Raw genomic sequence first — 288,358 nt, 5'->3', positions numbered from 1 at the left:
TGTTTCTATTATTAATATTAGTAGTATTAGTATAATTGGTAAAAATAGTATTATTTATAATAAAGGCGTGAAATAATATTTTTTAAAGGGCAACTACTGTCAAGCTACAACTCTTCTTTACTCTTCCTTAATCACATGTTTCTAATGCTGAGGTCTTTCTTTCAAGATGCAGAAAGTCCGTCATCATGTTTTGAACTTTATTTTATAACTTTACTTTATAAAGTTCTCCCCCGTCTGAAATCTCAGCGAAGAAGAGGTTATGAGAGCCGAGCCGATTGTGGCATAACAATGGCTTGACTCCTCCTCCAGCCAGCTGTAATCATGCCCCGCTTTGTTTATACAAGGAGTCCCTGGAAGGTGGAGAATTCTGGGATTGAGGACGCACGGTGACTAACATTGACCAGTCACAGCCAATCATCTCGGTCTTGTCACATGACTAGCATTAGCTTGACAAGCCACTTGATAACTTCTAGTGTAGCCACTAAAAAAGTCACTTTCATACATGATGATTTCCAAGCTTCTGTCCTTTTTGTCACTTCCTGGTTTGACGGCGCTTTATGATTGGCTGAAATGTGCCGATTAGTTTTTATTTGTCAGTTCTCTTGTTATTTAACTAGTTTGCACCACATGAGATATTTTGATTGACAAAAAAAAGTTTGAATAACCGTGATTTTCAACTTTTGTCCTGTCCATTTGAGGTTTTGTTCACTCATAAAAAAAGGACTTCTGAAAACTTCCATTATATTTTTCTTGCAATTCGTCTGTGGTTGAACTTGCTCTGGTTTCTTAGTCTTCACACATGTCTCCTTGCTTGGAACTTTTTCCACTAGTTACTTTAATGGAAAAGGGATTTCTGTTTCAGGAGAAACTTTAATCACATTTTGTTATTCTAAAGTAGTATCTTCAATGGAAGAGAAGGTAGAAATGTATAAAATGTGAATGTGAATAACCAACTTCACCTGCTTTCTTCGGGTTATCTTTTGGAGACCAATCATTTCGGTTTCTTGAGCCTGCTTTCTTGTTCTTTTATTCACTTCGCAAAAGTCACCATATGTACAGGGAAAAAATGTGATTTGTCTTTTGGTTCAGCCGCTTATCAATAATTCAACCATTAAGAAATTAAACTTACTCATAATATACATACAGTTGAACTACAGAACTTGTTTTTTGTTAATGGAGCTTAATCTTTAAACTCAGGAAAATGATGTCACAACACGGTCTGGAGTTTATAATCCATGTGTTTGTGTCTTCTAATTTAGACTATTGTAACAGCTTATTTTCATGTCCAAACAAGAAGGAGCTGTCTCTCCTGCTGTTAATACAAAACTCTGCAGCGAGAATTCTGACCTGCTCTAGTAGAAGAACTCACATTTCTCCGATCCTTAAAACTCTTCACTGGCTGCCAGTTTCTTTCAGGATCAACTTTAAAAATTGTGGTTCTTACTTTCAGATCTATTCATGGTCAGACTCCTCCTTACATCACTGATCTGATCCAGCCTTACACCCCAGCTCGGGCTCTGAGGTCTGTGGATCAGAATATACTGTTGGTTCCTGAACACGGTTCAGGACCAGAGGAGAGAAATCCTTCCAGGCTGTTGCTCCTAAGCTTTGGAACGATCTTCCTCTCCCTCTGTGTTTGATGATCTACTGACTCCTTCAAGAAACATCTTAAGACATACTTATTTGTGCTTTTCCCTGATTCTCTGGGACTCCTGTGTTTGTGTCTTGATCAAGTGTCTTGATCTTTTAAAGTATGTATTTTAACTGTTTTTGATTGTTAAAGCGCTTTGTGACTGGTCTAGAAAGGTGCTTTACAAATAACCTTTACTTACTTACTTACATACAAATGAGAGAACAATAATGATTTTAAAATCAAATTCTCTAAGATGAATCGTCATCAATGAGATCAACATGAAAGTTGACATGAATAAATGTTATCATTTGTAGTCCGGAAGAGACATTTGTGTTGTTGAGCGTTGATTGATGTCACAGTGTCTACGATCTTCTGTGGTAACTGTTTCTCATTCCAGCCTGTCGCCTCCAACTCTGTATTTCTCCGGCAGTAACTAGAGCACTGTGGTTTTAACCGGCACGACAGCACCGAGAACAGTCTAGACCTGCTATTTGAATGAAAACGTGTCGGCGACGGAGAGAAATACACAGCTGCACACTGACAATCAGACAGGTGAAGTGCTGCTCTATATTTGACTTTTACTGGCTGATTGTAAAAGCTAAAAGCGACAGATTGCTCCCGAGGGCTCACAACGAAGGACAATATTCTTTACAATCCGACTTGTGTTGTGGCATGTGACAGGATTTCTAACAGGCTGAGCTGGAGAATGACTCGGGGCTTTCACGGGAAGGTTCTGGAGCAGAACGAGCCATTCAAAGTTTCATTTCATACGGAGGATTGTGGATCGTACAATAAATATTGCTTCAATGGTGCAAAAATGACATTTATTTCAGAGTAAAAGAGATATTTAAGATATATTTCAGACCATCCACGGATTCAACCTTTGAGTCCAATTCAACATCACTATTTGTATTAATTCTGTAAGAAAATAAAGTCGAATTCCTTCCAAAGTAGTTTCTCATAATGACCTCCATAATAATAACATACATTTTGAAGATATAATAACCAAATAGCAACACCTTTTAGACCAAATGGGTTAATATTTCTTACGTATATACTACTTTTTATGCTCATTTAGCACCAAAAGTGCTTTATACTAAATCACGCATTCACACACACAATCACACACTGATGGGAGTAGGCTGCGACGCAGCGGGCCAGCGAGTAATATGTCTTGCTCAGGGACACGACGCCACAATCTCGTCTGGAACTGGTGCTGTGTCTCAAATCGGGCACTTCTCTAATTGTGTTGACTTTCTTTTTAGAATGATACAAAGTGTTATTTAACTTTAATCTGTTTTACTTGAGGTTACCACAGTCTCTGGTTTCACCTTGAGAAGTTACAGTTCTATAGAGTTTATTTTAAAAGACTTCTTCTGGTCAAGACTTTGCTATTCCCTCAACATGTCTTTGCCCTTGAGGGCACAGAATCCTCTTCATCAAAACCACATTGTGATCTTTTCTCTCCAACATTAGACAAAAAAAAAAACACTCAAGATTAACAGGCTGTCGGCTGGAAATTGATGCTTTGGACTATAGTGTCTATAGACGGTAAATACTTGACTATAATAAACACCTGTGGTTTTCTAAACACATACTCGCATGCTATTCATTGATTGGAAGCTTTTCTGCTTGAGACCTTGAGTCCTGCGATGGTTTGTGTAATGTCTTCTGCTGCCTGTGACCATTTGTTTGTAATAGCCTTGACATTAAGCTTTATGGTGCAGTACAAGCATTCTTTTTTACATGAGGTATTATCATTTTATTCAACACAATATGACAGTTGGAATTATTATGTTATAAGATAAGATTTCAATCAACATGAAAGGTACCGATCAGGGCTAGCGATTCATTGTATTTAGGATATAATCACAATATTTAAAAATGCTATTTTCCATATCCCAAATGTCGCTATTTAATTATAATCTTGCGTAAATTTGACCCGTCACATAAGCCTAATTGAAGTAACTAAATAAACTGTAGATTTCAATGTATACTTAATTAGCCTTTGTCTTTACAATGGCTTTATCACTTTATCTTAAAAATAACAAATAAAAAATGTTTTAATGCATAAAAGAAGGGCATTGAAAAAATGATCAAATATTTAATCATAATATTGAGGAAAAAAATACGTTCAACCTTAGTAACAATTCTCTCTGTGGGGCTTTTGGAAAAACCATCCGTGGTAAAAATGACAACGAAAAGTGTAGATAGAAATGTACAGTGACATTTACATCCTTCCTTGTTTAATGCACAACTATTAAGTCTTTTAAATATACTTTGTATATTTATACATGTTGCGGGTCTGAAAGGGACCAAAAACAAAAGTCTTGTTTTCTCTATACATTTAAATCACTTGTCAAAACGTATTTTGTTGCTCTGCTCAACCACTTTCTCCACTTACACTTCCTTCCTCTAAAATATGTTTCCCACTCCTGCGGTTTTCCTTCTTGTGTTGCCACAGCAGGTCCACAACATCCTCCTGGTGATGAGACTGGAACCTATATCTGTGAGGTTCGTCTGATTCATGGTGGCCAATACTTTCAAACATTTCTTGTTCGCTGCCCCATTAGTGTTTCCTGTCGTCGGGTTATATCCGCCTTGGAAACGGTTTATGTTCCAGGAGTGAGGTAGTAAGCTGTGAAATGATCCTCGTGCAGGAGACGACAGTCGCAAACAGGGAGAGTCTCAAATCTTGGTCGATGGTTCGTGTATTGCCCAAAATAAACAGCGAGTGCAGCAGTTATTGTAGAGTGTAGATGCAGGTTCTGTGGCTGACACTGTGGAGGTTCACAGCGTGACCCCCTCATTCTGCTGCTCGTGTGAAGAGTAAAAGTTTGTCTCCGAAAAAAAAGGGGCACATCGATCTGGAGGACATTACTTTGGTCTTGTAAATTGCGATGATTGCTCTCTTGCTGCAGTATCGAGCCGCCGTCAAGCCAATTCTTGTGCGAGTGTTTTCAAACATGACACATCTGACTCACGCTCGACCGCGAACCTCTTTTGTTGGCGCTTCAATTTGTTCCCTCGTTTCCAGTTTGTCTCCTGGTGGACTCTCGGGGTCGATGCTTGTATGTGTTTGTGAGAGATTGACTGACCGGGTGGGTTGTTTGATGGATCTTAAAGGCATTAAATTATGATATGATTGACAGACTCTAATAGAAAAAAACAACAGTCATTTTTTTGTTCAAATAGATTTCAGCTTTGATTGTATTCTTTGTGTCAAAATATATATATTTTTTCTAGTTACCTATATCCAGGTGGAACTCGGACTATTGCACATAAAGATGAAGAAACAAACTGAATAAATGATTCATATTTTTCACTCAACTAATGAATCTATTGATAAAATAAAATAAAAAACCAATGAAAGTATTAGAACACTTTATAATGATTTTTTTTAAACTGCGAGATTGCATGTCTAGTAGCAGCCGTGTTAACAAACGCATTAGTTAGAAAAAAAAAAAGAAAATAGCATTTGACGACAACAAAAATCCAACTATGAATTACTGCAATGTAAAACTAATAAGTTCCAACTTAAACTCAAAAGAGGATGAAAGAAAAGAACACCTGGAACACAAACAAAACGAGTTTTACTTCAACAAGCCCGTTGCGACTTGACATGCAGATAAAATTAAATTCGATTTTTTGATAAAATGATCAAATTTAGGAAAACGTTTTCTTCTGATTACCACTGGGAAAACACAAAAAACGGTTAAAAGAATCAAACTATTAGTAAAATAAGAACATTTCACTCAAAATCATAATAGGAATTTTAAAAAAGAAAAGAAAAATGTTTCATTTTTAAACATAAAACTGAGCATTGATCTCATGAGTGGGTGGATTTGGCCGCTGAAGCATCTTTAGAAGGACTTAAAAAAACTAAGATACGTTATTAATTCAGTGCGAGGCCAAACTTCTGTTCATATGTCAGTAAAAACACAGTTGGATTATAACTTAACGTCAGTGAGGATCATCCCAAACCGTGGCCCTTGTCGTTCATTGAATCCCTCTCTCCTCCCTCCTCGCTCCACTTCAACCTTCTCTGTCCTTTCCACGCCTTCACACTTAAACCTGGTGCATAAATTTGAGCGTGATTACATTTAAAGGGGCCACAGAGGGCCGCTGGAGTGGTGTGTGTTCAGACTATTAACACGGCCGCGTTCAAGTTCATACCTGACTCCCGTGTCGGAGTGTCAGCGCGCACACTTGATTAATGGGATTCAGGTCAGGAGGGTTGAAAGCAAATATACTTGAAATGTCACGCTGGAGCGGCCACACGCAGGATTAAAATCAAACGTCGGGGGAAAAAGTTAAGACGCGGATCACAAGGACGTGACTCTGGGTTTGAATCCTTCGGTCGTCGTCCTTGAATCTCTGCCGCACAGCCGTCATATCAGCGGAATATTATTTCTCTTATCTTGTTTCTCCGTAGAGTACATACGACGATGCGCTATAGATCCAAATGGAAGCAGTCCTTGGGCGCCGCAGGGCTCGTGTCCGTGTTTGCACCAGCTGTCAAACCACATTTCAGCTTATTGTTTGTTGCTTGGTTACTAAAAACATCTACAGCTTGTTTCCTTCTTCAAGTGATCGGCAATGAACCTTCAAGCTAAGAAAACCAAAAATGCTTTCGAAGATTTCTTTGCCATGGTTCACCTTTGTATATCTCTCCTCATCTGCTTTTGAGTCGTTGATCTGTTGCATATTTAAACTGCGTGGTTGTTGTTTGATGAGATGTACGATTCTGGATAATCATATTTTCATGAATGTTTAACCATTAAAAACACATATATTGTCTACTTTCCTTCTCGTATCTGTCGTTTGGTTCTAGTGTTGTCACCATAGCAAAATTTTATTGTAGGGTAAGGTAGAACTTTATGGATTATTTATTATTATTATTTATCATTTATTATTTATTATTTATTATTTATTATTTATTATTTATTATTTATTATTTATTATTTATTATTTATTATTTACTATTTACTATTTACTATTTATTATTTATTATTTATTATTTATTGTAGAAATGTATTATCATTTTTTTTTGTACCGGTACCAACATGTATTTCAATACTTTAAGATACTTTTTTATATAAAAGAGAACACAAAAAAATGTTAATACTGACTTTATTGCAATAGAAAAACCTAAGAAAAACAAGATATTAATCAGAAAATTAGATAAATTATGAGGAAAAACCACACTTGCATTTTCTCATTGCACTTAGTAGTGCTTAGTAGTGTAATACTACTCTTCTTTAATGTCTAAGTGTATATGTAAAAGTTTGTTACATTAAAAAAATCATGCATGTATGCATCTTAAAAAATAATAAATGAGGTAACACTTTCGATTTATTGTTAATCAGCATGTCTACACGTATGGTGAGAAGAAATGATCTCCAGTCCTCGCTGCTCACTCACTCGCTAGCTAGGACTGTGTACTGGCAAGAATCTGTCGATACGATATATATCAAGATACATGTGTGACGATACGATATATTGTGATATAGAAGGAACAAGCAACACTATTTCTGGCTTTTACAACGACAATTAAATGTGAAAGTGATTCTCAAAATATGAACAATAAATGTAAACTTAAATTAACAATGGGGTTTTTAGTAGATTTAAGGAGGTCCAGACTTTCCAGTGCGTCCAGCTCTTTTGGACAGACAACCGAAGGCGTTGTCTAGGTCAATTAAGAGACGTAATGTCTTCACCATGAGGCAACCCTGGGACCTCCTTCCTGTGGTGAGCGATGTCAAACCCAATCAAAAGGACCCAATACGTTTCTGAAACTTTCTATTCACTCTAGTTTTTCCTCATAAATCTGCTTTCTCATCCTTTATTGATATTCCATCTGCCTCGATTTTTCAGTTTTCAAAGGTTTGTTGACTTCAAAGAGCTTTGCTTGCTCAAGAAACAGCCCTAATGACTGTAATCTCCACTGGTTATAAAATCATCAACCATGCTGGGGAATCAGCATAACTACCAGAACAGTATCTCTTTTTTTTTTCAATACATGAATAAATGTTTTTAAAAGTTTCATATTTTTTGCTTTCACTTATTTATGTTTTGAAAAAACTAATTTTATGGTTAATATTTTATAAATACATTACAGCCCTGCTGTAAATGTGTTTTAGTCTCTTTTATACAAAGTTTTTCACAGACAAGAATCGGCCCCTGTGCCTTGTCTTTGTGCTGTTTGATATGCCTGGAACTTCTACAAGATTTAAGAAAGCAAACAACATAACAACAAACACAAAGACCAAAGAAGAAACGGTGACAAAATATGTCTCGTACAAACTTTATTTTCCGAATATCAGTGGTAGAAAAAGGTTGGTAATAGTTTAATGATCATCGGTCGAGTGGCACACATTGACATGTTTACATTCAAGGTAGTAAAGTAACTGTTGTTTTTCTATGAATATTCATGCAGTTTGGAATCAATTGAACTACAAAACCTTCTTCATGATGATTGGTGGAACCATCACCTCCGTTTTCACTTTGAAGTTTGGTCTTTTGGCGAGGTCATCGTTGTCAGTAGAAACTTGCCACAAGTTCAAATAAACATCTGTATATCTCAACTCAAATTAATTCAGTGTTTCAGGAAAGTATGTAATCCAGACATGATATCTTTTTGTTACCAAAAAGATTGTATTTATGTTGTCAATGGATAATAATCTGAAATATAGTTTAGCTTTTGTGTAGCTTTTCACTCAACTCCTGCCCCCAAACTCAGAATTAAACAGCCTAATAGCACGAGGAATGAATGAGTCCCTGAGTCTATTAGTGTTGCATCTGGGGAGGAGCATTCGTGCAGGCAAAGATGTATTTTTATGCACTTGGTTTTTTCAGGGCATTCCCTTTTATTTTTGTTATTTGTAATGGCAACATTTACCTGGTCCACATTGCAAAAAAATGTGGGTACCACTGGTTTAGAGCATTCTTAAGAGATTGCAAAAGCTACTTAGCAAACTAGTCACCGCTAGTTTAAAGAGTCCTTTATAAGCAAATGTCACGTTCTTACGCCAGTAAATCCTGTAGTAAAAACTTTTGTCACAATGTTTGACTATTTTTAAAGTGGTGATCCGGCTCTCAATAAACATAGTCGGTGTCCCTGTCAGAACGTCGTACATCACACTGACATTAACGCTAATAAACACAGACTTCGTAGCACTTTGCAAACGGCGCTTTAATTGTAAGTGCAGAGCTTTTTCCTGAAGTGAGCGTTTATTTCCAGGCCCCCCTGGGCGCACAGAAGCCTCGGATAAGTGCTGTAATGATGTCATTTGAGTTTTATCTTAATTCTTCCTCCCTCCCTGCAATCAATTTTAACAGTGTGACTGTGCTCGTCTCCGCCGGCCGCCCACCGAGAGCCGATAAACATGAGTCCCAAGTGCAAAATATACGAGAGGACGACGACCGGAAAAATAATCAAAAGGAAAAGAAATATTCCTCATTAGTGCAGAACAAATGAGCGTTCTATGGATTATCCGTCACTGACTGTCACCTGTTTTTCGTTTCTCTTGTTTGTTCCTGATTCCGTCCCAGTGGGTCTTGGATATTTTATGAAGGAGATCTTTAATTAAAGCTCAACTTTTGTTGGCAAAATCAAGCGTAGCAGGGCTTCTTTGTAATGACTTAACAAAACAAATGAGTCGCTCCTAATTGAAGCGATTGAATAATTCACCAGACAAGACTGATGACTAGATTTCTCTCTTTCATCAAATTAAAAAGAGAGAGAGAGAGAGAGTCATTGCAAAACCACTGGCTTTGAGCGTCGAGTCATTTTTGCACAAGGTCTTGTCTTCCCACATTGACTTCGATGTTTGAATAATAGAATAAATATACTTGTATTATAATATAATCCATATCTATAAACTTGGTTACCCTCTCACAGGGTCCCACAGAGCTCTTCTTGGGCTCAAAATAACCGTCCGAACATAACCAGAATCTTTCGTTGAGGTCATATTTGTCCGCAACAACGGTTGTACGAAACCTACTTCCTTAACCCTTGTGTTATCTCGGGGTCAATGAAATACATATGCAGTGGTGGAGGTCGTTCACCTTGACCCAGGGGCAACACAATGGATACCTCAAACACATTTGTTTCCCGACCTTCGGGTCACCTTGACCCTAAGATAACGCAAGGATTATTATAAGTACAATAGCTTTTATTTGCAATTTTTTTCATCTCATTCTAGCAGTAGTAGTAGTAGTATGTCTTAAACTCTGTAGTATCTCAAATATTTTGCAAGAAACATCCTTTTAAAAGTCGCAAGTCCTCAAAGGTTTCTGGCTTTCTTTTAGCCCAGTTTCTAAGGTAAGGTAAGGTAAGGGAAAACTTTATTGATCCCTCAGGAGGTCTCCTTCGGGAAATTGTTTTTTTCCAATAGCCACAGAAAATACAGCAATTTTTCATAAAAATGAATCAAAATAAAATAAGAACAAGAACATTAAGAGAAAGAACAAGATGATACAATCTAAGTCTAAAAATAATTTTAGGATAATTTTCAGATTTTTTACAGTTTTGCACTTTGTATTCCAAGAAGATTTATTCGCGATTTTACACGTTGTACTCCCCAAACAACGCTTTGTACTTCAACTAGTCAATTTACAGTACTATTCTCAAATGTATACCTTGTTTCTCGATCAACAAACTCATTCAAAAACTTTCTTCTGATAAGAGAAGTTTCATGATCCAACACTTCCTCCACGCCGTGCACTGTGACAGCGCAACAACGTAGCGTGAGAGTGAATAAGGTCAGAGAGGTGCAGCTACGACATCCTCCCTCATCCTCAAAGTGACGGACTAAGAAATGGATCCGTGAATGAGTTCAGGTTACTGCTGGAGTCACGCCTGTCTTCCCTTCGAGCCGCAATTGCACTTGGCACTTGTTCGCTCCAATTATCGTCCACCGTGGGATTTCTCTGTCCCTCTCTTATCACTCCCCGAAGTTCATCCTCATTGTACGGGGCCTCCTCCTGGGACCCCATGTTTTCCTCGAGTGAACGCTCAAGCGTCGGGTCTCCAGAGGAGAAAAGGGAGCCCTCTAGTCTTGGGTTTTATGAACACCTGCCAAGCTGCCATCAGTTAATTAAAGTTGATATCCAGTGCGAAGCCTTCTGCCGCGATAATGACACCTCACCAGGACCCCTGTGGTGCTCCAGTACAGAAGATGAAGCCTATTACTGAGATAAAAGACACTCAATGATGGAGGATTTTTCAGGGTTGAAGGGGTCGGCAAGCAGGAGCACACCCAACCCCAATGTCCAATAGACCATTTTCCGTTAAAAGATGAAAGAAAATTATTCACTTTAAAGAAATAATGGCGAATTGTATAACTTGGAGCTCATGATGAATCAGAATCAGAATCAGAATCAGAAAACCTTTATTAGTCCCGCGAGGGGAAATTCGGTTTAACAGCAGCAAGAGAAATAAAAACACCCAGAAATAAAAACGAGAAATAAAATCTAAATGGAATAAAAGATAAATCTGCGCTATATAATATTTACACAATCATATTTACATAAATAACAAGAGGAATGATGTGTGTAAACTGAGGAATATCTTCACCTAAATAACGACAACCTCAGTGGAATTAACAAGAAATAATATCACTGATGAAAGGAGAGTCGAACTATATCAACCTTTTTTTCCTATTTAATGTTTCATTAGAGATATTTATCAGTTTCTGAATTAGATATTTTTTATCGGTTGGGGTCTTACATCAGTCACATCAGTTTTACCCTGAAAGTTAGATAAGCTCTCAGACGCCAGTATTTCACTTTCTAAGACATTCCCCAAACTGGAGAATGTCGAGACCTGGTCAAGACCAAGTCCAATACCAAGACAGACCAGGTCAAGACCAAGTCCAATACCAAGACAGACCAGGTCAAGACCAAGTCCAATACCAAGACAGACCAGGTCAAGACCAAGTCCAATACCAAGACAGACCTGGTCAAGACCAAGTCCAATACCAAGACAGACCAGGTCAAGACCAAGTCCAATACCAAGACAGACCAGGTCAAGACCAAGTCCAATACCAAGACAGACCAGGTCAAGACCAAGTCCAATACCAAGACAGACCAGGTCAAGACCAAGTCCAATACCAAGACAGACCAGGTCAAGACCAAGACCTTTTTTAGGAGAGTACACACTACGACGATACAATACAGTGACATTGCTACGATATATTGAAATATACTACGATACTATTGGAACAAGGATGTATTTGTAGTATTGTCGAGTACTTGACTCTATTGTTGCAGAATTTACAGACCACATGACTCTTGAAGAAGTCCTAACTGCTTTTTATTTGTTTTCGAAACCAAAAAATGTCCAAACGTCAGCTTTGAAAGCTGCTGGAATTGACCGTATCCTCTTGTCCTCAGTCATTGCTGAGATCTTTGAGGATTTCATTGATCCTTTATCTACGGAGGTAGTAATGAATGCGGCCATCCTTTAGTACCATGTCTATCATTGAAGGACAGTCTATTACGCTTTGAAGGCAGTTTAAGGTTCAAAGCCAAGAGGGACGTAATCTTTCGTAATCAATCCCGATGTCACGTCACATATTTTACCTTAAAATAGCAAAAATAAAATGGATAAAGAGAAAAATTCTACGTGTCAACTGTCAGTCATGTTTAACTGTTCATTTCTTCGGTACATTTATTCACAATTTCTTTTTCTTGCTCAAAAAAGTTGATGAAAACATATAAAAGGAGAATATTGAAGCTAATGCAGGTAGCGCCATGGTAGTTATTAAAAACTGGACCCAGCCTATATCAAAAGTTGCCATTTTCAGTCGGTGCTGGCTACTAGAAAGACAGGTATACATTCAAAACCCGCTTTCGTAAAATCCGCTCCTAGAGTAGCATTCAGGGGAATAATGGTTATGAATCACTGAGAACTCAAATGCATCAACCATTGATATCTTTGAATACCTCTGACTAACTTCACCTTTTCAAAGTATTATTTTTATTCATTTAATTCTTTCATTTTTTAGAAATTTAAAATATATAGTACACCTAAAAGTGATAGATGAACAGACATAAAGAAATATTTCCATTTTCTATAGAGACTGACACATCCTTTAAATTATTTCTGGACCCAGATGGAACCATCATTGATCTAATCACACATTTCATTGCCTGTTATCAACATTTCAGTGAAATGTATTCAGTTTTGGTAACAGACAGACACTGTCGCTCACACAACCTCCTTGGCTGCTGTAACTAATTGAAACTGTAACATCCAGTTGCTGCTTCCACTGCATCTTCCCGCCACAGAGTCCGTTCAGATGTCCTGGTTCAAAAGGTCAAAGTCGACCAGCTCTTTATCTCAGATGAACTCGGTTTGTCAAAAACCCTGTCACGCTGCTTTGTGTTGCTTTGCGAAAGGGCATCGAGTGATTAGATCCATTTGTAATTCGTCACAAATGTGCAGCTGCCTGGGATGCAACTCAGCGTTGACCTTTCAGCGTTTCTGCTGGAAACTCTGTCGGCCCCCCGATGTCGGCTTGTAATGGATTAGAAGCAATTATGTTGCATGTTTGTGCTTTTGTTTATTTCATCTTAAGTAAAAGTTAAACTATTTAATGCTCTGAGAACACGTGCGCTTACAATTATTGTCTAATCCTAATGATATATATTGATAATTACTGATCACCTCTGGAGGAATTCACTGCCTCCATGTTTACTTTCTATTCCCTTTTATTTGTGCGTTTCTGTGTGCGACTTCTGCTACACATTTTCTACTTCAAGCGTGACATTTCTGATGTTTACCGGAGATTCACGTAGCTGTTTAATCTCCATGTGCTTTCCAGATGACCTGTCTCATGCCTGAACGGTCAACTTTCTCCATCCACCCCTCCGGTGTTAGAGTCGACCTCTACTTGAACAACCAGCAGCAGATCACAGGTCACACACGAGCGGACGTGACGGCTGTTAATGTCACGCCTCTGTGGTCATTTTCGAATCCCTGAGGTGTGTGTAAGAACCAGAGCTGCTGGGTTAAGATCACCTGTTGTGTCACCGGGGTTGGCGGGAGGACATTTTGCAGGTGAAAGTGGGATTGACGGGTGAACATGTTCGGCGCCGAACGAGAGGTGAAAGGTCAGTTGTTGCGCAGCAGCGGTGCCCGAGGCTCAGGATGCCGGTGTAATCTCATGCTGTTTTTTCTGACGAAACAATGCGGCTTTTGTAGGAATGAGTCAGAGCTGAACAAGCTTGTTTTCCCCCCCAAAACCTTGATGGTTCGTTCTTCCAGATATTTAATGGGTTGAATTCGCAATAAGCAAACGATTTTTATTTGTTTGAACGAATCATTAAATTTATTTGTTAGTGGAATGATTTGCTGTTATTTTTGGCTCCAAATTGTTTCATAAATGAATTCCAATGCCATTTTTAAAAGCCGTTTAAAATCACCCAATTAAAAAAGAAAACTAAAGATGACTGAGGAAGGATTTTAATGGATAATTCACTTTTACAACTTTACATTACAGCATGATGACTTCCATCTGACATTATTTTCCTGAATTTTGGATTTCTCTCCTCTGGTCCTGAACCGTGTTCAGGAACCATCAGTAGATTCTGATCCACAGACCTCAGAGCCCGAGCTGGGGTGTAAGGCTGGATCAGATCACTGATCTAAGGAGGACCCTGACCATGAATAGATCTGAAAGTGAAGAGTTTTAAGGATCGGGAAAATGTGAGTTCTTCTATTAGAGCGGGTCAGAATTATTGCTGCAGAGTTTTGTATTAACTGCAGGCGAGACAGATCCTTCTTTTTAAGACAAGAAAATAAACTGTTACAATAGTCTAAACGAGAAGACACAATTGCATGGATTATAAACTCCAGATCATGTTGTGACATCATTTCCCTACAATTTTATACAAGAGTCCTGGCTTTGCTTAACTGAAACGCTACTGTTGCTGTGCAGGTACAGAAAGCTTCTTCTCTAGTACAGGAAAAGGCAATAAATCCTAATTTCAGATATTTGTTCACAACCACCGCTGACCTGCTGTTGAACCAGCCACCTTCCAATCGAGGAATATATCCCCTCCTTCAACCTCCCCGCTTTACTTATTTTCCATCAATCCAAACTAATTTATTATCCAGGGAAAGTCTTTGTTACATTTTTCTCATTTTCATCTTCTGTCGCCTTTTTGGACCCACTCCCGGATTTTTTCTTTTTTTCTTTCTTTTAAGAAAGCAGAGTGGTTTTAAGAGATTAGATTTTTGAAGTGATCCCAAGACTGGTTGTTAAAAGTTACGGCTTCTCTACTCAGTTCATTAGCAGCTGAGCTTGTCAAGGTTAGAGCGAAGTGTGGCGCGAGTGGCTCCGCTGTTAATGACTTTGTCACATAAATAAGTAAATCTATAAGAGGAGTAACTTCCCTGAATGTCCAGCGACGGTTTGTGCCAAACGATATTTGTGTCTTTGCTGAATGGATGGAAAACAAATATCCACTTTCATATATTAGTTTCCTTTTCTTAATTATGTATTGTCTAAGAAATAAATAGTTTACAAGCATTTTCCATCTTAACTAAAAGACTACCATCGCTCCAGCCAACAAAGTACCTCCTGAAAAACACCAAATATTTAATCATCTGTACAATGAATACATAAAGATTGCAAAACACCAATGGAAGTCTGGACTTCTATTTTACTCGGGGTGAGTTTATTTGTCTATTATTTTTCAAATGTTTATCATTTCTTATTGATTTACTTTATGTATCCTGTATTTTTCTTTTAGCAAAGTAACTCAATGATTAAATGAAGAGATTACAACTCAAGCCATTCTATTTTATTTGTATTCCTCTGTTAATGTATGAATCCTTTGATGGGCTTGTGTAATTAAAAAAAAGTGTAAAATGGACGGGTAGCAAAGCATAGAAACATTTGCCACCTGTCATCTGATGAATGAAATTCCAGTGAGGAGATGCAAGACCGACAGATATCGTCATGGCTCTTTGCAGATGATGTGGTTCTGTATCTTCAGTCCTCACTGGGTGTGAAATCAAACAATGGCTGAGTGAAAACACTTTGCAGCTAAATGTTGACAAAACTGAAACTCTGGTGATTGCTCCTGATGATAAGATTCCAGGGTTGAGTCAGTACTTGGGTGACTTAGGTCAGTCTGTCAAACTGAGCCTGAGAAACCTGGGTGTTGTATTTGATAAAGACATGTCTCTAGTTCAACACTGCAGAAAAATGACCAGCAACTGTTTCCTTCAGCTGAGAAAAATCTCTAAACTTAGGAAAATGTTGTCACAACATGATCTGGAGCTTGTAATCCATGCATTCGAGTCTTCTCGTTTAGACTATTGTAACAGTATGTTTTGTGTCTAAACAAGAAGGAGCTGTCTCGCCTAAAGTTGATTCAGAACTCTGCAGCGTGGATTGTGACTTGCTCTAGTAGAAGAACTCACATTTCCCTGATCCTTAAAACTCTTCACTGGCTGCCAGTTTCTTTCACGATCAATTAAAAAATTGTGGTTCTTACTTTCAGATCTATTCATGGTCAGACTCCTCCTTACATCAGTGATCTGATCCAGCCTTACACCCCAGCTCGGGCTCTGAGGTCTGTGGCCCGGAATCTACTGATGGTTCCTCGCACACGGTTCAGGACCAGAGTAGAGAAATCCTTCCAGACTGTTGCTCCTAAGCTTTGGAACGATCTTCATCTCCCTCTGTGTTTGATGATCTACTGACTCCTTCAAGAAACAAGACAATCTTATTTGTGCAGGCTTTTTCTTTGTTTTCTGGGACTCCTGTGTTGATCTTGGTGTTGCCTTGACCTTTTAAGCATCTTTTTTATTGGTTATAGTATTGATTGTTTAAATGACCCTGGTCTAGAAAAGTGCTATACAAATATTACTTACTAACTTACTTACTAGTAAGTAGGACAGGTCATTCTATGAACCATTTCTCACATGTAGTCATAGATAAAATCACTGATCACAAACCACTGAAATTTAATGTTTTCATATCGTATATTTAGTCTTCTCAAATCTTTTAATACATACCCAGTGTATTTTATTAATTGTGGTTTGGAGTAGTTTTTGTTCCCGCCATGATTATCGTTTTTATTTTTTTTCAAGTTTACTTGCAAAAATGATTAATTGATTCCTATGATCTGGAGACTGTGTGAAGATGAGCCCTCAAGTGTTCAAGAGCCTTTTGAGCGAGAGAACACGTGATGAAGCGAGAGAGAGAATAAAGAAAGGCAGACAAGAATCGGTCGTGTTAATGAACGTGAAACATCTTTTTTTTCTTCTCATTTTTCTTCTCATCTGTCATATTAACAAACTCATTTCTTGCACTTTGAAATCGTCCCTGATCCGAATTCCTCGTGACATCAGCGAACATGGTTTAACTTTGACGCTTTGCAACTTGAAACCAGCCCCGTGTCACCGAGGAGTTCATTTTCCATGTAACTATTTCGCTCTTCCCTTCTTCTTCACCGACTTTTTGACAAGATGACTTAATGGTCCTGACAGGGGGATTGCTGGTGCTCGTTGCTCCGATGTTCGCAGACATGCCCCTCTTTCTCTCTCTCTCTTTCTATCTCACTCCCTTCCTGGCAGCCCTCTTCACTGGTCCTTCTCACTCCCTGAACCACAAACTGTCACATCGCACCTCATCTGCCTGCAGTGTCGAACACTGTTGTATGACGCCTCATGTCTGCTCGATAAACTGTGCATCTAGTTGAGTAATGAGACCACTGAACCTCTGACTCTTTGACCCTTCAGAAATGATCATTTAAAGTGTCTTTATTGATGTAATTATTGTCTGATTTCTTAATGGCACCAGCGACTGAAAGATCCATTTAAAGAAGTCATTATGTGTAAAGTCAGAAACACAAAGTACATATTGATTCTTTCAACTATTCCAGTAACACTGTGGTCACTAGTTCTGATGAACTTCCTCCCTGTAAACAGGAAAATATAACATTTCTTATGATTACCTTTGGTTAACCATACGTCAATTCTGTGTTAAATTTTGAATAAACATACTTTTTTAAATTATTTCATTATATTGTTTATACATGTTTGCACTTACCTGGGACATATTGATGAGGTGGCATTAAAATTAAATGTTGTGCAACAATCATAATAAAATGACAAAACAATAAATCAACAATTTCCATTGTAACACATTTGCTGTACACACATTTACAATTCTTTAAATTCATTTTTGTAGCACATTTGCAATTTTCTGAATGTGTTTTTTTCATCTGTAATTTAAAATTGGATGAAAAATTTGCGTCAAACATTTACGATATGTAGAATAAAGTAAGTAAGTAAGTAAGTAAGTAAGTAATATTTATTTATAAAGCGCTTTTCGAGACAAGGGTCACAAAGCGCTTAAACAATCAAAACAATACTCAAAAAAGTATATACTTTAAAGATCAAGATAATACTGAGAACAACACAGGAGTTCCAGAAATTCAAGGAAAAGTCTGAACAAATAGAAACGTCTTAAGATGTTTCTTAAAGGAGTCAGTAGACTCCATCAAGCGCAAAGAGAGAGGAAGATCGTTCCAAAGCTTAGGAGCAACAGTCTGAAAAGATTTCTCTCCTCTGGTCCTGAGCCGTGTGTGTGGAACCATAAGTAGATTCTGATCCACAGACCTCAGAGCCCGAGCTGGGGTGTAAGGCTGGATCAGATCACTGATGTAAGGAGGAGTCTGACCATGAATAGATCTGAAAGTAAGAACCAGAATTTTAAAGTTGATCCTGAAAGAAACTGGAAGCCAGTGAAGAGTTTTAAGGATCGGAGAAATGTGAGTTCATCTACTAGAGCAGGTTAGAATTCTCGCAGAGTTCTGAATCAACTGCAGGCGAGACAACTCCTTCTTGTTAAGACATGAAAACAAACTGTTGCAATAGTCCAGACGAGAAGAAACAAACGCATGGATTACAAGCTCCAGATCATGTTCCGACAACATTTTCCTAAGTTTAGAGATTTTTCTCAGTTGAAGGAAACAGTTTCTTATAAAGGAATACTATTCCCTCCAAAAATGAGAAGCTGAAAATTAAACTCAAGAAATACATTTATGTGAAGATGGATCCTAATTTTAAATATTAATAGAAGGAAAAGGCCTTTGACTGACTGACATTATTTTCAGTTTCCCAACAATTGAGAATAACTGCTTTGGATGACAAGATGATTTACAGTAGATGACATTTTTAATTCGACGTGTAGACTTTATTTCTTCTATGAGATCAAAAATGAAGTCAAACACTTCCTGATCGAGATTTGACTCAACTTCCTTCACTGCACTTCACATCTCGTCCCCATAATAATCCATCCATTCACGCCTCACCAGCAGGTTTGAAAAAGCGACTTTGTCACCTCTGATCAGTTATAATCTCTGAACACAAACAAAATCCAACTCCGCGTCTGTCTCCGGCTGCTGTCTCGTCGGTAAACAATTGTGTGGATTCAGCAGAAAAACGACAAATCGACTCCCACAGCAGTGTTTACTCTTCTTGTCTGCCATAGATTTGTTGCTTTTCTTGCCAGAAACTCTTCTAAGAAGATTTACACTCTCATCTTGCCAACGTAGTGTCGCATCTTTTTTATCTCTCACGTCTGAATATTGAGAAAAATGAACATTATTTTAGTTATAGCTATAAATAAAACGGTGTAAAGTCATCCATCAAGGGTTTCACAGAAGATCGTGGAGCATTGTTCGGCGTACAGTTTAGCACACCGCCCTCTCAGTGGGGGTCAGACTCTGTGACGGCTCCATTTATCAAGTTCTTAAACCTCCCGGAGACTTAAGAGTTCAGTCGGTTTCTTTTGCAAAATGCCACCGACGTCTACTTGTGATGACAAAGCAATAAATAAGCCCACATTAATAAAACAATAAGAAAATGCTGCTGGTCTTCCTCCTGCAAGATGATCCTCCTTCATATTCCGTGGCTGCAGATAATGGTTACGCTCCGTCGGTGACCAGTTGAACCCGGCGCTTTATTTTCTTGTCTTTTCAGCAAAAGCCCTTAAATTGAAAAAGATGCATGCTCCCCCGAGCGGGAGCCAGTTTCCCCGACGCTGGGATTAAATATCTCGCCGTGAGCCGAGATTGTTCATTTTTCTTAGTTGGAGAGCGGTAATCATAATCTAACCGCTGACCGTTCATACGCTTAAACCTCTCAGTATTGATGTAGGAAAATCCCAAAGATAATAAGCTCGAAGATCCTCATCGTTCTCTTCTGAGAAGAGCCGAGATGTGGTGGAAGCGTCTTCCAGATCTCTTTAAAGGATTTAGAGTCTAAAGAGTCTGACGACTGTCTCATCGTTTCGGATTCTATTGCAGCTCTTTCTCTGTCGCAGTCGAGTAATGCCTGTGTGTGAATCAGGATGAAATGTGATCCCGTGGCTGGTCTTTATATCTGTTGCCTGACAGCAGTTTAATTCCAGCAGTCGCTGACATGTCTTTAAAGAGATGTTTGTGACTCTCTGAACTTGCTTATTACTTTTGCAGGAAAGTCGGTTCACTGCAGGTCGATGCGAAAGGAAAGTCGTACCTTGTGGTTATTATGAAATTTTACGTCTTTTTTTCCTTTCCTACACCCTAGAGGTCGCTATTGTTCATCAAAGCACCACATTGTAGTGCTCTCTACGGTCAACATTTTGTAACAATCGCCAATTTGTTGGGGCCAATACTGATTGTAAGACTCTTGACAAGGCGTCACCGATTTTTGTAGAGTCTTAACAGGCAGATACTCATTTTTTTCAAGACTCTTATAAAGCCGTTACCAATTTTTTAAAGAGTCTTAACAGGTCGATACATTTTTTTTGTCTTAACAAGCTAATATAATTTTTTTAACACTTTAAACAAGCCGATACCAACTTTTTAAAGACTCTTAACAGTCGATACCAATTTGTTTTAGTCCAAACATGCTGATACCCTTTTTTTACTTAACAGGCCAATATCAAATTTATGAGAATCTTAACCGGCGGCTACCATTTTTGTCAGTCTTAAGAGGCTGATTCCAATTTTTTGAGAGTCCAAACAGGCCAATAACAGTTTTTGAGAATCTTCTTTTTTAACTCCAACACACAAAAAAGTCATTTTTCTTCTTTATAGATCGCACAAACCTATTTAATAACAAAAATAAAACTGAACAACAACATAAAAGAAACACAAAAACCTTTAAAAGAAATATATATATATATATATATATATATATATATATATATATATATATATATATATGACAGTCTGACATCCATAGCTGAGCGACGCACACTCAACAGGCTCCTGTCCATCATAGACAATCCACACCATCCTCTTCACAGCACCATAGACCGACTGAGGAGCAGCTTCAGTGACAGACTGCTGTCAATGTCATGCTCCACTGAAAGACTGAGGAGATCATTCCTCCCCCCATGCCATCAGACTCTTCAACCTGCGTCATACATGACGCAGACTCATCCCATTCTTTTTAACGTTTTATATATATTTTTTAATATTTTTATTTTATTCTATTTTGTTTTTTTTCCCTTTTTATACATGTGTTTCAGTATATTTTAGACTGTACATAAATTGCATGCCTCTGTGTTCTATTTCTTTGTAACATATTCTGGAGCTGCTGAAGCGTGAATTTCTCTAAGGAGATGAATAAAGTATCTATCTATCTATTTATCTATATTATATCTTGATACTCTTTTTTTATTCTTCCCTCAATGGGGAAAAACATAGAGCAAACATTAAAAAACTTGAAGTGTTAAATAAAATAAACAACTGAACTAAACTAACTAAACTAAGTAAGTGCAGACAAAGTTTACAACTTAAATCAATATATTTACAATTGTTTGGAAGCTAATGTTTTGCGACTTATAAAATATCCTACGCTCTTGAACGCATCATCGTAACCACAACGTCATTGAATGTATCGCTCAAGTGTGAGAAGCGGTTCCATCGTGTTTCTACTAGTCTACGTCATCCACACATTCATTTTTACATTTATTTTATTAACCAATATTTGAAAGTATCCATTATTGTGCAAACATGTAACTACCCTCTTATTTTAATTATTTTTTTAAATGGCATATATATTTGTCCTGATCAGGATGATGTCAAAATACTCATACCAGCGGCAAAGATAAGGAAAGTACAAACTCTTCATGGGACCATCTTGTTGCGGGTCATGCTATATTTGCTGGGGTTACAAAGAGTGGGGACCCCCCTCAAATAATAAGTATGCCATAGAATGTCAGTATTACTATAGAATAGGAATGTCAAAGAGTGTACCTCGAAAGTGATTCTTTGAGAAGCTGCAGGAGTTAAAACATTGACTGAAACGATGCACTGGTTTCCATTGTAACAGACTTTGTTCTGTCAGTATTATTTTGGAGCGTAACTATGTGTGTAGGAGACAGCAGGACGTGCTGCAGGTGCATGTGAGTGGGCGCTGTCAATCACTGGTTCTGATGTGAAATATATTTATTACATGTTGAATGTTTGTGTTTTAGACACAGACGTCTGTGTCGTCTCTGTGCGACGCTGTCGTCATATTGTAGTTTCACATGTTTCGACAATACCTCCTGATGCGGCTCTCAAACACAACCCATCAGGTGTAACCTTGAAAACATTGATCCAAATCTCTATGTACGAGTTACTGAGCCGAACCATGCAGGTGTTGCATCAGAATTCACATCAGTGTTCGACTGTGAAGTGGAAAGACCATTATTTCTACTCTATTTTTCCTTTTTCTTCAAGTTGGAAATACACTTTGATGGGGTCGTGATTATTTTTATTTTCTAAAGTAACTGCCGCTACATCAACATCTCTGAACTGAGTATTAAAACACATGCACTTTCCTCCTTCACGACTCGAATCCAAACATGAATCCACTCTGTATCTTACAATGAACGACCTTGTGATCTGCCCCAGTGACGAGACTCTTTATGGCTCTCGTAGGCTTTGGCGACTGGATTTTTTCGGGCCCCTGATGGTCTCAAAGATCTAGTCACGACAGAAGAACACACAGATTGTTTGCGACTGAATTTTTGCGCCTCCGCTGCTACATGAAACCATCATGAGGTGAACATGAATCGATGAATTAAAGCAGCGCAGCGTCTGAATGGTTCTCCATCTGTGGCGGGTTCTTTCTCTCAAGGTGGGTCTCGTGACGGAGCCCAGATTGGAAGGGCTTGATGCCAAATGATAGTTGCCAAGCAGCACGTGGGGCAACAGTCTGTTGTTTTCCCCTCTGGCTGTTTTTTTTTTTTTTTTTTTTCATTTTTAGTCGTGAAAAAAGGAAGGCAGAAGGCTCCCAACAGAAGGACCGAGGAGGAGGAAATATCTGTTCCTGACGGTGTGTAGATGTGGTTGCTGGTACACAAAAGCTGCTCAGGTAACCCCAATAAAAAATGCGAGGAAGGCTGAGTCCATTCATAAATATTATCTCCCGCAGTGTTGCTACAATGTGTTCCACTGTGTTTGGCCTGAAATATTAATATTTATACAACATTGCTGCAGGCTGTTTTGTTTTTCAAGGAGGACTTCCTGGTTTGTATGTCAACGGCAAAACGATATGATACCAGAACATAATGTCCTCTCAAGTCTGCGTGTGTTTGAGCTTCGTCGTAAGAAAAATTGAACTTCGAGGACCTTTGTGCGATTCTGTTTAGACAAACCTTGTTGGTCCTTCCATCTTATCTTTTTATATGTATGTCACAGCTTATCTTGTTTGTTTAGTTAGTTAACTCCCTTTTCTTATTCTTAAACCTTGACACACCGGGTTAACATATCACTTATGGAATCATGAAGTAAAAAATGTTGTTTCTTTCTCCGGTCTGTAATATTTTCATTTTTTCTTGGACTTTCGATTAAATGGACCTGAAAGTCAACTTTATATTTATGTAATCATACATATATTAGTACATAAGCAAAAGTTATGATGGTTGGTTGACTACTGTAATAACTATGATTGTACAGATAGATGGATGGATACAATTTTATTGATCCCTCTGGAGGTCTCCTTTGGGAAATTGTTTCAAAATTATTAACTGATGTTTTTTTTCTAAATAAAAATGACAAAAGGAAAAGTTATTTTTTAGGTTTATTTAATAACCTCTGTCAAGGACAGTTTTACTGTCATTTGTTTTGTCCGTTAGTACATTTAGAGAGTTCTAAAAGTTTGTCAATACATTTCTTTGGAGACTTTAATAAAAAACGATGAGATACAATGTTTCCATTTAAATTGACTTTACATTAAAATTAACCTTTTGAAGGTTTTCTTTGTCATTGGGCGATTTCTTTGCAGAACTAACAAAAGAATCAGTAAAACTTATAATAATAAGTAATATTAATAATCAGAACACTTAAATAAAAATTTTGTTGCCTATGAAGACGAAAACTTCTGTTTTTGGTCATTGCTTTAAGACAATAAAATAAACGGTTTGCACTGCTGAAGCAGTGGTTAACCCTCTCTGGGTCAACGTGAACCGAGACGGAGAGACGACACAAGGGATACCACAAACACATTTGTTTTCGGGCCTTCGGGTCTTCTTGACCCTGAGATAAAACAAGGGTTAAAAAAATATATGTTAGAAACTGCCTTCAGTTAGCATCGAGATGAGAACATCTCAATGAGTTCTTTTTGTTCATGCTATGAGAAAATACAATTATTAAATGGAACTTTTGTTTTCTTATTTCATAGAAAATATGAAATAATGCTCCTGGCAGAGGTGTGCCTTGTCTCAGTGCTTCTCTAGTATTGAGTTAATATGATTTTATCTGCCTATCACTTTTACATCTACGCTTTCATCAGTATTCTGCCTGTAATCCGTCATGAGATTACCCTGTAGGGTTGAGCGCAGAAGTGTCTTGAGATGATTCACAAGGTTTTTTTAGTTTGAGACACTAATCGACTGCAGGCTCAACCAAACTGCTGTCTCCGACAAACCGCACAAGCAAATCCTCCTAAATTGTTCTTCGTCTACCTCATCTGTGAGGTATTAGCATCCGTCACTCACTGTCAGTCAGACACTAAACCAACACTGGGAATCACGCGAGCGTCGACTCCGGGTTTCCACGGTGCTTATTACTCTTTTGAACCAACAAACTCAACGTCACACACGCCCAGAAACGCAAACAAACACAGCGCTAAGTGGCTCTCGGACGAGGGAAAAAGAGGCCGCACTTTAAGGTGCAACCCGAGATGTCCGTGGTCAGGATGGGAGAAGGTCTTCTCGGGCCTCGGTCTGGCCCAAATAATCACAGGGTCCAGCGAAAACAACTTAATTGATGCTATTTGTGCTCCTCTGGTCGGGAAGATGAATACCTCGTCTCTTTTCTTTCTGCAAACTTAATTAAACGACGGTATAATTTTCTGCGTTTTTTCTCCTGCGAGCACCAGTCGTTATGGCCTTATAATCCTGACAAGTTAAGTGTGCTGGCGCGTTGTCATGATATTGGATAAATAACCGAGGTGCAGCTAGAAAAGAGGGCCAACAGTCGGGAGCAACATGAGCCCTGTCAAATTAAAGGGGAGCATAAAGACCCGCATGTTGAGGAATCGGGTCATGAACTCAACAAACGGTACGAAGTATTTGTGCGATCCCTCCCCACCCACACCCCCGTGTCCTCGCCGCCACCCTGCCTGGATGCCAAACCGTCAAAAGAAAAAAGCCAAGAGGAATAAGCCCCGGTCTTTCTTCAGTCTGTCAGGGGCTGTCCGTCTTTCTTACAGCATCCGACCACAGCAGCCGGAGGAGCAGCCGCCGCAGGACTCTCATCTACCCGGGGCTGGAAAACTCCTGGATGAGCTTCTCGCTCTGTTGTTGGTTTTACGTGAAGGGTTTTTTGTTGTCGGCCTCGAAGGTAGTCATGCAACCGCTGGTCGGCTGACCTTCGAGGTTTGACGCCGCACTCAAGGAAACGAAGGACGGAAACTATATTTATCATTAAATGTATTATATAAGGCTTGGTACCAATTCCGGAATGGTACTTTATTTTTTAAACCAATTAAATGAAATCATTTGTAACAAAGAGAAAATGACATGAAACATAGGAAAAATTAAAGGTTAAAATGTTTTGGCTTTGGTCATTTTTGACTCCAAGCTTTTATTTACAAAAAAAAAAAGAAAAAAGTTTAGTCCAAAAGAACCTGTGGATATTCACAGATTCTCATCGGTGCATTGATACAAATATGTAAGATGCAGCTGGATAGGTAGATTCAAGGTGCATCGGTTTTGCGGGTGAATTCACGATGCGTCAGCTTTAGACTTTTTGCATCTGAAAATGGAATTGTCACATCGATTTCCGAGGGACCCCAAATGCACCATCGCGTCCTCGTTTAGGATACAAACTTGAACAAAGATGGATGTGCGAGTAACAAGATATTTGATGCGTCTAAAAAGACTAATGCATCGAATATGTGGAATTATTTTGTTTTTTCCATTTTGCAGGCCATCCTGACTCATGTTATATTTAAACAATGTGGATCTATCAACCTGGTGACTCACTTTCCTTGTTCTTTGGACGAGGAACAACAAGGAATTGATTGTGACTTGAAAATTTAACACAAGGAAGTGAACAAAAAGGTCTTATCCTTAGTTTGGAGAGTTGCTAAACTTCCCTTCTTCCCACATCCACACACCTGGTGATGGCATAAAAAGAAGGATAGACCTCCAAAAAGGATTTATCCAGACCACTGCTATATTTAAACAATGTGGATCTATCAACCTGGTGACTCACATGGCGTGGATACCTCTGATCATGCAGTAGATGTTGGGAGAAATAAGTATTGTTTAACTTAACTTTATCATATATTACATATCCTTTTGTCTTATAATGAAGTCATATCATGAGCAAATCGTATTTGAAATCGCATTGTATCGTGAATAGATTTCAGTGTATCGCACAATCATATTGCTGGCAGTGTATCGAGATGGTTTGTCAATAAATTTCTTTGGAGACTTTAATAAAAACGACAATAAACAATGTTTTCATTTAAATTTACTCTACATTAAAATTAACCTTTCGAAAGTTTTCTTTGTTATTGTGCAATCTGTTTGCAGAACTAACAAAAGAATCAGTCAAACTTGACCTTGTAAAACATACAATAAACCCTCATTTTAGTGCCTATGTTGACGAAAACTTCTGTTTTTCATTGCTATAAGACAATAAGAGAATGTGTTTGCACTGCTGAAGCAGTGGTTAACCCTCTCTGGGTCAACGTGAACCGAGACGGAGAGACAGCACAAAGGATACCACAAACACATTTGTTTTCGGGCCTTCGGGTCTTCTTGACCCTGAGATAAAATAAAGGTTAAAAAACTATATGTTAGAAACAGCTGTCTTCAGTTAGCATCAAGCTGAGAACATCTAAATTAGTTATTTTATTTCATGCTATGAGCAAATACAATTAATTTAAATGGAACTTTTATTTTATCATAATGAAGTCATATCATGAGCAAACCACTTTTGAATCGTACATCTCTAGAACAAAGTGACAATCTGATGATCGCTGCCTTTTTATTTTTGGTAAACAAGTCTCAACAAACTTAGTCACTAAAATGAACTTTTTCACCCATCACACCCACCATACTGGAAAGAAGACAAACATCACGGCCATCTTTTAATCCTGTTAGAATACGTCCCCAAGTATTTCAACTGTAAAAGTAATAAGTAGTTACTAAAACTTGGTACGACGTAGAAAGTTTTGTTTACTCAGTACTGCACAAGCATTTCTGTCGTAGCCACAAAAAACTGTACTTTGATACCGAGCCCTACTATTATATTTACATTCACACATCATCACTCGTCTTTCCACAGCGGTAATCTCATAAAAAAAAAAAAGTGTCTAGAATAAGCAGATTTTGTTCAAGGACAACCCGAACCGAAACGAAGGAGATCAGGATTTCGGTGTCTTTTAGTTGATTCGGTTACTGGAGCGTTTTCTGCTTAAGGACTCTTGTGAGATGTGTGGAAGGTCGTAGGAGGCTGTGGCGACCGAGAGCCTCTTGAGTTGGAGACTGAAGATGTTCTGCCTTTCACGCTTCACTGATATGGAGTCCACGTATATCTTCTTCTCCTTTTTCCATTACCGACCTTTACTCTGTTATTAGAGGAGTGTATCCTCGCGAGGAGGGGGATATATACGTCCTCGCAGAGAGCGCTGGATACTTGAAGAGGTTTCAGGTTTCTTATGGATGACACGTCTCAGTGGAGTTTCACTGGTAAAACTATACGTATGTCATGTGTATAACAATCCCAACAGAACTTCTATTCTGCATTAATGGTCATTTCCGTGGCGCTGCTTAGAAGTTTCTCTCTGCTTAAGTGTGTAGTTAAATAATAAGCTTTTAATAATAAAGCAATATCTTAACAAGGTTATTTTTGCTTTTTTCTTGGTTTTTATCTTATTTATTTCACAATTTATTTGTGTTTATCTTTACATTTATGTTGAGAATATATATATAATATATATATAGCCTTGTTACTAAAATCCTTGCAGGAGCCAAGGTCTGCAGTTTTTAAAAGTTTTAATTTATTTTTATCAATGTATATTTTTATATTTATATATATTTTGTTTCTGGGTCAAGGTGACCCAGAGGCCAGAAAACAAATGTGTTTGTGGTATGCCTTGTGTTATCTTAGGGTCAAGGTGACCCAGAGGCCAGAAAACAAATGTGTTTGTGGTATGCCTTGTGTTATCTTAGGGTCAAGGTGACCCAGAGGCCAGAAAACAAATGTGTTTGTGGTATCCCTTGTCTTATCTCTGGGTAAAGATGACCCAGAGGCCAGAAAATGATTGTGTTTGTGGTATCTCTTGTGTTATCTCAGGGTCAAGGTCACCCAGAGGCCAGAAAACAAATGTACAACAAACACATTTGTTTTCAGGTCTTCGGGTCATCTTGACCCAGAGATGAGACAAGACTGAGACATTTTGTTGAATTGTGCATCTTGTCTGGTATGAGTTGGATAACATTGATGTATCTGGTCTATGAGAACTGACACCTCGCCAAAATAAAAGATTCACATTATTAGGGAGTTATACCTGAGGTTGGGAAACTGTTCCTGCAGTTATTATGTGTCTATTACTCCATGTGAATAAATGGGTTGTCCTTAATGATTTGCTTTTATAATTTTTCCGAAAATGCAAAGTGGAAATGACCCAATTACTTCCTCATTATGTTCAGTTAAAACAATCAGACGATTTGCCCTTTATTAACCCGGAGCCTCGTCACGCCACAGATCATCCTGTGTTTTCATGAGCTCGACAGCCGTTACAAGTGTTTATTGTAAACAAGAAATTAAGGTCACCATGAATATTATTACTCCCTGCAACTGAACCGCCCTTCCACTCCGGCAACAAATAAACCGTAACCTAACCTTCACTGGTGTCGTACACTTTATTTGCAAATCAAATACACAATTGTTTTAAGTGTTTATCCATCCTGAGGAAAGTCAACATGACGTTACAACCCCGAATACTGATAGAAAAACAAAACCCACTCATGAATTGAATTTATTTATATGTAACCTAAAATGTGTCCTTTGAACTGAACTGGTTTTCTGTTCCAGAATTGTACTTTTTTGGAAGAAATCAGCCGAAATCTGTGTTGTATGGTAATTACATTGTAACATTTTCCTTGTTCTTTGGATGAGAAACAAGAAGGAAATGATTAAATTATTTTTGAGCTCCTGGAAAATTATACACAAGAAGTGAAATGTATGAACAAAAAGGTCTTATCCTTAGTTTGGCGAGTTGCTAAACTTTCCCTTCTTCCCACACACCTGGTGAAGGCAAAAAAAAGAAGGATAAACCTCCAAAGAGGATTTATCCAGACCACTACTTTATTTGATCAAAGTGCTGAGGTGGCAGCTGACCTTTTCCTCAGCATTCCCAAACCATAACATCCTTCTTACCATTTTTTTTTTGTCTCCTGCCCTCAATTTTCCCCTCTTTTCTCCAACCACTGCTTCCTTTTCTGCTCCCTCGCTTTTGCCGGAGTTGTACTTTCTGCCAAACACGAGGGAAATATGATTTATGATGCAGTTGATGCAGGATTAATTGTGAAATAGTAACAGATGCTGAGATTGTAAAGGTCATATTTTAGCTGATTTCCCTGAGCTGACATCAGGAACGAGCCAACAACAAATAATATGGAATTATTGAAGTTTGATGAGAATAAAGGAGCCAGAAATACATGAAGTTTTTTTTTAGTTTTACAGTAATGCAGACATCGTTGTGTAGCAGCCAAGTTAAGCTAACTAGGGTTAAAATAATTAGAATTTGATTCTCAATTATTAAACGTTGTTAGTATCTGATCAATAAGTTAATATGTTTTTTTTCCAATACTACCGTTAATGCGGTCATAGGGGGCTACAGATTGTTCCAGGTACTTTGTAAGGTACAATTCAGTCTGACATTGTGTACACACAGATATACAAGAGAGTCGTGGGAGAGAGATATACCTAGAATCTAGAAACTAGAATTAAGTACCGTCTGAGGCTCAAAATGAGAAAATACATTCACAAAAATTGCACTTCATATATTCCCACTGTTTCTGAAAAACAGCCTGTTAAACACCATTGCATCATGGGTCATGATGTCAAGATTTTAGGTGATCAAGCTTGTAATAGAAGTTAAAACATCAATGGACGTTTTAGTGAAATAACCTGATGGTCTCAATTTTGCCTCTTGGTTTTAGTTTAACACGAGTGCTTGAAGAGCTGGAATCAAACCCACAACCATCTTGGTTTCCACCATGCTGTCCTAAATGACAATTGAAATGAACACATGAGTCAAAGACTTGCAGCCGAGACACTGTCATTATCAGATTGAGTTTTTGATTCTTGCTTCCATTTGTTCCAAACATCAGCCTCGCTCTGAGTCGCTGTCAGTCGAATGTGTCTGACATGAGTGTCGTGTGATTATCTTCCGCTCGGTGGGGAGAAACTGCAGCAGCGACGCCTCATCTGTAACTGCTGCCATGAGATGCTGCGTCTAACAATCGTCCACCAAGGTTAGATCCGTCGTTACCAGAGTGTCTTCAACTGCAGGGGGCTTCACTCCGCCTCCTCAACAGAACACTGCCATCTATTGGCGGGTCGGTGCATTGCGACGGTGGGGGTTATTATGAGAAATCCCATCTTTTTATGAAACCTGTTACACAAATGTGTAGCATTACAAATGCAAACAGATTTTTGCTTTCAATATTGGTTGAGGACTAAATAAGCAGAAATAGACGGAAGCATATCAAGGCTAAATAGACGGAAATAAAATGAAACATATTGTTGTCACAATGTCACAAAAATACAGATTAAAGTTATGTAACCACTATAAATTCTTTGTGTGTGTGACTCTGGAATGATCTGCGTCACTAAATGACAACTAATAAAAATGAATGAATGACATAGTGCTCGGTAAACATTGAAGTCACAAATTAAATATAAAGTATTGTCTTTGTTCTAATGTGGTGAAGGTTAATGTGTGGTTATGCTAACTAGTCTCTTGCTTCACCAAAGAATACTTTGCGATAGTTTTGCTTTGACATATTTAAAGAATAAACTTAAATATCAATATAAATTATACCAACTTTTCAGCCGGGGTCGACCAACAACAACTCACTCGTCCGAACAAGCTCTGGCCCATGGGCCTCATCCGGCCCTTGTAAAATGTGCCCTGTTTTCAATAATAATATAATTGAACTTGTATATATAAAAAACAACCTTGCTCAAGTCTGTTGTTAAGTAATATTTTTGCAACACAGTGATATATTAATGTGTTTAACCCAATTGATACTTTTGAAAATCTAAACATTTATATTGATAGTTTTTTTGTGTATAAAAATTAACATTTTTATAACCTCAAGTCATGATTACAGTCTTCCAGCCATATTCCATTTTCTTCCATCCGTTCTGTCTGTTTTTAGGCTTTTAAGTTCCTATATAATGTGGCCCCGAAGATAATCTATCAATCTGAGCTTCAACTGTGAATAATTCTCTGGACAGTCTGGACGAAGAACGAATCCATTATGTATAAATGCACTCACACCTCTGGATAACATGAGACGGATTGATCCGTCAATTCATTTGTAACGTGGGAGGAAATTGGAGTGCCTGGTGTAAGTGTTGTAAGCACTTAATAAAAGTGGACCCAACACAAGCTAGCACTCAAGTTATGGATAATATACTGTTGCACTCATAGCCAAAAAAACAAATCTTACTTTCTCTCGGTTTCCATTTCGTCGATTCCGTTCGCTGCTCTAGTGGTGATTTATGTGACTGCAGGTTGTTTTAGTCGCATGGATGCAGAGGCTTCTCATTTGTACTTTTCGCCCTCCTCTAATAACCTGGCTCTGAGCCTTTTTCTCTCTCTTCCAGAAGAACGCCACTTCGAATAAATGTCTTGAATATCAAACGTGGTGGGCTGGTATAAAAAAAGGATTTTGGCAGGGGACGGATATTCTAATTCCAGGCCTATAATGGGCTGCCTGTAACTTTGGCAGCTCTCCTGTCTCTCCCTGATACCTCGCTGCTTTGTCTTCGGCGCTGTCTGGCCACACAGAGGGTCCGACCGGTCGCGTTTATCAGCCTAACACCTTGTTAAAGACCCCGGCTCCTGAACCCTCCTCACGTTGACGACCCCCCCGTCACACGGAGCCCCTGATCCCGTCTCGCTCACTGTAAACGTGTCAGCTGTGAATAATGCTCCGCCAAGTCTCAACACATGTTTAACACTTCTTCTCGTGGGCTTTGAAGTGATCTTATGCTTCCAGACGCCGCGGAGATGAAGGTGTTTAGAGGGCCGTGTTCAAGTAAACGGAGGATTTGTTCAGCCCTGCTGGCTGCTGGGTAATATCGCTGACTCTGAGATTTGATATAACTGACTTTTATTTTTATCTTCCCAAAATTCATGATGTTTTTGTGGTACACTCTGACCAGGATGCCCACAGAGGCAGCTCAAACAATGACTTATAATAGAATATAATGATAATTATATATGTCAATATAATGATATTAGGCACAATTAAGTTTTAATTTACACATGAAGTACAAACTTGTTCTAGTCAGGAGTCAATTTAAGTATCAGAGAATATATAATGAATCATGTGAAGTCCAAAATACCAGTAGATTACATCATTAAAGGTCACCTAATGTGCTGATTTTAGTGTCTCTTAAATTGTTTTAGGACCTCTATTATACTAATTAGTATGTTTCTTTTTGCACAAAACTAATTTAATAAATATATTTAAATTAGAAAACACGCTTAAGCCCCGCCCACTTAAAATTGCTTCCAAGCAACCACGCCTGCTCTGCTCTGATTGGTCACAAAAACACAAGTTGCATTCAAGGACTCGCGTACATTTCAAACTCAGCCCTAAAACTCCCATTTTGTACATTAAAAACGAATAAAATAAAAATGGTTTGCTGCTTAATGTACACATTACAAAAACACCTAAAGGTAGAAGTAACTCTCACCATGTTTACGTAAATATTGACTTTGTTTCACGATTAACACGTAGGTTCTTAACCGATTAGTAAATGTTGTTGTAGTCTGTATAAATGAATGCTACAAACGATAATACAAGGGCGTGTTTAGGGGTTTCTAGGGGAGGACATCTGCCACAGTCTGACGTCAGAATAGGATCGCCAAACATTAATGTTGTTTAGCTAAATTTCAGACAGGGAAGAACTTTATTAAGTTATAACTTCAAAACGGAGCAACGTCATGATGAATGACCTTCTGCATTTTGAAGAGGACGACTTTAACACTTACAACATGTGAATAAGTCAAGAGAGTTGGGTTTTTGCCCTTTAAATCCTTTTTTTTTTTATCTTAGCTTGTAAAAAAAGGTTTCCTTATTAGACTGTTTTTCTTTCTGTGTGTTTCCTTCTCTTTTTCAATTGTAAGCATTTCAATGATCTGGTGGTTTTGCAACAAAAGTAAAATCATAAATCATACTGGATCACACAAAATGCAAGTGAAGCCGTAATGTGATGGTGGTCCATGAAAAAACAACTTACGTGCTGAATCGGCGGCAAATGTTCGGTACTATTTAAGCGGTCAATGGTGTCGTTCAATGAACATTAAACACCTGGTGGTGACGATAAACTTAGAGGTCAAGACATTATACCAGCTTCACGATCAATTACAGGAAAGATGTAACAATACAGGAACGGTTTACCTTTGAACTCATGAACTTTAATTACACGTCTGTGAGGTGTTTTCATGGCGGTTCTGAATGTCTTCATGTCGTGTTCAAATCAGCTGTTTTTCTCACACTGCTCACATGTGTCTCGTCTGGGGTCTGTGATGTGCATTACGGCCCCCCACGAGTCACATGGAAATATCGGTATATATCTATAGGCTTCTTCCTGCGAGACTTCCTGTGAGACTGCTTTTTCTCACTAAACTTTCAACAGACAGTATTTCAAACCCATCTATCATTGAACGGTGACTATAAATACTGACACCGAGTTGTGGGAGCAGAATATCATCCTGTCTCGAGGAGATGCTCCTTTACATCCCAATAAAGTGAGGTTCCTCTTGAACACTTTCCTAGTGACATATTCTTCGCAACAAGGGGCTCGTAGTGCAATCTCTCGGTACGATTTGATATATTATGTATATTTAGGTTAGGTAGAACTTTATTGATTATTGAAATTGCTTAATTATTATTTTATTTTATTTTATTATTTCAAAACAAAACAATATTTTTTACAATTTGCGATTGTTCCCCTCTCTTTTAGATGAATGAGTAAAAATTATAATCTGTCTAAGCCCGAGGAATGAATTAGACTCAGGGACTCATTCATTCCTCTGGCTATTAGATTGTACAATTTGGGGAGTTTGGGGGCAGGAGTTAAAGTATCATGATGTTCTATTCTATGTTAATCTTTGTATCATTTGTCTTTGTTATTTGTCTTTGATCTATGTTCTCTATCTTTAGACTTAGATTGTATCATCTTGTTCTTTCTTTTCATTTTTTTTTGTTCTTGTTCTTATTTTTATTTTTATGAATAATCCTGTATTGCTCTGTCCAATTGGAAAAACAAGTTATCAAAATCAATAAAGTTCTACCTACCTACCTACCTAAACATGAACTTTTAAAAACAAGTGGATCAGGCTGCATACTATCCTCTCGTCCTCAGTCATCGCTTGATTATATTGTTCTTTAAGATGCGGATGACGTACTGACTGCTGCCTTCTGGTGGCTGGACGTTAAATTGCAACACCATAATAAACAAAAAGCATTGCATTTTTTTTAATTTAAATGTTTAAATAATAGCTAATGATTTCATTTTACAGAAACTTTTTAAAAATACAAATGAAGCAAGAACTAAGGTAAGGGAAAGGTAAAACTTTATTGATCCCTCAGGAGGTCTCCTTCGGGAAAGGAGTAACGGTAACTATGATTCATATTTAAAATTAGTTGTTCTTGAAAAAACAAAAAAATAAAATATCTATATATATATTTATCAGAGTGTCGATTTTGTGTGCACTACATAACACAAAATAAACCAAGTAGACACTCTCACTTGAACTGGAACACCTTGGTATTTATCAGAACGTTTCAGGAGAACCCTCTTTTATACTGATGATGAAGTAATTTATTGATGTGCATTATGGGTATTTTTGTTTTCTTATTATTAATAGAAATACATCAGTTCTCTTTATCACCACTATGACTTCAGTCTTGGCTTGTGAGATCTTTTTTACAGCCAAGGGTTCTGGATATTTTGTGAACAAACATCTAGTTTTTTAGCATAATCTTAAAGAGGGACCTTTTTTTTTTTTTTAAACTTGTCCTTCCACGTTGACATTCATAAGCTCCCACTCCTCTTCATTCACCTGAAGGCCTTCTTTCTAGCAGAACACATGTCAGACCCTCCGGGTGTTTCCAGTCCACACAAGTTGCTTCTCCTGCTGCTGTCAGATGGTGTCAACCAAACCTAAAAGGCGAATACAACCCCCCGTCGGCCCCTGTAACACTCCTCTTACCCTCCGCCTCACCCCGTGCCCTTCACTCCTCACCCCTCTCCCACCCCCGTCCTGTAATTCACCAGACCGTCTTGAGTCAATGCTTGCATTGAGAAGATTGAAAGAGTCTTTGTTCCGTCCGACACTGTGAGTTCTCGCTTCTATCGGGATTCCGATCGTCGGCCGCAAAGAGGAAATCAGACCTGAGACTCACCTTCCTGTGGCTTCCACAAATCTTCTGCTGATTTCACCAGCAGATGGTTTTGGCTGTTACTCCCGATCCTTACAAGTCCACCCTGAGCGGTGGGAATTTTCACGCTCGCATATTGGGAGGAAATCTCGTCCTAATGCTCGCCCCGCCGCGTTGACATCCGCCATCAAACACGCCGCCGTAAATCCAATCGCTGAACCGTGTCATCGGAGCCTTTGCTATTAATCATAATAGCCTTGGAGGTCGAGTTGGATTCTAATTCTGAGGTGTCAATCTAAAACGTATTTGGGGGGCAATGTCATCAATCAGAGAAAAATATTCATACTGATGATGTCTTTTTTACCTTCGCCGGAGAGGTTTGTTGTTGTCTTTCTGTCATCAAAAGATTTAATCCAATGTTGATTCAGGACAAAAATGGATGATTACGTTTTGGTGGTTTGTCACTCTCTGTGGTGCAGGATCTACTGACTCCTTCAAGAAACATCTTAAGGCATTCTTATTTGTGCTTTTCCCTGATTTTCTGGGACTTCTGTGTTTGTCTTATGTGTCTTGGCCTTTTACAGTATATATTTTAACTGTTTATTGTTTTTGATTGTCAAAGCGCTTTGTGACCCTGGTCTAGAAAGACGCTTTACAAATAACCTTTACTTACTTACTTACTTACTATTTTGTTAATAGTAAGTAAGTAAGTAAGTAAGTAATATTTATTTATACAGCGCTTTTCGAGACCAGGGTCACAATAGACAGACAAAGGGGGAGTATTGTATAAGTAACTAGTAATATTTGTAGAGCGCTTTTCTAGAACAGGGTCACAAAAATTAAACAATTTAAAAAAATACCCGATAAAATATATGCTTAAAAGGTCAAGAAAACACAGAGACAAACACAGGAGTCTCAGAGAATCAAGGAAAAGTAAAATAAAAATGTCTTAAAATGTTTCTTGAAGGAGTCAGTAGATCAAACACAGAGGGAGAGGAAGATCGTTCCAAAGCTTAGGAGCAACAGTCTGGAAGGATTTCTCTCCTCTGGTCCTGAAGCGTGTTCAGGAACCATCAGTAGATTCTGATCCACAGACCTCAGAGCCCAAGCTGGGGTGTAAGGCTGGATCAGATCAGTGATGTAAGGAGTGGCCTGACCATGAATAGATCTGAAAGTAAGAACCAGAATTTTAAAATGGATCCTGAAAGAAACTGGAAGCCAGTGAAGTTTTAAGGATCGGAGAAATGTGAGTTCTTCTACTAGAGCGAGTCAGATTTCTCACAGCAGAGTTTTGTATTAACTGCAGCCGAGACAGATCCTTCTTGTTAAGACATGAAAACAAACTAAGCTAAATAAGCTTTTGGCAGAGGTAGCACAACAATCAAAGAATGATATTCAAATTATTTATTTCTCCGGTTTTATATCTGGCACTTGACTTTTCTTCATCAGTTGTCTCTTATGATTTCAATATGAGTCGGGTGTTGAAAGCATGTGGCCACAAGCACAAATATTAAAGCGCATAGTTCAAGGTATCACGAGCAGCCGCCTCAGGTCGCCGGTCTTCAGATTCGAGATCAGATTTGGAAGCGTTAAAGTGCAGTCCCCGTGTCGATCTCTTATCGCTCTCCTGTTCAGACATGGAACTGTTGAGATAACACACGCGATAAGACTCCATGCCGGGAGGCTCTGATCCACATCAGATCAGGTTGAAGGATCGTGTTCCATTAAATGCCTGTTTGTTTTTTATTAAAATCGAATTAGCCGTTTAGCAGCATTTGTCTGCGTCGGGCTGCTGGGACGCTCCCCAAGAATAAATTGGATTGGAAGCAGGACAGAAAGAGCAACACGTGAGGGAACAGGAAACAAACAGGAGAGGTAGGAAATTTAATTTTTTTTGTGTGTGTCTTTGAGGCGCCTGCAGACAATTCAGTCAGGGGTGTCACGATGCTGGAGATAACACGCCGAGCTACTTAAACGCTGTGTTTGTTCTGCTCACATCTGTGTGTGTTTGTGGAGCTGGCACAGGTTCCAACCTCCCACATCTACGTACTACTCTGTAAGCAGCGGTCCGTGTCTCTCGCTCGCTCAGTTTGCCAGGAACGCTGCAGAATGAAGGATAATCTGCTCGCCAGGACGATCTCACGCGTGCAGATTTCAATATGAGCCGCTCAGAATCTGATTAGGATTTGACGTGTTTTCTTCTTGCGTAATCTGGACAATCCCAGATTTATGCGTTTTAACAATAGGATGTAACACAAAGAGAGCCTTTCATGATGCACAAAAAAAAAGCAGCTCCAGGTGTCAATACAATTTTATTTCTAAATGAAAGCTGGTTAACAGGTGGTTGCTACTTAAGTGCAGTGATGCAGTTTATAGACGCATCATCAGATCCTGATCCTCAGCTGTTTAGATGTTTGTCTCTGCAACCTTGGACTGAATCAACATATCATTCAAAGAATGTTTTCTTTCTATAATACGTTTATATTTAAGGCGCATTCTGGGATATTGGTCAGTGGTTGACTCATAAAAAGAAGGTTACAAATTTGTTTTCAGAATTAAAATACTGGGCAATTCCTTAGGTTTCTGGAATAACAAATGAATCATGTTTTGAATGTGAGTCGATCTCAAAAGTAGTTTTCACATAAATAAGTTCACAACAGCTCAGCCAGGTATATGAAAATAATATCTCTAAATTCTCAACACAATAGAGTTATCCACTCACATCACGATGCAATACGATATATTATGCTGTAATTGAACTGAAAATGTCACATCAGCTTCAAAAGCAGTGTGATTTAGCTGTATCCTCTTGTCCTCAGTCTTCATCGGGATCTCGTGGACTTTCAATGCTCCTTTAGCTGCAGTGGACATAACGACTGCTGCCATCTAGCGGCCAGAAGTTTTATTTGCAACACAAAAGTGAACAAATACTGTATTATATTTGCATGTTAATTGTAAATAAAACATCTAATTATTTTTATTTTATAAACACTTCATTGCAATATTAACATTAAAGTCATTTGAAAGGACAATATTAAAATAAATGTTTTGTTTGTTTATTCATACAAATGAATAAAAATCGATACATTAATGTGAACAATATATTGGTGTATCAATATTTTTGTCACACCCCCTACGACACAAGTATATTCACAAATCAAAGTATATTGAACCAGCTAGCTACCCGATCATTAATTGGATATCATTAATTTGTGACCAAAATAAATAAATATATATATATATATATATATTCTTCCTATGAAGGTTTTTTCATGCTTTTTAAATTAAAATTTGGCCACAGGATTTTGAAACCTTACATGCTTTTGATTTGGTCACTTGTTTTTTACCAAAACAACGCTTAGAAGTTACTTGAAAATACATTTAAATCTTCCTGAATCCAGATGTAACTCCAGACACCACCAAGATCTTTCCTTGTTGCACAACCTTTTTATTTAAAAACATTCGGAAACTTTTGGTCATGTTTTGCCAACACATAGACTGATAAGATAAACTCCTGGCAGAGAGAAAAAAAACACATTGGAAATGCGCTTGTTTTGGAAAATACTCTTTCTTTCTTATATTCTGTTATTCTTACGACCATCTCTTTTCCTCAAGTACAGCTGTTTATTCTGAAAGATAAAATAGCAACCGTCAGTAGCCGAAAGGCCAGCACATATAAACCTTGACCTATTTTATCTCCTTTGTAAAGTTTAAGGTCAAACTTTACATCTGAACCTCTGCAATCTTTAATTATCTGTCTCTGCAGCTTCAGGGACATGAATTCAACATGAATTCTGTTTCGACATTTCTTCTCCTCTTGCCTTAAATGTATTATATATCGTCGCGATCCATCAAGCAAAGACTCTGAGCCTTTTGCGTCTGTACAAGAGAAAACTGTGAGACTAGCTTGGGAGAGACTTTCTATTAGATTGGATACAATATTCCAGATTCATTAAATCTGTATTTTTTTATTATGATTTATTTGGAAAACACAGATTTACAACATGTGCTTACAATAATTCTATGAGAATGAGTTACATCGCCAGATCTCTTATCGCACATGTCCTGTTTAATTTAATTCAATCCAATTGTATTTAAAGTGTCTTATCATAACAAAGTTATCTAAAGACACATTGCAGCTGAGGAAGTATGTAGTGGAGAAAACAATAACAGATCCCAGCAATTCAACAATGAGTAAATCACAACATGGTGTAGGCGAGGAAAACATTCCTTTTAGAAGGCAGAAACCTCGAGCGGAACCAGACTCATTGTTGACGGCCTCCTGCTGTGACCGGCTGTGAGGAAGAATGGAGGGGAAGACAGATGGACGGAGACAAGAGCGAGGGAGGATACAGTGAGAGAAAAGCGTATGGGAGAGTCCATGGAGCTGCTGTGCAGAACTCTGGATCTGACGACGTGGTGGAGATCCTGGATCAGCAGCAGCTCTGGAGGTGGAGCCCTGGGGCTCCGGGAGAGAAATAAAAAGCGTAGGTTTAAACTGCACAGGGGATGAATGTAATGCAGAAAAGAAAGAATATTCAGAGCTCGGTGTCTAAAACTCATCCAGCATTCTAAGCCTAAACAAAAAGATTCAGAGCCCGAGTTGGTCCTAATTATAGGCTTTATGGAAAAGTAAAGATTTACGATTACCCTGAACTTAAAGAGGGTGTCTGCCCTCAAACTGAAGCTAGTTGGTTTCACAGCAGAAGGGCTTGAAAACTGAAGGCCCTGGCTCCAAATCTACATTTAGAGATTTTTGGTATAACTAATAGATCTGAGTTTAAGGATCGTAAGGTCCTAGAGGGTTTATAAGTTTGGATTAGATCTTTAAGGTATGTTGGTGCTAGACCATGTACGGCTTTATAGGTTAGGAGAAGGATTTTAAATAGTATTCTAAATTCTTCTTCTGAATGAGCTGAAGAGTTATGAGAGACTTCTTAGAACATCCTGACAGAAGAGAGTTACAATAGTCCAGCCTGGAGGTAACAAAATCATGGATGAGTTTCTCAGCAGCATCTAAAGGAAGGAAGTGCCTGATTTTTGAGATGTTACGAAGGTGGAAGTAGGTGGTCTGTGAGATTTGTTTTATGCGTGAGTTAAATGATAAGTTCTCGTCAAAGCAGACACCCAGATTCTTTACAGTGGTGCTTGTAGCAGGGACATGACAATTTTGGGGAACTAGATCATTAGTTAACAATTGACTGAGATGTTGTGGACCAACTAGTAGAACCTCAGTTTTGTCCGATTTCAGTAAAAGGAAGTTTTGGGTCATCCAGGACATGATATCTGTAATACAGGACTGTAGTTGTGTTTGCTGTTTAGGTCCGGTATCAGATAAACCCTAAACAAAACCCATCCTAAATAACGACTCCAGCATGTGAACAACTCAGAACACCGAAGATGAATCATCCAAAGGTTTACTTTAAATATTCGCTATTTTATTTGGGAGGAAAAACCTCACTCCACCGACAGCTATTATTGTCTCTCGGAAAAAACATCCTTATATTTGGTTGATGACAAATACGGACTAAACTGAATCCCAGCCGCAGAATGTACGACTCCCGGACATTCTGACCACGAAACAACGTCGGAAGACCGTTGATGGTGGATTTCAGGGTCATCTGGTCGAGGGAAAGACACAGTTGATGATAAAATCCACATGTGTGTTTGGATTCAGTTTAGTAGTCTGTGATGTATTAACTAGTTTGGACCATGTGACCGACATGTGGAAAATATGGGTCGGACTCCTAATACGGAGCAGATTCACAGCGACATGTGACTTAAGTTAAGAGTTGGATCAACAGCTGAGTTTGGACTTATAGACGATTCTTAAACAATAATGAAGATGTTTTGTAAATAACCACTTGAGTGTCCCTGGATGGAGAACATTTTAGCCAAAAGCATGACGATAATTGAGGCCGCGCCGCAACACGACCAGCAGATGTTGCTGGTTTGTGGATTTTTATCCCTTTGTTTGTTTGTTTTTCACTGAAACTGCCAGAAATGCTTTCCACTAAAGGAGCCCTCTGTCACTCTCCCAGGCGAAGGTTTGGCAACAGCAAGCAAGGTTCACCAGGTCAAACTCACACTTCTCCAACTACACACAGGACATGTTGTTGAACCAGTCTGGAGGTATTATGGGATGGGTGTCACGATTGACGTGCAGTGATGTTTGTGACGTTCTCACAAGTGTGTTCGAGGTGGTTTTTGTGAGTGTGTCAAACAGCAGCGGTGAAGTGCTCATTCAACAAATACACAACAGAACAGTTGTGTATTTAGGTCAGTGTGTGAGAGTGTGTCACATATTTACATACAGAAAACATAACTTGACCTAAGTGCAGTTAGGGATGTACTGATTTCATCCCTGTTGGACAGTTGGATGAAAAAAGATCCGATCTAGAAAATGTATTTCTATGTCAAGCAGCGTCTGCTCACAGAAGACTCTGTATCTGCTGTTGTTTTCGACAATAACTTAATTAATCCTTGTCTTATCTCTGGGTCATGGTGACCCGGTGGCCTGTAATCAAATGTGTTTGTTGTATTCCTTGTGTCGTCGTTGGGTCAATGTGACAGTTATACCTCAAAGACATTTGTTTTCGGGCCTCTGGGTCACCATGACCCAGAGACATAACAAGGGTTAGAATTTAAAGAAGCATCACAACAGACAACAGTATGAGCTGACCAAACAAAGAATTTCACTTTGACAGCTATTCTGCAGAGACAAGGACAGATTCCAGACTCTATGAATGCGTCAAAAATAAAATTGTTAAAAAAAGTGATCAATAATAATTTTAACAATAATAATGATTTTTGTGTTCACTTGAATAGCTTGACTTTGATTTTAGTAAATTGTTTCAAAGGCTGTCTCTGTTTTTTGCTGGTTAGATGTTTACAATGTAACTGCTTTATGTTTTCCAAATACTGGTAAACATCAGGTCAACAAATACCAACTTTTTAAATATTTTTGACCAGTGTTATCCCAAAGTAGAGCGAGAAAGTTATTATTTTAACAATGGGATCAGATCGGTATCGACGGATACTTAAAGCCATGTATCGATGTCAGTATCTTGACATTTTTATCGGGTTTTATGTTCAAGGTGAGTGACAGCAGGTGAGAATCTCTACATGAAGTCAAACTCACGTGTCCAGCAATGACATTCACACAGTTGTCCTCCCTTGAATAGCATCGCTGTAGGTCAGAGGTCAACGACCGTCTTGGCACCGCGAGCTAGATCAAGGGCACCGAGTGAACCCAATGGCAACTACAAGTTTGAACAAGGGTCTCTTTCCAATGTTTTATTTATGCATAAACAGAAATGATGGTCCCTGAGGGCACCCTCCGGGCACTATGTTGGCGACCCCTGCTGTGGGTCATACCGGTAAAGGTCCTCCTTCAGCCCCTCAGGAATTCAACATGTCCTACCTCAGCAGAGCAAACACAACATCAGCTGTGGCAGGTCGTCCGAGGGGCCTCGGCTCAGCAGATACTGCAAACCACAAGCAACGACTGGCTCCTGCTGTCGGAAAAGGCAGAGAGGAAGCCAGAAGGGAAGCGGGGAGATATAAATTGCTCGTCACCGGACAGAGGCTTCCCCGACGTCTGCCAGACGACCAGCGGCTAAAAAGAAAACTGTAAACATTTGCGCTCCCTGATGGCTTCTTCATCCTTGTTTGTGCGATGCAAAGGAACAGCCTGTTGGGGAAGTATTTCTGAGGTGATGAATGGTTTGTGTCTGGTGCCCATTTTAAGGCACCTCAAGGTTCGCAACCAGCTCTTCCCTAATTTAACATCGCCATCGAGTGTAGATTTAGAAAAGCGAGTTGTTAGTGGTGAAGATGGGGACATAGTGTCAACATGCTGAAGGTTATACTTTACTAGAGACGGAGGAACTTTTTGTCTGCTCAGTTTCACCTTCACACTGATGCGTGTGTGAGAGAAACTGGGTCGTTCTACAGAACTAGTTCCTTTGGTATTTAGAAAATGTGTCAAAATGTATTTTAAAAAGGATCAAAACCTTTAATTAAAGTTCAAATCCGTTTAAAATAGTGTTTGTGTCTCCCCCTTGTGTCACGACAATGTTCGCAAATCTTCGCTTGCCATTTTTATTTACAAAAAATTACAAAAAACAGATACAGTAAGTGTCTGTTTCTATTTGCATAGTATTTTATGGTGTCACAGATTCTCAGCCAAAGTTATGAAGATCAGTGTTAAAATAATAGAGTTTTACTACATCAGTCCTTACTCTTCCAAATGTATCAATCATCACAAAAAAAAACAAAAAAACAATGTCAAATATTGTTAATTTAATGTGTTTAAAATGATAACTTTAACACATTTCTTTTTTTATTGTGACATGTTTCAATGTACATTTTTTAGAACAATTTTAACTAGAAAAGGTACTAATAATGATTCACTTAAATATTGTATTCTTCTTGTTATTTTTAAAATCATGGCCTTGATAACATGCAGTGTTTAAAAGTAAAAAATACTAAATTTTGTCTTGTAAAAAACTTGCATGCTTGGGTATAATCAATTTTTTTTTTTCGTATTATTTCATTTCTTATATTCTGTACTGCCAACTACAGTTTTTAAATTCTGATATACAAAGACACTGTTTCTTTTTGTGACAATTTCCAACAAATATTGATATAATGCTTTTTGTTTTGTTTTTTTGTACAGATTCTATTAAGCTTAATCTTAAAAACTATTTTTTTCTAACTTTAAATATTAAACGTTTTGATATTTTTAACCTAATGTATTCTTGCTGGCTCAGCAATTTAATAAATGTGTTAGCTGCAGTCATTCTCAGGTTAAATTATATTGTGAATATAACTTTCCCAATGATTTAAAAAATGCAATTATTACATCATTTCTAGGAAGTGCATCTTCTGTGTTACAGGTTGAAAAAGATAAAAGTATGTGCTCTTCTTAGAAGTCAAATCTTGGTTACAATAAATTGATGTTTAAAGAGATTCAGTCGTATTTCCAAGAGTATTAAACATAAAAAGAAATGGCACCAGTTTTGTAAACTGACCGAACCGTGGACTGCGGTCGTGTCAGAACTCCGACACCGCCTGAACATTTCATGGCGGCTCGTGTGCCGAGCGGCCAGCTCGTACGATCTCAGGCGGACTTTTCGAAAGTAGCATCATCAATAATCTGCCATCGCGCTGCACATCCTGACCAGATTTGTCAGAGGACTGAACGGGTTCTGGCGGACACCAATGAATGATTCAACTTGTTTACTTGAGACTGGTAGCGAGACTCCCGCGTTGAGGCTGAAGGGATGTAACCGACTAGTTTTCTGTCTCTAAAATTGAGGTTTTGGAAAACACAATATGATATTAGCTATTGAGCAGAACTCGATTTTCCTCGTGGACTACGATCAGAGGTGACCTTCCGATCGCTGTGGTGTTCCGACATCCCCAAAGTTTCAGGAAATCAAGCAGCGTCAGCACACAAGTTAGACACAACTAAAGCTCTGTCCTTGTTGAGTCGGTAATACTTCAGTAAAAGTCTGTGGTCGTTTCTCTTTCGAATATCCACTCTTCTCACCGTCAGTCAAACGGGACAAAAGACGGCATGTTTTGGAGCTCGTCCACTTTGTTTACCACATTTGCTGCTGTTGCAGAAATAATAATGGTGTCCACTTACAAGCCCGTCGGAAGGTTCTTTGTAATACTTGTCCTCTCACTGTCTCCTTTCCGTGGCTTTCTCTCACAGCCGGCAAGATTGGTTCGACCAGGTTATTATTTCCAGGCTTTTAATGTTCACTATAAAAAGTTTGGCTTTCTGGTCGCGCTGGTGCTCTCCGACCAAAGCCACAGCAGATGTGCTGCTCTGGCTCGCGCCGCCGCCAGCTCTCATCGCGAGCAAAAGTTCTCTCTCCCGAGCGCCGAGTGAAGACTTTTAAAATAAGCTCCGATCAAGACGGCAGGATCTTAAATATGTTCCAGATATGCATGCACGGATCCGCCCGTGACATTATGGCTATGGCTAGTGTCTTTCCCGGGTTGTCGAGATCTCAGAGTGAATTCTGGAGCCATGTGGACGACACATGCACTGCTCGTGGATCTTTTTTCAGATCGCTTAAGATTCCGATCACTGCAACTTCTCGGAAATACAATTTTAAGGAACTCATTAGAAGATAAAAATTCCTTAGAAATCGATTGGATAGCAATTGTTTCTAGGTTATTTGTTACTTGAGGTTGATGTTTAAAAGACGTCAGTACCAATGAGCATTTAAATGGTTAGTCAAACTTACAACGCAATAACTATTTTGCATTATGGTTACTTAAATGAAATAACGAATTGCGTTGAGCATTGGCATCCTGAGGAGAGCTAGTTTGTTGAAAATGTAAACAGTGATATCATACCAAGAGTTACTGCCCTTAGAACTTCAAAATAAAAGTGCCTGTTCCCTCTTATTCACAACAATATTCAGAACCTCTCCACGGACGCCAGGAAAGGCCTGTACACTGTAAGCGTTGAAACTTTATTTTCCTCATGATCTTGTCATTAACATCTTGTGTAACAATTAAAAGTTTTATTTGACATGTTTTTAAATGTTGTGTATTCTTAAAACAAAATGGGCTGGGGGGGCAACTTGTGGTCTTTCTGTGTGGAGTTTGAAAGTTCTCTCTGTGATGTGTGGGTTTACTCCTGGTACTCCGGTTTCCTCCCACAGTCCAAAAACATACAGAGGTTGATTGGGATCTTGGGGAAATTGTCTGTAGGTATGAGTGTGTGTGTGAAGGATTGTATGTCTTTGTGTGCCCTTCGATGGACTGGTCTCCTGTCCAGGGTGTCCCTTGTCTTTTACCTGAATAAACTGGGATAGGCTCCAGAACCCCCGGAACCCCCATAAGGGAATAAGTGGCATGAAATGAATTAATGAATGAACCTGGAATCACTTCAGTAAAACCAATTCTTAAAGGTAAACCAAGCTGTTGACAAACCATTTCCACACATTGGCAAAAATGACCAAAAACAACTAAGACCTGCACACAAAAAAACACAATTGAAGTGTGATTGCTTTGTACTGACTTCTAAAAACCCAGTAGTCGCCCGATGCTATTTCCATTTTAAGCTAGCCGTGCACAGCTGTGGCTTAAAAATACCTCCACTGTACATGTTTCTTTTCACTTTGAAGGCATCACGTCGTCAACGTATACCGACCCGATGCAGCACCAGTTCATGCACCAGTTCAAGCAGACGCACACCCCTTCCACCACTAATGGACAGAACTCAGTCTGAGGTTTCTGGGTTTTTTTTGGGTGCCATTTAAAAACTCATTCCCGTCTTCAGTCGGCCCCACAGGAAATCACGCCAGAATTCCGCTGCACATGTCTGAAGCTATATTAGTGCGTGTTTATAACCTCGCCAGCGTCACATCCGTTCAAGAATACTGGTACCTCGGACTGGTTCTGGTGGAATTCCGGAAATGCGTTGGTGGCTTAGGGTGAGCTGAGTTGAGTACGAGTACTACAAAGCGGACAGAGTTTTATCAGTTTCATTCATGACTAGCTAAAAGGAGCTGAAGTTTCCTCTCACAATCAGAGACAGACATATTACCCATTAATATTCCTGTCAGCATCTCCACCGAAGAGCAAAATACGACCCTAACTGGTTTTTGGCTGCTTTATTTCCGTGCAAAGGAGGAACCATCAGATACACAAGATTATTTTATTGACAGTGTACCGGCCTATTCCATCAATCATTTTTTGCGAAACACAGGAAAAATTCAAACATTTTCCAAACTTTTTCCGTCATCGCTGATATTCATTATTTCCATGGAAAATCGTTTTGACATTTTGTTTCTCAGTTTTAGTTCCAATATGTTGGAAACGTTACATCGGATCCAGAAGAAGGATTATTGCGCCCCAATATTTAATTCTTTGAAACGTGTATGAAATCACAACCTCTCTATTTATCCCTGTCGAGTTCTTCCCTTTTTTCTCCAGCAAAAACTGACACCGACAGACTTCAATGCGTCTTTAGAACTCACACCTTTTTAGACTTTTTTTTTTGTTTCGAATGTACATGAAACATGTTTTCATCAAACACAAATTCAATTTTCCCATTTTATTATTTTTACACAAACACCCTTTCCTCCCTGAAAAAGGAAAGCTGCACCACTAAATAAAAATTGTGGTGGGATGGATTGATGGATGCATAAAACTTTATTAATCCTTTCATGAAATAAGAACAAGTTTCTATAAAATGAAAGTGACAGATGACACAATCTAAGTCTAAAGATAAAGAACACAGATCAAAGAAAAAATAACTGGGACAGAGCATACAAAGATTAACATAGAATATCATCATCTTTTCAATTACAAGCCCAAACGAATCAGAACAAATCAATGTACACAGTAATGGTACTTGTTTAAACTTTGACCTATTTTTATTTTTAGTAAAAGATTTTCCCTTTGAAAATGTGTTTTTGTTTTAAAAACAAAACAATTTTAGAATTGAATTTGGATCAGGGGTCCCCAACCTTTTTGCACTGTGGACCAGTTTAAAATGGGCATTATATTCTTGGACCGAACTTCATATAAAAACATTTTTCCACTAGTTTAAAGGTTTATTTTATAGAGTAAACTTGACTAAAACAAGCGTCTTGATGTGTCAAGAGTCGCATCTTTTTTTTATATTTTTTGTTAAAACAAAACCCCTTTAAGACAGTAATAATCAACTAACAGATATTATATAAATATTTTTTAATGGTAACAAATGCATCACCAGGGGTTGGGGTACACTGATTTATAGTTGAAAAATTCACACCAGAATACATACCTGTGTAACAACTGGCTTAACTTTAGTTCAAATGATCCTAAAAACGGCATTGGTTTTTTTCCTTCGCGTGACCCACTGAACTCTCTTCGCTCTCAAGCTTCTCACGTAACAGCTTATTTGGATGTTGTGACAGGGAGATTATAGCGTTCGTCGCCCGAGCTCACACAACAGGTGGTAAGACCTGATTGATGGGATGTCGCCGACGGGGGAGGAAGTTTATTCACACGGATTTGTTTGAATTAATAAAACGCTTCCTGGACGCCGTCCAAGTTGGCACGGTAACAATGAAGTAGTGTTATGTTTTGACAAAAGGTGCTACTCACTGGGTTTCATATCTGGCTGTCGACACGCCCTCTCCTGCTGCGTGTCTCCCCGAATGTCAATTTAAAAGTCCTGCCCTTACGTTTCAGATACAATATGTCCATTGTCAGTCCGAACCCACGTGATTCTTTAAACGCTCTCTCGACCTCCTTCCTCCCTTTGACTATTGTGTCGGCGTTCCCGGTGTGGATTTTCTACCCGTGCCCACTTATCCTTTTTTTTTTTTCTAAACACATCTGAAACGGCTCATGTTTACTCGATATTTTATTCTTGGCTCAAACTTCTCAGGGAAAAGTAGGGCTGAATTATTCAGGCAGCATGGGGAGTCATTACCCAAATCTATTCTGGGAGTGTGTTATGCTCGGCAACCACTTATGGAGATGAAAGAATGTTTTTTTCTTGATTATTATAACTTGAACATATTCGGGGAATGTTTACCAAAGAGTGTGCTTGTCTGTCTCTGGCCTCTGGAGTAGAGAACTGGTGACATACCTGTTCCCGTGTGATCGGTTTTCCTCCTACTGGCAGGAAATAAATCATTATGTGTGGAAGTTAAAAAAAGAATTTATGTTTAAATTTGTTGTTTGTATCAATAAAGGTCACGATTTTGTTCTCTCTGACCAGTCGTCCATTTGTCTCTGACTGAATTAGGGCTGAACGATTAATCGTATTTGATATTTTAAAATGTGTTTATTGTATCGCAAAGGTGGCGATTTTATTGAATTATATGTTGATTTCATTTTCGAGCCGTCATTAAATCACATGAATGACAGCAGTATATGGCTACTGTCTGGATAAAATGCTACTAGTATCCTAACAACATGGATAAACACGTAGTATCAGCGTCACAACCAAACAATTCAAACTTCAGCCGCTCAGATGAATGAAAGAAACAGGTCGGGAAAAGCGCTATATAAGTACAAATTACTTACTTACTTGTGTTTTTTAATCCTACAGAATTGCAGTACTGCCAATGGGAATTAATATTTTTTTGACTGTGCTTCTCGAATGTATTAACAAACAGGTTTCAACTGATCAAAACACGTTTAAACGTACTTACGTGTCATCAATAAAAGAAGGTTAAAGCGTTAATTCAATTATATTTACGTGAAATACTTATTTTAAACATGTTTCTAAAGAAAGTTTGACCAACCTTCACTCTCCATGTCACGTGTACAAAGGCTTAGATGATGACCAAAGTCGTCAGACCTACATTCAAATATCAGTTTATTAAAGCTTTGACATTTCAGCGTTTAAATTACTTTGAAATACTTTCAATAACATACATTAATTTCGCTAATAGACTGAAAGGCGTTCACTTCCTTCCTCATTGCAGTCGTCCTGCTGCCACACACTCAGTAGCTGTAAACAAAACAAATCGCCCTCCAACGACTCGAGCTGGTCCTCTTGACTAGGACCCCGACAAAAGTTGCCCAACCAGACGCTCGCACATCAGACATCGACTTTTGCCTGCTCAAAAATGTCATCCGCTTTCAACAAACGCTGCTTCACAGGCATACTCAGATTTCAGTGTTTTAATGAACAAATAAGGTAAACAATTTAAACTAAAGACAATTCGTTATGTGGGGAAGCCAAACACTTGTGTAGTAGATCAGACATGAGCGAAATAAAGGCAGTCTAGGCAAAGTTGGTAGTGAAGAGCACTGATTTAATAAGAAAAATAACCGGAGAGTTCAACTTCTAAATGTTGAAAATTCAAAAATATAAGGATGTTTCATAAATGCAAAAATATTCCGTCATGAATTTTAAAAAACTGAATTGATTTCATAAACATCTGATGTTTCGATTTTGCTCATTTAAAAAAAGCAATGACATATTTTTCTTTCTGGTCTGGAACAGAAATGTGGTTTGTTGTTCAGATTACCATCATCTGATGCTAAAATAGAGGTGATAGTATTCGCCTGACTTACGCCTGTCATTGAACAATTTCCTCGCTTGATCGTTTACATCCGCCTTGTTAAAAAACCAAAAGCTGTTGCACAGAGAAAAACAAAGCAGCCAACAACATCTGAAGGCCAAGTTGGTCCCTGAATCTGTTGGCAGAGGTTGAGGGAGTTTTTTTTTATGATCACATTTAAGCTGCGCTGCCATGTTGCAACACCACCAGTCCTCAAAATAAAGTCTGTTGCATCACACTCCCACATTTTGGTTTCAAGGCTCCTCCTTGTCAATATTTAGACCGAAATGCATTCGACTGATACAATAGCGTTAATGTTTCAGGAGTGTTATGATGATGTATGCGGAGAAAGAAAATCCCTTAAAATTACGAAAAAGACACTGACTCTTTGGCCATTTTGACTTTCCACTAACCTTAGAAGATGTTGGGAAATCAGGAGAAAACAACCACTAATCATTGCAGGAGCTTCCCCAAATAACAATTTTCCTCCTAACGTTGCAAAATTTTAAAATAGACGTTCCAAAGCTGTCAATCTGAAACAGAGTCGTATTTGTTTGATTCCGTTAATCAGATTTGATGATTTAATTCTGGGCTTCTCAGATCTTTCAAAGGAAACAGAGAGTCATGCAGTTTCCATTGAAAAGCGTTGATAAGCACTTTAATGATTTGTTTTAGCTGCAGTCAAAGACTGAGGTTTATGGAAGTAAATTCTCGAGCGAGTGCATCAGGTTCACGGAGAACAACTTTCTACTGAACACACAACCAAAAACAAAAAGAGGGCTGAGAACGCATCCCTGATGTTCTACAATCCGTCACTCACTTCACCACTGATGGTACTTTTAGCTGCAAAAACGATATAAAAAATGTCTTGTATTTTATTTCTAAATGTCTAAAAAGTTCAACCTGTGCTTATGTTTCCGTCAAACCTGACTTCGTCTGTTTTATGTTCTGTGAGTATTTTTTTCGAGGCTTAATCTTCTGTTCGTTTGCAGGAGTGCATGAGAAGCTTCTCGGAGAGTGAGTCTGAGCTGAGTATCTTTTTTTTTGTGCAAGAATTTGAGTTGGTGATATTAAAATGAAACGGAACCAAAGTATCAAAATGTTCTTTTGCTGAGGCTGCTGTTGTTTAAGCAGAGACATCGATATTCCTCATATAGTTCCACACTTCTTCTCTCCGTCATGCTTTATTAAAGATGGACATATTTGCTTTACAATTGCAAAAAATAACGAAGAACTATTCACATAGTTCATTTAATTGTTTTGTCAATGGAGCCGTCATTACATTAAAGACCCTCGAAATGTTTTCTTTTTCAGATTTTTTTTTCTGCCTCCTCTCACGCAGCGTTTCTTTCACAGGAAGAGCAAATCGACTCAGCAGTATTCAAAACTCGTCCTTCAAGGATTTGGCAATGAAGTGTGAATTCAAGCCAACAAATCCCTGCAGTCATGCACAGCCAAGCAAATACTGCATATTTACTTGAATCTTTTTTTTTTTTAATCTTTTGTGAAGCAAGTTAGTATTTCAGCAGCTATTCTAAAAACTCTTTATTTTGGTTACACACGCTATCACATACACAGAACATAGTAGTAGCCTTAACATGGAAATCAGCTGGTATTTGTGCAAAATATTGAACATCTGAAACTCATACTTTGTTAATAAAACGACCAAACAATATGGTGGAGTCTTTCTCTGTGCCTTGTTATGGATGGAAGACCTTTCAAACGTCATCCATCTATAGAGGAATTTGTGGAATAAAATGAAATGGACGGATGAAATGCTATGTTTTGATGATAAGGTTCCAGGGTTGAGTCAGTACTTGGGTGACTTAGGTCAGTCCGTCAAATTGAGCCTGAGAAACCTGGGTGTTGTATTTGACAAAGACATGTATCTAGTTCAACACTGTAGAAAACTGACCAAAAATTGTTTCCTTCACCTGAGAAAAATCTCTAAACTTAGGAAAATTTTGTCACAACATGATCTGGAGCTTGTAATCCATGCGTTTGTGTCTTCTCGCCTGGACTATTGTAACAGTTTATTTTCATGTCTTAACCAGAAGGAAATGTCTTGCCTGCAGTTAATACAAAACTCTGCAGTGAGAATTCTGACTTGCTATAGTAGAAGAACTCACATTTCTCCGATCCTTAAAACTCTTCAATGGCTGCCAGTTTCTTTCAGGATCAACTTTAAAATTCAGGTTCTTACTTTCAGAGTTATTCATGGTCATGGACATGTATATATATAAACATAAATAACTCTAAAAAACTGACATCTATGATTCAAATTGTGTTTTAAAGATTCAAGTAAGATATGTTTTTATGTAGTTTTTTTAAAATTGTATTTAAATTTCCTTCAATATCTGATCACAACCAAACATATGAAACATTTTTATTCACCTTTTGAATGGACAGTACTAAAAAACAACAGCATCCCATCAGTTTAACTGATCCCTCAATATTATATTAGTCTGTACTTTGGAGCTTGGGCTTGGGGAGAGTCTGAAGAAAGGGAGGTTAGACATCCAAGAAAAAATAAATGCTTCAGAACCTTCTGGATAACTACGACTTGGATGGATAATAATGGCGTCAGTAAATTGACCCACACCACCTTCAATTTTTTATATTCTCCATATGTACATTTTAAATTTCCAAGTGTAAAAAAAGTGTAAGTCCAAGTTTCATTGAAAGAAATATGGAAAGTATAACATTCCATGCGCAATGGCCACATAATGGAATCTAAATCCAACATAGATTGATAAAAAAAAGTCTTGGTCATTTTGCGTCAGTCATCAAAAGTCAAATGTAACATGGAGCTGAAATAGCGTCTGACACTTTCCTCCCCGAAGAGCCCCCTTGCATCAAAGGTTGGACCTCCTGTCTTCGTCAAAACTGCCCTTTTTCTGTCCACAGACGATTTGCGTTAATGTCTTTCCGCTGACATTTGCAGCCCTCGTGATTTTCTCCCAGCACGCTCGCTGCCGGATGAAAGCGTCGGGCTCCACTGCAGCACTCGGAGGGAGCTCTGGGAGGCATGTGGGACTTTTCCCTGGATACCAGCTCCATTCCCTGGGTTTCCCTGGCATCACATTAAAGACGATTATTAAAACACCCAGATACAAGATTATATGGACGGCCCACTTGTCCTTCCTCTAGTGAGTAATCTTCCGTCCTTGTTGTGGCGTGGATTATATCGAAGCCTTTAAGTTGAGGCTGAGAAAGAAGTGGCGTTCTCATGCAGCAGTCCGGCACTGTGGTGACTGATAGAAAGTGGTTTGTGGGAGATGATGAGAAGTGGCTTTCTGTTGGGGCCAGTGCGGAAAATTCAGCTGCAGGCTATTTTCGAGCTGCTTTGATTTAAAGGTTTTCACCTTCATGAGTCGCCCGATTTGAATTATGCTCTGAAATGCTGCTGTTCCTCTTCAGTTGTCAAAAACCTTTCCTCCGCATTCTGACTTTTTGTCACCTTTCGCTTCAACTGATAATAATACCTCTTTCACAAATGTGCATTATTTCAAATTTAACTCCAAAACCGCTCTGCAAAATAGCTTTAAAATTAGCATGTATACTATTGGCCTTGCTGTGAAAGTTTTAGGCGCTAGGGCAAAATGATCCGCTCGAGGGGAAGGCGGCACACAAGAGAGCTTCATGAAATTTAAGTCCCTTTTATTAAATAAATGTAAAGCATAAATATTTAATACTACAAACAAAACTGGCAATTTGTATATTGTATCGACTCTTCCTGTGTTGTCCCATGTTACCTCCTGTTTCTTGGTAGTTTAGGGAGTGATGCAAAACAGTGTTGGCCGGACCTTTCAAAAGACACATGGCTGCCGTCACTCTGCAAATTCATACACGCCGTACTTTCCACTGACCTGCGTTAGCTCGTTTTAGAGTTCTGCCTGTCAATCGTGTGTCTGGCCGCCACTCCGTTCTGGACTTCCTTGTTTGTGTGATTATTTCAATAATCAAAGAATTGGACTCCGACACTGAACTAGGACTCATTTGTGGTCTTATTTAACATTTCTTGTGTTTGTATTTATTTGGACTTTTTTTTCAATTTAAAGTTGTAAGTTTATTGTATCTTTTTTGTGCATTGTCTTCTGCTCTTTGTCTATATTTGGGTTTGACAGGGTTAGGAACCTGAGCCACGGTTTGAACACACATTTAGCATTTTTATTGATTGATATCAGGATCCACATTTTGACTCGATTAAAGTAGCAGTTATGGCTAAAACTTGGATACTGTGCCAGGGCAAGACTGAGGCAGGGTTCTCGAACTCCTGTTGTGTTCTCAGTATTATCTTGATCTTTAAAGTATGTACTTTTTTGAGTATTGTTTTGATTGTTTAAGCGCTTTGTGACCCTGGTCTCGGAAAGCGCTATATAAATAAATATTACTTACTTACTTACTTACCTACATCACTTCTGGACATCACCTACGTCCAGATTTTGATAGAAATCAGCATATATGAGAGCTGCGATTTAAGTTATGTCCTGTTGTAAAAACATGTATTCTTTATGACATCTACGGCAATTAAAGTCTTTTTATAGATCTGTTAGCATTTCATTGCCCTGTTCATTCCTGTTATGTTCCTGTTGGGTCGAGTCAGGTCCTTTGAAGACAGATGCCAACCTCGTGTCAGCAAGATAAAGATTTTGCTCTGCTTGACGTTGACTGGTTTGTGGACTGACTGCTACTTTATTTTATCGTGCTGTCAGTTAAGCTATGAACATTTTGAATCATTGCAGAAAAACCCAATGAACAGATGTGAATATCATATCCAGATGTAGGCTGCTGCCGCGGCTCCTTTATCAATGCTCTGCTCTCCTCTTGAGAAGATGCCATGAAACGGCTTGTTTTCTACACCAGCTCGTGTCACTATTAAACTTCGACCCTTTGACGACTAGAGTTGACCCAGGGTGTACTTTTCAACGTCATGCATGGTCGTTTTATACAAGCCTTTTAAAAATTCGAGTCATATTTAATTGACTAACCACAACTAACACACACTTAAACGATGATTGAAGAAATGCTTTTGTGTTTTTCTGCCTCTTCTGGATCTGTTTATGTCACACTTGTTTCCCCCCTCTGAGCTTTAACGACTTTCTTCTCAGTCTTATATTGAAGTCAATACTGCGACGGGGAACTTTCACTGCAAATTAAAGCATGAAAGGCAGGTTTGATTCCCCGCTCTTGTGTTGCTCGTGACTCAGTGTTTGTCATAAGATTTGTTTGGCAGGGTTTGATATCACCCCTGAAGGAAATCCTTCTTTTATTTAGAGAGCAAGATGCTTGTTTGTATACAAACCAGCTGATTCAATTCAGCAGCGTTGGTAAAGGTTGTCATTCCAGATAAGAAAATCCACTTTTGATGCTGGGATGGTAGCTCCAGATCAGATTTGAGGCAGGAGAGGTTCCTCTGCCGCTGCACCATATGTGGTGTCACACTGAGATGATGGATTTAACGCTGCACTAAGCTTCCTCACCAGCAGAGACGGACACCAGTGCACGTACGCTAATGCATCCACTATCTGCAGCCCCTCCTTCAGTGTTGTGGCTGCGACCAAAATAAAAACAAGCAACTTTGTGCAAAAGCTCTTTGAAGGATTATCCCTTTTTTAACGTGCCGACTTTCAACGTGAAGATTTAGAAAGGTTGTACTGTTTTTAATCTCCTAAAAAGAGGATTTCATTCTGACAGACTGAGGAAAAAAAAGATCTTACTTACGAACATCTGGAGAATTGATTGATGCTATTTGAGTTAACAAAGTTCAAACCTTTTCGATTACGAACAAATGCATGTGTAACATGTATTTAACTGACAAACATGTATTATCAGCTCCGTAAAGGTTATTTTAAAATGATTTTAAAGTTGAACTATAGCGGAACAAAAACTCTATTTCTTAAGGTAAATACTAATCATAAGAAAAGACCATATTGTTTAATCATCTAACTAGAAATGCAGTAGTAAACATGATATTCTTTATTATATTATTATTAGGTACAAATGTATTTTTATTTCAATTTTATCACTTTTTTATAACAGCCAACAGCTGACGAAAATAGATTGGTGAATATTGACAATATATACTTTACAGATAAAGATGTTTTTTATTCTAATTCAGATCAGAGGACAAATACTATTATCCTACTATTGTAAGAACAAGTATCAAAAAAGTTGCAACCACTGATGTATATGTTTACACTTCATTATACTTGTATATATATATTGATATTCAATGCAAAATGTTTTTATTTCCTTTTCATAATTCAAACAATATAAATAAAGAATATATTCTATATTATATATTATACACTTTATAAAATAATAAATAGACAAATATATATTCATATTTCTTATTTCATAAATTAAAATATACCATTTGACTATATATGTCACAGTACAGATTGGAATCCAGTAGGTTCTGGAATCCTACAAGTACAGATTGGAATTCCATGACTCAGTCTATTTTCCGAAACATTTTGATTTAATTTGAATTTCTCCTATTAGACTTGGAGATTGTCCTGATAGAATTCCCATTTGTCCTCGGACAGATTGGAATTCCAACATTCAGATCCCAATACAGTAGTAGGATTACAATCTCTCCTATTAGGATTCTAGATCCTACTGGATTCCAATCTGTACTCTGACATATATATACAAATTAAAAACCACGTGGGAAGGATTATAAAAACATGCTTTATTGTTCTGGTAACCTATAATGGGAGTTTCAACAAGATAAAGGAGAGCATAAACTAAGAAGAAGATTGTAGATTGTCTGGGTACTGAAGATAGAATATGACGAAGATCTACCACTAAATACTGCTATGTAAGTTTATTTTGAGTATTACTCAGTCATGACAGGCTCAGACAGGAGACGACTGTCTGACCAAATGTAAAGGATTTTCTTCTCATTGCAGGGATTTTCTCTGTCAGGGCTTTAGTGCCTAAAAGATATTCTCATGTGTTTTATTGTGGAGGTATTGAAAAACATAAGAAGGATGAATTTGGCTCGTAAATATCTCTATGGTGTCTGGAGTTCAGCTGACTTTCCTAATCTGCCTCCTGGTTGAACACGACCGATCCTGGTGGAGCGTCATGTGTAACGTCTCTCCATCACTCGTGGGCAGACGTCAGAGGGAAACATTAGTTAAGTAATGAAGCTCAACCGCAGAGAAAGTGACAGATGGTGGCAGAGGGATTGTGGGTCACTAGCAAAGCCCAAGTATGGGGGTGCGTGCTGCAGATTATCGTGTGTTCGTCTGGTTCGTACGTTCACACTTGTTGTGTGGCAACATGTACGACTGTGTTTGTGTGTGTAAGAGTGTAATGAGGATAAGAGCAGTCTGGTCACGCCCCCCCCCCCCCCCCCACATCCACGAGCAAGTGATGCACATTCCTCGTGGTCACTGCGGTCGATCCTTTGCCTTGAAGCTTGGTTTGTTTTGGTCGATTCTAGAGTACGAATTACTTCGGCAATTTAGGAATGAAGTGGTTGGCATCCGTCCGTGCAATGGTGGGCAGCAGGAGTGCTCCTGTGAGCCCGGCGTCCAGCCCAAGCATCCCGTCCAAGGTTGACCAGCATGCCAAAGAAGTAAGTCAGAACCTTTGGTTACTTTTCTCAGCCGTGGAGTCTGTCCTTGCTGTTCTAAATATATTTCAAAACATCTTGTCTTTTTGTTGTTTTTGCAGAGAAGCGATTGTGTTATGTACCATATCCTATGAATAATGATAATTATTTAAAAATTATCATTATTTAATTTCCATTTTAACTTCAAACTTTATTGATAATTACAATGGTAATGTATTGTAAATGTACTTATTATTATTATTATATCACTATATCTGGGACACCTATTGTGTTGCAAAACATTCAGACAGGAATTCCCATCTGACGAACAAAACCAAAAACAACAAACAAACACTGTTCATATTTCTACTTGGCATCTATTGCGTAGGTCTGGGATGTTTGGGTTGAACGTAATTAGTTCCTCTGGATCATATTCAGTCTCATCAGCCAATGATCCTGAAGAATGTTCAAAAGCTTGTTAGCACATAGAGTCCTTTTACATGTATTTCCCCAGTTATCAACAGACACTTTTTGCTACGTCTTTGTTTCATGCCCTTAATTCAGTCTCTGCAGATTCTGATGAATGACACTTTAAAAATATTATACATTTTCTAAATAATTCCTTTTTTTTATTGTTATTTTATTGCAATTTCTTCCAAAAAAGGAGAGTTTACTTTTTTTTTATTCCTGTGTGGTTGGATCGAATAAAATGCACTAACTATAGATACTTGGGAAAAGTGTTTTCGTGGAATATTGTGTCTCATTTTCAGTTCCTAAAATGTTTTGATGTGATCATTTCTTTATTCTCTTCTCATTTGAAATAGAATCGCCCATCTTTTCTGGAGATGATTGCCCCAAATTAGGCCACATTGTGACAAAGTTGCGGAACTTATTCAGATATTTCTAAACCATATATCCTTCGTATTGCTTTTCTATTTTTTAACATATGAGTTCAACCAGAATATACTGTATAAATACTGGCCTCTGGGATTCAAGAGAATTTGATTCAATATCTCTCCAAATTGGGTTTTTCTTTCAAGCGAAATGGAAGCTAATTGTTCTAATCAAACTTCATCTTCCATTAATTTAAAATCACATTTTGAATTTAATAGTGTATCAGTCTCTTTTCCATTCATACGTCTTTGTCCTGTTTTTATTCATGCGTAACATTTTACCCCGGCGTCGCAACAAAAGCAGTCGTGGGCGCTGCATGGCTCTGGTGTCATATTCACCACCTAGAAATTATATTTAATGAACATACAACGGAAGACTCGTACGATGTGGATGAGAACGATGAACGATAAGTGAAAACTGTTCAGGAAAACATTTCAAATTTTAAATAATACAGTTTATGTTTTATGGCACGTTGAGTCTAATTGGAATCTTGGCCCTTCAGGTAGAGAAAGTAAAGGTTAGCTTAACTGAAAAATTACAGAAATGTTCATTACAAAGACTGACAAAAAGTGTCAGAGTGTCTTTAGAAGTTATTGCGGCGGTTTGTGCCTCGAATGACAGGAGGTGGAATTCCGTAGCTGCAGGGTGACACCCTATAAATCCTTATCAGATGAATCGCTTTGACAGCCGGAGATGGAGGAACAGATGAATCAACTTGTCTGTCGGCTCTTCTCAGACGGACATTTCTGAAGCGAACGATTGTCTCCGCTGTCTTTCAAGAAACGTTCTCCAAGTCAATCCAGGTGAACCGGTCGCGCCGTATCAACGTACAAAACTGTCCAGGATCGTCGCACACAACCTGTAGAAACATGATTTTTCAGATTCCTTAGTTATTATGTTCATTTGTAGACACTCAAGTTTCCTCTTACAAGACCATCAGACCAGAGGTCACAAGAAAAGCTGTGTTCTCTCTAAGAAAACAAGACATTCCAGACACGGAATACTGATAGATTTGTGTTGCTAAAAGTGCAAGAGAAAAACAGGGTCATGCGTGTTGTGTTTTACTTTCAATCCACAAAAAATAATCCCTCAGTGTGATCCCTGGCTGCTGGGATCTCACGAGCCCACAGGATTGAAATATTGTTCCTCTGCCTGAAATAATACACTCGTAGACTTATGTAACCTTGACACACAGGTCTGGGATGTAAGTATTGGTGTGTGCTCTCATAGAACCATGGTTATACCTATCTGGTGCCAGAGTGGATAGACTCTAACAAACTTTTTGGAAGAGAAAAATCTTTGGCTTCACTTTCATTATAATGAGCAGCAAATAGTTGAACAACATAGACAAGTTGAGTATTTAGAACAAACTTGGATCGATTTGATTTTAGTGTTCTATGTTGTCATGCACAACACCTTCTTCTTCATTTTTCTGATGGCATTACACTAAAAATATATTCTTACATAATTTTTATTGTTTTTTCGTGTATTTTTTCTTATAGCAACGACTCCAAGAGTCTCCTATTCCTGACCCAGTTGGTTCCTAATGCCGTCTAGATCGCCTTTCCCTATAATCATTCAATTCTATGATATGTTAAACATTTTTAATCCTATTATTTAATCAATAAAACATGTATATATTAATTGTATAAAACATATATTTCTTCAATGGCCTTCCTCTCAAAATGTAAACTATTTGAGTAATGTTGGCGGGACGGATGATGGATTTATTTATTTATATACATTTCATTATTCACCTATTGAAAAAATTGTAGTTGTTTCAAGAGTAAATACTAATATTAGGACTTCAAGTACACATACAGTATAAAAAAAAATGAAAATAATATAATAATAAATTGTTTGAAAAAAATAGACAAACAATTTACATAGCAAGAGAAAAATGACAAATACTAGAATCTTATTCATAATTTAGTTTACTTTTTTATGTACACACTACAGAAGTACAAAACAGGGAGAAAATAGATGCATTGACATACTGTAGATATAAGGTACTGCAGTAGCCTACAGGCCTGGGTTTTAAATAGTAAACATGTACAGTAAAAATGGCCGTTCAGTGGACCAATAATATGTTTTAATCCCTATTATTTATAAACTGATAATTTTTGAATTTACAGTTAAAGATTGTAAATTGCTTTTTAAAATTGTACAACTATCATGTATAGTCCAAGGTCTTTGCTTGTATATAACTCACAGATGTGCTTTAAACTAAATGTCAAGGCCAAGGTAAGATGGAAATAAATGAAAACAATATATCTGCAGAAAAAAACAACACTAATATAGTGTTGTTTTTTAAAACTACAAGAATTAAATCATGTAGGATAACTGTTTGATTAACAATCTATTATCACGCTACATAATTAAATCATATAGGATCATTCTTTAATCAACAATCTATTATCAGGCTATTTATCTTCATTGGACTATAGTGACAAAGTTTCTCTGACGTCTCAGTCTCAGTTGGCGTTTACCTCTGTGTCATCAGTGAAAATATTTGAAATATGATTTCCCCAGGTGCGTCTTTTTTTTATGTCGTCTGGTCTCCCCTGACGTTACCGAGCAGATGTTGTCGGGGAGAACCGTGAAAGTTTCCTCTTTGGAGTATTCACACTTCAAGTAGTTCCAATTTGTCATGTTGTCATTTGAAGCGCTCTTGGCAGCAGACGACCGACGAGTTTTTTTTTTCCCCGTCCTGCACCGAAGAGTAAAACTTGACTACAGCAAATCGAACGTGTTTAATGATGCCGCGTGGAGTCATTTGTTATTTATACTTAACAAAGTTTTAGAGCGGCCTCGGGCTGAAAGTCTGCACAAATTGAGGCTAATAGAAATGTGGGTTTTTGTGGAGTGTGCGTCCTCGTCTGTGACGCCCCTGTGGGTGGTTACGACGGCGCGGCTGAAGGCAACTTTTCAGACTCAAATGGCTCAGCTCATTACTTCTTTCCCTTCATTGCTTTGGCTTTTTCGTTGTGTGATCCGCTCTCTTTTGGTGCCGAGGACGGAGCGAGACAGGACGAGAGAGCGTGCGTTCCTCGCCGGTCTAATAGCACATAATGACAGCACACTTACAGTGAATCACCTCATATTTACACCAGGAATGTTTCTGACCCGGCGTCTGTGATTTATGTGTGGCTTTTTTTTTTGGTTGTTGCAATCATCCCCTCCTGGTCATTTGTGTGTGTCCTCTCGGAGACACGCTCATACGGCGAGTCAGACCGGGTCGACCACATTTCACCTTTTCGAACGTCATACCCAGTCGTGAGGCCTGGGGTTGAAAATTAAACGCACTTCTGGATCAGGGAGGACCGATAACACGTTTCCGAACTCTCACAAGTAACAAAAGCTGGACCTTGAGTCGCCCCTTTGATTTTTTTTTTGTTTTCCCAATCCGGTCAGTGGCAGATAAGGACGGGGGTGTTTGCAACAGCTGCGCTCCAGTTTGACTGAACAGCTTTTGTTTTATCGCTGGATAAATGTTTTTTTTTTAGTACAATCACAAATCCACTTTATGTCCTCGGAGTTTTGATGCTTAGATCATTGTGGAGCTGATGTTGATCCTTTTAAGACAAACAATTAAACTGGATCAAGTGAACTCGATCACCTTTTTTATCTTTTAATATTTTAGACAGCAAACTTTTACTGTTTATTTTTCACTCTTTTTTTCTGCCATTTGACAAGACAGGTCCAGGTGTTTCTAGATGTTGTGGAACGACTTGAAACACTCCCTGAACTGAAACTGATATTGATGCGTGCAAAGTTTTGAGTGAAACAACAAACATGATATCTAAAACAACATGATGGAAAAAAAAACAACAGAGACAAAGCATGCTCCCTCTCAGTGAACTCATCAAATTGCAAAGCTAGTTTTCGGCTTTAGGGCTGGGTATCGATCAAAGATTTTCAATAACGGTGATGGTACTGATACCTTCAATTCAATACCGGTTCCGGATACCAATTTTATTAGATAAATATAAACAAAAAGAACATTACACTGTTTAATATTTCAGCTTTGGTATATTTCAACTTACAGCCAAAAAAAAAGGAGTTTCCAGCTTAAAAGAAAACTTGCAAACAATCAACGAATGAATCTGATATTCACTGCCTTTGTCACTCAAAACTCAAATTTCACTCATTATTGAGTTTCGATCATGTGTGCTTCAACGAAACTTGGCACTGGAACAGAAAGCGTGTTTTAATACTTACTACTACCGAAGAAGTTTGGTCGCTGCCAAAAAAGGAACAGGAGTTCGATACCCAGCCTTACAACCGATTGTTAGAACGTTATCTACTGAAAATGTATGTGTGAAAACTTCCAGGAGTTCAGTGAAATCAAGTCTGAGATCATATTTGCTGTATTTCACGAAGCATTCATTTTAAAAGATGATTACATGCGAAGTGAGAGTTTAAAGTAGTAACGAATCACTGGTGTGAGGATCCGGCCTTGGGCAAGGCTCTGCTTTGGTATGTATAATCTCACATTACAAACTTTACGGAGGAAAATGAACCCTGGTGGTTTGGATCAACTTTAATCAAACTCCACTTCGGTTTGGTTGTTGTGAAAAGTTTAAGACGCAGATGTGAAGCAATTATGGAACCGTTTTGATTTTATAGCAAAAAGAAAAGCCTATTTATAAACCATTTAACATTGTTTACATGTGGATCTTAACCTGGGCTCGGACGGGTTTGGAGCTGGAGTTAAAACGTCAAGAGACGGTAAAACTAATGGAGGGATAAATCCTATAGAATTATTTAAAGATCTAGGTTTATTTCGATTGATCTTCAGTAAATAGTTTTAATACTAGATCGACGTGTCAAACTAAAAGCCTGGGTGCCATATCTGGCCAGAAAAGTATTTTTATGTGGCCATCTGCAGCTTTTGATGAGTTTCAGAATCTTATTCACAGCTAACTAACAGTCAACATGGTGTTGAGACATGGTTCAACGTATGTGGACATTATGATGTATATAATACTGCATTTATTTTAGTATAATATATATATATATATAAAAAAGACACACTTAAATCACTTTGGTATTTAATATCACTGCAACCAGTTGAGAGTTTTGAGAAGACAACCTGATATTACATTTTGTCGAGACTTTTTCCTGTAAAATACATTGTGTGCATCTTGACCTGTGTTGTTGGGGTTGATGAACCTGTAGGATGGATGGATGGATGGACTGATAGGTGGATGGTCGAATGATTGAACAGATAGAGATGTTTAGATGGATGGGTGGGTGGATACATGGACAGATATATGGATGGGTGATGGAATTATGGATGGATGGGTGGATCAACAGATGATTGGACATATGGATGGATTGGTGGATGGATGGATGGACCGATAGATTGGTGTGTTGGGTAGGGTTATGGTAAGGTGGATGAATGGGTGGGTGGGTGGATGGATGGACGGGTGGATTGATGGATGGATGGATGGATGGACGGGTGGATGGATGGATGGATGGATGGATGGATGGATGGATGGATGGATGGATGGACGGGTGGGTGGATGGATGGATGGATGGACGGGTGGATTGATGGAATGATGGGTGGATGGATAGGTGGATGATGGATGGATGAGTGGATTGATGGATGGATGGAATGATGGAATGATGGAATGATGGGTGGATGGATAGGTGGATGATGGATAGATGGACGGGTGGATTGATGGATGGATGGGTTGATTGATGGATGGATGGAATGATGGATGGGTGGATGGAATGATGGATGGGTGGACGGATGGATGGATGGGTTGATTGATGGATGGATGGATGGATGGAATGATGGATGGGTGGATGGATAGGTAGATACGTGGATAGGTGGATGGACAGATAATTGGACATATGGATGGTTAGGTGGATGGATGAATGGATAAATATATGAATAGATGATGGGCGGATGGATATATGGACGGTAGGTCAGATGGGTCCACCCAGGAGGTCTGAGCTTCTCACTGTTTCTCAAAGAAAGTCCAGAGGCCTTGTAAAGAAAACTAGATTCTTGTATCTCCCATTAATCTTCTTTGACTTCAGTACAAACCGAAAACATTGCCAAACATTTCAAAAATACTGGATCTTGAACTTTTCTTGGGAATCTTGTTCAGATTTCTTTTACCTCCACATGAAACTGTGAAGCTCAACGTGCATCTGCAAAGCAGAACTCTGGATGTATAATCATAAACAACTCGAAGGCCTGTAATTCCCAGGACACTGGTCGTCTTGACTCAAGAAAACTGCGTTCAACTGTATCAGGAGCCAAAGTGAAGAGAAAAAAAAAAAAGCTAGAAACATCAATCACGTCTGGACTGAGATGCTGGATTTTCTCATGCTCGGCTATTCAGCGTTGAACATTATTTGAGCTGGCACACGAGGCCGGCCAGCACAAACACCAAAACACAGGGACCACTCCAACAACAATAATCCGAGTCATACACGCATCGGCCAACCTGTTATTAAAGGATACTGAGAGTGGAGTGGAAAGAAGAGAAGAAGTCACTTAAAAGTTCTGCTTTGACTGATCTGCCAGAGAGGGAAGTGGTACTGTCTTCTGAAGACTTCTGAAAATAAACCTCTGCACCAGAGCGATGAACAGTCCAACACAAGAACTGGATCTTGTCTTTGAATTATCTCAAGATGAACACTTGGTTTAAGCCTTTAACTAGCCACTAAACAACCCTAGCTAACTAGCCTTCGAACAAGCACTTTCTGACTTTATAGCTGATGTTCTCGGGCAGTATTTTTGCTTTTCTCTAACAAGGTCGGAAAGAAACTATACTTCAGTGGTTTTTTTGGTGAATATTCAGTTATGCTGATATCAGATATACTTTGAATTATTAAAAATACAATATATAGAATATATATATATATATATATATATATATATATATATATATATATATATATTATGTTTTGTATTATTTGTTTATTTGTCACAATGAGTTTAAATGTTTCAGGTTTTATTTTTTTATTCTAGTTTACTATCCTAGATTGGAAATACTGTAATTATGGATTATTATAAAAAAACTAAAGAAAAAATGTATGTACAGCTGTCTTTCTTAATTATAATTTTTTTTTAAGATACAGCAGTCTAATAGTACTAAAGAAAGAAAATATATATAATATTTTCTTATTTATAATTATTGCTGCCCATAAAAAGTTATTTTTTAATATATATTTTTAATAAATTTCAGTTCTTAATAATATTTATTTATTTTATATATTTTTAAGTTTATATTAATGATATTGTTGTATAATTGTATACGTGAAGTTTGTATGTTCTCCCTTTGTTGTGTGGGTTTAATCCGGTTTCCTCCCAGAGTCCAAAGACATATAGAAATTGATTGGGAAATTGTCTGTAGGTATGAGTGTGTGTGTGAATGGTTGTGTGTATTTTTGTGTTCTGCGAGGGAGTGGCGTCCTGTCCAGGGTGTCCCCTGCTCCACCGCTGTAGTATCTGCAAAAGTCTACAGCCATACCCGAGATGCGTAAAACAAATGAATGAATTAATAATTGTATATGCGCATTATTTGACAACCCCCTTATGACGTCCTATCTTAATTGTTTAAATATTCTTTTTGTATTTTTAAATATAATTATTATAATTTTAATGACCCAAGTACTCACCCTTTCTGCACTCCAACACCTCTGTGTGATCTACTCCCACGAGTCATTTCAACTGAATCCTCTCGACTAATTGTGTCTCGTCGTATCTGATTTCAATCAAAATTCCAAATGAGTTCAGGTCTTTAATGTAAATGTCTAATTGGTTTCCTCGTCGATCGCCAGTAATGATTTCAACGTTTGTTTGCTACTTCCTGAATCAACAGTACGGTCACATTCAAACACACCCGCGCCTCATTCATGCAATAATGAGTTTCACGGCCGAGCGCTTTTTTGAATTCGAAATGCGGCCGCGCCGTCTTTTAAGCGTGCACAATGAGATTAGTGAAAGCCTCTCGTATATCTGCTAGACAGAGATGCCTCATGTCGGAAGAGGTCATGTGGTTTGTCCTCGCTTAGTCACTGGAAATGACTCTGCTTTTCGGCTGAGCGGGGGGAACAAAAAAAATTAAAAAAAAAGGAAAAACATCTTGATTGTGTGTGATGTAAATGCTAATGTGAGACACTTTCTTTAAAACTCAGAATCCCTCAGTGTCTTCGTCAGCACACGTGAAAAGATGGAGCAGCGATCTGAGATATAATCACTGTCATACACGCCGAAGGATGAATGACAAACTGCATATGATGTCTGTATCGCGCGCCGAGACCGGCTTCCATAATAATAATTCCATGCTGATCCCGGAGCATCCAGCTGAGACTAATCCATTTACTCCCTCATCATTCCTAGCGCTCGCTCCGCCTGCTCCTGATGCCCCCATCTGGGCCGAGTCGGGGATCATCAGCATGCATGTTTTATGTCTTCACAGAGGTTCTTCCCACAGTTTTGTTGGAGATTTGAGGGTAAATTCACTCCATTTTTTTTTTTTTACAATACTGGCCTATTATCCAATTACTGTGAGGACTCACTCTTCCTTTTTCGTTCTTCTGGAGTCTGTTTTATTCTAATGATCTAGTTTATTATTATAGTCTTTTTCTCCCTCACTCGTTAACCAGAAGAACTCTCTACAACATTGAACATTTTTCTTTTTCAAATAATGATGTGCAGCTGTTGTTTTCTGTCTTTTTAATTTGGTTCATTTGAATGATAAACAGTGTGGAGGCTAAACACATTTATTGATATATAATGGTTTAGATTTTTCATGTGTTATAAAAAGGTGACTTCAACAATGATTTTTAAAACAATAAATAAAGCAGTAAAAGTATTTTTGTCTAACCAGTAAAACGATCTAACAATGGTTGCACCAATGGAACAAGTTACGACGTATTATCAATATGATGTGTTTTTAACTCGGCTCAGTCCTCCAGCTCTGAGAGGCAAAGTAAACAGTAAAACCTACCTGAATACACAACAACACCAATACATGTTATCAATAACATTTCCTGACTGTTTGAATTTTTTTTTGTTATTATTTTGGTGACCGTACAAAAAGGCCAGCAATTTACTTTCTTGGCATATACAACAAAAGCCTTCTTTTCAACTAGAAGTGTGTATTTACAAGGATCTGGCAATATGATAGGTATTACGATATGATATATTGTGATAATGTAGGAACAAGGATAAATTTGTAGTATTATCCGAGTAATTGACTCTGGTGTCGCAGAATTTATGGACCACATGACTCTCTCATGACCCATCACTCTTTCAATTGTATTCAAAGCAGATACAAACATCAGCTCTAAAAGCTGCTAGAGTCAACTGTATCCTCTCGTCCTCAGTCATCACCATAATCTCGCAGTATTTCATTGATCCTTTATCTGCGGAGGACGTAATGACTAAAATTAAGAATGTCTATGAATTATAGTAACATTTAAAAGACACCAAAAATAATTGTCATTTACAATCTGAGTTTAAAATCAGGCCGGAACTGTTTACTGTCTCACTGTTGTCACATTTTATGTTCAGGACTATATTTTCGAAAAAAAAAACAATTGGATTATTGTGTCAATACTCTTCTTATTCTCTTCTTTTCAGCTGCTCCCTTCCCGGGTCAATACTGCGAACCAACCTCCTCCATCTAATTCAGTTCAATTCAATTCAATTTTATTTAAAGTGTCTTATCATAACAAAGTTATCTCAAGACACTATACAGTTGAAATAAGACTATAGTTGATTAAGGAAAAATAGATCCCAGCAATTCAACAAAGAGCAAGAAACAAAACACTGTACAGTGAGCTATGGCGAGGAAAATCTAACCCTGTTCTCTGTATCGCCCTCTCTCACACCAACCAACTTCATGTCCTCTTTCACTACAGCACTACACATGTGGTAATACTAGCATAGACAATTCTATTTCCTGTACATTTCTAATTTTGATAAATTTGATCTAGATGTTTTCGGAGGCACCAAACGTTTGTGTTTGACCTTTAAAGTATTTATTTGATTGGGTATTTTTTTGAATGTTTAAGCACTTTGTGAGCCTGGTCTTGAAAAGCGCTCTATAAATACTAATTACTTACTTACTTACTTACTTATAATTAACGGTTATAAAACGTCATCTCTGTAGAAACATGACACAAGTGGCGAGACAGTACTTAAACGCTCTCCATCAAAAAAAAACAGACTCCATCCAACAAGAAGTTCATAGAATCCCTTTCCCCGTCCACAGCCTCAGCTGGATCTCGGCGCTCCATTTGAAGTCGAGCACGTTGCCAGACGCAACCCAAGCTAAATAAACAGAATTAGCGGAAATGTTATCCTCCTATCTGACAAGATTCCTGTTGGGAAAATAGAGGGGAACCAAAAAAAAAAAACGAGTTCCTGGGAATGAAGAGTCCACACCAGGACATTCTGCCGATGGACTCCACGACCTCCGCTCGTCCCGGCACCGTTTCACCACAGTTATTTGTTCGTACGTCAGCCTTTAAAGAGACGACCATTACCATAATGAGTAGGTGTGCTCCGCAGCCATTTCTGCAAATATCCAGCAACCTATCACCCGCCGCTGCGGGGCCAATAGCATCTGCGGCTTCCTATCATGCGCCCCCACTCTCCCACATCATCTGGGTTATTAGACTCATTTCAGCGAGGCTCCAGTGTGTGTTCGCCGTGATGAAGAGAGATGCTTCCCTGCTATTCCCAAAGCCAACGCTCCGAAACCTTTCAACGCCTGACTTCACGCTCAAGTGGCTGTACGAGGAATATGGCCTGGAGCGGGGAAGAGAAACACCATGAACCTCAGAGGGGAAACGTAACCCGTGTTTAGCTTTGGTGTTTATTTGTTTTCTGATTGTATTGCTTGTCTTGTGTTTGGAAAACCTTCTCGAAGAATGGAAGCATTTTTCATGAGAAACAACCGTTTAACTTGGACTTCTCTGCTATGAGGAAAGAAGGCCATCAGCTCTTGTCATGAAAATAAGTTTGTGAATACATTTCGGTCAACGAAAGTTGTGTGTGTAGTTGTGTCTGGGTCAAGGTGTTGTGTCTGGGTCAAGGTGTTGTGTCTGGGTCAAGGTGTTGTGTCTGGGTCAAGGTGAACGACCTCCCTGCCTTCCATAAATACATATGCAGTGGTGAAGGTCATTCACCTTGACCAAGAGACAACAAAAGGGATACCATAAACACATTTGTTTTCGGGCCTACTGAGATAACACAAGTGTTAAGTATAAATTACTTACTTACTGTTGCGGTGCAGTATGGGACTAGCATGCAAGTGTTTCCACAAGTTTATGGACCATAAGGAATGATTATGAAAGTAAGGTAAGGTAAGGTAAGGTAGAACTTTATTGAACTAAATTGTTTTTTTCCAATAGCCACAGCAAATACAGCAATTTTTCATAAAAAATAAATCAAAATAAAATAAGAACAAGAACATAGAGAAATAAAGAGAAAGAACAAGATGATACAATCTAATTCTAAAGATAAAGATAAAGAACATAGATCAAAGAAAAATAAAAAAGACAAAGTATACAAAGACTAACATAAGACAGAACATCATCATCCTCCGAAGTACATCGTCTACCTGGAGTGAGGTGAGACATCTAGTACAACCTTTATAGCACCAGGGACCGGTTTAATGTGACCAATATATTCACGGAACGACCTTCATCCAAAAGCATTTTTCCACTAGTTTACAGGTAAATGCCTGTAAGTGCCAACGTCATCATATACATTAAGAAAAAACACTGTTTACATAGACATAGACTTGGGTATCAATAAAGTTTTGAGACTTTGACAGAGATGATTCAGAATCAGTTTGATGTCAGTAAGTAAAAACAGAATTAGTACATAAGGCTTATATTTTTAAAGTCAATTCAAGGATCGTAATTCCACACAATATGGTAAATTGAGTCATGTGATTTATCTGACATGTTGACTATAATTTAGTACCAATTTGAAGCCGGTCTACAAGAATATTTATATTTTGTCTGATAGCTACTGGAAGGGTTTTGCAGTAATAGGATTAGGAGATGTTTGAATGGGGACTAAAATCAAGGCTATATAAATTAAAACTTAAATTGATGATCTTCGTACAAAGATGGAATCAGCACGGCTCGACGCGCACTCGTATAATAGGCCTAAAATATCGTCTGAAAATCCGTCATATACCTTTATACCCTTAACTATAGAGTTTTATTATTATTATCAATTCAAGCTTCATACTGTAACTTTTAGTCAAAATAACTGTAGTGACAAAGAGCTGACCCAAGTTTCTGTTGAGCTGAAACTCTAAACAATGAAGTATTGTTCATTCAATTCAAACTGTAAGATGAAAACTTGTTGGACAACATTCAGAGAAGTAAAAATAAAGTAGGCACAGTCAATGGAAGACGAATGTGTCAACAATGTCACCTGACAACTGTGTAATATTTCCTTGTTTATTGTTTTAGTTGGTTTGGTGTTTTTCTAAAATGATGAACTTGACTCTAAACCAGAATCTTCCCTTGATCTCATACATTCAGTGTCTCTGCTACAGTTCAGTAAAACACCGTCGTTCACTCTCTCAGCGCCGTGTGTGGAGGTTATTCTTGGGATTAGCATTCCTGGCTGAGGCTGATGGTGAAATCCTATATTTCGGTGGTTGATTTTTCTCTTCATTTCACAGTCCAGCGGTGATGAGAGCTTTCACGCTCGCTGCTCACTTTCCATGCTGGGATCTTTCTGGTCTGTCTTTGTTATGCAGGTATGATTCATTAAATTAGACTTGCTGCACGCAAAATAAGTTTTATCCTCCCTCTGGATGAACATTCTGGCAGTTTATCTCAAACATTTACGACTCCAAAGTGTTTGACTTTAGTAGAGATATTTTTTATTCAAGCACTCTGTAGCTGTGATTCCAATGTTAATGAGAAAATACTTATTATTGTATTTTCCTTTTTAATTGTTTCTCTACATTCAATTTATCTTCTTATAAATTATGATAATAAATAAATGATGGTCCTAATTGTCCATTTTCTAGCAGGAGTTCACTCCGGTTTCCCCCCACAGTGAAATATGATAAAAATGTTTCATCTCCACGTGTGTTTGAATGGTTGTAAGCCTTGTGACCTTTCACCTCTAATCTTCTGGGAGAGCCCCCCCCCCCCCTCCGATACCTTGACATGGGAATAATCGGTTTAAAAAGAATGAATACATTGATAGCTTGTAGCATCTGATACATCACTCATAGTGATGAGCTCCATTTCTGACTTGAAACATATATTAAAGCTACAGTGAGAGAAACGCCGGAGGTTAACGGCAACTTCTTTTCCTCTCCTTTCTTTCACTTTCAATTCATTCACGTTTTAATGTTCTCTCATATAATTTGGGGGTTTAGCCGTCATGGATTAAGGAAGAGAAAGAAAGCTCATCTTATTTACTGTCACACTGAAGCTCTTTAAGTAATTACTCTAAATGTAATCCCTGTGATTTACCTTTTGTGTCTCATAAGTGCCATAGAATCCTCCCACAGACGGATTTTGACACAAATTAAAGTGACGGTTAGACCACAGAGGCTTATGAAACACTCTTCTTTTTGTTGAAATAATTGCAATTATAATTCTCAAAATCCTATTTATGCGTTCGCACACTGAGGTTTCTGGAGGGTTTTTTTCATGTTGAATCTACTCTTTATGTGACTTAATAACAACATTTTGACCTATTGTAATGAGGAAACTGACATTTTATTCATGAATATACTGTATGTGATCGTACCGAATTATTGTATTGTAGATTTACATCATTCTATCATTCAATTATGTTCAAAAGATGTGATAATTTATCATTTATAAATAGGTTTCCTCCTTGATTAATGTGAGGTTGCAACTGAAACAGGAACACTGGCATTGTGGGAAAATATTAATAGTATTTAAGATCAAAATCATTAGATAAAGTTAATGGCTGAGGTGAAAAAGAAGATGGGTTCTACAAAAATATGCCGACAGGCTCATAGTTTGTGGTGGTTTTAAACTCCTTTTCATAGAAAAAAAAAAGTCCACTTCCATCTCCTACTGTGTGGCAGGGAACACGTGGTGTCTGCTGTCTGAACCTCAGCGGTGCGAAGGCTCTGTTAAAGTAAGCTGAGGCTCAGCGCTGTGTTTTTGGCAGAGGTCTGCTTTCTGTTATCACACATGATCACAGTCCTGCAGCGAGTTTCAAGTCTAGCTTCTCCGCCTCAGCACACACACTCTCTCTCCACCGTCTGGCAGTTTGACTAAATATGAGAGTGACCCGAGTTGTCGGGGGACGGAAAGTGGCACTGATACGACTCCTCCAGGCCTTTTATAGTCTGGTGCCCACACGCCAGTGCCCACCCACTCGTGGATAAGAGTCGCTCACTGTAGTCCGTCAACGCCCACGGAACAAAATTAACTCCTGTGACCGCTGTCTGGACAGACTGCACAGCAACGGATGGTTGAAGACCCTTCCTTAATACTTTGGTTACACCTCTTTAACCCTGATATTATCCAGGTCACCTGGGTTTATTTGAGCCATATAATGTTTAAAAATATACTTAAAGGACTTTGTTTTTGTTCCTTTTTCCAAAAAAGGTTTAAATATTTTGTCGTTATTAACCACATCAACAAGTCTGTTACTGTTTTATTATATTTTAAATAAAAAAGTAAGACCAAAACAAAATTGAACATTATGAAATTATTAAAAAAAAACATTTAAATGTTTAATTTTATGTTTTTTCTAACCTATAAATCATTTCCTTGTGTTTTTAGCTGGGGTTGGACTTGAAAACCTTCTTGAAGTAAAACTAACTTAGAACTGTAACTCAGCAAATACTTAAGAATGTGAAACAAAGTTCCCCAACTTGCCCTGTAACCGAAATAAATATTAAAATATTAAAATAAACATCTGACCCGCATGTCGTTTTTTAAAACTTCGTTCTATCTTCGTCTCACCTCCTCTCTGTGAACTCATGAGGCGAACTCAGAAGAATGTGATCTTTTTCTGGTGCTCTAAATGACAGTCGAGTATGACATGTAACAATTGGGCTAAACCTTCAAAGGTACTATTGCAACGTGAAAGAAATCAGGAAAAGACCTGAAATCTGGAAACTCTCACTTTAAAGTGTTGCTTTTACAAAGAGCTTTTTCAAACCTTTCAAAAATATATATCGCAAGAGCGCAATGGCGACACCTTTACCTGCAACCCTGACCTGTTCCCTTAGTGAGAACATCGAGGCTTTTCTTAGCATCATGTTTTAAAAATATTACTGAATCATATTTTTACCATATCTTCCTCCAGGTGTGTCTCGTGGGATGAGATTTCTCAACATTTACGAGACTAGCGCTGAAAACAACTTTAAAGAAAACACGCTCAAAGACTCCTTGTCATAAATTGTGACGAACCCTAAGGAAAGCTCAGTTTTTGTTTCCTTGTTTCTGTGCAATATAAAGTAAATTAAAATGAATCTTACAAATGTATAACTGATTTTTATCCATCAACCTGAAGGAGTGAAGCGAAGTCGAAGCACTCAGGGTTTGACCCTTTACTGATTTGGAATCCAGGTTCATGACCAGGGTGGGTTGACTGCTTCCTTCCTTGACTACATGTGCATCTGGAAACAATCTCCCATTAACCAAAATCACTCCTAGAAAGCTTAAATTAGCCCTATTTCTTCTCCCTCTGTCAGATTGAATCACACTGAAACACTTTTCTTCTCGTAACAGGAAGCTGATTAATATGTATTTATATAGTTTTCATTGCCTTGATGCTAGTTACAAGAAACATACAGATATGATCTACCAGTTCCCTCACATTGTAATCACAGCCCGGACCTCTCCGAGCCAAACCGACAGATCTGCACATGGTGATTTCTGTTTGAACTGTTTATCTGGAGGCCGAGGCCAATGGAGGGAAGTAGGAAGGAATTAGACGGTTTTGGCAGCTTACGAGTTCACCCTTTCCTCCTCATTGTGATTTACTTCCACTGGTAGAACACTCTGGAATGATAGTCCAGTCAGTTTCTCCCTTTAATCTCATTGTGGTACCAGCGCTGGAAAATGACTTTTTACATATAAGTGGCTGATGTAGGTCGCTGCCAATATTCAGCCACATTAAGTTTGTGGATGTGAGTTCTGGGATGTTTTAGCGCCAGCGTCTGCCTCACCAGGGGAATCACGATTATATCACTGTGAATTAATGACGTCTTCACTGCTACTGTTCCACCAGTTACCAAACCACGGACATTGGATGAGACTTTTATGATCTTACAAGTGCCGATACCTTGCCAGTTATGCTATAAGTTAAGTGGTTTTAGTTCTAAGAAATGCCTAGAATGGTGCAGCTTGGACACATCCTCAGTGATTACATGTTCAATAGGTGTTTCGGGTCTTGAACCATCAGACACCCTCACCTGGGTGACACAGTCAAGATTGGTCAGTCCCTTGTGTCCAAACAGCTGACAAGACCATGTATCACCTCCTTTCAGCCTGTAGGCCTCTACCAGCCCCAAGTAGTTAGTATTCTTCATCTCATAGCCCACTTTAATCAAGTCCTCTAAGAGGACTGTTGGCTGCAACAGCACCCCCTGCTTTGTGCTCACCGATGTAAGGACCATATCTGGTTGCGTTTTGCTAGTGATGTGCTCTGGCAACTCGCTTCCAAGGTCCACCTTTAGCTGCCAGTCGTGTAGACAACAGCGCAGCTGGGAAATGTATCTGTGGCTAAGGTTTCTCTCAAGCCCTGATGATTTTTGGCTTCCCTGGGGTCTAGTGTCTACTCTGTTGGATTCCGGTGCAGACAGTGTCAGCTACTGCCTTCTGCGCCTGATCAGGGTAACATCTATCTATCTACCCCCTCTCCCATGACCTTCGGGCACCAGATTAAGGTATGCTCTTTGTAGGGCATGATGGCGTTTTTCCCAACTACCAGCAATGCAGGTGCTATAAATTCAATCAGGAACTTGTTGGTCTAGATCTTCAAAGTTCTGACCAGGTGATCGTCTTACTCAATGCAAAGTCCCAGTTAGCTCTGGCTCCTTGCTGGTGCATGGCCACTTTTCTGCAGTGGTATTCCTTATTCCTGTGTAGCACTTCTGATTTTTGCCCTCAGTTTTCCAGGGTTTCTGGTCAATGCTACCCAGGTTCTTGGGAGTATCGGTACACTTTACAACTACATTCCACCCCTTGGTCCTGCTTACTGGGTATCTTGATTGCCCATCCTCTTAGTGTTCTTTTCCACCATTGCTTTACGTGGTTGTTTGTATCCGTTTAACTCGTTTGACCTCAATTTTTGAAGCGTCAGATTCCCCATCAACCGAACCAACTTCCAAGCACCCAAGGCTCGCTCGGACCGAGGATGGATGTAAGAGGCAGATGTCGTACTGTATCTCACCTAGCATTGTCAAAAAAGGGGCTTACCCCTTGTTTTATCTCAGGATGAAGGTGAACCAGAAGCACGAAAATAAATTTGTTATGTGGTATCCCTTGTGTTTAAAAACAGATTTTCTCCTTGTATTTAGACAATGTAGACAAGAAGGGAACATCAAAATGTTGCATTAGCAGCCCTTTAAAAGACATTATTATATCGCAGCTAAACAGGATGAGTGGTCGAAACCAAACTCCAGGTCTTGTCACGTATGTTCCTTTACTTCCAGAACTCATGGTGCCTCATAGCGTTCAAGTGTACAATTAGATGACTATCCTCACGCTCGTGCCTCATAAATCATAACTTGACTTCAAATGCCTGCTAGCTGTTTCCTCTCGGAGATGGATGCAACCGCGGCGTGTAGTTTACAAGAGAGTGGGCAGAACAAGTACAGTGGATACTCTTTAACAAGCTGACGCTGTTGACGTATAGACGTCAAACATAATGAGTTGTGAGGCAGCTTGTTTTTCTCAAGGTATCTTGCAACACTATAGCCTCTTGTTACAGGATATTCCGACTACGAGTGTGCCCCCCGGGCGCTTGTTCTTGTTCAAAGTCACATCTGGCCCCGTCGACAACGTGCTAGCTTACGGGCTAATGGCAGGTTTCTAGTCCTCGTCTTTAATCAGGAGGTGCTTGTAGAAAGGTGGCCCTTACACGAGAGCTCCAGCGCTAATGAGGGCGACTTAAAGCAACCCCAGGCCAATATGTGTTTATCAGATGAGCAAACAACAAGCCTTTTACAGGCCGAGTGATGGAGATTAATAGCTGTGGTGGTCTTTGCACACATTTGAAAGTAATGAGGCTTAAACTGGTTGCACAAGGGATTTAGATCTCTTGTCTGTCAGCTTCTTTAGCTGCTACAATTACATTACCGTCACTCTTATTACAAATTGTTGACTGTAGGATTAAAAAGTTTCATAGTTACACGTATCTTAGCGGCATAGAAGTATATCTTTCTCTGGAGAACTTGGCCCGGACTTCATTCCACTTTCTACATGTGAACATTTCAAAGCTAACAATCAAGAGTGCAAGGCCAGACTTTCCAACCTAAGAACAGGATGTATTGTTCCTGCTCAGGGAAATCCTGCCCACATTCACTCCAAATACCTGCTTTGATCCATTGCTGCGGCTCGTAGTTCGCCACGTATCATTTCAAGCTGAGAGGAAATTCAGGAAGTTGTTACTGGTGGTCATTTATCACGCTGGCACTGACATCTGTGATTCCGTCTTAGGACAGGTTGGTTGAACATTCATTGAGAACTACCTCAAAACCCCTGGGAAAGCTTTGGCAATAAAATAGATGTTTGTTTTTTAAAAGGAAGTTGCATTTGTCAGATTATTTATAGAATTATTCATTAACATTCAAATATTTATATTCAATATTTTTAGGGTCCTTTCATGAAGCAATTTATTGGAGAATTGCTCCATTAATTGTTTCAGCCTGAGCTGAATTTGGTCGACACAGAGTTCACAGTGCATCAAAAACAAATGGAAAAAACTTCAGTTAAGTAGTAATAAAGAGAAAAATATTTGGGATAAATATATATATTTATTAATATATTTGTCACTTTAATACAAAAGTAACCCGTCAAATTTAAATAACTATAAAAAGTCATACATTTTATCAATTATACATGATAAGTATAATTCATTATATCGTCATCTTAAGCAGTGGTGAGGCATTTGTTACCAGGCCACACAGAAATAAAAAAAGAATTCAAATTATTTCTGTTCTATTGATTATAACTGTCTTAAGGGTGTTTTATTTTTAATAAAATATCGTATTTTTCTGAAGTAACATTAGTCTTTGACTCTTGACTTCCGTCTCAGTCAAGTTAACTCAAAAAATAAACCTGTAAACTAGTAGAGAAATGTTTTTTTTATATAAAAGTCGGTCCGTGAATATAATGCCCACATTAAACCGGTCTACGGTACAAAAAAAAGTTTGGGGACCCCTTATCTGTAGCATTTAGCATTTTCTGCGTTTCCTTTTTTTAATGAGGTTTTGACTTATTTTTCTTCTTCTGCCCTCACCACAGACTCTATATGTATTGAAGGTTGATGGAACATTTCTTTGGCCACGTCTACATAACATTGATTCCTCTCTCCGTTCGTTCCGCTCAGAACTGTGAGAATCAGCTTGACGTGTTGGCCTTCAGAACGCTTCTCTGCGGTTTTGAAAAGCAATGAAAATGAAGATGTGGTAAATAATGAGCCATTCTTTCTTCCTCTTGTTCTCATGAATGTGGGTGTTTGATTGCTCGAAGGCAGAAGGTTGAGTGAGGAGAAGGAATCTACTGCGGGAGCCTGAGAGGGAATGTATGTTTATTTCCTCCCCGGCTCATGTATGTTAATGACACATGCCTGTGTGCACTGAGCCGCTCTCGAACCTCCCCGAAAAAAGCATGTTCAGACCTTTGTTGTGTGCGGCCCGGCAAGTGTGTGTTTGTTTTATTTTCCACGTTGCCTGACGTGCGGTTGACTGATAGCGTTCACCGTGTTGACAGGGTTTATCTTGATCCCGCGGGGAGTCGGGAGGGGACGCATTCGAAAGGACTGTATGTGTGACTCTCTTATCTGTTGTACCCCCATGTTTGTTTTCACAGCCACGGTACAACCCCATGCTGTGTGGGCGCACACTAACACACACACACACACACAAGTACATGCAGGTCAATTAATCGTACACTGGAAGAGAAAGTTACTTATTATTGATGGTATTTTTCTGTCTTGGTTTTCATAACAAGTGCTTAATCGTTTTGTTATCTCGGGGTCATGGTGACCCGGAGGCCCAAAAAGGGAGAGAACCCAAGGGATGCCACAAATACATTTGATTTCGGGCCCTTGGGTTATTTTGACCAGAGACAACACAACGGTTAATAGGTATTCATGTAATAATAGGAGTTTTAGATTGTGAAGTTATTTGATTTACAGTTTTTTTAATAAATGGAGGAGAAAAAACGGAAAACATGTTAAAACAAAAATAATTAAATGACAGAAAAAACGTTTTATTTGGAAAATAAACAAATAAATAGATTAATTGAAGGGATATTGGATAACGTTAGCTCTAATAGAGTGAATACCTTAGCCAAGCCTTTACCACATGGATTTAAAAACACAACAAACAGTTGAGATATAGAATCAAAATCAAGGTTTTAAGGAATTGTGTTGGTTCACGGCAAATGTAACGGACCAGGAATTGAACTTAAGTGTGAATCACCGCACAAACGGATAGTTTGGTCAGTGGCATTCCAAAGATTACAAAGCTCTAACGAGTGAAACTTCCAACTGGAAAATGTTGTTAAACGAACAGCTACGAAACATCTTGTCACCACAGTCACATCAGAAATGTTCTTCTAGTGATTCCATTGCATGTTCGTTCTATTTGAGCAGAACTATGGTCAGGAGCCACTCTGTCTGTAAAAGTGAATCATAAAACCTTCATCATTGATCCAAATTGATCTTTCGATAACGCCTACATTTAATCACTCACAAGTCAGTGTGTCTCTGCACAATTGGGAAAATCCATTTTCAATGTTTTTCAGCTACGTTGTTTAGAAACAAAACACATCATTAGGATGGGAAGATGAAACGAAAGAGGTGTCTGGGAAACATGGATCGAAAAAGAAAAAAAGTAAAGCGAGGAAGAAAGTTTAGATCACTTTACAACTAGATTAAAGGTGATGTTAACATGGGAACGAGGTTACCGTCATTTTAAGAAAAGAGGTCAGGAGAAAGGATGGATGACATGAAGGAGGAGAAGAAAGTAAAACAACATGAACTCATAAGGAAGGATATACAGTAGAATTAATAAAGATTGATATTATGAATAAAGAAGGGATAGAAACTGGTAAAGAAGACTGAAAAAGGGGTTAAAAAACATGGTATCTGAAGGCTTGTTAAGGGAGATAAATCCTAAAAGTTAATAGAAAAAAGTTTAAAAAAAATGGTATGGTTGAAACTTCTGCAGAACCTGTTTCTACTGGGAGCTGGTCCACAGTCAGTTCCATGTATGTATAAGTGGTCCGACTCTCTCTGGCCTCCTGTCCTCGTGTCAGTTCTTAACCGCATGTCTCGGGGTAAGTGGATCTGGGACACCGCTAATCACATTTAGAAATATAGGTCTTCCTGATTATTGGAGTCCATGTCAACATCTTTGTCCCATTTAATAGTCCTCATCTTCGCCCACTTTCCTCTCCCCAGCTGAACCATGGAGCCGCTGGACTATTTATAGAGGTGGTCAGCTGTGGTCAATCCCCAAAAAATCAGCCACTGCTGCTCGCAAATTGCAATAAAGCCGCGGTGTGCGTGCCCAAGTTGATTTTGGAGCACGGATGTCAGTTGAGGTGCAGGAGGTGGATTTTTCACTTGTTGCACTGGGGAAATGTTCGGATAGATTTTCTGGGCCTGTGGAGTATGTTTCTTCGACTCGAGCACTCGAGGGAGCGACGCTCATCAGAGGCGGGTTTCCCGAAAGCCAGCGCTGGGAATTTGGAGGCTTTCCAAGTAGGATCTGCTCCGTGCAGCTAAACAGGCCGGTGTAGTCCGAGCTGGACTCGGGCCACTCATTCACGTGGTATCCTGTTGTTTTAGGCCTGTCATGATAGCCCCCCGGTGAGTGATTGGAAACACGTTGAAGCCGATTCGGGTGAAGGAAAGTTGTGTTCATGTTAAGAAGAATAAACTGAGGTTTTTGAGGGAAAAGGGAAGCGGTCAGTGAACCTGGATGTTTAGATTCCAAAGAATGAGATAAGTTTGATTAAACCCTGATACCTGCTACTGTCCTAGATCTTATGCTTCCCATTTCAAAGTCTTTCACTTAAACTCGCCTTATTTTTAAACACATCTTTGACTTCTGTTGTCGTCTGGTCATAGTTACTGTATTCATGTGGGTTCAGAAAATAACTCTTTCTTTGTCATATTTATTCCATGGAGTACAGCTGTCAATGGAAAGTTTTATACTGTTTTTTCCGGACTATAAGGAACACCTGAAAGCATTTTAATTTTCTTCACAAAAAATGAACTGAACGAAGTTAAAAGATATTGGGAACACGCTTGACTCACTGACTATTTTGTTCCACTTAATGCGCCTTATAATGCGCCGAAATGTATGAATTAAAAAAAAAAGGTAAAACTAAACATTCATTGTCTATTCATTGACATTGTGCCTCATAATCCAGTGTGCCAACTACTGCGGGAAATACGGTATATTAGAGGTCATTAAAGAAGGTTGAATCAGTCAATGATTAATGGCTACATTGATTTTCATGTGTTAAATTGTTTTAAGAGATTAAGAATCCTTTTTCCCATGTTTTTTTTTGTTTTTTTTACCATTAATCATTTATTATTATATTTTTCTTCATTAAAGTTACTCAAAAGAAAAAGAAAATTAATATATATCAACCCCTTTAATGCCAACTTGAACCGAAAATGTGCAAATTAAACATTTCTTTAAAAAAATTGTATGATCCAATTAATCATTCGGTTTTATGCGAATAATCCATATTAACATTGCCTTTTACAATAAAATAAAATAATAATAATAAAGCTTTCAAATGTTTGATAATTAGAATTTTTTTCAGTTGTAATTTTGGAATCTCCTTTTAAATTGGAGGTGCTTGTTTTCAAATATTGCCTTTCACATGATGGCGCAAGCTTGAATACACTGGTAACCTTTCAAATTAAAACATTTTGATAAGATCATATTTCCCCGAAGTTTCCAGAAATTACAAAAAAAACATGGTATTTTCAATTTTTCTCGGGAAAACCAAAACATTTTTGCTACTTATATACAATGTGGTTCATCACTAAACTAGCCATATTGACCCATGAGTTCCTGTTGGAAAAGTTGACTGTATTTTCAGTTGTGGCCCTTCCTGTCAGCGTACGTTCCCCACAATTCCCCAACGAAGAGCCTGATAACCAAAAATAGCTCTGGTTTATGTTCTATATTTTAAGCCATTAGGGAGGATTTAGTTCACTTGCCCATCCCTCAAATAATGAGACCCTGCCATGCTCGTGGGTTCCGTCTCTCTGTGAAACCGTGGCGTCCCCATGCGAGTCCAGCACATCTCCTCGCTGCTATAAACTGAACCAGATGGACGTCCTTTATAAAAACTTCTCTCCTGTCTGTCTCCGGAGCTCCACAGCAGAAGCATGTGCAACATCGTGTCCAGTTAATTTGGTCCAAACGGTCCAGCTTTTGTTGAATATACGCTGATGACTTTTCTTTGAAGACCCAGATCATCATTTTCCAATCCTTTATTTGTTTACTCCAGTTCATTGAACCACTTTATTGTATTGGTGGAGCGGTAATTCGTTTGGCGTCACGTTGTCCTCGCTGGTGGTTTCTCTGCTAACATGCTGCAGGATTCTTTCATTAGGCCTCTTCCACCATCTGTTTGCTTACAACTTCAACACGTTGTCATTCGTCAACTCTGCATACATAGTTAACCACTCGCAAACCTTTTTTTAAACTCCACTCAAATGCCCAATCTGTAGAGGCTGTTCGACTGGATTATGACTCAATTACTGCTCAACATTTGGACTTCTAGGTGGAGTCCCTAGGGCAGACCCAGCACACATTGTTGGAACCATTGGTTGGAATGGATGGATGGATGGATTGATGGAAAGATGGACGGACGGATAGATGTCTTATATAGCATGTTCTGTAGAACTCCATTTCTTTTTCATGCCTTTGATGCAGCTCCTGCAGTTTAGAATTTTACAAATTTGGGGGTAAAAAAAATGTGAATAAATATTACCAAATTAATTCAATGTATTGTAATTAGTAGTAGTTTTGAGCACAGTTTTTTGGAAACTCTAGAATGTTTCTGGAAAGTTAAACCTTCTGAAGAGGCATCTTTTTTTAGACAGATCTACACTAGTCTGGTTTTATTTTTTTTAAATTTAATTGTGTTTTTTTTTAATAGTAGTAACATAAAAGCAAACAACTTCAGTTAAAAATGACACAACCCATTTAAACAGCACAGTAGTAAAACAAGGGAAAACAACATGCTTTCCATTCAGGGAAAATAATATTAAATAATAATATTAAATAATATGATAAAACACTGTAAAGGAGAGTAAAAGGCCATTGATGAATCCAGTCAGGGGTTAAAAGGAGACATCACATGTGTAAAAGTGAAAAAAGTGTGTGAGATTTAACATGGTGTTTTGATAATTGTTGAAATTTTATGGAACTAACAATTGGGTTAACTTCAGTTTATCGGTCAAACAAAGGATACCTCAAACACATTTGTTTTCGGGCCTTCGGGTCACCTTGACCCAGAGATATCACAGGGTTTAAATGGCTTTTTACGCAAGAAATATTACTGACCCCTGATAGACCCCTGTGTAGAAAAAACAGCTGAAGGAAATTAATGGAAAAAGTTTTTGATATTTAACAATGACACATTGATTTTTTTAATTTTTATTTTAAAGTCAAAATAAACTAGTTACGTTTACTTTTTTATTTACAGTCGTAATATAGAATTGAGTCTTTAACGTTCCATGGTTGACGACGCTCTTGAGCCACAGATAAAACATTTTATGACAGTGGCCGTGAGCCATGCAAAATCTGATTAACAGAATGTCTCCCTAGCCAGACTTGCACAAGCCTAGTATAGAAAAAAAATAAAAGCAAATGTCTTTCACATCCAAGAACAGATCGTTGTCTCTGGATTTAAATTCCTAATAGCCTTCATATTATATCAATACATTAACTAAATGTAAATAAAAATTGTAAAAAGACTGTGTCACATTGAGTACCCGGATTGGTCCAGCATCATTTCTTGAAGGTAAAAAAATAATAATATATATATATATAATAACATGAAAATTAAAAAAAAGTACTATGTGCCTACATTTCATTGTATTTTGGGAGGACCCACCTATCTGTAATACTTTGCTTCAGAATATTGACTCTTAGAATATGTATTTCAATTCCGTATTTTCTCTTTTCTTGTCCTTTGGCTACAAATTTCTGCACTTTGTTCTCTGAGTAAACCTGCCATGGAACTAAGTATGTCCCTTTCTGTGATTGGTGGTTGAGGAGAGTCAGTTTCTATTGACTTTTTGTATTATGTAATATCTCGAAAATCTCCTCATGAGACCAGTATTTTATAATGTTTATCACCAGTTTTGAATTATTATTCTTTACACAACAACTTGCCTATTTAATGCCAGTGACACCTCTGTTGTTAACTATGTAGCACTCACATTAATGTCTATCTAATCTATTTGTTGATTAACTTCTCTATTAAGCAACGTATCAAGACCTGGACTCATTAAAACGTCGCTTTACACCCCCGGGTTTCTCCACATGATCAAGTGTACGTCCTAAAAGTGAAAGATGAAAATGAAATGAAAGAAAGAATGGATGAAGGCCAGTTAGCTGACAAGCCGATCTCTTTAATCACAGATTTGTTGAGCGGTGGATACCTTCCAGGAGAGTTCACGCCCCCTTCAAATGTTTTGGCTGACTTTGGGTTTCACTCCTGTAGCCGAGGAGAGAAAGAGCAGCGAGGGAGACGAGGGAGACGAGGGGGGAGGAGTGTTGCTTGTGGGAGGAGAAGCAGGAGGGGAGTGAACTGGAGAAAAGACAGGAGATCTGAGTTTGTGAAAGTCCTGCACGCTCTGGGCTACAGCATGAGTGCAGTTGCTTTCCTCTCAGCCTGAGAGAGGCAGCGGCTTCTTTTGCCTCTTCTTCAATCACTTGATCCCGGACTTCGTTTCGGGAGGCATCACAGAGTCACTTCCCCTTGCGGCCCGAGAGACCTTCCTTGACAGCAGCATCATGCCGGTCGTCGGTGTTGCCTCTAAGCTCAGGCAACCCACCGGCGTGGGCACCAAACCGGTTCACACGGCTCTCCCCATCCCCAGCGCGGTGAGGGCTGCCACCGCGCAGGGGTTGGTGCCTCGCCAGCAGGAGCTCAAGACAGGTGAATCCACGCCGAGGGTCTCCTACCAGCTGTCAAACAAGTCAGACTTCCAGCAGACCAGGACTACTGAGTCCAGGTCCAGAGCGGAGAATGAGGAGAGCAAGATCTGCAAGGTCAGTAGACTTGTCAACTCTAGTTGGTATTGGTCCCAAAAAATAAAAAGAAACTGCTGTTTGGACGATAGCATTGATCTGTTGTCGGGATGCATTGGTGGAACAAGAAGAAGTGCTGTGGGAAGGAAAGTTAATACACTTGTAGCCGCGGATACTTGAGAAGCCTCAAAGATGAAGGAGCATTGTGTGAATGTTACTTCAGGTGAAATGATGCCCCCCCCCCCCCCCCCCAGACCCTCTAAGCAGGTGGCGTAATGCACCGGCCGAGATCGTTGAATCAGCTCCCGATGGTTCGCCAAGTTTCAGCAGAACTGTTTGTTTAGCTGCAACAAAGGAGGCGGTGTCGTCTGCCGAGGGGAAGCGTGTTTGAAAATCCCCGCCAAATACTTCTTCTTCATCCACAACTGACACATGGAAACTTTCCTGTTTAACAGGTCGACTGACTTTTTTTTTTTTTTATCAAGATAGTTTCTCCGCGTGAGTTCTTCTCAGTTTCCGACAGTTCTAATTCTGACTGAAGGAAGTTTTGGTTAAAGATTCCTGGGTCACGTCGTCTGTTCCTGAAGCCGCTCGGCGTCTGAGCCTGCGGGGCCACTGTGAGCGTGAAGGAGGCGACTTGCTTCATCATTAACCTGCTGCTGAACTGGCAGTTTTACACTTTTCAGAGCTCTTGTAAACATGAGACGTGTAAGCTGGAGATCAACATAAAGATAAGGATTATATAGGTTTTCTATCTGCTGATTTAAAGGAACGTCAGTTTCATCATGTTCAACATTTTGATCATCTATTATTTATAGTTGAGCTGAAAGTATATAATGGAACTAGATCTAGAAAATTGAAACACAATATTAAAGCAAGGGATTTGGTGTTTTGCTGCGGTGTTGAGTTCACTGAGAGGGAGTGACACAGAAGGAGTGTCTCAAAACTATCATTATAAGTTAAAGAACTGTTTAAATACCAACAAACGAAGAAGAAAAAACATTGACAGTGAAAGTTTATTATTACATTCATGTCAAATAACTGTATCTTCTCAGCTTGCATATGTATGTCATTTTAATGTTAAAATGTATGGTCTTTTCTCCCCGATTTAAACTTACATACAGAAACATTGAATAACTTCCAGATATTGGAAATGTATTTGTTCTCTCTAAGGGACATAAAAGTGCTTTGATTCAAGTAGTATAATTTTTAAAACAGTTTTTTCCCTGGCCACCTATGATTGTGATTAAAAAAAAAGACCTATTCCATTCAAGTGTTGATGCCCTAAATATTCCTACTGTTTAAAGTAAGGATTATCCAGCACGCTTTACGACTAGTTACCCTTTCATACACACAATTACACATTGATGGGAGTAGGCCGTGATGCAATGTGCCAGCTCACCATTAGGAACAAGTATTACAGACGAGCTGTATAGACATATTTGGGTATATTTTGGTGTGACTTTTTGGACGAATAAATTTGAGCCCCGGATGGTGACCGTCATATTGACATCAATTTCTGTCTGTACCTTGAAAAAAACGGAATATGCCAACCCAACCCTTAGTTAACAACGAATTTTGGGTGTTTTGAGTGTTTTGCTGAGGAACACAACGATACGATCATATCGTGAGCTGGCGAACATCTCTGCCATTTAAAGAAGAATAATGCCAAGTTCACATTTCTTCAAAATGAATCATTCTACTATTGTCTAATACAGGGTAACGTTCAATTAATATCCATTTGAAGTTTGTCATTGCACTTGACGGACACAGTGTTGTGTAGAATGTGTTGAAAAATGGTCTCACATGTCAGTCTGCGCCGGTTCCTGCCTGTGGAAAAGCTTATAGAAGCCTCGTGCCTGTCCCAGCCTGTCAGTATCGGTGAGGAATGGGTGGTATGGAGTAGGTAATTAGCCTGTCTAATTGTATCCTGTTGTCCCTAAAGAGCTTCATTCTCCCTGTTTTTAGTGGAGAAAAAAAAGGAGGAGAAGGTGGATTATATGCTGTCAGTCTGTTTCCACAGTTAGCCAAAGTGCTATTATTATCAGAGATCAAGTTTTGTGTGCGGTGGAGACTCTTTCTTTTTTTTTTATCTCATATTTCATGAAGTTAATTGCAGTTTTGAGCTTTTTCTGACCTCGAGCTATTGATTTTTCATTGACTTTCAAGTTCAAGCTGAGACGATCGGCGCTCTCTATTTTGACAACAAAAAAAAGGGTTAGCAACGGTTAGATTTTATCATTTTTAAATAGTAATTATTCAATTATTTATTTCTGATTTTTAGATTTCTTTTTACTTCAGCGAAAAGCTGGAAGAGTCCAGGATTTCCGATCTATTTTCCAAGCCGGGGTGTTTCTGTCATCTCTTCACGACTGGACACACTTAAACACACTCTCTCACATAAATGTAATCAATAGACGGCTAATCTTATTCCTCCTATGTTCGTGATATGATTCGGGTCCTCGCAGTGCACCAGGAGTTCAGTCCAACTCCCTTGTACCCGTCGTGCTGGTTTGAATAATGACTAATCTCCGCAGGATTAACACAATTTGTATGGATTGTGTGATATAATTCCTGGAGGATCACTTGTATGAGAAGTCTGCAGCTCGTCTTAACGCGAGTGTTTCTACATCTGTTCGCATCTGGGTGTGATCCAGTCGCTTTTTACACACCAGTGGAAATTCTAGTGTTTAAAAGTCACCCCGCTTTTGGGGATGAATTTATATTGTGGAAAAGAAAATGCACATTAATATGAATTTTGTCAGTAAAGTTTTTCTTGACCTCGCCACGCTCTTATTTTCTACTTCGTCATGCCTACTGTCCGACTGTTTCCTTCCCACTGGCAGACGTGATTTACGATTAACGCTGAATGGGAATGTGGTGAAACGTGTTTCGGTCCCACTAACGGCGAACGTATGTCTGTATTTGTACACACACTCTCATGAAGAGCTGTCCATCATAGTAGCAAGCTGCCGCCTGATCCGGTAATGTTGCGCAAACATTCTATTTTCATCTGGGTGTTATGACTCTGTTATGGAGATATTAACAACAGGTGACATTTGTTCTCCCTGAAGCCTCCGCTGGCAGTTTGCATCCATCACTTCCTCCAGCGCCTGCGGGGCTGAGAGATTACTCTTGTAATCAAGCAACATCGCCAATGACAGCCACTTATCCTGTACATCAACACTTTCCCACAGGCCAGAGACTTTTTCTAGAGTCTGGTTCTGGTTCCGTGGGGAGTTTGTATGTGATCAGTGTATTTCCTCCCTCAGACCAAAAGGTTATGAATGAATGTAAATTGTCCATAGGTGTCGGAGGTTTTTCTGTCTTTGTGTGAAAGACTGATGACTTTCTCAGCGTTGCTGTCGAAACTAGTGGCACCATTTCCATGATGGGTCTCAAGGCCGGAAGGTTACTCTACTGAATTAATTCTGACTTAAACCTTGGTCAAGTTGACAACACAGCGTTCTAACCACTTTACCATGAAGCTCTAGAAATCTTACCTAGCAACCCTAAAACTTTTTGTATCGAAAGTAACATATTTTCTCATATGAAATGTATTAAAGCAGCTCTATGTGATTTGAAATCGAGCGACGCCAGTGGACTACAGTGGTAGTGTTCAGCCCGACAAGAGACAACATTTCCCATGAGCACTCGCTAAACGTCGCAAAAGTTGCCATGTCCCGGTTTGTAGCAGTTGCACAAATTTTCTGTTTCCAGACTTACATTGTCTGAATGAAAGATGGATATCGATGAGGTGATGAATCAGATTGTGGATAATGAAATCTGATATGCGTTATGACGACTTTGTAAATAACTTTAACTTTGTTTTTGTAACGTAATTCCCTCGCCCCCTCCCCCACCACAACCAGCGCGATATGTAGAACTTTCCATCAAGAACTTTTACAGTGAAAATAAAAATCACACAAAACTTCAAACATTCAACTAAAATAACACGTTATAACACAAGTTATTTTATTACAAAAATATTAGGGTACCCAAAACTACCCAGTACTGCTTTAATGTATCTCAATGGTTTTTGTTGTGGTGTTGTCTGTGTGTGTTTTGGTAATTCCCAAACATAGCAGGGCGCTCAGTAAGAAGCAGTAACAAGTCATATATTTCGATTTTGTGGTTATCGGGACACCTTAGTAGTACTCCATGAGTAACCGCGATTTTACTTCTTGAGGCGCCGATGATAGTATTCCATCAGGCTTTTTTTTGTATGACTCCGTAAGTCGCTGCATTATTACTCAGCGAGGTGCCATGATATTACTCTGCCGGGCAGTGTAGTAGTACTCCGCGAGGCGCTGTTGTATTGAACACAAGGCACCTTGGTATTACACACAAGGCGCTGTAGCATTACTCTCTAAGGCTTTCTTTGTATTGCTCCGAAAAGTGCATTGGTAACCTGAAAATTGAATCTTCGGTTCCTCCCTCAATCACCAACACCCCCTGAAGTACTCATAGAAGTACTTTTTGAGTTGCTAACAGACGGATAATGACTCAATTCATCTCTGTGAAGGAGTTGGCCGAGGATAAATGAACAGAGGTGGATATTTACAGCCTGAAAGTACCTGCTGTGAAGAGCTTCCAAGATACCTCGGTCTCTCCTGACATGTCAGGCCTTGTGTCAACAGAGACGAGCGTTACTGTATATGGTCACTGTGTCTTTATCTCCGTGTATACCGGAGCCTGCGCAGGCAGCTATTTACAATGGGTGTTGGATGACGATGTAACTGCTGGAGAAGTGTTTAGCGGAAGTACGGATGAGCGCCAGACACACTCGCCCACACCCCCCCAAAAAACAAAAAAAAAACATCCTGTTGACTCCCTCTTGTGTGTCTGTGTACACTGAGCATAGAGGAAATAAACACGCTCTAGTGTTGCATATTTGTTCTTGTCTTTGTGTACATTCTTGATTTTCCTTTCAAATTGAACCTGCTTTTCACCCTTTGAGGTTTTTCCTTCTTTCCTGGGTGGCCCTGGCGTTTTTTCTCTTTGCACTCCGATGCTTCACCTACAACGTTTTTTTTTCAGATATGACACGTTAAGTTGGTCTACAGCATGAAGTTCTTATTGACAGCTTTTTAAGTAGAATATATTCAAACAAATGTGTGTTTGTTCTGTAACTTGAACATGGACATAAACATTTCCACTTCTATATGGCCGAGAAAATTATCCTTATGCATGGTGTGCCATTAAAGTTCCTAGAACCTTTTTTAAGAACTATTTCAGAACTCAACAACCTGTTCTGTTCTAAAACCAGTGACACACAATCACTTAAATCTTTCTCCGTGTTGTGGATAGTATCATTTTTGTGTTTTTAACATTGGCCACCTTTGATGTAATTGACAAATATTTTTGTAACGACTGACCATGATAAGATGATCATTTAAACACGGATGATGGACTCACTTTGATATTCCAACAGCAGTGTGTGTGCAGGTTTGTGTGTGTGTTGAGACCCAATTGTGTTTCCCTGGATTGAAACTTCATTTTTATAGATATATAATACTTTTTAAATCAAGTTCACATTCATCGCTGAATCTAATCCAGGTTAGAGAGAACTCACAAAAGCCTTTATCTTATCAACCAACTAATTCATCACTGGGAATGTCTTGTATCTTCAAATTATATTTAGGACTATGATATTAAATTAAACTCACTCTCATACATCCATCATTACAAGAAACCTTCTCCAGAATAGGTGCTAAAAAAGTCCAAAGAACAACTGGACAAAGTTCCCACTTCCTGCTGCGTGAGCCAAATAAAAACGTTTTAGTTCCTTAAAAGGATCTAAAATAGTTCTTATTGTGTGAAAGCTTCAGTAAAATCCCGGTTCAGTGTCTCTCCTCTTGTATTCTTTGCATATAAAAGGTATTTCATTGGTTTGTGCTGTGGGTGGTGCGGCTGCTGTCGGCCTGGTGTGTTTAAATGTTGGAGCGAGAACACACGTGGCTGTTCACAGTTGACACACACCAGTTTAAAATATCCTTTCAATGGAAACTGTGCTTTCAAAACTTGCAAGGCAGGTCGTCTCAAAGTAAAATCAAGTTCATTAACACTGATCGCGACGAGGCTAATGGATACTTAAGTCGTGCAGACTTGCTCTGACTCAACAGGTCGCCAAAGACTTTTGAACACAACGAATAACACAGATTAAGGAAAGGTAACTCTAACTACTGTTATTGTCTAATCAGATTCTGCTGTTTCTCTCTGATATTTTTTACATGGTCTTGGCTGGCTGCATCCAAGAGTGCGTGTAGTTTCCCCGGTTCTCATGCTGAAGTGTTGTGCACTAGTGAACGTGAAGCCTCCGGGCTGTCTGCTAGTTCAAAGGTAGGCCGACTAAATGGTCCAGGAGAGGGACGCTTCACTTGTTTGTCATGCTCTTAAACGAAGAAACACAGATGCAGAGACGCTTGAACCATTAGAGGAACGGTTTGGAAGGAGCACAAGTTCTACACAAAGTGCTTAAGTAGGGTTTATTCACACATAAAAGCCCACTTGTATCCAATGGGAATTCATTCGGGATAGTTACAGACATGTATGGAGTATTTAAGCCGTGGCGAAAAATGAATCTTCACTCATCCCTGACAGGACATGAGTTCAGAGGCCATGTCATTTAAATATATTCATGTTTCAACCATTTGTTTGGAAACAAACAAAAATGAAACAAGTCCCTTTAGCATTACTTGGTAAAAATTCAGTAAAAAGGCCATCAACACATGTCCTTTGATATAAGATTAACTTATTTTTTGGTTTGTTCTTACACACTTAAATTATGATGTGTATCTATTTAAATAGATATATAGAAATTGCATCGTAATAACGGCTTCACTTATTCAACCTTAGCATTTCACAGCATTTGGTATCCTAGAAAGTCCATGAGTTTTCTGTGTCTTAGTTGGTTTGTGAATGACGGAAATAAGTGTATTTCATTAATATATTCTACGCTCATGTATGCATCACAGCATTCCAGAAACCACTGAATGCATGATTTGCTTGTGTGACAGCATTTCTTCGAGTCTTTCCATCGCCCAAGTGTAAAGTGTTGATTTATGAACTTGTGTCAATGGACGAAGACCAGGCGGGTCAGGTAAAGTCGCGATGAAATGGAGAGGATCCCAATAAATCGGACACATTTTGGACATATCAAGTTTGGAATGATAGCAACAGTGTGTCTTCTGTCTGTGATATAAGTATTTCGGCCGCAATTTTGGCCCTAAAATATGGTTTATTGTAGAAGTAGCATTGGCCAGTATTGCTCATCGCGATGTCAGAAATCCTTCTCTGACGTATAATTTTGTCCTATACTTTTTTCAAGGTAAGATAAATGAGTTCATTAGTGAGTTATATTATGTCAAATAAAGGCTCATCTACACAAGTCTCCTGATATTTGCCGCCCAGACAAACTTTTTCTTCCACCAACTCGGAGCTACCTCCAGGTCTCTCTGGACCTCTCCCTGGATCAGTGTCCTGTGATACCAGTAATGAGAAAAGCAGCAGGGGCGAGTCAGCCTCACAGCTGCTCCACTTCTCCCTCTGCAGCTGCCGAAGATAACCTATTGTCTCCACAAGAATCATCTTTTTCCTCCCGCCACACATCTCCTGCTGCCCTTTTTTTTCATCTCCGCCACCGCAGCATGTCCAACCTTGACCCGTGTCGCAGGGAAACATCTGGAAAAAAAGGCAAAACAACCGGTGTGAAAAGTGCCTGAGCAAGCATGAGCGCCCTCACACCGGCCGGGACACGTGCTGACAAGGCGCTCAGAGTGTGTGTGTGTGTGTGTGTTTGTGTGTTCAGGTTTTGTGTGGAGAATGAGGGCTGATGCTCTCCGAGTTTGACTTGTTGTCCCAGTGGGCTTCAGTCACGGAGTGAGCAGCGGTGGCGGTAACTCACTATCAACACTCGGAGTGTGGTATTTTGCTCATCAGGGAATGACTCCAGCGTGTGTTGGAGAGAAAGCTGTTTATGGGAAACACTCAAAAGACGACATTCTTCTTCGGCCCTTTAGCATGAATGCTTTCTTTAGATGGAAGTGCGTCGTCTCCAGAAGTGTATGAAGGGTCACTGGAGGCTCATAGCTGCTGCTTCTATACGTGTTGAATGCTGGGAAGCACTGCAGGAGGTCGAGTAAAAGTAAACAGATCTACTCTAGCTAAAGTTTGAATGCATCTTTTCTACATAAATGTAATGTAGAAACTAAAAAAGTAACACAATAATGTTAAAAAATGATTTGAAATCATCAATATTTCAATGGAAGTGTTTATATCATCATGAAGGTCATGGTAAATGATATTGTAAAATTGTGACCACCTCCCAGTAATAAAGTTGTGGGTTTGCTTTTAGTAGATTCACTCCAGTTTTCTTCCCAATCTCAAAAACATTCAGAGGAAAATTAAGAAATCTAAATGGTTGACCACTACGACCCTGCTAAAGGAATCAGCCAAAGAAAAAAAATCATGCACATATTCATTTTTGATGTAGCTGTTTTTAAATAATAGTGAACTACTAAAATAGTAGAGCTAACTGACGCCGTAAATTTAGTTAGTAAAAAATTGGTCTACTCTATAACAAAATTTATAATTATATTATAAAAAAAATATATAATATAAAGTATTTATAGGAATTTAAGCATTGAGTGTGATATATTTACAGATTATTTTCTTCTATTGTGAATCCTAAAAAAGCATTTTCTTTAGTGGAATTGGCACCTGTTTTCACAGGTCTTTTACGTTCCTTTTTTGTGATTAAGTAATGTTGTTTTTTTTGTAAAACAATGATGTCTGTACTTAAATACAGTAACAAGGTATTTATAGTGTTTTACTCGCCACCTCTGGCCCAACACTGAAGTGGACAAACCTTAATCCTTATTATCTCAGGGTCAAGGTGACCCAAAGGCCCCTCATACAAATTTGTTTCTAGTAACTCTTGTGTTTTCTCTGGGTCAAGGTGAAAAATCTCTGCCACTACAGAAGCAACAAAGGGGATACTTCGGGTCACCTTGACCCTTTGATAACACAAGGGATAAACTGAAGAGATTATCTTTATGTGATTTTTAATGATACAAGCTCAAGAGAAAACTTGCTTACAATAACCGACAAGAAAGTCGTAAAAGGAAAAATGTGAAACAGATTCCACGTCTTTAATGATGGTATTCTAAACTCTTAACAAGGTCGACCTGATGAATGAAGGAAAGATCAACAGGTTTGCACCGTAAAGGTAGTGAATTCCTGGGTGTTTATTGGGATGTTGAAAAGTTGTTAGTTTGAATCCGGGCCAAGTGGGGGAAATCCTCATCCTGAGATGGAATGGGAAAAACATTGATTTCTCTCCCTCGGTGGCTACATTTGAGGTAAAGTTCATCTCTGCTAAGCTCATCAGGAAAATACTTACAGCTGTCTGCAAACACATGCGAATATTTCCATCCCTCTGCATGTAAAAAGAGATTTTGGCCGGCTTTTTACAAGTATTTTGGTTTCATTAAATCTTTGATTGCGATGTTTGTGACTGACTAATCCAAAACAAACCGTGACTGTGATGGGCAGGCGCGGGTTCATTTGTTGTTACAATGGTGGGTGGTGGTTTGTTGCCTCCCTTGGCACCAGATTTTACTGGGAGCTTAACAGAGTGAACGCATATGTTCTTTTTCTTTTTTTTCTTTAGAGGTTTGCCCTCACATTTAGAGTCATCATTGCCCCAAACCAACGACTATTTTCCAATTATTTTTCCACTTGTTTTTCTTGCCTTTGTGCACCACCAATCGTTCTCATTGTATATTCTATAAATAAATACGCATATTGAGCCAAATACTTTCTAGAATCATTGAAGTTTTCGTCTTTACGAATATGGTTCTTGACAAGTCCTGAAATAAATTCATAATCATAGTAAAAAAAAAAAACGGATTTCAGGTCTAGATCCCGTAAAATCAACTCATAATCAAATCAATGAAACAACTTTTGTGATCCATCTGTCTTCAAGAACTCCATGTTTGTTCCCTTCATTTCTTTAACTTTTTAACAGTTTTACTTTTATTGAAAGTCTCTAATCCTACCTTAAACTCCGGGTTCTTTATAGGTCAACAACACATCAACATCAATCTACTTGGATTTTGAATAAATCATCATGTGGGCTGTGAATTTGAAACGTTTTTTTAATGGTCCACTGTGTTTTTAAAAAGTATTTTTTAGTCTATATTTTATAAAGTCCAAGTGTTATCAATGTGAACGCCAGACAATAGCAGCAGCAGCAGTTAGAAGCCATACAAGTGAAAAACAGGTTCAAAAACTTATTTCCTGCTCCTTGAACTATTATAACCTTTTCTATATAATCAAATATACTGTATATATATACAGTGCCTTGCGAAAGTATTCGGCCCCCACCTTTCAACATTTATTTATTTATTTTAACAAATAAAAAACTGAAAAGTGGGGCGTGCAATATTATTCGGCCCCTCTACTTTCAGTGCAGCAAACTCACTCCAGAAGTTCAGTGAGGATCTTTGAATGATCCAATGTTGTCCTAAATGACTGATGATGATAAATAGAATGCACCTGTGTGTAATCAAGTCTCCGTATAAATGCACCTGCTCTTTGATAGAGAACCATGAAGACAAAGGAACACACCAGGCAGGTCCGAGATACTGTTGTGGAGAAGTTTAAAGCCGGATTTGTATACAAAAAGATTTCCCAAGCTTTAAACATCTCAAGGAGCACTGTGCAAGCAATTATATTGAAATGGAAGGAGTATCAGACCACTGCAAATCTACCAAGACCCGGCCGTCCCTCCAAACTTTCATCTCAAACAAGGAGAAGACTGATCAGAGATGCAGCCAAGAGGCCCATGATCACTCTGGATGAACTGCAGATAACTACAGCTGAGGTGGGAGAGTCTGTCCATAGGACAACAATCAGTCGTGCACTGCACAAATCTGGCCTTTATGGAAGAGTGGCAAGAAGAAAGCCATTTCTCAAAGATATCCATAAAAAGTCTTGTTTAAAGTTTGCCACAAGCCACCTGGGAGACACACCAAACATGCGGAAGAAGGTGCTCTGGTCAGATGAAACCAAAATCGAACTTTTTGGCCACAATGCAAAACGATATGTTTGGCGTAAAAGCAACACAGCTCATCACCCTGAACACACCATCCCCACTGTCAAACATGGTGGTGGCAGCATCATGGTTTGGGCCTGCTTTTCTTCAGCAGGGACAGGGAAGATGGCTAAAATTGATGGGAAGATGGATGGAGCCAAATACAGGACCATTCTGGAAGAAAACCTGTTGGAGTCTGCAAAAGACCTGAGACTGGGACGGAGATTTATCTTCCAACAGGACAATGATCCAAAACATAAAGCCAAATCTACAATGGAATGGTTCACAAATAGACGTATCCAGGTGTTAGAATGGCCAAGTCAAAGTCCAGACCTGAATCCAATCGAGAATCTGTGGAAAGAGCTGAAGACTGCTGTTCACAAACGCTCTCCATCCAACCTCAATGAGCTCGAGCTGTTTTGGGCAAGAATTCCAGTCTCTCGATGTGCAAAACTGATAGAGACATACCCCAAGCGACTTGCAGCTGTAATTGCAGCAAAAGGTGGCTCTACAAAGTATTAGCGCAAGGGGGCCGAATAATATTGCACGCCCCACTTTTCAGTTTTTTATTTGTTAAAAAAGTTAAAATTATCCAATAAATTTCGTTCCACTTCACGATTGTGTCCCACTTGTAGTTGATTCATGACAAAAAAAATAAAATTTTATATCTTTATGTTTGAAGCCTGAAATGTGGCGAAATGTTGAAAGGTTCAAGGGGGCCGAATACTTTCGCAAGGCACTGTATATATATATATATATATATATATACAGTATATATATATATATATATATATATATATGTATCTTAAATATCTTGTTTTGCTTAAAACAAAACAGCAGGTAAAGCTTTTTATTAAAATGGTATATTTGGCAGTAGGAGAAATAGAATGTTTTGTCTTGACAAGTGAATGAAGAGATCGTAGTTTCAACTTAACGGCTCTCTTTAAACAAGAACACAAAGCGTGAGCTCTGGCCATCACATGTTAAAATACACATGTGGTTGATCTTAAGACCATTCTGTTTGATGTCATGTGGTCATTAAAGTTTTGTGAGCGTTTTAAATCTGTCGAGCGACGCAAGTGCCGAAAGAAAAAAAAATGGTGTCATGGTGTAATTTAAACAAAAAGAACAACAAGACAATTCAAGCTTTAAATATTTAACGCCTGCTTCTCCAATAGAAACCAGTGAAAGCCCAGTGGGTTTTATTAGAGTCTATTGGAGTTTGGATTCTACGCTGTGAGAAGAAACAGACGAGTCATGATGTGGACAGAATCATGTGTCCACCATCTTCCTGCAGCATTTCTGCTGTAACTCCCCCAACATTTGAGAATCTGTACGTTTCATCTGACAATCTCTCATCTCTCCCCACACGGGCCGACAAACCTCTGGAGCTTCAGTCGTCGCTACTTTCTCACAGGGTAATTCTCTCAGTGAACCCTCTCTTTTGGCTTTATTTACAAGCTCATGCCACATAAACAGTCATACTTGGGTTTTTACAACCCCCGGTTTTTTTTGAGTTAATGTATCCTGAGAGAGCATTTTGGAACTCCTCTCATTTCCTTTCCCGAAATATCTGCTGTCACTTAAACAATATGTGGTTTTGTCGTGTTGCATATAAACAAGTAAACGTTCATTTATTTTCCCCAGAACGTATTTTCCCAAGAACGTCTTTTATGTCTCTCTATCAGACCCCTTTCCCTTACTTCTATTATATAACATGTTTCACTATTATTCTGTGTTTCTATTTCCATTATTTACAATACAATAACAATAACATCTAGACAAGAGAATCTGGGTTTTTATTTGTTTTCTCTTTTTCTTAGTTACAGGATTTAGTGTTCAGAAATTGGGCTGTCGAGCCATAATGAAAAAAAAAAAAAGGAGAACAATATGTTCGGAAAACTTAAATGACATGACAAAATAGAAATGGAGCAAATTTTTTAAATCACCATGGCATCATGAACAGTTCAAGCAGTTTCTTTGTATGCAATTGAATTGAACTATAATCTGTTTACAATGATTGAGTGTGAAAGGAGAATAAAAAGCACATGTTATTGTTGCTTTTTTCCTACTTTTTTTTATTTTGATTTGAGCAGCAAAAAATGAAATAAAATAAAAAGCAGCCTTAGATAATACCAACAATTGCCTAGATTTTACATGGAAGCAGATTCTTCTTTTCATCTTGAAAAACGGGGATCCTGACTGGCCATCATTTGATGAATAACGTGACAGTACAAACCTTCAATCTGGACTTCATCTGGAACACCCAATGTAGCATGAGAACGGCCTTGAAACCTTGGTCCACCATCAGTCATATTAGTGCCGTTTGACCATCCTGGACAGGTTTGGGTCACGCCGTCCTGAAGTTATCTCGCCCCACATGGGGCTACAGTCCTTGTAAAAACAGTGTTCATTAGCAATTTGCAGCTATTAACTTCCCAGTCACTGCAGATACAGAAACATCACATGGAATCACTTCAGCAATTACACTCTAAGTGGAACGTGTCTGGTTGAAACACACTAAAGTGAAAGCACTGGTTGCAATTAGAATCAGTTAAGGCGATATCACTTTTTCCAAAGATGAGACACGAATAAGAATTTGGACATGATCTGGTCTTTGTTCTGCGGGTTTTCATCCAGGAAAAGTTGTGGATGGTAGAAATTAACGTCCAGATGAAGTGGGAGCAGATGCTCGAACCTAAAACCATTCTCACCACATCTGGCTCACAGTTTTGACCTTGGAGACGGTGAAGTTTGAAAGTAAAGTTACCCACGGGCCAAAGGTAGAGCTTTTAGGAAAGATAAATCTAAAGGTAAGAAAATAATTGAGCAGCTAATGGTATTTAAGTATATTTGGATGACTGGGAAACCGATGACATTGACTTCCGCCACACTTGGTATTTGAAGCACTGTATGCTGGAGTCATTTAAACTTCATATTTAAAAAGTAATAGTAAATAGCAGAAGGTCCTAAAACTGGCCCCTTAGATCTGGCTGTCTTTTTTTTTAATCAAAAGTGCAAGACTTGTTCAACAACTGTTAAGACAGGGATTGATTTAGATTTCCCTGAAGCCGCTTAGTTCACAGATGGCCAACAAGAATCCAATAATTAAGTGTATGATGTCAGGTTTGTAGGTATTCAGACTTGACCACAGCACTAAAACTGATTAAGCTTGTATAAGTAATAGGAAACACTGAGTTAATCTCCAAAATGAATCAGTAGTACATTTTAAATCATGTTGGTTTTAAACCAAATAACCTTGTTCATTGGGTTTTCCCTATATATACTCAAAGAGACATGGAAATAATGGACTAGTTCTACCTTTCTAAGCATGTTTAGCTAGATTGCAGTGAGCCTGTTTGGTTACTGGGGGATTCTAGTCTGACTGAAAGAGTATTGTATACTGTTACCTGTACTGCTTATCACATTAGCTGAGCTAACTACATCATTGCAATAGCCATAGTAGATAGATACTCAATTTTAAGGTCTGCCTTGCTGCCAAAATAAAATTTAGCTTAGTTAGCACTTTTTTGGTCGGTCCAAATCTCTTTTATTGAAGTGACTGTCAGGTTTATGAAACCAGCTCAACCGAAGAAACTGAAGAAAAAGTGACTTTACTACTGAATAATTGGACTTTCTCCCCTGCAAGTATATCCTGATGTTAATCTAACCACTGCCTCAGTCCGACTTTTGAAACATGTTTGTTTTTTGTCTTCTAGTTTAACAAGAATTAATTTATTTTTGTTTGGATACAAATTGCATTATAAGCAATGTTAAACTAGAAGCTTTAAATTCAAATACAAAAGGAAACATCAATTTAACCCCTTTTGTTGTCTCTGGGTCAAAGTGAACAACATCCAACACCGCATTTGTATTTCTTGACCCAGAGACGACACAAGGGATACCACAAACGCATTTTCTCACCTTGACCCAGAGATAACACAATTGTAAATTAAACAAATATGAATTAATTGCAGGAGAAACTGCATTTAACTAAATGCATCACTTCAGATACTTACTGAATAAAGACGAAGGCAACTGAGCAGCAAAGTCTTAATTAACTTTATCAACACAAATGTGACTCAGTCATGTTCCGGCCGATCCTGGGACAATTCCACGAAACACGCAGGAGTGAAATTGAAATCTTTTGCAAGGTGGTGGTTTTCCTCACCTCCAGTCAGCCACCTTGTGATAACAATAACTACAACCAATTTTCGCTCAGACCCCACTTTACTTTTCCATCTCAAGGGGGTTTGTTGGATAAATTGGCTCCGACAAATCCGTTTTTTGAAAAAGCCCAGACTGCTGTTCAAGCAGAACTTTACACCAGAGACAGACATGGACTTGCCACAGCTTCGAGATCCAGTAATCCAGCGTAAACCGTGTGATTCCAACTGACCGCTCTGCCAAGGGTTTGTGTCTCTGTTTCTGTTTTGGAATCAATTTTAATTATACGTTATTGTGACGTTTCTCATGATGGTTCACCTGAAAACTGCTTTGAGAAATTCAGCTTTGATCCTGGGTATTATTTGGAGGTTTGCACAACACATTGTTCCTTACAGCAACTCGATCAGAACATGTACTTCATCTTAACTGAAGAAAGTTTTGAAATACTTATTTCACTTGTACGTCCAAACTAAACTCTATTGTTTGACGTGACTTTTTTTTTTTCAGTTCATGTTGAAAATCTGTTTTTTTCTCTAGAAATCTGCATTTGTTTTATGTGGTGGCGATGTCTGACTGCAGACCAAATACAGTACTTGTTCTCTATCATATATTCTGATTCCAAATGTGTCTACACATACAATCTAGATGCAAAGACTTAAGCTTTGATTAATTGTGATAAAGTATATTAATATCTTTTTGTGTGTTGGAAAAAGAAGGAGGAACGTAAAAGGTCAGAACAATCTGTGTTTATTATCTAATAAACTATTGCTATTGTGAAAATATAAACACAATCGAAGCGGCCATGTTTTTGGAAAAGTTTAATTTAACCGGTTCATATCTTCTCAGACATTGCTTGTCCGTTGTAAACAATGTATTTATTCACTTAAGTTAAAGTTAATTTCCAATTCATACTGGTTAATCTTAACACCCCAAGCATTTAAGTATCTCTTTACTAACTTCCTCTCTACATCCAGTTCTATTTTTGATAATAATAAAATAATACATCATATTTATTGAGCACTTTTTAGGACACAATGCAGTTTCTCACTTACTGTTTTACAGTGATATCACAAGTAAGATTTAACCTGAACCTCGGTTCAGATTTTCGATGCTCAATGGCATCAATGAAACACATTCACAAAACTGTCAGTCCATCTGTGTTTAGAAAAAAAAAAGTTGGAGTTAAAAGCCTGTCTTTGTTCACATATGTAGAAGCTCGAAAGAGAGAATAAGAAGCGTGTGAAAAGAAAACGTGTGGGTGGGTTTGCAAGAGCTCGATTTTTCCCTCATCTCAAGTCCAAAGGAAAAAATTGGCACCGACTCGTGTGCTGCAACACTTTAATTGAAGACTTGTTTACTCTCCATATCAACTCGCCTCACCCCCTTTTTTCAGGGAGGGTCCCGTTGCCTTTGGCTTATCAAGGTCTCGCTGCTTTATAGGTTCAATGCCTGTTCGGTAAGAAGTTTTACTGCCTGTGAGCAAGTGTGGGTTTGTATAATACAGTTATGCAATCAACTTCTCTCAAATGCCAGGACGCTTGAATACAAAGCTTTCTGTGCGGACTGAAAGGTGTGCAGAGTCGCGTTCTGTGAGGTGCTTGATGTATAATATGGACAGAAAGAAATAGATTAATTGTCCCATCAATTCAATTCAATTCAATCTTATTCAAAGTGCCTAATAATTACAAAGTTATCTCTATGGACTGTACAGTTTAAGTAAGACTGTATTGGAGAAAAGAAAAACAGATCCCAGAGACTCAGCAATAAGTGAATCCCCATCCATTGTGACAGTGGCGAGGAAAAACTGCAGAAACCTCAAGCAGAACCAGACAACAAGAACCAACTGCCCAAGAGGCTGTTCTATGGTGAACTTAAAGAAGGTACACGCCTGCGTGGTGGCCAGAAAAAGCGCTACAAAGACTCTGTAAAGGCATCTTTGAAGGCCTTCAACATCAAAACTGACACAAGAAGTTGTAAACGATCGACTACTGTGGCGACATGAAGTCCAAGATGGCGCCATCACATGTGAAGAAGCCCGGAAAGCTGCTGCACAGCAGAAAAGGAGAGCCAGGAAGAAAACAGGAAGTCAACCCCCCACTGAGCACGACCCTGATCCAATGTGAACACTGTGACCGGAGGTTCAAGTCCCAAATTGGACTCTACACCCACATTTGGACACATGCGACCCAATGGATGACTTACAGCGGTCCTCGTCGGATTGACGGACGAATACATCAATGTATTTATACCGAATATTTCCTCCAACAGACGTGTATCTATATAGTAATATTAACCCTTTATCCTGTTTTCAATGTTGGGAATTAATTAAGACTTCATATGCATTGTGCTTATTGATATCTGCATGCTTACAAGATAACTTCTGAACATGTATCCTATGTATATATACTACATTTTAAAGGAGTAATGTAGTTCAATGAGGATATATAAGGGTTATATTTACTTGTATGGCTTCTTGCTGCTGCTGCTCACCAGCGGTGGACGCAGTACTGACAACTTTATAAGAGGAAAAGTGCTAATAAACTCACAGAAATCTGTGCTAAAGTGCTCTTTAATCTTTTGTACTTGAGTGTCTACAATATTAAAGTTTTTCAATACAAAACAAAAAACAGCGACAGACTGGCGTCCTGTCCAGGGTGTCCCCCGCCTCTTACCTAATGAAGCTGGGATAGACTCCAGCCCTCATGCGGGATTTAGGAAGAATGAATTAATGAAGTGCTCGCTGTAGGCTTTTGAAAGCAGTTGAATTTTGAGATCAACCATTTACCATTTTGAAGGAAGTGCAAGCTCAGCAGCCGTATTTATTTTCTAATAAAGCAGTTCAACAAACTGTCCAAATATTCTTGTGAAACTCCTAATAAATGACCCGACTTTAAGTTAGTATTTTGTTTCTGTCATGAAACACACACACACATGTCTAATGAGTCCTTCACATTCATTCCCTTATCAGCCTTTTTTTTTTTCAAGATGGTCTGGCTCTCGTTGTGGCACAAATCTTTCCGTTATCGCTGACAACAGTCGTGGCTTTTGGATTTGTGGACCGACGTTACTAATAACTTTCAGAGAGACTTGTTTTGTTTTGGAGAAAGAAGTCATGAGTAGGTTGTTCTACATGAATCTGTCATCGGTCTTAAGCATTAGATCAATATTCAGAGGGGAAAGGGAAAAAGCCCACGTGAGACATTTTAGTGGTGGTGGTAAGTACTGGGGTGGCAGAACCAGAGGATTATGGGAACATTTTCCACGACTCTAATCCAAACACCTCGCGACGACAGCAGCCAGCTTACTTAGCGGTCGTATCTGTCTCTGCTCAGAAAGAGACACTAATGTACCGGGATGGAGCATTAGCCGTCCGGGCAGGAGTGCATTTCACTTGGACGTGGCCGCGGTGCCGGTGAGCATTGCACCCTCGCTTAAGTGGTGAACCCTCTAATAGACTTCTGGGCGAACCTTGTGTTCCTAACGGTGGCAATTACACTGGCGGTCGTTTCAACACGTGTCCCGCGCGTCTGCTAGGCAAGCAAAGGTCAGCAAGGCTGTAATTAAGGAAATCTGCAGAAATATTTCAAAGTATTTATTGATGCCGTGTGACATGTGGGATCGCGGTGCTGTTGCGTCACTGCCGACACAGTAAATTGTATTTAGTGGTGAACCTCCGACTGTCCCGTGTGGAAAACGGTCAGCTGCACGTGATTCATTACTCAGCGAGGAAAAGCTCGGTCTGTCAGTGACGACGTTAACTGCAGTTTTCCAAACCGTCGGGGGAATATTCTGAATGGCAGATTACTATTTAAGTAGATTTATCACATTAGATCAGCAAATGAAGTTTCCCCATTGCCCATTGAATGTCACAGAAAGAATCCTCTTCTTTTAATGTATATTTAAGCTTTAGAAGACACTAATATGTACATTTAGAGACAATTTGTTAAAGCAATTACTGTGTGAAAAGTATAAACGATGGGACTGCGAGGGACTTAACTAATACTTTAATGCATTGGAACTAGACTAGACAACACACTTTTTTGTTGGCATTTTTGTCCTCAATTCAACATCGTAAAAAATGAAAACTTTGAGATGCAGATGATCATCTACGCCATCCCATAATCTGATCTGTTACGGGTATAACCTGGCGACAGCTCAAAATTTAAAGAGTTTGAGAATATATTTTACCTCAGGGGTCCCCCAACATTTTTGGCACAGTGGATCGGTTCAATGTGGGCTTTATATTCACGGACCGACCACTTGTTTACACGTTTATTTTTGGAGTGAACTTGACTGAACAAGCATCTTAAGATGTGGCAGAGACTAATGTTACTTCTGAGGCAATATCATCTTTTAAAAAAAAAAATATATATATATATATATAAAACAATTATAATCAATATACACGGACTGGAGGTTAGGGCACACTGTTTTAAAGACAAAACACATTTAAGAGAAAAGAAAAATATATATATCCATAAATAAGACATACATTACCACAGGCATTACCTTGTATGTAGCTGAAGCAGAACGACTACATTCCATTATCATTATTATTTTATTCAACTTATTTAGAGCCACTCCATTCCTGGACGTATAGCAGCAAAATAATTGTGAATTTACATTATGAATAAAAATAAATACAATTATTATAAATATATTTGATCCACATTAAATCAGTATAAAGTTTACCAAGTCTTGAATGACCTCGAGCAAGAAGCCAATACATGAGGATAATTGATGACTGTAAAAACTCAAGGATTCTCCAGGGCATCATTTATAGGATCAGATTTTGTTTTGTTGTAAAAAAAAATAAAAGTTTATTCAAACCACAATGTTCTTCCACCATCTCCCCTAACCGTGCACGGCGGCCTTGTCAAATCTGTCCAAGGCTCAGAGGGTCGTATAATACTCCGGGGTGGTCGCTGACTACAGGTCAGGGTGAACCGACAAGAGTTGTTTACACCAGTCAGCTGCAGGGAGCGTCACCCCCACCCCCCAAACCCCCTAGTGTTCACTCTAACATAACAGTTTATCTGGCAAGAGATCTTGGCTGCTTCCTGAACCACAACAGTGACCACGAGCCACTGTCGTTCTCAGACCAGTTTGCTTCCCTGACAAGATTACGTTTAGTGTCTCGTTTGTCATCTCTAGAAGCTACGATTGACCGATGTCACTGGATGTAACTATAGTTTTCTGTAGGTCGTGATATGGACTAGAATTAGCCACAATCTGCACTATAATTTAGGATATTATTTTAACCCCTCTGTACGTATATAAAGCCTTTTGGGCCCACACAAAAGAACTAGATGGATAGATTATTAAGATGGAATATCATCTTTTCACTCCACTTCTGCCCCCAAACTCAAGAATAAACTGCCTAATAGCAAGAGGAATGAATGAGTCCCTGAGTCTATTAGAGTTGCATCTGGGTGTGCTGTTTCTGGGTCTTTCTCTTAATATAAGTTGTACTTCCAAATACTTTTGTAAAATAAATTATTATTATTTCCTTAATCACGCTACGTTAACCTTTACAATAAAAAATAGTTTTTCTAGTCAAACCGTGACATGAAAGTTATTTTTCTTCATGCTTCAGAAAGACGCCAACAGTTTGGATTCATGTCAGTCATTGAGGAACATTCGGGAAGATCCACCGTCTTAAAGGAAACACTAGTGACCTTAGTTTGATATCCGGAATTGAATCCCACTCCTGGTTCCTGGGGCCGGTTCAAGCTGTATCCAGGCATTTCATTAAGCGGAGAGGAAATGCAGACCGCAGCTCTCCCTCGCATTTCTTGATGGATTGTGTTTTTAGGGAGTGTGCCATGGGGCTCGTTCAAACCCGGCCGTAATTGTTTCTGTGGTCGAGGTTCAAAACGTGGAATTGAAAGAGGGGTTTGGCTGCAGGTTTGCGGATATTTGGCTCGGTGAGGAATGAAACTATTTGCTACCTGGCAGAGTGACGGACCTCAAGTGTAGCCGGGGTTGGCCAGAAATATTTATCGGTGCTGTAAAGATGCGACGTGAGAGGTCGCGACAGACTTTCATCCTGACTGAAAGCAAATCACCATGTCCTGACTCTGAAGAAGAAAACCAACAAATGAAGCGTGAAATTATTGCACCACTCTTACAAGGGAGCTCATTTCATATTGTTTTGTAAAACACAACACACAGTTCAAATAATAGAAGAACTTATTATATTTAATAATTGCTTGTGGCAAAAATGGAAAGTACTCTGACTTGCTATTCATTTAAAAAATTTAAAAAAACATTTAGTGGTTAGTAGCCGTACAAGTAAATGTACTTAAAATCCTCCTATATGCAGGTACAATAGTCTTTTTCTTGACCCAATATCCAAGTGAAATGTGTTTTTTACCATCGTACTGGACTGGACTTGACGTTGAAGCTGCCGTCTTGACACGGAGCTGAAGTTTGAGATGACACGGTGACGCTACTTAAGTTTACAAGCCTCATCTTTGACCAAAGGAAGCACTGAAAATAGTGAGCCACTCTCAAGGGTTCTTGAACTCAGCATGGTTGGTTTCATGTAATGATTTATCAATAAAAGAAACTGGAAAATCATTCATAAATCCAAACACACACGTGACTACAGTATAGACTCTGCATGTAACAAATATTTAAAGTGCTTTGATTTGCTTAAATTATTTATTGTAAACAATTTCCATGTTTATCTTCTCCTTCGTGACCCTTACTTCAACTTTTCCTTTTTCAACGTTTTCATTTAATCTCACTTTTTTTTTTTTTCATCACACCATGCCTCTGCATCAGTAACACTTTCTTGTGCACCCCTTGGGAAACGCTTTGCCCTTTCCTGAACCTGATGACATTTCGGAGTCATTGTTGTCGCCTGAATGTGCTGGCAGCATCGAAGATTGTCAAAGCAAGTGTTGCAAGTCTATCTGTGTGCGGGTTGTTGTGTTGTGTGCCCGCATGTGTGAGTCTGTGAGAAACTGTGGATGTTAACATTCCAGCATCACACTTCACTTCAGAGGGGTTTCTATGATGTTCTTCAGTCCCAGAGAGTCCCACCTGCTCTCTTGAAGTAGACGTTCATGACATGCCCGTCAGGCGGTTGTGTTGTTTCTGAACACATCGCTCTAGACTGTGGTGTAATAGTTGGAAAATAGTCTGCATTCTCACCAGGTGTATGAAACTCTACAACTTTTATACTCCCAGATCATGATGGTGGGATCTAGTGACAGCATGTTGTTTGGAATATCTGCAACAAAAACAAAACATCTCAGCTTTATTATTCTTCGATCGATCTATGTACAACAAAGTCTTTTTTAATTTTTGCCAGCAGTTTCTTCAGCAACTGTGCTAGCTTTTTTTAAGCATGGTAACTGGAGATGGATGTGAAAAATAGTGGTTGTTTGTAATCTGCTGGTTTACTTTGTCAGTGCATTCAGATCATAGATAAGAGTTTTTCTTGGTAGTTTAAGCTACGTATGTTGTCGAATAGAAGTTGTGTAGATGTCACAGGATGTACCATTGGCTCAGATATCGTCAAGAGACCTGGCTTAAGTGGCATTTCTAGCCAAAGTAGTCGAATTATTGGTTCCTACAAAACGCAGCAAATTAACCTATTTTCATTCGTTACAAGTGTATCTCATTCTCAGATATGTCATGGATTCTGACCCCTATCAAGTTGATTATCTTTACCTTGTTTTATATTTTATTCTATTGTGTTGGCTTTAGCCCATCCCAGCCAGTCAGGGTGAGGGGAGGGGGGCATCAATAACAGGTTGCCAGACAGTACACTTATAGAAATACAACAATGTGTGCACACACTCACAACAATAAACATTTTGGTAACATCAATGAACTTCTTGGATTGGGTGAGGAAACCAGATCAAGCACAGTTGGAAACTGTTTTCCAACCAAAAACCTTTTTTATCCTAAGGCTGTCGCTTTAACCAACAACCACTAGGCTGTGTTGCCCAATTATTAGATTTCTAGGGTCACAAAGCGCTTAAACAATTACCCAATAAAGTATTTACTTAAAAAGGTCAAGACACCACCGAGATGAACACAGGAGTCTCAGAAAATCAAGGAAAAGCCTGCACGAATAAAAGTGTTTTAAGTCATGTTTTATTCCAGCTCAGTTCGTCAGATTCCGACAAAATCCTGCCTTATGTTGTTTTTAGTTCTCTTTGTGTTGTCTGAACCTGACAGGGTCAGATATGACGCAATATTGAAACTTTCGGATGGGGTCTGAATATTTGGAAGAAAGTGAGAATTTGTTTCTTTGTGATCTATAAAAAAAAAGTCCAGACCGAGTGGAGTGCGATCTCTCACTGTCTTGCCCTTGAGCTGGAACAACAGATCGTGTCTGTAGGTCTGGTTCTCGAGTCAATAACACAACACAATGACCATAATTCATCTCTGTCTCTCTCGCTCTCTCTTCAACACACTTCCAAGCACAAGTGGTTGTCTGCAGCCTCCACGGGTTGAAGCTTCAGTTGAAAGAGCACCTGTTTGGATGCTTTCCAGCTCCTCCCCCCACACTGTTGCCTTCTCATGTATTTTACAAGCTTGTACCCAGTTCAGAGCCAGACGGGCTGTTTTGGAATCCGCCCAGGTGATCCACAGATGAAACAGACAAGCCCACAGAAGCTTAGAAAGTGTTTTTTCAACACACATGCCATAACAAATGAATCCATGCGTCATTATTTTTGTTTAAAAAAAGAAATAGGTTTTTAATTAACTCACCTTATCTTCCTTTAGTCTCGGACTACAAGTCCAATTGTCAAGCCCGTCCCTGATGTTCACCGTCTTTTGTCTTCGCTTTCGAACCGAATCCTGGGGGAACCACCCCGGCTAGCTGGCGATGTCTCTGAGCTCCTGAAAGCCTGTTTCTTGCCAGATAACACTGGACGTGAAGAACAGAAGGAAGGGAAGAGACACATTACATTGACCAAAGAGGAGTTCCCAAGAATCAAGGATGTTCAAACCACTAAAACCATCAAAACCTGTGTTGTTCTATTTTTGTTTCCCTTCGCTTACACAGGTTTATTTTCGGACAGTTCTGAGGGAAAGGGAACTGTTTGATACAGGGGGTCCTACAGAGATTTTCTTGGACACAAAATGACCACCATAACCTGAACTCCCGGATTTTCGGTTTTGGCCTTATTCTTCCTCAACGGCCAAAAACAGTCACTAACTACTCCTTTATTATTTGATAGAGTATGTGTTTTGGCTCATTGTGTCATTCCACGGAAGATTGAAACTAAATAAGAGCATTGTAGCTGATATATTGAGAAAGATATAGCCTTTAACATGTTCAAATCTTCCAACATTTTTGGCCTAGTTTTAGCAGCTTCTGTGTCATTTTATTGGAATTGGACAAGATTGACCAAAAAGAATGACGCTAGCACTGTTTTAAGTGCTTTCAAGCAGGTTACAGAGACAATAAAAATCATTTTAATTAAAAAAAACGTTTTGTGGTTTTGTATCTTATTAAAAAACAAACAAGGAAGTTCAGCTAGCTCCTTATGAACCATTAAATATATTAAAATGTTTTTTAATTATCAAGCAAGTACTACAACAAGCGACTTTTTCAAGTTATGTTTTGAAATTGAAAAAGTAAATACAACCCAAACTTTTAAAAAAAGAGCCCAGAATCTTCTTGGAGTAGGCAAAGACTCCTTGATCCCTGGTAAAGTCCGAAAAGTCTTTTAGAAGAATCTCAAGATCATCAAGACTGGCCTGTCCATATATTCTCCCCCCACCTGGACGTACCTGGAACATATTAACAAGGAGACCAGCAGGCATCAGAGCAAGATGCCCGAACCAACTCAACTTCTATGTGGAGAAGCCACTGCTCTATGTTGAGTATCTTGGGGATGTTTTAGCTCCTAACCCAATCGCTAAGGCAGACACCAGCCAGCCACCTAAGAAAAAGGCAACTAATAATAAAATAAAATAAATATGGACATGTTAAGATTTCAGTTTTATGTGAACCCCAGATGGTACGTTTCCTTGTATGTTCATAAACTGCTGCTACGGTTGGGTCTGACGGGCCGTGGCTCCTCTTGCAGTATGGACAAGATAAAATAAACTTCTGGTGGGCTGGATGGAGAACAGACCGCCAATTGGTAACCTTTGAAGTAGATCTAGCAATGAATCGCTATCAAAGCTTTTTGGTTTACTCTTTTCTTCCTTTCGGTTTCACGGTTGGCGTCACTCATCTGTGTTGTAGCTACACTTCATTAGAAAAGTGCCCGAAAAGAGGATGTGATGGTGCTTTCATGCTTCTGGTCGCTCCTATGATGATCATACCAGCACTGCTGTGGTCAGTTGAGGTGACACCGCATACAAAACCACCACATGTCACGATCAGAAGTGTTCGTGATGTATCTCACCCGAGCGTCGGACCACAGCGGGCACGGTCTCAAGCGACTGATCTCTGCGGCCCACATGGATTCATGTCAGCGTGTCTCAAGGTCTTTGGCGAGCTGGAACTGCCAGAAACCACTGCAGGGAGCTTCTTCCTTCGCTGCCAGCGAGTTGACTTGAGCAAATAATAGAATCCGAAAACCAAAGGTCTGTGTTTATGTCGTCTTAATGAACACTTTCTTGCTTCTTTTAGTGGAAACAACGGCAGGCCCGACCGTGAGCTTTTGTGTTTTACGTCCGTGCTCATTTCCTGCTGATCCAGAGATGATGTGTGGCAGGAGAAGACGGAGGAAGGAAGCATTAGCAGGCGGATATTGAACTAGGATGCTCTGCAGAGTCGTTTGGAGACAGCAAGCCCTCGGGGTAACCTTGGCGACAAGATTACTAATCCACTGACACACTGACTGGATCTCTATCTGAGTTTAAATTCGATTAGGAGGGATCGATGAAGAAGAGATAGTAGGCAGGATCCGTTTGAACAAATTTGAGAAAAGCCCTCAAGCAGATGGTAAGGAGTGAAGATAAGAGAGAGTCGTGGGAAGAAGTATCAGATCATACAGCAGCTAATGTGTTCTGCCAATACCTTTCTCAACTTTTTACATTTAAATTTGTTGACTTGACTGCACTTTTTTGTACGGCAGGTTGATCACTTAAAACTGCAGTAGTGGACACATTGGTGAACAAAAATCAGTGAAAATGAAAAATATATAGGCAAAATGGACATAATTGGAAAAAAGTCAATTAAGATATTTAAAAATGTTATGCTGCTATTAATTTTATAAAAGTGCGTATTTGATACTTAACTTTTTATTTCAACATACTCATTATAAATACATAAATACGTGAATATTTGCCTTTGAGTTGAAAATATCAAAAGTCACTTTATGATAAATTATTCTTATCGCTTATTCATTCACTTTCATGAACAGGTCAATTGATGAAAAAGGTATGAATTGTGAATTTGAATCAGAAAAAGGGTATACAAGTAGTATTTACCAGGTTTGTTTTGGCAAAATGTGATGGGTTTTAAATACTTTAAGATTCTTTTTTTTTTTTTACCGTTTTGGCTTTCCAAGGGTGATTGAAACACAGCCGCAAAAGAGACAATACTTAGCTTTAGTTTATCTAAATAACAATGTTAACCCTTGTGTTATCTCAGGGTCAAGTTGACCCAAAGGCCTTAAAACAAATGTGTTTGAGGTATCTCTTGTGTTGGCCTGTGGGTGAAGGTGAACGACCTCACTGGATTCCAGAAATACATAATTTGGCCCTGAAAAAGGGTCAAATTCATCAAGTGTTTCTTCTGAAATATTTCTGATTTTGAGTGCTGAAATAATACAGTTACAAGTAGAAGCAACAAATGATGTTTTCCCTAACGGTCCTTGTAGTTAACGAACGTTACCCTCTGTGCTGGGATAAACTTGGCTTCTAAAATACAAGCCTCGGGTCACTTGTCTCTCCTGCCAGTGTTCTTGGCTTGTTTCTCGGGCGTAATTCCTTTTGACGTCCGCGAAGACGGTCCATCGGTCTTTTATGACATGCTAATTGTGTTTACTGGCAGTCGTGAAGGTTTGTTTGCTGGCTGCCATCGCTCAAACGTGCTCCCTTTACTCCAAGGAGGCTCCGTCCTCCTGTCACATTAGCCTCAGACCAGCTGGCGAGTTTATCTCGAAACCTCGCGGATGGGACTCACTGAGCATCAAACAAAAGCTGAAACAGAGCAAGCTAAGACCGAGTTACCGTCTGCTGCAGGTTGTGTGGAACAATTCAGACAATGTTAGTTATTGAGTGTTAGTAGTTGTGTTTTTACTCAGAGGAGCTCCTGGTGTGCTCGAAAACAAATGGAATCCAACTTTTTTTTCCATCCCTTTTGTTTGCCCACTCGTTGATCACCACCAGGGAAAAAGAAAGACACGATGCTGAAGTTTGACCTGGAATTGATGGAGCTTTGGGCGTCGCCTAGAGATGACACTGCTGAGTCGTCACTTCAGCAAACAGCCGCCTCTATTTACCAAGGGTCATTCTGTGTTTACCGAAAAGTCTGAGGTCGCTCTGTCTGCGAGGAAGTACCGTCTCCACTAGTTAAGCATTGTTTGGGAAAAGGGGTGACACACATTCCACGGTCAACTTTGACACTGTGGCATGTGACACATTCTTTGGGAGTGCGTGTGATGCTTCTGTCATGTGTGATAAAAACCCAACAGCATTTGCGATATTCGTTGTTGTTTCTGTGTTCAGGAGTTTTGTTTGTGCTTTGATGTCGATGTGTGGCAATTCCGGCGACAAGCATTTGTGTTCATGATAATCAAACAGCTTTGGATCATGTTGAATGAAATGAAATGAAAAAAGTTTATTTTTATGTAGTAAAATGTTGTTTTATCACACCAGAGAGAGGCATTTTGTTGTTGGTGATGATTCTCATTCAAAGATGATTGAATTGAACTTGCGTTATTTAGTGAACATTTTTGTTGTTTTCAAAGCTTTAAGCTCTCTGGGGCTTCCCATCAAAAGGATCAAATATACTGTATGTGTCCGTTCAAGCAGTTCTATAGGATCTTTTTTTTAATTTGCCTTATTTTTAAGCAAACACGTGCAACTGGGTGTTTTGTTTTCATGTGATTTTGACAAAAAAAAAAGCTGTGAATAAGAACATCTGACTAAGTTTGATATTCAAATATAATTTAAATCAAATAAATATTTATTTTCTTGTGGATCTCAAGGAACACATTTTTGAATGCTTTAAATGTATGTTTCATGAGGTAAATCAAGCCACCTCCTTAATCGAGATAGTTCTTATCTTAATTCTCTTTAAGTTACCAGTAGCAAATTTCAATCAAAACTAAGGTCAATAAATGAACATTAGAATGTTGTTCCAGCTGAACATCAGGATCCACAGATATTTTACAAGTTTGTCGAGCAGTAGTGATGAGGTGATGAGGATTCATGAAACAGTTGTGTATCACTCGCCAAATATTACAGGGTTTGAAATTAGTTGACTAAATGTAGTTTCGGACATTGCCCTTTTTTGGTTTGACCTTCGGTCAACTGGATGTTTATGATACTTTTAATTTGCCTTATTTCCAGCCAGGGAAACGCTCCAATCAAAATTTGCAAATACCTGGTAGACGGGGTGTGAATTATGGGCTAATAGTGATCAGTAAAAGTAAAAAGTGATAATTTTATCTTTTACTCAATGTTGTCTTAATAGTGACGACCACGTTTCTTTCTAGATTGAATCCCTAAATTCCATTAAAAAAAAGCCTTTTATGTTGCATTCTGATTGTAACCAAGATACATTTTTAAACTAGAGGTTTTTAGACATTAGTATAGACGAAAACACTTTCCTCACGCGGCTGAAACTTAAGTGTCGCACTGACTTGAAAGAGCCCCCATGGTGGTTTTCAGGGGACCAGTGAGACAAAAATACAGCAATAACAGTGCCACGTTAGAAATCTGACTCAATTTATTTAAAGAATAGACTTCAGATTTGGAGTTTACAGGTCTTTCCCAATCCTTTCTGAAGCCCTCAGCTGTTATATCTTCGTAGCGGTTTAACAAGCCGTTCCTTATCTTACTCAAGATTATATTTTTGCCGGGAAGTTATCCTCAAGATCAGGGTTTACACTGTAGTAATAAAAACTTACAATCAGTCAGATAATAATATTATATGTGGTTAAGTGAATTTGATTAACATACATTAGCTCAGGACATTCCCATAAATAGTTTTTAAGAAAGCTTTTTCTTTTTAACAATGAAAAGGGATCCTGGTTACTTGGAAAAACCAAGTGTTCTATAGTATTAAAAAAAAAACACTGTTGCTTGTATTCAGGCTTTTTTAGATTAAATGAATACTTGTAAGTATTTGTACATGTGTCCCTTTGTGATTAGTTTCAACTCTTTGATTTGCCCCATTTGATTTAACTCACCTCATCATTTTCTCTTCGATTCCTCCGTCATCCTCCAGTGGAAAATGCTCAGTATACCGGGGCTGGCTGGATGAGGTTTGTGGTGGTGGCGGTAATTCTCCTTTGGCTGCAAAGAATCACTCTCTTAGTTGGGGGGGGGGGGGAGAGGCATTACTGACAAGCATCACAAAAAAAAAGCCAAGTGGCCGAAGTCTAGTGTTTCACAGGCCTGCAGATGTAACCCCTGTGATGAGAAGCAGTGTATCATTTACAAAGGTTTCCCGGCGTGTTCGTTTTTATTGGCAAGAATGACTCACTGTTTTTTTTGGGAGGTGATTCTGTCTCATTTTGAAGAGAGAACCGTCTCGACATCACACGGCTTCTGAGGGTTGAATGGAATATTCTGGGCTCTCGTGATAATTAGGGGGTTGCCCGCTTTCTAAAAATGTTCTACAGACGACTTCCCCTCCTTCCTATCACCATCAAACTCACTCCTGTTGAATGACGGTTGTTTGGATGTTTTCGGTGAAGAATATTTCAGTTGAAAGGTTGCCTTGACCTCATTGAATGATGGATGAGAAGAAGAAAGTGGAGAAGGGACGGGTTCAAAGAGGGGATTGTGAGTTTTGACCAGCTACTAATTCGTGTTTGTCAACACACACATCAATAAAAACAAGCTCTATGGTTGTTTTTTTATTTATATCATGTCAATCAAAGATGACATCTGAATCTTGAGCTAAACACAATTTGTTTTCATTGAAGAATAATAACTCTATTAACTTTGACAGGAAATAGGATTTAAAACTGAGTGCAATAGCAGAAGGCATGGCTGTAAATTACATATATGTTCCTTCTTAAACTGTCTCTTCGCCTTTGAAACACAAACATGCGTCAGCTTTCCCGTCTTCACAGTAATTCAATTCCCACTTTTCTCCACCGACTTTCTTGACATCCATCATACTCAAAATCAGTTGGGTCGAATTTAGACTCATGTATAGATAGATGGACAGATAGATGAAAAGATTGATGGAAAATGGATGGATGGATGGAGGGATGGATACAAAGATACAAAGATAGATAGATACAAAGATAGATAGATAGATAGATAGATAGATAGATAGATAGATAGATAGATAGATAGATAGATAGATAGATAGATAGATAGATAGATAGATAGATAGATAGATAGATAGATAGATAGATAGATAGATACAAAGATAGATAGATACAAAGATAGATAGATACAAAGATAGATAGATACAAAGATAGATAGATGGATGGATGGATAGAAAAATGGACAGATGAATGGAAAGAGAGACTGACAGACTGATAGACGGTACACTGATTCACCGACTAATAGTTTGCACTTGTCTGCTTTCTGTAAAGTGATCTCTTCAGGTTTCCTTGGCAATAAAAGTTAATATTTCGGGAAATCCAAGCTGAAAACCAGATCCACACAGGCGAGGGTTTGACCCCCTTGTACCGAAAATCACTTATGGTGACAGCGTGTAACAAGTGGATTTGTTTTTATTGTGTATTTATTCACGTCAAATGTGCAGCTGCGCACCGGCGAAAGGTGATGGGTTTTATCGCCACAGCACGGGTGGTCGCAGGGAAGGTCACGATATATTGCGGTGGTAAATCAGACTCCCCTCCTTCGGGGTCTCCTTGTTGTCTTTTCTCGACGGTTGTGTTTTTGGTGGACGCCGGCGCTGGGATCGCGGTGGAATTTTCCCCTTAAAGGAGGGAACGATTAAGTGGAAGGAAAAGTCACGGCACAGCGATAACGCTGGAAGAGGCGGTGACAGAGAAATCAATTTTTTAAGGCCCCGAATCTGACCCTTTGCTTATTCAGTCACATGGTGTCGTCTAGACGAGCCATCTGATTTCCTCATCATCTCCCCTCATTCTCGTAAGTAAGATCAGTCCCCTCACTCCCTCCCGACCTTTTCCAGGGAGAGGACGTGCCTTCTGTGCGATAACTTGTCTGCAGAGGCAACCAGATGGATTCGTGGGAGGGACAAGTGACACTAAAGTAGTCAAAATGAAGAATGAAGCAGCAACGTGAGCTGGGAATGCTGAGATCTCTATATTCTTAGTGCAAATGTTTTTGTTTCTTTGGCTGCTTTTTGGAGTTGTGCTGATTATTTTGTTGCTTGAGGTCATCTTGCCCAGAGAGTGAGTGTGTGTGACAGGTTTATCTGTTCTACCTGGACATCTTTTCCCCATAAATATCCATGAATCATTTTAAGTTAGGATTTCTCTGAGCCCTGTTTTCTTTCTGGTCCATTTCATGAGCTCTTGAAACAACAATTTTAATGTTGAAATGGATTTTTACATCCAGTACGTGGCGTCTATAAAAGGTAGGTGGAAGTGGTGCCGTCTTTATTCGAAAGGAAAAAAACAGTGAATCCACTTCTTAGCAAGTTCTTTCATTCACAAAAGCCGTCCGATGTTTTGTTTTGTTTTAATTTCCCACTGACTACATCAGGATGGTCTCTGGCTAAAAGGTCATGAAATAAAAGCCTGAGACTAAACTACCTGTTAAGCCATTAGTGGAGGAGGATTATAACCCTATTTATCAGCCGCTCCTTCTAATGCGATGTTATTTAAATCCGGCCAGCCAGTCGCGGATAATGAGTTTGGAGTGTATTCTTGCATTTTAATCCCAAACCTCCAGAACCACAGGCTACTTGAAGTATGAGGCTATTAGCTCCAGCTTTCTCTTCCTCCTTCAGTGGGCTGCAGATGTGGTCGGATTACCTGCTTTCTATTCACGTCAACACTTACTAGACGAGACACTCGATGCTTGATATCCAGCAGACACTTGTGGATGGGTTCACTTCTCATCTATTGACCTGCTTTATGCCATCATCATATACATTAAAACAAGAGAACAGAGAAATTCAACTCTATATATGTAAGAAAAGTCTGTTAATCCATATCATACCTGCACAGATAGAGAATAGACTGATAAACGGTTTCATTAACCATTAATCCTTAATCTTGTGTTCTGTGAAATTAGGTTAAAATGAAAGTTCATTTTTGTTTTACCGGTTTTAATTGCCTATATTTCCTTCTCAGTTTTCTCAATTAAGGTTTGTATATCCTCCCTTTAGTTATCAATGTCTGTGTCAAGTGTACGGTTCATTTGTTCTGACATGCAATAAATAATACCTTTTCATTTGATCGCTGCTTTATGAGTTGTTTCCCCTGCGCTTTCTCCGGGTACTCCGGTTTCCTGTCGAGTCCAAAATTCAACCAGATGTTGATCGATAGCTTTACCTAGATTTTTGTTTTAGTTTGAGTAGCCTCTTGCCCTAAAAAAGCTGGGATGGGCTCCAGCCTCTAAGACCATGATTTGGAAATAAGCGGTAGAAAATGAATGAGAGGCATTACAAGTCTTTTGCTAAAATTAAATGGCAGCGTTGTGTTATTACCAAAAGATGGTGTGAGTCATCTCACTATATCTTGCTAATAGGTAAAATTAAAGAAAAAATCTCTTAATATCTTGAAGAATATTAAACATTTTGTATCCAAGTACTGAGCCTGGTGGAACTCCATGCCTAATATCCCTCTTAATGGATTTTTTATATAATGAATTCTACTTCCACTCCTGCTTAAACCAATAAGTACTCCCTTTATACTGTATGAGAGCAGCCATGTTAGTGGAAAACATTTGGATTTTTGTTCAGTTCTGAGAGTGTGAGATTTTAAACTCAGATCAGATCATCGTACATCAAAATCTCTTTCAACTTCTTTTCAATTTAATAATTGTTCATAGCCAGTTCTTTATTCCAGCGCTCTGACGGACATAAAAGTCTGTCTTTGAGTGGAAACATGCCTGAGCTCATGAGAGCACAAACATGCATTCGATGGGAAAGTTCACCATTTGAATCGTCTTCCAAGGTCTTGTCGTCTCTTGGATTGAGTTTCTTCCCCCGTGGTCGTTTGTTAGTTAAAGAAGTGGACTACATATTGATGTTGAAAAACCTCTTAGCGTTGGTCTGGCAGACAAGTGTATGTCTGAATGTTTTCTACACGTACTCTGCGCCTCTACTTCCCTCTCTGTGTGTTGTACTGATGGAAAACCACACAATTAGAAACTCCCTCAGCACAAACAAATGCATTTTTGGGGCAATTCTTCTATCACTGAAAATAAAATCAATCTAACAAACCCTTGGGTTCTCCAGATGGAGTGGGCCAGCATGCGCTGCAGTGCATTCTGGGAGCTAGATTACTTAGTTTGTCTGGATGGAGCTCCACACCTCTGGGTTTATTACAGCTAAATCAGCAAAAAACAAATCAGTCAGTGTTTAGCGTGGGGAGCCGATCCAACAGTTCGTCAGAGGAAGTGTGACCTGGCAGGCATCAGGAGTTATGGATCTGCTCGCTTTTGGCTGCACTTTTCCGGTGATGCATTCATGCTAATGCTGGAAGAGAGGAAGAATAAATAAACACAAGTGAATGTGCAGAGTTGTTTACTTTTAATGCCACTAAGAATTAAAACTGCGGCTCAGCCTGAGGAAGAGGAGTCTTCTTTACACCAGAGGACCAGAGGTTAGTTGTATTTGCTCACGCTGCTTTCAGACTCCCTAGTCTTGAGATACACGGGCGACGACCCTTGGTGAGTTTGAACTTACATTGCACAGAAGAGAAACAGTGGAAGAGTAGCTTAATAAAGCAGAAAGAAGAAGTGTTGAAGAAGCCCAGACTGAGTTTAAGTTTAGAAGGTGACTAATAGAAACTGGAAGTGCAGTCAAATATTGTTTAGCAAAAAGGTTTTGACAAATGGGACACCAGAAAAAAAACAGATCAACTAAGGCAAATGCAAGATTATGATTATATTCACAGACTGACGTTCAGATATTAAGTGCATGAAAAAACATAATAACGCTGAATCAGCAAGAGCTCTGGGCTGGTTATGTTTGTGTATTTGCATCTATGTATATTTGATTGTAGGTGTGTGTCTCCTAGCTTTTGAAGAATTTGTACAAATGTGTGAATGTTTGTGTTTTAGCATTATTTATATGGATTTATATGAGTTTTGTTTCTAGAGTTTGTTGTTTAGTCATTTATAATTGTCAAGAGTCTACTGTAATGTTATTTCTAAGAAAATCTATTTTCTTTTCCTAAATAAAACCCCTTTATATATAATAATATAACTTTTTTCTTTCTTTCTGTGTGGCCTGGTTACTAATGTCTCGCTGACCGTTATCACTACCCAGACCGGTGGTTCGGGACCATCAAACTATGGGATAATTCGAGGGAAGGTGGTGGTAGATCGGAACTCAATAACAGCCAAAAATGTCGGTGTTACGCATTCATCACTGACTAATACGCCGTCTTGTAACAGGTCGTTACTTTGGCCAAATGTAAAGTACCAAAAACAATCCGTTTATTTAACGATTCTACAGAGAAAAGAGGATATCCAAGTTTTCCTTCTTGAAGATGTTCCAAAAGTAGCTAATGTGTAATTTAAAATTATAGTACAATTTATAATTGAAGAAGTTCATTTGTTTAAGTTCATCTAAGGGTGTTCTGATAGGGAGAATTGTGCCGCCTAGAACAAAACTGAGTGAGAGTTTCCAGTTAGGTTTTTCTGTTATAACTCCCAGCATTAATAGCTAGTTTTTATACACTGAAATGAAATGTATGCTCAGAGCAATCAATAACGACAAGAGGACTGCCTTGCTCATCGACCTTCCAGCCTGAAATGAGGCTTCCACAGCACTGGAGGTCTTCAGACATTTAAAAGTACATACTTGAGCCTGGTCTTTGATCGTAGAAGGCTGATAACGAAATCTCCCTCATAAAAGCGAATATGCATTAATCAGTCACAAGATTCTCACTGTATCCTCTTAAGTATGCACATCTCCAGTCCGTGGATACATCAAACATACACTTTGATCCCCATACCGCCTAAATTTGATCTTTAATTTATGTATTTATCTCCTGGAAGTTGTAGTGTTGCTCTACAGAAAGTACTGAGGAAAGTTATGTTTCTGAAGGCCATAGTTTTTTTTCCATCTGCTACCAGTAGCTAGGAAAAAGAAAAGCGTGCCCATGTTAATATTTATTCCAGTTTAATGAATCTATTTGTCCGCCTGCTGACCGCTTTTAGCCGAAATCCTCTGCGACTTTCACCAGAATCCTGTCCGGTCAGTTGCTCGAAAAAGACAAATGGAGTCTGTGTTGCTGCAGCACAAAGTCAATTTAAGAGTTTTTCCTATTTGTGTCTTCCAGGATACGTAAAGACTTTCATCAATATTTATGAACCTGTAATATTCACCCTTTTTTTTTTTTTTTATTGAGCGTGTCCCTTTGACTCCGGTCTAGACACCGGGCAAATCGAGTGGAAAAACACTCCCTGTCTGGTCGCAGACACATCCCTCTCTATCACTGTCGCCAGGGAAAATGAATTTCTTTTTTTTTTTCCTCAGACCCTGATCTTCTTTAACTCCTCCAATTTTCACAGCCTTCCTTGCGCTAACCCGCAGCCGAAAAGGGTCATGTACCACCGCCGGCTTTTGCTTAATGTTGTCTTTGCCTTTGACCCCTGGCAGTGGCCCCACGCTGCTGTCACTCTGAATCCATTAGAAATGGGTCATTACTGCAGTTGTCAGCTGCTGCTTTTTTTTCTTGGTAATCGGATCACAGAGTTGTACATGCAGGAATCTTGAGGTAACCTCAATGTTCCCCATAGCTCATTAAATGTTGTAGAAAATCCAAACACTATTTGAAAGATTTGTTTAAGAAGTAAACTGGCTTCTGAATAAACAATGACTTGTGAACCATGGATGTAATCACTGTCTACACTGTCTGCGTAGTTGGCCTAGAAACTAGGTTGGCAGCGTCTGCTAAAAACAAACTTAAAATAAAGACTTATTGAAAACATTTTGAAACAATTCCTTATGTCGACTCGTCATTACAGGAGGGACGTTACAGGCGGAGGTATTTGGATGTTTTATTTTTGGACAAATGAAAACAAAAGACAACTTAGCATGGGTCGCTACAATAAAATGAACATACATTTTCACCTATAACTCTTAAGGGAAAAGATTACTCTGAAAATAATGACATGAGGGCGAGTAGAAAATGAGTGTTAAGTTCAAAATATTGGGTGTTTAAGTGAGTCTGAAAGTCATTTTTATTGAGACTAGTTGTTCAGCGTTTCATATTTTAGAATAGAATAGAATAGAAAGGCTTTATTCATCCCCAGAGGGGAAACACACTTTTACAACAGCGCAGTTGGAAGAAAATAAAGTGGAAGGAGAAAGAAATAGTACAAGAGATAATACAAAATAAAATAAAAACGATCTTAAAAATATACAAATTATTTACAAAATTAGAAATTGACACTATTAACAAAATAAAATTGAATAAAAATAAAATAAAATAGAAATAAAAAACGGAAAAAAAATAAAATAAAAAGCACACAAGAAGAAAAAGTCAAAATGTCAGATTTAGTTCTACCACACCAGCTAAAAAACACCTGGAGATTGACTTGACTCTTATCTTTATCATTACAGTAGATCTAGCTGTGCATCTGTCCAGTATACTTTTTTAAAGATGTACTGACTAACTTGGGACAGATCCAGGAATGGTTTCATGATTAAAAGTAAGTCAATTTACGCTTATGATGTTTGTTAACTTCTTTGTTAATGGAGAGTACAGAGTATCGAAACATGCTTGTCTTTCAAGTTTTTTAACTCACGCGTCATCAAAACTTGATAATGTGGGGATTTTTCTGTAGAAAAACTAAAAGGTGACAAAGGCAGTGAACTTTAGATTAGTTTCTTTAAATCTGAAAATATAAATTCAAGATTTATACCAAGTGTAATGTCATTTTTGCTTTTCTTAGAATTGCTCATATAAAATTGGTATGAACAAAGTATTATTCGGGAACAGGCAGCAAAGTTAAGTACCTAGTATGAGTATCGAATATTTTGGATCGATACCGAGTCCTAGTTGTGAGTCAGTGGTTGTGACTCCAGGTGGTGCCGCTGTGATATCAACAGGTTTCCTTTGGAAAGGACACGTCTGTGACAGAAATATTCCCACCAAAAGGGTTTCTATAGCTATAACCGGTGTCGTGAAACATCGGATGAGGTTTCATGATACACTGTCTCTATCTGAACTCTCTCAATAAATCCATGTTCGTAAATTGAAACAACGAACCTACTGAGCCCCGAAACTAAGACACCAATCACATGGAACAAAAGCTTCTTTAAGGATGAAGCAGCCTAGCTATTTTCGCCGCTATTATAATGCTATGAAATCCTGATCACGCTCCCAACAGGGCAGGGAAATGAAATAGAAAGTTGTGGCTGAGAGCCAAACATTTCTCAAATCGACTGTAATCCACAACAAGTGTCCTGAATTTAGGCAGCTTTCATTGGACTAATAAGGGACTGGCGGAGAGAATCGAGCTTTCCTTGTTACAACAGTAGCAGCCTTATCTAATCGAAGCCCAGAAAAGAAAAAAAAAAAATCAATCGGCACATGTTAGGGAAGCAAAGGAATGGAAGCTGATTACGACCCAAACTCACAAGACAGAAGAATGTGTGAGTCAGTCTGCTGGCAGGTGAACGCGGCTGCAGGAAAACCACACTGTTGAGCAGCGTGTGAGTCAGCGGTCGTCACCTGTGATTCAGGGTTTAGTAATGGACTTGCGGGACCTACATGTTTACAGTATCCACACAGCCGGGGCCAGCGACGGCGCTCGGCTACTGCGCCGTTATTTAACTGCTGTTTTCGCTCCGAGACCCCTTTGATGGTTGCATAATCTGTTACTGGAACTCTTTAGAAGATTTAGGGAAGTCTGGGGAGTCGTGACTTTTCCTTCTTTTTCAGATGATGAGTAGTGGCAGTCGAGCATTTAGTCATGTGTTTTTGTCAGTGGACTGCCTGCTCTTGATGCGTTCAGGGACCAAGAGGTATCTGTGGAAATAGTTCACTTTCATGGCTTTAATGTGATGATTCTGGATTGAGGCGATTACTTTTATTTCCCAGAATTACTGTCTTGAATCAGGGGGGTCAGTTAAGGGCCACATTGAAGACTGCTGTGAGGAGGGTCAAGGCAATGACAGAGACATTTATTGAGAGACAGATAGACTGAATACTTTCAAACAAGCTATCATTTGATGTTAAAAACATGGAAGAAAAAATGGTAAGAAAAGGCACATAAAGAGAACATAAGTCTGCCAAAGACACAAAACACAGAATCCAATCAAGTCTACAAAAGTTCTTATTGTAATAATACAGGGAACTCACTGCAAAAATTATTGCATTTAGCAACTGACCTGATGGGTTAATGAGGCTTCATTTTTTTATTTTATTTTGAACGGCCACTAGAGGGCTCTAAAGTTTTAACTTTTGATGCCAGATCTAATTGAACTTGTAGATGAAGGCCAAAGATTCTAAAGCAAGGATTGTATCATGATTCTGTGATTTCACTCTTACTACCAACTAAAATATGGAATTACCAAGAACAACATATTTTGAAACCATCGCAACATGGAAGTTGATTTATTTTCATGATTTAAATGTTTTAATGTTCATAGTAAGCTAGTATTGTTTTTTTAAACTTTTTTTTCTTCTGTAAAACAATAACACAAACACATATTAACACTATTTTTGTACATATTAATACACATATAATAGTTAAAATATAAAATCCATGTCAGTTTGATTAATTTTTTTAATTTGAAACAATTAGAAGCCATACAAGTCAATGACAAATCCTAGTCTCCAGACTGTACTCCCGACTCCAGCCATCCATTCTTTTTCCAACTCTTATTTCCTTATGGTGGTCGCGGGCTGGAGCCTATCCCAGTTCCTACACGCGAGAGGCAGGGGACACTCTGGACAGGACACACAAAGACCTCATTATCACATTTGAATTGCATTTCTTTAGCCCATTGTAACCATTCCTAAAAATAAATAGATTTCCTATTTTATCACCTGTTCGGAGACTGTCAGAAAATATAAAAGATAAAATAAAGATATCAATTCTATATATTTGTGTTAACTAGGGAAGTGCTTATTGCCCCCGTATGGTACTAAAGTGACTATTAACTTTTAGTCTCTTTTTAACATAAAAACTTTTATCTGATTTAAAAGTGTCTCTTAAACAAAAATGTAGTCATGAGAATGGTTGTTAATCTTAAATTGCTTTGAAGCAAACAAATGGTCGCATTAAGAGAATAAAAACAGCTTTGAACACGTCTAGAAGCGTGTGTCACAGCTGAGGAAGTGTGTATCACTGTTTGAATTCCCTGCACACACTGACTTGTGTTTCTGAAAAGACCTCAACACACATTAAAATGTATATTCCACTGACAATGTTACACAATGCTCTCCTATTGACGTGGAAGTCTAGACGGCGTATCTGGTTTATTGGTCGTGGCTGCGGAGTACGAAGGGAAATAAGCCTCATTACTCACCAAAGAGCCTCTCGTCGTTTGAACTGACAGATTTGGCTTCTACTGACAAACACTGATTCACAGATGAGCCTCCAATGACTCTCATTCCTCATGACCCCTGACTGTTTTCGACTCGTTCCACATGAAAGGTCGAGGGGCAGGATCAGGTGGATCCTGCGGCGGGAGGTTGTTTGGAATTGCAGCGTTGAAGCCCTCTGCTGCTCAAGATGGAAAATACACTGGAATTTCTGTCTGTCTCTCAAGAGCTTGATAGTATCAGCTTTAGCTTTTTATTTTTTATTTATTTTAAGTGGTTTCTAAATCACATTACATGTGTAATAGCTAAAACATTTCATATCTATAAACCTTTTTTTTTGTACTATAGCACAGAGAAATAAAAGGTGATTTTACCTTTTTTTTCCCCATTATTTTCTTCTTCTTTTTTATGAATTTAATGTATAATTATTTGCAAAAATCTCAAACATTTAGCAAAAACTGAAATAATAATAAAACATTTCTCTAAAAATTAAAACCTATTCAATCAGATCATGTTTTTTTTCCTGTCTCTTTAAGATTTCACCCTTAAAATTATATTTTAGTGGATTTTAAAAAAATCGAACAGATCTTTTTCCTAGTTAAAGGACATGTACCTTAATTTTTCAATTTAAATGAACTTACATCAATCTGAAAATATAATAGAAATATTTTACAATCTGCTGGAGAATGTCAGGATGATATTGAGAGACAAATGAGTGAAGCATCATGGTGAAGAACGAACTGAGCCAAAACATGAGTTTAAATCTACGTAGGCTTAGTTGGTTTCTTATAGAGATAAGATAAGGAGATCATCCAGTAGGGACCCAAAGTAGATCTGCTGCACATGGAAAGAAGGTGCATTTTTTTTCTTTAGAATCACTTTCTTATTTGTTTTTTCAGGTAAAAATACACTGAGAGGAGGCCCAGGTTCAGACCCATGACACTTTGGTCACTGGGCATCTTTGACCCGCCTGCTGCCTCTGCGACATGTCACCAAATGAGCTTTGACAGTTGATGGATGATCAAATGTTGAAACAACAATTTGGCTCCTCTCTGTCAGTTTATAAATGCAGGTTCTGTCTTCTGACTGATTTATTAGTCATAACTGGCTCCTGGCACTGGAACCTCCTCTTCATCAGAGTCACATTAATCTTGTACTTCATTCGTCTCACACACAGCTGATGGTCCACAGTGGGACTAAACGGGATGTGTTGCCTGTAAAGGTCAGATATACATCAAAATGATGCTGCACCCACCCAATTAAATCAAACTGGATCCTGACTGAGAGGTTGTCTTTCTATTTTCCCCCCTTTGTTGACTGTTTAAATATGTCTGCAGGGCTCTTTATTTGCACGAGCTTAATGACTCCTGTGCATCTTCCCTGCATGTCTCAGGGATGAACAAATATCCAACAGGTAAATGAGTTTGCGTCTCTGAGACACAGAGTCAGTTTCTGTGATGAGAATCAAAGTATCAAAGACACAAGACTCAGGGGCTAAATCCAGCCCACCAACTCAGTTGTTACGGGAAAATTAAATTAAATACAATTAATCACCAATACATGTTAATAAGAGACTGTTTTGTTGCAGGCAAATATCTAAGATTTCTTCCATTCATCTTCAAAAGCTGGAAAAAGTATTCACAGAGAAGCAAACTCAATGATGGATGAGATGGAAGATGTGTTTTGAAGAATGTTTCATGTGTCATGAGGTGGAAATACGTTTTTAAAAACCACGATTAGCATCGAGAAATCAAAAACAGAGAATGATATCACATTCAGTTTAGTTCCAAACTGACTGAAGAAGAGAAATTGTGTTTTTCTGTGATCAACTTTGACTTGTAAGAAGCTTAATTTAAACCAGTCTTGTATTGTAACCTGAAGATGAATTCAGAGCTAACCATCACTTAGGACAACATTTAACCTAGTTACTCCACAAATAAAAAGTGCTTTCATATCGTAAACAAGTGTTAAACTCATTCTGTGTGATTTCAAGAGCTTTTAAAGACATAAAGTTATTATTAAATTAAACCTAAATTATGAATTCAAGTGTACAATTTGTTCTTTTTTTACTTGATTCAACTCAAGGATTCCTGTCGTTTCTAAAAAATGTGGCTGATATGTGAAGCTGGCAGACGACAGTTCCATCCGTCTTCTTCCCTTCCTGCTGCTGTCGCTGCTGAAGTGTGCTCATCTGTCTTGGATCTGTTTCTGTTGCTGTCATCTTTTCCATTTTCTCCGACGCTCCGCTCGCTCTTCTCATTCCACTTGTTGGCCTTGCATCCCGACCAAAGATGAGCACTGAAGCTCGGCGTCGGACAATTTATCTATTTTTTTTTTTCTGATGGCACATTGGATGAGTCCAGTTTGAGGCTTTTAGGTGGAGTTTATGTGTTCTTCCTAGTGAGAGTTTTCTCCACACACTCTTGTTTCCTCTTCAAGAAACCCACGGTTAATGAATAAATGATTGATGCGAGTGAATGTGTGTTTAAGGCATACGTGTCAAATCTGGACGAGCTAGTGATTTTATCTGGCCCACAAGAAAATGTAATTTTGAATTTAGCAAGACCCACACATTTTATATTTCAACTCCAGTTGTCCCTTTGATGTTCCACAATGTGTTTTGTTTATTTAATGAAAAATGCGAAAGTTCATAACTATTTACTACTTGTTTTTTAATGCACTCTATTTGAGCCATAATGCATATATTTATTTCTAAATATTCAATACTTTTGTAAATGTCCAATGCATTTTTTATCATTGGATATTGAAAAGATCTAGAGTCTAATCTTAAAATGTACAAACAATACAAAGTGTACCAGCTGGTAAATGACTATCTACCATTGTTATTCACTAGCTAAGCTAAAAAGTATACAAACAAATGTATAGCTGTTATATTATGAGTGACTGGTTGATTTGGTAAACCATAAGAACCCTTTTGAAACCAACCTCACTAAAAAATAATCCAAAACATAATGTTTGGGAACGGAGGAATCTGATAGTTGTACTTACGCACCAAAGCCCTACAACACTCAGCATCTGGCCAACAAAGCAGCTCTGAGATGTTTGTGTGAACAATACAACTATTGGTCGATGCCGAGTCTTCAAAGCAACAAACATGTGTGTGCAGTTTATCCTGGAAAAATTAGGAAATGTAAACAGAGATGCTCTAAATTGGCTTTCAGGAAATGATGAGTAAGGTTTTGGCGAGTAGTTTAAAAAAAAAAAAAAAAAAACCCTTGGAAGGAAAGTTGGACATGTGTCTGTAGCCCCCATATTAGCCCCTCTTCCTGAAGTCAATAACGTCCGAGTCATTCCTCTCACACTATCGCACATGTGCGAGTCAGGCTCGTCTTACCTGAGGTGGGGAATACTTGTGCGGTGATCGACAGTTGGCATGGCAACAGAGGCGTTCTCAGCCCACCCGCCGCGACTCCATTGAAATCCATTTTCAGGAAATTGTTTTGTTGAACATTTATCTCAGATTTTATCTACTTTTCTTTTAAATAAACCTTTACATATTTATTGATTTCAGCTGGGAAAAAAAAAACTTTTTGAAAATATCACCATCCTTTTTTCCTTTTTGTTTCTTTTACAAGTTATTGTAGCTCTTTCTGTTTAAAAAATGAGGTTCTATATGATCTAATTAACATTATAAATCCTATAATGAGGTTTAAAGGCTCCTCACATAAGACATTCAAAAATTAAATTTGTCTAAGAGTTAGTAAGTCTGGCTTAAGAATAAGACTCTTAATTAAATTACACAAAATGAATGAAAGTGGTTCCTGAGATTGAATAAGACTATCGATATTTCAATTTCATCTTTTGTCACTTTTTGAAACAGTTGCAGCAGCAGCAGCTGAATCAAGAATCTTTTTTTTTTTCTTTTCCCCCCATTTTCCGCACATGCTCCATAAACTGTCTGGAAAGTGACACCACGGTCCCGTCCAGCCCTTTCCACCACATAAATCCTGATCTATGCTCGGGAGTTAAACTCGTGGCAGAGCACTTCGGGGGTGAAGCCCCACCGTGTCACACTTTTATTGGCCCCTGGCTAACTTCGGGGGCCACCTCCCGCTTCATGCAGACTTTTAATTACAGTGGAGGAGCCGGATGGATGCCAAAGCGAAAGTTGCATCGAAAACACATCCGCTCCTTCGGAGTGATCGTGTCGGGACTCAAACCTCTAGGATGCATTTAAGCTCTTAATTTATTTGATAGAGTTGGAGCGATGCCTCGATGCGAGAGCCAATCCATTAAACTCCCTCCGTGTAGTGCATTAATAAAGCTGCCTTTTCTTGCTGTACTCCTGGAGTTTTTCTCCTCTCTTCTACTGACAGGCTCCACCCTGAGGCAGCACGCTGACACTGCAGCTTCTTCCATTAGCACCTGCGTAGTCTCTCCGCATTGTGATGAAGACTGTTTAAAGGGTGAGAGCCGGCTGTTGTTGTTCGCAGCATCCCAGGAGCGGCTGTCGGCAACAGACAGCTTCTCCCGGAGCTCCTTGAAACAAGGGGGAACGTCGTCCGAGGAATAGATGCTGGCGGCTGGGAGGAGGAAGAAGAGAAAGGAACGGTGGGGCTCGGATGAGTGTGTTTGGTTTCCGGGATGTTGTGAATGACTTCATTGTGACATATACTGTGTCATCCAGTCTGTGTTTTTGTATGATGTCAGCAGCGTGATGTTTTCGGTGGATGTTATCCTATCTGCTGCATCAGCATCACTTTTTCTCAGATGGAGGAAAGAAGAGTGAAGAGTGTGAAGTGTCTCCGAAGAGCAGCTCGTTTCTCTGGTGATGGGTTTTCAGGGATTTCTCTTTTTTTAAAGACTCGTACAATACTTTGAGTTTTAAGTTTAAAAAAAACGCCACGAAATTCTCAGTAAAGTTTGAATAGATTGTGGATAGTGTATATATTCTGACACATTTTCCCCAAATAACGCAAAGTTTGGAATTTTAATAAAATGTTGATAATTAAAAGTTCCATCTGGATTCAAAAAGGTTTTGAAGGTTAATATCAATCACTAAAGAGAAGATATGTTGTCGTGTTGGTCATGTGACATTGTTGACGGGTTGCCGGGTAGTTGAGGTACTTTTTCTTTTTATGGTAAGACCCAATGATTCTGGGTTAGAGATTAGGTTTTTTGCTTTGAGCCAACACTATTTTTTTAAGGCGTGTTTTTAATGTTGTGTTTTATAAGTGAAATGAGCTGCTTGGCAGAGGTATGTGACTTTTCCGTGCTTTTTTTTAAATTAGATTTTACTGGACAAACTTCCATATTTTCATTAAGTGCCTTAAAATAACTTTTTTTGTCACTTGTGATTGATCTAAAGTTGAAAAATATAGTGGATACATCACAATAAAAGTCAGAGACCATAGTTCTCGTTCATAGTAAATGATCTGGACCTTGTTTCGAATCAAATCTCTGCCCGACGTCTTGATCACGAGCGTGGGAAAGACGGAGCGTGGTCAACGGATGGATCGGTATGAAGTTCGCCATGTCTGGATCAGCCCTTTACGACTCTTTCCTCAAGGACTTCTTTGTGGAAGTTCAACTCATTAAAAGTAAATCAATGATTCACTCTTATTGGTGGTAGCGAATTACCATCCGGATCCAGGAATCTTTTTAAGTATTTGTCGCTAGTGAAAGATAGCTACACTTTTCTTCTTCTCCTACTGTTTGTTGTGCAAGTATGTTAGTGAACACTACTGCCACCTGCTGTCCGATAGCTATCCCTTATCTCTTTTTTTTAATTTATTGATTTCCTTTTGTCTATTCTTATTAAGGATCAAATAATGTGGGAAGCGTGATGTTAAAACATTGCTTTTCTTTCCTAATTTGTCCAACTCTGTGCCTTTAAAAAATAAAAATAAAAAAAAATTAACAGAAACTACTCAGAACTCCATGTAGCTTTAACAAAAGTAAAGTGGTTACTTGGCTTCACACCAGTAGAGAGAATATCAAAGTGTACCTACAACTCTGCCCTCAGACCCGTTTATGAACAACATTTCTATCTTGCTCTTTCAATACCTGTTTATGCTGCAGGACAGTAAACAACAAGCTAATCTAATGTTCTCAAGCTCTCTCCACCTCTGTGTTTTCTTCGTCTTATGTTGGTCGCCTCCTGTTATAACTTCACTCAAGTGACTTTAATTCTCCAAGTTTCTCTGCACGTTGCGGCTTCAACTTCTCATCGCCGAGAAAGTCACAACAGCAAACCACAACAGACGTTTGCGAAAGCAACATCTTTGCGGAAGCAAACGTCTGAGGAAAGGAGTAGAAAGCTTGATTTTAATTGACTGTGGTGTGTGAGGTAAATGAGAGGAAAAAGGGAATTATTTAATGGAACTTTATGAGGGAATTCCTTCGGAAAATGGGCTGAGGGCGGCTCGTACTCATCCAGCAGATGTTCGGGATCTGCTACAAAGTACGACTGCAGGGTTTGGAAAAAGGAACATCTGAAGGGTTGGGTGAATTCAGATCCGTTTGTATCTCGACAAGTGTATCTGTTGCAAAGAACAGGACATTCACGACACAGACCTGTTAAATGTCTGCATTATTTTCATGGACAAACCTCCAGATAGAAACAGAAAATATAGAATAGCATGACCGGTAAAAGATCTAATAATAAAGATCATGAAAAATAAATCTGACTATAACGCTAAAGGAATATATAGAGTTAAAGTTTTACTCATCTTTACTAGTTTATAGACTTGTTTTTTGACAAGGGTCACAGGCTAATATTCCTCCACAGAAATCCTGGTCTATTTAAAAAAAATCAGCAATAATCCAACAAAAGAAATAACCTTAATTGTTTTTTTGCTATGTGGCCTAAAAACAAATCCTGTTGGCCCGATACCAAACATATATAGAAACAAAGTCTTGTGAATGTTTGCAAATATATCTCAAGAAATCAAATGATTAAATACCATAAAGCTAGCTATAGCGTGATAATATAATAATATGTTATTTATGTATGGATTACCATCTGTATCCAAAATTCCAGAATTAAATGTCTCTATTGTCCTACCATGTGTTTTGTCAGTCTATTTTTAACGCTGACAAAAAAAATGTATGTATGTCTATATTTATCCAAAAGTCTTCAGTGGGACTCAGATTAATTGAGTTATATTTTCCATTAAGAATCTGACTAAAGAATGATTATGTATGCGGTCAAACGCTGCCTCGTTCAGGACTGATGTGAAGGAGCATAAAGAACTCCAGCTTATATCTGCAATAACGGGGCCAGTCACTTTGAGGCCAAACGTGATTTTGAATCTTTCATCAGAACCGCAGCAGCTGTCGACATCACTCCGCCGCTCGACAGACCGAGTGTCACTTATCAGTCGACTTATTGCTTTGAACGAAAGACACGAGGACTTTAAGATGTTGAAGTGACAAAAAAAAAAAGAGATTATCCACCAGGCTGCTGAGCTGGAGAGAAAACCAGGCCGTGAATTTAGAGTATAACTTTGTATTTTTTTCTCCATGTACTATTATAAGTGGAATTCGCACCTTCTGCTTTAATGGATGGAGATTAGGTTCAAGCTATTGAATCGAGGCAAAAGGAAATCGTAACATTGAAGAGAATAACTTGAGAATGACTTTGTGATTGTAGTTATTCAATGTCATTCTAAAAATGAAAGAGATTAATATAATATTCATGTTTCATCATACATTTCAAACAATATACAATATTTTTATTCAAATCTTAGGGACAAAAATATTGAATTTCATTGAAAAGGGAATTAATAAAAAACTAAATTTAACTAAGGGGAAAAAGTTAAATCTATTCCAAAACTTTTAACCAAGAGTGTCATAAAATTATAAAATGTTAAAAAAAATTGAAATGTATTTATATTTACAGCAGAGATGATTCAGTCTAATTTCAGTGTTTCACTTATAACTTATAAAGACCATGCAAGTACAGGGCAGGCCACTTGTGGCCCCTGAACGTCACATGTTATTAAAGCACCTAGAGCAGAGGGATCCAAACGTTTTAGGAAGAGGGCCACATTTGATGACGTGAAAACGAGCTGGGGCCAAACAGTGGCATCATACCCAGAGTTATGCCATTTATAAGCGTATAAAGTGTCTCTACCTTTATCCAGTTCGACCAAAAATGCCTCTGAATAAGGCTTTTCAATTGAATTGTGATCTTGTTTTGTATTCAAAAGGTTTTGAATCTTCAAAAAATGTGTATTTCACTTTCTCTCGGTGAAAAAATGTAGTTCAATCTGCTCAAGGGCCCCCGGCCCCGTCTTTGGACCGAGAGGATGGTTGAGCAGAATATTTATGTCCGTTGGGTGTTTGTATTTCTCTGGCAGGATGGGTTAGAAAGGACAAGATTGAAAGGAAACAGAGTTCATTTGTTGAACTACTTGTGCAGCTGAAAGAGTTTTTGCACTTCAGTTTGCATTTTGAGCTGTGATTTCTTTTTACTTTAACTCCTCTACATTTATATCAGGGTTGGTTTGTGACACACAACCTGACAACTCGAGGCTGAGAAGGCAAACTTGTTCTGTTCTTCAACAAGATTGTAGTTTGTAAACTAGGGACAGCTAGAGTTTTCAAACCTTCACAAAGGGAGCTCACATCAAACATTTTGGTTGATCCTTGTTTTATAAGTGAAAGTTCACCCAAAATTCACATTCACATTTTTCTACTCTCCCTTATGTCAACTAAGGGTTGGGATTTTTTTCAGAGTAATCTGTTCCTTTTTAGAGTTAAAAACAAAAATGTATGTTCATTTTAATGTAGTGGCTGGAGCTCAATGTCTTCATCTGCGTCCCTTTAATTGTTTTGACCCTTTAATATATTTCATTATAAGCGAACATTGTGATTTCATTGAGACATACGTTTGATTATTCTGGGCTGTGCAGTGGATGTCCTGGTACTTTGACACACAGACCTTTGCCTCTCCTCTTTTATCACACCGGTCTGACCGCATGTTTTCTCTTGTCATCCCAGATTTACACAGATTGGGCAAACCATTACCTGGCCAAGTCCGGCTGTCCTCGCCTCATCAAGGATCTCAGCCAGGACGTCACAGATGGAGTCCTGTTGGCACAAATAATCCAGATCATCGGTAGGTGTCTCTTCTGTCCCAGAAATGATGTTTGTAACTAAACCTTTGTCACTAAATAGAGTGAGAAAAAAATCCTAATTTTCTTCTTCTGTGTCATTTAATATTTGCTATAAAAGCATCTCTACATCAAACCATTGATCATCCTTCCATCAGCAAACCTTTCCTCTTCATGTCCCTATTCTCCCCCCCATGTGAACCATGTCTTTCCCTTCTTCTTTTACCTACTTTTTATAACACATCTATAGTCCAATATACATCCCTACCTTTGTCTCTGAACTTCCCCACATGTCCCTCATTATATCTATTTCTTGTCATTTCTATTAAATCCAAATTAAATCCTGAGAATCAGTGACTTCTAACTGGGTCATTCCAAGAAACTGATCGCCATATCAACCATTTTTAATAAACACAAGATATTCTGAAGAAGACAACACACTCATATTTGACATGTAGGAATATTCTTCTGTAATAATGGATGCAGATAAGAAAAGGTGGTATTTGCTCATTCTTTTTGTTTTGACACAAAAAAACTTTAACAATCAAGAACAATACACAGTTAACACATATATATTTTAATAAGCCAAACACAGGAGTCCCAGAAAATTGGGGAAAAGCAAATAAAAATGTCTTAAGATGTTTCTTGAAGGAGTCAGTAGATCATCAAACACAGAGAGAGGAATATTGTTCCAAAGCTTAGGAGCAACAGTCTGGAAGGATTTCTCTCCTCTGGCCCTGAAGTGTGTTCAGGAACCATCAGTAGATTCTGATCCACAGACCTCAGAGCCCGAGCTGGGGTGTAAGGCTGGATCAGATCAGTGATGTAAGGAGGAGTCTGACCATGAATAGATCTGAAAGTAAGAACCAGAATTTTAAAGTTGATCCTGAAAGAAACTGGCAGCCAGTGAAGAGTTTTAAGGATCGGAGAAATGTGAGTTCTTCTACTAGAGCGGGTCAGAATTCTCGCTGCAGAGTTTTGTATTGACTTCAGGAGAGACGGCTTCTGCTTATTTGCTAACAGTCTGAACGAGAAGACATGAACGCATGGATTATAAGATCCATATCGTGTTGTGACATGATTTTCCTGAGTTAAGAGATTTTTTCTCAGTTGAAGGAAACTTTTTCAATCTCTGTACTTCCAGCCGTGATAAGGATTACAAGGATACGTCATGTGACTAAAGATCTGCTCTCTGTTAATAGTTAAATTGCCTTTTTTTATTCATGTTTAAGAGCTAATTTACTAAATTTGCACAAATGTAGCAAAGCAAACTCCTAGTTGGTGGAACCCTTCACTGACTATTCTGGTCAGGCCAAAAAACATGCTCGTTCCGCAGATTTGCCACAAATGCACAGCAGAGTCCCACATGTGCAGCTTTTCTCACCTAATTGAATCCTATCAGTGTCCACTTTTTAAATATATATACATTAAATAACATCAATCGTACCAATAAAAGCTTTGTTATGTTTGAAGCTTGAACACACACGTGTGACTGTGAGGTCTTTGTTGTGGTGCGTTTGAGGGAAGCTGGGCTTGATATTTGGGCCAAATCTCAGCAGTAGAGCTTGTGTTCTGGGTGCTGGGTGAGCTGCTGGAGCTATACGACGCTAGCACCTGGTTGTGCTCGAGCGTCTCCCGTTTTTCCCTCTGTACACTCGCACCGGGTGAAACCCAGTTAGACTGAAGAAACATTTGTGTTAAGTTTATGTCTGTTCTTACTTAGCTCCAGGTCTTAACATCCACATCAGTGGCTTCTCTTCTCTTTTCCTCTCGTTATACACCATTTATTAATGTAAAAACAGCAAGATGCTGAGATTTAAAACACTGAGCCACGTTTATTTTTATATTTGAAAGAGGTTCACCGCGTAAGAAAATAAAAAAACAAAAAAACAATGTCAGTCTCCATTTTAATTGAAGGGGAATTTTGAGGGAAAAGTACGTTATTTAGTATTTACCACTTTCTCAGAACACACTCCCAGAAGCAAAACATAGTACTGATACTGAGACCAAAACCTTCTTTAAATATTCAATTTGCTCTACAGCTCTGTGTAGGTTGTGCTTCTTTTCTTTTTTTATATTGTGCAACACAGCCTCGGAGACCATCATTTCTTATGATTAAACCTGGGAGGTAGATTCAAACAGTGCTTCTGTTCTTCTAGACCAGGGGTCTGCAACCCAGGGCTCCAGAGCCACATGTTGACCCCCCCTCCCACCAACCATTAATGTTGTTCTTTAGTAAGACGGATTAATGTGGTTCTTTCAGTTTCATAAATGTTGAGATGTTGGTGATTTACAAAGTGTAATTTAAGTTTTTTGCTGATTATTTAAGAGCACACAAGTTTCTTCACTCCGCTTTTAAATAAAATCATATTTTGCTGACTTTGAAATCACATTTAAGCTCTATTTTAGGCGCCCATTTTTTTTGTTTGTCTAAATAATACATTTAAAAAAAAGATTCTATCGGACCTGTAATAAGGTTGTGTAGCCACTTCTTAATTCTTATGTCAATATTTGAAACATGTCAGGTTGGTATCGCCCCGATCAAAGATACTACACAGTATTATTATCATTTTATTCCTAATGACATTATACACAAACCTCGGCTCTACATTTAGTCCAACTATAGATATAAAAGTTTATGTTATTAAAGCTTGTTGTTGTGTGTTAAACATCATTCAGAGCCTTATTGTCCTTCACTTATCTTGATCTTTAAAGTATATACTTTTTTGAGTTTTGTTTAAATCGTTAAAGCGCCTTGTGACCCTGGTCTGGAAAAGCGCTATATAAATAAATATTACTTACTTACTTACTTAAGTACAAATTTATTATGAGAAAGAATCTGTAAAATAACTGTAGTCTAACAAAAAGGAAACATGAATTGATCAGCTTGTGAAAACTTCTTGTAAACTATATATTCCATATAAATATGTCAGAATATATATTTACATTATACTTTTATTATAATTATTATTATAATATTAAATAAATATTACTTATACTGATATTCTTACGTTTTTCTCCAATCATTTATTGATTAAATTAACATTAGCATTATTTGAGTCTCTCAAAAAACATCACCTTTCATTCACAATTACATGAACCCCAACACATGTGCACACACACACACACACACACACTCGCACACTCACATGCACAGTCTCTCTCCCTCTCTGTGTTGGATTGTAACTTCACCCTCCCCACTCACCCTCGCAGACAATGAGGCCAAGTTGGCCTGTCAGTAATTCTTTGGCGGCAGCTGACGAATTAGGCAGCTCTGCTTCCCAGACCTCTCCTGCATCTCTCTTACACACACACTCACACACACACACACACACACTCACACACACACTCAATCACATCCGTTCTGGATTTTCTTGTACCTCAACTCAGGAGTCGCTGGACATGGATATGGAACAGAAGTAATAATCTCATTTCCTCTCTCACACAGCCAATGAGAAGGTGGAGGATATAAATGGCAGCCCGCGGAGCCAAACACAAATGGTGAGTACAGCTTTTGAAATCTCTTGTGCGGGAAGATGGATGAGGAGCAGGTTAGTAAGGGGATGATAAAGATATTAAGACATTCTTGTTTCAAGCTTAATAGTTTTCTTTACCCCAATCATCCAAAACTTTATTGTCGGACAAAAACTCTAAGACCAGATGGATAAAATATGAATAAAAAACATTATTATTAAAATCATTTTAACACATGTAACTACCAAAAAAAAGTAAATTAATGTGAAGAAAAGATCTAATAAATTTAAAAAAAACATTAGATATTCAGACAAAAACAACATTTGTGAAAAATAGGAGAATCAAAAAGTGACAGGAAGAAAAGTCCAACATATAAAGGAAGTGAATTGGAATTAAAGTAATGCAACTAAATGGAAGAAGATGGAAAACGAAACCTTTCAAATGTGGTTAAAGTGTTTGTTTTATTCATGAAATTATGTTTTTTACGAGTTCAAACTACATATTATCCTTTTCGATCGTAAAAACATTTTAACAACCTTTTTTTTGGGGGCGATTTGTGACATGACTAACTCTGAGCTCAGTTAGTGAACTGACTAAACAACTGCTCATTGTCGACACTTGAGAAAATGACTCCTCACTTAAAGTCCTGATGAATCAGTGCTTTGACCGTGTTCGGCGGCTCACTTCCTGCCCGGCTATAAAACAGGGACTAAAGCTGCACTTTCTTATTCAAAACGTTGGAGCCGAACTTCGTTTGATTCCTCGCTGTGAAGTGAATCGTTGGTCGTCAGACGTTACGGGTCGTTGACTGAAGGCTCTCGGATCACGGTCGGTCATGAGTTGCTAGTAAAAGTAAAACCACTGGATTATGAAGTAATTTGATGTTGAAATCTCTTCAGCAAAAGCATGAAAAGGGCTCTTTCAGCCTCCGGAATATTAGATTGATTATGTGCGGCTGCAGTCTTAAGGCGTATGATGTGTTATTGCCCTGTTTATTACCTCTGCCAAGGAGGTTGTGAGGTTGTCAGTTCTTGCCTGTCTGAGTTATAGTTAATCATGAAATAATGTTGATAAGCGTCAAAGAACAGTTGATGAAAAATCGGCTCTCTAGCTCTAGATCGAGGGAAGTGGTGAAGGATTAATAGTTGTATCTTAAAGAAATGTAACTTATAATAAGACTTTATAATACACAGTAAATCATGTTGACAGTGTAACTAAGACACTACTTACACAAAAGTGTAACTACAATTCAAAAAAATATACTTGAGTTTGTGAGTTCATATGAATGTTGTTCCTCTGGAGATTGTATGACCGACTGTCTGTTTTTTTTAGTTAAAAGTTCATTAGTACATTTTAGGATTAAGAAAAAAACATTTTTATTTGTAGAGGGGTTCAAAATGACCATCTGGATTCACAAATATTTTAAAGGATCTGTCACTCTCTCTTGCGGAAAGAGCATAATAATCTCCCAAAGATTTAAGTGTCTCCTGATATACATTTAATCTCATTGCTGTAAAAACAAACAAAATTTCAAATGCTAAAAAAAGATCTTAAATGAAGGGATAAAAACAAGATAACAAAATAGCTATAATTGACTGTCAGATATCTGTAGTCTCTCAGAGCTGCAGTTGAATTATAAACAATATATATATATATATATATATATATATATATATATATATATATGTATGTGTATATGTATGTGTATATATATTTCATGTGGACTTTGCTTGTCCTCCTTGCACTTGTATGTGTCTGCGTGCTCTGGTTTCCTCCCACAGTCCATACTGAGCAAACTCTGGACACCTTGAGTAGAAAGTGATTCATTTTTTTGTACAGAATAAATATGAGAAAATCTGTCGTACAACACATGAGTCTCTTCTGGCATCTGAATCCATTTCCAACACTAGTTTCTCAGCCTCACACACTTTAATGAATGTTGTCACACAAAGTGTGGTTTGAAGCAGTCCAGAGCAGAACTTCTGGTCAAGATTATTCAGCTGCATCCCGAAAGCAGCAAGAATTGTGTGTGTGTGTGTGTGTGTATGTGTGTGTGTGTGCGTGCGTGTGTGTGTGTTGCCTCAGTCACTTACTAAGCCCATTGATCCACCACCTGCTCTCACCACTGTGAGCCCAGCACGCTTGGGAAAATTAACTTTAAGGAAACACAGTTGCCTTTAGGAAGGAACTGACACACACACACACACACACACACACACACACACACATACTGGAACTCAAATCTCAACTATTAAAAAACATTAAACTATATAATGATTTATTAAGTCATGCTTGAATATCCAATTTTACAAAATAATCTGTCACAAATGATCTAAAGCTTAATGGCATTATATATGGATATCATGTTAGTCACAGCTGCCATTGTTGCGACTTCTCCCTCCGTGGACTCGACTCCGGACGTGAGACTGCAGTCTGAAGTTGCGAGTCGGTTTCTTGGGCTGCCCTGGTCTGTGAGTGAAGACGACGGAACAGCTGGTCTGGAAGTTCAGCATCTGCCGGGGCGTCTGTGCTCATCGGGCAAAGATGATAGGGAGGATTGTTGTTCTCAGCGAGGCAGACGTAAACACAGAAGTCAGGACGTCAGAGAAGACTAACGTATACATAACAAATGTTTTCATGCTTTTGCTTAACGTAAGGATGTGATCAGGAAACGAATGATTTAAGTGAGTCTTAAATAGATGTTGGACTCTATTGTATGCATTAGTATGTGTCTGTTTGTACAAAACTCTCTTTTCATTGAAATATTTACATTAGAAAAAACGCACAAAACACTTTTTTCATGGAGATAAAAATCTTGTTTACCATAACCACACCCACTCTGCTGTGATTGGATTAAACATCGAGGTTAGTCAGCACTGCGCCATCAATCCTGAAACTCCTCACCTCCGAGGGACTTGTTGTATAAACAAAGCGAGGTGTGATTACAGCTTTCTGGAGGAGTGAAGCCCATTATTAAGTCATAATGGAATCCGCTCTCGTAACCTCTCGTTTGCTGGGATTTCAGACGGGGGAGAACTTTATAAAGTAATAAGTTCAAAACCTTGGTCAGGATGAGAGACCTACTGCATCTTGGAGAGGAAGACTTCAACATTTGAAACATGTGAGTCAGTCAGGAGAGTTGGGTTTTACATGAGTCGCCATTTAACTTGACCTGAAGATGAGATCGCAGGGGCTACCGTCCAGGCAAGACACCTACATTTGAGTCTTCCACATCTTCTGAGGTGAAATACATCATCTCTCCAGTGTCTCGTGGGACACCATCCCATAATTAGTCTTAATTATAAAAATAAAAGATACACAAGCGATAATCAGCCCTGCTGGTGGAAACTAAATGTTGCATCAAAACTCAAAGACAACAGAATGTAACTGAATCTGTTCAATAATACATTTTAATTAAAAAAAAAAAAAGAAAAAAAGTTGCATCCTTTTCTCAGCAATTATGTGAAATTAAAAATAGATTAATTCGATCAATTATTTACAGATCATGATGAATGAATCTCTCAACATTTTTGAATGTCTTCACAGCTCTAGTCATTCATTTTGAGCCATCGTTTAAATGTTTCTTTGAGTTTTTGACGTCGATCAACAAGATTAGATAACAGCTGCAGATCAGGTGACCTCTGCTTCAAGTGCCGGTCGTATTGTTACTTGAATCTTTGCCTCTCGTTCCTCCTGCCCTCAGATTCGTTCATTACAAATGTGCTCCCAGAGTCGTCGGTGCGTCCGCAGGATGGACTCGTGGGCGAAACGCTCCGCCGGACTGCAAGTGATGCAACCGTGAGAGTGATCTCATCGATTATCTCGCTCAGCATCTGTGTAAATCCTTCTCAGCGTGCACTCACCTCGCTGCGTGTCTGACCGTGCAGCTTCCTCCTCAACCCTCCTGCCCTCTGACTCCGCACTTCCTCGCCGCCTCGGAGTCATTAGGACGTTTCTACGGAGCTTTCCACGAGGGTTGAAGGAACAAACAGTTCCTCTCTGGAGTTTTTCAACAAGATTCTAAGATGGAAGTTTTTATTTGTAATAGAACATTAGAGCCCAAATTTACCATGGCATCATCTAGGAATTTAATTATTTTTCTTTAAAAAGAAAAATGGAGCTTGTTAGTAAAGTTTTTTTTCAGTGTGCTTCATGACCATTACGTTTGCACGAGGGTTACATCAGCGTTAACTCTGGGAGAGCAACCTCTTACACTACACTTTTAAAATGCATAAGCAACTTTCATCTAAATATCATGGGTTCTACTCAAAGCTGTTTTTTAAGCTGCTTTCTTAGCACAACCTTCATCTGAAAATGTCCGACGGTGTTTAAGGGTTTGGATGCAGACATGATGCTGGAGCGATGACTGTGTTGACCAGTGATGGTCTCACTCACGCTGGACAGGTTCAATGTCACGATCGTGAATGTCTTGACGACAGTTTTAAATCTGTACTCAGAGATTTCTTGTAAGAATCTTTAAGAATCGACTGATGGAGCAACACAGCGGTTACCAAACCGTACCATAGTCTCCATTCAAATACATGTTTTGCTTTAAATAGTACTATCTCACAGATGCACTGTTAAATGATGATGTTTGAGTGTAAGATCTTAGAGAAACAATGTGAGACAATATTGGATTAAGGTATTTTCTTCACTTAGGCTCACCGGATTATAAAGTGCACCTTTAATGAGTGATTTTGAGTGTACAACAAACAAGACACACTCACTCAAACCGGTGGCAGTAATATCACTCCATAAACGTTCGTCATGATGTGACGTGCGTCGTAAATCCCACGGCGTGTCGACTCAGTCAGCGCAGAGTCATGAAAGTGTTTGTAAACAAGTCACCCACCAGATAATGTTCATATTTAAGGCGCTCAGGATTATAAGGCGCACTGTCGTTTTTTGAGAAAATTAAAAGATTTTAAGTACGGTACATATATACACCATATTTAGTTAGCTTAGCTAAAAGTACTACATTATTCCTTTCTTTTTCTACTTCCTCTTCTTCTTTATCTTTTTGATTGACCCGTGCAATATGCGTCTCAGATAAACGCTACTATCTAGGTCAACGATGTGTCTTTTTAATCTGTCAATAAGAAACCAGCGAACACTTTTACCTCCAACTCTCAGTCCTGACCAATAGATTACGACCGTCTAAGGTCTCTTAACATAAACAAGCAATCTTCAGTTAGCTTGACTTAAAGTCTCGTGTCAGCGACTCTCTTTATTCCTCTTACAGTCGCGATGAAAACGACCGTTGATGACTGTGCAACGTCCTGAAATGAGCGGGAGCTCTGGTGACCCAGAAACTCAAGACTCTTTTAAGTTTGCTTCCTCTTTTTTTTTTTTGCTTCATTTTGTCATCTCTTGTTAAGTTTTTATTCAACTACCATCAAGCTATTAGCTGTGGAATAAATGTGAGGAGGTCAGTGACAAACGTTGACCCTCATCTAGTAAAACGACAGTTGGGCAGCATGTTTGTGGCTAAAAGGGCTCCACTGAGACTCCTGTTAAAACTTTTACTGACTCGTTTTTCAATGATTGACATCAACAGATGTTCTGTCTAGGAAAGTAGCTCAATCAGCTTCAGTTATATTGAGAATTTATCCCTTTTTTGAACTCATTTAAAGCTTTTTTGTAGTCGTATTTCCAGAAAATATCTAAGTGGATGCACGTTTTTGTACAAACCAAGCAAGAGTAGTTTACATTTACTCCTCAGTAACTTTGGTCTGGACAAAACATTTGATTGACAGCCCATTTTAACAGCCAATATAATGTTTCTGAGATGGAGCAACAGCCAGACATTTTGGATATTTATCATCACCGTGAAGAGGCTTTGAATGTCAGTTGCTTAACCCTGCAAATCGTTTTGGCCGGTCTGCAACCAGACTGACAGCTAAACGGTTTTTGAGAACGCTATCTGTCTTTTTTGTTGATGCATACTTGTGCAAAGTGTGAGTTAAGGTCACTGAGGAGAGCGTGAAACATTCCTGTGAGGTGTGAAGGGAAGGTAAGAGTCAAATTATTTATGCAAAGTGTGACACCTCAGAAGACAGACTCGACTGAAACTTTATATGACACAACTCAATTAAGATATTTTAATGCAGATTTCTGAAAGCTCTTTTTATCATGGCGATAACATTTGAACAGTTATTTCCTTCTCTCCTTCTACATCACAACTTCTATGAAATCCAAAAAAAATAATGATAAACTGATCAACTCGTTTTTAGGACAATCTTTCATTTTTAGTCGATTTAAAAGTCAAAATTGACACTTTTTCGGTTTTATTTTTTGATTAAGCGCTTTGTGACCCTTGTCTAGAAAAGCGCTCTATAAATATAAATTACTTACCTTATTACTTACTTTTTTTGTTGAACTTTGTTGCTTAGACCAAGACTTTTCCAGATGGACTAAGACCGCAAATGAAGAATTAAAAATAAAATTAGTAAATGAATGTTCTTTTTTTCAGCCATGGATTTATTTTATTTTTTATTCATTCATGTTACATCCTTACCTTTCTAGTCCAGTTAAGTCAACTAAATTAGTTTATATTGATATATTATTGTAGTTTTCCTTAAGATAACTTGGAATTTTGTGTCATTTTAGTTATAACAAATACTGTCTTTAGCCAAACTAATATTAAAAATCATTGTTTTAGACTTTAAAACAAATAATGAACAAACATGCCCCAGACATGGATGAGGTTTCATTTATAAACACTCTGATTTCAATGTACACGTTACCACAACCTCATGAGTTGAAAACATAGTCTAGAAAATAAAACTTATGTTTTCCTTTTTTAAATAGAAACTTGTTAAAGATAATGTTGTAAATAAATGTTATGTTATAAAAGACCACATTATGACCCGAGACTGTGGCCGAGATGGAGAGAACCCCAGACGAAAACCAAAGACCATTGAGATAACTACAACACTTCTTCTTTAAAATGCTTTTTCGTCTCGTAAAATCTGCAAAGTTAAAACGTATTTTTTCCACCAAAAGAGTGTTCAGTGATATACTGTACTTACGTGTTATGTGTGAAGCACTACTTTCAGGTTAAAATGCGGATTAAAGATCTTCAAACAGGATCAGACTAACATGAATGGAGAGATTTCAGTGACCACCATATTATGAGTTTTTGTTTATGGTTTCCAGCTCAAATCTCCACTTAACTGAAACAGGCTTTAGACCAGTGACAACCTTGGGGTTGACCAGAAAGAAGAGCATCTTCTTATCTAAACAGCGCATCTGAGAATATGAGCGAACTGAGAGAAATGACAAACTTCTTCTGAGCATAATTGTAAAATGTTGAGTATATAATTAAAGAAACCTAAGGTGGTGCTGCACTGGGATCTGATATGAAATAACATCTAAAGCAGAAGCTTCTTAAGAGTCACAAACCACATCATCTGCTCACAAGTTGGTGCTTCCATGACAGAGAACATCAACACAGACATTGACGCAAATAGTCTTTGTCATCCGTGCAACATCTTCGTTTGACTTGAAGTTCTTTAAGTCTCTCTCTCAAAACGGTCTGTGCAACAGATGCCTCGTGGCCGACGTCCAAGTCACTCAGAGATGTAAACATCTGAAACCAAACCAGCATATATCCTGGAGACGTCCGTGGATCTGTGTTGATTATGCATCTTGTCAGTTCATCTGCTGACTGAGCGGGAACAGTAGTTTTGCACAAATGTCTTTATTTAGAGGAGCATAAGTGTGATGAACATCAGGCTGTGGGCTCGGTATGCTTCTTAAGTCTGGTTACATAAGTCCTGCGGTCGGCGCGGATGGAAAGAAACCATTTCTATACGACGACTGTGTTAGTGAGACATGACAGCAGATTCGTCGTAAACTCCGTCTCGCATGAACTCATGGGTTTAGTTCTGGTTGAGATGAGACAGTCACGTAACAATTAAATATAAATATCGGCCAGTTTTTAAACACGCTCAATGCATTTATTTATATATACATTGATTTGCCATGTAATCCTATATTTTTTACTTTATTTATTAAAGGATAAGAGATGTCAAGCTCAGTTATATATTCAATTCTTAAGAAGCCACAATCTTGCAAATGTCTCCAAGAATATTTAGGTATAACATACATAACAAGCAGGTGTCAGAAACTTTTACAAGCTTCGCTTGCTGGACACAAACAGAACAGAATACTTGTTGGTGTTTCAGCTAAAGGTGATAAATCTTCAAATGACTTGTGGATCCGGATGGTAATTTTGACCACCACAACTAAAATGTAACCAACTTTTACTTGTCTCAAAATAATAATTTACTTAAATATAAAAATCATAAATCTTGGCAAAATTTCAGAACGCTAAAGAACATACACTTAACTACAAATGTTGTGTTTTTTTCCCACTTAAAGCTCTGGATGTTTCTGCACTGTACTTGAAAGTATTAGTAACTTGTAGTAATAAATGTAATTAAAACATTTCATCATCAACTCAACAACGGTATTTGTTGAGCTCAATGACTAACAACATTCTTGGCATTTCATTTTCCACATTATGCCAATTTTAAAGGTCATCTTTTTGAAAATAATTGGAAATAATACTGTACCATGGGCTTAAACCTGTGAAGTGAAATATACAGGAAAACATAAGTAAGTGGGGAAAGATGTCCGTATAACATAAGTGGAGGAAGAAATTCTTAAGGTGAGGTTTTCAAAGGGAAGATCAGGCAGGAACTTAAATTTCAACGCTTGACTTTGGGGACTCTAGCTTGGATTTTTCTTTCCTTGGACAGAAAAATTCGAGGCTCTTGAGGGGGACTCCAAAATGTGCTTAAACGCAACAATATTTACTTTTCATATTTACTGTACCGGTTCTTTAGCTATGAACAAGCATGTCTTGTAAACTTGGTCGGTTTTCAGCAGTGGGTCAGAGACAGTGTTTCAGGGTCTGAGGGTCTTACCAGGGTTACCAGGAAGAACTAGAATCAAATAATAAAAGATTTGATCTGCTTCTTTTTTTTTAAACCCTTTTTTTGGTTATCACGCTCTGAGATTTGGGGGAATTGCAGTAACACTTTTCAGACATGTGGGGTCGCCAGAAAAAACTTTATTGAATGTGCGTATTGTTGCTTTAACAAACATTTATTACATCTTTAAGTCAGTGCAATGGAACTTAAACTGGTTCATTGTACGTATCTTAAATATGTTTCTTCTTTTTTGTGTTCAATGATACAAAGTTTCACCGGTTTACCAGTAGGAATTGGCCGATGTATAAACTGCAGATCTGACTCACGTAAAAATGTATTCTTTTGCCACTCCTTTATTTTATCCTGAATGTGTTTGGTGTTTTTATTTTGGTAAATAATACAGTGATGGTCTCCCTAAACACGAGGACCTAGATTGAAGGGATGCAATTTCTGCGATCTGTGGATCCCTGTGGATTCATGGCGATTGGCTCTGGCTTTTTTAAATTCATGAGTTCTCCAACGTGGAACGACTGCATGATGGAGTTTTAAGAAAACTATTTTCAACGGGGGTGAAGTCCTTCGGTCAGAATGCCTGGCGATCACTATTAGTCAATATGGAGAGGAGCGGTTCCTCAAGTGCCAACGCAAATGCCTGTGCTTTTTACATCGATGAGTGATGAAAGCCGGATCGTGAAAAGGACGTATGCTAACTCCTACTTTTGCATATCAGTCTGATTCATTGTCTGTCAGCGGCTTGTCTTCCTGGGGGACATTGAGAGTGATGGAGCAGGGTGAGGGGGGAGGCAATGGACTGTTTGCGATGAAGAAAAAGAGTTGGGGATTGAGTGGAAGATGACAAGATAAGTGTTTGGCAAGAGAGAGAGAGAGAGGCCCTGAGAAACGTTTTGTTTGTTAACAGACGCAGCGACGTGCCGAAGGTAATAAGCCGCCCACAGCAGGATGATTTAAGCTTGAACTCATCAGCAGCCCCGGAGTTGGACCGTGTCAGCATACTAATGTTTGTGTTTCTAATCAGCTCAACTCACCCGCGCTTATTAATGAAGCATATTCAAAGTGTGGAAAAACTTCTCAGTAATGCGGTCCAGTGTGATTGATGAGCTCGGCTAATTGGTTTCCAAGTGTCAAGAGGGACTAATAGACACACAGACATGTTTCTAGCAGCTTGACTCGGTGAAACATCAATTACAAACTTTTTTTTTCTTTTCTAAATATGTTGATTTCTATTATCAGATGGTCGAAGCAGAATATATTCTGAGTCAGACGTTCTGAACCCCAAATTTAATTTCCAACCACAGGGATTCGATTTGGAATCTATTTTGATGATGGTGTGAAAATAACAAACAATGACAGCATTGAGAACATAATCACAAGTTTAGCAGGCTAAAATGACTGGAAAGAAAAATCCACTGAGTCATCTGATGACTCGTAAAATACTTCTTGTTCTAGGGCTTGAGTCATCAGATTTAAAAAATAAAAATAAAAAAAAAGGGCTAATAACTGGTTTATTTGGTATGTTCTTTCCAGGGGGATGCTCAGCATTTTGGAGTAAAACCCCACAATTATCAGCTGTTCTCTCCGCTGCAAATCACTTATAGCCTGGTTTTCCACTTCTGTCCTGGAGAAGATAACTCGGTGTCCCACAGGAAGTGGTCTGGCCCATTTCTAATAGGCAGTTGCATCATGTGCTTTCATTATCAGTCAGTTGATGATCTAAATACAAAGTTATCCTGCAGATATGCAGAATATGAGCAAAGCCACAGGCCATTAAGCTTTGGTGTTCAAGGAGCTCAATATAATTTTTATGAAGTAACTGGAACACTTCTTTCTTAATTTGTCTATCATAAAGCAACTTTTAGTGTCATTGAATAATGTTTCCAAGGTAGGTTGGTCATATTATCTAATGTCTCTGTTGGTGGTGTGTCATAACAAGGTCCTTACATTTATAAATCAACTGGTATATTTTTACAAGTACCTTTTTAACCTACATTTGTCACTCATTATGTCATGAGCAGATCATCGGCTTGTTCAGCTCAGTATTCTGCAGATGATGGTACCTGGAACTTTCAACGTTCACTTTTCTTCTTTCAAACAAAGTTTTGTTTAACCCAGCAATCGACTGAGTGATGATCTGGTCCAGACTCCAGCCCACTTTCTCAACTGCAGGTATTGGTCTGGTCCATGATGTAGGGGTCCAGACCAACCTTAGTATTATTAGTACCCTTTTAAATAAATTGGGAAAGTCCTGAAAACAAGGAAACACCCTTAAAAAATATTGATAGTTAAAAAAAAATTTGGGGAAAATATATAAAGGTTTAAAGTGTTGACTAAAGCTTGTGTTTTATTTTCACAGTAGTCTGTTCCTTTTTAGAGTCATAGAAAAAAATGTTCATTTTAATGTAGCGACTGGAGCTCAGTTGTCTTCGTCTTAACATCCATCTTGTATTGAAGCCTCGACAAGAGGAATTGTTCCAAGAAAACCTATATAAGTCTGTATATTTTAAGTTTGTTTCAAGCTGAATTTATCAGTGTCAGTGCGCAGGCACAAGATTAAGGCTGCTAGATTATCACCTTCCGCTAAAAAACAGCTTTAAATATAGATTTGTTTTAGTTTTTCCGGAACAATTCCTCTTGTCAAGGCTTTAATGCAGGATAGAAGTTACAAAGGTATGGAGGTATTTGGATGTTTTTAAGTGTATTTTTGGACGTAAATGAAGACGAAGACAACTGAGATCCAGTCGCTACATTAAAATAAACATACTTTTTAACCTATAACTCTAAAAAGAAAAAAATATACTGAAATATTCCCAACCCTTAGTCAACATGAGGGCGAGTAGAAAATGAGTGAAATTTGAATTTTCGGTGAACTATCACTTTAACACAGACACTAAATTCAAATTTGTAATACTTTTTTTTTTTTAAGTTTAGGTAAGACATCTTTTATGAGTCGACGGGCGACATGAGTCAAGTTTTGTCAAAGCCCTGGAGTTCCGGGATTTTCACGGAAATTTGCCGACAGCAGTTGAGGTGCAGGTCGCGCTACAGTTTTTGCGGTTTCATGCTCAGCAAACCTCATGTCTCTCAGCCACGCTGCGAGATTTCCTCCGTTCAGCTGCCTGTGTCATTTGTAACAGGATCGTTTGATTCGCCACGCGGCTCACTGAGCGCTACATTTCTTAATTGAAACTGATTATCGCCAAGCAGCTCCCCTACCATTACTGTTCCGCGCCTTAGCGAGATGGTTTCCTTCCCACAGTCTTAGGAGCACATGTGCACTTTAAATGTGGTTTTCCTTCTATATGCATTGAAGCCGTCCTCATCCTCCCGATATGCTTTCACAGATTGCAGTCAGTTAACAATAGTGCCAGTTTGCAGCGGAAAAATAAATGATGCCGGTTCTGTAAAAAAGATCCAAACCTCCCACAAATTCCAGCAGTTAAACATCAGCAGAAACCCTGTGGAGCTTTAGTGGCGCTCCAGTCGTCGACACCTTCAATCAATATCCCGCCTGTTAACGTCATTTAGGAGTTACGACTCAATCCCTCGGTGTGTCGCATTCTTTTTTACTGGAATGTTCTTTGAAATAGCGAGCCGAGGTGTTTCCAGCACAAAGCAATGTGTTTATGAGTTCACCCCTTTTTTTTTTTATCAACTCATAAACGTTGAAAGACGTGAGGTTGATTTGAACCTGGAGTGTTTGGAAAACGTACATATGTAGGACATACATCTAAAAAGTCCTGCTCTGAGAACTCCCACACGTTGAACCTTTTGTGTCAATCCAATTAAATTTACGAGCGTTCCTGCATCACACATGTCTCCCAAAGTTGTGTGTGGGTCGATCATAAAAAGATACACTAGCAGCAGGAAACATGTGTGTGGAGTGACTGTGTCGGGAGGAGACTTAGGAGAAGGTTGGAAATGTGAGTGAGTTTCTATTCTGTAAGTGTTATATTATAGTGAATCAGTTGAAATCACTGATTTTATTTTCAATTGAATTCACACTTTCTAACAGACCTGGGGAAAAGTTTATTGTCACATTTAAGTTTGGATATTTATAAGGATATTATATTAATGTTTTCCTATTTTTTGCTTTAGTTTCTTTTAGTATTTAACTTTATCACTAACCATATTTACTACCCAATGTTATTCTCCTGCATTTATTTATACCTTCCATTACCATCCATTATTTTTCTACTGGTTATTCCCTAATCCGGGCCACCAGGGGCTGTAGCCCATCCCAGCTATTTAGGGCGATAGGCAGGGACACCAGTATGTCACAGACAGAGATAAACACTCAAACTTAGAGAAAATCTAGACTTTTTCAATCAATCTCTGTGGGAGGAAAACAGAGTTCCTAAAGTAAACCCTTCAAGCTGGAAGCCGACCAGAAAACTCCTGTTTACCCTTGAAATGTCAATCGATATCATTAATAGTTGTTTTTAATTATGATTATTTGGACAAATAGTGGCTGTTATTTTCTGATTTTTTTTATTTATTATTATTTCAAATGATCGTGCCACAACCATTAATTAAAAGAGTGACGGCTACTTCAGAAATATATTTGGGTCCACATGGTTAATTAGAAAGTAATTCATTTAAAAAACAATTTCGACCAATATCAACGTTTCTCAAAATGTCCTTGAAATCGTTGTGTATCTGCTCATAATCTGAGGGTAAGTGAGGCTTTACATTAACGGAGTCGAATGTATGAGACGGATAAAAATGTATTTCATTTCCCAACACTATTTTTGCCTAATGACTATAATCCATCAGCTGCTAGTTAAACAAGTCAATACATGAGGTGACTCCAGCCTCCCTTTCGAACAAATAGTCGTTTATAGAAAGATGATGTTTCCAAATGGCGACAAGAGGTCAAAGCTTATGAATCTTCATTTCCTGGAGGCCAGAGATAAACTACACTCAAGAGAACACCTCTGACCTCTCACTTGAACATAAACCACCTCCTGTTGGCTTTAAAGGCCGAACCCTGTGCTTATGAAGCTGTCAGCCTCTCTAGCATCCTTTCATAACTGCAACCTCATGACCTGACATGGCCCACACAGATCGCAGGGTCGACAACAATTCAATGTCTCTTTCCTGTTATCCATGGAGCATGTGTAGACACAACATGATTAATACACTAGTATATGACGATACATCCACCGTTCATTTTGATCTTAGAATAGCTGCCGATAGTCCAAATCCGGTCTTTCAAGAATCTTCGTCAGGTCCACCAGAAGGACGTCTTATTTTGTTCGTATGTAGTTATTGATACCTTTTGAAGACACACTGGAAGATTAGATTAGATTAGATTAGATAAGATTAGATGCACTTTATTATTTCCGTGAAGATCTACTTTGGGAAATTAATTTTCCAGTTCACAGCAGACCTCATAGAACCAGTGTGGTTTCTTAGGCCCTCTTTTAGGATGCCTCCTTGACTTCTTCTTTGGGAGGCGATACGGGCAAATCAAATGGGAAGGGGAGACCTGGAGGACCTGTCGGAGGAGCCTAGTTTGTTTCCTAGGAACACCTAAACGATATCCCAGAAAAGCTAGAAGGGTTTTCTTGAGAGAGAGATATTGACATGACCTCGGATAACCAATGTCTGGTGTCTAAGGCTGGAAATGTATGTCAGTGTCGCCTAATGGTTGCGAGCGCGGTGCCACCGTGTCGTCGATTGTCGTAAACAATATGTTGTCACACTAACTATGTGTTCTATTTACTGACCAGACTACTTGTTGAATACTTCTATTTTATCATGTTATTTAAACATGTTTAAAGATAAACATGCAACATTGTTCAACAGGTAGTTCTGACCCGACTTCTTAACAACTCGGTGGAAATATAAATTGGAAGAATCATGGCAGAATACATGCAGTGTCAATGTAGCGGTAGTGCATCTGTTGTACATTAAGAAGTACACGCAATCCATTGATTACAGTGCAATATTTCCACAGGCTCAAATGTTTTCCAATAGTGAACTTCCTGAAGTCCATTTATGGCCCTTATGGCCCCTTAACATTTTATCTCCTTAGGTTAGGAAACCTATAAGCTGAAGCTATTGTGGATCATTCTACTAACTACCACTTCTATTTTTGCCAAGAAAATCATTCAAGTAATGGATCTCTATATGTTGAATTCATGTATTTCCAAACCTTCAATGGTTTCCTGTTATATAATTGTATTTTTGATTTGAAATAAGTAATACAAGTTTCATAGTTTTTTGTAATCTTGAAAATGTTTAGATATGAAAAGTTTTATGGGATGACATTTTAATGTATGACACCTGTCAAGTGTTGCTGCCATGTATAAATGTACAGAGGAAAGACTCAATTACTCGGGTTTCTTCTATTGGGTCATTTGTGTACGGACGAACGTGCGGCGCTCACGTGCTGCCGACTTGTTATTACTGAACGGGTGTGATAAATATGCGATGGCCAACATCGCCAGGACTGCGTGGGTGGTTATACACTGTGGTCAGTGTATCGCGCAGCCGGCTTTAGAGGTCGAGCGGGTGTCCGGTAATGACCACACAATCACATCCTTTATTCCTAACAGTAATGGTCTGCTCCTCAGAGCCCCGCGGCCTGAGAGATTGAATTTTTTAAGTCTCGTCACATTCCTGCTGTGTCTGTCTTTTGTCTCAGCTCTCTGCCATGTGCTCATCTTCTTTAATTTATCTCTTGCAGATTGAGAATGTGGACGCTTGTCTCAATTTTTTGGATGCCAGAGGAGTGAATGTACAAGGGCTATCAGCGGAGGGTAAGATACATCATTTCATTTGCTTTCTCTGATGAGTCTGGGGTACCAGAACATGACTTTAAAATGTGAATATCTGAATACTTATCGTCAATATAGATTTTCCCAGAGTGAAGATGCCTTTTTAGGTCTGTCGTTGGGAAATAAAGGCAACAATTTGATTTAAACATCATGGCGATGGGATCTGGCTTCTTGACAGGCAGATGTTTCACACTGATGATGGAAGCCAAACGTGTTCTTGGATTTTTAATTGTCTGATAATGTGTGTGATTAAGGGAAACCTTGAGGGAATCAGTGTTTTTACTTCACCCCTTTCCCCGCGGATGGTGCAGCATATGGTTGGTTTTATTATGAGTAACTAAATCATTTCAAGGATTCAGTGAAAATGGTGACTCAGGCTCAAAGCTTCGCCTCCTTGTAACAGGAATCGAGCTGAAGTAAGATGAAATAATACAGATAAGGAACCAACGATTTCACCATCATGACACCCCACTCAATAATCACCTCTTAATAGTCCCTTTCATCACCTTTATTCAGGCCAAAATACACCTTTTCTTGATTATCTGGTGTTAAGATTTCAATATCCCTGCTAATAACTGGGAAGAGTTTAGCATTGAACATTAATCAACCAGATGTTTTCCAGACCTCAGACCCCCTGTTGATTCTGTAACGAGGTTAACGTAACCTTGACCTCTGCAACAGTAGGATTCTGTGAGCGCCTGACATACTGACCAAGAGCCCCGAGTACACAGCAACCCCCCATGTCATGCACTAAAAACAGTCTTGACTCACCACGCCTGGCATTTAAAGAGGATTCTGAAGATAAAAGGGGGTTACCCAGCCCACCCGTGCTACTGCCGGAGTTTTGTTTCATCAGTTTGACCTCCTTTCTTTCCTTCTTCAGTTATCATTGTTCGGTTGTTAGTTTAAAACCCTGGTGTTTCACCTGGTAGGACTTCAAATAAAACTGAAGATAATATTTATTTTTATTTGGTTACAAGTTATCTCACCTAACAATAATTTTCAGACTTTCGTCTCATTCACTGTCAGCGAACTCAACCCGTGTTGACATACTGTACATCACTGGAAAAGTGTCATTATTGTCCGACTCTTGAATCATGTGTGGTCCTACTGCGAAAGTGCTACCGTAAAGACAGTTGTATGAGCGCAAAGCCACGATTCTCTGCTTATTACGAGTGTTTCAAATGTTCATGTCAAGTCGCGTTGGCACTAACAGGCCGGTCAACAAATGGTTGAAGCCAGAGATGAGTATTTTCAAGATCAAGCCATCCTTCTTACTGACAAACGTCTTTGCCAAGAGGCTCGAGAAAGCCTCCTCCGAAGTTTCATCAGCCATGTTTAGATGAATCTGCACCGTCAACTCTCCACTAAAACAAAACTACTGCCGTGCTGCCTGCAGCCGCTCTGATGAATCATCTCCAACTTTCTCCACGAGCTGTGAACGAGCGGCTGATTGAAAAATCGAATCAAAACTCCTGTGTCAGCTTCGGCTTTTCTCCCCGAGTCTCGGCGCGTCTGCTCGCAGTTTGATTTAAAAAGTCCATTTCACAAATGGCTGCGTTAACTAGTGGGCAGCGATCAATCCTTCCTGCTGGCTCGGCTTTGTTTTTTTGTGTTGTTCAGTTTTGTCAAAGTTGTTCTTTTCGATGAACAATTCATGAATATCATAATAGGAGGGAAAAAATTGGGTACAAACATGAGTTCATTAATGTTTGAAATATGCTTCAATCATAGTGAGGTTTATGACTAAACATTAGACAGAAGTTTGGATAAACTCTTGCCTTCGATCAAAAACCTGCTTTTTACGACATGTACTTTTTTGGTGAAAATGTCCATGATGTACTTGTCATCTTATTTACCGAAAATATATCATGAATATTGTTTAATTAATTAATTATATGTATTTTGTTGTCTTTTAATGAATATTTTAATCATTATATATTTATTATTTACATGTCATTTTATGTTGTCACCACATAAGGAATTTCAGGGCAACACTGGCAATAAAAGTTTTCTTATCTTTTTTCCCAGTTTTATATTTCTGAAGTGATATTTTTTAAAACTCCAACCTTTAATTTGTACGCATTTATTTATAGTTGAAAACAACTGAAAGTAAATAATATTCAGACAGATCACTATCTTATTACATTTTATATTTATAATTATTTATAACTTTTTCAACGCAACCCAATATATTCTCGATAAAAGTGGTTGCAACTATTTACATTTTAAATTGTCATTTTATTTTTATCATTATTTCTCATATTTATCTATTATTATTTCTGTTTATATCTATATCTATATCTACTGTATATCTATGTCTCTGTCTCTGTCTATATCTATATCTATATCTATATCTACTGTATATCTCTGTCTCTGTCTCTGTCTCTGTCTCAGTCTCTGTCTCTGTCTATATCTACAGTATATCTATATCTACTGTATATCTCTGTCTCTGTCTCTGTCTTTATCTCTATCTCTATCTCTATGTCAAAGTTAATGTATACGTCTACGTCTACGTCTCTATCTCTACTTTTACTTTTACCTATATCTATATCTATATCTACATCTACATCTACATCTACATCTACATCTACATCTATATCTATATCTACATCTACATCTGCATCTACATCTACATCTACTGTATATCCATGTCTAGGTCTCTGTCTCAATCTCTGTCTATATCTATATCTACATCTACATCTACATCTACATCTACATCTACATCTATATCTATATCTATATCTATATCTACATCTACATCTACATCTACTGTATATCCATGTCTAGGTCTCTGTCTCAATCTCTGTCTATATCTATATCTACATCTACATCTACATCTACATCTATATCTATATCTATATCTATATCTATATCTATATCTACATCTACATCTACTGTATATCCATGTCTAGGTCTCTGTCTCTGTCTATATCTACATCTACATCTACATCTATATCTATATCTATATCTATATATATATCTATATCTACATCTACATCTACATCTACTCTATATCCATGTCTAGGTCTCTGTCTCAATCTCTGTCTATATCTACATCTACATCTACATCTACATCTATATCTATATCTATATCTATATATATATCTATATCTACATCTACATCTACATCTACTGTATATCCATGTCTAGGTCTCTGTCTCAATCTCTGTCTATATCTATATCTACATCTACATCTACATCTATGTCTATATTATTTATTATCCATACAAGAAGTAGGTGCAAAATGTCCTGTGGTACTTTCACAGCTAAGTAAATTTGGACATAGCAGTAATTAATGATATAAAAATATCATAAAAAATGATGAATAAACTTCATTTTCTTTTACCAACAAGAAACATCCTGGAAGCTCTTGCTGCTTTATAATCTATTATCAATGATGAATCGATGTGAAAGTTTTCACCTTCCAGTAGTTCTAAAGTTGAATGTTTTTCTACAATTTCACGTCGAAGATGAACCCACTTGTAGAATTCAACTTCCACATGTCTAGGGAAGCGAACTGGTGCGTCAGAGACTTGACATTTCCAAGGCTCATTGATTCCTCCTCCCATGTAATACAAAACCTTGTGATTCTTATTTTTGCCCCTATTTTTAAGGTCAGTCCCATAATTCTCTTTTAAGAATTTCTTTTAGATTTTGAAATATTTTCTACAATGACGTCAATTCATAAAGCTAAGCAATGCTGCTCTTTGTTCAGCTTTTGTAAATCAAATCCATAAATCAACTTATAATTCCAAATATGCCCAAAAAACATGAGCACTTTAATATGTCATGTCACCTCCAGTGTTTTAGAAATGGTTTCATAATCCATTTCTTTTAATGAAAGGTAGTAAATGCAGCTTGTTGTTTGCTCCCAAATGTCCTTGATTTCTATTTTTTCAATAGACCCTTTGACATCATTGAGAAGAGCCTGTGAGCCCGTCTGTCTGCAGGGTTTACAACTTTAGTGGCTTAAATAACCGTGTGCGCTCGCTTGATCCACGCATGACTGAAGTTAACATGCCTCTCCTTCTTCACATGTGCTCCCTGCAGAGATCAGGAATGGCAACCTGAAGAGCATCCTGGGTCTCTTCTTCATCCTCTCGCGCTACAAGCAGCAGCAGCAGCAGCAGCAGCAGTACTATCAGTCGCTGGTGGAGCTCAGCCAGCAGACCAGCAGCACCACGCCGCCCGCCAGCAAGACGCAAGACATGCAGTCCAGGTGAGGGGTTCGACTCAACAGTTTCATCCCTTTCTGGTGCTTAATAACTTTGACTTTATGATAGATACGACCATGTTGTGTCTGAAATCATCATTTACTACTTTGGGAAAATATAATTGAATAATTGTTTATTTATTGTTCCAACACACAGTACTCAACGAATGTCTCACATGATCTCATGATCCTCCCATAACTCCCACCATCCTCCTCATATTTGTTACTGCTTATAAGTGCATTTGAACTGGTTTGTTTCTAGCTCCCCCTGTGTCAGAACAGTGTAACTGCAACGTGGTTAAAAGTCCTCTTTAGATGTATATAAAAAAAATGGGGGTTATTTTAAAGCTTGAACCAGACAATCCAAAGTGAAATGTTCTCTGTCAAAGTAGGAGTCTGTAGGAATCTATCCGTGAAGAAACTGCTGAGTAGGATCAAAAACAGACACTGGGATCCCTCCCTGGCTTAGGGCCAACTTTGGATTTCTCAAACGACTTCCTCAGAGATCCAGCATCAGATATCGGTTTTGCTGTTAAAGGAATTAGCTTCCCAGTTGTCTGTGCACGTCCCCAGATTTGCCATGAATGATCTCTTACAAATGCTAATACAATTCTGGATTTAGAATAGAATGAATCAATGGAGTTTTAAAATAATGTCAATCAATGGGATTAGTTTGGTCTGGACTATCTTAGAAGTATTTGGGTTTAGCAAAGCCCAAAAAGGAAATATTGACTTAAAAACAGAATTAATCATTAAGATAAGTCTACTTTCATGACATGTCATTTTTAATTACATTTTAGTTTTTAGACTTTGGCTGTGTCCCTGTGACACTTCTAATTGGATCGATAGACACTTAAGGTCTTCCATCTTAGTGGGTCCTTAGAGCAGACACCGGCGTAAATGTCTTGAGAAAAAACTAATTTTACCACAAAACAACACGACAACAGAAATAACAAAATGAAACACAACTTAATAATTTGTTTCAATTGGCGAAAAGCGCTGTCAAGTGTCAGCGATAGTGTTCCAACGGTCGGTTGCACTTAAAAAGTAGTAGAAGAAGAAGCTGTCGAGTAATTTCCGGTAAGTGTGTAGCTGCAGTGTTTGATTTGTTACAGTACTACCCTGTATGTACACCGTTTTAAAGTGCACTTTAAAACCAGTGCACTTGTAAACATGTTTAATCCTCAAGGCGAGTTAGATACCCAGTGACCAAACCTAGTATTTATGAGCAAACGCATGTCGTGAATCGTGGAATTATATTTTTGGAAATTTTTGCCTTTGTACTTAATAAGATTATCTCCTACACATGTGACAAAAAAGATTAGTTAGTTTCACTACATTTTGAATGATGTATTACCACCCGGTTCCAGGAATATTTTGAAGGATTTCTCACTTGCTGTCAAGACTAGAAACGGCCTGAACTCCACTATCTTTCTTCTTGGTTTACTTGGTTTACTCTGTACGTGTTGTTCAGACCAACTGTCGAAGCTCATGCTATCAATAATAATCTTTTATAAGACGGTCGCTGTTCGTTGGAAGTTAATGACTCTGGAGTGGGTGCGTCATCAGGGATGTAAATAGACTCAGAAATGACCGACATGTCAGTCATGCAGAATATTCAATTCTTCCTGATCAAGTTTGCTCTTTGTTTTGCTACAGTGCATGAGTGCGTGATCTGCAATGAGATCAGTCCGTTTACAGAATGTGTGTATGTAATATGACATTGTAAAGACTTTGATCTGATAGTAGGTCAGTGTATCGTGTGTGTGTGTGTGTGTGTGTGTGTGTGTGTGAAGGGTTATTCGGGGCACAGCTGACTCCTACTCCCCCCCCCCCACCCCCCAACAACAACAGGTGGAGATCCCGTCCCACTTGATCAAACCCATTCGAAACACGCCACAGTTCCACAGCAACACTGTGGACTTAAAACTTCTGAAACGTGAAAGAGTTTGAAAAGGCAGCACCTTAATTTATCCCAAATTGCCCCCGTGACATGTCACTCGCCCGGGTCCGAGAAGTTAATCACACGTGAATGCTGGGAGCCACGGCAGAGGTCAGAGGGGCGGTCGGTGTCTGTCGGCGATAAAGCCACTCATTAATCTCCCAGTGTTTAAGGGCCAGTCGGCGTAATTAGTTTCCCTCGGGACGGAACGTCGAGAGTTTCAATGGATCGTTGCTCAGTCGGGCTTCAGCAGGATCAACAAACTCACGATCGCTTTTGATTTTCTGTGTCAGTTTTATCTGTTTATCGCTGCTGTTGGAACTGAGATGAAGGTGAATTACTATAAGTCTCTCACAAATTTTATCCCGTAAAAAAAATGCTATTGCCTTTATAAAACACATTTTGAATTATACACATTTTTACAGAAATAAATATATTTAGAATGTTCATTAGTTTATTAATTTTTATCAGCAGTTTTGTGTTTTGTTACTAGTACAAAACACTGCATTTGACGCCACATGTCTTAACTTCATTCTTCTTTTTTTTTTAATTTTTAACGTTTAATTTACCAATATTAATATATATATTAGTTGTTTTCTTCCTACTATTATAAGTATTAGTACAGTATTATTATTTTATTATGGTGTTTTATTGTTATTGCCCGTTTCTATTATATTACATTCTTTAAATAAATATAAAAAAAAAGACTGTTCTGGTAAAGTATCACATTTAATAATTAAAATATTGATAATAATTTTTATAAAAATATAATTAAAACAATAATAAAAATGCTATGTTTTAAAAAAGAAATTCTATTTTGGGAACATAAAATAAAAACAATTTATAACATCACAACTGCAATACTTCTTGATGTACAGTATATTTAAAACTTTTTGATTCTTGTTCATTCACTTAAATGAAAACGATAATATTTAACGTTAAAAATAGAAATCTATCCACTTTTTTAAATTTGCTATATATAGTTTTCTTTTCTGTTTATCAAAGTGTCAGGAACTCTCTGTTAAGAGCTAGTTTGGCTGTTTAAGTTGTAATGTTGTTGGTTTTTTTATCTTTAGATCAAGCTTATGTTATCTAAAATGAAGATGTTCCAATTATCAGTCTCTGGTTTCAACACAAACACCCACATACTCTCACGCTGGCACATATTTAGCCTCCAGCGAGATCTTTCTATAGACGGCACCTGCTGGTCCAGGGCAGGGTCTCGGCGGCTCTGACTAGAAGGGAAATCTCCCTCATTGAAGCGAGCGTTCGCGGCTCTGAAGTCCTGCACCGGAGCTCCGCTGGTTCCCGAGGGGGGCTGCTCCCCTCTTCCAGTCGCCATGTCCAGAGGAGAACAGGTCGACCCGACGGTGTGGCGTTCCTCTCGCCTGCCGACCGCCGTGTCTCGCGACAGGAAGAGCCGCTCACCGTATGGGAGGGCGGGTACCCAGGTCAAACCCAACTCGTCTCCTAGGTACTAGTGTGGCTGTGTGTCGTGCCAACATGGTGTTACTGCTGAGATGTATTTGCCGAGTCTGTGTTGTCAGTTGAGTTTTAGCGAGTGACTAATTGACGAGATTAAATCAAGATTCATCCGATATAGTAGAGCTTAAAGTCTTCTTTTCCTGTCTGTTTGTTAACAAATACTGACTGTTAAACAAAATTAATGTTGGATAGGACAGAAAAAAAAGTTGATATTTCTCTGAAATATCATACACAGAGACTATATATTGATATTTTCATGAACCTGACGGATTAATAATAATGTTATCCAGCCCCACCATTTGTTCTGTCATATGAATCAAGTTCATATTATTAATGCATGTTTTTGTACTAATATCATTTATATTCAGTTAAAGTTAAAACTTAAGAACTTTCAAAACCCCCGCATCAATGTTACGTCACATTATCTTGAATTTTATTTGAATTTCTGACGTAAATAACGTTGAATTTTCATAACTTTATTATTATTATTGCTTTAAACCAACATGAATTTTTAAATGTTTTTAAATGTTCTTATTGCCGATTTGCATGTTATTCTTTTTTATATTCATGAAGATTAGCATAATTAATATTATTTATTATTATATTTGTTGTATAGGTGACAGTTTTAATTCCATATCCCATTATTATAATTTTTATATTTCCTCAATCAGAAGTGACAATCATTTACATTGAAATATAAAACTGATTATAAAACGTGACAGCGAGACTTTTTCACACTTAAGCAACCATTTATTAAATTGCAATTATTTAACTTAAACAAAACTTCATACGTTTCGACATATTTCGTCAATTATATTGATATTTAAGGTTAAAAGGGAAGTCTTCTGTCAGTGTCAGTTGGTTCTGGTCGACGTCTGTGTGATCAGTGATAAAGTGCTGACGAGCAAGTTGGGACTGGGATTCGAACCAGCGCCGCTTGACCCCTGAATGTCAGAAGAAATGATGGATGGATCAGTTCAAGCCATAACTTGCTAACAACCATTAGTAGCTGAAACGCTGACACGTCTCAAAATAGATCGTTTGTCATTTTGTTTTCAACTTGATCTTACTTTTTCTACCGTTAACAATTCTTTAGAAGGACAGTTAATGAAGCGAAATCATTCTTAATCCGGGTTTTAGATTTAAAATAATGTTGGAATTGGTTTACATGGTCAAAAGTAGCTAAAAGTATTTAAAAAAAAAACTTATTTAAACTGTTGTGTTAAGTTTAACTACCATCAGCTAAAACATGACATTCCTTGAGTAGTTTTAAATATAAAGTGTCTTCTAGTTCAAAACAAAAAACAGAGACCGTTCTTACAGTCCACACTGTCCTCACTCACCATGTGACACATGCCTCCTGGTCCTCGACTTTATGACTGAGAAAACAGTCTGTGCAGATTGGGAAAGCGAAAGAGATGAACTGAAGAATGACTGAGAATGTTCTACAGAGTGTGTGCTACACATTGATGCAACATGGTACTGCAGCTGGGAGGGTCATTGGGTTCCTTCTCTTCTGTCCAAGAAGTCTTCAAGAGTCACTGCTTGACCCTTAAAAACTTTTTCTCTGATTCATCATAATGGCTCCATAAACACTTGGAACTGCTGCCATCAATTTTCAATCCAGAACCACCAGATCGAGCAACTGCTTTAACGCATGAGCTCTCAGGATGTTTAAATAATCCAGAAATGCATCTGTTTTCAACTTTTTTCAACTACTATGGTAGTTTTCAACATTGAATTTTAAGGTAACTGTAACTGTTGTGCACTTAATATCAAAGGCTGCTGCTCAACATGTGTCTGTTCATCTACATAGTTCATTACTATCCATCCCTAATGGCCATTTTACAACATGTCTGGGTTCTGTCTGAGCATATGTGTGTGTGTGTGTGTGTGTGAGGATGTTTGAGTGTTTTTACTTTGGATCCTGGAGCAATATTTTCACATCTTAACTGCACTTCATTTATGTACAACAAAATATAAATGTTTATTTCATTTCATTTCAATGCATTTCAAAGGAAAAAACATATTCAACAACCATGGATTTTCATTCACACTATGTGGTCTTTTCATACAAATTTTGGGATTTTGTCATAAAAAGCATGTCTGTCCTTTAAAAGTTGTATTTTTTAATTTTATTTTGGTGTTGTCTAATTACCATCTGTCAGGTTAGGAATCTGACTTAAAAAAAATAGATATCAGAGATCATACTTGGTTTAAAGTCACAACTATTTTACTTGCAACTAGGAGAGAATAATACAGAACCTTCTTATTAAAATTTCCAGTATTACTCTGAAGCAAAAAGTGTTTCGGTTGCATTTTGAAACTCCATCATATGTTTTTGATTATTCAAGCGACAAGAAGAAAATTCCATAACCGGAAAACACACTCTAGAATGAATGCGTCCTAAATAAAGCTAGCAATGATTCATGTAGTTTGGCAAATTTGATAACAAGGAAGGCCTTTTTAAATCTGCTCAAGGGCCTTGATATTCATCTTTCTCTTAATTAAACCGAGAATGAATGAATGAAATCATGACCATGTGTCATATGTGGGCAACATCCTCTCCAACTTTCCCTCCAGACACAGCTTCGTATCCCTGACCTCAACGGCGTAGTAGCCAAAGTTGTGGGCTGATTAAACAAATGCCTTTGTTGAGTGTAAACAACTTCCTGTCGGGGAGGGAAAGGCCCATCTGTGAGCTCCGGCTCTGAACTCTCTCCGTGTGACTCAGGGCCTCGTAAACGGCGGCGGCCGCGGCAGCACTTCCCTCACCTCGGCTCTTGCGGGTTTGTTTGTGAGCAGAAATTCCCTTAAACGATTCCAACAAGCAGATTGAGGAAAGTTCCGCGGCGACGTTTGAAGTCGTCCTCGCCTGCAGGAGTTTAGAGCAACAGTCATAGTTTAGTCATAAGCATGTAGCGGTAAACAAATGTGAGGCATCATGTGAGAAAGTTCAACTCACATTTGGCAGGGAACATGAGGCATGTGCTCCTTCTGCGCCGCTCTCGTCCTGAATGCCTTCTTTTATCCACAGCATTGCATCAAGACATGAAAACATTCCTGCGGTCCGTGTCGGTGGTTTAATTGTGTTAAGTGTCCCTCCCTCTGCTCCGTCCCGCTCCAGTGTCGCAGCACGATATGCAAGTCCTCCGGGTCACAGCGGACTAGGATCTCCGCAGAAGAAGAACACAAGGTAACACGTCTTGATTTTTGATGCTTAAAAATGATTTTTTTTTCATGGATGCGGCAAAAAGATGGCGTGAAATATTGTGTTTACAAGAGATCAGCACCTTCATTTTTTGTCATTTGATTGACTTTATGTCACGGTTTATGGAGTGCAAGTGTTCATGTATAACATGTGGCCCCGGAACTTTAGTCTAAAGGCGTTTCATATGTGTTTGCGCGGTCAAATATAAAAACGTCTAAAACTGACTTTACATTTTTAAAAATATTTCCCCTTTTTTAATTTAATTGAATAAAAACATATTGAACCTCAACAATGTAGACCCGGGATGTCAAACTCAATCACACAAAATAAGAATTTAACAGATGCCAAAATGATTATATCTTTACTAAACTGATTGTCTCATAAAGTGTGAGTCGCGGGTTACTTATATTTTAACTAGAAATGTCTTTATGAAGTGGTAGATAATATCTGTTCCTTATCTTATCTTAAAATGTTTGTTTACTTGTTTAAACCTTTTTCTTGTGTGATCTCATCCTTTTGTGTGTCCCGAAAACTGCTAAATAAATATGATGTATTATTATTATTATTATTGTTATTATTCTTTTTATTATTATTAATAATAATAATAATAAACACTAGCATATTTTAGGTCACAATATCAAAATAAAAATGTCTCTTACGTGATTTAAGCCAATCATCCAACGGGCCACATAAAATGACTCCCACGGCCATATTAGGCCCCCGAGCCTCGAGTCCCATGTAAGTAAGTAAGTAAGTAAGTAATATTTATTTATATAGCGCTTTTCGAGACCAGGGTCACAAAGCGCTTAAACAATCAAAACAATACTCAAAAAAGTACATACTTTAATGTAATGCAACTTTATAAGTAAGTAAGTAAGTAATATTTATTTATATAGCGCTTTTCGAGACCAGGGTCACAAAGCGCTTAGACAATCAAAACAATACTCAAAAAAGTACATACTTTAAAGATCAAGGTAATACTGAGAACAACACAGGAGTTCGAGAACTCTAAACCTGATCATAAAGCAATCGTTCTGATTTTTACTTTTTAACTTTTTTCACATTAATTGGTCCTGTTTCCTACAAAAGAAAATGAACCAAAAATATTTTTAATATTTATGATGAAAATAAAATGTATACAAAATATATGTCTTACAATTGAATCGATTCACTTTTATTAATGTTTATTTTATGATTACAATAGTTATGTATACCATCATTATTATTATTGTTGTTGTTATTGTGATCCTCAAACCTTTCAATACTGTTATGAAAATAGTCCGACAACAACCATCCATTTTAGCAGAAGACCTCAAGTTCCTGTTCATATATCAGCAAAGCAGCCTTTTATTCGATGTAAAAAATGACGACGAGTACGTGTTACTATTGTAATACTCACATTTGTGTGTAATCTGTCTTTCTCACATTTGTCCCCGATATACTTTCGATGTCAATTCTTTCCTGCAAAAAATGAAAGTAATGCCAGTGATTTACATCACGTCGGCCCGCTTTTTCGGACCCATTTCGCCGCTGCATTTTGCAGGAGATGAAAGAAGTGCGTGATGAAATATCCACCTTTGATTTTCCTCCGAAGTGGTTTCAATTTTTGGGCTCATTTTCTCACGGCTCATCTGTCGTTCTTTTTGGGGGGTAGGGGGTAGAGAAAGACACACACAGGCTGGCTCTGTTAATGAAGCCATCACTGTTGTCTCTCATCCGAGCCGTACTTTCATCATCCGTTTAAATTCATGTTTAGACAGAGTCGTGCCTGGTTCTCTGTCATCTTGGCCAGGCTAGTGAGATATCGCACATCAATACGCTCTTCAATCCCTGCTGCGTCGCCTCAAAACACTCGTCGCCACTGATCCGAACACGATTGACTTCCGTTGTTTAAAAATGTCTCCTGTGTTCTGTTTCATGATAGAACCGTGTCTTTTAGACGTGTGTTTTAGAAACGTCATACATGTAGAATTTTAACTATAATCAACCGATTTTTAAACTTTGCTTGGAAAAAGCATTTTAAACTTTTAAAAAAAATCATTTTGAGATTTTAACCTTTATGAGAGAAGTGATTCTTATTATTATTAGTATTATTTCTGCCCCTTATTCATACCTTGATGGAGTCTACTGACTCCTTTAAGAAATATCTTAAGACGTTTTTATTTGTTCAGGCTTTTCCTTGATTTTCTGGAACTCCTGTTGTGTTATCAGTTTTATCTTGATCTTTAAAGTATATACTTTATTGAATATTGTTTTGATTGTTTAAGCGCTTTGTGACCCTGGTCTGGAAAAGCGCTATACAAATAAAAATTACTTACTTACTTACTTTCTATTCATTTTTATTGTAGAAACTGGGCCATCTTGTTCTTTCTCTTTATTTCTCTTTGTTCTTGTTCTTATTTTATTTTGGTTTATTTTTGGTGAAAAATTGCTGTATTTGCTGTGGTTATTGGAAAAAAAACAATTTAATCAATTTAATCAATAAAGTTCTATCTTACCTTACCTTACCTTACCTTACCTTAAAAGGTAAAGCAGATTTCCATGCGTTTTGTCTGTCATTTTCCCTAATCAAACATTTATGTCTAAACGTTTAAAATGTACCTTGTTTTTAAAAGTATAGACAAGCCCCTCATGCACACCATCTCGTGCACACAAATGTCACTTTAATTCACATTATTGGACACATTTATATTCAATATTTTAGTGGAGGAACAGCAGCCAATCCGAGTGTTGAACACAGCGAGTCAGCACTTTTTTATAATCTTCCTGACTCTTTCAATCCTGCTCCGTGTTTGCGACTCGAACAACAATAAAAAAAAAAAAAAGTTAGATATTTCGGGTTCCTCGACCAACTTTGGAGCGGCGCTCCCCGACATCCCGTCGCCATCTGCGTCGGACAAACCCTTCTGGCATTCTGTCCGCGGCAAATCGATTATCTCTGAGCTCAGACGTTAGTGCGGCTGCAGGCGTGGAGACAAAAAGGGTTTTTATCACAAAATGTAAACAAATTAAAAGCAAACGCAGGCAAAGATTACTGCCAATGTTTAGCATGAATCCTATTCTGCTGCTTTTCGTGGGTTTTTGTCAGACACATCAGGCCAACAAGGCAGGACGCGACACACCAAAGGAAAGTAGATATGAAACCAAAAGAGACTCGTTGAGATCAGAGACTGTTTTTTTTTTTTTTCTGCATCTGTGCCAGAGAGAAACTAGCTTCATGACGCCTTAGAATCAGCCTCTTAGTTTCCGTCAGACCTGGAAACCATGTTATAAAATCTATTTCAAAAATATTTTCAGGATTAAGTCATGTTTTAATTTTGTTTACGTGCTGGTATTTTAACCCTCGACTCACTTAAAAACCCCTGAACTCTCACACATCGTTCAGCCAAATAAACAAATGTTTGACCACGAAAACACCCACAACTATTTACAGACAACACTCACAATTAAAAACAAAATTCTGCTTATCTTGCATGTCAGAAATGTGTTGTACAATCTCTGTTGCGCCATTGCACAACACAGCATGTATATTTGTTTTCAAAACAAGATAAATGCGCTTATTGTTTTAGTTTCTGGTTTTATTTTTCTGTTAAATTCAAAAAATCTCTAAATACTTCATATGAAAACACTGTCTTTGACCTACTCTTGTAAAGCACTTTATTGGTAAAATAAAAAGTACTAAATGAGGTTGTTTGAAAAAGAATTCCACTGCACCAGTCATGCTTGTTCAAAACTAAACTCATCATTACTGAAAATATGAAAAACAATAATGTCAAAATGTCACATTTTGCTGCTTTACTTTACCTTGACTTTTTCTGTCATTTTTTGCACTTATTTATCCTCATCTTTTGAATAGTTTTTGTCATACCTCCGGAGGGCAAAAGCTGATTGTTTAATGCGACAAATACAGTAGCTTGAATCTGAAATGTTTCCTTTTCTGCAGAAGAAAGGTTAGTTAGTTAGTGATAAATTGATTAAATATGGACTGACATCACACACAACAGGGACTTTTGTTTTAAACCAAAGAGTGTAAATGTGCTGCTGATGTTCCTAAAATGTGTTTTAGTTTATATTCACACATACGTCACCTTCCTTATTCTACGTGTCTCCAGGTTACCAGGACCCTCCAGAGTCTCTGCTGCAGGCAGCGGGGCCTCCAGGAGCCCGGGTTCCTCCAACCTCAACCGCCGCAGTCAGAGTTTCAACAGCATCGACAAAAGCAAACCTCTACAATATGCCAGCGGCAACGACCGAGGTGAGGAGGTTCTTGTGGGTTTTTCTTCTTCAACGATTGTCGGTTTGTTTACTTCAGTCACTGGTGACACCTCGAAACTGTCTCGTCAGTGGAAATGGATCAAATTTTGTAGAATGACCCGTAAATATCAACTTTAAATATCTATGACTGCCATACATTAATTTGCATTCTTCATTTATTACATTTTATGCAGATATTTGAAAAGAAAATTGGGGGGAAAAAATTAAACGTATTAGATTAAATACATGATTAAGTCAGATTGTCAAAAAAAAGAAAAAGAAATTTTGGTTAAAAAGAAAAAACTGACTTTATTAAATGACCAATACAAACTATCCTTTCTTTTTTTTACCTTTTATATAATTAGCATCAATTTAAATGTGAACTTATGTGAAAGAACTGCATACATTTTTATAGTAATGGATATCAGCTATAATCGAAAACTTAACTTGGTGGAAATGTTTAAATTATACATATAAAATAATAACAAAAAACTATAAATAAAATGTGTAATATTGTTAAATACAATAAGGCTTCTACAACTTCATAAAAATGTAAGAACATCTACTGTTGTGTTATCAGTTTTATCTTGCCCTTTAAAGTATATACTTTATTGAGTATTGTATTGATTGTTTAAGCGCTTTGTGACCCTGGTCTGGAAAAGCGCTATATAAATAAAAATTACTTACTTACTTGTATTAAGGAGAGTAAATCATAAGATCATAAAAAAATGATATTTTAAGGACAGGGCTGCAAAGATGAAAGCAAATTTTTTTTTTATGTTAAAAATCCACAAAATTAATATTTGAATCCTCCCGTTAATAATGGATGAACATCGTCCGTTCTTCGCAGCGGCCACTGGAGGGCAGCACTGAACCAGACCAGGTGTTCTGACAAGTGTTGCTGAATCATCGCAGCTCTTCTCGCCACAGGGGGCGATAAACTAGATGCTGCTGCTGCTGCTGCTGCTGGTGACACATTCGAACAGGATTATGGCAGCAGTTTTGAAGTTCTATTTTTTTCTAATACAAATATATTGGTAATAAGAGCAGGATTTCGTTTTTTTAAAACAACATAAAAGTCAGAAAAATCACAGCTTTTCTTTCATAGTATTAACTTAAAACAGAATTTTCTTTTGTAGCAAGAAGTCAAACGCAACCTGTAGAGATATTCTCTGATTGATTCTAAAAGGAGGCAGGTTTGCCTCGCGGACGCTTGTTCAATCGTAGCGTGAAGTAGGTGTGAATGTCAAATTTGGTTTCATCCCGAGCCCAAAGGAACGTGTCTGACACATGCGGCCTTTGAAATCTCATGTGATTAAAAAAAAAAAGGTGTGTCGGAACGGGTCGTCCTTATGATGAACGAGGCAGGACCTTGTGAAGGTGTTTTTATTATTTTATTTATTTTTTTAAATGTCCCTGTGAGAAGCATTATTAATGAGGCGTTAGCGAGCATCGGCGGCGTCGCCGGTGTTGCCAGGCGACCGCCCTAATTGAGTTTGGAAAAATCTGGAAGCATCAAAGGTCATGTTTGGGCTTTTGTTCAGTGTGATTGGATTTAAGCGAGAAACACAATTAAAGCTCCACAGTGACCACGCTTTAGAAGAGCGACGTATTATTACTGCTCATAAAGTAAATGATTGATTCTCCATAAGAAAGTGTTTCTATATTTGTTTCTCTGATGTTTGTTTTTTTTCTCATCTGGCAACAAGCAGCACGTGTATGTGAATGTGTGAGTCCACTAGAGGCCAGATGAAATGGCATTTTATTTCTTGGCCGCTACAGGAAGATGGGGGGGTGAGTTAGGGGGGAGGGAGGAGAGTCTGTTGCCATGGCAACAGCAAGTCATGGCGTGGTGAAGTGTGTCTGTGTGATCCATGAGTACGGAACAAGCGGGAGACGACGTGGACCTGAGCTGGAAGGGTTAATTGATGTACTCGTAATACACTTAAATATTAAGAAAAGTGAAATAAATATGTTCTATTTCGTCATATTGGACAGTCAAATTAAAAAGCAATCAGACAAAAAGTGTTCGGCGTATCGTGAGGCGTTAAGGCCCTATTCGTAGTTTTGAAAGTAGTGTTTCTGGCTCCCCCTAGTGTCGGAATAGTTGAGCCAGTTTTTCGTTTTATCTTCCCGCTAACTTTCCTAGTGTCTTATTATTGTTCGGTGGTCACATGACTCCCACAGACACTCTTTGTGTCGTCCAGACCAAGTTACTTGGTGAAGAATTAAAACAATATCCAGAAAGTTCTACTACTGTTCAAAATCAAACCAATTGTTACTATAAATATGAAATGTTAATAATAATGATAATTATGTGAGAATGTTACGTATTGCTGCTTTAACTAGTACATAAACCATTTTAATCATACATTAATTAATGGCTCAAAGGTCCAATATTTTGCCACAAACACTTAAATTTAATTAAATAAAAAAACGAGTTGTGATCAAGAGGATAAATGTGTGGAAATGGATCAAATTTGGTCGAATCTCCCATAAATATATACTTCATGACTACCATACATTCATTTTAATGATTTGTTTAATACATTTTATGCAGATATTTTAAGAAAACGTTGAAAATTCAGAATATCCAAAAAGGAAAATAAATATAGGTTAAAAATTAAAAAAAAAAAAAAAAGGAAAATGGTAGATTTGTAAAGAACACTGATTTAATTAAATGACCCTTAAAAACCTGTTTTATAACTATCCATTTAAATGTGAAGTTATGTAAATGAACTGCAGGCAAAACATGCGACTATGAAATAAGCAAGTATAGAAAACTGAAAATATGAAATGCTAACAATAATAATAATAATGTGAAAATGTTACGTATTTCTGCTTTAACTAGTACATAAACTATTTTAATCATGCATTAATAAATAGCTCAAAGTCCCATCAACGAGCTCTGGGATGTTCTCCCCCCTCGTAGTTGTGATTGTATGATTAAATGACATATAAACAATATAAAAAAGAATCTTATTTTATTTAATCGCATTAGAAGAGACTTTCATCCACTACAGTGTTTGTTCTTTGTAGTTATCCGACCTTATAAATCATGTCAAAACTCTTGGACCAAATTCACTCCACCAGGTCATGTTATGTGGCACAAGTGAAATGTACATATATTACAACCTTCAATTCAAGTATTACACCAAAGAAAGTCATAGTTTTGTCATCTGCGGGAAGTAGTATTTTTTTATGCTGACATGGCAACACTCGCAGCAAGACCGGCTATTATTCCCTGGTTTTCATTTACTCCTTTCACACTCTCAAACACGTAGAAGCCATTTCTTTTTTTTTCTTTCTCGCCACAACAATCACATCTTTTCGCTTTCCTCGACCGCCTCCTCCGTGATGACAGTACTAATCAAACCGAAATAGCTTCAACCTCGTGGCAAACATTGGATTTATTACAGCCTGCAGTAAACCCGTGCTCCCACTTCTATACGCTGAATTATTGTTGTCGTGAGATGTCTTTTGGAGCGGCATATAAAACACAACGTCTTTAAGCGTGAGGCGACCGTGGAATATGTCTGTGTTTGAACTATGAACTCTAGCCAGAGGAACTATTCCTTCCACTGGGAGATATAACATTTTAAATATGTCATTATAACATATAACCAACACACTGAACCATTAAAACTATGACACAGTATCATTAACCCTTAACCCGTCACTACTTCATTGTATTATGTGTTGAAAAACAAAATAAAAAAATAAAAAATATCTAGAAAAGTAGAATAATACAATATGAACTATTATTCCCAAGAATAATAATAATAAAAATTCCAAAAAGATCATCATTGATGGGAATCACATTAGAATGTTATTAAGAACAACAACATGACATATAATAGATGTAATATTATTTTTCTTTATATTCTGTGTTTTAATTATAGATTTTGAAAAGCATAAACCATAATAAATGTGACCTTATTTACAAGTCAGATCACAGAAAAAAAACCACTTTAAAAATCCATTTAATCATCAATTTTATATTCTGTGTTTTCCATGATTAACTTTTAATTTGCTTCTCGTTTTGTCTACCTCGGTTCTTTTGTCACTTTTGTTTGTATATTCAAACGAGCTAAACGAGTGTTGGCAGGGAGCTCTGGTGCATATGGGGAGTGAGTAAAGGTCAATTCTCAGAGTAGATGCTGAACCATTTATTATTACATAAAGATTAGGTGTTTATAAGTCATTAGCTCACCTTGTCATTTACAACCATTTTTCAACACTTTCATTAATCATTTTCTTTAACTGAAACATTTTGTGTGAAGATGATTACTTTGCTGTTTTTTATTTGACGTATTTTAACCATTAATGGAATTTGCAGAAATGTTTTAAGTCCAGGACTAAAAGTTTGTTTATTGTAAATATTTCAAATAGTTCAAATGCTTACTTAGTTTCTCTATTCAGGTAATCTTGGAGTAAAGTAAGTGAAAAATAACATTTACTCTTTTTATTTGATATTTATTTACACAGTCAAAATGCCCGACAGAAGCTCAGTTGTCTTCGTCTTCATCTTCGTCCAAAAAGACACTCTTACAAACACAAATACCTCAGTGGTGTTCATCTGTAACGTCTCTCGTGTATCGAAGCCTCGACATGAGAAACTGTTATGAGAAAAGTCTGTATTTATAGCTTGTTTGTAGCATAAACTTAAAGGCTAACATGCTACACAAACAGGAAGTACCCCGGGTAAAATTCACAAGCTCTTCCAGTGTAGACGGTAGACCGATCGCTACATTAAAATGAACAAACATGTTTGCTTATCACTCCAAATCGGAACAGATTACTCTGAAAATAAACCCAACCCTTAGTCGACATGAGAGTGAGTAGAAAATGAGTGAAGTTTGAATTGTGGGTGAACTATGTCTTTAAGAATTTTACCTCCATATAATAAACATTCTCTTAGAACACCTGGTGTTATCGAAAAAGGGGGTGCACTATAACAGGGACACACATCTGTTGTGCTCCTGTGGAATGTTAAACATAGGAATTATCGACACAAATAGCTTTTTTAAGGCCTCTCTTACTTGCTTATAGGCCTGTCAAACGGACTTAGCTCTTGGTGAGCGGCAATGTTCCTCTCATTGTTGTGAAGTTGTTCCATAAATGAATGAATTCCTGACCTTATTTTGTAGGGTACTGGATCAATGAAACCATGTTCTTTCAAAGTTCATTACTTATGTTTATGGTCCCCAGTCGTGGAAGAGTTAATTGGTCAAATAAGTGACTTGTGTGTCATGGTCGCTGATGTGTCTTTTCTTTGTTGCAGAAGCAGTAAGGAGCGTCCCAGTACCCGGCGGAATGAGTTGTGGTGGTATTGGGGGGACTGTCCCGACCAGTCTCAGTGGGCAGCAGCTGGCCTCTGCCATCCCTTCCCCGACAATGGGCAAGTCCTGGCGTAGCAAGTCGATGAACCTCAAGCACAGCGCGACTTCTTCGATGCTTGCTAGCCCCACAAACCCTACCGCTCCCTCGTCCCTAGGCCTGACCTCAGAAGGCCTTCAGTCTCATATGGGGGACGGATCCAAGCTAGGGTCATCCGTGAGCGGTGGGCACCAGAGATCCATGCTGGAAAAGTTTCGCCTGATCAACCCTCGGTCGGCCTCAAGGGCGTCGCCGTCCGTCGCGGAGATGGCCCTGCAAGAGGAAGATGACCTGTCGGAATACGGCGACGAGGGCGTGATGTCTGTCGGGTCCATGTGCAGCATTAGCAGTGCTAACGCCAAGCAAATGTCTACAAAGAACCCTTCTGTCGCTGCAGCGAACAAGAATTCCTGTTCTTCCCATTTTGCCAAGGGTTCCAGTAACAGCTCTCGGTCCAGCATCTCTTCCAAAGATAAGGAGGAAGGAAAAAGTAAATCTGGGAAAACCTCCAAAGACAGTCCTGCCCCGAAAGAAGAGTCTCTATCGGACTCTACAAAGAAAAATTCTAAAATCGCCAGCTTCATCCCCAAAGGCGGGAAGCAATCTGCCGGAAAGAAAGACGCTGCTCCGTCAGTAGGCTCGAGCGGCATCCCAAAGCCTGGACTCAAAGCACCCACAACCACCACAGCGAAGCCACAGAACCAGTCCCAGACTCTGAGCCAGACTGCCTTAAACAGCAGCGGTAATCTCCGTGGAGGGGAGGCGGAAAAACCCAAGATGACCAAAGGAGGTCAGGGTGGAAGTTTTTACACGACACGCTCCAGCGGGGGTCCGGAGGCGAAAAGAACCAGTATCACGTCCTCTACCAGCACCTCGGCCCTCTCCGGGACCAGCGGGACGTTGGTGGGAGGCGGAGTCCTTGGTGGGAACGGTGTTGTCCTTCTTCCTCAGCAACAACAGCACAACCACCCCAACACTGCCACGGTGGCTCCCTTTATGTACAGGTGAGTCTCCTGGTCTGGTCACACCTGTGCTGACATGAAACCCAAGATATCCATTATCTGAACAAAACATTCCTTGACACCCCATTGTGTGTCTACCTGTTGTTGTTCTTATAGCTCTGACATCACCTGACATAGGTTTTCTCCGACGTTTATTTTTACCGATCTGACATCCATTAGAGATGCTGGAAATGGCTGTATTCCGAGGAGGAATGATTTTCCTTTTAAGAAAGCTGAGGGGAAATGAAAAGCTTTCACAAATCTCACAATCCCAATAAAGATTAGTTGCTCACAGCTGCCACCGTCCTCGTGATGACTGTGGTGTCATTTTTGCCACACCACAGTCCTACATGACAATATGTATTATACGGTATATAAGCCTATTGTTATTGTTATTATTGTTGTTATCGTTATTATTTTATCGGGTCATGCTACAGAAAACGTTTAACTTCTAATTCCAATATTTGACAAAATAAAAGTCCATCTAAGCCCATACAAACAATTTAATGATAAAAATTATTTGAATTATGAACTGGCCATTTTTAATCAGTCAAACGTTTAGTACACCATGACAGAAATACATTTGATCTCATTTGAGAGATAATGCATGTATATGTTGGAGTACAGATTGGAATCCAGTAGGATCTGGAATCCTACTATACAGATTGGAATTCCAGATCCTACTAGTAGAGAATGGAATCCCAATCTGTACTAGTACAAACCTACTCCTGGACTGGGATCTCAATATTGGAATTCCAATCTTTCCTTGGACAAATGGGAATTCTACCCGGACAATCTCCAATTCTAATATGAAATTCAGATTATATCAACATTTTATTCTGATATAATCAAACCCTAACCCTAATCCTAACCCATATCAATATTAAGTTCGCAGTTCAGTAGCAGGATTCCAATCTGTACTAGTAGGATTCCAGATCCTATTTGATTCCAATCTGTACTGTGACATATATATATTTCAAAACATATTATTTATATGTTTGCATGTAAAAAAAACTTTCCTCAATTTGACATTAGGAATTGGATGTATTTTTTAATTGTGGATTTACAGAATTTTGATTTCAATCTTCAAATTGTTACGCGGTAACTTTTACCGAATGACTTCAGCTAGGACTTTCATCTTTAAGCTAAGCTAGCAAGGATCATATTCAGCCAACATTGTTTGTACTGTTCATTATAGGTGAAATAAAACAAGAGTTTTATAGATGACGTGTTACAGGGTGGAAAGGTTGAACGTATTAGAACCCATTTCACTACATAAAATAGCTTAGAAATCGTAAACTGTGTTGGATCTCACCTGCTTGAGACCTTGGCTCCTGTAATAGTGTAAAGTAATGTCATCTTAGTGATGAAATTAATGAAGATTTTGTTATACTATAGGTTTCTACAAGAACAAGTATTCATCCTTCAGTCTTTTCCTTTTTGAAAGTTGTTCCTTTACTATTTAAAAAAAACAACAACTCACTTTCAGTTGTTTTTTGTCCTTCTCAAAACAAGCAACGTTTTGTCTTGATCTCAAGGACGCCCGAGAAGTATCCGTAGTCATCTTCCTGTTTCGCGAGGGTTTCACTCGCCTGAACGAACCCGTGCGCCGCGATCAATAGCTGTTGATGCAATTAGTCCTTGTTATGCTGCAATTTATCACCATTTGAATTAGATAAATGCGTCTGGATGCGTTTATTCCAGTTCCTGCCTGAGATCCACTGACTCACTCTGCCCCCACACAAAGGCAAGCGGAGATCTGCGTTCGTCAAACTCTCGCTCATGTGGCGCCTCTCCAGAACAAAACCCTGGTGCAGAAAGACATTGATTCATATGTAAGCAAACATAGACTGTTCGAGGGAAACTCGCACAAAAGATGTTGAACAAGACGAAGGAGAAGGAGCCGTTGGTGTGTTTTTGAAGGCTGAGAGCCAGGATTTGAACCAAGATCCACAACACAAGAAGGTTATTAATCACACTTGATGTGGACCTATGTTGAAATCTTCATTATCTTCTTGATGTTTCAGTCTTGAGAATTAATTGCTGTTGGACAAAATCCTCTCTCAATATTTGGGTGGTTTGAATATTCAGCCCGACACAATAAGATTAACTTCCCAAGTAAAAAACTTTTTTCTTAAAGCGGAAAACTTCTAACATTGCGGTTGGGAGCCAACATTTGGCTTGTTATTTACGACAAAAATAATATCAGAGCCATCGATTATACATTTGAAACTGTCATGTTCAGTTCAAAGTTGTTCTTGTACGTAAACTCTTAACTCGATTTGTACCTTTATCTGTTATAGACGTATCTATATCTTTTAAAATATAATTGTTAAAGCATTTTTGTCACAAATATGTTAAGAAATCAAATAATCTATAACATATTGATTTAATACACATTCAATATTATAACAAAATCATCCATTTTATTGATATTCCTTTTATTTACATTTAAAAATATGTTAATAGTGTTTGTTTTATCAATTCATGTTAAAACTATATACTTTTTACAGGTCAAAACTTTGGGATTTGGGGAGTGTTTTCCCAGGATGCATTGCAGCGTGTGCAAAGATTATACAGGGTTTTCCCCTAAAAAATGTATATAACGTGGTTTGGAAAAACTATACATGAAGCATTTATTCTGGATACAACTTTTTTTTTTCCACAAATACATGTTTTAACTGACATTTTTCTTTGGAATTAAAGAACATTTCTATTCCTGTAATCATAAAAATCAATTTGGTTTAATTCATAATTTAAGAAATGTTTACCGCATTGTTAGGAGAGGAAAAACCCTCTCTTATGTTTGCTATTTTTTTTACTTTAAACATTATTATTATTTAAGTTATATTTACATTGATGTTAAATATCATTTGAAACACCGACCAAAAATACCTACCATAAATCTAAATTCAAGAATCTTTGATATTCATTAAGTTTAACATCCCAAAATGACTCTCATTTGATGGAAATTTCTCTTGAAATAACAAGAACATACTTGTAACCTCATCATTTTTATGTCAGAAAATCGAATTTTCTTTTAGCTTTCATACGTGTCACATCCTCGTCTCCCAACGTTTTAACATTCTTACCCATTCTTCCTCAAACTTTCTTATCCATCCTCTTTTCTTTTTTTTCTTTTTTAACAGCGATCTGCTGCAGCTGATTTGTTCTTTTTTGCCTTCAGGACATTCTCAGAAAACGACTGCACCATGGTGGCCCCAGCCGAACCCTGCCTCAGCCCCACCAAGGGAGAGCTTCATTACAGCAAGACAGCCAAACAGTGCCTGGAGGAGATATCAGGTATGGCGGGTCAACACGCACGCGGCTGCTGTGAAGGCGTGCTGCGCCTCGGCGTGATCCTGTTTCTACTGTAACCCGCTGTCCGGCATTTGACAGATAAGAGCCGCTTCAGGGATGTTCTTGGGGAAAGTTGAGCTGTTGGAATGGAATTAATTGAAATAAGTTTCAATCGGATTAGAAAGTGAACGCTCCTAAAATTGCGCCATTTCGTCCCTGGTATTTAAAAGTTGTTGAATGAGGCTTTGAAAACATGATCTACAGCCAGCAATATATTTATAATATGGAGTTTGTGACTTTGTGGAAGCTGTACATATATTGTGATGTATTTTAATACATTTTAAAGCATTTTATACTCACTAGAAAAGACATAACATGTTTGCCTTTCAGAATCATGTTTGTTTTTTCACCTAATACTCACATTTATAGATACTTTCCATACAATCTAGCAGGGATATCATGACTCTATTTTACAGTTCAGTGAAAACATAATGGCAGGAATGTCAACAAAAGACTTTTATAGCAGCTGCTTCAAGGAAAACGTTTGTATGTACAATAAAGTCTACTTTAACTTATTATCAGAAATGGACAGTTTAAGTAGAAATATTGAACAAATAAGTAGTAATCAGAATAATAAACCAACTTTCATATATAAGGACACTTTTTAAAATGTAAACAATTCTTCAAAGACATAGGTAAATATAGTTTTTATATATTTATTCTCCTTATACGTAGAGAATACCGGATTAAAACAGAAGACAAGACAAAAGTTTTGGACTTAAGAGGTAACATATAATTTGACCCTTTTCTATCATTTAAATGTTTATAAAAGAATAGCCCACATAATAACAAATGCAATTACAGCTATTAACCATGTTATATAGAAAATTAGAAGGAGAAAAAAAAGAACTATCAATCTCTCTTATTTTGTTTAAATTTAGTAGATGATTGCATGTGTTTATTATGTGTTGTAAATTAAATTAAAATTGAAAGATAAATTGATGAGAACCAACCAGCTAAAGAGAGTTTTGACCAAATAAAATTTCGCTTTTTGTTTCCAACTTATCTTCTGTCACTATTGTTCAGGGAAAAATTGTTTACATTACGGTGTTCGGTGATCGCTTTGTTTTTTTTATTATTATTTTGTGCGGTGAGAGGGAAGGTGTTGGACTCTAGGTCGACTCTAGGTTCTATGATTAAATTGTAATGACGAGTGATTGTACTTGCAGACGTGTAATTACAAAAAAAGGTCCAACGCAACAAGTTCCAATAGTGTTAAAGGAGTTTTTCTCTCCACGTAATGTGCCAAATACTTCAAAAGATCTATGGATCCAGATGGTTATCCTCAACAAAATATATTTTTTTTGTTCCATTAGCAACATTTCCCTAGTAAAAAAATATTGTAAAACAATTCATACTGTTTAAGGTATGTTTCCTACTAGAAGAACAAAGTCAATCACGTAACCTCCTTGGCAGCTGTGAAAAAGAAAATAATGTTTTTAAAGCATTTCGCCTTGAACAGGAAGAATTGCAATGTCTTCATCCTCATCATCATCAAACCCATTGAAGACTAGTAACTAGTACCAATATAAAGTTTAGTCCTGAAGTGTGTGTGTGTGCGTCAGGTGTGTGTCGCCACTGGTGTTCGTGACAGAGAGCTCCACCGCACACTGGCTTCATGTCAACCAAAGGTCAGCGGCGATATCCGGGCTCGGGAGCATCTGCAGCTCTTTGTTTACACCGCTGCAGGCTGCCATCATTCGATATCACTCACTCGTCCCATACATGGACATAATCGCACCAGCGTACACATCATTGATCGCTTTCAGAATTAGATTGAAAGGAATTATTTTTGCACCTGCTGTTCGGTGTGGATTTTGATCCTCGTCTAATTCCGTCCCATTATTTGAGATATTAAAGCTGGATTTCTGGTGGCAGTTGTGTTTGGACCTGCAGCGAGCTGGACCTCACACAAGGGGAAAGCGTGCAGGCTTTGGAAGTGGATTAGGTTTGTGTTTTTGCAAGAGGGTTCTCCCTGGAATAAGACATTAGGCCTTGGGTATATAAAAAAATGTTTTAGAAATGAGTAGTTAATTTGCATTATTATGTTTTAATGGGGAATAATTGTGAGGGAATATTTTCAATGAATCAAACTGTCGGACGTTCTAATGGAGAAGAATGAATTGCTACCCTGGCTAATATATAGTTCATCACTTTTCTTGTCAAGTGGTCGGTTCACGTCCGAGGATGGATCTATCCCCAGTGAAATGTGTTCTTTTAAAACGCCCACAGCCAAACGTTTACATCTGTAATGGCCTTCCTTTGATCCATGTCAGAAATAAGTGTTCAAAAAGGAACGTTGGTAAAACTCATTTGAAACTTGAGAGGTCTTCAGACGTTCTGTTGGGCACCTATGGAAAGCAAAGGGTTGTGGTCATAATGATCGTGTATATATATAGTTTGGATGCCAGTTACTGTTTACATGTCTATTTACTTTCACTTATGATCCAACAGGATATGACATGTACTTGTTTAAACGACTTTGATGTTGACTGCAAATTGAAACCAGAACGTTGCGCTCAAAAATCTTCAAACACCTCATAAATATAGAGAAGATACGTCAAGAGTTATGGTGTCTTCTCAGTTCAGTGTGGCGATTGTTGTATGGCATCTGCACGCATGACAAGATCCACCTAGAGCTACAGTGATGAGTTCACTGAGAGGGAGCATGATGGAACAAGATGGTTTATTGATGTGATTTCTTAGTAAGAAAGTCATGAAATTCATTAAACTTCACATTTTTAACTATAGTCTCACTCAAAGCCATTCATAAAGAAACTTTAGTTTCAGTTTTCGTTGGTAACTGAGTTAAAGGTCAACTAATGTGTTGATTTAAGTGTGTCTTAAAAAGATGTTGGACTCTATTGTATCATCAGTATGTGTCTGTTTGTACAAAACTCTCTTTTCATTGAAATATTTACATTAGAAAATGTTCTTAAGCCCCGCCCACTGAAAATACTTTCTGGAGATTAAATCTTGTTCACCATAACCACATCTACTCTGCTGTGATTGGTCAAACATCGATGTTTTTCACTCAATCGATCCCGGACGTTTCCTCATACAAAGGACTCGTTGTATAAACAAAGCGGGCGTGATAACAGCAGCCTGGAGGAGGAGTGAAGACCATTATTAAATATAATAATCACTCGTGTAACCTCTTGTTTGCTGAGATTTCAGACGGGGGAGAACTTTATAAAGTAATAAGTTCAAAACATGGTCATTATGAGAGACTTACTGCATCTTGGAGAGACTTCAAGATTTGAAACATGTGAGGGATTCAGGAGAAAAAAACAAAACAAACTTGATGCTCTACTTGTCAATTAGCCTAAAAAATAGATAAATTAGTTCAATACCATAATTTTCATTCAAGATTCAATATTAAGAGCAGGTTTATTCGCCAGTACATATTGGTATACATACCGTGGTTGTGGACGACTCCGGAATTGGTTAACAATTTTAGAATAGGGATAAACTATATGTACAAAATATACAAGAGAAATACAGTCAAACAGTGCAATGAATGAAGTACAAATGGCATGTTTGGAACTAACTGATCATGAGTGAGATGGCGGAGGAGAAGAAAGCCTTCTTGTGGCGATTGTGGCATTTTATTTTTCACGACACTTTGGCATTCTTACTGTTGTATAAACTTAAAATTCTTGTTGTGAGTTTATGTTTTGGCTCTAAAGTGATATTGAATATCTGCCAGTTGGCTTTGTTTAAAAGTGCAAAAAAGCACTCATAGTATTTTTTAAACAAACATGAATCCATGGAATCGAAACGAGACAAATCATACTTCTTGTAGTAGTCGCAGTCCCCTTGGACAACAAAATACATTCTTTTTCTTTACCTTTATTTTTCCATCACCCCCTTTCGTCTCTTATCAAGTGGTAAAGAAAAGATTGTGAGTCAGCTTAAGAAAAAAAAAAACATCTTCCCTCATAAATCTGGCTCCGATTGATGGAAATGTGACGCTCTGTGGTCTCATTTTTTGATCGGCGATAAGCTGTCGGCTCAATGTTTCGCTCCTCCAGATTGCATTTAATTAAGTCAGACTGCTGGCGGTGAGCGGCAGCCGTACAGGTGCACTGTCCAAACAATTCTTCGTCACGGGTGAGAGAGAGAGAGGGAGAAAGAGAGAGAGAGAGAGAGAGGGGAGATAAGGGCTGGGAAAGGGAAAGCTGTGCCACGAGAGAGAGACGGAGGAGAGAAAGAAGTAGATGATAAACTGCGAGCGTAGAGTGAGAGAGAACTGCAGGCGGCATGCTGGAATGAGCCGAGAGAATGAGAGACGCCGTTCGCCCGATCTGAAAAGAGAGAGGGACCGTCAGAGAGTCGGAGGAGAGGCAGGAGGGAGAGTGGCTGGTAATTAGAGGAAGAGACAGAAGGTGCGGAAAAAAAGAAAGATAAGGAAAGACTGGAAAGTCTCCTCGGCTGGATTACGTTATTAGGTAGCTTGAACGCAACTGGGGAGGAATTTGGGGAGACGGCGTGTTTGGGTGAGGACGGGAGACGTTGTTAGAGAGAGACCCCCACGCCCCTGACGAGGAGGAGGAGGACGAGATGAGAAAGACCAAAGAAGAAGAGAAGCTAATGAGTGTGCGGCTGGAGGATGGACAGGGACTCTACCTTCGCGCCTGAAGGGGAAGCTCTCCCGACTTGTCGTCACTGGTGACCGGGGATGTGGACTCGACTCATCTGCCTCCCCTGTCAGCCGGCGGACAGCAGCGTTCTGAAGTCATGAAGCGAGGGGCAGAGTTCTCCGTGTACCAGGGGGGCACCCCGGCTCGACGGCCCCCCCAGCCCCTACCGGACAACCTCAACCTGCGGATCAAGCAGCGCTCCCTGACCAACCTCACCTTGGTCAGCGACGGCGAGCAACGGGTCTACTCCTTTGAGCTCGACGACCCGCAGACGCGTCCGACCCCCCAGCGGTCGGGGGGCAGCCTGCAAGGGAGCCCCAGGAAGGAGCTGGTGTCAAGAGGCGGCGGGACCAGGGACACGAAAACCCGATCCCTGTCCCTCTCCCTGACCAAGGTGCTCTCCCAGTCTGAACACTCCCTCATCCCGGTCCCTTGGCGTTGTAAGAGCGCGGGCGGGCGTCCACAGCGAGCTTCCTACAGCGGCCACCCACGTACGGACCCGTTCCGGAAGTCCAGGGAAGAGACGGCGGCAGAAGGAGAGGGCACCAGCAGTAGGCGTTCGGATGAGGACTCGGCCGAGCGAGCCGCGGGGAAGAGACGGAGCCGGGAGAAGGTCGGTGGATACTGGGCGGAAGAAGAGGTGTCGGGAGGAGGGCCTCGCGAGGGAACGGCTCAGCTGGACAAGGAGGTCATCCTGACGATGCTGGGCGACCTGGAGAAGGCGCTTCACACACAACCACGCCCACGTAAGCAGCAGCGCTACCACCTATTAGAGCGTGAAAAATAAAACCAGAAAACTGTTGATTTAACGAGAGCGACTTTTACATAATAAAAAAAACTCAGCGGAACGTGACACTTGGGTAAGCTGATTATTTCTAAATCCTCCTGACGTGGTTAAATATTTTTGCAGCGCTCACTGTTTAGGATCCGGTGAAGTCTTTCAATTATTTTTTTTTTCATGACAGAATGTCACACGTGTGCAAAGCATGCTTTCTGCCGACATGTTAAAAAAGCTCAACCTTCAAATCAGGTTCTGAACAATCATTGCGTTGCATGAACACCTTTCGTCAGAAAGACATTTGTGAAATTCGACCTCTTTATATCACAAGTTCATATATACATTGAATCATTGGCATTAAAATTCCTGGTTTGAAAACTAATAACTCAGATGCTTCAAAGAATAATTCAAAAACAAATCTTTGTTTCTCTTCCTGACAATTACTTAAGTGTGAAACTATGTATTAAGCACTGATATTATAAAAAAGGACATCATAAAATAAAATATAAGACAAAATGTTTGGACGAATAAACCACACTAATGACTTATGCACAGGCTTGTAATCCATGGATTGGCTGAAAGAATTCAAAACTGTTGATTTTAAATGAAATAAACGATTAATAAGTTCGTTAACAAAGTGCATTTAGAACAAGTGCAATTGCTGAAGGATAAGCTGAGCAGTTGAGAAGACCTGTTTTTAGGGATTTGATTAAGGGACAGTCAACTGTGAATAAAACAAAATGACACAAACTTCATAAGAAAAACAAAATGGCCAGATAAATTAAATCATCATAGGTGTTAGAAAGCTCACATGTAAGTTAGTGTTTTGCATTTTGTTATGATAAACCTGACGCTCTTGAACGCACCATAGTCAACCCCAGATGTCATTGAAAGCATCAATTGTGATGAATGTGAGTCTTTCCACTGCAAAATGTACAGTTTTGATGATGTGCGGTTACAAATCTTGATTTCCTGACCAATCGCAGCAGAGTGGGTGTGGTTATGGTAAACAAGATTTCTTCTCTAGAAAAAAAAGCTTTTTTCAGTGGGCGGGGCTTAAGGGCATTTTCTAATGTAAATATTTCAATGAAAAGAGAGTTTTGTTCAAACAGACAGATACTGATGATACAATAGATGTACAACATCTATTTAAGACACACTTAAATCAACACGTTAGATTAACTTTAATGCGTGTCAATGCAAGGAGACCAGGTGGATCAAGTACAGTCGCAATAAAGTGAGGAAGATCTGAATAAATCTTGCTGAAACGTGTGTGACAATAACAAATACATCATCTGCTTGGAAGCTTTGAAACAATAGTTCACAAATGTAATAATATCAGTACTTATATTATTTATTTATTGAATGATTTGCTCTGGTCTTTATGAATAACCTGCACTTTAATCTGAAAGAACATAGAGGATGAAGTATCTCCACAATGCTGTGGCAGTAAAAATGAAATCCTAAAGCGTCAAGGTGAGTTTTATCAGCAGTCAGATACTGCTGACTCTCAACACGTACCTCTACCAGGTGGAATGATGGTAATTCCAGTAGGAGCTGAAACACTGCGCGATAAAGATGAGTGAAGTCAAACACACGCTCTCTGAAATACACCAATGGCTTCCTTATCTATCTGTATAACACACAGCGAGCAGCCACAAATCTCTGTGACACTTTACTTCATTGCTGTGATCGTGCTGTTTGTCATACAGCATTGCTGAATGTGTTGATCTAGCGTTTCAATGTGTATTGTACACAATATATACTTTATACCGCTCCTAAGCTTCTGAACGATCTTCCTCTTCCTCTGTGTTTGATGGAGTCTAGTGACTCCTTCAAGAAACATCTTAAGATATTTTTATTCGTGTAGGCTTTTCCCTTGATTTTCTGAGACGCCTGTGTTGTTCTCGGTGTTATCGTGATCTTTTAAACATATATCTTATTGGGTTTTGTTTTGATTTTTTAAGCGCTTTGTAACCCTGGTCTGAAAAAGCGCTCTAAAAAATATATATATAAATTACTTACTTACTTACTTTGAAATTAAATATTATCAATATCCTAAGTCAAGACAAAAGGCAACTTTCTGCTCAGGTTTCTCTTAACTTCCTTCTGTTTCGTTGAGGATCGGCAACTTCCTGTTCCGACCACATTTATTGGCTTCCTAGTTTGGCAGTGTGGCTACCTGCCGTTCACTTGATATTGTGCTACTTCCTGTTTAGCCAAAACTCTAAACTGATTTTAAATTCAAGGGATTACATTTCCGTTGAGAAAAAGATCCAGAATATGGTTCTTAAAGTCTGTTTGACATAATTAGTTTGTATCGATTATTTCAAGCTAACCGAGGATTACTTCTGGATCGTTGAAAGAAACTTGAATTAACATTTTTTAAATATGTTTAACTAACCACTAAACTTATTTATATCTCCAAAAAGAAAATACCTTGTGGAAATTGGAAATAAAAAAAGGTTAATGGGATTTTGTCTGCCTGTAAATTCGTGTCGAGCTACTTCTTATTTAGGCGACATTTAGTGAATCCTTATTCAACTTAAACTTGGCTACTTCCTCTTTGAGCGACACTTACTGTTAACATAATTCCTGTCTGGGTGAATCAGCCAATCAGGGCAAATCATGACTAACATACAGTTTACATGTATGATTAGTATTGATGGGTTGATGAGGCCTCATGAAACTGCTGATGAGGTATCATGATACAGTGTCTTCATTTTAATAGGCCACTAGACGGCACTCGCTGCTTTATATCATGTGGCTCCGAGCCACTAATTCAATGAAACCTGACACTAGACCGCCATCTGGTGGTCTCAGTGTGTCATCGTATCTCACCAGCGGTTTCATGAAGCCTCATCAACGCATCACTATATATTATTTCTCAATGTTGCTGTTGATAGAAATAACTTTTACGATGCAAAAACATATTTTACCTAAAACATTTTTAATTCTGAATCCAGAAAATGGTACAAAAATATTCAAATGTAGGAATCTGTGCGTAAACACAAATAAAAACAAGAACGTCTGTGACTCTCGTAGAGAAGAAATAAAGCGATCAGACGCTGATCATTTTGTTCTTTATATTTTAAAAACAAGCTAATAATTCCTTTACATTTTTTCTGAATAGCGGGAAGTAGCGGATTAAAATATTCAGTATATAACGATCGATGTTGTCTTAATAAATACAGATCATCAGTTTGGTGAACGAGAACATATTAATACGTTTGTGAATAATTTAATATCTACTCATGTTACTACAAACAGTTGTGTGTTTGTTAATTTTTTTATACAATATTGATCGTTAAAGTAACTCTGATGTGAACATCTCAAAATGACTAGTGACATACCTTTTTATCACTCTTTTCATTATCGATACTTATGAACTTTGAATTGGAAAAGTAGGTCCAACCTGTTAGTACATGAGACCCTTAGATGTTCCTCCTGGATCTTCTTTTATTGATGTCATATTTTCACTTGAGGTTTCAAAGGATAACCAAAAAAAAGTGTGACATCATCAGCAAGCGACAGGTCCGGACGGCATTTTGCGAGGCAGACCGGATAAAGTTAAAGCTCGGGCAGCAATCGGTGTATTAACAAACGGGCGTAATAAGAGTGAGACGCCTACTGACGGCCAAAACTTCATAAGGCTGAATTAAAAATGCTGCTGCGAGCGGATCCAGCTCACGCTTTTCCTCTGGATGAGTGTGAAAAGTAGGCTGCCATCCGAGTGTATAATGATTACACGCTCGGGATGGCGCCCTAATACTTTTTAGCTGGAAAGAGTTGCAGCTAACATGCATTATTAAGTGGGTGCGTAGGGTGTGTGTGTGTGCGCTGTAACTTGTGTGTGTAATGTTTCATTCACACAATTTAAGACCCAGTTTTCTGCAAGTAGCTCACTTTTGAAGCTCCGGATCAGAAAGACGTGGCGTATAAATTGTTAAAAGATACAAGACATTTTTTAGGATTTTTTTTTGTGTGTGTAAACACAGTTGCTTTACTGTTGCAGCAGTTTTTCTTCAGCGGGAACCTTGAACAAATGTTGACCAATCTGCTGCTTTTTCTTTCTGAAAGTCAAACTGCAATTAGTTTGAATTAGTTACTTGTGGAACTCCAGTGTTGATTCAGTCCGTCTGCGTTAAATGGGTAACGTTTTATTGGCGCAGCTTATGTTTGCTTCAGCGTAGGTTTGTTTTCAATGGCACTCAACATCAAAAAGTTGTGTGTTAGGTTCATAAAATATTTACTGATTTAATTTTGTGTGCGTTCTGCAGTTGTCTTGAACTTGGTACCCAGAGTGCTGTGACGAGGCAGATGCGACACATTTTGGAAAAAAGGAATTTTATTTGTATGAACCATGATTTTCTCCTTATGATCATGTTTCTTTGAATGCATCATGGCTCTCAGTTAAACACAGAAACTCCATATTGTGTTTTTTAACCAAATGTTCTAAACACATTTCCGAGGAAATGTGTTTATTTATTGAGACAATATAATGAATAATAAGGATTATTTATCTATCTAATAAGAAAATAATAACACAAATATATTTATTGGATCAGTTTTCACTCCGAATTAAAAATATATATATATACATTGGGTACGATGGGATTAGTAAAATAAATCAACTATTGGTGATTAGAGTGATGAGTTTTGTATAATTAATTGAACTTTTATATATATAATAAATATATGATATTAAGTCCTGCAGGTACAACATTTCTTATGTCGATGATTTGAGGCAATAATGATCAACGAAGTTGTTTTATAGATTCAAATTTGTTTTTACAGGGATATGAGCTCCTTGGCAGAGGTATGCACGGTCTCAGTGCTTATCGGGTTGTTATGTTACTTCATCATTTTATAAAAATAATTGAATGTGTTTTCAAAAAGTCATTCATTTTCTCACTTGAGCCTTTACCACTGTCATCAGACTAGAGGCGGGGGACACCCTGGACAGGAGGCCAGTGTGTCGCAGGGCACACAAGGACACACAACCATTCACACACACACTCATACCTACGGACAATTTCTTTTTTGAGACCCTGAATGACCTTTTTCTATTATTGTTTCATAACTGAAGACGAAGTTTAATGACTTGGATCAAAGTTGACCGACAAATACTTTTATTTATCTGCAGGCTGAGTCAATGAATTGCATTTGAAGAACACTGCTGTGATACCTTGCAAACCGAAGGTTCTTGTTGCTATGGTTTCCAAGGTCATCGCACAAATACACCATCGTAATGACTTTCTGAATCCTGTGGAACTGGTCTGTCACGCACAAACCGAATCGATACATGCGCACACACGCCTCTTCAAAGCCTCTCGATGTGCTTGAAGTGTCGGTCCGCGGCCTCACGGCTCCACTTGACAAAACTCTTCTCTGCTGGCACCACTCCTGAAAGACAACAGGAGAGGGAAAAATAAATGTGTCGTGCCAGAGATTGAGACGGGAATAAAACTCATGAGCTGGAGCTTCCATTAAAGAGCCCAGCAAGTAAAAATGAAACGAGCTGAAAAAAAGTGTTTTTTATTAACTTTTGATGTCTTTCTATGCACTTTTCTTAGCAAGTGCTTCATTAATCTGTGCTGATCAGACACTATTCTCCTTCATCCTTTTCCCCTGGCATCGCTATAATTTACTTTCCAAGTTTACTAAGATGGTATTATCTCCAAAAAAATATACCAATGTGAGTAGTATAGTTTATCCATGAAGTCAATCAATCTAATGGTTGTAGATTTGTTTTTTTCATCAACCTTAATGCTTTCTCTGGGTCAGGGTGACCCAGTTTACCCGTTTACCTCAAATTAGTTTTTTTGTATCCCTCGTCCCAGAGTTAACATCCAAACATATTTTAGTTTTTAATGCCTTTTTTTTTTACAGGAATATGTTTAAATTAAGAAAAACGACAAAAAATATAAATATATTTGTCCACAATGTTAATAAATTTACCAATAATCTATTTAAATGATCATTTACACATTTTCTGCTAAAAAATTACAATTTATTATTATTATTATTGTGTTTATTTGTATTCAGAAAAAAAAGTTTTTTTTTATTGTTTTACTTTTTTACTCTTAGACATTAATAATCATGTTATTATTATTACTGTCATATTCTTTTTCAATTTTTGATACATTTAAGATCATTTTACTGTATAATATTGTCTTAGCGCTTTGTGACCCTGGTCTGGAAAAGCGCTATATAAATAAAAATGACTTACTTACTTACTATGTGAAATTGACTGTTTTTCTTCTGTCGCCCTCTAGTGTTAAAACAGTGTAATCTCAATGTTGCAAAAAGAGTTACTTCTCCTGCAGACATTTGGTGCATTAACTTAGAAAGTCAGAGAAAGACTCTGTGATAAATGAAAGGTATCGAGGTGTCGGTGAAGCACCATAAAGACGAATAAAAGACTCCACAACCATCTCTTCCATTGGTCCCACTGGTGAAGTGGGCTTTAACTCATAATTCTCTGAGGGACAGTTTCAAGTGACAGCTGCTGCCCTGAACTGACCCCACTTGCTCCCTTTTCATCACATCACTAACCCCGCCTGAATAATCCCGTGACACTGAGCTTCTCCTGCTCGTGAAGCAACAGCGTGGTTTCATTTTTTTTTGTTGCTAAGAGTATCTTTACAATCCAGAGCTGCGTCAACAAGATGAGCACCGACACAGAATCAGTTCACGGATCGAAAGTGCTTTGTGTGGTTCTGACGGAACGGCGTGTGAAGATGAAGTTTTAAAAGCTCTTTAATAAGAATTTAGTTTTTGTGCTTTTTGGTCAGAGTAAACTCAATGATTGTTTTGTACTTCAATAAATCCTCCAAACTACTACTTTTTTTTTATTACTATTCATTTAAAATAAGTATTATTTAAAGTTGTTTCTACAATTATACTTAATAATTATTTTTGTACCTTCATTTGAAAACACTAATCTAGATTTTCTATATTTTTATTTGTCTTAATTGTATCTTTGTTTATGTTTGTTTGTTTTATACGTTAATAAAGATTAAATATATATATATAAACCTTATTTCTCAGGGGTAGGTAGAAAAGATTTATAGTGTTTATTTTATTTATTTCATTAGTTTTCTTAAGGTTACATTTTTGTATTAAAGAACATTTTGAATGATTGCAATAGGAATATAGTAAAGGCGTAAAAAATGTCATGAATATTGAATAAATAAACAATAAATAATAAAATACACTGCAATTATATAAACATGAAGAACAGGAATATGAATATCACTGCCTGATTTTTCTACATGATCAACTGATCTACAGTGAGGTTTGATGTTGTCATGGCGACTGAAAGAGCGTTGGCTTTTCTATCATCAAATATATGTTTTATCATCTCAAAGAAAACATCAATTTGATCATCAATAATATTGATCAGTGAAAGAAAGTCCTGTCCAAATCCTTTTTCTTATTGTTGTTGGGTTTTTATGTTTCTGACAAACAACTGCCTGAATCCTGTTTTATTTGTCTTCCAGGCGAGGACCCTGAAGCGAGACGCATGAGGACTGTTAAGAATATCGCTGACCTGCGACAGAACCTGGAGGAAACCATGTCCAGTCTTCGCGGGACACAAATCAGCCACAGGTTTGGACCAGAACTCGCCTTTAGTTCAAGTATCCAGAGGAAGCATCAGTTTCACTGACTGACTCTCAGATTTCTTTCTTCATTAATACATTTTAAAGAAAACTTCATAGTTTCTTAAAACTTGTCACAGCAACAAAACCATATTAAGAAATGTAAGTTTCATATATTATCTCTGAAAACAAACAAGAACGCTGTTTTCTGATCAAGTTATTTGAGTTATTTTTTTTCTTCTATGCTTTCACTCAACATCTCCACCTACTGTCAGGGTGCTGTAACTGCGATTCTGTGTAGCCTGAAGCCTCCCTTTTTACAGATATTTTCGATGCATTGTTACCTTCAAAATACCATGAGAGTCGTTCACCTTCACAGTAACGCTGTTATGCAACTCCTCTGGGGACAGAAGTGAGGCTGACACTTCTGAATCTTCCTGGGCGAGGCAGCGTTTTGGAATCTATCTGCATCTATTGTTGGACATTGAAGTGCGGGGTTGAAGCCGCCATCTGCTCCGGAGATGATTCACTCCTTTATTTTTAGGTGCGATGGCATGAGATGCGCGTTTCACTCTGTGACCAGCGTTCAAACACGGCTTTGTCAGAATCTCACTTCCGGTTGTCTCAGGGTTTTGTAAAGGAATCGAACGAGGACAAAAGAATGAGTTGATATTGAACATTATTTCAAATTCCATTTGTCAAGAAAATATAGAGACACAGGATTTCATCATCGTATAACAATCATTACGGTATTTTTTACCGTAAACACAGACTAGATTCACCTGCTCATGAGCAAAGAGTTGAACCATCAGTACAATAACTCCTGAACGCTTGATTCCATTGTAAAAAAAACTTTAAACATGTTTTGAAAGAAGAACGATAGAAATGTTCTGATAAATACATGTAGCTGCAGCGATGAGTTCACTGAGAGGGAGCTCAACAAAAACAGATCGGAGTTAGTTTCGTCTCCTTTTGTCTGTTGAGTTAGAAAGTGAGTCTGAGAGTGATTTTTGACTTTAGTTTAAAAGGACAGTTGGACAGTTTCTTCTCACAAAAAAATTCTGTTTAAAGTGAAAATTCCATTCAGGAACAATCAAAACAAGGAGTAAAAAAACACATTCATTACATTTTTAAAAACCATTAAACACCTTTAAAAAATTAAAAGTCATGTAAGAAAATGGTATGAAAATTGAATATGTATCTTTAAAAAACTTAAATGTCATGTCAGAAAATGTTATGAAAATGTAATTTATCTTTAAAAAAAATTGAATATTATGTCAGAAAATGGTATGAAAATGTCATTTATCTTTAAAACACTTGAATATTATGTCTGAAAATGTTATGAAAATGTAATTTATCTTTAAAAAAAATTGAATATTATGTCAGAAAATGGTATGAAAATGACATTTATCTTTAAAAACTTGAATATTATGTCAGAAAATGTTACGAAAATGTTATTTATCTTTAAAAAACTTGAATATTATCTCAGAAAATGTTATTTATCTTTTAAAAACTTGAATATTATGTCTGAACATTTTTTGAAAATATCATTTATCTCTAAAAAACTTGAATATTATGTCTGAAAATGTTTTGAAAATATAATTTATCTTTAAAAAAAAAAGAAGCACTATTCTGCTGCCACTTGTTTATAATTGTACTAAACTTACTACACATTATTTGGGGTTGAGTGTTTTGCAGAAGTGACAATAACGAGTCTTGTTTTGTTTGTTTAAGTATTGAGTGAGTTTAAGAATTCTCTCTGTGTGTGTAGTTCATCAAACCGAATGGATACGTTGATGTGTCGACGCTTTAATAGGCTCGTGTTTGTTATTAAACTCGGGCACATTTCCTCAATTTAATTAGAAAGCAGCAGCCTGACGTTTGGGTGAGGACAGACCTTAATAAACGATCATGTTGTCGAGCCACGGGCTCCAGACGCAAGATAGAATGAGATACATTGGTGTGTGTGTGTGTCTTTGTGTGTGTGTGTGTGTCCCCGGCCGTCTGCCTCTTCCACCCCAGGTCTATCATTTTCCTGCGCATTGCCCCATTTACTAAGGAAGATGGTGGTCGCCGGTGCCAACAGGAGACAGATGGTTGTCTCCCCATGTGTGTGTGTGTGTGTGTGTGTGTATGTGTGTGTGTGTGTGTTTGGAAGGGTGTGTTTGTTCGCCCCTGACAGAAGTCTGCAGCATGGAGGCGCGATCAATAAGGCGTTATTGTCTTGACGCTACATTTAATCCAGAGAGACACGGAGCTCATGGTCACACATCTGAAGTGAGGGATGCTGCGCGACAAACAACACAACTTTACATCTGCCTGATCAAAAAAAGAAATTAATATTAATAAGCATTACTTTATATCTACAAGAGTTTTAATGACTTCATTTCACTCTACTTCCTGCAAAAATTACAATTTCCTTTTGCTGAAGCTAGTTACAAACTCACTGACCTCCGAATTAAATTCCAGGGTATTTGCTATTAGACATGACTCAGCAACAAACCATTCTCCTCTGTCAACACTGGTTCTCTTCACGGCGAGCTCCTGGCCAACCTGGAAAAAAAAACAACAAAAAAAACCCGACTTCTGTTTGGTTTTTTTTTAGCGTCTTCATAAGGGCATATTTTGTTTATTGACCAGATTATCTGCATAAGAAACAGTCAAATAATTCAATTTCTAATGAGGCTCTGATACCAGGAGTAGGCTTGAGATATTCCAACATATTTACAGTTTGAAAAAATACCTCTAAATAAAATGTACTTAAACTATAAATACATAAGGTTCATGTGTGTTTTCCCAGCATCGATAAGTGCTGGTTGGTGTGTGGCCGAGCATGCGGGAGGTGATGATGGAGATGCGTCATGATTGCAGTTGGCACTGCCGCCTCTCGTGTGTTGGCACTTGTTATCGCTCGGGTGTTGTGTTCGTCCTCCCTGGCCTTTCTGCGAACACACAAATAGACGCTCGCCGTTCCTCGCCTACTTCTATTTGTGACTCAAACTTCTCTTACAGTTGCTCGCAACTAAGACTCGCAGAAACATTATGACCACATTATGACCACCTACAGTACCTCTTACAGCCTGGTGTCTGTTCCAGCTACTCAGGGTGAGAGGCAGGGGACACGCTGAACAAGACGCACGGAGAAAAATCCACCAACCACACCTAAGGTCAACTTATGGTGCCTGATTTACCGTTGTGTGTTTTTTGGACTGTGGGAGGAAACCGGAGTGCGAGGAGTAAACCCACACAAGCATGAGAGGCAGATCCGTCCTCCACACACAAGGAGTTGGAAGAGAATCAGAAACCTTCCTTAGTTCCTTCTCTTAATGGTTCTGATCCTCTTAGAACTGAAGAGCATCAACGGGAATGAAGCTGTAGGGTTTGCGTCCTGCAGTACCGCTGTCTTCCAGCAAGGGGTGCTAAATCAGCCTTTTTCTTTTCAAAGATCCTTTTATCCGCTTTATTGATGATTTGTTGACTTTTATATAACTTAAATAATGACCACACTGATTTTATAGCTGACAAAACTGTCAAACTGTGACATTTTTGGTTTTAACCGTTATCTCGAGTTATCTCAAAATATTTGTCTATTTTGCAAAGATTTTAATTTTTATATCCATCATGTTCTGCACTTATAATTACAACTGTTTAGAAGCGAGTCTTCTTTTTCTTAAGAATTAAATATGACCAACTATTTCTGAATAAATGATAAATATTTAACAAAATTACAATTATAACATTGTTGTTATTATTTGACATGCAGTTTACAGAGTTTACAGTGTAGAGTTGAAATGTTTGTTCTGATCAAGAGACATTGACATTTATCTTTATTTTATATTTTGTCGATATCTTTAGAAAGTAAAGGGTAACTTTTTTCTAAAGCAGTCTGATTAGTTGAAGATTCAAACAGACACCATATTTTAATTTTAATATAAATTGAGATTTTTCTCAAATCTTCAGCTGTTGAAAAAAAGAATAACAATAAAATGAAAAATATAATTATAACCTGTTTATATAATGAATTTAATAAAGTTTAATTTCTGATATTTAAACTATTAATTAAGTAAGCTTTATCAAAAATGTTGCTCAAGTGAGTGCCGTTATTCTATTGTCATTTCCAATGCTAGTTTACTCATTGGTCTGTACGCCAAAGAACTAATACATGCAAAATACATTTGTTTGTTTTTTGACATTAGCTATTTTTGTTGATCGAGAGCGGCTACATGTTGGAACTGAAGTATATATCTTGTCCCAATTATTATGAGCATAAATCATTAAGTTCTTTTAGGAACCTTAGCTTGAAGAACTTCTCAAACTATTTTATTTCTTTCAAAAGTTTATTTTTGCTGTTTGACGGACACTTCTGCCTCTGACAGGCCTCCTCACGGGCGACTGCATCCTCCCTGCACTTAATGCAGGGAAGAAAACTGCACTCTAGGAAACCCACGCACACTCAAACACAATGTAAACATCAAGTGTCACTTCACTGCCAACGAGGTAATACGTCTGATCCTTATGCGTCAATGATTCGTCCTTCAAACAGAAGAGCTCTCAGTCTGAGGGCAGACGTGTCAGCAACGAGGACAACAAAAATATAATAACACGGTAGAAAAGATCCTTCTTGACCAAATAAAGCAACAATATTGTTGTTTAAAAATAGAATAGAAATATTTGTCTCAGCTAGCCAGGATACAGAGCACATTCTGAAAATCTCTGCAAGAAATCGATGAATAAATATAATATATAATATAAGAATGTATGCAATCAAATGAAAGTCAATATCTTGTTTTTACTCTTGAGTTGCTGCTGCTCAAGAGACACCAAGTGATGCAGATCAGGAATGAACATAATCTTCTGTTTCTTGTTTTTATCCACATTTTTTGGGTGGTTTCTGGGTTTATATGGAAGTATATCAGTGGCTTCAGAATATTGAATGGTTGAATATAACATTTTAAATGTTGAAACATTTTTTTTCAATGTTGTTGATTTTTAAGCATTGAAAAAATAGTACTAAATTATTTATATATTGAAAGGGTACGTTTGATTTTATTGAATCATTGTATAACATTATTTATTTATTAAAAGGTTAAACTTGTTTTTTTTATAATGTAAATTAAAAAAAAAGGAAAAAAATAAATATAATATATATACTGTATATACATATACAGTATATGTGTTATATTGTATATTGTATTATATATATATATTGTATATTATATATTATATTGAAATTAATACATTTTTAAATAAAGAGTTTGATATTTTAATTCCAATTGTTCAATAATATTTTTCCAAAATGTTGTATTATTTGTTCTTATCTTCGTATCTTTTGATTTCAATATTTAATGTTGCCACTATTATACCATATATATATATATATATATATATAAAAAAAGATCATTTTTGAATATATTTAATTTTTTTAAATCAATTACTCAACAACAACAAAAATTCAACTCTTCAATATACAAATTATTGAATTCAATACATTAAATAAAACTCAACAACTTTTCATTTAAAATGTTTAATTGTATCTTTCAATATTATGATGGGATCATACTGATATACTTCCATAGATTCTCTCAAAACAAATAAACAAAATGAAACCATGAATCAGTTTACAAAAACCCATAGTAACTAATTGCGTGTGTGTCCACAGTACCCTGGAGACGACCTTTGACACCACGGTGACCACCGAGGTCAACGGCAGGAGTCTCCCCGCCCTCGCCACCCGCTCCTCCCCGATGGCCTGGCGTCTGGGTCCGTCTCAGACCCCCCGTCTTCAGGCCGGCGAAGCCCCCTCCATGCCCGGCGGCTACGCTCCGCCGCCCAGGGCCGGCACGGCCGCCGGCGCCGGCACGACTGGCGCCGGCACCACCGGGGGGCGCTACAGTGGCCACTCTGACCCCTCCAGGTTTGTGTACAGCGCACCCCTGAGGCGGGCAGCGGCGCGGGAGGTGGAGCAAGGGGAGAAGGGAGAAAGAGGGCTGGAAGGAAGGAAGCACATGGAGGTGGCAGGTTACATGAGTGATGGGGACGTCCTGGCCAAGAGCAGCCGGATGGATGAGATCACATGCGGGTAGGATGAAGAGCAGCGAGCATGTGGGCTTCCTCCTCCCTCTGGCTGCTGACTAATCCTTTCTTTTTCCTCTAACCTGAAGTGCAGCTGCAGTGATACAACATTTGATCAGGACCACATAGTTAGTTTTCAAACTTCCGAGAAGCCGAAGCAACGTCTACTTTATTAAAGGAAATAAAAACAAATGATGGTTACGTTTGTGCCGATATCCACCATTTGATTGATTAAATAAGTAATACATTTTTTTTTTTTGTTAACATGACATTATTATTAAATGTTTTTTAATTAAAAAAATGAATTAGTCATCATCAGAAATGTAAAGATGTAAGGCTGCGTAAAAATAATGCTTTGTTTGTCCTGTAACTTGTATGTGTAAAGTTTTGGCTTGAGTTGGACAAAGAAAATGCTTCCCTTTAATACAGAAATATTTTAATTTAATTCTACAATATTATCAAGTTTAACCTTCAATATGTAAAATGTTTAATTTGATTATTTAAAAATCAATGCTTTAAATAAAAAATAAAAAAAATAAAGTTTTAACATTCAACATTAAAAATTGAGATTTAAATATATAAATCTTCATAACTAGCATGTTGTCTTGCGTTTAACACTGGACTTGAGCATGATGTATCTGGATCAACGTGACCCGAAGGCCAAAAAACAAATGTGTTTGTTATATCCCTTGTGTTGTCTCTGGGTTAAGATGAACGACCTCCACCGTTGCATATGTATTCATGGAAGCCAGGGAGGTCATTCACCTCGAACCTGAGATAACACAAGGAATACCACAAACACATTTGTTTTCAGGCCTTCGGGTCACCTTGACCCTGAGATAACACAAGGGATACCACAAACACATTTGTATTCAGGCCTTTGTGTCACCTTGACCCAGAGACAATACAGGGGTTAAGACTTAAATCAGGAACACATTTGAAAATGCTTGTTCATCAATATAATGAGTTTTTTAATCGCTGACTAATACTTAATACAAATTTAATAGGATTATATTTTACACTTATTTTGCGTGAATAATGAAATATTTAAAAAATAATGAAGGGTTTAAAAATCTCTTGACATTGCCTCTGGAAAATAAAATATTATAATTAATAAGCCTGTTTTTAAAGATCAAAAACATGGCCAAAAACATCTCAAAATGATTACTACAGTATATTGACACGGAGGGAAGTGGATTAAGAAAACAGTAAAAAAAAAAACGTTTTACTTTGCCTTTAACCAATTATCTAATGTGACACAAACAAAAAAAATGTTTTGAAACACCCCGTTATTCAAAGCACCCCCTTCCATTCCCGTCCTATCCTCGCTTCTCAAGCGTCAGTCTCACGACCTCACGAAGGGTTCGCTCTGACCCGTCCTTCCTCCCAGGTACCTGACAGACGGCGGCCTCCATCTGTATACGCGCAACACTGGCCGAGCATCAGAGGCGGCCACTGCTCGAGAACTGTCCCAGCGGGGGAGCAAAGAGACGCCGGGCGACGTCGACAGGTGAGGACGCGGCTCGCATTGTTTCGCTGACACTTAACTCCGCCGGTGAGGAAGGAAGCATAAGGTCCACGAGGGAGGTCGTCGACTTGCTCTCGTCCTCAGTGAGAATTGAACTGCCAGGATGGGTCAGAACCTTTTTGTGTGGATCGGTAAATTTAAGTTTTTGGAAAGCAGACCTTGGGACAAGCATTAGCTTCAGGGACGGGTGAGAGACCAGGACCATGTGGTTGCATTATAAGTCAGCTTTAATGTTCCAGTCATTGTCAGGACTAAGGAGCCTTGATTGTCCTTGAAAAATGTTTCTCATTTCTAGTCAAAATATCGGCTACAGTACTAACTTCATCAAGATGATGTTAAATGGCAACTCATTTAAAAACTAAACTCTCCTGATGCATGTTTCAAACGTTGAAGATGGAGTAAGTCCCTCATCGTGACCATGTCTTGAAGTGATTAGGGATAGGGACGTTCTCCCTCGTCTGAAATCTCAGCGAATGAGAGGTTACGAGAGCGGAGAATAAAGGTAGTTGCTATACCTAATGGTTAACATTCACCTGCGGACAAAAGCTCTATTGTTAGCACGCACCAGTTTTTTTTGGAAGTTTGAGGACGTGAGAGTTCGCCAGTTCGATTCATGCTCTGGACATTTTAAGGTTATTATTATTATTATTTATTTTATTTTTTTCATTTATTGTTTATTTGTGTATGTTTGTGATCATTTGGTAGAAAGTGTCTCTGATGTTTTGGTGCAGAGGACGGGTTGTTCTCCTTTAGTTTTTTAATAATTACATTTATTCTGTATGATGTATATAATTAAAATCTGTTTTCATACGTATATAAACAAGGAGCATAATAAACATCATCATGGTATAGGCGGGGAAATGTACTTTAAAAGAGCACCATCTAGAATAGTTTTCAAGTTGCCCTTTAAGGTCACGTTTCATCGCACATCACATGTATTGGATGGATGGATGGATGGAGGGAGAGAGGGAGAGAGAGAGAGAGAGAGCGAGAGAGAGAGAGAGAGAGAGAGAGAGAGAGAGAGGGGGATGGATGGATGGATGGATGGATGGATGGATGGATGGATGGATGGATGGATGGATGGATGGATGGATGGATGGATGGATGGATGGAGAGAGGGAGAGAGAGACGGGGATGGATGGATGGATGGATGGATGGATGGATGGATGGATGGATGGATGGATGGATGGATGGATGGATGGATGGATGGATGGATGGATGGATGGATGGATGGATGGATGGATGGATGGAGAGAGGGAGAGAGGGAGAGAGAGAGAGAGAGACGGGGATGGATGGATGGATGGATGGATGGAGGGAGGGAGGGAGGGAGGGAGGGAGGGAGGGAGGGAGAGAGAGAGAGAGAGAGAGAGAGAGAGAGAGAGAGAGAGAGAGAGAGAGAGAGAGAGGGGATGGATGGATGGATGGATGGATGGATGGATGGATGGATGGATGGATGGATGGATGGATGGATGGATGGATGGATGGATGGATGGATGGATGGATGGATGGATGGATGGATGGATGGATGGATGGATGGATGGATGGATGGATGGATGGATGGATGGATGGATGGATGGATGGATGGATGGATGGATGGATGGATGGATGGATGGATGGATGGATGGATGGATGGATGGATGGATGGATGGATGGAAAGTATCATAAAAAGTATAATAAAAGTATCACAAGCTAAGTATTTAAACTTGTTTTTACTTGACATGATTAATAATAACTATAATAATAATAAACCCTGGTCTTTAAATCTACAAAGAAAGCTCCTCTATCTTGGATATTTTCCACACATTCCGATTACGCAATCGTTACTTCCTCTTCCTCGACGTGCTCCATCTGACAGGCCCGGCCGTCACAACAGCGAGCCCGGGCCTGTCAGCCAGCGGCCGATTCATCCATATCTGTGATCGTCCAAGCGTCAAAACAGGCCGGACCTGAGTCGGCGAGCGGCAGATCATCGTGCCCTTGACTGTCTCCGCCCGTCAGCCCTGACAGTCCACCGACCCGACAGACGGGAGAAGAATAAATGGACCCTATGAACTGTCTCTTGAAGAATATCTGCTTCACAATATAAGAATATATTTCCCTTCAAGCGTCTTCCACTGTGTTTCCAGAAAAATATCTTCTTCTCTGCGGCGAGTTGTGATACGTTCGGTCGCCTCGAGGACGATGAGGAAATATTTTTTATTAACCGCTTCTGCAAAAAGTTTGAACTCGGATGTTTTTTACCTTCATCCTGCCTTCGCCCCTGGAATCTGCGAGCGTAGTTCCCGAACACCCAAAGTTGCTCTTTTAATGTGTCCCCTGGTCTGAGGCAGACATGATAGTCAGGAGCTTAGCTGCTGCTCCCAGCTGTCAGGTGACAAAGCTCAGGGCAGAATTATTTTCAGGAAGAAGATTGCTAGCCAGGCTTCACCACCAATCTGGCTACATGGCTCCCTTCATCTCCCGGGTTACGCCTTCTAGCTTCCTTCCCCTGAAGCTCAGCCCTTTAAGGTATTAAAGTGCAATGAGATCGACCTGAGCCTGACTTTTTTCCATGACTTTACGGAAAAGTTTGCTCCAAAATAGGCACAAGAAGGATTTTCTATTTATCACAGTTATATAAATATACATGGATAATAATTGTTGTCGTTTAGGATAAAAAAATGTTGAAGTACTTGGTACTGAAAGGTAAAAAGTATGAGGTTATTGGGTTCATTTCCCATAATTTTTCTGGAAATCCTGAATATTAATCCCTTTTTTTTAAAGATTATTCGCCTGCAATTGAATTCCACATACACATTTTAGATGGTTATGACTCTTCAAATCTTATTATTTCTGGAATATCACCACTAGAAGACAGGTGTCATGACAGTAGACGCACTTTAACCTCATTCACCTGCACAGGTGTCAAGAGTAATGAGGCTTTTCAGTAAACGGTGAATCTTCAGCGCGCTTCCGTAAAATAATTTGGTTTCTAAAAGCACGAAAGCAGAGTTTTTCCATTGATGTGAAATGAAATGTAAAGACATGCTTAAAGCACTTCGCTACCGAGATGAGTTCACTGAGAGGGAGTGAGTTGAAGAGACAGCAGTTTTACTTTTTATTGAATCAAAAGTTGTAATTGAATTAGAAAGAGATGTTATTTTCGTGATGTGCTTTACATGTGTTCGTCTCACTCAAAACCCTAATAGTTTTAAATGTTTTTGACAAGCTAGAAATGGACAATTTATGCACAAAACGCTTGTTTGTTTTTGTAATTTTGTAAAATTATTTAACTTCAACATGTCAGTTTATTATTATGTGTCATTTTAGAGTTGCTATTGTTTTAAAACCATTAGAAACTGACACTCAAGTTAAAGCAACTGCAAGATATTGAAAATGTACATTGAAAATGCCATACAATTAACGATCATACAATACAAACACAGGTCAACTGAATAAAATTGCATATAAAAAGGGTTTTATAAAAGTATTTGTAGAACATATTATTTTATTGTTCTTTATACATTTTGTTGGTCCATTGTCGTCGTAATTCAAAAGCAAAACATCTCTGATTTACCTTTAAAGAAAAGACAAAACTGTTATCGAACACAAAGGAAATCAGGTTTTAATTCATGGTGGAAACTACAATTTGGCCTTTTTCTTTTAGATTTTTTATCCCCAAAACAATTGTGCATTCCGAATAAAAGCCGCTCTCTAAAAATATGCCTTTGTCAGGCAACAAAAGATAAGCGCGTGTTTGTGCTCTTGCTGTCAGAAAACGATGCCCAGGGAAAGTGTTTTGACACCGACAGGCTCCTCGATCTCCGCAGAGGCATGAATAAATAAAAGGCTTCGCTTTTAGCATCCTGGATGTGTTGTTTGAGGAGTGGACGACGGCAGCTAGCTCTGCATTTCTTTTGGGCATGTTTGAGAAGCAAGCTTTTGGGGATTGTAAATGTGTGTGTGTGTGTGTGTTACAAAGGCAGAGCGTGTCCTGGACTTTGTTGGAAGCGTGTCCTCAGATATCTGCATGTATGTTTGTGAGCGGCAGGATCTGACAGCAGACATGAGGCGCTTGGCTTGTCGCCGCTTCTGTAAGGAAAGATTTTTGAGCGGAAGGATTTCAACTCGCCATCAATGACAATGACAGTCATTATTCCAGCTGCTGCATCGGAAACTTCCGCACTTCAGCATTTCTGCTTTCCAGAAGTTGTGCCTCTCAGATCTCGGTTCCTTCTCCGTAGAAAACTTTAGGCATAATTGGATGAACTTTTTTTTTTTCTTTTGCAACCAGCTGTCTTGGAATCTTGAGGGCAGCTGTTGACATCACCATGCAGATGCTGATGGCTGTTTAAACACCAATTTATGAGCACATAAAAGACCTAATAAACCCTCTTTAAATGAGTTTCGCTCAAGTGTGTCATGATCTTGAGGTTCTTTTATTGGTTCTCCTGATCGACCTGAATATGGAAGAAGTCGCTTCAAGGCTGTAAAACTCTAAAGTTGACTTTTATTCTCAAAGGAATGACCAAATGTTATATAATCTTCATTAATATAAGCAGGAAAGTGGCCAGAAAAAATATTTTACTTGAAAAATAAAGTGCTCATGATCTGAATAAAGGTTTATAGAAAATGAACACTTTGAACAACATCAATTGAAAAATAAATGGATCTTCAGTAAGAACCACTTTGTTTCTTTGAGTCGCACATTATTTTACTCTAAGATGAAGATAGATTATGACCAGGTTTGTCAAACACAATCATATATGGCTCCTAACTATCTTTACTCGGATTTAAAAAGAACAACCTTTCTTGATACCCTTTAATTTTACATATATTGCCCAATATGAATAGAAAACCGGAAAACATTTCGGTTAAAAGGAGACATGAATATAACCACTTAAATCTTTGGGAACCTTTTATCTGATAATGCTGTATTAAGGTCAAGTCAAAATGAAGGTGAAAATGTAGGTTGGTTTGATGATGTGGCTGGTTGAGGTTTCTTTTTTAACTTGGAGTTATCTAGAGGTTGTTTTTTCTACGGAGTGGAACCCAAGTGCCGGTGAAAGCTCTCAAGCTGACCAAAGACATAATAAAATATAGATGTAGACAAATATATAAACCAGACTTACACAAAAACAAAGTCCAATATCTCACAAAATGAAAAAACTGAAAAGAAAACACGGAGGTCAAAACTCTTGCAAGGATCGATCAATACCTAAAATACTGAGGCACTGAGGCAAGAAGGAAAAAGTACAAGTCCTACAAACACACAAAACAACCAAAACAAGGCAGCCATAAACAGAAATTTGATCCGACACCAAACTGGTCTGGAAGCTGAGGGTTCTTATGCTGCAGGTGTTTACTGATCATCTCCAGCCGTGTGTTGTTAGTCAGGATTCGTGTGGGAGGAAAGGGAGGAAACAGGAAGTAACTATACAAAATAAAACCACAATAAAAGAAAAGCAAAGAGTAAGAAACAGACCATCTCTTCCGTTAGATCTAATGAGACTTCTTATGAGATAAATGGAAAATATGATGGGAAACCACACTAAGGTGTCGTGAATATCTCTCAGCTCTAGTTTATTTTAATAAACAAAGACGAAAAATGGATCCAATAATCTAGTAATCTAATAGTCCCATCTTTCACCTCATAAAATAATTTTTTAAATAAGAAAACGGTGCCCTTATTAAGTGATAAAAATCGGCAAACACAAGATCGCTCTGCTGTAAACCTGAAAACATCCCTACTTTCTCTAACTTTAATAAAAAATATGTCAATGTGATACTGTTAATGTAGAGCCAAGTCTCATATGCTAGTACCTGCAAAGACACTAAAATAGGCAACTCATTTCATTTATTTGTTCAACTTAACTTTACGAAGGAACATTGATTTAAATATTGTTGTTCATTAAAAAAATTAAATTATATAGCACTTTTCCAGACCAGGGTCACAAAGCGCTTAAACAATCAAAACAATATTCAATAAAGTATATACTTTAAAGGGCAAGATAAAACTGATAACACAACAGGAGTTCCAGGAAATCAAGTGACCAATGATTATTTATTTGAAAAGTAAATAATATTTAATAAATAAAAACACACATGCTCCAGTTTCACTGTTATGAAGAAACACATGATGACGAATATCATTGGAATTATCACTTATTCAAACTTCTACCTCCCAGAAAAAAGACTCATAAAAAACCTGGCGATCAAGCGAGAAAACATGGTTCATCCTCTTGTTCCCGCAGCTGCGTGTTCTAAGCATGTGCGGCTGATGAGGATGTCCGTCTCCTGAGCCTCACGCATTATGCATCAAATTACTTCCACTCAGACGCGTTTTTTGGCAGAGAAAGAACTCAATCTGTGCCACGAGCGCTCCGTCCCCCTTCCTCTTCCTCCACTCCGACCCTTAGCAACCTGCTGCTGACGCCATGTCTGGTGGTCTCTCCAAGGATGGGCCGGCCGGTCCCGGCTGCACAGGGATGCCAGAGAAAGAGAGAGAGAGAGAGAAAGAGGAGAGGAGAGGAGGGGCTGCCAGCTGTAGCATCAGCGAGGAGTGAAAGTGTAAGAGTGAGCTGGTCCTTTCTTTCTCCCTCGCATCATCTCTGGACGCCATGAGAAACCTGAAGTCAGCTGGAATTTAGGTGCGAGAGGATCGGATCTGGAGGTGAGTCAGAAGTGTGGATGACAGTGTAGTGGTGGAGCCGGTGGTCTCTCTGAAGGCTTTGATGAAGCTCTGTCGCTAACAAACTGTGGTTAGTTGAGGAACAAGTGCTACTTAATTGGGATTGTTAGAGATTATTTTCTCAGGCTCGTAGATTCATCTTTTAAATGGACACTATGTTTGTGATCTCGATATGATCTGTAAACACAATTAATCTTTGACACTGTGCTCATGATGACTCGGTCAATCTCCCTTTAAGTCGCTCGGAAATAAACTACAGAGATTGATTCTCGACACAAGATTATACTTAAAACTTCACACCGTCTCCATTGAAACTTGACTTTATATTTACGAGTTTCAAAATGTTTCCTAATGAATCCAAACTGTTAATTGATGTGTTTTAATAACTAACCTCCAAAAACATGAATCCAAAAATGATATATTAATGTAACTAGTCTTTATAATATACTTTATACATACTGTATATGATTCTACTTATGGTCTGCTATTACAAAGACACTGCTTTTTTTAAGTGTCGATCAAACTGCTGGACAAGCCAAGATCTCAAGCCAGTTCCCACATATTTGAATGCAACTCTTTGTGGTTCTTAGCTCGACTCATGAACCTTTACCTAACTTACGGTGTTACGGGGGTAACACATGAAACATCATGATTGTTCATTTTAAATTGAATAATATACTCAGTGGTCTTTGCTGGCTTCAGTCATTGTGAGCGAAACTTGCCACGCCTCAACACTTTGTATCTTTGTATGTTTTTAGGACCAGAAAGTTTATTATTTTAAATCTAAATTTATATAACAAACATATAATGTCTCATATCAGTTTAAGGATAATTGAGATTATAGTTAACGTTATTTCTGGTCTAGTTAATCGGATTTTGTGCTGATAAAACAGATTTTTATCTGATCTTTGAAAATGACCTCTGTGTCAAGATAATAATCATTTGGATGAATGTTTGAGAAAGTGAATGATTCTTTGTGTGCACGTTTCCTAGAAATATATTCCTACACATTCTTGTATTATTGCTTTCTTAGAACATCTGTCGTCAAGAGACAATATAGTGGGTTTCTATTTCAACTTTGTTTGTCATTTAATATGTTTTGTTTGCGCAAATGAAGCCGCAATATCCATAAGGTGTGATATTAAAAAAGCAATAAAACAGGGTAAAGTTTGTACGTCTCTGGATGACTCACCACAGAGTAAGGTCATCGTTGACTCACGATCGACCGTCGTCACCGCGGCCGATGAAGATTGAAAGAGCTTTGTTGAAGACGGTTTGCTCATGCAGCTGCTGCACCGAGGACATTCTCTCCTGGACAGAAACAAATCTTGTTACGGTAAAACTATGGCAAGATAAGAAAAGCCTCTCATACTCAGAACTCCGCCTTCGTTGTATTGCAGTCGAAGACGTCACGCCTTCTCTTCTGGCTCCAAAAAAGCACATCCGAACTCGGTAACCTCCCGGTGAGGACGCCAGTGGAGGACTTTTGTGTCATAACTTCCTAAATTAACAATGAGAAACCATGTCGAAAGCTTGGGAGGATATTAGTGTTGTGTCTCATTTAAGAACAGTTTAAAACGTAAACGTCCAAGAACATGATCTGAAGTGAATCTCGCAGAAGTCCTTTTATTCAGGCTACAAAAAATATTTAAAAATAAAATCCATTTCAGCCTCTTAGCTGCAGATACACATTCTGTCCCTGTGCATTTAATGCATTGCTGCGACGCTACTCAGCCATGCAAACATGATGCGATGCAATATTCATTGTACTTGTTCTCTCGACAGCCGGAGAACAGAAAGTGGGCCTTGTAGTCTCAAGAAGATTCATTCCATAGATTTGACCCGAGCATCGAGTCTCATCTGAGGTCGACGTGAAATTTCACCTTGAAAGTATATACATTTAGACTTTTTTTTAATTTAGTTCATATAAGGCCAGTGGCAGAATCACATTCACAGGTTTTTGGAGGATCTACTCCAGGCACTCCAGTTTCCTCCCACAAATATGTCCATAATGTAGTTCTTGGTCTTTATACCTGGGGTAGGATATTGGAAATCAAATATAGGCTTTAATTTCTATTCTGTTTAAGTTGTATTTCATATTCTATCCGTACATGCACTTATTGCTGTTGTTGATGGGACTCAAGACTCTAATTTCTATTAACTTTGTTTATTATTAACATCTATGGCTTAATTAACAATTTGCACTTTTACTGAAAATATTTCCTCAATTTAAAAAAAGAAAGTAGGTAATTTATTTTCAGCCATCTCATAAAAAAATTTGATTCAATCGCAATTATAATAAGAAAAAATAATCTTGATTATAAAACCAGCATTGAGCTGGACAACCCATTGTTCTTTCTTTTTTTTTACCCCTCCTTTGGTCCTTGTGTAATGACAAACTTTTTTCTTTTTCTTTGAGAGGTCAAGTCAATTTTAAAAGATCCATCTCCGAGCTAGTTCTGCTGATAAGCTTTGTTAAATTGGGTTTGGAAATGGAATCCTAGGATGGAAGGAAGGGGGTTGTTAAGATGGGAAATTGGCGAGTGACACGTAATGATAGAGTCGTGACCGGCCTTGTTTGATAAAGGGTTGAATGATTATGGCTTCACGAGAGGACACAGAAATTTGGATTTATATTTTAGTCATGTTTCTCATGATGACACAACACAACCTTTGGATCCATTTATTCAAATCCTTTTTATTGTTACTAATATTTTGCACCAACAAAAACCTGTATCACCAAACTATCTTTCACTTTAGAATTATCCTCATTTCCTTTTACGGGTTTTTCATCTCCATCTTGTGTTTGAAGTTCCTTCCTCCTCTCCGGGTAATTAACCATGATGAACGTGAATTAACTTCCAGACAGAAAAAAAAGGAACAAAAAAAGTGATTAGATTCCGAGATGAGTTTTTCTTTAGAGAAATCACAGCTGTTCATATTCTGGTGGGTTTTTTTTTTAATGTGAAGTGGGTCCATGCAATCATCGACGCTAATGACTCTCCGGGTTGTCGTGGAAACCATCAGCACCAACAAATGTGTGTTTGACAAACAATGGAAGAGTTCAAGAGTGTGTGTGTAAATGACTTTCAGGTGTAGAAATTGGGTTTGAATTTGTACGTGAGAATTGTGTTTGATTATTGAAGGATTATTATTGTGACTTATTAAGAAATCTGTTGTTGCTTTTCTTCATCATTTAAAACTTAAACACCAATGTTGCTTTAGTCTAGAGGTTAATACTTGACACATACTTTGGTAAAAATAAAAGAGTATCGGCATTAACATGACAATATCCAGACATTATAAGGAAACTAACATTGTAAAATCAAGGTAAATTGACATCATTTATTACCTGAAAACGTACGTTGAGGCACATTTCGTGGTGTAAAGAATCACCATCTGAGTCCAGTCACATTTTGAAGGATTCATCAGTCCAAAGATTTTCTCATCCAGTCTAATCCGAGCGTTTGTGTCTTCCTGCAGCTGGGACGACAGCAGCTCGGTGAGCAGCGGAATGAGTGACAACCTGGACAACATCAGCACCGATGACTTGAACACTCCTGCATATCCTGCTGTCAGCTCGTCGCGCAAAAGCAAAGGAGCACAGGTAAGGATTCCTAGCTTTTTCCAGCACCCAATTAAGGGATAATGCTACATTATTTAGATGCGTTGTGTTTTTGTTGATAAACTGTAGGTATCACAGTAGAAAGCCGAAACAAAAATGTATTGGATGTTTTAAGCATTTTCAAGGTATTTTTCTCGATGATAGAGGCAAGAAAATGATGTTTAATGAAGAAAATGAGGCATATTTCTGCCAATTATCTTTGGCTCTTGATGAAATGCCTTACATCAGATGTCTGTCATGATGGGCTTGTTAACACTGTCTGACACCTTTAGACACACGGACGCTGTTGTTGTTTTTTCTGTTGTTGATTTAAAAACAGGACTAGAATAAGAAATTTGAATTATCATTTAAAGATAATCCTTTAAACGATCCTGTCAAACTCTAATCAAGACAAACCGTCTTAAGAAGTCTCAAAAGTTCTGAAGTACTAAGTTCCCAGTTCATCGAAGTCTCCAACATGACGTTGTGATTTCTGGTTTCCTCCCGCAGTCCAAATACATTTGGGCCCAATGTTCTTTCACTCAGTGGGAGATGAAAAAAAATGACAACAATCTTGAAACTACTAAAGAAAATCAATCTTAAAGTTCTAAAATGCAGGAAATCTTTTTTTAAAACGCAGCTTATTCCAAAATAAATATTCAATGAAGTTCCAGAAAGCATTTAATTAGTCTATAAATATCATAAGGGGAGCCATATTTGAATATAATAACTAGTTGAGGTTTATTTAAACAAAAACGTTTCCAGACATTTGTATATTGAAATAAATGTAGAAAAGTCATATGGAAAAAATGTTTCTATAAAGACTGTAACATGCCAAGTCACCTGAAAATTTTTTACTTAAATGTACAGCGTTGTATTAGCATCAGACCTTAAGAAAGATGCCTCATAAGACAGTAAAGAAGGTTCTGAGCCACGATCTTTGTGAGGTTTAACAAGAGTTACGACGCTTCTTCCAAAACAGCTGTTAATAAAAACATATATAAAGGGTTGAAATGTAAAAAATATTGCTCTTTAAAAAATATTTCTGGCGTTTTTGGAGTAAGAGGAGCATTACTACCCGCTGTATGAATTTAAAACTCCACACTAGACACACTATTTGAGGGACCACTGAGAGAGTTCCTGGTTGGGACAACAGTGACAGTTGCTCTGTGCCGCTGTGCCTTCCAGTACAACCCAGTGACACCAGGCAGCATTCACTGTCTTTATTTTGACAAGCCTGAGCCATCAGTGCACAGCAACAAGCCGCTACTTCTGCCACCTCTACTCTGGCATCTCATATTGCCAGATAAACAGCCGCCGACTCCAAGCCTGTTTTCCAATTACTAGGTTGGACCGGGATGAACTTAAAAAACTGAATTCAATCGAAAAAATAAAATGAATTAAACTCCTTCGTTTATCCTCGACAGTCCAGCAGAGAACACCGGTCCAAACATGCGGAGCCAGAGGTGAGCAGCAGTTGGGTCGGCGCTGAAGACTTGAAGAAGGTGGAGGAGGAGCTGGACTCGAGCATGGACCCTTCAGGAAGCTCCTCGCGTTGGAAGTCGTCGTCATCATCGTCGTCGTCTTCGTCGCAGGCTCAGAGCCAGTATGAAGACGTCGCGCCGAAGGTCACGGCGCTCGGACAGATGTCGCAGACCGGGTCGCTGAGGAGAGGCATGACGGCCCAAGTGGGAATCACGCCGCCCAGGACCAAGTGCAGCGCTGCTACGCTCAAAACACCAGGTACAGTCAGAGGTCCAATTGAGTTTTATCACCTTGTGAAACTATGGCATTGAACCCCCCCTTGGAAACGCAAACCTCAAAATCAGTGCTCCTGCACGATCATCCCTCGCTATGATTAAGAATTATATCCTTTAATTAGTCTGGTTGACAGAGGGGTGGCTTGATTTCTCCACCACAGAAATTTCTGATCGAGCATTTGTTGTAATGCCCGGTTGTTTTCATGCTCATCTCTTCTTTGAATTGCATTTACTTTTCAAAACATCTCCGACAAGCAAAGATCACAGCAGTTCTGGCTCAGAACACTGCAGGAGAATCTGCTGCTGTGAACTTCTGACACTGATCGTGTGGGTGGGTGGGTTTAGATCAAACTACTGTGCAGTGTTTTCATCTCTGGCAACATGGATCCAAAGTTGTCAACCTCTGGTCTCCGATGAAGAAAGGCAGTTCATCTGACAAGAAATAGTTCCAGATTATAGCTTTTATTCCTCTGTTAATGTGGCCTATATTCGAAAAATGGTGGAAGGTTCCAGGTCCCTGCATTTTTTTAGTTTTATTTTTCAAGGTTCTTCCCATTTTTCCTTCATGTTATCGATTTTCACATCAACTTATTCATGTTTCTGATCATCTGCAGGTAAAACTGACGATGTCAAAGCTTCAGAAAAGGGAAAAGGTTCCTCCAAGAACTCGGCGTCAATCCAGCGCTCCCCCTCAGATGCCGGGAAAGGCGGCGTAGAGGATGGCAAGAAACCGCCGTCTGGGATCGGTCGCCCTACCACGACGGCTTCTTTCGGGTTCAAGAAGATCCCAGGAGCCACTGGTACCCTCATCACCTCCAGTGGTGCCACTCTGGCTAGCGGTTCTGCCACTTTGGGCAAAGCGCCCAAATCCTCAGCCGCCCTCACCAAGGGAACCGGTATAGGCGGTGTACGTAAGACCAGCCTGGATGGTTCACAACCTCAAGACGACGCCATCCTGCTCACGTGTGGGGTCTCTAAAGTCCCCCTCCAATACCGCTCTCTGCCAAGACCGGCCAAATCCTCTGGCGGTGTGGCGGCGGCGCGAGGCAGTCACCGCTCCAGCTCCAGCAACATCGACTCCACCGTCGGCGGAAAGTCGGCCGCGGGGTCTCAGGCGGCCACCAAGCGCAGGGAGGCGGGAAAGGTGAGCTCCGACCGCTCCAGCCCCATCAACATGAACCAGACGGACAAGGAGAAGGTGACGGTGTCGGACCAGGACTCGGCGTCAGCACTGTCGACGTCGCCGAAGTCCAGCCCGACAAGTTCAGCGGGCCAATCCAGTCTCAGGCAACCGGGGTCCAAATACCCCGACATTGCTTCCCCCACTTTCCGCAGGTACGACACTCACATCTAGTTCTGCTTCTGTCTCTGTGCCTCGATGTTCCTACATGAGTCTCATCGTGTCTGTCTGGTGATCGTTGTATAAACTGTTCCACCAACTCAAATACACACATGCTGGTTTAAGGTGGAATTATATAACCTTTAAAATCAATAACCTCAGGGCCAATAAAACCCACAGCAGATCTGGACCTTAATGCGGAATATTATTTTTAAACAAAAAGTTAATTCAAAAAGTCGGTTCTACTTTTAAGACTGGAATGATTGGGATGTTGAATCCTTTAAGTCAAAGTCATTCTGACCCGGGATGTCTCAGTCAGAACCTGTTTGATGAGCATTTCTGAATCCAACCTCTCTACCCCCAGATTGTTTGGTACCAAAGCCAGCAGCAAAGCCAGCTCTCCAGGCACGCCTGACTCTGGCAAATGCCCGTCAATACTGGGCAGCCCCCACGGCACGCTGGCCCGGCAGGCCAGTCTGGACTCGCCCTCCTCTGGCACCGGCAGTCTGGGCGGCCTGAGCGGAGGCAGCAGCCCGCTGTATGGTAAAACCCCTGACATGTGCACTGACTCCCCGGCCTCCAGCCCGGCCTCGGGCCTCTCCCTACCCTCCAACGCCCGGCCCTGGCCGGCCAGTAGCTCGTCGGCCGGCAGCAAGGACACACTGAGCTGCCAGAGCATGACCAGTCTGCACACCAGCTCTGAGTCCATTGATCTGCCGCTGGGTCACCACGGGCCCAAGGTCACGCGAACCGGCAGTGTCAAGTCCACCCTGTCTGAGGGGTGAGTAAAAAAAAATGATTAGGCAAGACGAGTCCTCATTGTTTCATTTGAGAAGTAAGAGATATTCAGATGTGCCTCACAATAAGCAAATATTAGTACTATTAGTATATTATTATATAAACAATATCAACAATTCAAACCAATTAAAAACCAAAGACCATGGTTGGTTAAATCTTGTTATTTTATTAAAATATTATATGACTGCTATTAAAATGTACTATTTACAAACAAAAGAACATTGGACTTTAACAAAACAATTTAGACTAATGAATTAATAAATACATCAATTATTTATTATTTTTTTTACTATCAATGTATTGTCAATTTCATAGAAAATAAACTAAATTAATTGATTAAATACAAGGGGGTCGTTTTACAATGTCAGCTCTACAGCCAAAAAAAACGTCTCACTAAATATAATTCACAATAATATTATATAAAAATATGTTGTCCTTAAATTTGATATTCAATATTATAGATTTGTTGTTTCATCTGAACTCACTTAAATCCTTTCCTTCATCTTACAGCAAAAACAAATGTGATTTTAACAGTTTCTCTCTATCATTTGTAGAGATATCCAACGACTAAAATATCAAATAAGTCATATCAAAATATGTGGAAGACCTTGGCTCCCGCAAAGGTTTGAGTGGGGTCATCCGCTGTTCATGATCTCACCTAAGAAAACAGTGTCTTTGTTATAGCTCCAACATGTGGGTGGTATGTGTAAAAAGAAGTTGGCACGAAGTCATCATTTCTGTCTATAAAATCATGCTCTAATAAAAATGTATCCATTCAAAATAACTGAATAATGAAAGGAATAAAGTTTCATTATAAAAAGGTGATTTATTTTACCATGTATTGATACATTATTAGAACTTAAATGAACAGTTTTCAAACGTTTTAAGCTCAAGAATGACCCCTTTATTGTACTCATGTAACAAAAGTAGTATTTAAAATCATCTTCATGCCATAAATGTGTGAATTTCTCTTACAAAAATATATATTTACTCTCAGTTGATTTCTAAGTCTCTCGAAAGATGGAGTCTGTTAAAAGAAAAACAGGTCTTGTCGCTTCAGGAGACTGATCTAAACCTCACAAATGAAACAATCGATTGAAGATATATCATCTGTTTCTCGTACCATACTTCATCCATCAACGTCCTCGGCGTCTCACTGTCGTGTCATTGATCGTGTTAGATGTCCGAAAAAGGTTTTCTTTCTTTGTGATTTCTTGTGCTCATCTCATGCTCTGTGTCTTAACAGCATGCCTCTTGACAGAAACACGCTTCCAAAAAAGAGACTGAGGTACAGATAGATCAGACAATGATGTTTCTCTCTGTTGTCATTGAAGCACAAACCTGCATGAAATTGACTGATTTACAGTTGCTGGTGAAGTCCCTGCACCACAATAATAGGCTGCTATTATTTGTGACGTTACAGTCAAATCGTTTTTTCAGTCGGATATTTTAAAAATGATTATCTCCTGCAAATATTCAGTTTCTACCCTTTTCTCTTATCACCCCTAATTATTAAACACAAATGAATCTTGATTCTTTTTTTCCAATATTAAAAGATCAATTTAGCTTAGTTTGCATGAACCTTTGCACGTCGGCCATCTTTGTGCACGTCACACTCACTAATTCTAATGTCACATTAAGTTTTATCCTTAAATAAAATCTTCAGTGTAATCAATAAAATATGAGACGATTTAATTCTACTGCTCCATGTCCCCTTAATATTAATAGATCAACTTAAATGTTGTAGTTTTTTCTTTTCCCAAATTCAACTATTAAAACATATTATGAACCATAATGTAATTGTTTTCTATACAAGGAAAATTCTACTTGAAGTATTCAAAATATATATAATATTAAGATGTCTAATATACTGTGCATTTAAAGAAAACATACATATAATTTTCTCTAAATACATAATGAATATGAGCTGCCTTAATGTGTCTTTAACTAAAAGTTTAAACTCTAAAATAAAACATGTTTAAGATGTTTTATTACAATGTATTTACATATGCAGCAGGATTTATTCACATGTACTTCCTGAAATCGTGCAGCTTTACGAGAAAATTGCTTCATTTTTCGTCGAAGACTGACCCTGAATAATTCCCCTGCATAAAGCAGGCGGGGCGTCAAGGGTCGGATGTGACAAGCGTAGTAAATGGTTGCGGCAGGAGAAGAGGCGGCGCTGGATAAGGGATGAGCGTGAACTCAATTATGATCCGACCAGGATTAAATATGGCTGATTGTCAGGCCTCTTAGCTGTCGGAGCGTCCTGAATACAGAGCGATGGGTCGCATGTGCAGAAGCGTTACACGACCGGATTGAACGCATGTTGGTGTGACACGAGCGCATGTTTTCCTTTTTTGACCTTCACCATGAATGACCTCCACACACGCCCCCTGCATGTGACCAAAAACGGGTGATCGAGTTGTGATTGGTTCAAGATGGTCTTTGCGGTTGCAGGTACCCTCCCTCGTCCAGGCAGACGTCACATGAAGACGGGATGGAGTGGTTGAGGTCCCACTCGACGGGCGGCCTCCAGGACACAGGCAGCCAATCACCGATGTCCCCCCCAGGGGCTTCCTGCACCAACACTGGAAAGTACCACCATTCAAACCTCTGTGAGTTTCCAAGAACTTCCCTCGATCGCTCTTTTGACTTCCAACGTTTTCACTCGGTTATTTCTGTCACCAGTGAGCCCGACTAACATCGTTCAGTACAACCAGCCACCAGGGGGCAGCAGCAGCGGCATGAGCCGCTCCAACAGCATCCCGGCACAGGACTCCTTTGACCTCTACGAGGAAGGTCACCCTCTAGGAGGCAGCGCCACCTCTTTGGACGACCGTCCTCGTGGCATCAGCCGCTCCGGCTCCTTCAGGGACAGCACTGATGAAGGTGACAAAAACGTTGTCCTCACTTGAACTCTGCCGTGTTGAATGAGAGAGTGTTGAGCTGTCAGTCAAACCTCGTGTACAACATCTCCATTGAAGGAGCCTCCAGCTGTGTGTCGGGATTATGTTCTATTTTAGGGGTTTGGACTTACACTTACTCACCAATTATACTGATGACACTTCTTGTTTGCAGTCCACGGATCTTCTCTTTCTCTGGTCTCCAGCACGTCTTCACTTTACTCTGCGGTAAGTAAACGATCACAGCTACACTAGCATCAACAGATTTAAACAAATACAGAGATGAATTAAACATGATCTGTTTATATAATTAATCTCTTTTCAAGCGCACTTACAATTTGCTGAGAAAAGCCTTCAACTGTTTTTTTTTTTATATATATATATATATTATTGGGGCAAAGATATATGAGGAAAAAAATGTTTTCATAAAAATGTGATGTTTAAACAGCAATGGTGATTAAATCCCTCTACACTTTTTTCACACTGTAAAATATGATTTTAACCCTTGTTATCTCAGGGTCAAGGTGACCCTTAGGTTGGAAAACAAATGTGTTTGTGGTATCCCTTGTGTTGTCTCTGGGTCAAGGTGATCGACCTCCACCACTACATTTTTTATTATTGGATGCCAAGGAGGTCGTTCACCTTTGCACAGAGAGTATTTTTTTTTTACCTTAAGAAGAAAAAAAAAAAACGATATAGTTCCCTTCCTAACATGATATATTATGAATATGATCTATTTTCTTAAACTTAAATTCTCCATTGAAGAAACTTCAATTGGCTTTTTTACTAAATCACAGAAATTTTACCAAATTTAAGATTTTTTTTCTATTTAGTAGTTCAGATTTTTGCTTCCAATGCATACATGACAAGCAGCACCAAAGTGTCAATCCAAATACAATCCTTGTGGTGCATGTGAGGGTTTTTAATACAAGACCTTTAACCCTTTCATGAATTGTATCTTATATTTGATATGGCCGTGAGCACATCTGCAGTCCTTCAGCTGCAGAAAATCACTTTAATATGTCTGGGGTTGTTTTTCCTTTGCAGACGGAGGAGAAAGCGCATTCAGAGGTGAGAGAGACATCGTTTCCGTACCTGCATGTTCCTTAACTCTGGCCAAAAGTTTAGGAAGCAACACTGAGGCAAAGGGTGAACACTGGCATGAACAGTCACACATGTTGATACACAAACGAGTTCAGTATGAGATCTAAAAAATGCTCCGATCAGCATCATGTGTTTGCTTGACGGGTTCATGAAATTGCCATCAGCCCCTGCTGTGTTCCAATCAACCACTTAATCTCATGTAATCCCATAAATCCTCATTAAAATCATGTCAAGGAGTCAAATCTAAATAATCTGTGCAAAAGTTCAGAGAATCATGAAGTAGAATCATCAGACCACGCATCGCAGCTCATTTTTCAAAGTACACAAATGACTTACAACTAAACTAAACTTCCTAAACTTTTGGCTGTGAGTGCAACACGAGTTCAACGCTGGTGCATGAGCGACTTCACTTCCTTCCCTGTGTTTACTGGAGTCCCACTCGCCATGTTTGTCTGCTTGGTGTCAATCAAAGCAAAACAGTGATATCAAAATGCAGACCCAAATAAACAGAAATGTAGTTTAACTCTATGTTGCATTGCTGTTTCCATAAGTTACTTCCTGGCAAACATTTTCCTGCAACTTTTTTTTATTTATTTCACAGCCTCATCGACACGAATCCCTGCTTCTTCTTTGATCCTCCTTTTGTTATCTGCTTGTTTTATATTTGATCAGAGTCGTTCAGCCGGTTTTCCTGTATTCATATTATTAACTAAGTATATCCGTTCTTTGCTGTGTAGCCTCATTGTAGCCTTTTCTAAAACATACTCACAGCAACACACAATAAATAATGAATAGTTTGTGTCTTTCTAGGGGTTAAAATATCGCAAAGAAAGCGATAGAGAAGGAGGAGTTTTTCACTGCTTAAATTTTCCATCTCTGGTGATTTGTCCCATTGATAAGTGGATAGACAATGGGCTTGTGTATATTTATTGCTTTCATCTTTTCAAAGTGAGGAACTTAGAAAAGGTTTTCAACAAGCAATTCAATATTTTCATCTCCTCTATTGCCTTGACATTGTGAGCACTGTCTATTGTTGTGGTGCTGTCCTTGGTGCTGATATGGAAACGCACTAAATCTGAATTGAACAAAGATACCTTAAATGTTAATGCTAAAGTTTAAACTCATTATTTTAAAATAAGTGCATTATATATAATATTGATGGCAAATGGCAATGTAATTTATAGAAAAAAAATAATAGTTTTTCATGAAAGAATTAGTTCCAATAAATAATAGAAACTAAATTATGATAATGACCTAAATTAAAGTAGGTATATTAAACAATATAAGTTATTTAGTTTGATAAATTGAACATTTTTTAAAGTATATTCAATCACTTAAGATTGTTTAATATTGATAAATATCTTTTTTTTTTCTGCAAATTAAGCTCAAGATTTTATTCAAATTTTGGTTTTAAAACAAAAACATTCTTTGACTCTTCCTTGCACCTTTTGTTTTGCTCTCCTAACTCTGGTGAATCATGTCATGTCATGTCATAACTCTGTTCCTCCGGCCTCCGGGTTGAAGGCGTGCAACATAGTGTTAATGTTTACTCTTCTCTTTTTTAATCAAGGGCCAAACAGTCCAAAATTCCACGGTAAATCCCCCTCACTTTACGTTCGCACCTCACCCACTTCTGTCTTAAACACAATGGGAGTTGCAAGTTCAACACCTTTTTTTTGTTTTTGCTTTATAACTGTCACATTTTTTTTTTTTAAAAGCTGACTCAGCGTTTTGCACTTTCTTCCCAAACCCAGCAAATCAGGAAGCTCCGTCGAGAGCTGGACGCCTCTCAGGAAAAGGTCGCGACCTTGACGTCTCAGCTGTCTGCCAACGTGAGTTTGTTTACACGCTGCCGTCAAAGCATTTGCATCACAACGCTCCCTCGGAAAAAGCCTGTCGAGAATCTTGAAGGAATATAAATCTCCAAGACGCCCACCAAATCCCTTCCACCGGGTGCGAAGACACTGTTCAGGGATTGTGTGTGTGTGTGTGTTTTTGTGTGGCTCTGTGTGTGTGTTGTGTGCACCTCGAATGAACGGTTCCATCTGTTCTCTTCATTTTTTTTTTAATACATTTGTAGAGATGACGTGTGAGGAAGTGTAAGCCGACACGAGAGTAGAACGAATCGAAGGAGAGGTATGAAATGAAGCTAGGGAAGGATGACAAGAAGGAGTAAAACGAAGGGAGAAACAGCATAAGGATGACGGTGACAAGGTCGGGAAGAAAGGATGTAAGGTGGAAAAAAAAGTTCATGATAGGAGATACGGAAGAAAACTTTCCTTGACTCAAAGATTGTCTAGAAGCCTTAAAAAAGAACCAGACTCGGTAAACACAATTTATGAAACATTAAAATAAAACAGAAATTGAATTAATTATTCTGGAAGGTTTATTACATATTATTACATGTCAAAATACTGGAAACATCCCAGGCTGTGTACAAAACTTTAATAAATAAAGTAATAAAATAAGTTATATTATATTCTAATATATAATAATAAGGTAAGGTAAGGTAGAACTTTATTGAAATTGTTTTTTTCCAATAGCCACAGCAAATACAGCAATTTTTCATAAAAAAATAAAAATAAATAAAATAAGAACAAGAACAAAGAGAAATAAAGAGAAAGAACAAGATTATACAATCTAAGTCTAATATAATAATATTACATAATAATTATATAATAGAATAAGTTTAATATAATGTAATATATAATATTACATTATATTAAAGTATATAGTATAGTATAGAATAGAATAGAATAGATTAAATGTGTCATATCATAAAGTTATCTCAAAACACTCAAAAGGTTGAAGTAAGACTATATTGGAGAAAAGAAAAACAGATCCCAGCAACACAATAATGCACAGTGTGGCGTTGGCGAGGAAAAACATCCTTTAAGAAGGCAGAAACCTCCAGCAGAACCAGTGTTGACGGCCTCCTGCTGTGACCGGCTGTATCCGTCTACTTGTTAACAAAACACTATTTTAAAGTTTAGGCAGTTATTTTCTTATTCTGTCGGCTGGTCAGGGGCGTCATACACAGTTGCATATTCAGTCTGTCTTCCTCTCTTAACTCACTGCTGTCGAAGTGATCAGCCAGAACAATAATTGGCTTCTCTCACCGCGGTGGACAGTTGCCCGTCCCAACCCCATGTTCCTGAATCAGGTTCAGGGTTTTTTTTTCATCCAAAGCCGGCGTCCCCTGACGAAGAGGAGGGGTTTAGCCAAAGGCCTCGTTTGAATCGCCTCGGCGGCTCCCGCTGAGAGGACAGGTGGACGCGACACATGCGAGTTGAGTCACAGACAGCGTTGGACAGAGATGTAGAGTTGACATTTGTAAAGGTGAACACGTGCAGGGGGCGGGGACGCCGGGAAAGACGCCACATGGTGTTTCGCTGTTTTGTTTCGTGAAACTCTGCCAACACTTTACAATGGATAACACATATGAACTTTTAATACACTGCTTTATATTTGAATTTATATTGTGTATTAACAGACTAGTTAACATAATTGACTATATTGACTATATTCTACCCTTGAAGGGAAACTAAAAATCTTTTTAAAGATCAACTAAGTATCTCACAATACAATAGAAAATGTGCTTGAGCCCCGCCCACTGAAAACGGTTAGTTTTTCTGGAGATTAAATCTCCTTTACCACGCTCACTCTGATGTGTCAAGCATCAAGGTTTGTCACCACGAGTCATTAATCCCGGAAGTCTCCACCTCCAAGAGAGTCGTTGTGTAAACAAAGCGAGCGTGATTACAGCTGGCTGTAGAGGGGGGTGAAGACCATTACTACGTCATCATGGACTCCGCTCTCGTAACCTCTCGTTCGCCGAGAGTTGGGAAACTTCAGCATTTGAAATATATTAGTGAATCAGGAGAGTTGGAGTTTAACATTAGTTGCTCTTTAATAGCATGATATTATTACCTTAATTACTGATTATTAATAGGAAATAATGGAGTAATTAAAGATTAATGTGGGTGAAAACTTTATTTACCCCTAATTGGGTGTCAGTATTATTAATAGTTACTTTTGTCTTGGTACTGTCTCTTTTAAAGTAAAAAAAATCAGAACTATAAAAGTATCAATCGCGTCCTAATTAATAAAAAATATATATATTTGTTATTATAAATAATTTCTAAAGTAGCAACATATTCATACATAATGTATTTCAGAGTTATAGAGTCAAAAGTATTTTACAATTAACATTCTTTTTCTACTGGGGAATAACACTAACATTTTTTCAGGATGCTTTTAATGCTAGTATATTTTTGCTATTTTTACTTAAGATTATTATTAATATTGAATTACTTCTCTCAAGGTACTTACACCTATTAATGGGTAAATAGAGATAGGTTAGTTTTCACCAAAAGTTATTCTTTAATAACTGGATAATTTCCTGTTAATAATAGGTTATTAAGTTGTAGTTCAGAGTGAATTCCTTAATATCATGCTATTAGGAAAATAGTCAAAATGAACAAGGTGTGAGTTTGTACTTTGTTTTCCGATCTCAACTGTAACCCGAACGCCACGGTTAAGGTCCACTAGTACCAATGAGTCAGCAATTTTTTCACGCTTGACATAAACAAGCTGCCGAGGGTCCGGCGACCATCGCAAGACCTCCCTAAACAAAAGCATTGACACAGATTGATAGAAAAGGCTCAGACCTGAATACAAATGCTCCACAAATAAACGAGACAACCGGTTCATCCATTACTGAGCGTTGTTCCGTGACACTAATTATTCCTCTTCAGTGCTGGCGCCGGACCTGCAGGTGACAGCTGAAGTCAGCGAGTCAGCGCCGCTGGGATCTTGGCTAGTCAGTCAAAGCAGAACTTCTCTACGCGTCAGGCATCTGTTTGGTTTCATTGTGACCTTTAATCACACACAAGAGTGTTTCCATGGCTCATTGAGAAGTCCTTAACACCCGGAAATTGAGCTGTTTAGGAGCAGATGTCGTACTTTTGGAATGTTTTTGGATGTTGCATAAGAAGATGATGGATGTGATGAGGGAGGACGATCAAAGACATCAATGTGTTTAATATAATCATGGTTATTCACTTCTCTTTTTTAGTACCTGAGAGTTCTGCAGATTATTTTGTAGAAGAAGGCAATATTCTATACTGTAGATAAATACCCAGATTATTATTGATGAGCGTCAGTTGGAATCTAAAACACACGTCGGGTCAAATGTTCTTACTGAACTCTGACGTCAGATAATGATCAGAACCTGTTGGGAGATATTCCAGCACAACCTTTTCCTCACTTGTACAGTGTGGACAATTTATTAAGGTTCATCCAAGTCAAGATGACTCTTCCTCTGTGATAGCTTGGTCATCCAGTAGAGACTCGGAGTAGAACTGCTGCTACATTTTATTGAAAGAAACCAGCTGAGGTGGAATCTTGTCATCTTAGAACTCTGCAGTATCCTGGAAAAATGAGCAATTTTCTTGTGTTATCTCAGGGTCAAGGTGACCCGGAGGCCCGGAAATAAATGTGTTTGTGGTATCCCTTGTGTTGTCTCTGGGTCAAGATGAACGACCTCCACCCACTCCATATGCATTTATGGAAGCCAGTGAGGTGGTTCACCTTGAGCCAGAGATAACATAACCTGTCATAAAAGAAAAAAATATTGTGTGTCATTCTCTTTACCCCCAATCCAGCCTCAACTAATCAGTAGAAAATTATCAGATGTGTGATTTAACTTTGTAATAGTCATATTTCTTTAACAAGCTTCATCTCAACTTCTTCATGTCTCTAGTCTCACCTGGTGGCAGCTTTCGAGAAGAGCCTGAGCAACATGACTTGTCGTCTGCAGAGTCTCACCATGACCGCCGAGCAAAAGGTACAAATAAACTCAAATGTATAGAGCAGGAGATTTTGAAATACGTTTGAAGGTTTCATTTTAATTTTCCACTGCGATATATTTATATCTCTGCCTGTACCTAACAGTATATGGTCTACAACAGGGTGGACATTTTAATTTATTGTTGGGGCTAAATCATTGTTTATGTTTTTATATAATAACATAGAATTAATAATAATACTATAATATTAATTTTATATTTTCTATTATATGTTGTAACTTTTAAACTCTTTAAAAAGGCCAGAAGAGAAAAACAAACTATTATTTTAATTATTTTTACTACACATACAATTTAAAGTTATTCAATATGAATCATTAAATAACTGTTTAGAGACAGACTCACCCACAGACACACAAACACACACTAAAGAAACACATGATTAAAAAATAAAAATATGTGTTTATTTATTGTAAATATCTTGGCTCACCTGTAAAGATAGAAGAAGTTGGAAAAACGAACTATAATACAATTTCAATCATAAAATATAACATTTTAATAACAATAAAAAACAAATAAGGGAACCAGGAAATGAAATGAATATTTAAAAAATGTGTACATAAACAATGTTAACTTTGAATAAAGGATAAGAAAATAATGTTTAAAAAAGGAAAAAATAAATCAATAAGACTCATCAATTATATGAAACTACTTAGAAGCACTAAAATATAATATAGATTCATAAAGTTGTTGTTATTTACAGTTTGTTTCATTATTAGCTTTTTGTGTGTATGATTTGATCAAGGTAGTGTGTGTTACCAAATGTGATTTATTTAAATGCTGTAAAAGGTTTTTATCTATTTAAATAGAAAATAAATCAAATGTAATGACTTTAAATCCAGTTTCATTACTCCCTCATTTGTAAAGGTTCATCTCCCACACACAATAATGTTGCGTTTGCTCACAGGTTAAGGTAACAGACATCATACACGTAGTTGAAGTCATTTCCCAAACATGGACGAGCAAAGTTTAATTTAAATGGAAACTCTTTCTGCCTCCGGGTTTTAAACAGAGTCCAGTGGTCGAGGCTCCTTCAATCTAGATAGTGAAACTGCAATTTATTATTCATTCCGTGCCGCTGATAAAGCTCGGAGCAAATTTACTGTGAATACTTTGACCTCCTCCTGCCCTGCGGTAGGAAAACACATGGATACGCGAGAGTGTTTCTGCGCCTCATCGCTCTCGCCTCCATTTAGGAGTCGGAGCTGGTGGAGCTGAGGGAGACCATTGAATCGCTGAAGACGCAGAACACGGATGCGCAGACCGCCATACAGGTGGCGCTGAACGGCCCTGACCATCTTCACAAAGGTAGTCGAAAAACACAAGTCTGGATCTTTTTTGTAAAAGAAATACAACAGATATCAAAAAGTTGATTCCACTCAGCATTCAGTCGTCAAAAATGTTCTTAGTAGTTTTAAGTAAGTAAGTAAGTAAGTAATATATATTTATATAGCGCTTTTCGAGACCAGGGTCACAAAGCGCTTTAACAATCAAAACAATACTCAAAACAGTACATACTTCAAAGATCAAGACAACACCGAGAACAACACAGGAGTTCGAGAAATTCAAGGAAAAGCCTGCACAAATAGAAACGTCTTAAGATGTTTCTTAAAGGAGTCAGTAGACTCCATCAAGCGCAAAGAGAGAGGAAGATTGTTCCAAAGCTTAGGAGCAACAGCCTGAAAAGATTTCTCTCCTCTGGTCCTGAGCCGTGTGCGTGGAACCATAAGTAGATTCTGATCCACAGACCTCAGAGCCCGAGCTGGGGTGTAAGGCTGGATCAGATCAGTGATGTAAGGAGGAGCCTGACCATGAATAGCTCTGAAAGTAAGAACCAGAATTTTAAAGTTGATCCTGAAAGAAACTGGAAGCCAGTGAAGAGTTTTAAGGACCGGAGAAATGTGAGTTCTTCTACTAGAGCGGGTCAGAATTCTCGCTGCAGAGTTCTGAATCAACTGCAGGCGAGACAGCTCCTTCTTGTTAAGACATGAAAACAAACTGTTACAATAGTCCAGACGAGAAGAAACAAACGCATGGATTACAAGCTCCAGATCATGTTGTGACAGCATTTTCCTAAGTTTAGAGATTTTTCTCAGTTGAAGGAAACAGTTTCTGGTCAGTTTTCTACAGTGTTGAACAAGAGACATGTCTTTATCAAATACAACACCCAGGTTTCTCAGGCTCAGTTTGACAGACTGACCTAAGTCACCCAAGTACTGACTCAACCCTGGAATCGTATCATCAGGAGCAATCACCAGAGTTTCAGTTTTGTCCACATTAAGCTGTAAAGTGTTTTCACTCAGCCATTGTTTGATTTCTAGCAAACAATTGACTAAGCTGTTCAGCCTTTGGGGCTCAGTTGGGTCAAAAGAGCAGTAGAGCTGGATGTCATCAGCAAAAATGTGATAAGAAACATCTGGAAATCTCTGAATGATTTTACCAAGGGGAATCAAGTACAGCAAAAACAATAAAGGACCCAGAACAGAACCTTGAGGGACTCCACACAACAGATCTGCCGATTCAGACCTCATTTGATTGGCAGATACACTAAAACTGCGCCCAGAAAGGTAAGATGAGAACCATTCTAACACAGACCCAGACAGTCCCACTTCATCCCTTAGTCTTCTCAGCAGGATCTGGTGATCAACTGTGTCAAAGGCTGACGACAGATCCAAGAGAACCAGAACAGTGAATTTACCAGAGTCAGCCGACATCATGATGTCACTGGACACTTTCAGTAAAGCTGTCTCCGTAGAGTGATGTTTACGGAAGCCAGACTGAAACTTCTCATGGATGTCGCTCTGATCCAAGAACAAAGACAGCTGCTCGGACACCACCTTCTCCAAGATCTTGGACAAGAAAGGGAGCTTAGAAATAGGCCTGAAATTACTGAGGTCAGTTGGGTCTAAGCCTGGTTTTTTGAGCAGACGCTCTACAATGGCATGTTTAAATGCATTGGGAAAAACCCCTGTGGAAAGGGAGAGGTTCACCATATTGGTAACCCAGGGGCCAATTACATCAAATACTTTGATAAAAAGCCTACAAGGAAGGACGTCATCTGAGCAAGAGGAGGGTTTCATCTTGTTCACTAGTGCTGAAATATCACCCAAAGATACAGCAGAGAAGGATGACCAAGAGGAGGAGATGGGCTCAGAGACAGTAGGGGTTCCCAACAAAGGGGGAGAGATTTTCTCTTTGATCAATTTAATTTTGTCAATGAAAAATCTCAACAATGCATTGCTGTCAGCTTCACAGAAGACCGGCGTGATTTGAGGAGCAGGAGACACGAGAGAATGAATCGTGTCAAACAAAACTTTGGGGTTTTTCCTATTTGCTGCTACCAGTTTTCTGATGTAATCAGATCTAGCAGTTTCTACCATCTCATTGTAAGAAGTCAACAGATCCCTGAGGTGAAGTCTGTGCACCTCAAGTTTAGTAGACTTCCAGAGACGCTCAGTCTTTCGACAAAGTCTCTTCAGACTCAGGAGATCTTCATTTGTCCAAGGGCACCGTTTTTTCTGAATTTTCAAGTTCGATTTAACAGGTGCCACTTGATCTAGTATTTCAACACAATGATCAGTAAAACAGTGAATCAAACTGTCCACATCTGGACAGTCATCAAAGGAAAGACGGTCAAACATAGCAGAAAAACTGTCTGAAGTATCGGCTGAGATGACACGCCTCTGAGACCTAACTTTCAAAGGCTTAGGTTCAGGGATGAAGTCCAGGTTGAACAAGACAAGAGAATGATCACTCAGATGGACATCATGTACAGATACAGAGGGATCAATAAAGATTTACCTTACCTTACCTTAAATGTTCAGGCCAAGAGTAAAAACTAAGTCTAAAATGTGGCCTTTTTGATGAGTGGGTTCAGAAACATGTTGCTCAAAATTAAAGGCTTCAGTTAAAGTTCTTTAGCAGAACAAGATGTGACGTCATCAACATGAAGATTAAAGTCTCCAAGAATAAGAACAGATTCCATCTGAATAATGGAAGATAAGAAGTCACTAAAGTCTTTCAAGAACATCGCCGCAGGACCAGGCGGACGGTAGATTGACACACAATAGAAAGGTCTTGTAGAACCAACCAAGATCATCTGAGACTCAAAAGAAGTGAATTCCTGTGTCTGAATCACTTTGCAAGAAAAACTCTCCCTAAAAACAGTAGCAAGACCTCCTCCACGACCAGAGAGGCGAGGCTTCCCCAGGACAGCGCTCCCTACTGGACAGAGTTCGTTCAGATGAATAAACTCTTCCTCTCTCTGCCAAGTCTCAGAAAGACATAATAAATCCAAATTAACTCTTGTGAAAAGATCATTAAGAATAAAGGATTTATTAGTAATGGAGCGAACATTAAGAAGTCCCACATTCAGCACCGATGACGTCACTGACGACGCCGCGTCACTGACAGGCGCGCAGAGCGGGATCTTTTGAAGCGAACAGCGGTCACGTGGGTACCAGCTGTCACTGAAGTTCAACTCGGTTGTAAAAGTCGAATTAAAGAGAGGAAATGAAAAAATCTTACCACCTTTCGTTGAGGTCTGGACAGACGGCAGCGCTGATGTGTCGTCACACACAGTGAGAGGGATGTCGATCAAACACCGATGACGTTCGATGACGTCAGAGTTGTTCCGAGCGATCGCAACTGCACGTCTCATCCTGACCTGTACTCCAGCCCGACTCGATCCCTTGTGGAAATCGCCCGGTACTCGAGAGATCAAACGATATTCCACAGAGTCCGAGTCGATGAGAAGCGGAGCCGGAAACACGTTCACCGGACGTTGGTAACGGTCGCGAGTGAAGTCCTCCATCGACTCTCTGATGTTGAAAAGAGCATCACGATCATAGATCCGAGATGCTTGAGACATATCTTAAGTGATATGAGCATAATATCCGGACAAGTAGTCGTTAAAACGACTGTTTTTGGCAATTATTGCAGGAGCTCACGTTTCAAGCAGCCGATCAAAGGCTCACCGGAAGTGGAACAAATTAAGTTAAAGTCTTCAAAATACACAGGAGCTCATGTTCACTACGGATCTGCTCATATAAAGCATCTGTGTTTCTTCGCACCAGACCTTCGGATCAGGCGTCAGCACTCGTCGGAGAGCATGTCCAGCATCAACAGTGCGGCCAGTCACTCGAGCATGGGCAGTCTGGGCAAAGAGGCCGACGACAAGAAGAAGAAGAAGAAGAGCTGGGTAGGTTGACACACTGCCAGACCAAAATAAACACACATCAGCAGGTATATATAAAAAGTATATAAAGTACAAATCCTTAAGTTAACCTTTGATTAAAATAAATAATAATAAACTTTTTTCAATAAAAAGGAAAAGTTAATTTTTGTTGGCTTTCGTATATTCATTTTTACCATAATTCTATTAAGGTTTATATATAAATAAAGTGTGAATAAAATAAAAATAACAGTAGCTTTTACATCCTGGCGATGACTGAGGACGAGAGGATACAGTCGCCTCCAGCAGCTTTAACTATAAACATATTTTTGTTTCATAACAAATAAAAAAAAGAGTCATGTGGTCTGTAAAATTCTGCAACACCAGAGTCAAGTATTCGACAGTACTACAAATATATCCTTGTTACTGCAGTATCACAATATATGGCATCGTTGCCCCTGTACCGTGACATGTATCGTCAGGTTCTCCCCCTACAGTCGAGGTGGCATCACCATCCAGAGTCTAGATCCTATAGTCGTCTCAGACTTTATGTGTGTGTGTGTGTGGTCGTGGTCTAAACGTTGGGTGTGTTTTACATCTTCAGGTGGCAGATTCTCTCCCAGCTCAGGTCAGTGGCATCCATGTGTGTGTTTGTGTAGTGATAGTTGCTCCTCCTTTATGAAAGTGCTTCTTCCTCTTTTACCTCTTAACCTTCTCGAGGTCGGCATGGATACGACAACCCCCGCCCCAAACTTCTTCCCCCCCCCCCTTCTTTTTCTTCCAACCGGTCTGCTTGACTCTTTTTTTCCCCTCGTCCACCAGACGATGAACCCGTGCTTGGAAATGGCGTAACTTCCAGATAGTAGTATCGTCTTGCGTTGCAATAATCCTGACCGGCCGTGTGTGTCCGTGTGCTTCTCCTCTCCCTCCTGCAGCTGCGCAGCTCCTTCAAGCAGGCCTTCAGCAAGAAGAAAACCAAGTCGCAGTCGGCGCATGACGAGATGGAGGAGATGAGCGACTCGCTGCCGTCCTCGCCCAAACTGCAGCACGACAACAGACAAGGAAGCGTCAGCACGCTGCAGTCGTCGCCCTCCACCACAGAGTGAGTGTTGTCGCGAACAAGAGGGTTAAAAAACTGTTTTAATATCATGAGAGAATATAAACCTATTTATTATTCAATCAGTGCATCAAATTCATTTGACAAAACAAATGATTGAATATGTTTGAATAAAACAGATATTTCATCATGTTGACCAAAAACAAGAAAGAAAAAATATGGTTTGTTCTTGATGTTTCATATTAGTAAAATATAAAATCGAAATATTAAGTATAAGAAATGTTGTTATATTTCTTTATGATATTATTTTCTATCCTTTACTGTGCTGTGGTGTTCTTGGACTTAAATAACAAACTACATGTAAAAAAAATCCTCAAATCCCTTTTGTAACCATTTAAATAAAATACATTATTTAATTGATAGTATTTTTTTTAACATTGTCAATATTTTCTTAAACTTGTATTTGAACTGCTTTAAGATGTATTTTAATAAGAAAGTTATGAATTAATGTTTTGTGCTTAAATACAAAGAAATTCAAGAAAAATAAGTGACATTTGGTTTAAATATCATTATAATTAAAAAAAAAAGGTAGATGAAAGGATCAATAGATGGTTTGCTGTGTCAAAGGAGAAGATATAAAATTATATAAACCATTAAAGGAGCATGAAAAAAAAAGTTGAGAAAAGGAAGGAAATCAGTTGGATATGGTCGGGTAAATTTTTGAAAAAATAAAAGGGAAAAAAACTAAGAAAAGATACAATTTTAAAGAAACTGGCAAGAGGAGTGAATGAGGGCAGCTGGATTAAATAAATAAAAAAAACACTCTGGGGGTACAGACCTCTGCCAAGCTGGCCATCCGTGCCCATATTCTCTTTAACTTTTTTAATTGAATACCTTTTTTTAGCAATTTAAATTAAGTTTATAGCAGTGAGCTCAATCAGGAGCAATTCAGAACTGATCTGAACCATGAGGGAATAAAAAATCTTTCACAAGATTTGTGGATCCAGATGGTAATAAGGAAACAACCAAAACTAGACATATTGATAATTAAAGGTGGTGAAGTAAATACATTAAATAAATCAGAGTGTACTTTACATCAGCAGTATTAATTATATTATAATGAATAACATAAAATAAAAATATGATGAATAAAATACAATGAAATAAAACAAGGGAAATTGATATTATATCAAAAGTAAAACATTTATCAAATTCATTAAAACAAATAATTGATGAATACATTAAAACATACTTAACTCTAGTGTTGTTATGCATTGATTCAGTTGACACATGCACACACACACACACACGTTCAATTATTTTGTTTCCTCCATCATTTACCTGCTGTGTTTTCTCAAACTATTTCTCTCCACCAACCTCCTTCTTCGTCTCTCTCTTAACCGTCTGTAGCAAGTGCCTTTGCGATAGCAAGTCCTCCCTCATTTGGGCACCAAAGAAAAAGCAAAATGGTCATGTGGTCTACAGGCACAGATCTCGGTAACAGTGGCGGCACCAATGTGTGTGTGTGTGTGTAAGTGTGTGTGTGTGTGCGGTGGATGAGCTGGCTTCACTGTCCAGGGATGTTCGGAAACACACTCTGACATGTGTCGGGCTGGATCGAGGGTCGTGACAATGAGAGGCTTGGATGGCTGGATATTGAAAGCATGCGAGAATGTCTGTCTGACGCTGCAACGGCGCTGGCTGGTCTGACAAGAGTTCAACTGTTTCGTGTACGTTTGGGATTCTCTACAGCTTTACACGAGACTCAAAGTTAGTGACGATCAATCGTCACCTGAAGATGTCGTTGCTGTCACCTGTCATGAACTAAAATATATTGGACTTGATATATATAATATCTAAGATGATTATCTTTTGGTAACTTCTGATGAGGTTCTGCTTGACACACAGGGGAGCTTGATTTCTCCACCACAGCACCAACTGATTTGGAGCAATTACTCTAAAGGACACTTGTTCCCACACTTGTGTTCGCTCAACCAAATCAGCATTTGTTGTAAAAACGATCCACGACAAGCAGATATCACAGCAGTTCTGTGTGTGAGGGAGAGGTACGGGTGTGTAAAACATACACTCCTGCACAAGCAGTTTCAGGAATACTGTCTCGATGGTGGTTGGCTCCTGGAATGATGCAAAAAGTTTCTACTCCAAGTTGACCCATTACTTTAAGTATCAAAAATTCAATTTATGAGACAAAGTTTTTCGTCATTTAAAGTGCCTTTAAATTAGTGTCCACTCAGTCGTGCATGATGTTTGATATCACACCGCTGTGCAATTATAAAACCAAATTGAGAAGGAAAAGTGTGACGTGGGAAGGATTCGCTGTCTCAAACGCTTCAGTTCCCTCTTGTGCTGATTCACCACTGACTCCCTCTAAAATCCCACTGACTCCCGCACCGCCACACTGGTGTGCGCTACTGTTGTGTGTGTGTGTGTGTGTGTCTTTGTGTGTTCGTGCGTGAACTTGGTATAACCCTTGTGATGACCCCCGACCTGCACCTCCTGCCCACACCAGGCTGTGCGAGTGCACCGAGGCCGAGGCCGAGATCATCCTCCAGCTGAAGAATGAGCTGCGAGAAAAGGAGCTGAAGTTGACGGACATCCGACTGGAGGCGCTAAGCTCCGCCCATCACTTGGACCAGATCAGGGAAGCGATGAACCGCATGCAGGTGAGGAATTCAGTCACTTGTATGGCTTTTCATCGCTGCTTGTCATCTACGGGTTTCACGACACAAGAATACCACTATGTTTTTCTAGTTGACGTTTATGTTATTTGTTAATTTTACCACAAAAGCACTTCATAAATAGAGTTTAAAGGCTTTCAAGATTGATTAGGTCTATTAAGAGACCTGGGAGTGAAAGGAAATACACGAGACACAACATAAAATGAACAAATGGTGCAAAAAAAACGACGTGCTAAAAAAGTCCACAAGATGGCAGCAAACCAGTCCTTTCTTTCAGTCCAAGTTTTTAAATGTACAATAAGTCCAAACAAAAGTGCAATGATCCAGAGCAGGGTGGGAGGAAAGACTCACAACCAATCAATGCGGGATAGATTGGGAGAATAGCCAGTAATCAAATTAAAAGCTCAATAAAAGCCAACTAACCCAAAGAGCTAATGAAAAATTGCCAATTTGCAAACAAGGGAGAGTCAACCTCAGACCAGACAGAGCTGTGAAACGACCTGACGCTGGTCCCTGGCAAATCCAGCGTGTAAGAAGGACAGGAAGATTGCCAGGAAAAACGGATGAAACGTCCATTCCAAATTAAATGTAATGGAATGCATTAGGCTTATTAGGTTGGAAATGTTTATTCACCAATTATGTTGTTTTGGTCCATATCAACCAAATCCTGATCTGGAATAATGATATAAAAAAATAATTAAATACGTTTTTAAAGTAGAGGAATTACCTGGTTTATTAGGATCATGTTCAAGAGTGAGGTAAAGATGCCAGATGAGATGGCTCTGAAATGTAGCTATTCTGTGTATGTCCAACTTGGTGAAGACCTGGGGTTGACCAAGGACATGACCTCTGCGACCTGCCCTCCGATAGGTAGCGGAGGATGTATGGTTCAATGGCTTTAATGTTTCTTTAAATACGCTGCTAAACTAGTCATTAAACCCACGCCACCCTATTACCCTGCAGATTCCTGTTTGTTGTGTTCACGCATTCTCCATCCGTCTGATAGAAATCATTTAAATGACGTTGGAAAACGCTGCGTCATTTTCGGCTCCTTCAAAGCAGCTGACTTTTACAGACGAAAATGGCAACAAACGTGTGAGCTAAGTGGATCTTTGTTGATGCGTAAGCCTTTAGTCTGCCCACAGATCCGGGCTCGTGTGCGGCTTCACGTCTGAGACTAACCTTCACTACAAAGAAAGCCTTGAAGATCACAATCCCGCTTACAGCCCGTAATTCAAACAGCAGCGAAGCAGAATAACAAGAGTGGCGCAGTGTGGATACAAAATCTCATTACTGAGTTTTACATGAATATAAAAGACGGTTTAAAATCGAATTTTCTGTATTTTTGCAGTGGCTGGGCTCCCAGGTTCTGACTCTGAATGGTGCTCAATATTGAACCATTTTTTTCCTCAACAGAACGAGATCGAGGCGCTGAAGGCGGAAAACGATCGGCTCAAATCTAGCGGAAACGCAACGCCGACGGCGACGCCGGTCAAGACCGCCAGACCCCCGTCCGAGACCTCCAGCACGTCCTCGTCCTCCTCCCGACAGAGTTTGGGGCTCTCTCTGAATAACCTCAACATCACAGACACCATCATGTCTGGTGAGTGCAGATGATTTTGTTCGTCACTCGAGGGGTGGAAACGTGGAATCTGGATTTGAGTTCAGGATTATTTCCTATTTACAAGAACATGTACAATGTATTCATGTCTGTGTAATCCCACATTGAATAAGCCCCTAATATATATTCATTCAAAATTCTCAATATTCCATTAGATTGTCATTCATTTCATGGGCAAAATGTAATTATTAGTTAATTTCCTACATAGAAATCCGGATTTATACCATGTAGCATAGTTTAATAACCACTCTACAATGCTAAGATCTTTAAGTGACATAAGACACACAAAATTACTAAATCAAACCATTGCAGGAGCCAAGATCCCAGACCGGCAATTGACCGCAGGATTTAATACGGTTTATTTACTGGTTGGTTCGCCTTACCACCCTGTTATACTTGCAGTTAAATGAACATTTTCTTTTTTAATTAAAAGTAATTATAAGAAACATATGTACTGAATAATAAATTAGCTAACAGTTAAAGCTGTGGCCATTATCTTTGGAAGATAAAAAATGTATAATTCAATAACAATAACTTCAATAACTTTTACTGTAACTTTTACAGTAAAAAGCGGGGTTTTTTTTGTTGTTTTTTTTTCAAATGGAGTGACTTTGGTCTCTGGAAACATGACATTTCTGTTTTATAAATACAAATGACAATATCATTAGATTGATGGGAGGTGGGAAAATATTGAATTACAGGAAATATGTGTAGAAATAACTTAGAACGATCCTTGTTGGCCTGGATGAGGAACCACTGCTATAGAGATCTTCACCGTCAGCAAGACAGACGGTGATAAAAAACCCTACAACAAACTAATCCTGGTCGTCCTCTGCTCTCTGCAAGTTCCTGTTGACTAATGATCCGGAGAAGTTGCTCGAACTGATGAAATGGCTGCTGCAGACATAAACAGACGGGAAGTCTCTCCAGGCCTGCTGCGTTTTTTTGGGGGGGATTGAAAGACTGGGGTCCCGCTCGACCGTCCTGTAATTAACAAAGAAGGCACAGCTCTCCTCGGAGGGCCCGAGCCTTCGCTAACTGCAGGAGGATGATCCGAGAGCAGCGGCGCGTGGGAGGACAACTGGGCGAGCGGGTTGTTATCGAGGCCACGCAGAGACGAGAGGTTGAATACAGAGTTGCTGCTTCTGCACGGGACCAGAGGAAAAGTGGACTGAAGTCGTTTTTATATATCTGCTGTGATCGTTCGGGTTTATCTGTATGTTGGGAAAATGACTCTAAAGAAGATTGGATCATCAGGGAAGGTTGGGGATGGTTCAACAACCAGATCATTCTTTTAGGCCCTTTTTTAATTAAAAGTATTTCATTTTGCGCAAAATCTTTGTTTCAATGTATAGAGGTAGATTTGTTTCTTCATTATTCAATAAAAAAGTTCCGTTTGACTCCCGTCAAAAATGTATTTTCAATAAAAAAAAAAAAGTTACTTTAATCAAAAAGTATATTTACAATAAAAAAAAGTTTCTTCAATCAAATAAATATTTTCAATCAAACAAAATAATGACTTCATTTAAAAACATATTTTCAATTAAAAAAAAAGTTACTTCAATTAAAGAATATATTTTCAAAAATATTATATAATATTATTTTTCATATTTAATATTATATATATATATTAATATTATTATATAATATTAATATTATAATTTAATTGTAATTTTATGGGTAGAAGGTTTGTCTTGAAAAATTTCAGTACCAGAAAAAGTTGCTTCAATCAATTCAAGTATTTTTTTAATCAAAGTATTTTCTTTTCTTTGATTGAAATACTTCTTTTTTTTTTACTGAAGCAACTATTTTTTAATTGAGACATATATTTTTATTAATTAATTTTTTTAATTGAATAATAAAGAAACAAATCTACGTCCATATTAATGAAGCTACAGTCAAATACAGTCAGTTTAGATAATCCAGTTTCCAACCCCGGCAAAATAGATGCCATTTCATTGGTTCTGAAACCGATTTACTTCCTTCAAACGACAACAACGTTCTAAATTCCAAGTCCTTTCTAACGCTTCTCCTCTCAGACATCCTCCTGGACGACAGCTATGACGGGAATCTTCGCAAAGAAGGCCGCAGCGTACGAATCGTCGTCACCATCAAGAGCGGGTCGAACAGGACCAAGGTTCGTTCTTATTGGTTCATCTTGAGTTGAAGTTCTTCACTGACTTTCATGTCCACCAACTCAAAGGGATCAAAGAGCCACGAGTACCTGATCGGATCCATAGGTGTGAGCGGTAAAACCAAGTGGGACATCCTGGACGGGGTCATCCGGCGTCTCTTCAAGGTGAGTTTTTTTTTTAAAGATATTGTTGTAACTGAGGCTGCTCCGGGTAGTTACTCAGGTTTGCTGGCTCTCCTTCAGGAATACATGTTCCGAGTGGACCCTCAGGGCAGTCTGGGTCTGAGCTCCGAGAGCATCGTCTGCTACAGGTTGGGCGACGTGGTTCGCTCTCACACCTCCCAAGTGCCTGAGCTGCTGCCCTGCGGCTACCTGGTGGGCGACAACAACGTCATCAAGGTCCAGCTCAAAGGTGCGCTTGGAAGGGAGACCCCGACCCTTTTGTTTCCACTCAGAGGTGATGCTAGCGTGTTCTCCTCAGGTATGAAGGAGCACAGCATCGACAGCCTGGTGTTCGACACGCTCATCCCCAAACCCATCATCCAGCGGTACCTCAACCTCCTGATGGAGCATCGTCGCATCATCCTTTCCGGGCCCAGCGGCACTGGCAAGTCCTTCCTCGCCGCCAAGCTCGCCGAGTTCATCATCTCGCAAACGGGGCAGGAGGTGAACGAGCACAATGTGGCCAGCTTCAACGTGGACCAGAACTCCAGCAAGGTGTGTGTTCTCAGACCTCAAGACAAACATTTACACATCGGGTTGTGTAGTCTAATATATGTATATCTTTTTTTTCCAACAAGATTTAAATTTTAATATACACTGCGTGTATATATATATATATATATATATATATATATATATTTGTATTTTTTCTTTTGTTATTATTGAATATTGTTTGATTGTTTAAGCGCTTTGTGACCCTGGTCTGGAAAAGCGCTATACAAATAAAAATTACTTACTTACTTACTTACGTTGTTAAAGATCACATCGGAGTAAAATTGACAGATTTTTACGTGTATTTTCATTCGTACATTTCTATATATTTCTCTCTTACTTTAATAAAGACTTGCTTTAAAGTGCAACCGCATATATCTGTATGTAAAACATTAGAAAAACAGTTTTTTTATTGAATAGTTCTTTGAACACACAACTAAGGTAAGTGACTAATAAAGTGCACTTCTGTTCAGTAAAATATATATCCATGGACAGATTCCTGTTTGAGACAAAACAACGAAGGTTTATTTAAGATGGTTAAAATAAAACTCCTTTTACAATAAAATAAGTAATTTCAACAGGATTTTTGTTCTTAGGAGGACTTTTTAGGTGTATAAACTACCCTCAACAAACAACCCTTTGCTCAATGAAATCGTCATTGTGTTACATGCAAACAGCCCTTTTCTAGGCCTGGATTCTTTTTGTTGGAAAAAGCCAAATCAATTGCAGGTCAACCAAGATACGAGTCATGGAATAACACAATAGAGCGGTCATGTCCAAATATGGCCCGAGGCCCATTTGCAGCCTTAGAGCATTAAGGTTTAATACTTTAATCTTTCCACAAAACCTTATGTCTCGTGTCCCTTCACAAACTTCCTCTAGCGTCAGTAAAAATAACGTTTGTTCTTCATGGCTTTGATCAAAGTCAATCTTGTTTATAAAAATGTGAAAAACAAGTCAGACTCCTGAGGAACAGATCATTACTCTGTCATTAAGAGCACATGTTGATCAAATAGTTCTCTCTATATTTCCTCCCAGGATCTGCGTCAGTACCTGTCCAACCTGGCCGAGCAGTGTAACTCCGAGGAGACGGACACGGAGCTGCCGTCAGTGGTGGTCCTGGATAACCTCCACCACATCGGCTCGCTCAGCGACATCTTCAACGGCTTCCTCAACTGCAAGTACCACAAATGGTGAGTCAGCCTTCGTCGGTCGTTGATCAAACGTGATTGGTTCTAACAACATCTTCCGGTCCAGCCCATACGTCATCGGGACCATGAACCAGGGAGTCTCTTCGTCTCCGAACCTCGAGCTCCACCACAACTTCAGGTGCGCCTTTTTACATTTATGTTTCATTTCTTCCTGTTGCAAAGTTGTTAAGACACAGAGAAGCCACAGCTCTACTTCAGATTCCCATGTTAGATCCCAGTATCTAGAGCAGAGATGCATCATTACATTTCCTCACGTTATATACTATGACTGTTCTACTGGCCGTCAATCCAAAAAGTAAATAAAGAATAAACAAATAAAGGAATCATTATGATGGAAAAAAAAATTGAATATAAATAATACAACGGAAAAAACATTCTAAAAAAGTTAAGTCTTCATTTTATTGTATATGATTGCATTTTTCTATTCATTTTCATCATCATCTAAAGCTCAAGCATAATTCATATATTTTTGCTATATAAAATGTAAAAACAAACTATTGACATAAAGTTATGTGAGAAATATTTCATTTTATATACATTAGATTAAAAAAACATGATATAAAGGCACTATTAAAATATCAATTATAAAAACCAATACGCATAAAAAGGACAAAAAGGACGAAAAGAAGAAAAAAAACAAAATCATTTTATCTCTTGTGTTATCTCAGGGTCAAGGTAAGCCAACAGCCTGAAAACAAATGGGTTTAAGGTATTCCTTGTGTTGCCTCTGGGTCAGGATGAACAACCTCCCTGGCTTCCAGAACTAAATATGCAGTAGTGGAGGTCACCTTGACCCAGAGACAATGCAGGGGATATCACAAACACTTTTGTTTTCGGGCCTTCGGGTCACCTTGACCCTAAGAACAAGGGTTAACAGAGTTTAGGGTTGAACAAGTACTATAATGGTTTGATACCAATTAGTAACCCTGTGTTGTGATTAGTTAAAGGTCTGCTTCAGTCCAGTGCAGATTTAAACTGGCAACCTTTTTAAAATAAATATTATCACTGTTATTTCATATGAATTTGATCTTCAACATGAACGTTGAGACACACCTCACAGTGATGCATGACGTATATGAGTCATTTTTAGAGTCAATTCACCACGTTTTGACACAGATTAAGTGAGTGAATTAATCCCTAAACTCAGTTGGAAACTAAAATATATTGAAAGATAGGTACAACTTTCTGCAAAAGAAGACGGAAAAAGTCAAAATCAGCTTCACAGGGAGCTTTCATTTAAATGGAAATAAAAAAATGCGTGGTCCAACAAAACAACAAAATGATCTTTAAAGAAATGGTAGCTAAACTCATCCTTCCTTATAATATGTCATTTTTTAAGCAATGAATTCAAAGATGTTAATAGCCATTAAGCAAAATGTTCTCCATTTTTTAAAGTTTTTCAAAGTGTGAATTTGAAGAATTAAAAGGTCCCTAAAGGCATCAGTGACAGGAAACAAGCCGTAAAGATCTGGGGGGAAGAAAAGAGACATCATTCTTCTCTTGAATGAATCATTGAGATGATTGTGTTTCCTGTTAGCATGCTTGCAGGATCTGATGTAATTTGGCATAATCTAATCTGTGTGGTGATGCGTCTTGTTTCTGTGACTTCCAGTCGCAGACGGAGGATTGAGGCTCCTACAGGGAGCGCTGTAATTACTCTCGTGGATAATTAAGCCTGATAAATAAGAGCTCAATGAGCGAGGACGGCGTTGATGATTAGCCGAGGATTTATGGGAAACTGACTCGGCTGAACGGCAGATTTGGAAATATATGGGATTTTGTTGTCTGTTCAGGTGGGTTCTGTGCACCAACCACACGGAGCCGGTCAAAGGGTTTCTGGGACGTTTCCTGCGGCGTAAGCTGATCGAGACGGAGATCAACAAAAACATGCGCAGCAACGACCTGATAAAGATCATCGACTGGATCCCGAAGACCTGGCAGCACCTCAATGGCTTCCTGGAGGCCCACAGCTCCTCCGATGTCACCATCGGTCAGTGAGGCTGACCCTCCCGCACTCCCTTGCTTCTTCCTTCTTCGTTCTGACGCCCCCTTGTCCTCCAGGTCCTCGCCTCTTCCTGTCCTGTCCCATGGAGGCCGAGGCTTCTCGAGTCTGGTTCACTGACCTGTGGAACTACTCCTTGGTGCCGTACCTGCTGGAGGCCGTCAGAGAAGGACTGCAGGTGAGCGTCTGCTCGGTCTCTGATAGGTTCTTACACCTGCTCTGTGATTTCAAGAAACACAACTTGTTATTTTTATGAAGAAGAGTTAAAGTCGTCTGCTCTTGCTGCTCTTTCAAGCATCATTTTGCAGCAGAACTTTTTTTGAAGGTCTCATTCTAATGCCATCTTTTAGAAGGGAATCTCACAAGTGAGATTCATTTCGTAAGATTGTAAAGTTATGACTGATTTCTGACTGACAGAGAAGCTAAAAAGTGTCAAATAATGATAAGATAATTCTTTTTTAAACACTTTCAATAATATTAAAATTCGTGAAGGAAAGGAAATTGAGTGTTTGGTGAAGGAGGAAAAATACACAGCTGATTTAGAAATACAAGACAATAACTCTGCCGGTTATAGGCAAGATTTGGTAAATACACATTTTGTTCATCTTGTGACCTTATTTGTGAAGATATTTTTGGGTCCTTTTATAATTAAGTTTGATCAAGATCCAATAGTTCTTGTCAGTGAGGTCACTGATTTGCCTCGGGCAAAATATCACACCCTTGTCCAGGACAACAAGTTCATCTGTGTTCTCCAAAAATATGTTTTGCAAAAGTGTCCAAACTAAAGATCTGTTGCACTTGAAAACTATTATTTTTTCTCTTTATCTGATTTTTTTTTTAAATGACAACAATGTAGACACTTGTCTTGCCTGTATGTGGAGTTTTTACACGCTTGAAAGTTGAGGAAAAGGCAAGAGTTATCTCGAGGAAAACAACTACATCACAACAAAAACATACCAACCTGACCTCAGTCCTAGAGCCGTGGTGCGGCTTTCTTCTCTGTGTGATCTAAACGTGTCGATCTCCTGCAGCTGTACGGGAAGAGGGCGGCCTGGGAGGATCCGTCCAAATGGGTGAACGACACTTACCCGTGGAACGCCGCCTCGCTGCAGCAGGAAGGACAGTCGCTGCTCCAACTGAGGCCGGAAGACGTGGGCTACGACGGCTTCAGCTCCAGCAAAGAGGGGGCGTCGTCCAAGCAGGTTTCCCAGAGCGACACGGAGGGAGACCCACTGGTGAGGACGACCGGTACGACGCGAGACGAACCCTCGGACCACTGACCTGTGCGATGCTTGTCTCTCCGCAGATGAACATGCTGCTGAGGCTGCAGGAGGCGGCCAACTACTCCAGCACCCAAAGCTGTGACAGTGACAGCACCAGCCACCATGACGACCAGCTGGACTCGTCACTGGAGTCGGCGTTGTGAGAAGCTGCTGCTTCTTTCGAAATGTCACAAAGGAAAAGTTTTTACTTTCCAGAAAAAGGTGCAATGTTTAATCAAAACCACGGCGTTTTTTTTTCAAGTGCAATAGCCGACGAGGCTCCTCAAAAGTCAGATTGGTGCCGGTGGTTCTTCATTGTTAGACGCACTCATGAGGATCATTCAGGAGTGTGAGGTTCACGATGCAGGTCAAAGAGCAACAGAAAGAAGATTCATGTTTTCATGATTCGACACCCAGTGATATCTTCAGATGTTTACAACGAGGCCAGGGCTTCTCTTTTTGTTTATCCTTTTGTTTACACTGGTGCTTCAAACAGCTGGAGGAGACAATCCTGAGCGAGAGATTCTTAAACTGGTTTCATTGAAGGGGTTTTTCAGGTGATGTGGCGCCCCCCGGTGGTAGAAATACGAGGGTTCTCTGAAAAAATAACGTTCATCTGGCTTGGGGGGGAAAAAAGGGGCGTCTGTTCAAGCTCATGTTTACTTAAGTTTACCAAAGTATTAGTTTGGATTTTATCTTAAGAGGAATACTGCACCGGTGCAACGATGCATTCAGGACAAAAAGGCAAAGTTCAAAGTTGGCTAATTGGCTAACACAACGATCTGACCTGGACGTTGCTAAATCAGTTCTGAATCTTCATGACTCGACCAAAAACTGACCCCTGCTTGTCGTCTTCAAGCAGAAAACAAAAACAAAACGTCTGTGTGCCAACCAGTTGCCGAAAAGTGTCCTCGTTAAACTGCCAAATTTACACACAACACGTGAGCGTCAATGTCTTTAAATCGGTCGTGTTTCCAGAAGAGTCACTGTGAGGACACCCGTTGTTCTTCGCCCTCTCGCCCGATGCAGATCACCTGTGTTGCACTTTATTTCCTCATCAGGGAGCTACACGAAACAAACACCAGGACGAGTCAGACAACAAACACAAGGAGGTGGATTCCAGATGATTGTAGTGAAAAAAATCACTGATGATCCAACTAAACACGACGGTCCTGTGCTAACTCTGATCTGTAGATCTGACATGAGGTCAGATGACTAGAAAGTGTAGATTTATATTTACAAAGATGATTAAGATCATCTATTAGCGACACTTGTTCTTAAAAACATGTCCACACATTCAAGAGCTCTTCAAGTGAACCCAAAAGCTAGTGTCTATGCGACCAAAAGGTGACTTGTTCAGGGTTCCCTCTCGCCCCCCCTGTGTCCTGCCCTGTGTAGCTGGGATTAGAAGCAGTTTGAGAGAACCTTAAAAAAGTCTTTAATCGTGTTGAGTTTTTGCTGCACCTCTCGCGGCCACATCAGAGCATCACCACGTCGACATATTTATTTTTGGAATGTCAAAAAACAGAATCTACTATATTGGTGCTTTCTCGCTGCCTTATAAAACGCTCACGGGGTGAAGGACGTGCGGTCGATCGTCGCGGTTTGGCTTGAGATCTGGCAGTGAGAGCACAAAAATCTATGAAGAAGAAGAAGACGACTATGGTAAATCAAGAGTGTTTGCTTGGCCCAGTTGACCTGGGCGTCTTTACATTAGGAGCACAAAGTGTGGCTTTTTCTAACCTGACGAGCATGTTTTGAGCTTTTTATGCTTTGAGAAGAACTCTTTACTGTTTGGGAGGGAAGCCATTTTTACATTTTGACCGTCCTCTCTTTGTTTAAGACTGGTTTTTGCACAAGTCGGGGTGAGTTGTAAATACAGTGTATCAAAGATGAAAAGAGAAAAAAAAAAGAAGAAAAAAAAAAACTGTGGGACAAAAGGTGTGTCTTGTGATTGGATGGTCTTATGCAGGCGGGGGTATGATGTAAACTGACACCCCTCTTCCTGGTATTCGTATTCTCTGGACCCCGTTCATTCATTCAACTATGTAACAGCACTTCCTCTCTGGACGTTTACACCATGTTGGACTTCCCAGCGGTGCCGGGTGCTGAGGTGGACGTCAAACATTTACCGACCGGTGCTATTCGTCAGTGAGAGTCCCACACAAACACTCACAACCTCAGGACAAACCTTCCGAGTGACCCAACAAAAGCGTCTCCCAAATCCAGGCCGCGAACCGAGGCCAGTATTTCCAGAGAGCACAGAAGTGTCGTCGCATCAGCTGCTCGTTCTCTCCACAGTCCGGCCTGTTGGAAACGGTTGCTCCCCCCTGTTTTCAGAAGAAGGCCTTTTTTTTTCTTCTTTTCGGGTGAAAACATTCGTCTTTAATGTTTTATATTTTGTACATTTGTATGTAACATAAACTGTAAATAGACAGAGACAATGATTTAAACTCATCTGGAGGATTTTGTAGTCTTTGTAAAGCTCTAATAAATGGTATTTGGTGTCACTCAAGCAACACAAGTGTCATGGTGGTTGTGTTCAGGATTACAGGATAAAAGATTTGAAGCCTTGAAGCCTGCTTCAGAAGGTCGAGCTATTTACTTTTTGATTCACAAATTGTCAAGAAAATTACACAACAAGATTACTGATGAAAGCCTTCACCTGCCAGAGACTCACAGATAGTCTCATCTGTTTTTAGGATCCGATTCCTCTTTTAGACATTTATTAATTATTTATTTTAAAAAGGAAGAAGAGGGAGCTCACGCTACAGCTGTTTGATAGGAGATTGACAGATCCTTCAAAAGATTCCTGGATCCAGAAGGAAATACAAAACACCCCAAATACACAAATAATAATTTCTGTTTGCCCCATTATTAACATTTTTAAAAATGTACTTGCCTGCAGACACTTTTAGAAAGTTAACTTTATTTTTTTAACTCACCATCAGAAAAAAAAGGTATTCAATTATTAATTGTGTAATGTTTTTAAAAGTATATAGTGTTGCAGTCCTGCATGCAGTTGTGTGAAACTATTTTCTTGAGTGTAAAAGTGATGGAAGAAGAATTCTGATGTTCTGGTATTCCTGGGAGCTACCACAATCAAAATCATACAGAAAATACAAAAAATTATAATTATGAATAATACTAGCTATTGTTTTAAAATAATAAAAATTGTGATATTTAAAAAGAATCGGTGAATCTTAATTTATTTTTTATTTAAATTTCTAAATTAAGGAGCGCCTATGATTTCATATCCCATATATCCACTAACTTTGACTCGAAAACTTGTATTGTAAATAAACGATATATTTCCCAATATTTATTTTTTAAATAATCTAATCTTCTTTTACGTTGAAGGGCTGATTCACTTCAGTTCCTGGTCACGTGTTCTTACCGTCTTCAAGATGGCGCCGACCACCGCTCAGCCGGAAGAGTCTCAACAAACTTTTAAATCCGATGGAACAGCTGTGTCTTTGCCGAAGCACTCCTACTGGTTCGACTTCTGGGTGTTTGTCGTCTTTGACATCTCCTTCTTTTTATTCATGTATTACATCGTTCCGTAAAACAAACGGTAAGTTGTGCAAAAGTTTCCACCCTAAGGGTCGATGCGGAAGTGATGGCAGACGTTATTTAAGGCAGTAGTTTCTATTTAAAAATGTCTATAAAGTAAAAATGTAAGCATTAAGTTTGAAAAAAATAATAATGAGACTTAAGTTAATCGTCTCGGTGTTTATTTCGTTAAGCTACATTTCATCATAGAGTTTAGCTTAGCAACAGTGGTGTAATCCATTGTTGCTGTTGTATCTTCTCTAAACTACATGTATGTCGTGATGCTCCAGGTGGGAACAGTATGGAGGATGAAGAGGAGGAATCCTGGATCAACACTAACGTCTTGAGTGTTCCTTCGACGCCGTGGACCCTTCTGAGAACCATCTATGTAAACACCAGAACCCTAAAACAAGACATCTACCTCAGGATGGAGGAGATGTTGAAGTTCTACTGAAGAACATCACGTGATGTGTCCATAACAAGATTTGCTTCAACTGTTGTGAAGACTCTTGACAGCATTTTAAAACATTTCCAGAAGAGCCGACTCACTGACTGATGCATGAATTACCTTTTTTAAGAAAGTATTCTCTTTTTGGGGGATGCAAATAAAAAAAAAAAAGCTGTTACAGCTAGCTAAAAAATAAACCTTTGCACACGGAAATTATTAATAAATTAATGTATTTCATTTTGTTGTTGTCATTTACTTATATTTAATATATATTAAAATGAGTGAGAGACTTTAAACTACCAGATAGTTTCTAGATTTCAGCCTGGTAAAGTGTTTTTATGGATGTTTTTTTTTTTACTTTTCTCACCCAGGAGACTTTGTTTATTTCAGGGTTGCACTTTGAGCCTGAGAAATCACCTTTTTGAGTGTTGAATAGTATGAAGACAATCAAGTCTGATAGTGGTTGGAAAGAGGGGGATGACAAAGACTGGAAGTTGAACTGTCCACACCAATCTTATCATTATCTTAAAGTAGACCTTTGTGGCTTGCAGGACTAGACAGAGGTGTTCCTCGGAGCAAACTAACCTTCTCAAATAAGATCAGAAGCTCCATCTATAGTAAGTAAGTAATCTATATTAAACGCTTGAACAATCAAAACAATACCAAATAAAATATACTTAAAAGGTCAAGGCAACACAGAGATCAGACCCACTTGAACAGACATGGGCAAAGTACGGCCCTTTGACCATTCATGCTGCACTCATGAGGTCCTAGTATAGCTACACAAATCATCATTCAAAGATGTTTAATTATTTAACAAATTCAATTCATTAAAGATCTTTGACTTTTTTCTGTTTTAATTCTCTTCGTTTTGGGGAATACTTTTTAATATTGAGGTTTTTATTATATATCTAAATGAAATGTTTTTTACTATTAAATATTACTCAATAACAGCTTATTACTTTACATATTCATGGCATCACTTTATTTTTGTTCTTATTGAGTTTTGCCATCATATTAAAAGCATTTTTTCTCTTCTTTCATCACGTTATATAATGTAAGTAAGTAATTAGTATTTATAGAGTGCTTTTCAGGACCAGGGTCACAAAGCGCTTAAACAAAAAAAAATAAAAATAAAAATAAATACTTAAAAGACCTCAATGTGGCCCCTGAGGAAACTTAATTTCCTGCCCCTGTATAGACGGATGAAGTCTATCCAAATGTGGGGTTTAAATATGCTTTAGTATTAACTTCAACAAGGATAATTCGTTTTAGTTTATTTATTTTATAAATTGATGCTTGGTTCCGTTTTTCTATTGCTTATTTTGTGGGTTTATCTTATTTCGTTATTTTTGCTCTGTATTACCACCACACAAAAAAATACATATTTTATCTTTACAACACTGGCGATAAAAGATTATGATTCTCAATTGGGTTGTTTTAATACGAACCCTAGAGAAAACAAATAAAAACTCCCTCTGTGTTTCCCGCCGGGCCTCTTATCTGCAGGGACATCCGGTCCCACCCACATTCTCGTGTGTCTTTCCGGGTGGCAGTAAGTAACTTACCGACGATCATCGCCGTTCGAATCCAGAAAGTTGCGGAACGGTTGAGCCACGACGACACGTCCAGTTGAAAGAGATGCATATTAAAACAGGTGAGACGACATGTTTTATGATCGTTGACGACGTTTACTTCACAAGCGATGGCGTTAAACCGCCGTCGCTTCTGTGGGTTGTTACGAAACTTTGGCTGGTGCTAACATGCTAAGGCGATTCTAACCGTCCGGTGCTAAATATTTACCCTTAAATTCTCCCCCGCGTCGAGTTATTCGACCACTCGGTGTCAAAATGGATCCTTGTCGTTGGTTTATAATCCCGGAGACGTGCCCGGCGACTGGCTTGTTTCGTCATAGCATGACGCTGCTAAACTGTGCTAAAACCGGCGGTTAGCTTGTGAACGCGGAACCGTCGATTCAGCGCCGACGTCCTCGCGTGCGAGTGTCCGGGCGAGGGTGTCTGTCGTGCGCCGACATTTGCGGGAGCTGTCGTGTTTACACGAGAGGTAACAAAATGTACACGAGAGAGCCTCCAACGTGGCTCCTCCGCGGCCTCCTGTCGGTTGGAAGGTTCGCTAAAGGGAAGACGCCCGCGTTCATGTTTTCCAAACCAATACACTCGTAGTCGACGACAGAACAGTAGGATGTGTCCCTGGTTTTTAACTGACTGGTTACCAAAAGTTTTATTTTTTGTCGTGGAATAATTGGTGAATATTTTTTAAATAACGTCAAAATAATGTCTCCTTTAATAATACAGTCCTAGAATCAAGTCACAGTTTGTAAAGTTGACAAGAATCTTGCCCTTTTAAAATAAATACTGGTCATTTTTGAACTGTCTTAAATAGTTCTCACCGATCCTTAACAACATTTAAATACAAGTCTTATTTTTGAAATCTAAATTTCTTTAATCAGAATATTAAAAGTAAATAAATAAGTGAACACAAGATCAGTATGGTTGTGTAACACATCTGGACATTTGGTAGCTTTATTTGTTATATATTTACAGACTAAATCTAAATAAAGACTTTTCAGATTGTGTGCACTGAATGAGAATTTTGTCTCTCATATCCAAAATGTATCTTTTTGGATGAGCATCGTACGAGGCAAGGTTTCCTTTTGTGCAGGAAATGGTATTTTTTATTTGAAAACCAACAGTCGGGTAAACCTATGAAAGTGGATGGGGCGTTTTTCAGTGTTGGTTGATTTTTGGGTTGGTGTTAAATTTCAAATGGTATTTAAGAAATCTTGAGTTTAAGCTTAAGAAACCCTGTCCCGAGACTTAATTTTAATTAATTTGTTTATTTAACAAGGACAATGCAATGTCGTATTGGGAAGAAACGCGTATGTGTAATTTAATTTGGCATATTTTCTCCATTTAATAAACCCGGAACAAGTATGGATTAGTTATTTTGCATACAGTTACTAAATTTAAATAATAAAATAAGGTAATTTTGCCTGGCAATTTGTTGGCATCTGAAAGCAGCTCTTTTGTATTCTTCCGGTGATTTTTTTTTTAAATTTAAAGTTGAAGAGCTCATCCACCTAGATTAAGGAATCTGCTTTGATTGTACTTGGTTTTTCTCTACGTCGTGATCACAGACCCCTTAACCTGTTTGACTTCTAATGAGTGAACCTGAAAATGGATGCTTGAGTTTCAGTCTATTGTCCCTCACACAAAGTACCAGCATACTGTAGTCCAGCTCCACACGGTGAGCAATTAACATGACTGTGAATCGGGTCCACCTCAAGACCTAGGTGTGGCCGAAGCATTGTTTTGCAAAGTGTAGTTTTTACATTAGCGCCCCGAAGAAACGCATCTGCGCTCACAGACCGAACCAGTCGGCGTTGGCACATTAGCAAGCGGATTGGTTTTCTTCGCCCTCCAATGTGACCAGAGGGAAGGAGAGTAGGACGGACAAGACCCCACAACCGAGCCCGATGTCCCCCTCGTAGACTCCTCTTACCCCGACACGATTTGGAGGGAAAGGCCAGTCATGACTTGGCATGTTGTGATGGATAAGATTGTTTTACTACCTCACTTATTAGTAGAGTATTTAGACTTTTAATTATGTATGTTCTACTTTGGCTGGATCGATTGGTGCAGTCTAGGGCCGAAGGATTATTGAAAAATATATATAATTGCGATTATTTTCAGAAATATTGCGATTATTTTTTTCTGTCCCCCTTTTTTATGCATTTAAAAAAAATAAAATCTAATACAATAAAAGATTAACTCTACAGTAAAATGTATTTCTTTGATTCTCAAGATAAAGTTATTAAGTATTTTGTATGATGAAGTCAAATTAAGCCTACCTTAAATTAAAGGTAGGTTTATTTAGTTACTCTAATAACACTTAACAAACATAAAATATTCACTGCAAATACTAAAAACGTGCTAAAAGTTTGATGCAAACATTTATATAAATGAGTTGATAATAAATCATGATTGAGCCCTTAGCCTCAAGTGTAGAAGTTTAAGTATCCTGGGGTCTTGTTCTCGCTAAGGGTGTTCAGGAATTGGTATAGCAGTGGCAGTATTGCATTCGCTCTACCGCACTGTTGTGCATAAGTGAGCTGAGCCAAAAGGCAAAGCTCTCTATTTACCAATCAATTCTTATCCCCAGCCTCACCTACGGTCACACGCCTTGGGTCATGACCGAGAGAGCAAGATCTCGGATACAAGAGACTGAAATGAGTTTCCTTTCGACGGGTGGCGGGCGTTCCCCTTAGATATGGGGTGAGAAGTTCTGTCACTCTGGAGAGACTCGGAGTAGAACAGCTGCTTCTCCGCGTGGAAAGGAGTCAAATGAGGTGGTTCAGGCATCTCTTGAGGTGTTCCAGGAGCGTCCAGATCTGGGATCTCAGAGTTGGCAGATGTTGCTAGTGAGAAGGGCGTTTGGCGCAACCCTGTTGAAGCTGCTGCGGTGGATGACGATGGATGGAGGGAGGGAGGGATGGATGGATAGATGGATGTACAAAATTCAGTGCAGAGTAAAGAAAAGTCTAAACACTAGTCAGTCATTCTATTTTCTTACTGCATATTTTTTACACAGTTTCATTTAAGTGCATTTCCTGTCATACACAATAATAAATTGTCATTTACACAATTTGAATTGTGTGATTGCATAAGTTAACTTTGATGAGCACACAGGAGACGCGTCTCGATTCAAATGTACGAACCGATGTCGGGATGTAAAGTTTTTGAAAACGCTGTAGTTTGTTTCTTATGCTGCCATTTAGCTTCTCTAGACGTCACTGATCAACGGGTTCAAGCGTCTCTCGGCACTCAGCACCGCTCGCAAGGCATTTTGACGAAAAATAAAATTAACATTAAATAAAATCGCAACCCCTGCGATATAATGATTGCATTTTTGTCGCAATTGTATCACAAATGCGATTAATGGTTCAGCCCTAGTGTAATGCCACTAATGTGTTCTACAGTTTGGGAAGTCTCCATGCTCTGTGTGACACCTTGGTATGCCTTCAGTTTATCACAGTAGCTTCATCTGCACTCTGGCACTTGGGACTACATTTTTGGGTCTTTTGTGGCCTCAACGTGCATGAAAATATGAAACAAAATCCAGTTATTGTTACAGTTTCCCGTTAAGAAGCTTTATTTGACATTGTGGACATCTCAGAACTTATGTTTAGTTCAGTCCAAGATTATGGTCATGACTGATTAATGTATTTAACATTTAAAAGGACTCTCAATTGACTTAGTTTTTGTATTTGGTCATTCGCTCGTGTCTCTGCATTGTGCCTTTGAGCAATGGAATTGATTGCCGTTACTTTCGATCACTTAATAAGTGAAATCACACAACATCACATAATGCAAAGCATGATCAAATCATGGAGCAGGATGGTGTGAATCAAATAGTCTGCTCTAAACGAGTCAGTCTTCCAGGTTCAAAGATGTTTGCTAGAAGGTGTTTGTTGGTCTGCTATCATTTAACTTCCCTAGAAAGTCAGCCCTTTGTTCTCCTTTGTTTTAGTGTGCAATGCTTCCCTTTGCCTTTAATGTGTCTTTGATGTCCACGAGATTCTTAGTTCAGAGCAAAGGAGGAGTTGTGTCCAGACCGACTTCAGATATCGATCAGTACAGCTGGGTCGTGCTTCTACTTCCAATCGCGATCCAAACAATCCATAAACATGCTTTTGTTTTCCGTCAAGCCAGGAGCTGAAGAAGCCGCTCGACGACTGTGCTTCTCCATCTGGGGCTTTGCCTGGACTACGTCCTGTAAATGTTTGACTCAAACGTTGTCTGCTGCAGGTACATGGGAAGCCAGCAACACCGTGTGCGAGTCCAACTACCTGTGTGACCCCGCAGTCCTCGTCACCGCCACCAACGCCGAGCCGTACATCCGCAACCGACGCCTCTCTCCCGGATCAGGCACTTGCGGGGGCGGCGGGGGAGGGGGCTTCATCTCCGCCGGCCACAGGCAACCGTCTCCCGAGGTCGACCTCGCCGGACCCGGCTACACGCAGACCCTCGGCCCGCGCAGGGAAAAGGACAGACGTGGGCAGCAGCATAAAGGCCGGAGCCTCCGCAGAGAGGGTCAGAAGGGGGTGGGCCGGGTCGAGCGCCCCCGAAAGGTCAACCAGAAGGACCGGTGGGTAGAGGACAGCCTTCCTCTCCTCAAGCCCCCGCCGTCCTTCCCGGTGCAGGATAGTCCCGCCAAGCTGCAGCCCGCCGTCAGCTACGCCTCCAAGGTGAAGGCCAGAGCGGCCACGCCGGAGGAGGACCGCCCCGCCATCGGCGTGCTGCTCCAGAACCAATGGGGCCTGAGCTTCATCAGCGAGGCTCGGCCCGTCGCCGAGTGCCCGGGTCTCCGTCCGGCCGACAGCCCCCTTCCCGCCCAGCCCACAGACGCACAAGAAGACGTAGACCCTCCCGCCCCGTCAGTCCTCCCGGTCCTGTCCCCCGAGGAGCCCCTCAGCCCACTCGCCGCTCCTCAACGCCCCGAGTTCGAGGAGAGCGACGGGAAGATGTTGCTCAGTTGTCGCCATCTTATCGAGGCTCTGAACTATCACAATAGAGGTCAGTGCGTCGCACACGACTCCAGATGCTTTTTTTTTAATCCTCGTGATTCTAACCGACGTGTCTCTTCCTCCACAGAATGGAACACGCTCTGCAACAAACAGAAAAAAGGTGAGTTCATGACCCACCTGTGCGTCGTTTAGAGGATTTGGTTAATTCAGCTTAGATAGTCAAGATTTAACATGTTTTTTTTTAATCTGTCTTTCAGATCCCCAAAAAGTCGTCTGGTACAAGGCCACCTAGCGCTGACACGAACCCAAAGCAAACGCACACACGTACACACACTCATACAAACGGACAGGTTCGGAGTCGTCCCTCACACACACACACACACACGCTGCACTCAGGATGATGTCTTCATGCAAAGCCTCACTGAGACACTTTGGACTAACTTTGGAGATCTTTACTGCAATGGACATTTTTTTAATCGCCTTACAGGATGCCTGCCTTAATTAATCACCGTTTTCTCATCTTCATCTCTCATTTCGGGGTTTTACGCTCGACTACCTTCACCCCCCTCTATTGATTTTAAGTCTCTGACAAGCTGTAGTTCAACTCCCCCCCCCCTCCCCCCTCCCCCACGTTAAGAAGCTGTAGTTTTATCTGTAAAGCGAGTGGTCAATCAAGCACTTTGTTAAAAATAAATATTTGTTGTGACCAATCTATGCGAAGAAATCCAGCGATTCTCGTCCACGTTGAGTTTTAAAAAACAGAAGAATGTCTTGTTCCTGCTCGAGTTTTACGCAGTTTACACGAGGGTGGCGAGCGTCCGCCCGGCAGATCTTAATGCTGTTTCCTGGTTTTATTCTCTCGACTAATCAGGGGGATGTTGCTCATGAACCCAGAAGGGATTTCACCATGTTCAGTATGTTTTTGATTGTTTTTTTTTTTTGTTTGGAAAAATTGTTTAAAAAAAAAAAAAAAAAAAAATTACACTGGAGGAGAATTGTAAGTAAAAAAAAAACAGTATTGCTTAATAAAAGGATTAAACTTGATTCTTGTTTCCTGAGAATGTTGCTTATTTAATCCTTCGAGTCGTCTTGTGTGCGATTTTCGGTTTTTGTTACTAATTTAAGTAAGAAAATGAGCTTTTGCTCGGTTTATCAACCAATGTTATTTGATTTTAATTGATTTGGTTATTGTATCTATAAAGGTTTATCTCTAGGATTATGAAGATTATGCAAATGGTGAGCCAAATTATTACATGTGATTTTTCTGCTGAATATTAACACAAAAAGACCTCCTTGGCAGAGGTGTTGATGATCTTGGCGAAGCAATGATTGACAGAAATAAAAATGGTGTCAAAAAAAAAAAAAGTTTATTCACAAGACTGTATTTTTGTAATCGAAACATTTCCAAAGGTTAACGTCAGTCTCGCCACGTCACCTCCACCTCGTCGGTGCGGTACCTGCGGGAGCAGAGCGCCGTCTGATCAACACCAACAAAAAAAAGCCGAAAAGTCACTTTTTCCTAACCTTTGTGTGATCCACGAGTCCTTGAGGTCGGTGACTTGACCCGCCCGGAACATTTCCCAACCCGCCTGAGCAATCATGGCGCCGTTGTCGATGCAGAATCTGTGGCACGGAGCGAGCGCCGGTGTTATCAGAATACCAGGGCGGTGAAGAAAAAAAAAAAAAAGCCTCGTTTCACAATCAAAGCTAAAACAATCTGGAGTTTAGCAACACTCTGTATTTTAACAGCAACTCAAACACGACCCTGATGGAAATGACGTGAGCTCTTGTACCGTTCGTCTGTGGCGAAAAGTTTGGCTCCTCTCTCCTCGCACATCACCGCCATCATCTCCTGCAGACGCATGTTACCTGCGAGACACAACGCATGAAACGGTGTGTAAGGACGCCATCTGTTGGTCAACTGAGGAACAACCGTCTTAGAAAAGAACCAAACGAGTACTGCTGGAATGACTCCTGCTATTATTGCTACTTTATGATAATCAGCCATTACATTATGACCATCCACACTGCTGCCAAAACCTAGTCTAAAGTAATAAATATTTTGCACACATTTGATGGCAACCTTTAGAAAACATAATGCCCGGGAGATGTTCATTGAAATGACAAATCGCACAAAAGGAAAAGACTATTTTAACCATTGACATTGTTTGTACTATAATAATTGTTAATCTCAATATACACTTAAATTTCTTCTGTCAATATTATGAGAAAAATTAAAAGTTTGTGGGGTTAAAACAATTCATTCATTTTCGGTTTGCTTGTTCTCTTATAGGGGTCGAGGGGGGGGCAGGGGACACCCTGGACAGGACGCCAGTCCGTCACAGGGCAGTTTATCAGTGTTTTAACCTGGATTTAAAAATCGTGTGCATGTATTTTTATTGCATTGATATAAAATAAGTGGTTGCCAATCAAAACAAGGATCAAGAGATAACGCTTCTTTTTCCGGATTAAAAGTATAAATGGTAAAAGTATTTCACAGGGCCACAGGTTTTATGTATCGAGCCAAGCCAGATATGAAATGTAAAAAAAAAAAAAAAGCATTTTTCTGATAGGCTTGTGCAAATTGAGTCATGTGTGGTATGTGTTTCTAACAGTTATAGTCCAGTTATTTCAAGTATTTAAAGTCTGTAAAAATATAATATTTGGATTTATGGCTTCTCGTTTCCAAAATACCTGAAAAAAACTAAATATATATTATTTTCAATTCATGTTAAACACTAATGAACACACACCATAAACCAACATGCACACAAGAGTTGTGGTCATAATGTTACGGCATGAATAAGGAGTAGCTAATGTGCGACGCGTGTTCGGGACCTACAGCCAACGCCGCCGACGATGAGCACCTCCTGGGAGCCGCAGTGAGCCATGGCCCTCTCCGTGATCTCCACCAGCATCGAGAACATGGTCTCCTGCAGGGAGGGAGGCGTCAGTGCAGCTCAGCCGACCACAAACCACTTCAAAGCACAGACAGTGTGTGGTTTCTGACCTGAAGCGAGAAGCACAAGTCCTCCGCTGTGCACTGACCTTTGCTCAGCATCTTGTGAGCCGCGTCCTGAGGTCAAACAGGAAATGGTGGAATTTATTCCCACAAATAAATGTTATAATTGTTGAATCGTGGATGTTTATGGGTGTTGCTCTAATAAACAGAAGGCGAGTCTCTGCCACTTTACCTCGATGTAAGACAAAAGCCCAGAGAACGACACGTCCATCCCTTTGACTGTGTACGGCAGCTCCACATACTGAGTGCCCCTAGTGGTGAAAAGGAGAAGTGGTCGGACAAATGTTTTAAAATGTTACAAACGCTTCGTTTCATTCATTCACTGGTTTGTGCGAGTCTTTGTATTCATTTATGAATTGTGCTATTGCGGATTACTTTCATGTTACTCTTGGTGTGTGTAGTGTATCCTTAGTGTCTTTTTTTGAGTAATTTTGGTCCATGTTCTTTATACTTGCACTTAATTATTTTGTTTGCACTTTGTTCTCGTTCTGTTTTCATGAAACTTGCCATCATCTGGAACCTAATTTCACGAAGGAGATCTCCAGAGGGATTAATAAAGTCCATCCATCCATCCATCCATCCATCCATCCGAGTAATTATTGTTTGTAAAGCGCAGACCATGATCACAAAAGGCTTAAATACAGAACAATATAAAGTTTTGTTGTGTTCACATATCTGTGCATGCATTTCTGCATAGATATATTGTTTGAGCGAATGCATCTTTTTTTTTCTCTTTTTAAAACCATCGTTTTTCTTCATCACGGTCGTAAGTTTGTGTCACTCACTTCTTTGCCAGCTGCTCGATGTTGTAACCTGGACTGGGGTCATTGGAAATCTGTTAAAGAAATAAAAACGAGACTCGTACTTTCATTCGTCTCGTCTCCCTTTTTGATGAATCACTCGATATTTAAAGGATCAACGCGACACGACGGCAACAGAAGCTCCAAACCTTGATGACTCGTGCGAATCTATCCAAACAGTTGCCGACGGCGATGTCGATGGTTTCTCCAAAGATTCTGTAGCGACGCTCCGAGTACGCGATCACCTGAGCAGAGAGAATGAATTCAGGGATGTACCGAAATGATACATTCTTGGCCAAAAGCAAAACACAGAAGTAAAAAATATATATATTATGCAAATTGACGTTTTTCATAATAATATTTTGGGCTGAATCGTGTGTGTGTGTAATCACAATTGTTGTTACTTAAGGATGCAGATAAATAAAAAGAATAATGGAATTAACTTCAAAGTACATGTTTCTATATGAAACTTTACCTCAGCTATAATGTACAGGCCTGTCACAAACCTGAAAGTATAATAAATTCTCTAAAGGCCAACAAAGAGTTTGCGTTTATGAACAGTTTGCTCGTTCGTCCTGCACCGTGCGCCTCGAACCGGTCTGGATCTTTTACCTCGAAAACTCCTTTATAGCCACATCGCAATAATGATCCCTAAAATGCACATCATAAACAGTCACTATAGTGCGAAGAAGATAGTAATAGATTTGTTGACAGACTAAGTGTGTATTTTTCATAGTTTTCACTCTGTGGCCCATCTTTGCTCATCAAATTAAAGGATTGACGTTCCATTGAGTTGAAACAGATGCATCGAAGGAGGTTATCTATACAGTGAGCTGCTCAACAGAGAGAAAAAAAGATGGTTTCTATTAACACGTTTGTGAAATAGAAGTTGTTTGAAGAAGTTTGATACGTTTAGCTAAAAGGTTTGAACGAAAGTGCATTTTCAGAAGCAAAAAGAAAGATCAATTGTATTTTTAAATAAATATGAGAAGTTAAATCAGACAATTGTGTATTCAATTATCATTATGGTTCTTTTTTTAAATAAGGTCAAGGCGAATAAAAGAATGCAGGCAAGGTGGAACAGTTTGAGAATCTGTCGGGTTTAGTCTGACGCAAAAAAAGAGTAGCAGCAAGAGAACAAAGTATAGTTTATAGGACAGGCTGTTATTCGTGAGCTTACCTGCGTGTTTCCACCACTCACGTAGAGCACGGTGGGGTTGTTGGCTTTGGTGATGAGTCGCCCCATCTCTACATGCCCGATACAGTGATTGACACCGACCAGAGGCTTCCCCCAGAGCTGAGCCACTGTCCGAGCCACCAGCGCCGTCACCACCAACGGTGCTCCCATCCCAGGACCTGTCGAGTTACACGACAATATTTTTTTTCTTTTTTAAATGAATCGACATCTTTAACACTTTACACTGTATATTTCTGTATACATTGTCATATTACACTAATAATTCTGATTAAAAAAAATATTAAACTGTCCCAATTCTCCATTCGACCTTTCAACCTTTATCACATGGTAATATCAACTAGGTGCCGTAGAGGACAAAATTCCTTCTCACACGTATATACAAACACTTCCTCTCACATACATATGTACTCACTCTTACATACATGAATTTACACATTCATTATATAAAGTATATACAACCTCACGAATAAATAAAACATATTTACTAACTTTTGCTGTGCTTATATATATTAAAAACTAATCCAAACTGACAAAAGAATGAAGTCTCTTCTTGCTTTCTACCTTTGTTTTTACCTTGATGTTTAATTATAAAGGGGAATCTTTACCAATTTACTATAAATAAAACATAGAGTGATATTTCCATTTCAGACATTTGATCATATCATGTAACAGCAGATATGTCATTTTGCAACATCATTTATTAATTTAAATGTGATGTTGAATACTGTCATATCCACTCTGTGTGTGTGTTAGGGCTGCATGATTTGAATTTGATTTCATAGATTAATTTAAAAACAAACAAATAAAACACAAACTGTTAACCCGGTCTACAATAATGTTTGTTTAAAATAAAACGGTTAAATAAAAAGTCTTTTTAGTCCATGACTGATGTGAATATGGTGCATAACAATAAATCAATGAAGGTATTAAAAGTTATCAACACAATTGTATGAAAAGTTTATTTAAAATGTTTGGAAAGCAAGGTGATGCAAATGTTTAATTACATTACATTACATTACATGGTCGGATTTGTTGTCCAGAAGTGTTCTGGTTAAGAAAAAAATATTATTTAAATATAGCATCAATATATTTCCAAGGGATACAACTATTTAGCATTGACAAAAAGAGGGGATGTATTTTCGACATCACTTCTGATGACTTCTTTTTACACTTCATCTGTCCATATCGTGACAACTCTACCTCCGTTTTCTTCACCTGCTCTAATTCTTCAATCTTCAGCCTCAATTTATGATATTCTCATAAACACACCACACAGAGCAACCGAGTGGTGCTGCAGAAAAATCGGACAGTGTGATTTTACAATTGCGATTTTGATAAATCGTGCACCCCTAATATGTACTTCCTTGTTCCCATTCAACTGATATTTTTGTCACTTTATTTTGCAAATTATACTTTTACTTTATCTGATCATTCGCACTTCTGACATCGTATCATCGTCAACCAATCATAATTTAAAAGCTACAAGATCAATTATTAAAGCTACATTAAATACCTTTTGTGTACGCCACACAATCTATGTCTGCAGGTTTTATCGCAGCCTGATCTAGCGCCTCTTTCAGGACCGTCAGAATGACTGCACGATGATGTCTAGCTGTGTCACTTGGCTGAAAACCTGGTGATTAGAAACAAAAGAGTATTTATTAAGTATGTATTAAGTACTTTTGTGAATCATAGTTTAGGTCTAAAGATGTAATCTCTAGTAACAATAAGTAGTCATGCAGAGGGACCATTTTAATAAATATAACTTCAAGTGCTAAAGAGAAAACATACTCAAGTTAAAAGTAATAGAATAGACAAATCCTAGCTTAAGTAAAACTCTTCTAATGCAAACTCGGACTTACCTTCGCCGGGTGGGGTTATGTACGTGCGTCTGGGGTTGGAGAGAACTTCACCATCCTTGATGATTCCTATGCCGATCTTGTTGGCGCTCCCTTCGAATCCAATGACCACCGTCATGGCAGCTGGAGAATTTAGATGGATTCAAAAGGAAAATCAAAAACAATGTAAGAAAACCAAAAATGTTTAAATATACACTTTTATAGCATGATAAAAAAAAAAACGATGTCATACTAGGTTTGATAAGTTCATTCATTCATTCATTCATTGACAACCGCTTTGTCCCAGGGTCGGGATCGCGGGGAGACTGGAGCCTATCCCAGAATCATAGGGCGAGAGGCAGGGGACACCCTGGACAGGAAGCCAGTCTGTCGCAGGGCACACACATAGACAGACAACCATTCACACACACTCTCATACCTATGGACAATTTCCCAAAGTTCTCAATCAATCTCTGTATGTTTTTGGACTGTGGGAGGAAACCGGAGTGCCCGGAGTAAACCCACGCAACACCGGGAGAACATTCAAACTCCTTATTTAGTTATATTATTTAATAGTAAATATTTGGCAGCACTCATTTATGAAAAATTAAATCTTAATCGCATTTTTGTTACACATTTTTTGTAACTATAAGCTAGCAAACTTTTCAATGGTGACATATTTGTCGTACGAATATTTTCAAACATAAGTTAAAAAACGCAGCTTTGCTAAAAGCATAATATTTCACCTTATATTGCGGTCCTCTGGAGGTTGAACGTAAGAAAAAAAAGAGCATAAACAAAGTTATATTTGTGGTTCTCGTTCACTTCTGTCACTTGCTAACACGGGGGAATCTGTCTTCTTCTACTGAGGCAGCGGCAACAATACCTGATCGCTTCCGCCTTCTAGTGGTGATTCCTTGGTCACACGGCTCAGATATAATATTATTAAGGAATATATTACGGGATAAATAAAGAAATAGCTAACATTAATACATTTAAACAGAAATAAAGTCAATTATCTTCAACTGAATGACATGTATTTCCGTCTATTTTTCCTTAGTTATGTCCAATTGATTAGATACTTTTAGTTGCCAAATTTTGCACTTGTTATAAAATGATCAGAGAAATGTTAAGTAGAAGATTAAAAACCACAACACGAGCCTTATTTATTGTTACTTTTGTTTATCGTTTTATTTTGAAAGTAGCGGAGCGACCTTTCTTGTGCGCCTGCGCGTAGAGCTCGATCCTGCAGAGGGGAAACACACTGAGCTTGTAGTCGCGTGTCTTTAAGGTCTGCAGCCTTCTCTACAAAAGTAAGATTTCTTAATGCTTTCATCCAGTATTGAGGATATTTACACGCATCTTTTACAGCATTTTGTACTTACAATGTATAGCAAAAAAAAAAATCTCCGTGTGAGCACGAAGTTCATTCATTCCCTGCAGAGGCCCTTCTTTTGTTTATGCAGGGATGCTAGCTTTAGCAAGTAGCAGCTGCTAAGACACGTTTATTGTCAAATAAACTCTCGTTTTATTCATGCATATAATTGTTATCATAGTATTCTAATGGTATTTTTGCGTCGTTATCGTTTCAACCCTCTAAAAGTGAATGTATTTCAGTCAAACTAGTACTAAACAAACTTAGTGGAAACACGGATTTAATATCCTTTTATAATGCTATATAATTGTCAATGTAAATTTAATATATTTGCCACTTTAAAATGTGATATAAAAGCTCTTTGTTGTAAAAAAAAAATAAGTAAAAAAAAGTGCATTAATTTAGTTTGTGAGTAAAATACTTGCATAACAATTTAAAGACTTGTTAAATTCTAAAATAAACAACATTAACAAAAGTCCCCGTTGTTATTAACTGTTCTTGTTGTGGAGCCTCACGGCAGCAGAGAGGAAGGATCTGCACTTAAGTTAAATGAAGAGTGGAACTACTAATGCAATTGTTGTATGCATCTGAAACACTTTGGTCAATTGTAAAGTCCAGCTCTGCTTTACTATACGAAGGTCGATGAGAGGTTACGACACCGCCCTGGGCAGCAACTGAGGACGACTTTTTTTTATTTCTTAAGCTCATACATGGTTGGGTCGCAGAGGCAGTAGCCTGAAGTAAAGAGGCCCAGATTTACAAACAATCTTAAGTCCTTAATTCCGTGGCTACCATGTGTGAAATAAACCAAAAATAATGATTTTTGTTGTAACTTTTGTATCTTTGTGTTCCTACAGCGACGTGTGTGTTGTGGCGTGTGTGTGCTGTGCGGCTAATAAGTGGGTCTGCTGTCAGGACAGGTTCAAGCATGAAGAGAGGCAAGAAGGCAGAGGAGGCGAGTGGAGATTGCGACAATGGCGACAACGGCGCTGGTACTTGTATAAAAAACTCTTGTCTTTACATTGTCATTACATGTTCAACTGTTATTCCTTTTGCTGTTTTTTTTTACTCTCCTAAATAATTCAAACAACTCTGAACAGATACATGGAACTAATCTATAAAAGATGTAAATTGCACGTGCAATCCAGCCAGTGGATGAATCCTCCAATGCTTTACTCTTGCACAACTCTATGTTGAAACGTATGTCCATATGACTCTCACGACCAGAGCTTACTTTTCTTCCTCCCAAAAAAAACATCCAAATTACCTCCGTGCTCCTCGTCTGTAACGTCCATCTTGTATTGAGGCCTCGACGAGAGGAATTGTTCCACAAAAAATATAAAACCGAAAGACCTCCAGGTAAATAATCGCAAGCGCTTCCAGACAGTCTACTGTCTACACTTGAAGCGCTCGCGATTATTTACCCGAAACAATCCTTCACGTCGAGGCTTCAATACAAGATGGACATTATATACGAGCAGTAAAGAGGTATTTGAATGTTTTGAAGCGTCTTTAAAGGGGATAATTGTCCCCTGGGGGCCAGTCGCTACATTAAAATGAACATGCATTCTTGTCTATAACTCGGAATGGATTACGCTGTAAATAATCCCAACACATGAGGGTAGAAGAAGAGAACTAACCCTTTAAGTGTTACATACATAAGTAAAATATTTTCGTTTTTAAAAACGTGTTATCTTTTGTGATACCATTGAAGCCGAGACGAAGAAACAAAAGAAGACTAAGGAACCGGAAGCCCCCATCCTGTACGAGGACCCCCCTGATAAACTGACCAGCGAAGATGGACGTGAATCCAATTTCAAGATTACATCGTGGAACGTGGACGGCCTGAGGGCCTGGGTGAAGAAGAAGGGTCTGGATGTAAGTTGACGTGATTTAAAAAAAGGGAAAAAAAGACAAGGAGCCGTTTTTTCATGTTCAAACAAGTCCTTCCTCTCCCTACAGTGGGTACGCGAGGAATCCCCGGACGTCTTGTGCCTGCAGGAGACCAAGTGTGCAGAGAAGCTGTTACCTGCTGACATCACATCCATGCCAGAGTACCCGCACAAATATTGGAACGGGTCAAGCGAGAAGGAAGGCTACAGCGGTGTGGCTATGCTGTGCAAGACTGAACCCGTTAATGTCACTTATGGAATCGGTGAGTCTTGAGTTTGTTTGCTAAAATATAAACATATTAAGCTAGTGACAGTTTTATTAATTTCCTTTAATGTCTCACAAATATTACACCAGTCAGTAAGTCAGTTGTATATCCTTTAATCCTTTAATAACCTCTGTATAATATGTGTTTAATTGATGTGGCTTAGACTTTAATAAGACTTTTTTTTCCCAGACAAAGAGGAGCACGACAACGAAGGGCGCGTCATCACGGCAGAGTATGAAAAATTCTTCCTGGTGACGGCTTATGTTCCGAACGCCAGCAAAGGCCTGGTTCGCCTCGATTACCGCAAAACTTGGGACGTGGATTTTCGGTCTTACTTGAGCGAGCTGGACAAAAAGAAGCCCGTGGTTCTCTGCGGAGACCTCAACGTGGCCCACCAGGAGATCGATCTGAAAAACTCCAAGGGCAACAAGAAGAACGCAGGGTTCACGCCGGAGGAGCGCGAGGGTTTCAGCGAGCTGCTCTCCGCCGGTTTCATCGACAGCTTCCGCGAGCTTTACCCCGAGCAGGCCAACGCCTACACCTTCTGGACCTACATGATGAATTCCCGATCCAAAAACGTGGGCTGGAGGCTCGACTACTTTGTGCTGTCGAACGCGCTGCGTCCGAGTTTGTGCGACAACAAGATCCGCAACAAGGCGATGGGAAGTGACCACTGTCCCATCACCCTGTTGATGGCTGTGTAGAGTCAAGAGTCACTACTGCAGGAAATCTTGTTGGTTAACTTTCTTCTTTTTTTTTTTTACAATTACTAGAAAAGTAGTCGTAGGCTGAAACACTTCAAGATCTTTCTTACATGCTGATGTTCTCTTGTTAACGTCATGATAACGGATACAGGACCAAGAGTCTCCGTGTTTAGTCAACTTTTTTCACCAAAAAAATGTCTGTGTGCTTTCATTTAGTGGTTAACTGATGTGGGATGTTTTGTGGAAATTGTCAAAAGACAATAAAGATGATTTATAGAAAAATCTTGTTCTTTGTTTGGTTCTTACTCATCTGTACTTCAATCTAGCAGATTTAACCTGTTAGGCTTTCTTTTCTCAGCAACACAGATAAAACAATGTCCGCCTGGATGGTCATCAGAACCCACTTTGATGTTGTTCAGCCCAAATGCTTTACCGTTTACACTTTAATTTCATCATTTACACATGAATCTCACTTTTAAAATGTAAAGTTCACACATGGTTAACACAAAATAAGTAAAATATTGACAATGTAAATAGTAAGCAATTTATATATATAGAGCGCTTTTCCAGACCAGGGTCACAAAGCGCTTAAACAATCAAAACGATACTCAATAAAATATATACTTAAATGATCAAGACACATAAGACAAACACAGGAGTTCCAGAAAATCATGATAAAGCACAAATAAAAATGTCATAAGATGTTTCTTGCAGGAGTTAGTAGATCATCAAACACAGAGGGAGATGAAGATCGTTCCAAAGCTTAGGAGCAACAGCCTGGAAGGATTTCTCTCCTCTGGTCCTGAACCGTGTTCAGGAAGCATCAGTAGATTCTGATCCACAGACATCAGAGTCCGAGCTGGGGTGTAAGGCTGGATCAGATCACTGATGTAAGGAGGAGTCTGACCATGAATAGATCTGAAAGTAAGAACCAGAATTTTAAAGTTGATCCTGAAAGAAACTAAGGCCAGTGAAGAGTTTTAAGGATCGGAGAAATGTGAGTTCAGTACCAAGAGTGTTCGAGTCACTTAATCAAAGAATCATGGGACTGCTGACTCGTACTAGAAAAACTCAAGACGCTGCTGTGGTGATGAACTTTATGGACTTCCTTGCTGCATTTATATATTTTTCTGTAAAATAAGAAAGGTGTCTTTTTGGTATCAAGGGAGAGAGAAACATGTTTTTTTTTTATTTAAAGATGCCAGAAAGACTAGTTGTTTTTTCACTATTGGTTTATTGGATCCAGGTATAGTAGAGCAAAAAAAAAACATATCTCAATCTCCTGAAGGACACATTTTTCGATTTACTAATATAAATACAATGCTTCTCCCATGTAGTAAAACAATGTTTTGAATGAATATAACTAGGGGTGACATTTTTTTGTATTATCTTATTTCATGATTTTATTCTGTGACGCGACCAAAAGAAAATCCTTAATTGTGTTTACAACACTGACAATAAAAGATTCTGATTCTGATATGCAAGAGAAAAGAAAGAAAATACACAACAGGTGTCCTTTAAAATGATAGTACAGTATATACACAACATAAGCAAATCATACATTAGTACACTGTAATAATAAATAATTATTTATAATTCCCTAATGTAATGTTTATGCATGTTTAATCTATTTTAATAACTGCTGTGACAACTTTAATCTCCCTAATGTGCTGCTAATAAAGGGACAAACGTCTCAAGCTTTAAGTTCAGCACACACACGACCCCCCTGTAGTTTGCCTACCGGCCCGCGGTTGGTGTGGAAGATGTCATCCTTTATTTCAACGTCATCATGTGTGTCTTCTGGTGCAGTTTGAGCTGGTACGACTGCCCAAACCTTTTACCACACTCGCCACAAACGAACGGCTTGTCACCAGTGTGTGTCTGCTGGTGTCGTTTCAAACGGTAAGCGCTGAGGAAACTCTTGTCGCAGGCGGTGCACGAGTAGGGTCGCGCCCCGGTGTGGTAGCGCATGTGAACGGTCAGGTAGCATGATTGCGTGAACGTCTTCCCACAGTGGAGACACTGGAAAGGTTTGTAACCCGTGTGGAAACGCTCGTGCTTCAGAAGCTCGGCGTGGGAGAAGAAGCTTTTCCCACAGTTGGAGCAGAGGAACGGCCTCTTGCCCGAGTGCGTCAGCTCGTGTCTGATCAGAGTGGCCTTGTACACGAAGCTCTTGTCGCACTGAGTGCAGCAAAACACGTTCTCCCTGGTGTGAAAACGCTCGTGCTTCTTCATGTTGCGTTCCCTTTTGAAGCGCTTCCCGCAGTGGGAGCAAACGAAGGGCATCTCGGCCGAGTGGATCTTCATGTGGCTCTGCAGACCGCCCTTGTAGAGGAACCCTTTCCCGCACTCCGGGCAGACGTGTTGCCGGTCTTTAAGATGGACGCGCTGGTGGGCTGTGAGCGCGGCTTTATGGGCGAAGATCTTTCCACAGTCGCACTGGTGGACTCTGTCCTGCTCGTGAGTCAACAGATGCTTGTTGAGAAGGCTGACATTTTTCAAGCCGAGGTCGCAGTGAGAACATTTGTACATGGACGACTCCCTCTCGTTGTGGGTTTTAATGTGCCTAACCAGAGCGGACTTCCACCTAAAAGCACGACCACACTCGGAGCAGAACGCGTCGTCTCCCACGTAAGTGCCATCGTGTTCCTGCTGTGCGGCCAAAAACTCGCCACTGGCGTGGCATCCATAGTCAGTCTCACTTTTACATCCATCCAGGGGTAAAAAGGGTGTTCCGTACGAGTGCTCCGAGCTGGACCAAAAAGAAGGCAGACAGACATTTTATGGCTCGAAAAACATGCAAGAATACAGTTTTAGAATTTCATTAAACATCCTTGTAGCAGCCAGGGTTTCAAACTTATTCACATTGAGGGGCCCAAAAGGTAAACGACAACATAAGTGGTTTATTGAAATGGTCTTTAACATGACAACTAAACCATGTGTTTTCGGTCTTTTCATTCCTGAGAACCATTTTTTAAGGATACATTTTAGCATCAATTGGCCTCCTTCAACACAGGTTCCCACTTTATGAAGCAAGGGAAGCTTTTTTTTTTTTTATACAAAATCTGTTTTCCTGTTTTTTCAGGTTTTAACAAGTTTTAGATAAATTGTTGCCATGGAACATAAACTACTTTGCCTCTGAAAGGCTTGAACGACATACTGTTTCGGGTAATTACTATTCTTTCTAACAAAACTATATAGACTTTGACTTCCTTTTTAATGTCACTGACAAAAAAACAACAGTTAAATCCTGCAATGAAATGTCGTTGCTTGGCAACCGTGAAAATACACCATAAAAATAAAAACAGAGAGAAGGCAGTATTTCAATTGAATTACTGTAGTGCAGATCTTTTTTTTTTTTTTTAATAGAGTTTTATTTATTTAAATACTGTATATATATATGTTTTTAAATATCTGTCAAGAGGCCCTAAAATAAGTGTACGGAAGTACAAAGCCAAGAACAATGAATGTCGTTTTTATCCTTAAAATCTTGAATTAAAAAAGGGAAAACATTTGAAGAAAAAATGCTGATGTAAAGGATATTTATAAAATATTTATCACAATTCCTTAACCACATATAAAATGATCATAGTTGTATCCATGCTGGTATTTCCAGCTGTTGAGAGAAAGGGATGTGAGGGTTAAGACAAGATGTCTCTGTGCCAGGAAATGGACTGAAGAGTAAACCTGATGCTGGTCTTCTTCCATGTATACAATTAAAAGGTGTCTTTAAAGCACAATCTCATTTCTTATCATTGTTTAAAGCGTTAAGTCAGATTCCTAACTTTGAAGTAAATACTGAACAAAATTCAACTTTACTTGGAAGATACAACATTTCTCAACTACACGTGTTACTGTTTCTAACAGGTTTTGAGAGACATTGAAAAGCTATCTTACTTTATACAAAAGCAAACAAAGCTGTGGGTTGATGATTTTTAGCCTTTTCATCTTTCTTTGACATTTGAATTTACAGGGGCAATATTACATTTTCATTTTACACTTACTTAGTACTTGAGAGCCATAACCAATACATTAAAAGATTATCTGAAGTTAATGAAACGGCCACTGAGCTTGACTTGGGACATGTTTGTAAAAGAAAGTTCAAAACTATCCGAAACAGACATTTTATCATCTGCTAAAAATGAACATAAATCATTTGGGATTACCTTCTGTTGTGCAGTTGTTTCTCTGCTGCTGTGTCGACCTTTTTGAGCGTCTTTCTTCTTTTAGTGGGCAAGGACTTCTGCAAGTTTATCTCCTGCACTTTCATTGTTGGTTTACGTTTGCGTCCACTTGTCCGTACGGCGTTCTGTGGGTTTATGTCATGCGAGTGTTGGGAATCCAATTCTGTGGGCGGTGAATGACCTGCCTCAGCCAAAGATAAGTCAAGCAACTTTACGCAGTCAGGATTCTCACAGTGCCTCGCCACAGGCTCGCCCGTTGATCCGCTTCCCTCCGTGTTGAGTTGTCGAGGCGTTTGGCACCGCAGAGGGTTGTAAACACTAACTTCCACGTGTCCTTTCTTGTGCTCCGTGAGCTTGCTAAGAGAATCATAGGTCGCTGAGCAAATGCTGCAGTCATATTCCGTCTTATGCATATGCCTGTGTCGGTCCAGAGACTGCCTGAAGGAGAAGCAGCGACCGCACGCCTCACAACTGTGTGGACGCTCGCCGGTGTGAATGACCCTGTGTGCCGTCAGTGATGAGGCGAACCTGAACTTCTTGTCACAGTCGAGGCATTCGTGGCGTTCAGAGGGAACGCGTTGCCGAGTGTTGCCGACCTTTTTAGTGTGACAAACTGAAGTCAGAACATCCATAGCTGCTCCTTGTGTGTCTTTGTCACCTTCTATTTCTTCCGAGACAACAACGGACGGATCTTGCTCGTCGCTTCCACTCGAGTTGTTTTGCTGCATCAGCATCTCTGAGTCGGCGACTGTGACCAGTTCGACCTCCACATAAACTTCATTGTCCTGTGGCAACATCAGCTGTGTTTCAGGTTGAAACAATTCTCCTTCACTTCTTCCAATGAGGCTCACAGAACCAGCGCAAAGGGAAGAGAGGATGTTGTCGCCCATAAGCAAGGCTGAAACTGAGGAGGAATGAGAGACACAGTCTTACTCATTTAACAAGACTCTGAAAACAACATAGTCTGTCTCAGTGCATGACTCACAGTGAAATGCTCTGGTAAAACTGAACATATTATTCATCTCAACTTCCGTTTCTTTACTTTTGTTTCAACCAAACTATCCAGTCAAAGTCAAAATACTAATTTAGATTTTGTTTAACCATTGACAGCTCTTCTGCAATCTTTCCTGGGAGGAATTGATTGTTAATATTTAAACCTTAGCTGCATTACAGGCTTTACAATTACATCTGAAATATTTAAAATTATGAAAATCATCTAAATTCAATATTTATTAAATATAATCAACACCTTTTAATTGGACAGATTTGGCATTACAGGGTGTTTTCTGCTCCCTTTACGCCTCCTTACAATTGGCAAAATGAACTAAAATTCTGGAATATTCGCTTACTCAGTAGGTAAGAAATGTAGCTCACATTTTGCAATATCGTGAAAAAGAACTTGGGTGTTAATAAAGCACAGTTAAGTTATGTTTTATCAGGGGTGGCAATCACTTTTCCAAAACAGGGCCATCTAGGTTTGAATTTTTCCTCCCTTTTGGAAAAAATTGCTATCACTTGTGTTGTCTTTGATTAATATTAACAGTTTAAAAACAAAGTGTGGACAACCTGCAAAAAAACCCTGATTTAAATGAAAATAAATCTCACCGGGTTGCTTTAGTTCAGCGAGACATTTGTGGTGCTGAAGCAATGTCTTAAAATTTGAATAGTCCGAGGCAGAAGGCATGGACGCAGCATCAGCTTCATCTTCAAGCCATGAAACTGTCTGTGGATAAAATATTAAATTAATAAAAACACACAGACCAGAAGAAGGGACGGAAACCTGTTCAAATCTCTCTAATGTGCAAACTGGAATCAAAACATAGACTTGTCTGTCATATACTCTATTTGAAGGTGTCATGGGAGCTCCTACACCTCACTCAGTGAGAAATAAAAACTTCTTGGACTCCATGACATGGCTCTTGAAAATCATGACGAACATGGGTTCAAAATCTGAACCATTAATATGAAGCAGCTTTTGTGAACTAAGGTGTGCGTATTTAAAAAAGGAAATTAGATGAATAGAATCAAATTCAATAAGAAATCCAGATAAAGATGAAGAATGGCTGGCGGAGATACAGTACACACGATGCAACGACTCACCAACTGTAGGTCAGGAACCGGCAGTAGTTCAGTCAGACGACATAGAAACTCAGAAAAAAGAGTTTGTAAATCACTGTCATACACTGGTCCATACTGGGCAGGAAAGGTGTTCTTAAAAAAAAGAACACAATACAATTAATTGATTAATTTCAAAAATGTTTTTTTTAAGGAAGATTACAAAAAAAGAGCTTACCATGAAAAAGTCTTCTCGATAATCAGAACGTGTGAGCAGGTTTTGGATCAACTTCACAAACTGAACTCTTGCTTCTGTGTCTTCTTTGTCTTTATCCTTAAATGTAGAATATAAACTAAGTACGCACTGGCAAACATACAGATTACAAAGATGAACACCTGCACCGTTTTAAAGGAAATGTATTTAAAATATTCCCTTCTTCTAGTTGTTGAGGGAGTTCAAAATGTATGAGTGGCCACATAGGCCATAATTCCAACCTCGCTTACACAGTCATATAATAACGTACTAATATCATTGGGAATTACTTGGATTTAATTGTTTTTAAAATGATGATAAGGAACCAACCATTATGGTTCCAAATATAAAAAGTTCTATCATAGCTTGTTGCCACTGTATTCTTTAAAATGACCAAAAACTCACCAAACAGAAAGGTTCTCTTATATAATCCAGGTGGGACAGAATGTATGCAGAATCCAAAAGGGGTTCACTTCGGCACAACTGAAGAATGAACTGATGAGAAGATACAAGAAAATACAAGTTGCACTGATTAGAAAAGGGAATAGTCTGCAAATGTGTATGAAAATTAACTTTGAATGAATGTTAAATCGAAGTAGAATGTGACTCTGCAACCCACCCTCGCTCTTAATCCAAGGTCCAGTTGCATTTTGTGTTTATCCATGAGAAGCTCAGGTACCATGTCCACTGCGGTACAAAGAAACTCTGCCACTTTCCAGTAGTTCATGGCGTCACCGTTCTTCAGCACCTGCCACATGGAGGCAGTTTGAAGCTGTAATGGAGGGACCAGCAGGCTGAGTGAGGCCAGCGACAATGTTTTTCCTAGAAAACCGATAGAACATCAGCTATATTAGATCATATGTCATCTAATTTGAATTCGCCCCCCAACGAATATAATCTCCATAATGTAAAATATATGACCAATAATTAATATTCTATATAATTATAATTATTTTAAGTATTAATCCTATTAATTTAATGAACATTTCAGAATTCCCAGAAACAACAACTTAATGAATGGAATACAAATGCATACAATTCAAGCAGCAACTGTCACGAAAAAAAAATGTTGTGCTTTTGTTTTTTCTTTGTGTTGCTATCACTATTATAAATCCCTTACACCGACAAGTGTCAAGTTAAAACACGAAATACTTTTTTTTTAATTAGAGTATGAGAAAACTTTAGGAACCAACTTTAATAACTAACAAAAACCAAACATATTCTTCATGAAGACATTTCGCATCCAAGCAATCTTGTTAACAGGAAACATCACAAACCTTTATTTAATTTGCAGAAAACGTCCTCGCACATCTTTAGTGTTTTTTCTTTCTTTCTTTCTTTTATATTTTAGGTGTCAGCACTTTGTTTTTAGCATGTAGCCTACGCGAGCGTTCGATTAAAATAAGAAGAATTGAAAGAAAAATAGTCATATATATGACCCAGTAATTATTATATATACTATATTAAATGCAATTTCAATTATAAACTAACACAAACGCGACGCATAAGTTACATTTAAAGCGCTAAAACAAACAGATTTGTGTTTTGTTTCTTCTTCTTTGTAATAAAGGCCCAGTTACACTTTTTTTTTCCCACAGCACTGACACCTGCTGGATATAACAAGCATAGCATGTTTTACATTTATGAAATCTGAAACAAATAGAAAGATCTAGATGAGACCCAGCTATTTACATTTTTGCCATGGGGTACATTATATACTGTTACTGTTTTTAGAGTCGTCAAGCCAATATTAAAAGTAGCAAAAGCTCATATTAAAGAGCAAATATTTCTCTTTATTCCACTCCATTCTACAACTAGACTTAATTATACAAATACAATGTTGTATTATTATTATAAAACATGATATATATATATAATATAAAATATGATACATGTAAAATATCACATTTCTCTAAATATTACTTTCAAATTACTGCAAGTAGCACAGTGACAAAGATGGGGGGAAATAGAGCAGCACAAATACATATTATGGTGTTATTATATGTTGAAATGAATATTAAAAATATGTTAGTTAGCTATCGAGACATTACTTCAGGAGGAGGCCTCATGTGGGCTGCATAAATACAGCCAAAGGGCCAGGTTTGGCCCCCCGGGGTGCCCTCCCCCATGTCTGATATAGATGGCCCCTAAATAGCAGATCATTCAGATCATTCAACGATTATCAGAGGGTAAAAAACAAACAAATTTGTTTGTTGTATCCCTTGCGTTTGCCTTCGAGATAACACAACGGTTAAACATTTTTCCGAAACATTTAAACTAAGTTCCCTTAATTCGAGTGAAGAAACGTCAGACCATCAAATATTTTATTACATTTTAAACCCATTGTGTGATGTTGAACTTTCGATCCTGTGTCATTAATTATAATGTTGGGGCACACGAGTGGGAACTTTACAGTCATCTTCTGTGAGGTTCATGGCTGGTGAGGCACGGACTCTTCTGGAGTTGGATCTACAATTGTGAGAGCAAAACAATTGCAAGGATATCAACATTCCTCTTTAATGACACTTACTTCAGGGTTTTCCTTGATTCTCTGAGACTCCTGTGTTTGTCTCGGTGGTGTCTTGACCGTTTTTATTGGGTATTGTTTTGATTGTTTGAGCGCCTTGGGACCCTGGTCTAGAAAAGCGCTCTACAAATATTACTTACTTACTTACATACATCCTACAAATAACTTATTTAGAATTATGTAGAGCACTCTTCTCGTGTCTCATTCATATTTACTGTAAACAAATTAAAGTATATAGATGTGGGCAGCAAATATTTAATTTTGACCTTTAGTAAACATGTCAGATATTTTTCAGTTATTATGACAGGTGCCCGGGTGAGGCACTCCAATTGAATCCAAGAACACAATGGATTTTTGTTTTATACATGAAAACATTTGAAAGATTACCAAAAAAAAAATCCAGTCACCCTTCTTTTTTGACGTTAAGGATGCATGATGATCTTTCAATTGGTCTTTATTTAAATATATAATTCTTGATCAATTATTATTTATAGATCATTGCTCTGTAACAAAGAAAATTTAAAAAAACAAATGTAGCGTTACAACATTTGACAAAGTGAATTAAACCATTCGGTATTTGAATGGCTCTGATATACTTCCATACAGCCGCGGGCACAATAACTATCAATAACTACCCACCACTTCTAAACCACGCCCTAAGGTGGTGACAGGGTCCACATCCACGGAATGAGCAAACAAGCAGAACTTGATTGAAGTTTCTTTAGAAATTACCCAGTGTTTTCCAAGAAGATCCACAATCTTTCGCAGCCACAGCACGAAGGAAAACACGGTAAGTCAGGGAATTACACTGTTTTAACGCACATTGAATTGAAATATTTAATAATTATATTCTCATTACTGATTTAAAATAAAATGGTTTAAGAGGAACGATTGACAGTTTTTCGCGCATGAAACTATTAGATTTCCGTGCAAAAAACAAAAACATTTAAATCACCTAATCTTCACTCGTTAAATATTACAATCACCAAATCTCCTTTCACGCGTATTGTCTTTTATGAATATGTTTTGTCTTCGAAATATTAATTACAGTTCGTGCAATCTATTAATACTAAAATAAAGCACTGTAATGTTTCTTCACCCGTTGGTTGATGAAGAAGAGACTTTATTCAGCCACAGAGTTGTCACATTCGACAGTGGGACCACAATGACACCTTTTGGTCGAAAATTAACGGCTCTTTTTCATTCATGAAGGCAATGTTGGCCAGGTAAAGATCACAATACCATTTCTTATAACTATTTGCAATTAATAATTATACGGTGTAGCTGGTTAACAAGCTGGCCTGTCAGTGTGGAATGTGCTTTACATGAACCGGTACATTGTTCTACTTTAATTGTTTTTGTCTCCAACCGTCCTAGAGTATATTGGTATGCGTATACACAAGTTGATGTGTCAGAAAGAAGCATCTTTAAAAGAGTTAATTTTAAACAGTTACATTCATTTACATCAATTTCTTTAGTGCCTTATAATGTGTACATTCAAAAGAGACAACTTAACTTTGATTATGTATACATTTGTAATGTTTGAAAATGTGTTTGGATGAATGATTAAACAAATGTATTTTTCAGTTTAATGTTTGACTGTATCTCTCTTTATTTCATCCTTTTATTGACAAACTTACCGCTGAAGATGCCTTTTGTCTGATCATGGAGGGGAAATCCAGCTTTCAAAGATGTTCCATCCTTGCTATTTTTTTGGTCATCTTAGTCACAGTTCTCCTGGCATATTACTTGGACTTCAACTTCAAGGTGAGATTATTTTCGAGACATCAATTCGACCATATTTATTATTATGTTCAAACAGTGCTGTTCAAGAGGTCATATTCTAGCAAGCAGAGATTTAAATTATAGATAATGTATTTGCTTCCATTAAAGGTCATATCAATTGATCTGGTTTTGCATTCCTTCTTTCTGTTAAAGACAAAAACATACGATTTGTTATTTAAATTAGTTGACCTGGCTTACATTTTTAGCCCCTTGATTTAGTTGAACACCTCTGCTGTAAAGAAAGCAGTGCAGGTTAAATATTATAAATTGATCAAGTATTTTTTCCCCAAATACTTTTTTAAAAAGCAGTGAGCAATTACAATATTGCAAGTACAATAGAAGTCCAAGATCTATTCAAGAGACCCTCAAAGCAACAAATCAACAAAATGAGTTGCTCTTTAACAACAGTGTATAGCCCTGGGCCTCTACTTTTAGTGCTTAATTATTAATTCTATAGACGCTAACACATTTAATTGCAATTAAATTGCAGCATTGCAATTATCCAGATATATTATTGTTGTAGAGATAATAATGTTGACAATATATATATTTTTTACTTAATGGTTCTTTATCTTTCTTCTCTAGGTTCAGAAGAAGCACCCAATGCCGATCAGGGTCCAGAATAAAGTAGTTGAACCTGTTCAAACAAATTCAAGTGCGCCACCCAAAAATCTGGATTTCTGCAGATTTGAGCCCATTTCACCTGAAAACGCTTTGGAAGAGCGCCTCCTTCTGGAATCCACCGCTTGGCCTGAAACTCCACCAGTAACAGCTAGTTTTAGTTTAATCAAAACAAGCAATCCCCGGGGAAGTTACTTCATTATTTTACCAAAAGAGGGGGAGCAGCAGTGGCACGTCGGTGATCAACTTAAAGTTAGGATTCAAATGAAAGACTTCCAGGGAAATCCTAAAAAGACTGGAGGAGATTTCATAGTTGCCCGACTGCACAACCCACCTCTTCATGCTGGTGTGACTGGACAAGTTGAGGATCATCTCAACGGATCTTACTCTGCTGTGTTTCCTTTACTGTGGACTGGGAGAGCAGACATTGCGGTTAGGCTGGAAAAAATAAGTAAAACAGGTTCAATGTGTTCTAACAATAATTTTCTCTTTCTCAGGTTACACTAGTTCATTCCAGCGAGGCGATCACATTCCTGAGAAGACTGACTAAAGAACATCCTGACAGAATGTATTCGTTTAGCATGTTCAAAAAGGGCAAAGAAACTGAAGTCACTATCTGCAACATTTGTCTGCGTCCGACGAAGGAACCCATATGTGACTTTACTGATGTCACGACCAAAGAACCGTGGTTCTGCTACAAGCCGAAGAAGCTGGACTGTGACAGCAGAGTGACCCACTCCAGGAAAAAAGTCACGGCAAGCTTTGGGCCTTATTCTAGTCTTTTTCAAAGGTAAGTGTCAGGTTAGGAATATGACTTTATGCTTTCACTTGAAAAAAGAATATACATCAGATCTGGTTTAAAGACACATGAACACAACACAGAGTCTTGAGTGCCTGTCCGAATTATTTCAGTAGCTGTTAGGTCGCTGTTATATCATTGCAGTGTTACAAGTCGTTAATTATTTTTCTCCAAAGATTTAGACCAAACAAGAACCTGAGGGCGTGAACGTCAGACTAGACTTGACTCGTGGAGAATAGTTGAAGGGATCAGACACAGATGATTTTGTTCATTATCTTAATCTCTTTTTTTGTTTTAATTTCAAGTGGGGATTTAGCAAAATGATGTATATTTTATATAAACATAATCAATGATGAAACACAAAATACTCAAGGTTACATTAACAGAAATTTAGTCCCACATCAAATATTTTCAATTAGCTTATTTTTTCATAGTTTTCAATTTAAGCTATTTGCATTCAACGACAATACGAAAACTATTTAAAAAAAACAAACTAATTTCTTTAAAATAATAATTATTCCGTAATATAATAATAATAATACTAACTCTGGCAGAATTGTTTTTAGCCACATAAATAATGGCTCAGCACAATTCTAACAAGTCCTCCTCCACTCAGCCAGAAAGCCCACATTAAACTCTTTGGTTTCAGTACTTTTCCCATGCGTTTATTCAATGGTTACTTTCTGTTTCATCCACAACTCTAGGCAGATCACCACAACAATTTGACAACTGGAAAGCTAAGCCTAAATATCGGTTATGGAATGTGACTTTTTACCTTTTATTTTTGGCCAATAATTAATGCAACACAGTTTGGCTGGTTATGTTTTCTTCTTTCCTAACTGCTTAACCCAAACTGCCACACCTCTGCCTCTGGCCTACCATAGAGATCCAGCATCTCAACTTTGCTCTCTGAACAGAAATGTTTATTTTCCTTCACAGGAAAATCAACATGAAAGTTCCTATTCCTCCCTCTGGAATAGCAAGTGTGGATGTCTTTCCAAAAATGAAAGGTGACACTTTTACATGTCTTGAAAATTGACATTTTTTGAAAAGAAACCTTTTTTATATTACTGTGGTCTGAGTATTTTACTTTCTCTCTTTGTCAAAAAAGGAGTGAATAGCAGTCAAGAGTTTAGCAAGCCTGGTTACTACTTCAACGGTGTGTGGCAAACATTGACCGGCGCCCCAATTCAGCATTTCAAGTCTTCCACATCCATCGGTGAATGTCTGCAGAACAAAATGCTGTACTTCTACGGAGACTCCACTGTCAGGCAGTTGTATCAATTCACAAAGCAAATGTTGCCAGGTAAAGATCACAATACCATTTCTCAATAATGTCTGTATGTCTTTGTGTTTGGGAATATAACACTGTCAATGACTTTATCATCTCCTTTTTGTAGGTGCCAAGGAAGAAATTTTCCCTTATGGACAGCTTGGCTATTTTAAGGTGATTGATTGGAGCAAAAAAATTATGGTGAAGTTCCGGTCTCATGGCCTTTCTGTGCACGCCTCCTCATTCCCTGCTGCTGGGCTTCGCTATGTCGCCAACGAACTGGACACCCTGATTGGAGGATCAACAACAGTTGTGATTTTTGGTATTTGTGCTCACGTAGCCTCATATCCCAATGAGTATTACATCCGAAGACTCCAGAGCATCCGTAGCGCTGTGATCAGACTCCAGAAAAGAGCTCCAGAGACTCTGGTTATTATTAAGACAGCCACCCTCAGAAATTTAACGCCAAATGTCGTATGGACTACCAGCGACTTTTACGCATATGAGCGAGACAAGTACCTCAGGGCGATATTCAAAGGTGTTAACGTGCGTTGGGTGGATGCCTGGGAGATGGTTTTGGCTCACTCTTTTCCTCATGATGTTCATCCCAAACCTCCGATCATCAAGAATATGATCGATGTCCTCTTGTCCTACATTTGCCCTCAAAGAAACGGCTAAATTACTTATTTGATTCAAACTTTTTTATTACATTTGTCTCACTGAGAATATTTGATTCATGTTTATGTGCATATTGAGTGTGATTAAACTCTGATTGTTCACTATCTTTTGACAGTGTTGTAATGAAACTGTTCAGGTTTCAAGGTAAAACTTTATGTGGGTATTTGTAGAACCTTAGAGGTATGATCCACACTGCATGACAATAAACATGTTAAACTAACTAATCCAACTTGATTGACAGTAATCTCATGAAGTTGGTTGCCATGCAATGTGAAATCTCAACCCAACTTCAACCAATAAATTCATTGATGAATACCTTGTGCGTCGCTGCGGTGTTCTTTTGTCTACATTAGGACGACTAACCTGAACGTTAGGATGACTTACGTTAACGTTGGGACAATTAACCTTCACGTTTGGACGAGAAACGTTTTTTGATTCCAACTGAGCTGGAGATTGGAAGCTAGTTTATATCCTGCTATGTACAGGAACAGAGAACACTAGGGAGGGGTGTGGAAACAATGTCGAAAATTTCAGGTTAGGAATCTGACTTGCAAAAGAAGAGACATCAGATTTGATCTAAAGTCACAACGGTTTACTCATAATGAGGGAGAGATGAATACAAGACAATACAATCGATTACCCATTAAACAGGAAATAGTTCACTTTACTCTCTGGCCATCACCTGTACGTTGCTGTCTTCAAAAGGGTGCCCTTGACCTTTAAGTGCAGATGGACAGCCTTATCCCTGCCTAAGGGGTTGCTCTCCTGTGTTGAGTCTTAGGCTTGTTTTGTATCCCTAATGTACAGGTCTGGACATTCCTCACTGCTGCACTGGATGGAATACACCACATTTCTCTGTTTGTGCCTCAGTGTTTTGTCCGTAGGCTGGACCAGCTTCTGCCTTATGGTGTTTATAGGATTCAAGTGTACAGAAATCAGGGGCCTTATGTACTAAGGGGTTGTACGCACAGAAAATGTGCTGAGACACCTTTCCCGTCAAAGTCCATTTGTATCAATACTAAAAAGAGCGGTTAAAAGTTTGTCAGCTGTTTCCAGCCAGGTCTGTAGGTGAGGTACCTGGATCAGCTGGTTCGACCATTTGGCAGCAATTAGTCATAACAAAATGCCAAAACAAAAGATCGTACCATCACATTCCTTTCCCACACCAGCAACCACAAGAACATCCACTCAGTGAGAGAATTACTGTATATGTGGTTAAATACATGTGATGACTTTACTTTAGCTCAGGGCTTTCCTACAATTTTTCTCATATGTTTTGATAACAAGTGGGAAAAAAAGGATGGGCAGCTGCACCTCCTGTCGCTATGTGGGTGAATATCAAAGACAGTGGAGTGTTTTACAGTTGTGTTTCAATGGTTTCTTTCTGTGTCTTTGTTTTCTGCTGCTGTTGTTCTTTTTTTCCTCAGCCAAATGAATGGTTTGCTGCTGCTACTTTCTTTTATTGCACTCACCTAGCTCTGTAGTCAGCTACCATCAGGTGCAGCACGTACAGCCACACTTACAGTCAACTCACGGCAACAATTTAACAGCTGACCTAAGCCATTATACTGGTTACAGAACGCAACATTTTTCACCCAAACTGCCACACCTCTGCCTCTGGCCTACCATAGAGATCCAGTATCTCAATGTTGCTCTCTGAACAGATATGTTTCTTTTCCTTCACAGTAAAATCAACATGAAAGTTCCTATTCCTCCCTCTGGAGGAGGAAGTGTGGATGTATTGTCAAAAATGAAAGGTGACGCTTTTTTACGTCTTGAAAATTGACATTATTTGAGAAGAAACCTTTTTTATATTATTGATGTCTGAGTATTTTACTTTCTCTCTTTATCAAAAAAGGAGTGAATAGCAATCAAGAGTTAAGCCAGCCTGGTTACTACTTCAACGGTGTGTGGCAAACATTGACCGGCGCCCCAATTCAGCATTTCAAGTCTTCCACATCCATCGGTGAATGTCTGCAGAACAAAATGCTGTACTTCTACGGAGACTCCACTGTCAGGCAGTTGTATCAATTCACAAAGCAAATGTTGCCAGGTAAAGATCACAATACCATTTCTCAATAATGTCTGTATGTCTTTGTGTTTGGGAATATAACACTGTCAATGACTTTATCATCTCCTTTTTTGTAGGTGCCAAGGAAGAAATTTTCCCTTATGGACAGCTTGGCTATTTTAAGGTGATTGATTGGAGCAAAAAAATTATGGTGAAGTTCCGGTCTCATGGCCTTTCTGTGCACGCCTCCTCATTCCCTGCTGCTGGGCTTCGCTATGTCGCCAACGAACTGGACACCCTGATTGGAGGATCAACAACAGTTGTGATTTTTGGTATTTGTGCTCACGTAGCCTCATATCCCAATGAGTATTACATCCGAAGACTCCAGAGCATCCGTAGCGCTGTGATCAGACTCCAGAAAAGAGCTCCAGAGACTCTGGTTATTATTAAGACAGCCACCCTCAGAAATTTAACGCCAAATGTCGTATGGACTACCAGCGACTTTTACGCATATGAGCGAGACAAGTACCTCAGGGCGATATTCAAAGGTGTTAACGTGCGTTGGGTGGATGCCTGGGAGATGGTTTTGGCTCACTCTTTTCCTCATGATGTTCATCCCAAACCTCCGATCATCAAGAATATGATCGATGTCCTCTTGTCCTACATTTGCCCTCAAAGAAACGGCTAAATTACTTATTTGATTCAAACTTTTTTATTACATTCGTCTCACTGAGAATATTTGATTCATGTTTATGTGCATATTGAGTGTGATTAAACTCTGATTGTTCACTATCTTTTGACAGTGTTGTAATGAAACTGTTCAGGTTTCAAGGTAAAACTTTATGTGGGTATTTGTAGAACCTTAGAGGTATGATCCACACTGCATGACAATAAACATGTTAAACTAACTAATCCAACTTGATTGACAGTAATCTCATGAAGTTGGTTGCCATGCAATGTGAAATCTCACCCCAACTTCAACCAATAAATTCATTGATGAATACCTTGTGCGTCGCTGCGGTGTTCTTTTGTCTACATTAGGACGACTAACCTGAACGTTAGGATGACTTACGTTAACGTTGGGACAATTAACCTTCACGTTTGGACGAGAAACGTTTTTTGATTCCAACTGAGCTGGAGATTGGAAGCTAGTTTATATCCTGCTATGTACAGGAACAGAGAACACTAGGGAGGGGTGTGGAAACAATGTCGAAAATTTCAGGTTAGGAATCTGACTTGCAAAAGAAGAGACATCAGATTTGATCTAAAGTCACAACGATTTACTCATAATGAGGGAGAGATGAATACAAGACAATACAGTCTATTACCCATTAAACAGGAAATAGTTCACTTTACTCTCTGGCCATCACCTGTACGTTGCTGTCTTCAAAAGGGTGCCCTTGACCTTTAAGTGCAGATGGACAGCCTTATCCCTGCCTAAGGGGTTTCTCTCCTGTGTTGAGTCTTAGGCTTGTTTTGTATCCCTAATGTACAGGTCTGGACATTCCTCACTGCTGCACTGGATGGAATACACCACATTTCTCTGTTTGTGCCTCAGTGTTTTGTCCGTAGGCTGGACCAGCTTCTGCCTTATGGTGTTTATAGGATTCAAGTGTACAGAAATCAGGGGCCTTATGTACTAAGGGGTTGTACGCACAGAAAATGTGCTGAGACACCTTTCCCGTCAAAGTCCATTTGTATCAATACTAAAAAGAGCGGTTAAAAGTTTGTCAGCTGTTTCCAGCCAGGTCTGTAGGTGAGGTACCTGGATCAGCTGGTTCGACCATTTGGCAGCAATTAGTCATAACAAAATGCCAAAACAAAAGATCGTACCATCACATTCCTTTCCCACACCAGCAACCACAAGAACATCCACTCAGTGAGAGAATTACTGTATATGTGGTTAAATACATGTGATGACTTTACTTTAGCTCAGGGCTTTCCTACAATTTTTCTCATATGTTTTGATAACAAGTGGGAAAAAAAGGATGGGCAGCTGCACCTCCTGTCGCTATGTGGGTGAATATCAAAGACAGTGGAGTGTTTTACAGTTGTGTTTCAATGGTTTCCTTCTGTGTCTTTGTTTTCTGCTGCTGTTGTTCTTTTTTTCCTCAGCCAAATGAATGGTTTGCTGCTGCTACTTTCTTTTATTGCACTCACCTAGCTCTGTAGTCAGCTACCATCAGGTGCAGCACGTACAGCCACACTTACAGTCAACTCACGGCAACAATTTAACAGCTGACCTAAGCCATTATACTGGTTACAGAACGCAACATTTTTCACCCAAACTGCCACACCTCTGCCTCTGGCCTACCATAGAGATCCAGTATCTCAATGTTGCTCTCTGAACAGATATGTTTCTTTTCCTTCACAGTAAAATCAACATGAAAGTTCCTATTCCTCCCTCTGGAGGAGGAAGTGTGGATGTATTGTCAAAAATGAAAGGTGACGCTTTTTTACGTCTTGAAAATTGACATTATTTGAGAAGAAACCTTTTTTATATTATTGATGTCTGAGTATTTTACTTTCTCTCTTTATCAAAAAAGGAGTGAATAGCAATCAAGAGTTAAGCCAGCCTGGTTACTACTTAAAGGGTGTGTGGCAAACATTGACCGGCGCCCCAATTCAGCATTTCAAGTCTTCCACATCCATCGGTGAATGTCTGCAGAACAAAATGCTGTACTTCTACGGAGACTCCACTGTCAGGCAGTTGTATCAATTCACAAAGCAAATGTTGCCAGGTAAAGATCACGATACCATTTCTCAATAATGTCTGTATGTCTTTGTGTTTGGGAATATAACACTGTCAATGACTTTATCATCTCCTTTTTTGTAGGTGCCAAGGAAGAAATTTTCCCTTATGGACAGCTTGGCTATTTTAAGGTGATTGATTGGAGCAAAAAAATGATGGTGAAGTTCCGGTCTCATGGCCTTTCTGTGCACGCCTCCTCATTCCCTGCTGCTGGGCTTCGCTATGTCGCCAACGAACTGGACACCCTGATTGGAGGATCAACAACAGTTGTGATTTTTGGTATTTGTGCTCACGTAGCCTCATATCCCAATGAGTATTACATCCGAAGACTCCAGAGCATCCGTAGCGCTGTGATCAGACTCCAGAAAAGAGCTCCAGAGACTCTGGTTATTATTAAGACAGCCACCCTCAGAAATTTAACGCCAAATGTCGTATGGACTACCAGCGACTTTTACGCATATGAGCGAGACAAGTACCTCAGGGCGATATTCAAAGGTGTTAACGTGCGTTGGGTGGATGCCTGGGAGATGGTTTTGGCTCACTCTTTTCCTCATGATGTTCATCCCAAACCTCCGATCATCAAGAATATGATCGATGTCCTCTTGTCCTACATTTGCCCTCAAAGAAACGGCTAAATTACTTATTTGATTCAAACTTTTTTATTACATTTGTCTCACTGAGAATATTTGATTCATGTTTATGTGCATATTGAGTGTGATTAAACTCTGATTGTTCACTATCTTTTGACAGTGTTGTAATGAAACTGTTCAGGTTTCAAGGTAAAACTTTATGTGGGTATTTGTAGAACCTTAGAGGTATGATCCACACTGCATGACAATAAACATGTTAAACTAACTAATCCAACTTGATTGACAGTAATCTCATGAAGTTGGTTGCCATGCAATGTGAAATCTCACCCCAACTTCAACCAATAAATTCATTGATGAATACCTTGTGCGTCGCTGCGGTGTTCTTTTGTCTACATTAGGACGACTAACCTGAACGTTAGGATGACTTACGTTAACGTTGGGACAATTAACCTTCACGTTTGGACGAGAAACGTTTTTTGATTCCAACTGAGCTAGAGATTGGAAGCTAGTTTATATCCTGCTATGTACAGGAACAGAGAACACTAGGGAGGGGTGTGGAAACAATGTCGAAAATTTCAGGTTAGGAATCTGACTTGCAAAAGAAGAGACATCAGATTTGATCTAAAGTCACAACGGTTTACTCATAATGAGGGAGAGATGAATACAAGACAATACAATCTATTACCCATTAAACAGGAAATAGTTCACTTTACTCTCTGGCCATCACCTGTACGTTGCTGTCTTCAAAAGGGTGCCCTTGACCTTTAAGTGCAGATGGACAGCCTTATCCCTGCCTAAGGGGTTGCTCTCCTGTGTTGAGTCTTAGGCTTGTTTTGTATCCCTAATGTACAGGTCTGGACATTCCTCACTGCTGCACTGGATGGAATACACCACATTTCTCTGTTTGTGCCTCAGTGTTTTGTCCGTAGGCTGGACCAGCTTCTGCCTTATGGTGTTTATAGGATTCAAGTGTACAGAAATCAGGGGCCTTATGTACTAAGGGATTGTACGCACAGAAAATGTGCTGAGACACCTTTCCCGCCAAAGTCCATTTGTATCAATACTAAAAAGAGCGGTTAAAAGTTTGTCAGCTGTTTCCAGCCAGGTCTGTAGGTGAGGTACCTGGATCAGCTGGTTCGACCATTTGGCAGCAATTAGTCATAACAAAATGCCATAACAAAAGATCGTACCATCACATTCCTTTCCCACACCAGCAACCACAAGAACATCCACTCAGTGAGAGAATTACTGTATATGTGGTTAAATACATGTGATGACTTTACTTTAGCTCAGGGCTTTCCTACAATTTTTCTCATATGTTTTGATAACAAGTGGGAAAAAAAGGATGGGCAGCTGCACCTCCTGTCGCTATGTGGGTGAATATCAAAGACAGTGGAGTGTTTTACAGTTGTGTTTCAATGGTTTCTTTCTGTGTCTTTGTTTTCTGCTGCTGTTGTTCTTTTTTTCCTCAGCCAAATGAATGGTTTGCTGCTGCTACTTTCTTTTATTGCACTCACCTAGCTCTGTATTCAGCTACCATCAGGTGCAGCACGTACAGCCACACTTACAGTCAACTCACGGCAACAATTTAACAGCTGACCTAAGCCATTATACTGGTTACAGAACGCAACATTTTTCACCCAAACTGCCACACCTCTGCCTCTGGCCTACCATAGAGATCCAGTATCTCAATGTTGCTCTCTGAACAGATATGTTTCTTTTCCTTCACAGTAAAATCAACATGAAAGTTCCTATTCCTCCCTCTGGAGGAGGAAGTGTGGATGTATTGTCAAAAATGAAAGGTGACACTTTTTTACGTCTTGAAAATTGACATTATTTGAGAAGAAACCTTTTTTATATTATTGATGTCTGAGTATTTTACTTTCTCTCTTTATCAAAACAGACATGTTTGTATTGTATTGTTGTGTGTATTGTGGGACCAGAAAGTGGGTATTTGTAGAACCCTAAAGGATTGATCCACTCTGCATGATAATAAACCTGTTTAACTAATCAGACTTGATTGACAGTAGCTTCTTTTGTTAACAATGTAGTTTATGCAATGTTGAAGTCTTCCTCTCGAAGATGCAGTAAGTACCTCATCATGAAGATGTTTTGAAAGTAAGTAATTAAGAAAACGTTATTTGTAGAGCGCCTTTCTAGACCAAGGTCACATAGCGCTTTACCATTCAAAAACAATATTCAGTTAAAATATATACTTGAAAGATCCAGACACATAAGAGTTCCAGAAAACCAGGGAAAAGCCTGCACAAATAAGCATGTCTTAAGTTGTTTCTTGAATGAGTCAGATGCACAAGGGAGAGGAAGATCGTTCCAACGCTTAGGAGCAAGAGCCTGGAAGGAGTCCAGTTGAGCTGCAGCGTGTCTTCTCTCGACTTGGACATCGGAAAGGGAACCTCTTCTCGATCTCTTGCAGAACTCCACCAGTATCCGGAGAGTCTGTGTCGATGACATACGGAGGAGGAAACGCTTGATCATAACTTTCCCATGTGTAAAAGTCCTCCATTAACTTTCTGATTTTAAACAGTGAGTCACGATCATAGATTGGTAAGGCTTGAGACATATCCTTTGAGAGATTAACATAATATTAGCATAAATAGTTGTGTAAACAACTTTTTTACCACTCAATAGCAGGAGCCGACTTCAGGTGCTGCCGATCACAGGCGCTGCCGGAAGTGGAAGTGAAGCTGTAATCACGCCCCACTTTGTTTATACAAAAAGTTAATTGGAGGTGGAGACTTCCGTGATTGATGACACGCAGTGACAAACATTGATGCTTGACTAATCACGGCAGAGTGGGTGTGGTTATGGTAAACAAGATTTAATATCCAGGAAAGTGTTTTCTAATGTAAATATTTGAATTAAAAGATAGTTTTGCATGTTATGTAAGAGACACTTAAACCAACACACAAGTTGAACTTTAAATCCATCAAATATAAAGGTATGTTATACAAACGTGGAGACTCAACAACACATGCACCAGAGCATGAACCAGAGGCATATGCATTGCATCCTCAAACTAGCACAAACAAAAAAACCTGCAAGGGTGATTGTTGGGAACTTAGTGTGTGTGTTGTATTAGTGTGTATTAACTGTGGACAACAGAGATGAAGTCAAGCAAAATCGCATCAGGGGATAAGGTAATAGTGTTGTCAAGATTTAGAACTGTTGGCTGTCAGCATGCGCCGTATTATTTACCGATAGGTTCAGTCAACTGATCGAATGATACGTGTGTTTATATTCCTCCGAGCGCTGCGGCGCCATCTGCCTGTGAGAAGATCCACACAATGACAGCTCGACTTCAGAATCAACATCCTGATGCGTTTATCATCATCTCTGGAGATTTTAATCATGCCAACCTGGACTCTACTCTGCCTTTTTTCCACCAGGCGGTGGATTGTCCCACCAGGAATAATAGGACAATTGACCTTCTTTATTCCAACTTGAAGGACGCGTACAGAGCCAAACCTCTTCCTCCACTTGGAAGGTCTGATTATAACATGGTCCACCTTCAGTCACAGTACACTCCTCTGGTGCAGAGACAGACTGTGACCACTAAGACAATCAGAAAGTGGACACCAGCTGTGGTGGACGCCATCAGAGACTGCTTTGACACCACAGACTGGGATGTGCTGCTGAAGTCACATGGTGAGGACATCGAGGGTCAGACACACTGCTTTGACATCGTCGCCCCTGCTAAGACGGTCTGCTGTTACCCTAATAATAAACCGTGGGTAACAAAGGAGGTCAGGGATGTCCTTAACAGGAAGAAGGTGGCTTTCAGGAGCAGGGACAGGGACGCCATGAGGTCAGCACAGCAGGAGGTTAAGTGATGGTTGAAGGAGAAAAGGACACCTACAGGAGTAGGTTGGAGGAGAAGCTGAGTGGGGAATAAATAAGAAAGGTCTGGGATGGTGTTAAAACCATCACTGGACACAAGACCAAGGCCTCTCTGACTGCAGTGGTCACGTTGGAGGAGGCAAATGGACTAAACAACTTTTTCAACAGGTTTGAGCAGGTCACCTCACCCTCACTGCTGCCCGCTTCACAACCTCCCCCACCTTCCTGTGCCCCCCTCAGCTCCACACAACCACTTCCCAGCTTCACCTCACTCCAGGTACACGATGTACTTCGTTTTATTTTATTTGTCTCAGTGTTTCTTTTGATTTTTTTCTTAATCTATTATTTTTTCTTTGACCTTACCTCTTACAGTATTTCAGTCTCTATTTTTACCATTTTCACTATTTAAGTTAAATCTGTTTTATGAATGTAATAGTTAATTTGATCAGGTATCAGTCAGACCTCTTTAATTATCTACCCACAACAGAAATACAGTATCTATTCTAGTTTACTCTTTTGCTTATTCTTAACTATTTTCTTTAATTAATATTCACTTCAAGGAGATATAGGTGTTTGGTTTATTCCACTAGAGAGAAGAATGTCATATTTATTTTTCCTATTTCATAGATGCTGCAGTTGTGGCTTCTTAGGTGCAGGCAGTGTGACTTAAATGTTCTTCAACCATTTGTTTTATTTTATTTGTCTCAGTGTTTCTTTTGATTTTTTTCTTAATATATTATTTTTTCTTTGACCTTACCTCTTACAGTATTTCAGTCTCTATTTTTTTTACCATTTTCACTATTTAAGTTAGGTTAGGTTAGGTAGAACTTTATTGGTAGAAATTGTTTTTTTTCCAAATTATCCACAGCAAATACAGCAATTTTTCATAAAAAATAATCAAAATAAAATAAGAACAAGAACAAAGACAAATAAAAAGAAAGAACAAGATGATACAATCTAAGTCTAAAGATAAAGATAAAGGACATAGATCAAAGAAAATAACAAAGACAAAGGATACAAAGACTAACATAGAACAGAACATCCAGATACTCTCACTCCACTCCTGTCCCCGAACTTATAATTGTACAATTTAATAGCCCGAGGAATGAATGAGTCATTGAGTCTATTTGTTTTGCACCTGGGAAGGAGCATTCATGCACTCATTCTGCTTCTCTGCTCACTGATGACAGTGTTCAGAGGATGACTGTCATCATCCATGATGGACAGTAATTTGTTCAGTGTGTAATTCCTTAAGTCTAATTCCTAAAGAACAATATCAATATCAATTTAACTCTCATCAAGATGGAATGCTTTAGTCTAGTCTGTATAGTCTAGTCTGGAGGTGACAAGTCAGCAGCTCTAGACAGAGTCACGTTTAATCGGTTAAAATAAAATTCTGCATCGGTCGACCACACAAGTTTTTATGGCTGCTTTCATCATAGCTCTGAGTGGAGCAATCAGAGTATGTTATTCTGGGATTAACTGTTTACTGTTACAACTTAGACTCAGGAAGATATCATGTCTCTAACAGACTAGATTTGTTGCTTTTTCGTCCAATCGCAAGCAGCTTTGCATTTCTTGATCATGTGTCTCAGGGCTCTAGCTTCTCCACCAGCAACCACAGCAAGAGCAACACGAGGGACAGAAGTGCATTTTTCGTTTATTAGTTCAACTAACTTCAACCCACAAATGAAAATGTCACCGCAGACAATAGTCTAGTTCATTTTCGTGGAAAGATTTGTTATCATAAACAGGTTCATCATCATTCCACACAGTTCACTGAGTGCCACACCAATCAATGGCGCATCTAAAAGCCAAAAATGCGCCATT

General features: G+C 38.8%; 6 protein-coding genes and 1 long non-coding RNA gene across 10 annotated transcripts; 5 read left to right on the top strand and 2 right to left on the bottom strand.

Annotated features, from left to right (window-relative positions):
- The first annotated feature begins 85,284 nt into the window (after positions 1-85,284).
- nav3 (neuron navigator 3) lies at positions 85,285-244,015 on the top strand. 2 transcript variants are annotated; one of them, XM_087786857.1, is made up of 40 exons: positions 85,285-85,781; positions 134,781-134,898; positions 138,342-138,394; positions 154,016-154,088; positions 158,160-158,328; positions 164,877-164,945; positions 169,073-169,215; positions 174,499-175,597; positions 178,782-178,897; positions 191,881-191,989; positions 197,639-198,058; positions 199,442-199,561; positions 209,733-209,856; positions 211,281-211,596; positions 212,228-212,948; positions 213,317-213,733; positions 214,997-215,038; positions 216,211-216,368; positions 216,442-216,642; positions 216,832-216,884; positions 217,704-217,727; positions 219,331-219,354; positions 219,515-219,592; positions 223,525-223,608; positions 224,824-224,935; positions 228,703-228,827; positions 229,736-229,902; positions 231,268-231,354; positions 232,388-232,541; positions 233,973-234,159; positions 236,217-236,314; positions 236,381-236,476; positions 236,555-236,723; positions 236,793-237,028; positions 238,064-238,218; positions 238,283-238,354; positions 240,030-240,226; positions 240,298-240,416; positions 241,270-241,473; positions 241,545-244,015. In XM_087786857.1, exons 1-40 carry the CDS (start codon positions 85,524-85,526, stop codon positions 241,662-241,664), a joined length of 7,287 nt encoding a protein of 2,428 aa, XP_087642983.1. In that variant the 5' UTR covers positions 85,285-85,523; the 3' UTR covers positions 241,665-244,015. The 2 variants fall into 2 exon arrangements, with proteins under 2 accessions (XP_087642983.1, XP_087642984.1); XM_087786858.1 differs by lacking the exon at positions 231,268-231,354.
- An 886-nt stretch (positions 244,016-244,901) lies between these two features.
- On the top strand, positions 244,902-245,737 carry LOC148083719 (uncharacterized). Its single transcript, XR_015710692.1, has 2 exons — positions 244,902-245,074; positions 245,343-245,737. It is a non-coding gene; the product is annotated as an uncharacterized LOC148083719 (long non-coding RNA).
- Positions 245,738-246,995: 1,258 nt separating this feature from the next.
- Positions 246,996-253,091, top strand: LOC148083718 (uncharacterized). The gene is made up of 4 exons (XM_087786852.1): positions 246,996-247,157; positions 251,329-252,096; positions 252,175-252,207; positions 252,305-253,091. The coding sequence occupies exons 1-4, from the start codon at positions 247,142-247,144 to the stop codon at positions 252,337-252,339; spliced, it is 852 nt and encodes a 283-aa protein (XP_087642978.1). The 5' UTR covers positions 246,996-247,141; the 3' UTR covers positions 252,340-253,091.
- osgep (O-sialoglycoprotein endopeptidase) lies at positions 252,735-259,768 on the bottom strand. The gene is made up of 12 exons (XM_087786851.1): positions 259,652-259,768; positions 258,930-259,049; positions 258,581-258,700; positions 257,050-257,225; positions 256,019-256,114; positions 255,855-255,904; positions 255,242-255,320; positions 255,058-255,123; positions 254,890-254,980; positions 253,841-253,916; positions 253,572-253,670; positions 252,735-253,504 (listed from the first exon to the last, which is right to left on the bottom strand). Exons 2-12 carry the CDS (start codon positions 259,042-259,044, stop codon positions 253,465-253,467), a joined length of 1,008 nt encoding a protein of 335 aa, XP_087642977.1. The 5' UTR covers positions 259,045-259,049; positions 259,652-259,768; the 3' UTR covers positions 252,735-253,464.
- Positions 259,769-260,144: 376 nt separating this feature from the next.
- On the top strand, positions 260,145-263,424 carry apex1 (apurinic/apyrimidinic endodeoxyribonuclease 1). Its single transcript, XM_087785797.1, has 5 exons — positions 260,145-260,218; positions 261,138-261,272; positions 261,995-262,158; positions 262,243-262,435; positions 262,628-263,424. Exons 2-5 carry the CDS (start codon positions 261,209-261,211, stop codon positions 263,140-263,142), a joined length of 936 nt encoding a protein of 311 aa, XP_087641923.1. The 5' UTR covers positions 260,145-260,218; positions 261,138-261,208; the 3' UTR covers positions 263,143-263,424.
- Positions 263,425-264,356: 932 nt separating this feature from the next.
- On the bottom strand, positions 264,357-271,106 carry LOC148083715 (uncharacterized). 2 transcript variants are annotated; one of them, XM_087786844.1, is made up of 8 exons: positions 270,912-271,106; positions 270,254-270,456; positions 270,040-270,129; positions 269,620-269,715; positions 269,427-269,537; positions 268,932-269,049; positions 267,309-268,230; positions 264,357-265,894 (listed from the first exon to the last, which is right to left on the bottom strand). In XM_087786844.1, exons 1-8 carry the CDS (start codon positions 270,943-270,945, stop codon positions 264,916-264,918), a joined length of 2,553 nt encoding a protein of 850 aa, XP_087642970.1. In that variant the 5' UTR covers positions 270,946-271,106; the 3' UTR covers positions 264,357-264,915. The 2 variants fall into 2 exon arrangements, with proteins under 2 accessions (XP_087642970.1, XP_087642972.1); XM_087786846.1 differs by having other exon boundaries at positions 269,427-269,519.
- Positions 271,107-272,847: 1,741 nt separating this feature from the next.
- On the top strand, positions 272,848-283,030 carry LOC148083714 (NXPE family member 3-like). 2 transcript variants are annotated; one of them, XM_087786848.1, is made up of 7 exons: positions 272,848-272,951; positions 273,810-273,928; positions 274,532-274,999; positions 275,065-275,357; positions 279,004-279,074; positions 281,875-282,069; positions 282,165-283,030. In XM_087786848.1, exons 2-7 carry the CDS (start codon positions 273,827-273,829, stop codon positions 282,713-282,715), a joined length of 1,680 nt encoding a protein of 559 aa, XP_087642974.1. In that variant the 5' UTR covers positions 272,848-272,951; positions 273,810-273,826; the 3' UTR covers positions 282,716-283,030. The 2 variants fall into 2 exon arrangements, with proteins under 2 accessions (XP_087642974.1, XP_087642973.1); XM_087786847.1 differs by lacking the exons at positions 279,004-279,074; positions 281,875-282,069; positions 282,165-283,030 and adding exons at positions 276,306-276,376; positions 276,478-276,672; positions 276,767-277,632.
- The last annotated feature ends 5,328 nt before the right edge of the window (positions 283,031-288,358 follow it).

Source organism: Callionymus lyra, chromosome 3 (assembly GCF_982586985.1).
Source record: "Callionymus lyra chromosome 3, fCalLyr1.hap1.1, whole genome shotgun sequence".
NCBI classification, from domain to species: Eukaryota; Metazoa; Chordata; class Actinopteri; order Syngnathiformes; family Callionymidae; genus Callionymus; species Callionymus lyra.
Note: the sequence above shows the minus strand (reverse complement) of the source record. Positions and strands in the feature narration are given on the sequence as shown.

What these genes read in the sequence shown, in the direction of transcription:
- nav3 (XM_087786857.1), top strand. Translation starts at nt 85,524, where the DNA reads ATGCCGGTCGTCGGTGTTGCCTCTAAGCTCAGGCAACCCACCGGCGTG. An exon ending in ACAAATAATCCAGATCATCG is followed by an intron (nt 134,899 to 138,341) that starts GTAGGTGTCTCT and finishes TCTCTCACACAG; the next exon opens with CCAATGAGAAGGTGGAGGAT. An exon ending in ACGCCGGGCGACGTCGACAG is followed by an intron (nt 199,562 to 209,732) that starts GTGAGGACGCGG and finishes GTCTTCCTGCAG; the next exon opens with CTGGGACGACAGCAGCTCGG.
- LOC148083718 (XM_087786852.1), top strand. An exon ending in TCTGAACTATCACAATAGAG is followed by an intron (nt 252,097 to 252,174) that starts GTCAGTGCGTCG and finishes CTTCCTCCACAG; the next exon opens with AATGGAACACGCTCTGCAAC. An exon ending in CTGCAACAAACAGAAAAAAG is followed by an intron (nt 252,208 to 252,304) that starts GTGAGTTCATGA and finishes TCTGTCTTTCAG; the next exon opens with ATCCCCAAAAAGTCGTCTGG.
- osgep (XM_087786851.1), bottom strand. Translation starts at nt 259,044, where the DNA reads ATGACGGTGGTCATTGGATTCGAAGGGAGCGCCAACAAGATCGGCATA. An exon ending in ATCGAGCAGCTGGCAAAGAA is followed by an intron (nt 255,321 to 255,854) that starts GTGAGTGACACA and finishes TTTCACCACTAG; the next exon opens with GGGCACTCAGTATGTGGAGC. An exon ending in GACTCGTGGATCACACAAAG is followed by an intron (nt 253,505 to 253,571) that starts GTTAGGAAAAAG and finishes CTGCTCCCGCAG; the next exon opens with GTACCGCACCGACGAGGTGG.
- apex1 (XM_087785797.1), top strand. Translation starts at nt 261,209, where the DNA reads ATGAAGAGAGGCAAGAAGGCAGAGGAGGCGAGTGGAGATTGCGACAAT. An exon ending in CAATGGCGACAACGGCGCTG is followed by an intron (nt 261,273 to 261,994) that starts GTACTTGTATAA and finishes ATACCATTGAAG; the next exon opens with CCGAGACGAAGAAACAAAAG. An exon ending in TAATGTCACTTATGGAATCG is followed by an intron (nt 262,436 to 262,627) that starts GTGAGTCTTGAG and finishes TTTTTTTCCCAG; the next exon opens with ACAAAGAGGAGCACGACAAC.
- LOC148083715 (XM_087786844.1), bottom strand. Translation starts at nt 270,945, where the DNA reads ATGTGCGAGGACGTTTTCTGCAAATTAAATAAAG. An exon ending in TAAGAGAACCTTTCTGTTTG is followed by an intron (nt 269,716 to 270,039) that starts GTGAGTTTTTGG and finishes TCTACATTTAAG; the next exon opens with GATAAAGACAAAGAAGACAC. An exon ending in ATCGAGAAGACTTTTTCATG is followed by an intron (nt 269,538 to 269,619) that starts GTAAGCTCTTTT and finishes CTTTTTTTTAAG; the next exon opens with AACACCTTTCCTGCCCAGTA.
- LOC148083714 (XM_087786848.1), top strand. Translation starts at nt 273,827, where the DNA reads ATGGAGGGGAAATCCAGCTTTCAAAGATGTTCCATCCTTGCTATTTTT. An exon ending in CTGGGAGAGCAGACATTGCG is followed by an intron (nt 275,000 to 275,064) that starts GTTAGGCTGGAA and finishes TCTCTTTCTCAG; the next exon opens with GTTACACTAGTTCATTCCAG. An exon ending in TGTATTGTCAAAAATGAAAG is followed by an intron (nt 279,075 to 281,874) that starts GTGACGCTTTTT and finishes TTATCAAAAAAG; the next exon opens with GAGTGAATAGCAATCAAGAG.